A 288,358-nucleotide genomic window follows, 5' to 3' on the forward strand; every position below is an offset into this window, starting at 1 on the left:
ATAAAAATTCCCCATTAAATGTCACCTGCTTAACCCAGCAGGAAGTTCGGCGGCGACTTAAAATCACTAAAATTGACAAATCTCCTGGCCCGGATGGGATACACCCTCGAGTACTGCAGGAATTAAGTACAGTCATTGATAGACCATTATTTTTAATCTTTAAAGACTCCATAATAACAGGGTCTGTACCACAGGACTGGCGTATAGCAAATGTGGTGCCAATATTCAAAAAGGGGACAAAAACTGAACTCGGAAATTATAGGCCAGTAAGCTTAACCTCTACTGTGGGTAAAATCCTGGAGGGCATTCTAACGGATGCTATACTGGAGTATCTGAAGAGGAATAACCTCATGACCCAGTATCAGCACGGGTTTACTAGGGACCGTTCATGTCAGACTAATTTGATCAGTTTCTATGAAGAGGTAAGTTCCGGACTGGACCAAAGGAACCCAGTAGATGTAGTGTATATGGACTTTTCAAAAGCTTTTGATACGGTGCCACACAAAAGGTTGATACATAAAATGAGAATAATGGGGATAGGGGAAAATATGTGTAAGTGGGTTGAGAGCTGGCTCAGGGATAGGAAACAAAGGGTGGTTATTAATGGAACACACTCGGACTGGGTAGCGGTTAGCAGTGGGGTACCACTGGGGTCAATATTGGGCCCTCTTCTTTTTAACATATTTATTAATGACCTTGTAGGGGGCAGTCAGAGTAGAATTTCAATATTTGCAGATGACACTAAACTCTGCAGGGTAATCAATACAGAGGAGGACAATTTTATATTACAGGATGATTTATGTAAACTAGAAGCTTGGGCTGATAAATGGCAAATGAGCTTTAATGGGGATAAATGTAAGGTCATGCACTTGGGTAGAAGTAATAAGATGTATAATTGTGTGCTTAATTCTAAAACTCTGGGCAGAACCGTCAATGAAAAAGACCTGGGTGTATGGGTGGATGACAAACTCATATTCAGTGGCCAGTGTCAGGCAGCTGCTACAAAGGCAAATAAAATAATGGGATGCATTAAAAGAGGCATAGATGCTCATGAGGAGAACATAATTTTACCTCTATACAAGTCATTAGTTCGACCACACTTAGAATACTGTGCACAGTTATGGTCTCCGGTGTATAAGAAAGACATAGCTGAACTGGAGCGGGTGCAGAGAAGAGCGACCAAGGTTATTAGAGGACTGGGGGGTCTGCAATACCAAGATAGGTTATTACACTTGGGGCTATTTAGTTTGGAAAAACGAAGACTAAGGGGTGATCTTATGTTAATGTATAAATATATGAGGGGATAGTACAAAGACCTTTCTGATGATCTTTTTAATCATAGACCTGAAACAGGGACAAGGGGGCATCCTCTACGTTTGGAGAAAAAAAGGTTTAAGCATAATAACAGACACGGATTCTTTACTGTAAGAGCAGTGAGACTATGGAACTCTCTGCCGTATGATGTTGTAATGAGTGATTCATTACTTAAATTTAAGAGGGGACTGGATACATTTCTGTTTAATGTTACAGGGTATATTATTATTATTATTATTATTTATTGTTATAGCGCCATTTATTCCATGGCGCTTTACATGTGAGGAGGGGTATACATAATAAAAACAACTACAATAATCTTAAACAATACAAGTCATAACTGGTACAGGAGGAGTGAGGACCCCACCCGCGAAGGCTCACAATCTATAAGGGATGGGTGAGGATACAGTAGGTGAGGGTAGAGCTGGTCATGCAGCGGTTTGGTGGATCGGTGGTTACTGCAGGTTGTAGGCTTGTCGGAAGAGGTAGGTCTTCAGGTTCTTTTTGAAGGTTTCGATGGTAGGTGAGAGTCTGATGTGTTGTGGTAGAGGGTTCCAGAGTAGGGGTGATGCGCGAGAGAAATCTTGTATATGATTGTGGGAAGAGGAGATAAGAGGGGAGTAGAGAAGGAGATCTTGTGAGGATCGGAGGTTGCGTGTAGGTAAGTACCAGGAGACGAGGTCACAGATGTATGGAGGAGACAGGTTGTGGATGGCTTTGTACGTCATGGTTAGGCTTTTGTACTGGAGTCTCTAGGCAATGGGGAGCCAGTGAAGGGATTGACAGAGGGGAGAGGCCGGGGAATAGCGGGGGGACAGGTGGATTAGTCGGGCAGCAGAGTTTAGAATAGATTGGAGGGGTGCGAGAGTGTTTGAGGGGAGGCCACAAATCAGGAGGTTGCAGTAGTCGAGGCGGGAGATGATGAGGGCATGGACTAGGGTTTTTGCAGATTCTTGGTTGAGGAATGAACGGATTTGTGAAATATTTTTGAGTTGAATTCGGCAGGAAGTGGAAAGGGCTTGGAAATGTAGTTTGAAGGAGAGATCAGATATTAAATATCAAATATTCACAGTGCAACTTGTCATCAATGCGCAGAATCACCTGCAGGCTTTATTTTGGAGTTCACCAAAGTCCAGCACTCACCCGATGCTCTGGGATCAGAGATTACTCCGCATCTATGCATATAAAGGCATTGATGATGTCACATTTAAATGACTGGTCTCATGACTGGGACAGAACTGCCTTTATATGGATACACGAAGAGGAGTTTGACTGACATCATCAATGCCTCTGAATTTATAGACAGGCAAGAAATCTCAGAAGTGTCAGGTGATTATTAAACAGCGCTCTGAGTGCAGGTGAAGAGCTGCAGCGGCCGGCGGGTTGCACTCTTGGGCTCTGCAGGCTGCACTTTGCGGCTCTGGTGAGCTCCTGGGGAAGGGAGACTTTGGGGAAGGCGGTCCCCAGTTTTTACATTTCTCCAGACATCCTCCCCTCTACCAAGTGGAGGGTGTCTGGAAAAATTCTTGGGTCAAGCACATCGATTCTCTGCGAGGTGTTCAGCATGACTATCAAGCATTCGAGCCACTTTGGTGCTCAACCATCACTAACTACAACAACTACTTTACTTCCCTGAGGCAAAATCCAATTGATTGTGACATCTCGAGTCCTCTTAATTCTTCCATCAGGACTGGAATCTTCATTGTTAAATACGGCTCTTCATCATTTTAGTAATCATATGATGTTGTAATGAGTGATTCATTACTTAAATTTAAGAGGGGATTGTATACCTTTCTTGAAAAGTATAATGTTACAGGGTGTCACGATTCCCCTGACCGCTGTCACCAATGGGTCAGGATTCACACCGTGACCGTCACCCCTACGTCACGGATTGAGGTGACTTTAGGCCAACAGACGGCTATCACATGTGCAGGGGGGCTTATCTTAGTTATCCCTCCACTCCACGATGTGATGAAAAACCACACACAAGGCTATTGACCTCTTAGTTTACACTAGGGGCTTATTCTAGGTATCCCACTGCTTTTCTATATACCACGAACTGCAGGGATTTATGTATATCCCGCTTACAGTTCCACTTAACACTTGCAGCTCTCTGGCGCCCCCCTTACTCTCAGGTCAGATTAGGTACTGCACCCTGGGTAATTAGTCGCCAGAAAGGCTGCCTGCTATGTACTGGCTATTGGGCACGCTGCAGCGACGCGATAACTACTCCCACTCAGGCAGGAACAATAATTATTAACGCCGCAGCCACTACAACATAACCCAAAAGTCTGCACACTTCTCGCTGCCACCAGCTTCGATTAAACGGGTCCGAAGCTAACCCAACACAACAGTAACAGTAGCGTATTTCCCTTCGGAAGACTTAGGGTACGGTTTTTAGAGCATGGAGAAGAACTAACATATAATAGTATATCCCATTAAAAATAATTAGGCAGTGCTTTATCAAAAATAGTTTATAAAGATGTTACAAATGAGACAATTGCAAATATGTACATGGGTAATTATAACATAAAGGGAATAAAAGAGAAAAGATAACACTCACATGTTAAAAACATGGCGGGCACCCCAGGCTAGTGCAGTTTCCATACATCCCAGTCCATGGGATGTACTCAGCTCTTCCAGAACAATAGGACAAGGAGTCCAGAAGAAGAAATCCAGCAGAAGGGTGCCTCCTCAGAGCCTGCCAGACACTTAAACCCTTAAGGCTGTGACATCACAGAAAGGCTGGCTTATCCAGACCCTCCTCTCTCTACATTCTGCCTAAACTTTAAACTATTCTCTCTAATTTCTATAACTTCACTACAAAACACGTCATAGTTCTAACAAACCCATCAATCATCTCGGGTTAACGTGAGCATTCTAATGAGATCAAATATGTCCTATCTGGGATACATATTTACAGAGAAAACCCTACTTCTTTACCAGACGGAGTTAGAAGTCCGAGTTTCAAGGGATGGGTACCTACACCGAGTGGGAATACGAATATATATTTTCGTGTTCTTACCGTAAACACGGTGCATAATATCGTACCAAAACCAAACAAAGGATCTTTCATGAATTTTGGAGCCACTTTACCAGTTCTGACTAGTGAAGGTGGGAGGGGTGAGGGACTTTCCTCTGAGCCTGGAATTTACGACCCCAGGGCAATAAAACCGCCTTCTAGCATACAGTCCGTAGCCCAGAGAGAAACAAGTAGAGTCAGCTAGTGACGGGGGGTTTAGCCCACCTCATGAGCTGACGAGCAACTAAACTTATATGATATTTCATACCATATCGTGACACCTCCCCCTTTTGGTGTGCGCTAGGAAGGCAGTACCCCACGGTATGCCTCCATGGGCACCTCAGTAGGTTCACCCTGGCGGGAGAGTCCATCTGCATTCCCATGCTCTTTGCCCGTTTTATGTTCAATGGTGAAGTCAAACTGCTGAAGGGCAAGGCTCCAGCGTAGCAACCTGCCGTTGGTTCCACACATGGCATTTAGCCAGCGCAGAGGGTTGTGGTCGGTCACCACAGTGAAGGTGTGACCGTACAAGTAGGGCTGCAAGCGCTGCAGGGCCCAGACTATGGCCAGGCACTCCTTCTCGATAGTGGAGTAGGCCACTTTCCTCGGCAAAAGTTTCCGGCTCAGGTATAACACGGGGTGCTCTTGGTCCTCCGAGTCAACCTGGCTGAGTACAGCACCAAGGCCAAACTCGCTGGCGTCGGTCTGCACCAAGAACGGTCGACTGCTGTCGACTGCTTTCAACACAGGGGCGTTGCACAGTGCAGTTTTCAATGCCTGGAAGGCCCCCTCACAGCCATCTGTCCAGTTGACAATGTGAGGTAGCTTCTTCCTGGTGAGGTCCGTCAAAGGTTTTGCCAGGCTACTATAGTGCTTTACGAAGCGCCTATAGTACCCTGCAGTGCCCAAGAAGGACATCACCTGTTTCTTGGTCACGGGAGTGGGCCAGTTCACGATCACTCCCACTTTGTCAGGCTCTGGCTTCAGGGTGTTCCCGCCTACCCGGTGCCCCAGGTAGTGAACCTCCCTCATGCCCATCTGACACTTTCCCGGCTTGATAGTCAGTCCTGCTTGGTGAATTCGCCTGAGCACCTCCTCGAGATGCTGCAGGTGTTCCTTCCAGGAGGGACTGAAGATGGCAATGTCATCCAAGTACGCCACGGTGTACGTCTCCAGTCCTTGAAGCAGGAGGTTGACCATCCGCTGGAAAGTGGCAGGGGCATTCTTCATGCCGAAGGGCATGACCGTGGACTCGTACAGTCCAAAGGGTGTGATAAAGGCGGACTTTTCCTGCGCCTCGGGGCTCAGGGGAATCTGCCAGTATCCTCGACTCAGATCCATTATTGTTAGGTAATCTGCGCCAGCTAACTTCTCAAGCAGCTCCTCCATGCGCGGCATTGGGTGCGCATCCGAGGCTGTGATGGCGTTGAGCCCCCTGTAGTCCACGCAGAACCGGGTGGTCCGGTCCTTCTTTGGCACGAGAACTACAGGTGATGCCCACGCGCTCTTTGACCGTCGAATCACCCCCAGCTGTAACATCTCATCGATCTCTTGGCGCATAGTCTGCTGCACCTGGTCAGAGATTCGATAGGGTGTTCGCCGTAGTGGGGCGTGATTCCCGGTGTCCACCTCGTGCACTGCTAAGTCAGTCCTCCCAGGTCGGTTGGAGAACACGACCCGGAAAGGTTCCAGTGTGGTTTGCAACTGCACCCGCTGGGGTTCAGTTAACGAGGCGCTTACCTCCACATCCTCGATGGACCCATTGGCCTTGGCTTGGGCCAGCAAGTCCAGGAGGGTGTCTTCCTCACCGTCTTCGGGCAAGCTGCAGACCGGTAGGACGAAAGGTTCACGTTCGTGATGAGCCTTCATCATGTTGACGTGAAAGGCCTTTCGCCTACCCCGAGCGTGGTCAAGCGTGACCACGTAAGTGACCGGGTTGAGCTGTTGGTGGACGACGTACGGGCCCTCCCAGGCGGCCTGAAGCTTATCCGTTGGTACGGGGACCAGCACCCACACCTTTTGACCCACGTGGTAGGTCCGCTCCCGGGCGTTCTGGTCGTACCAGTGCTTCTGATCAGCCTGAGCCTGCGTCATGTTGTCATGCACCAACTGCGTCAAGGTCTGCATCTTGTCACGGAAGCGCATGACATACTCCACTATGGACACTTCAGAAGGGTTCAGCTCCTCTTCCCAGGATTCTCTTACCAACCCAAGGGGTCCCCGGACTCGCCTGCCATACAGGAGCTCGAAGGGGGAGAACCCCGTCGAGGCCTGCGGAACCTCTCGGTAAGCGAACAGCAGGTGTGGGAGGTACCGCTCCCAGTCGCGCCCTTGGGTCTCAACCAGCATGCGTAGCATCTGTTTGAGGGTACCATTGAAGCGTTCACACAGGCCATTGGTCTGTGGGTGATACGACCTCGATACCAGGTGCTCCACCTGCATTCTCTTACAGAGAGCCTCCATTAGGCGAGACATAAATTGGGTCCCTTGATCAGTAAGCATTTCCCTGGGAAACCCTACACGTGAAAAGATGGCCAACAGGGCATCCGCCACCTTATCTGCCCTAGTTGACGACAGAGCTACTGCCTCTGGGTACCGGGTAGCATAGTCTACCACAGTAAGGATGTATTGCTTTCCAGAGCTGCTGGGGACGGCCAGCGGGCCCACAATGTCCACCGCGATACTCTGGAAAGGCTCCTCTATCACTGGCAAAGGGATCAGGGGAGCCTTAATAGCAGGTCCCGCCTTCCCCACTCTTTGAGAAGTGATACAGGAGCGGCAGTAATTTGACACATCTGTCCCCATCTTAGGCCAATAGAAGTGTTGAGACAGCCGGGCCTTAGTTTTGCTGATCCCCAAGTGTCCAGCTAGCGGGATCTCATGGGCAATCCGCAACAACTCACCCCGGAATTGCTGTGGGAAGACCAGCTGTCTTTCCCTCACCCACTCCTTTTGTGATTCTCCGGGTACTGTCTCCCGGTATAACTTTCCTCGTTCCCAGAACACCTTCTCCTTATCAGCCTCGGAGAAGTGCGTCCCGGCAAGTTGTCTCAAACTCTCTAGGCTCGCATCTGTGTGCAGAGCTGCCTGAAACTCCTGGCTAGGGGAAGCCAGAAGCGACGTCAGGGTCCCTTCCCCACGGGAACCCCCTTGGACCTGCTCTGGGTCCACCTCTGGTTCAGTCACAGTGATGACTGAGGAGGGTCCGGAAGGCTGACAGTTATCTGCGTTCCGGGCACTCTGACTGCGGGTGACAGCAGCTACGTAGGCTGTCTCCCCGGGGGTTTCTACAGTCCCATCAGCCGGCGCTGCTATGGGCTCTACCTCCCCATCCACCCCCCACACTCCAGGGGCAGTGCTACTTATGGGCCAGTTACCTTCCTCGGTGGCACTGGTCACTTTCATGGCATCACCTTCCTCACGGTTCCCATGCATCTCCCCATTTCCTGTAGCACCGACACTTGCCCCTGTTAGGGGTTCTTCAGCCGTCTCACTCCTCAGAGCGACGTGGCTGGGCACGCCTGTACCTATGGACACATTAACCTTCACAGAAAAATCATTATCAGGTTCAGCTGGCACAGGTACAACATTTTCACCATCAATCCTAGGAAAAAAAATGGTTAATAGATGCATCATTACAAGATAAAGCATGGTCAGGTAACACATGCGATCTCCCATCATCATCATCAGGGTTAACGTTACCCTTATTAGTAGATTGGGGAGGGGTATCAGTGACGTAGTGGGCAACCAACCTCCCCAAATCAGTCCCCAACAAAACATCAGTGGGCAAATTATCAGACAGCCCCACTTCCTTCACCCCGCTCCCAGCACCCCAATCAATAAAAACCCGGGCCATCGGTAAGGGACAGCTGATGCCCCCAATCCCAGTGACAGTTAGGGTTTTCCCCGGAATGATTTCTTCAGGGGCCGCCAGTTCGGGTCGGATGAGGGTTCGTTCAGCCCCGGTGTCCTTGAGGCCTGTAGCAACATGGCCTCCCACAGTGACGTGCTGTACGTTGTCACACACCCTCCCAACCACACCACCCACCAAAAGAACTGCTGCATTAGGCCCTGGGGCCTTGGCTTGGGTGTTCTTCTGCTTGGTTGGGCAGGAGAGACTGATATGACCAGTCTGATGGCAGGTGTAACACGTGCGAGGTTCGGTGGTCGGTCTGGTGCTGTTGGCCACGGGGCCAGGACCTCTGGTGTGTTGGCTGGCAGGGGTACTGGCGTTGGTTGCAGGCTTACCCCCTCTCCAGCTGGTGGTGACTGGCTTCCGCCCTTCCGATCTACGGTTGGCCTCATAGGCGTCGGCAATCTGTGCTGCTTTCGTCACGTCTTTGGGTTCTCTGTCCATCACGAACTGTCGCACCTCAGCTGGGCAAAGATGAAAGAACTGGTCTTTGATCATCAGGTCTCGCAGCTGTGCAAAGGTGGTCACTGACAGTCCTTGGGTCCACTGGTCAAAGTGGGTCCCCAGTCCATGCACCACATCACTGTAACTGTCGTGTGGGCCACGTTGGAGGGTCCGGAACTTTCTACGGTACACCTCGGGTGTAAGCTGGTACTTGGCTATCAGAGCCTGCTTGATGGCCTCATAGTCACCATCTTGTTCTTGAGGGAGGGCAGCAAACGCCTCCAGAGCTTTACCTCTCAGCCCTGGTGTCAGGTATCGGGCCCATTCATCTGTAGGCAGCCGGTACTGTCTGCAGGCTTTCTCAAAGGCCCGCAGAAAAGTGTCCAAGTCTCCGCCCTTCTCCATAACAGGAAAGTGATCGGGCCGGGGCTTAGGTATCTGAGCGCTGCTGGGCTCGCGGCTCTGGGCGGTGGAAGGCATCCCCCCCTGCCGGAGCATCTCCAGTTCATGTTCTCGCTGGGCTTGGCGCTCGGCTCGCTCAGCCTCCCGCTCGGCTCGCTGGGCCTGGGCCTCTCGCTCGGCTCGCTCCTGGTATTGCTGGATCAGCTGCAGACGTCTCTCATGGTCGTCAATGGGGAATTCTTTCAAGGCCGCCTGCATGTGGGGGTCCAATTCGCCCGGATTGCTAACAGGGCCAGCATTCAGTGGTTGGACCTCTGCTGCAGCACCTCTGCTCGTGCTGGCTTCTGCGGCCTCTGCGCTCTGAGAGCGGTCTCGAGCGGCTTCCCATTGCACCAGATCTGCGACCAGTTGGGCTTTGTTTTTGCTTGCAAAGTCAATGTGCTGTGTCTTGCATAAGGCAACAAGGGTGACTCTGGTCTGCTGCTCATAAAAGGTTTCTCCCAGCCCAACCTTGGTTGCCAAATAAAAGATAGGATAGAAAAACGAAGAGAAAGGGAGGGGATAATTACCAGTACGCAATTGTCTCAAGACTAATAAAACACTGAGTTCGTTCTCCAAACTTATTTGCGCAGAGTCCTCGCAAGAACTTTCTGCAAGTTTTTAGTGAGAGGAATGATTACTCAAACCAAATCACTAATGCTCTAAGATATCCCACCGCCTTGCCACCAATTGTCACAATTCCCCTGACCGCTGTCACCAATGGGTCAGGATTCACACCGTGACCGTCACCCCTACGTCACGGATTGAGGTGACTTTAGGCCAACAGACGGCTATCACATGTGCAGGGGGGCTTATCTTAGTTATCCCTCCACTCCACGATGTGATGAAAAACCACACACAAGGCTATTGACCTCTTAGTTTACAGCAGGGGCTTATTCTAGGTATCCCACTGCTTTTCTATATACCACAAACTGCAGGGATTTATGTATATCCCGCTTACAGTTCCACTTAACACTTGCAGCTCTCTGGCGCCCCCCTTACTCTCAGGTCAGATTAGGTACTGCACCCTGGGTATTAGTCGCCAGAAAGGCTGCCTGCTATGTACTGGCTATTGGGCACGCTGCAGCGACGCGATAACTACTCCCACTCAGGCAGGAACAATAATTATTAACGCCGCAGCCACTACAACATAACCCAAAAGTCTGCACACTTCTCGCTGCCACCAGCTTCGATTAAACGGGTCTGAAGCTAACCCAACACAACAGTAACAGTAGCGTATTTCCCTTCGGAAGACTTAGGGTACGGTTTTTAGAGCATGGAGAAGAACTAACATATAATAGTATATCCCATTAAAAATAATTAGGCAGTGCTTTATCAAAAATAGTTTATAAAGATGTTACAAATGAGACAATTGCAAATATGTACATGGGTAATTATAACATAAAGGGAATAAAAGAGAAAAGATAACACTCACATGTTAAAAACATGGCGGGCACCCCAGGCTAGTGCAGTTTCCATACATCCCAGTCCATGGGATGTACTCAGCTCTTCCAGAACAATAGGACAAGGAGTCCAGAAGAAGAAATCCAGCAGAAGGGTGCCTCCTCAGAGCCTGCCAGACACTTAAACCCTTAAGGCTGTGACATCACAGAAAGGCTGGCTTATCCAGACCCTCCTCTCTCTACATTCTGCCTAAACTTTAAACTATTCTCTCTAATTTCTATAACTTCACTACAAAACACGTCATAGTTCTAACAAACCCATCAATCATCTCGGGTTAACGTGAGCATTCTAATGAGATCAAATATGTCCTATCTGGGATACATATTTACAGAGAAAACCCTACTTCTTTACCAGACGGAGTTAGAAGTCCGAGTTTCAAGGGATGGGTACCTACACCGAGTGGGAATACGAATATATATTTTCGTGTTCTTACCGTAAACACGGTGCATAATATCGTACCAAAACCAAACAAAGGATCTTTCATGAATTTTGGAGCCACTTTACCAGTTCTGACTAGTGAAGGTGGGAGGGGTGAGGGACTTTCCTCTGAGCCTGGAATTTACGACCCCAGGGCAATAAAACCGCCTTCTAGCATACAGTCCGTAGCCCAGAGAGAAACAAGTAGAGTCAGCTAGTGACGGGGGGTTTAGCCCACCTCATGAGCTGACGAGCAACTAAACTTATATGATATTTCATACCATATCGTGACACAGGGTATATACACTAGATTCCTTGATAGGGTGTTGATCCAGGGAACTAGTCTGATTGCCGTATGTGGAGTCAGGAAGGAATTTTTTTCCCCAAGGTGGAGCTTACTCTTTGCCACATGGTTTTTTTTTGCCTTCCTCTGGATCAAAATGTTAGGGCATGTTAGGTTAGGCTATGGGTTGAACTAGATGGACTTAAAGTCTTCCTTCAACCTTAATAACTATGTAACTATGTAACTAAGTCAAGTGGTCTTGTGCCTTTTGTCTCATTCTCTTTAGGTATAGATACTCTTGTAGCTTTAGATTTTATACAACATTCACATTTTATGATAATTGAGCAATAAGATATCAATAGGTCTTTGGTCAAATTCTTCTTTTGTAACACCATTATATTCTCAGGATGTCTGTGTCCTAGAAGTCTATGCCACATGTGAATACAATTCTTGTGATCAAGTGTACATAACTTCATCTGTTCCTTTAATATGTCTAGATGATATCATTGTTCACCTACTTTGACATTAGTTATTACAAGAAAAAAGTACAGTTTCTGATAATTCAGAATTAGTATCAATAATTGAAAAAAACAAAAAGACTAATCTACATAATAACTTTATTTAATTTCAAAACCATTGGATTAAAAACAAGCACAACACCCCAACTCCTCATAATAGGAGTGGGTCTATATAAGCCTGATCTGGTGTGGGAAGGGCAAAAATGGAGGGAGAAAACACTGGGATAGAAAAATCCTATATATCCCTAGCATTTACTTCCCTACCTATCCGCGGAGGTTGGCACCCTCTTGGACGCAATATGGCGCCCCCGCTCCTCGACGGCTTGCCCTAAATGCCCTATAAGTCCCTTAATGTGATGATGTCAAAAATATACAAACAACACACACATACACCAAATACCAGGTAGTAAATCACCAACAACAAACAAGCCCAACCGGGCTGGTCTGGCCGTACAAAGCCCTACAACCTATGGTACTACGTTGATGGCCAAGGCTGATACGCCCTAAGGAGTCCCTAACCAAAAGTCCCTGCCTATCAGCGGAGGTTGGCACCCTCTTGGACGCAAATGGCGCCCCCGCTCCTCGACGGCTGCCCCTGTTGACCCTCACTGAGTCCCTACAAACGTAGGGGGATCCTAGATACAGGGGGTGCCTAAGGGGCTAAAATGGTGACCCGTAGCTATGAGCCTTTCTAACTTCGGTCAGACCATAAACAAATACACACAACAACACACAAACTAATATTGATAACACTATATAAAGTATCTTGCTGGAGAGACGACTATTACATAGGATGGTAGATGAATATAACACCTCTACCTTCTAGGCATATATGTATGAGTCAGAATATTTTAATTCTAATGGTATTACCAAAGTTATATCCCCAATAACAACAGATAGAATATACAGGGTATCTTGTCAAAACTCTGGAATATTTGACATGGGATTACTAATAAACCTAACTTCCCCACCATCTGAGGAGATACACATACCGTAAATGAAAGATACTTTTTAGCCATAGTGGTATAGCCAACACTTAGTATCCCAAATACCAAAAGACACTAATATTCTATATATACCAATAACACGTCTATAGTTGGTGAAAATACCGAATAATGAAATTAAAAAACCCCAATCCACTTATCTGCGGTCGGGTTATGCCTCTACGCGTTTCCCCCCCATGATATGGTTCCTCAGGAGGCAAATGGGAAATTAGACTTCCGTGTGTTCAGGTCACATCGGAGATGTATGCTGTGCCCGGTTGTAGGTGCAACAAGCCTGACGATGACTCTATCAGTTACTTTAAATGTACCATTCCACTGATCTGCATGTGGGTTAGAAATTGTGCTTTTTACTTTGTGTTTATTCTCATTTTGGTGTAATTCCTGTTGTTCTGCTTTCCATATAGTACAGTCTTTCTTTAAGTGTGCCATTTTTCTTGCATCTGAAGAATTCTCTTGTCTCTGTATTATGGGGCTTCTTGTCTGTCGCTTTAAGAGCATTTTCACTATCCCTTTCAGTGGAATGGTTTGCTTGCTCTTTCCTTCTATGATATTCATCTATACGTCTGGTCTTTACAAACTCTAGTGTAATGCCTACTTTAGCTCTTGTCTCTAGTGCATTTATCAGAGCAGTGTATGAATCTGGTAAACTGCACAATAATATTGCTGCTATATGGCTTTCCTTAATGTCTTCACCAACTGATCTCAGCTGTGTTATCACCTCCATCATGGAGTTTATATGCTCCTGCATGTATTTCCTTGCACTTAATCTCATCTTGTAAAGTTTTCTTAGCAGGAATAGTTTGTGATTTAAAGGGAACCTGTCACCCCGAAAATCGCGGGTGAGGTAAGCCCACCGGCATCAGGGGCTTATCTACAGCATTCTGTAATGCTGTAGATAAGCCCCCGATGTTACCTGAAAGAGGAGAAAAAGACGTTAGATTATACTCACCCAGGGGCGGTCCCGCTGCTGGTCCGGTCGGATGGGCGTCTTTGGTCCGCTGTGGCGCCTCCCATCTTCCAAGACGTCCTCTTCTGATCTTCAGCCATGGCTCCGGCGCAGGCGTACTTTGTCTGCCCTGTTGAGGGCAGAGCAAAGTACTGCAGTGCGCAAGCGCCGGGCCTCTCTGACCTTTCCGGCGCCTGTGCACTGCAGTACTTTGCTCTGCCCTCAACAGGGCAGACAAAGTACGCCTGCGCCGGAGCCATGGCTGAAGATCAGAAGAGGACGTCTTGGAATGAAGATGGGAGGTGCCGCAGCGGACCAGAGATGCCCATCCGACCGGACCAGCAGCTTATCTACAGCATTACAGAGTTCTGTAGATAAGCCCCTGATGCCGGTGGGCTTACCTCACCCGCGCTTTTCGGGGTGACGGGTTCCCTTTAAGCTGGATCTTTCATGCAGCTTTCTCAATGCTTCCCACATTTCCTTTGCTGTATTTTCATTCCTTATGTAGATTAACTGATCATCCTCCACTAATAAGCTGGTAGTAGCTCTTGCTTATCTGTTTTTCTTATCCCATGTCTGATTATTATCATTGGTTCTGTCTCTAGTGATTACCTCCAATAAATCATCTTTAGACAATAACATTTCCACTTTGAACTTCCATAACTGATAGTTCTCATTGTTCAGTTTAGCTACTGTGAGTCTCAGCTGTGAACTGCTGCTCATCTTTAGCTTATTTGTCTTACTTGTTTGGAGAGAATTGCTCTGAAGTATTCTTTTGCATTCACCAAGTCCTTTTTAACTTCTATGCTGGGCTCATAACCTGTTGCATAGTTTGGTCGCAGAAGAAACTTGTGAGAGTAGATTATATGGGGTAATTCAACTTGTATCTACACAGAGCATGAAGTACATGCATCAGCTTCTTAATACAGCATAACAAGAAGTCTAAAAGACCTTTTACCAGAGACAATATGAAACCAAAGTGCAACAAGTATTTGCATTACATTCAACTAAGCATATAACAATAACAACATTGCCATCTACTGTCAGAAAAGTGTAAACTCCTCCTGCACACAAATAAGTCTGTATCTGTTGCATATCTGCCAACAAGGCTGGGGTCATATATACATCACAGGGCGGGCTGGGGGAATACATACGTCACAAGATGGGCTGGGGACATACATACATCACAGGACAAGCTGGGGGCATACATACATCACAGGACAGGTTTGGGGCACACATATATCACAGGATGGGCTGGGGGCCTACATAAAACACAGGGCGGGCTCGGGGCATACATACATCACAGATTGGCATAGTGGCTAGAATTGTGCCTGGTATAAGGGACATTGAAGTTATTAAGGAGGCTTTGTGGTTCTCATAAAGGCGTTTTGTCTTAAAGGGGTTGTCCGATCAAAACCAATAATTCTAAAGTCACTCTGTGTGATTGCAGACTTATAAATCCCCCCAGTGCACAAACTGTGTGATGTGGGGATTTGCCTGTTTCAGACAGGGGAACAGAGGGTATATATGAGTTGTACACACCCCCAGTCAGTGGGCACGGCCTTGCTTCATACACTTGTATAGAGCCGAGGCCGCACCTCGACCACTGATGTGGATGGCCAGTGGGCATGACCGACTAGAGGATATGGCCTCACTCCATGCAAGTGTATGGAGAGCGAGGCCACACCCACTGGCTGGGAGTATGTATAACTCATACATTCCCTTTGATCCTCGGTCTGAAACCAGCGAATCTGAATCAGTGTGTGACCTAGGGGGATTCATAAGTCTGCAGACTTATCGGTTTTGACTGGACTGCCCCTTTAAATACACTGTTGTGGGTGAAAACTGTGGCACAAGAGGTATATGGTATAAGAGAGTCTGGGTAGTGAACTCTGCTCATTTACATTAAAGCTGGAAGCATTCTTTATACTGGTCTGTGTCAGAATAAAAAAATAAGAAAAATGAATACTAATAATTTATTTCTAGAGTGCCAACTTATTTGGTAGTACTTTAAATTCAAATTGAACATGTACAGACATAAAAGAAGAAATGGGCACATTCACACTGTGGCTATTAGAATAAAATCTAGGATAAAGATAGTGAGCAAATACCCTTTAGTAACTAACTAACTAAATAAATGGGGGGCGTGTCCTGGCTGGCCATGTGAGCGGACGCAGGGAAGAGCGTTCCCGCTGCCAGAAGGACTGATAATCCTGTTTTAACCCCGATTTTCGGGGATACTTACAATCCTCCGGCTGGCTGAAGGTCCGGAGAGGGCAGCGGTGTGGAGCGGCGGGTCCAGAGTCGGCGGTGATGACAAGGAGGCAGCAGAAAGACGCTGGTACCGGCGATGCAGGAGCCAGCCAAGATGGCGCCGATGCTAGGGAGGACGCCGAGAAGGAGAACGCCGCATGTCAGCGGCGCATGGAGGTGGCCGCAAGGCTGCAGCAGTATGCCAGAGTGGAGGCTGCTGAGGAGGCAGAACCAGGATCCGGAGCTGGAGCTGACCAGGAGGTGGAGGAAGCAGGCACAGCTGAGCAGCACGAGGTACAGAAGGGGACAGAAGGAGGCAGTATGGCGGGGGCTAGTGGGGGACCTGGAGGCATACCGCAGGGAGAGGAGCCGACCCTTAGGGATGTTATCACCCTGATCTCCTCATGCCAGCAATCCCTAAATTCCCTAGCCCAGCAGATGCAGGAAGTTAAAGGGGACACGGCACAGATTAATGCGGCCCTGCAGAAAATGGACAAACATATAGGAGTGGTGGAGGAGAGGGTGAGCACGGCAGAAGATCACATAGTTAAACTACAAAAAGCTGAAAAGAAGTTCGCCCAAGCAATAGCCGAGCTCGCTGCCAAAAATGAGGATCTGGAAAATAGATCCAGAAAGAATAATATACGTATAGTGGGGCTGCCTGAAAAGACTGAGGGGAGAAATCCCACTGAGTTTGTTGAGAACTGGCTGCTGGAGAAGATTGGGAGCACAGTGTTCACAAAAGTCTTTGCTGTTGAACGAGCTCATAGGGTCCCGCCGCAGCCCCCTGCCCCAGGAGCAAATCCCCGTACCATGCTTGCTAAAATACTCAATTACAGGGACAGAGACATTATCCTAAGGAAGGCTAGAGAGATGGATGATCTGACGGCTGGAGGTCAGAAAATCGCCATTTATCCGGATTATTCCGCTGCGGTTCAGAAGCAGCGGATGAAGTTTACTGGAGTCAAGCGGCGACTGAGGGAGCTGGGAGTGCAGTACTCAGTGATGTTTCCCGCCAAGCTGAGACTGGTGGCTTTTAATAAGACCCACTTTTTCCTGACATCGGAGGACGCTACCCAGTGGCTTGACACTAATGAGAAAAAGCTGAAAGGAATGGGCGACTGACATGCCGGCGAGATTTGGCTGGAAATTGTTTTCTCTGTTGTTGGCGGAGAGTTTTGCGCTTGTTAGCGTTGGTTAAAAAGTTGAGCAACTGCTGAGGGTTTTGCTGGGCCATGTTGAGGACTGGCCGGAAGGGACAGTACCGTCTACTAAATGTGGGGGAGGAGGGCTATGGTGGGTACTGTAAATTGGTTTGGTACTTTCCTTATATGCTCATATAAGTGCAATGTTAAGATATAATAAAGTGAAAAGTTGGGGGAAATTATGTTTGCTATGGCAGCGGGACGTGAATGGAGAGGGTTAAGTAAGGGAGAGTGTTCGCAGTGGGCAGTGGAGCCCCACTCTTGCTGAGAGGAAGAATGCGTTACACTGGGGGGGTTAGGGGAGCAAGTTGGGAGGGGGGAGGGGGGACGGGAGGGGTGGGGCAGCTCATACTTGGGAAATTGGATACTATGAGAAATGATGAGCCACATGAGGGGAGAGTATATTAAAATATTGAGTTGGAATGTGAGAGGTCTGGCGGATAAAACACGGCGGGCGGCAAGTCTACAGTATGTTCGAGAGCAGAAGGTCTCAATAATATGTCTGCTGGAGACACATTTAGTGCGGGAGAGGGTGAACGTATTGAATAGGCGCTGGATACAGAGGGCGTATCATTCTACTTTCTCGACGTACTCTAGGGGTGTGTCTGTGTTGATTCCTGCGGGGGTGCAGTATGAGGAGGTAGCGGTAAAGGAAGATGTGGCTGGTCAGTATGTGGTGGTGAAATGTAAAATGAATGGAGTTTGATGTGTATAGCGGCAATGTATATTCCGCCCCCATACTCAAGCAAGAAGATAAGAGAGGTGCTGGAGAGGGTAGAGCGTTGGGGACCGTTACCATTACTAATTATCGGCGACCTTAATAATATATGTGATGACTTTTGGGATAAGAACAAAAAAACCCAGAATAGGACAGAGGGACATATCTTTTGTGAATTCTGTGATCAAGCTCCCTCCTGTGGTCACGAGTGGTACTGCGGCTTCTGAGTTTCCTTCCTCAGGTGATGAGGTTAAGTCGTTAGGTGCTGCTCTATTTAACTCCACCTAGTGCTTTGATCCTGGCCTCCAGTCAATGTTCTAGTTTTGGTCTTGCTTCCTCCTGGATCGTTCCTGTGGCCTGTCTGCTCAGCATAAGCTAAGTTCTGCTTGTGTTACTTTTGTTGCTATATTTTCTGTCCAGCTTGCTTTTTTGGTTTTGCTTGCTTGCTGGAAGCTAAAAGCAAGCTGGACAGAAAATATAGCAACAAAAGTAACACAAGCAGAACTTAGCTTATGCTGAGCAGACAGGCCACAGGAACGATCCAGGAGGAAGCAAGACCAAAACTAGAACATTGACTGGAGGCCAGGATCAAAGCACTAGGTGGAGTTAAATAGAGCAGCACCTAACGACTTAACCTCATCACCTGAGGAAGGAAACTCAGAAGCCGCAGTACCACTCGTGACCACAGGAGGGAGCTTGATCACAGAATTCACAACACATATCACTACGTTTGGGACCTATGTCGGGGAAGTGGGCATGATTGATTTATGGAGAGTTAGGCATATCGGGGAAAGGGGGTACTCATGCTACTCGCCAGCTCATGGTACTTTGTCTAGGATTGATCTGGCACTGGGTAACCATTTACTGGATACGATGGTAAGGGACGTGAGATATTTACCTAGGGCTCTCTCAGACCATAGTCCAGTTGAAGTGGAATTTCGGCCGGTGGGGACACGGACCGGGAGCAGGAGGGAGTGGAAAATTCACCCTAATTGGCTACACAGTATACACTTGGAGAAGATTAAGAAAGAGTTGGTGGAATTTTTTGAGATAAATGAGGGAAGTGTAGACGTGCTTACTGTGTGGGAAGCCATGAAAGCGTACTTGAGAGTGCTGTTGTTCAGGGATATTAGTAGGTGTAAGCGGAAATCGAGAGAGGCAGAGAGGTTGGCGATTGATGGGCTGAGGGTGGCGGAGGATGAGATGGTAATAACGGGTACTCTGGAGGCTGGGAGGAGGTTAAAGGCAGCTCAGAGTCAGTTAGAGGCGGTTTTGCTGAGTAAGGCTGAAAGGAAGAGGGAATTCATGAATCTGGCCTATTACCAGGAGGGTGAATCGGTGGGTCATTTGCTATTGCTGGTGGCGTCTGCCCAGATAAATACTTCCTTTGTTCATTCTCTGGTGTCTGGGAGCGGTACTGCTGTCTCTGAGACTTCAGAGATTTTGGAGATTTTTGCAGATTTTTATGCAGACTTATACTCCTCTCGGGTAGATGGGTCGATGGAGGACACGGTGGCGTTCCTTGAGGAGTTGGAGCTCCCATGGCTGAGTGACATGGATAAGGAGGATTTGGAGGCTCCCATTACGGAGGAGGAATTGGGGCGGGCATTGCAGTCGATGGCTAATGTGAAGGTGCCTGGCGTGGACGGATTTCCTGCCGAAATTTATAAAAACTTGGGGGAAGTGTTGATCCCTAAATTGAAGGCAGTCCTGGAGGAGGCTAGGAATGGTGGAAGGCTACCGGCATCTATGCGGGAGGCCACAATAGTGGTCATTCCTAAGGAGGGGAAAGACCCGACACAGCCGGACTCATATCGGCCAATTTCTTTGCTTACTATAGACGTTAAACTCCTGGCTAAGGTGTTGGCGATAAGGTTGACAGGTGTTATTTCCAGCCTGGTACACTCAGATCAATCTGGCTTTATGCCTGATAGATCAACTGTGATCAACTTACGAAGGCTGTATATGAACTTGCAACTCAGATCCGATAACTGTGGCCAGAGAGTTATTGCATCTTTAGACGCTCACAAGGCGTTCGATAGTGTGGAGTGGGGGTATCTCTGGCAGGTGTTGCGAAGAATGGGGTTTGGACCGCAGTTCATATCCTGGATTCAACTAATGTACTTGATGCCGATGGCCAGGGTTAGGGTGAACGGGGAGTTGTCACGGACCATACAATTGGCTAGAGGGACGAGACAGGGATGTCCGCTCTCCCCCCTTTTGTTTGCTCTGGCTGTGGAACCACTGGCTGCTACGCTTTGACGGTCTGATGAGATGACGGGGTTTAAATATGGGATGATTGAAGAAAGGGTGGCGCTGTATGCGGATGACATTTTGTTATTTCTGGCTGATCCAGTTGCATCCTTGGAGGGAGCCATTGGGATTATTGAATGATTTGGATCAGTGTCGGGACTTAGGATAAATTGGAGTAAGTCTATCTTGTTTAAGGTGGACGACATGGGTGGGGAACCACTGGAGGATGGGCGACTGGAGGTGACGAGTAAATTTAAGTACCTTGGAATATGGGTATCTATGCCGGTCACTGACTATATACATAAGAATCTGATTCCAATCTTAGGTGTCCTTAAGGCAAAAGCGGATGCTTGGCTTAAGCTGCATCTATCTGTGGTAGGTAGGGTGAATCTTATCAAAATGATTCTGATGCCGAAAATACTGTATATTCTCCACAATGTGCCAGTTTGGATACCACGCGGGAAATTTAGACAGATCAACTCTCTGTTTAGGAATTTGATATGGGGGAGACAGCATCCGCGTATCAGACTGGAGACACTTCAGCAACCCAAGGATGATGGGGGCCTGGCATTGCCTATCCCTGAATTGTATTGTCTTGCAACCCAGAGTCAACATTTAAAGGGCTGGGCGCATGAAGGGTCATGTGGAGCGGTACAGCGGTTAATGGAAGTGGTGACAAAAAGAAAGCCAGTGGTACAATGTTTGGAGGATGGATCCCTGGAGATTCTGGGGAAGTTACATCCGACTGTGCTGTTGATACGCAAGCTGTGGAGTAGATTGAGGCATATACGTGGGATCACGGACTTGACTAGATACTCGCCGCTATGGCATAACAACAATCTGAAGGAATTTGAGGCACTGGGGGTACTGATAGAGTGGCTGGGCAAAGGGATTCAGTATGTGTATCAAATAATTGAGCAAGGTGAACTGAAATCATTTTCCCAATTGCAGGCGGAATTTGGTCTTGGGACTGCAGGGGAGTATCAGTATTTGCGGATGAGGCATGCCTTTGGAGCTCAGAGTAGGGACGGAGGTATTAGGATTCAAAGGGATATAGTTCTGTAGTATGTGTGTAATGACGGGACGACTGGAGGGGTCATATCCACTCTGTATAAAGATTTGTTGCACACTTTCCTATTGGGGTTTCCAATAATGGCGAGAGCTAAATGGGAAAGGGATCTGGGTCCAATGGATAACGAGACCTGGGAGTCGGTGTTAGAATGGGTCCCAAGACTGTCGCTGAGTGAACCGTATAGACTGTCACAGCTTTATGTGATACACAGAGTTTATAAGTCTCCGATGGTGCTATATAAGGCAGGATTGCGTAATGACTCTGAATGTCCGAGGTGTAAATCTATGGATGCTGATATTTTTCATATGATGTGGACATGTCTGAGGTTGGCTGCTTTCTTGGTGGTAGTTTTGAGTCGTATGGAAGGTGCGTATGGATGTAAGGTGCCAAGGGATCCAGTTGTCTGTTTGTTGGGATGCGTGGATGAGATTGGAGTAGATAAACACCTAAAGATAGCTATTGCCAGATTGTTATACATGGCTAGGAAGGTAATAGCTCGAAACTGGATTAGGGAAGAGCCGCCGTCAAGAGGAGAGTTTCTCCGGTATGTGAAACAGGGCCTGACATTGGAAAAGGGGATTTATAAGAAGAGAGGGAAAATTGAAACGTTCAATAAATTATGGTCTTCATGGATTGCTATGGGATAGTAATGCAAAGTGTGGCTTATACGATTGGTTGAGGGATTGGATATTCTATTTTTTTTAATGATGGAAGTAATTAGCAAGGTGAGCTGCTTTGTTGGGTGGGGGCGGGGGGTTTTGGGATTGAAGGGGGTTGTTTGAAGGGGGAGGGGCGGGGAAAACTTTGCATTGAAAATGTGAATGTAACATGTTAATTGCCTTGTTATTCTTATTAAAATCTATTGGAACAAAAAAAAAACTAACTAAATAAATAGTAATAATAATACATTACATTACAGTACCCCAGCTCCTTTTTAGGGCTGTGCACCTTGCCTGTGTAGCTTTCCATGGGCAGACATATTTTTGATCTGGCAGGGATCTGCCGGACAATTGCATGAATTCATAACCATACTTAATAATAATGGCAAAAATATTTATGTCACTCATTAAGGTGATATGAATAGGATTAATTTTCTTGACATGACTGTGACTCCGCCCATCCAGAATATATGATAGACTCGATCCCAACTGGACAGTTCCTGCACTTACGGAAGATCTGTTCCAATGACCAGGACTTTGAAACGCAGGCACAAGATCTTTGCGAAAGATTTTGTGAACGAGGCTATGGTAGGCGAACTATTAAACGCTCATACCATAGAGCTAAACATTCTACACACCAATCTTTACTCTACTCTCGTGATAAGGGGAGAACCACAAAGTACGATTTATTACGAACTACCATGCCCAATTTTCACACATGAAGGGATGTCTCCAGAAAGCGTAACCCATCCTACAAACTGACTCTATTCTCAAACAAATTCTCCCCAAAACTCCAAGCGTGACTATCAGACGCTCTAAAAATCTTAGGGACTGTCTTGTTCAGAGTCACTATCAATATGACTCGAAGACAAGTTTTATTGATGTGTTGGTCCTGGGTGTGGATGTGTGCCTTGTGGTCGGTGTGTTGCCTGTCCCAATGTTGATCAGACGGATACATTTTTTAAGTCATCTGGGTCCAGTACATATGAAATTAGGAGATACATAACGTGTACCTCTAAAAATGTAATTTATTTTGCCCTATGTCCATTTAATTTATGTGGGCCTGACCACAAGACAATTAAAAGTGCGTGTTCGTGAACACGTACTTGGGATTGAGGCAGCAGCCGACCATGACGACATATCCACACTCAGGAAACTGCTTCGTCATTTCAAATTATATCATAAATGTGACAGCTCCCTACTAAGAGTTTGGGGGATCGATACAGTGGATCCTGGTATTCGCGGGGGAAAAATTAGTTCCAGATTGGCCCAACGTGAAACCAGGTGGATTTGGGCCCTAGATATGGTACAACTTAATGGACTGAATGAGAATATTAGTTTTGTCCCATTTTTATGATGACTGACGGTTTGAAATATGCACATGTTGTGTTTTTAACTTTTTGTTTTAATTTGTTGTTTTATTCAGCTCCATCAACCTATGGCTTCACATGTAATGTGCTTTGTAGTATATTATGGACTCTTCGTGATATTTATACTACATCTATGGCCTCCTAGGATGATATGCCATTAAATGGATACAAATTTTTCATCATTTCTAATATCCAGTGGACCAACATATCATTATGTACTGCCAATTATATATTGTTTCCATATGTGATGCTTTGGATATATTCATGTCTATAGAATGTATATGTGATCGATATATAATATGTAATTATTTTGCCATTTATTGTTTTTTGGATTTATATATATATGTCTTGATAATGGATCCACATTATTATTTTTGACTAGATATACCAGTTTTGCATAGGATATAAACGTAGTGTCCCTCTAATATGATTACCTCCGAGGTTAAATCCTGCACACATGCCTGCCACTGTCCCGGTCCACCCCTCGGCCTTCAGCGTCTCTTATTGCTGCGGTGAGGGTCATGTGACCATGACGTCACGTGGCACGTGACGCCACCGCATTCAGGCGTCCTGGCATGGTGACAGCGCATGGGTCACACTAAGTGATTGCAGCGTTCCGGTTGTTCATATTAAGCAGCTGTTAGTACTACTACTAATGCGATGTGCCAAACAATTATTGGTGTCCCTGCTGTCTTGTCAACCGCTAGTGACAATTAGTGGATGCGGTTCCCATTGGTTGATAGGGCTTTTTATACTAGTGTTTCCCCTCTATCCCACACCCCTTGAAAAAGGCTTTACCGCCGAAACGCGCCTTGGGGCGGACACTCCTGGACTTACTCCTGGCTTATGCATTTTGATAATACTTTAACCATTGTAGGAGTCTTTATGGGACTGGATGTGGCCATATGTGTTGTGAATTCTGTGGCAGAGCTCCCTCCTGTGGTCACAAGTGGTACTTCGGCTGGTTCTCTCTGTGAGCTTCCGTTGGTGGAGGAAAGTGGTACTGCGGCTTCTGAGTTTCCTTCCTCAGGTGATGTGGTGAAGTCGTTAGGTGCTGCTCTATTTAACTCCACCTAGTGCTTTGATCCTGGCCTCCAGTCAATGTTCTAGTATTGGACCTGTTTCCTCCTGGATCGTTCCTGTGGCCTGCTGCTCTGCATAGCTAAGTTCCTCTTTGCTATTTGTTTGCTGTTTTTTTCTGTCCAGCTTGTCAATTTGTTTTTTTTCTGCTTGCTGGAAGCTCTGGGACGCAGAGGGTGTACCTCCGTGCCGTTAGTTCGGTACGGAGGGTCTTTTTGCCCCCTTTGCGTGGTTTTTGTAGGGTTTTGTGTTGACCGCAAAGTTACCTTTCCTATCCTCGCTCTGTTCAGAAAGTTGGGCCTCACTTTGCTAAATCTATTTCATCTCTACATTTGTCTTTTCATCTTAACTCACAGTCATTATATGTGGGGGCTGCCTTTTCCTTTGGGGTAGTTCTCTGAGGCAAGGTAGGCTTATTTTCTATCTTCAGGCTAGCTAGTTTCTCAGGCCGTGCCGAGTTGCATAGGGAGCGTTAGGCGCAATCCACGGCTGCCTTTAGTGTGGTTGGAGAGGATTAGGGATTGCGGTCAACAGAGTTCCCACGTCTCAGAGCTCGTTCTTGTTTTTTGGGTTATTGCCAGGTCACTGTATGTGCGCTGACCTCTATGTCCATTGTGGTACTGAATTACCTTTCATAACAGTACTGGAGGCCCAAAGTACTAATGATTCCCAATAGAGGGAAAAAAGAAGTTCTGAGACCATTTTTTTTTCTTTGCACTGTGTTTTGCCTTTTTTTTCCCCTAGACATTTGGGTGGTTCAGGACACAGGTGTAGCAATGGACATTAAAGGTCTGTCTTCATGTGTGGATCAGCTCACGGCAAGAGTACAAAGTATTCAAGACTTTGTGGTTCAGAATTCTATGTTAGAACCGAGAATTCCTATTCCTGATTTGTTTTTTGGAGATAGAACTAAATTTCTGAGTTTCAAAAATGATTGTAAACTATTTCTGGCTTTGAAACCTCGTTCCTCTGGTGACCCAGTTCAACAAGTTAGGATCGTTATTTCTTTTTTGCGTGGCGACCCTCAGGACTGGGCATTTTCTCTTGCGTCAGGAGATCCTGCATTAAGTAATATCGATGCATTTTTCCTGGCGCTCGGATTGCTGTACGATGAGCCTAATTCTGTGGATCAGGCAGAGAAGAATTTGCTGGCTCTGTGTCAGGGTCAGGATGAAATAGAGGTATATTGTCAGAAATTTAGAAAGTGGTCCGTACTCACTCAGTGGAATGAAGGTGCGCTCGCAGCTATTTTCAGAAAAGGTCTCTCTGAAGCCCTTAAGGATGTCATGGTGGGATTTCCTATGCCTGCTGGTCTGAATGAGTCTATGTCTTTGGCCATTCAGATCGGTCGACGCTTGCGCGAGCGTAAATCTGTGCACCATTTGGAGGTATTACCTGAGCTTAAACCTGAGCCTATGCAGTGCGATAGGACTTTGACCAGAGTTGAACGGCAAGAACACAGACGTCTGAATGGGCTGTGTTTCTACTGTGGTGATTCCACTCATGCTATCTCTGATTGTCCTAAGCTCACTAAGCGGTTCGCTAGGTCTGCCACCATTGGTACGGTACAGTCAAAATTTCTTCTGTCTGTTACCTTGATCTGCTCTTTGTCATCGTATTCTGTCATGGCATTTGTGGACTCAGGCGCTGCTCTGAATTTGATGGACTTGGAGTATGCTAGGCGTTGTGGGTTTTTTTTGGAGCCCTTGCAGTGTCCTATTCCATTGAGAGGAATTGATGCTACGCCTTTGGCCAAGAATAAGCCTCAGTACTGGACCCAGCTGACCATGTGCATGGCTCCTGCACATCAGGAGGTTATTCGCTTTCTGGTGTTGCATAATCTGCATGATGTGGTCGTGTTGGGGTTGCCATGGCTACAAGTCCATAATCCAGTATTAGATTGGAAATCCATGTCTGTGTCCAGCTGGGGTTGTCAGGGGGTACATGGTGATGTCCCATTTCTGACTATTTCGTCATCCACCCCTTCTGAGGTTCCTGAGTTCTTGTCTGATTACCGGGATTTATTTGATGAGCCCAAGTCCGATACCCTACCTCCGCATAGGGATTGTGATTGTGCTATAGATTTGATTCCTGGTAGTAAATTCCCAAAAGGTCGACTGTTTAATTTATCTGTGCCTGAGCACGCCGCTATGCGGAGTTATGTGAAGGAGTCTTTGGAGAAGGGGCATATTCGCCCGTCATCGTCGCCATTAGGAGCAGGGTTCTTTTTTGTAGCCAAGAAGGATGGTTCACTGAGACCTTGTATAGATTACCGCCTTCTAAATAAGATCACAGTTAAATTTCAGTACCGCTTGCCATTGTTATCTGATTTGTTTGCTCGGATTAAGGGGGCTAGTTGGTTCACCAAGATAGATCTTCGTGGTGCGTATAATCTTGTGCGTATTAAGCGAGGCGATGAGTGGAAAACTGCATTTAATACGCCCGAGGGCCATTTTGAGTATCTAGTAATGCCATTCGGACTTGCCAATGCTCCATCAGTGTTTCAGTCCTTTATGCATGACATCTTCCGAGAGTGCCTGGATAAATTCCTGATTGTGTACTTAGATGACATTTTGATCTTCTCGGATGATTGGGAGTCTCATGTGAAGCAGGTCAGAACGGTGTTTCAGGTCCTGCGTGCTAATTCTTTGTTTGTGAAGGGATCAAAGTGTCTCTTTGGTGTTCAGAAGGTTTCATTTTTGGGGTTCATCTTTTCCCCTTCTACTATCGAGATGGACCCTGTTAAGGTCCAAGCCATCCATAATTGGACTCAACCGACATCTCTGAAAAGTCTGCAAAAGTTCCTGGGCTTTGCTAATTTTTATCGTCGCTTCATCTGCAATTTTTCTAGTATTGCTAAACCATTGACCGATTTGACCAAGAAAGGTGCTGATTTGGTCAATTGGTCTTCTGCTGCGGTGGAAGCTTTTCAAGAGTTGAAGCGTCGTTTTTCTTCTGCCCCTGTGTTGTGTCAACCGGATGTTTCGCTTCCGTTCCAGGTCGAGGTTGATGCTTCTGAGATTGGAGCAGGGGCTGTTTTGTCGCAGAGAAGTTCTGATTGCTCGGTGATGAAACCATGCGCCTTCTTTTCCAGGAAGTTTTCGCCTGCTGAGCGAAATTATGATGTGGGCAATCGAGAGTTGCTTGCCATGAAGTGGGCATTCGAGGAGTGGCGTCATTGGCTTGAAGGAGCTAAGCATCGCGTGGTGGTCTTGACTGATCATAAGAACTTGACTTATCTCGAGTCCGCCAAGCGGTTGAATCCTAGACAAGCTCGTTGGTCGTTGTCTTTTGCCCGTTTTGACTTTGTGATTTCATACCTTCCGGGCTCTAAAAATGTGAAGGCGGATGCTCTGTCTAGGAGTTTTGTGCCCGACTCTCCGGGTGTATCTGAGCCGGCGGGTATCCTCAAAGAGGGAGTGATTGTGTCTGCCATCTCCCCTGATTTGCGGCGGGTGCTGCAAAAATTTCAGGCTAATAAACCTGATCGTTGCCCAGCGGAGAAACTGTTTGTCCCTGATAGGTGGACGAATAAAGTTGTCTCTGAGGTTCATTGTTCGGTGTTGGCTGGTCATCCTGGAATCTTTGGTACCAGAGAGTTAGTGGCTAGATCCTTTTGGTGGCCATCTCTGTCGCGGGATGTGCGTACTTTTGTGCAGTCCTGTGGGATTTGTGCTCGGGCTAAGCCCTGCTGTTCTCGTGCCAGTGGGTTGCTTTTGCCCTTGCCGGTCCCGAAGAGGCCTTGGACACATATCTCTATGGATTTTATTTCAGATCTTCCCGTCTCTCAAAAGATGTCAGTCATTTGGGTGGTCTATGATCGCTTCTCTAAGATGGTCCATTTGGTACCCTTGTCTAAATTGCCTTCCTCCTCTGATTTGGTGCCATTGTTTTTCCAGCATGTGGTTCGTTTACATGGCATTCCAGAGAATATCGTTTCTGACAGAGGTTCCCAGTTTGTTTCGAGGTTTTGGCGAGCCTTTTGTGGTAGGATGGGCATTGACTTGTCTTTTTCCTCGGCTTTCCATCCTCAGACTAATGGCCAGACCGAACGAACCAATCAGACCTTGGAAACATATCTGAGATGCTTTGTTTCTGCTGATCAGGATGACTGGGTGTCCTTTTTGCCTTTGGCTGAGTTCGCCCTTAATAATCGGGCCAGTTCGGCTACCTTGGTTTCACCGTTTTTCTGCAACTCTGGGTTCCATCCTCGTTTCTCTTCAGGGCAGGTTGAGTCTTCGGACTGTCCTGGTGTGGATACTGTGGTGGACAGGTTGCAGCAGATTTGGACTCATGTAGTGGACAATTTGACTTTGTCCCAGGAGAAGGCTCAACGTTTCGCTAATCGCAGACGCTGTGTGGGTCCCCGACTTCGGGTTGGGGACTTGGTTTGGTTATCTTCTCGTCATATTCCTATGAAGGTTTCCTCTCCTAAGTTTAAACCTCGTTTTATTGGTCCGTATAGGATTTCTGAGGTTCTTAATCCTGTGTCTTTTCGTCTGACCCTTCCAGATTCTTTTTCCATACATAACGTATTCCATAGGTCATTGTTGCGGAGATACGTGGCACCTATGGTTCCATCTGTTGATCCTCCTGCCCCGGTTTTGGTGGAGGAAGAGTTGGAGTATATTGTGAAGATTTTGGATTCTCGTGTTTCAAGGCGGAAACTCCAGTATCTGGTTAAGTGGAAGGGTTATGCTCAGGAAGATAATTCCTGGGTCTTTGCCTCTGATGTCCATGCTCCCGATCTTGTTTGTGCCTTTCATATGGCTCATCCTGGTCGTCCTGGGAGCTCTGGTGAGGGTTCGGTGACCCCTCCTCAAGGGGGGGGGTACTGTTGTGAATTCTGTGGCAGAGCTCCCTCCTGTGGTCACAAGTGGTACTTCGGCTGGTTCTCTCTGTGAGCTTCCATTGGTGGAGGAAAGTGGTACTGCGGCTTCTGAGTTTCCTTCCTCAGGTGATGTGGTGAAGTCGTTAGGTGCTGCTCTATTTAACTCCACCTAGTGCTTTGATCCTGGCGTCCAGTCAATGTTCTAGTATTGGACCTGTTTCCTCCTGGATCGTTCCTGTGGCCTTCTGCTCTGCATAGCTAAGTTCCTCTTTGCTATTTGTTTGCTGTTTTTTTCTGTCCAGCTTGTCAATTTGTTTTTTTTCTGCTTGCTGGAAGCTCTGGGACGCAGAGGGTGTACCTCCGTGCCGTTAGTTCGGTACGGAGGGTCTTTTTACCCCCTTTGCGTGGTTTTTGTAGGGTTTTGTGTTGACCGCAAAGTTCTTTCCTATCCTCGCTCTGTTCAGAAAGTTGGGCCTCACTTTGCTAAATCTATTTCATCTCTACGTTTGTCTTTTCATCTTAACTCACAGTCATTATATGTGGGGGCTGCCTTTTCCTTTGGGGTATTTCTCTGAGGCAAGGTAGGCTTATTTTCTATCTTCAGGCTAGCTAGTTTCTCAGGCCGTGCCGAGTTGCATAGGGAGCGTTAGGCGCAATCCACGGCTGCCTTTAGTGTGGTTGGAGAGGATTAGGGATTGCGGTCAACAGAGTTCCCACGTCTCAGAGCTCGTTCTTGTTTTTTGGGTTATTGCCAGGTCACTGTATGTGCGCTGACCTCTATGTCCATTGTGGTACTGAATTACCTTTCATAACACATATGGTGAAGATGCAATATAGAGGATGATCATATGCAATATTAGATTGTTTTCACTGGTCACTAAATCCCAAGATATTATGTCCTGTGAGCGCCCTATTTTTCACATGTGTTATTTGGTATAACCCTTCATTTTCCTGTACCTGTGTATTCAATAAAATGATGTTTTGCATATATATATATATATATATATATCTCTTTTGGAATTTTTGATCGCGGGTTTTCTTTTGGTTTACTACTGTTTTGGCAATTTTTCCAGCATTGTCCATTTGATGCATGATCACATAATAACATTATTATACATTATATGATATTAGTATTGTGATACATGTGGCTTTCATGAGGTGTTTTTATATTACATCACTTGATGTAAGTTCCAGGGCAGTGCGCATGGCGCATGCCCGAGAAATAATTGCAGAGCGCAGGCGCCGGTGACGTGAGGAAACACAGAGGAGGCGGCGCCCGGTTGGATGATGCACGGCTGCGAGGCGGCTGAGTCAGGGGGAGAAAACATACCCCCCAGACTCAATACAGGTATGGTGCGCAATTTATAAAAGTGAATATTTCAGCGTTATTAGGGATCAAAAACATAAGAGCCACTTTCACAGAATGCAGGCTTAGTGCTGCAGAAGGTGGCTCTTTTACCTTAATAGGCCCTGGGGGGTCATAGGTTCCCTTTAAGAAGCCCTCCCACTCATTACCTGCATAAATTGCACCTTTTCACACAATCAGTCACACTCCAACCTCTCCACTATGGAGAAGATCAAAGAGTTGTTTAAGGTCACCAGGGACAAAATTGTAGACCTGCACAAGGCTGGGAAGGGCTGCAGAACAATAGGCAAGCAGCTTGCTGAGAAGGCAACAACTGTTGGCCCAATTATTAAAAAATAGAAGAAACACAAGATGACTTTCAATCTTCCTCAATCTGGAGTTCTATGCAAGATCTCACCTTATAAGGGTGATTCTGAGAAAGGTGAGAAATCATCCCAGAACTACATGGGAGGACCTGGTTATTGACAGTCTCAAACATTACTGTTAGTAACACACTACGCCATTGTAGGGAGATAGACCGGGCTGGTGATGTCTCTCTTGAGTCGGGGCCGGAACTGTCTGGGCTGTCACCATTGTTGCCGGGGGAAGCACTTTCTGACTGGAAGAGACCTTTGCACCTGATTGTAGGGAGCAGGTCTGAGATAAAAGGTACGGAGCACGCCAGGATGGGGTCTTTGGCAGGAAGACAGCGTGTGTGATACAGGAGAAGGTTGGCTCCCTCTCCGCAGACCAACGCCGACGAGCAGGCCCGCGTTGCACTTCCTCATCCCCGTGCATATAGACCGTGTGCCTTCAGAGACCATTACACCTATTGCCTCCGATGTTACTAGTACAAATCGGTGTCACGCTCACGCCCTGACTGATCGTGAGGGCAGGCTTGTGCAGCAGGCAGCTGCCAGGTGCTACTCCAGGGTGGTGTCTGGCTGTGGCTGCTGATCCCACTTGGAGAACAGGAACACTAGGACAGATGCGGGCATCAGGCAGGAATGGCAGGAGAGCACGGCTGAAACTCAGATGAGTAGGCTGGCACGGCTGAGACACAGGGCTGGCAGAGACATGGCAGAGAACACAGGGCTGGCAGGCACGGCAGAGAACAAAGAGCTGGCAGGAACGATGTATGAAGGTGTGGTGTATGAAGGAACAGGTAGGGACCTGTTCACACAGGAGGTGCAGGTACGGATAGGATGTATGAAGGAACAGGTTGGGACCTGTTCACACAGGAGATGCAGGTACGGAAACAAGCAGGAAGGAATGGAGTATGAAGGAACAGGTTGGGACCTGTTCACACAGGAAGAGAAGTGCAAGGCTGCAGATAGAAGCAGAAGAGCAGCAAGAGATAGCGTAGCAACAAAAGCAAAGCAGAGCAGAACCACAAGGAATGCGGAGAGGAGCTGCAGCAAGAGATTACTGCAGCAGCAGAAGCTAAGCAGAGTAGAACGGAGCAGAACCACAGGAGTGCGGAGCAGAAGTAAAGCCACAAAGGTACAGAGCAGGCAGAGCCGCAAGAGTGCGGAGCAAAAGCAGACTGAGAACACAAGGAAAGACACAACAGGGAAGGAAGCCACAGACAAGGAGACCGAGATAAGACTAAGTTCAGACAAGGAAAGAGAACAAGTAGCCCATTGAGAACAATGAAGGTCAGATATGTTAAAAAAAGTATACATTTATTTAAATCTAAGGTAACAACAATCACCAGGGCCGTATTTGCCACTAGGCACTCGAGGGCACGTGCCTAGGGCGGCGACATTGCGGGGGGCGGCACCTGGGCAAGGATTTTTTTTTTTAAGTCACAAACGCGACCGACGCAAAACCCCGCCCCCCCGCCTGCCTCCCCGCGCCCCCCCCCGCCTCCGCATCCCACCCACCCTCCATGAAGAGAGACGATACTCACCTCCTGCTCCAGCCTCCAGCGATGCCTGTTCTCACCGTCTGTAGCGCGTCCTGAGTGAGCGGTCACATGGTACCGGTCATTAAGGTCATGAATATGCGCATATTCATGACCTTATTGAGCAGTATCACATGACCGCTCACTCAGTCAGGAAGAAGGCGCTGCGGCGGGACAGAGCGCCAGAGGGATGTCGGCGGCTGCGGCGCGCGCAGTGTGTGGGACAGGCAGCTGAGCTGAGTGACAGGTGAGTATGAGGACGGATGGGGGGCGATGTTCTGCAGGGAGGGAGGGGGGGCGATGAAGCTCTGCAGGGAGGGAGGGGGGGCGATGAAGCTCTGCAGGGAGGGAGGGGGGGCGATGAAGCTCTGCAGGGAGGGAGGGGGAGCGATGAAGCTCTGCAGGGAGGGAGGGGGGGCGATGAAGCTCTGCAGGGAGGGAGGGGGGCGATGAAGCTCTGCAGGGAGGGAGGGGGGGCGATGAAGCTCTGCAGGGAGGGAGGGGGGGCGATGAAGCTCTGCAGGGAGGGAGGGGGGGCGATGAAGCTCTGCAGGGAGGGAGGGGGGGCGATGAAGCTCTGCAGGGAGGGAGGGGGGGCGATGAAGCTCTGCAGGGAGGGAGGGGGGGCGATGAAGCTCTGCAGGGAGGGAGGGGGGGGCGATGAAGCTCTGCAGGGAGGGAGGGGGGGGCGATGAAGCTCTGCAGGGAGGGAGGGGGGGGCGATGAAGCTCTGCAGGGAGGGAGGGGGGGCGATGAAGCTCTGCAGGGAGGGAGGGGGGGCGATGAAGCTCTGCAGGGAGGGAGGGGGGGCGATGAAGCTCTGCAGGGAGGGAGGGGGGGCGATGAAGCTCTGCAGGGAGGGAGGGGGGGCGATGAAGCTCTGCAGGGAGGGAGGGGGGGCGATGAAGCTCTGCAGGGAGGGAGGGAGGGCGATGATGTTCTGCAGGGAGGGAGGGGGGGCGATGATGTTCTGCAGGGAGGGGGGGGGCATGATGTTCTGCAAGGAGGGAGGGGGGGGCGATGATGTTCTGCAGGGAGGGAGGGGGGGGCGATGATGTTCTGCAGGGAGGGGCGATGTTCTGCAGCTGTCACGGTCCTGTAGAGTTATCGGACATGTTTGTCTTCTCTGTTGGGCGCAGATGGAGCAGATAACGGCAGACGACTCCCATCCTCCGCGGAGTCCCGTCCACACTGGGAGATCCCGCGTCCGCAGTCGCTTGTGCCAGTGTCACCCGCGCGGATCAACGCCGTCCTCCCGCGGAAATATCCGGTGATCAGACAGCGAGGCTTCTACTCTGATATTCTGACCTATAGCGCCGCTCCTCTGGTGAAAGTGAGTGCAGGCGTCACATGACCGGCAGCCGCGTGCTATACTGCACGTGTCCACGGCTACAGAGCACTCTGTCCCCGCCGTTCTCCGGTGTCTCCTTGTGCTGCAGCTTCAGCCGCCATTTCCATTATATTGCAGGATGTCAGCGCCGGACCGAGCGTTCAACCGAATCTCCTGAGACAAGTGGACGAGGAGCGCAACACCCCGAAAGGTGAGCGGAGGATACTTGTAACAACCACAGGAAGGTAGACCCCGGCAACCAGATCCAACAGTCACAATTTCATTCTGGAATGCTGTAGATAAGCCCCTGATGTATCCTAAAACATGAGAAAAAGACGTTATATTATACTCACCCAGGGGCATCAGATGATGTCCTCTTCTGGTCTTCACGCCGCAGCTCTGGCGCAGGCGTACTTTGCCTGCCCTGTTGAGGGCAGAGTAAAGTACTGCATTGCGCAGGTGCTGGGAAAGGTCAGAGAGGCCCGGCGCCTGCACAATGCTGTACTTTGCTCTGCCCTCAACAGGGCAGGCAAAGTACGCCTGCGCCGGAGCTGCGGTGTGAAGACCAGAAGAGGGCGTCATCTGATGAAGATGGGAGGCGCCGGACCCGGACCAACAGCGGGAACGCCCCTGGGTGAGTATAATATAACGTCTTTTTCTCATCTTTTAGGTTACATCGGGGGCTTATCTACAGCATTCCAGAATGCTGTAGATAAGCCCCTGATGCCGGTGGGCTTACCTCACCCGCGATTTTGGGGGTGACAGGTTCCCTTTAACACCCTCCCATAGAAGTGAATGGTCCCCACAATACAGTCTGATGTTACTTACATATTACAGTGTCACCCGGGCTCAGTACATGGGGTGTCTCACCCGTCACTCGGGCTCAGTACATGTGGTGTCTCGCCCGTCACTCGGGCTCAGTACATGTGGTGTCTCGCCCGTCACTCGGGCTCAGTACAGTCATGGTCAAAAGTATTGACACCCCTGCAATTCTGTCAGATAATACTCAGTTTCTTCCTGAAAATGATTGCAAACACAAATTTTTTGGTATTATTATCTTCATTTAATTTGTCTTAAATGAAGAAACACAAAAGAGAATGAAGCAAAAAGCAAAACATTGATCATTTCACACAAAACTCCAAAAATGGGCCAGACAAAAGTATTGGCACCCTCAGCCTAATACTTGGTTGCACAACCTTTAGCCAAAATAACTGCGACCAACCGCTTCCGGTAACCATCAATGAGTTGCTTCCAATGCTCTGCTGGAATTTTAGACCATTCTTCTTTGGCAAACTGCTCCAGGTCCCTGATATTTGAAGGGTGCCTTCTCCAAACTGCCATTTTTAGATCTCTCCGCAGGTGTCCTATGGGATTCAGGTCTGGACTCATTGCTGGCCACCTTAGAAGTCTCCAGTGCTTCCTCTCAAACCATTTTCTAGTGCTTTTTGAAGTGTGTTTTGGGTCATTGTCCTGCTGGAAGACCCATGACCTTTGAGGGAGACCCAGCTTTCTCACACTGGGCCCTACATTCTGCTGCAAAATTTGTTGGTAGTCTTCAGACTTCATAATGCCATGCACACGGTCAAGCAGTCCAGTGCCAGAGGCAGCAAAGCACCCCCAAAACATCAGGGAACTTCCGCCATGTTTGACTGTAGGGACCGTGTTCTTCTCTTTGAATGCCTCTTTTTTTTCTCCTGTAAACTCTATGTTGATGCCTTTGCCCAAAAAGCTCTACTTTTGTCTCATCTGACCAGAGAACATTCTTCCAAAACGTTTTAGGCTTTTTTAGGTAAGTTTTGGCAAACTCCAGCCTGGCTTTTTTATGTCTTGGGGTAAGAAGTGGGGTCTTCCTGGGTCTCCTACCATACAGTCCCTTTTCATTCAGACGCCGACGGATAGTACGGGTTGACACTGTTGTACCCTCGGACTGCAGGGCAGCTAGAACTTGTTTGGATGTTAGTCGAGGTTCTTTATCCAACATCCACACAATCTTGCGTTGAAATCTCTTGTCAATTTTTCTTTTCCATCCACATCTAGGGAGGTTAGCCACAGTGCCATGGGCTTTACACTTCTTTGTGACACTGCGCACGGTAGACACAGGAACATTCAGGTCTCTGGAGATGGACTTGTAGCCTTGAGATTGCTCATGCTTCCTCACAATTTGGTTTCTCAAGTCCTCAGACAGTTCTTTGGTCTTCTTTCTTTTCTCCATTCTCAATGTGGTACACACAAGGACACAGGACAGACGTGGCCAATATACAGTATGGAGCACTGTGTGGCCATTATACAGTATGGAACATCATGTAGGGCCATTATACAGTATGTGGAGCACTGCATAGCCATTGTACAGTATGAAGCACTGCGTGGCCATATTTTTTTTTTGTTTTAATGTATATGAAACAGTGTGATCAGCAGTGCTAAATGGGTGTGGTTGGGACTTGGATATGGGTGTTATTAGTTGTGAAATGGGTGTGGTCAGAGGCGTGGCCTAAAATTTGCCTTTAGACCTTTTTCCCTTCAAAAGTTGGGAGGTATGGCACCGCATTTCCCAGATCACATCAAGTACCGCAAATCGCATAGGGAATGAATGAAACCAAACACAGTGTTGCCGTAAGTGATCCGTTACGTGGCAGATGCAGAAAAACTGCCTGATCTGCTGCAAACGGCAACTTTCACATCAGTGATTCTTCCCAAAGTCACTGCCGATAGTGTCATACTCACCAGAGGGGGAGGCAGCACTAAAAGTGCCTAGGGCAGCAGAAACTCTAAATACGGCCCTGACAATCACATATATATATATATATATATATATATATATATATATATATATATATACACCATTGACATAAATAGTATATAGCAATAGCATAACCCTATAGAGTAAGGGGGGAATAAGGTTGACCATGTGTCTGGAAAGACCAATCGAGTCAAGAACTATCAAGATCTACACCACCGTATCTAAAAATAGGGCAAATTTCCACTTAAGTCACTATTAGCCCACTACAAAAATATATGGTAATGCTAGCATATGCTGTAAAGTGTTAATGGATATTACTTACAAAATATCACAGATGGCTGAATCCAAAATGTAGATCATAAGTTGCTAATCATAAACGCACATCCAAATGATAGGTGTAAATTCAAACCCAAATATTACCGCAGCAAGGCACTAGCTAAATAAGATCTATGTACACTAAAAAGTGCTCAGCCCTTAGGCATAATATGACTGGTATATAGTGGCACCAAGGTACAATACCTGCCACGCAATTACCCCATGGAAAGGTCACAAGGCCTAATTGGAACTCATAAGATACATGTAGTCATGGTGTAGCCCTGGATGGTGGACCCTTAGCGCACCTCATGAGTTCCTATTGGAACGGTGGTGTAGATCTGGATGGTTCGTGACTCGATTGGTCTTTCCTGACACATGGTCAACCTTATTCCCCCCTTATTCTATAGGGTTATGCTATTGCTATATACTATTTATGTTAATGGTGTATATATATATATATATATATATATACAGTATATATGTGTGATTGTTGTTACCTTAGATTTAAATAAATTTATACTTTTTTAACATATCTGACCTTCATTGTTCTCAATGGGCTATATGTTGTAAAGTTGAAGGGATCACTTTGTGATCATATGTTAGGCCTATCGCTTGTAGGTTTTAAGGAAAGAGAACAAGACAAGAAACAAGAACAAAGACACAGGGACCAGGATATTTTGCCTCCTGGAGGGCGGACAACAAGATCATGGCAAGGCAAGGAGAAAAGCCTCCAGAGAGGGAGTAACACAGAGCAAGGCCTGGCAAACTCAGAAGCTAAGCACAAACTGAGCTAACACATTGCACAGGCCCAGTCCACTGGGTGGAGCTGCACTAAATACTGGAGGCCTCTTGTTAATTGGTCAGGAACAGATTAGACAGGTGCACCTGATTCCTATAAGAACCAGAGAGTTCAGGCGCCGCCCCTCTATACACACAGCCAGGAAGCATGCAGAGAGCAGAGGAACAGAATATGGAGCTGGCAAGAAACAGAAACCACATCATGGCCTGGAGTAGTGGGTAAGATAGTGTGAGAGATGAGAGGCCATGCCGTGATGCCAGCAGAGTTGTTACAACCGGTTTGTACCGCTGACTGCTGCCGACGCGCAACACAGTACCCTCAAGACAGTGCATGCTGAAGCAAGTAGCGTGTGTTAGGGTTGGCGGAACGCACCGAATATATTTTTGAAGTGGGATTGGTGCGTTCGCAACCCGGGATCCACCGTGCAGGAAAGAACCTGCTGCTAAATAAATGGCAGCACTATATGGCGGTATAAACCAGCTCTGTTAGCTTCACAGAGCAGCCGAGAAGGCAAAGCTCTGTGCCCTGTTAGACTTTCACAGAGGCACAGGCCAACTACCCAGATGTGAGCAGTGAGTGGTCATGCATGCACACAAAGCTCCTCGCTGGAGGTGCCAGCATTCTAGGGGCTTATTTCAGCCGGGTCCCTGAACACACTTAAACACAATCTCCTCGGCGGAGGTGCCAGCATTCTAGGGGATTATTTCAGCCGGGTCCCTGAACACACTTAAACACAATCTCCTCGCCGGAGGTGCCAGCATTCTAGGGGCTTATTTCAGCCGGGTCCCTGAACACACTTAAACACAATCTCCTCGCCGGAGGTGCCAGCATTCTAGGGGCTTATTTCATAGTTACATAGTTACATAGTTATTAAGGTTGAAGGAAGACTTTAAGTCCATCTAGTTCAACCCATAGCCTAACCTAACTTTCCCTAACATGTTGATCCAGAGGAAGGCAAAAAAAACCCATGTGGCAAAGAGTAAGCTCCACCTTGGGGAAAAAAATTCCTTCCCGACTCCACATACGGCAATCAGACTAGTTCCCTGGATCAACGCCCTATCAAGGAATCTAGTGTATATAGCCTGTAACATTATACTTTTCCAGAAATGTATCCAGTCCCCTCTTAAATTTAAGTAATGAATCACTCATTGCAACATCATACGGCAGAGAGTTCCATAGTCTCACTGCTCTTACAGTAAAGAATCCGCGTCTGTTATTATGCTTAAACCTTTTTTCCTCCAAACGTGCTGGGTCCCTGAACACATTCAAACACATGACCACACTGGCGCAAAGCACATAACATAAGAGGATACTAGCGCATGGCCGTGCGGCTATGCGAGCCTTAAATAGCTGCAGCACGTATAGGACCTTTCAAAGAAGGACCAATGGAATTGCTGCAGTACCTGAGCATGTGACCCTAGATCTCCACTGAGAGATCTTGCCCTGGGCATGCTCAGTGTGTGCAAAGTAGGACTTAGTCCCAGGAAAGCCTGCTCGCCGCAGATCAGTGCAGGGCATAATAGCAGAGCCAGGAGAGGCAGTAGTAACCCTTTGCACAGAATCAGTCTTAGTGAGACGCTGGGAGCGACGTCTCTGCTGAGCAGGCTCCACTGCGGCCGTTGCAGAATGGGAGACCGCAGCAGTCACGGATCGAGATTTCCCCTGTGCAGCAGAGGAAACTCGACTCCTAACAGCATGACCGCGGCCTCCTCTCTGGGACTTCGTTCACCAATCGCGGTGCCACAGACAACCATTTGAGCAGTTCCTTGTTCCAGGGCCTCAAGACTACACGTGGAAAGGCCAGGATACATCGCTGCTGTTAATAGACAGTGCTTCACCTTTCTCCTTGATCAGTTCAGAGACTTCTCGCGTCACCTACGGCGCCATCGTGGGATTTTCCAGTCTCCTCCATCCGGGAATTACAGACTGATGAGTTAACCCGTTATTTGAACCTATATTATTGCTTCATAATTGTATACGCTTTGTTCACCTATATTCCTTCACTATCTCTCTCCCTGCGTGGAGTATTAACTGTTACGATAACTTTTAAACCCGTTAACTATTGTTCTGCCTCCTGCTCGTCACTGCATACCATATTCCTACTAGAACCTTACACCATCATGGATTAAAATCCTGCAGGACACACAAGGTTCCCTTATTCAAGCCAGCACATGTCCAGACCCGTTTAAAGTTCCCCAATGACCATCTGGATAAACCAGAGGAGGCATCAGAGAAGGGCATGTGGTCAGATGAGACCAAAATAGAACTTTTTGGTATCCACTCCACTCACCTTGGTTAGAGGAAGAAGAAGGATGAGTACAAGCCCAAGTACACCGTTCCAACTGTGAAGCATGGTGGGGGGAGCATTGTACTTTAGGGGTGCTTTTCTGCAAAGGCGACAGGACAATTGCACCGTATTGAAGAAAGGAAGGATGGATGGGGTCATGTATCACAAGATTTTGGCCAAAAACCTCATTCCCTCAGTAAAAGCATTGAAGATGGGTGATGGCTGGGTCTTCCAGCATGACAATTACCAAAAACACACAGCAAGAGCAACTAAGGAGTGTCTCCGTGAGAAGCATTTCAAGGTCCTGGAGTGGCCTAGCCAGTCTCCAGATCTAAACCCAATAGAAAATCTTTGAAGGGAGCTGAAACTCAAAGTTGCCCAGCAACAGCCCCGAAACCTGAAAGATCTGGAGAAGATCTGTGTGGAGGAGTGGGCCAAAATCCCTGCTGCACTGTGTTTAAACTTGGTTATGGCAGAAGCGCGGCTCCCCACACTGCACAAGCGTGGCCAGCTCCACGCTACCGACTGCGCAAGTGCGGCTGCCCGCTCTTCACTGCACAAGCGCAGCTTCAAGTGCCATACTGCGCATGCAAAGGATTCCAGTGACGACGGCGCAGCCTGGGAAATCAATCAAATTGCATGGGCGGCGACACCTGTGACTGAACAGAAAATTAAGCACACCTCTGTGGCTTATCAAGCAAGTACAATATAACTATATAAAGTGTTTTTTGGACATAATTACAGCACCGTTTTTAGTTAAAAAACATGTTAGCGATGCACATTGTATCACTAACAATGCACTGGGGACAGTTTAGATGCTTGAAATTACGTGACAGGTTCCCTTTAAAGGGATCGGTAATGACCAGCTTTTACAATCCTGGAGTCATTTAGGAAGGGAGAACAGAAACGACTTTGATTAGTGAAATGATGTGAAAAGCCTCTGTAAAGAGATGCATTTTTTTAGGAGACTCTTAAAACTGTGGATACTGTGAATTAACTGGATGGTCTGTGGTAGTGCATTCCAAAGAACTGGCACAGGACAAGAGAAGTCTTAGACATGAGAGTGGAAGGTTCAGATTATGGAGGATGTTAGTCTTAGATCATTAGTAAAATGGCGAGCACGGTTAGGGTGGAAGACAAATATGAGGGAGGAGATGTACTGTAGATGCTTCAGAACTATGGAGAGCTTTATGAATGAGATTGATAAGTTTTTGTTGTATTGTTTAGCAGATGGGCAACCAGTGCAATGACTTGCACAGGGTGGAGTCACCTGTGCAGCAGGTGAATAAAAATGAGCCTAGTTGCTACATCCTGGATAGATTGGAGAGTGGAAAAGATGTATATAATTTGGTGTCATTAATATAGTGATGGTATTGAAAGCCAAATTCCTAATAGTTTGTCGAATAGAGACATTGTATAGAGAAAAGAGGAAGGGACCAAGGGCAGAACTATGGGGAACCCTGACAGTAAGTGGAAGGGAAAAGGAAGAAAAACCCTCAAAAAAACACTGAATGAGTGGTCAGAGAGCTAGAAAGAGAACCAAGTGAGAGCAGTATCCTGAAATTTGATAGAGCAGAGCACAGTAAGTAGGAGCTGGTGATCAAATGCTACAGAAAGATCCAGAAGAATAGTAGTATCTATTAGATTTAGCTTTTAGCAGATCGTTAGAGATTTTAGTAAGGGCAATTTCTGTAGAGTGTAAAGAGAAGAAATCAGAATGTAAAAGACCAAGAAGAGAGTTATTTGAAGGATAGTGGATTACTGGAGCGCTGAACATGCGTTCCAGGAGTTTAGAGATGAAGGGGAGGTTAGAGACAGATCTGTAATTAGCAAAGCAGTTCTGGTCAAGGGGATTTTTTTTTAGCGAAGTGGTTATGGTGGCTTGTTTGAAATTAGGATGGAATTTACGGGTAAAAAGCGAGAGGTTAAATATTTGAGTTGGATGCATACTGTTGGCTGAGTATAAGGACTAAAAGAGGTGTGAGGGAATAGGGTAACTGGTGATTAACTGAAATTAAAAAAGACAATACCTGTTAGTCATACGACTTAATTGTATAAACCTAAAAAATCGCACCATACACTCAGGTAAACCCTAGGCCCAACACGGGTCACGCAGGGAAAAATAGTAAACCATAAGTCTAGGCACATAGAAGTAGAGGTAAAGAGGAGGTATATAACAACGTAATCTTTATTAAAGTATCAAATATACAAGGGATAACAATAAGAAATAGTAATACAAGAGCAAAACAGGTAATGGGGATGAAGCAACTAAAAAAAGCATGTACAAGATGACGAAATACAATGCTAAAGACAACATGAAAAGGAAATAGAGCACCCTGCACTGGCTGCAGACCTGGAGATACTGAATCATGCACTTGGAAAATATTCTTATGTGTGCATTGAAACGGTAAATGACACCGCTGCTAGAATCCACTAAAAATATACTGGGTAGCAGAGGATATGCAATAAAGTCCTGGCAGCATGATTGCAAGTAGCAAGAGTATACTTAAATAAGTGTAACAATACCTTGGGACATAGTTGCGGTGAATACCGAGGTGCTGCAGGCAGGGAGGGGAGCCTCAACGCGCGTTTCACCTGAATGGCTTCATCAGGAGGAAAATGTTCTTTTGGCTATGTTTTTTTCAGGTTTACTTCATATTTTTGACCACACTAAAAATTTATTTCACCACATTTTTTTGCTCTCCAAACATATGAATGTTGTATATGTTTTTTCTACATCTATCTCAATGGGAGATGCATTGAAACATTTACATTTTAGACTTATTGAAATGTACTACTATAAGTTTTTGTTTCTGTACCAATAAAAACTAGCTGAGAAAAAAATGATAAAATACACTTTTGTTTTATTAAAAAAACCGAGTATAGTTGTAGACGTAGGTAATGTATATTTTGCAATTCAGACACATCCAGTTCGATGCTTGTTACACGCTTGCATAAGTTTACGTCCTACAATTACATCAGGCATCTTCAGATGTATGCACTATTGTGAACCTAGTCTTCACCTTCTCATGGACAACAATCTCATACCACTACTCCAAATCGGCGACAGCTTCCTCTGCCAGTTCAATGTCTGCTACCTAGTTATCTTAAGACTCTGTTAGGCAACAGCATGACTGAGTCTCTCGCTTAGGTGGCCCACTACACAGTGTTTACACAGGCTAATTGTCATCCACTTTGGCCACCAACCTGTCACCAATTTCATGATGAACAAGCCAAGACTTAAGAGTCACATTAGCTGATGACAACTTCTCCATCACACTCTGTTTTGCAACACCTCCACATCTCCTCCCTTTGGTACCAAAATTAGTACTCTTTTATCCCTTACAACAATGCTGTGGTGCAGCACATCAACATCCAGCTGATCCAGAAGATGCAATGACACTTGAATACTATTTTAAAAACAGGGTTGTCATGATCCCAATGGCAGGGGATCACAAAAATGACAAGCACAGATACAAACAAGCTCTAGGGCGATGGAACCTGAGCTGACCGCGACCCTAAACCTAACACACAAATAAAAGTAGCCGGGGAACGTGCCTACGATGATCCTAGACGTCTCGCTCCAGCCGAAGATCTAACTTCCCCTATCAGAAGAAACACAGACCTCTCTTGCCTCCAGAGAAATACCCCACAGCAAATAGCAGCCCCCCACATATAATGACGGTGAAATGAGAGGAAAGCACATACGTAGTATGAAAACAGTTTCAGCAAAATGAGGCCCGCTAAAGCTAGATAGCAGAGGATACAAAAGTGAACTGCGCGGTCAGCGAAAAACCCTTCAAAAAACCATCCTGAAATTACTTGAACTCATGTGCCAACTCATGGTACATGAAAAGCAATTTCAGCCCACTAGAGCAACCAGCAGCAGAGAATCACATATCTGCAGGCTGGACTAAAAACCAAATTAAGCAAAACACAAAACAGGAAAATCCAAACTTAGCTTGTCCAGAAGGTTCTAGGAGCAGGGAGCAGAGGTAACAAGACACACTGGATACATTGATAACCGGCGAGGAAATGCCAGCAAAGCCAGGTTAAATAGGAAACTCCCATATGCTGATGGAACAGGTGGAACCCAGAAACCCAGGAAAGACAAGTCACCCAGTACCATCCGTAACCACCAGAGGGAGCCCAAAAACAGAACTCACAACACAGGGTACAGCAGACTCAGACTACAATGGCTCACCAGCCCACAAATAAGTAGTATAACGCATACATATCATACACACAGCCAGGGCCGGACTGGCCATCGGGCAGTTCTGGCAAATGCCAGAAGGGCCGGTGCTAGTAGTGGGCCGCTGCACGCCGACCCGCCCTTCCCCCCAGCGCCGCCGCTGCCGCGTTCAACTATACCGGCGTCTATAACGCCGGTACAGTTGAATGCAATGATGGAGGAGAGAGCGTCACCTGACACTCCCTCTCCCATCATTCCCCGCTCTGCCTCTGACACTGCGGGTACGTGCACACTCACTGAGTCCCAGGCAGTGCAGCGGCAGCCGCAGAGACAGGAGCAGGGAGCACTGAAGGCACGAGGGGAGGTTAGGAGTGTTTTTTTTACTGGACTGTGGGGCCATTCTAGGGGGAGGAGAGATGTGGGCTCTGCTGTATACTACTATATGGGCTCTGCTGTATACTACTATGTGGGCTGTGCTGGATACTGCTATGTGAGCTCTCCTGTATACTACTACTAGATTGTGGCCCGATTCTAACTCATCGGGTATTCTAGAATACGCATGTCCCCGTAGTATATGGACAATGATGATTCCAGAATTCGCGGCAGACTGTGCCCGTCGCTGATTGGTCGAGACAACCTTCATGACATTATCATCGCCATGGCAACCATTATGACATCTACGTCGATATTGTGCCCGTCGCTGAATCAGAAACGTGGGATTTCTACGTCCTTTATGACATCATCGTCGCTGTGCCCGTTGCTGATTGGTCGAGGCAACCACTATGACATCTACGTCGATACTGTCTGTCTGTCCTGGAAATCCCGCGTCTCTGATTGGTCGAGGCCGCCAGGCGTCGACCAATCAGCGACGGGCACAGTATCGACGTAGAATCCCGCGTCTGATTGGTTGAGGCCGCCAGCCCTCGACCAATCAGCGACGGGCACAGCGACGATGATGTCATAAAGGACGTAGACATCCCACGTCTCTGATTGGTCGAGGCCACCAGGCCTCGACCAATCAGAGATGCGGGATTCTACGTCGATACTGTGCCCGTCGCTGATTGGTAGAGGCCGCCAGGCCTCGACCAATCAGAGACGCGGGATTCTACGTCGATACTGTGCCTGGCGGCCTCGACCAATCATAGACGCGGGATTCTATGTCGATACTCTGCCCATCGCTGATTGGTCGAGGCCTGGCGGCCTCGACCAATAAAAGGCGTGGGATTTCCAGAACAGACAGACAGACAGAAAGACAGACAGACAGACGGAAAAACCCTTAGACAATTATATATATAGATGTGGGCTGTGCTATATACTACTGTGTGGGCTCTGCTGTGTACTACTATGCGGGCTGTGCTATATTCTACTGTGGGCTCTGCTGTATACTACTATGTGGACTGTGCTATAGACTACTGTGTGGGCTCTGCTGTGTACTACTATGTGGGCGGTGCTATATACTACTGTGTGGGCTCTGCTGTATACTACTGTGTGGGATGTGCTGCATACTACTATGTGGGCTGTGCTATATACTACTGTGTGGGCTCTGCTGTATACTACTGTGTGGGCTGTTGTTATGATCTGGTGGCCTAGGAGCAGCATGAGACGTACTCTGGAGAAGGTGGTACCTGTACTGACCGCAAACCCTGAACTTAGCAGCGCAACTAGAAGTAGCCGTGGGGGGTACCTAACACTCCCTAGACCCCTCAACACAGCCTAAGAACTAGCTTCCCCTAAAGACAGAAACGGGAAAACTATCTTGCCTCAGAGAAAATCCCCAAAGGATAGACAGCCCCCCACAAATATTGACTGTGAGAGGAGAGGGAAATAACATATGCAGACATGAAATCAGGATTTAGCATAGGAGGCCATTCTAGCTAAAAAGAAAGAATAGGACAGAGTACTATGCGGTCAGTATTAAAACACTAGAAAAATATCCACCACAGAAAATACAAATCACCACATCTGACTAAAGACATGGAGGGTATATCTGCATCTCCAGAGACACAGCTTGGCTGCAAAAAGTCCTTCACAGACAAAGCTGGACAAGACAAAACATGTCATATGCTTTGCGCCAATGTGGTCATGCGTTTGTATGTGTTCAGGGACCCGGCTGAAATAAGCCCCTAGAATGCTGGCACCTCCGGCGAGGAGATTGTGTATAAGTGTGTTCAGGAACCCGGCTGAAATAAGCCCCTAGAATGCTGGCTCCTCCGGCGAGGAGATTGTGTATGCATGCATGACCACTCACTGCTCACATCTGGGTAGTTGGTCTGTGCCTCTGTGAAAGTCTAACAGGGCACAGAGCCTGCCTCTCGCGGTTACTCTGTGAAGCTAACAGAGTTGGTATATACCGCCATATAGAGCCGCCATTATTTAGCAGCAGGTACTTTCCTGCACGGTGGATCCCGGGTTGCGAACACACCAATTCCATTTAATAAACAATATATTTGGTGCGTTCCGCCAACCCTAACAGTATACTAGCGCCAGGATCTGGCTAAGTAATGGCGGATGAACAGCGATTGCAGGGGTACATCCAGCTGCTGGAGGGCCGGTTGGCATCTCTTGAGCGTGCAACCTCGGCGGTGGATGTTACCGCAATAGCTGTTCAGGCTGCTAGCGTGGCTGCAGCAGCTTTACCCACTGCCACCTCTGTTCCGACCCTATCTCACCTTCCTTTGCCTGAGAGATACTCTGGGGACAGTAAGTCCTGTAGGGGTTTCGTGAGCCAATGTGGTATACACCTCGAGCTCCTGGCTGCACGTTTCCCTACTGAGCGGGCAAAGGTGGGATTCATAATCTCCCTCTTGTCGGACAGAGCGTTGGAGTGGGCTACGCCGCTGTGGGAGCGCAACGATCATGTGGTGCAGAGTGTTTCTCGGTTTCTGGACTCTCTGAAACAGGTCTTTTTAGGACCTCAAGTCACCCATGATACAGCGCTCCAACTGCTGGCTTTGACTCAGGGTTCAACCATGGTCAGCCAATTTGCTGTTCTCTTCCGGACATTAGCGTCTGAGTTGGAATGGCCAGATAAAACCCTCATTCCCGTATTTTGGAGGGGGCTGGCTGACCATGTGAAGGACGCTTTGGCCACTAGGGAGATTCCCGCCACACTGGAGGAGCTCATAGCCATATCTACTCGCATAGACCTTCGTTTTCACGAGCGAAGGTTGGAGCGAGCCCAGTGTAGGCAGAGGTTTCGGCTGACTCCCACCTTCGCCAAACCTTTGGAATCTCCAGTCCAGGCGTCCGAGTCACATGAGGCCTTAGAGGTGACACGAGCAGGATCCAAGTCTCAGTCCGACCGTGCACATAAGGTCCGTCATGTTTGCCGGCAGTCAGGACATCTTGCCTCCAAGGGTCCTCAGCGGTTGGGGAAACGTCAGCGTCTAGTGGCAGTTGGAGGAGGTACACTAGACACAGCGACGTTTGCCTCAAAGTTGTCCTTCAAGGGGACAATTACCATAGGCCCATCCACTCTTATGGTCGAGCTATGCGTGGATTCTGGGGCAGAGGGTAATTTTATGTCTTCCTCTTTTGCCCAGCATCACGCAATACCCTTGGTGATGCTCGCCAAGCCTGTAACCGTTCGAGTGGTAAATGGGTCAACACTACCCTCACAGATTACCCACCAAACCATTCCTTTCACGCTTTCCGTGTCTCCATCACATCAGGAGATAATCTCCCTATTAGTCATTCCTGAGGGAATTGATGAGGTCCTGTTGGGGATACCATGGCTTCGCTACCATTCTCCTCATATTGAGTGGTCCTCTGGGAGAATTTTGGGATGGAGTAAATCCTGCGAGGGTAGATGTCAGAGGGAGTGCGTTCAGGTTGCTACTACACAGGTACCCGCAGATCTTTCCTCTCTCCCCAAGCACTATTGGCCCTATGCACACGTGTTCTCCAAAAGAGCTGCGGAGACCCTTCCGCCTCACCGCCCCTATGACTGTCCTATTGACCTCTTGCCTGGTGCTGAGCCTCCCCGGGGTCGAGTCTATCCGTTATCTCTCCCGGAGACGGAGGCAATGTCTCAGTACATCCAAGAAAATCTGGCAAGAGGATTCATTAGGAAGTCAGTGTCACCGGCAGGGGCTGGGTTCTTCTTCGTACAGAAGAAGACTGGAGACTTACGTCCATGCATAGACTACAGGGGTCTTAATGCCATCACCGTTAAGAACAAGTACCCATTACCCCTGATATCTGAGCTGTTTGATAGGCTACGGGGAGCGAGGGTATTTACGAAGTTAGATCTGCGGGGTGCTTACAACCTGATTCACATCCGTGAGGGGGACGAATGGAGGACGGCTTTTAACACCAGGGATGGGCACTATGAATATCTGGTGATGTCCTTTGGGCTCTGTAATGCCCCAGCCGTTTTCCAAGACTTTGTGAACGACATCTTCCGGGATATGCTCACCACCTCGGTCGTAGTCTATCTGGATGATATTCTCATCTTCTCTCCAGATATTGACTCCCATCGGAGAGATGTTCGCAAAGTCTTCGACCTCTTACTGGCAAACTCCCTCTATGCCAAGTTGGAGAAGTGTGTGTTTGAGCAGGAGTCCTTGCCTTTCCTTGGTTACATCATCTCTGCCCAGGGTTTGGCTATGGATCCTGCCAAGCTACAGGCTGTAATGGACTGGCAGGAACCCCATTCTCTTAAAGCGGTGCAGCACTTTATGGGGTTCATTAATTACTAACGCCAGTTCATTCCACACTTCTCAACTTTGGTAGCTCCCTTGGTTGCCCTCACCAAAAAGGGAGCTAATCCCAAGTTGTGGTCAGAGGAGGTCTCCAAAGCCTTTCTCTCGATCAAGTCACACTTCGCCAGCGCTCCCATCCTATATCGCCCCGATGTTGATAAACCATTTATCTTGGAGGTGGATGCCTCATCCGTTGGTGCTGGAGCAGTCCTTTTCCAAAAGGATGTTCAAGGTTGGAAGCATCCTTGCTTCTTCTTCTCCAAGACCTTCACACCAGCGGAGAGGAATTATTCCATCGGGGACAGGGAGTTGCTAGCCATGAAGTTGGCTTTTTCAGAGTGGAGACATCTCTTGGAGGGAGCTCGCTTTCCCTTCCAAGTCTTCACTGACCACAAGAACTTGGTATATCTACAAACGGCCCAGCGGCTGAATTCTCGCCAGGCTAGATGGTCCCTGTTCTTCTCCCGGTTCCATTTTACTCTCCATTTCCGCTCCGGGGAGAAGAACGTTCGTGCTGACGCTCTCTCCCGCTCCGTAGTGTCGTCGTCGTCGTCGGAGCCTCGGCTTATTGTCCCATCTGAGAGCCTGAGAACTGTAGCTCCGGTTTCGCTTGAGTCTGTGCCCCCGGGCAAGACTTTCGTACCAGCTAACTTGCGACCGGAGGTTCTCTCTTGGGCTCACTCCTCCAGAGTGGGTGGGCATTTTGGGACCAAGAGGACATCTGAGCTTTTGGCGAGACATACTGTTGGCCGCATATGGCCCGAGATGTCAGGGACTATATTCAGGCATGCGTTTCTTGCGCCCAGAATCGGTCTCCTCGGCAATGGCCTGCTGGGTTGCTTTACCCTCTACCGGTGGCAGACAGGCCCTGGGAGATGGTCGGGATGGACTTTGTGGTTAGCCTACCCAAGTCGCGTGGCTGCTCCATTATTTGGGTTGTCACCGACCATTTCTCTAAGATGGTGCATTTGGTGCCACTTCCTCGGTTACCCTCAGCACGGGTCTTGGCGGTGTTGTTCATTAAGCACGTTTTCCGATTGCATGGTATGCCTGATAAGATTGTCAGCGATCGGGGTCCCCAGTTCGCGTCTCGGTTTTGGAGAGAGCTCTGCCGTTTACTCAGCATAGAGTTAAACCTCTCCTCTGCATACCATCCCGAGACGAATGGGTTGGTGGAGAGAACCAACCAGACTCTGGTGACATATTTGCGACATTTCGTCTCTGCTTTTATCTGGTTGACTGGAAGGGTCACGGCCCAGAGGATAGAACCTGGGAGCCTGTGGAACACATTCGGGCTCCGCTGCTTATTGCAGCTTTTGAGCGTAGTGAGGCTCAAGGAGGGGGGGGCCCTAGGAGGGGGGGTAATGTTAGGAGTCGAGTTTCCTCTGCTGGGGGAATCTCGATCCGTGTCTGCTGCGGTCTCCCATTCAGCATCGGCCGCAGTGGGGTCTGCTCAGCGGAGACGTCGCTCCCAGCGTCTCGCTGAGGCTGATTCGGTGCATAGGGTCACTACTGCCTTTTCTGGCTTTCCTATGGTACCCTGCACTGATCTGCGGCGAAGCAGGCCTCTCTGGGACTAAGTCCTTATTTACACACACTGAGCATGCCCAGGGCAAGGTCTCCCATTGGAGGTCGAGGGTCACATGTTCGGTCACATGTTCAGGTACTGCAGCGCATCCCATTGGTCCTCCAGGAAGGTCCTGAAAGGGCAAAACTTTGGTAGCAGCTTCCTGTGCTGTAACTATATAAACTGCGCATGACCGCACGGCCATGCGCTAGTATCGTCTTTTGTCATATGCTTTGCGCCAATGTGGTCATGCGTTTGTATGTGTTCAGGGACCCGGCTGAAATAAGCCCCTAGAATGCTGGCACCTCCGGCGAGGAGATTGTGTATAAGTGTGTTCAGGGACCCAGCTGAAATAAGCCCCTAGAATGCTGGCTCCTCCGGCGAGGAGATTGTGTATGCATGCATGACCACTCACTGCTCACATCTGGGTAGTTGGCCTGTGCCTCTGTGAAAGTCTAACAGGGCACAGAGCCTGCCTCTCGCGGTTACTCTGTGAAGCTAACAGAGTTGGTATATACCGCCATATAGAGCCGCCATTATTTAGCAGCAGGTACTTTCCTGCACGGTGGATCCCGGGTTGCGAACGCACCAATTCCATTTAATAAACAATATACAGTGGGGCAAAAAAGTATTTAGTCAGTCAGCAATAGTGCAAGTTCCACCACTTAAAAAGATGAGAGGCGTCTGTAATTTACATCATAGGTAGACCTCAACTATGGGAGACAAACTGAGAAAAAAAAATCCAGAAAATCACATTGTCTGTTTTTTTAACATTTTATTTACATATTAGGGTGGAAAATAAGTATTTGGTCAGAAACAAACAATCAAGATTTCTGGCTCTCACAGAACTGTAACTTCTTCTTTAAGAGTCTCCTCTTTCCTCCACTCATTACCTGTAGTAATGGCACCTGTTTAAACTTGTTATCAGTATAAAAAGACACCTGTGCACACCCTCAAACAGTCTGACTCCAAACTCCACTATGGTGAAGACCAAAGAGCTGTCAAAGGACACCAGAAACAAAATTGTAGCCCTGCACCAGGCTGGGAAGACTGAATCTGCAATAGCCAACCAGCTTGGAGTGAAGAAATCAACAGTGGGAGCAATAATTAGAAAATGGAAGACATACAAGACCACTGATAATCTCCCTCGATCTGGGGCTCCACGCAAAATCCCACCCCGTGGGGTCAGAATGATCACAAGAACGGTGAGCAAAAATCCCAGAACCACGCGGGGGGACCTAGTGAATGAACTGCAGAGAGCTGGGACCAATGTAACAAGGCCTACCATAAGTAACACACTACGCCACCATGGACTCAGATCCTGCAGTGCCAGACGTGTCCCACTGCTTAAGCCAGTACATGTCCGGGCCCATCTGAAGTTTGCTAGAGAGCATTTGGATGATCCAGAGGAGTTTTGGGAGAATGTCCTATGGTCTGATGAAACCAAACTGGAACTGTTTGGTAGAAACACAACTTGTCGTGTTTGGAGGAAAAAGAATACTGAGTTGCATCCATCAAACACCATACCTACTGTAAAGCATGGTGGTGGAAACATCATGCTTTGGGGCTGTTTCTCTGCAAAGGGGCCAGGACGACTGATCCGGGTACATGAAAGAATGAATGGGGCCATGTATCGTGAGATTTTGAGTGCAAACCTCCTTCCATCAGCAAGGGCATTGAAGATGAAACATGGCTGTGTCTTTCAACATGACAATGATCCAAAGCACACCGCCAGGGCAACGAAGGAGTGGCTTCGTAAGAAGCATTTCAAGGTCCTGGAGTGGCCTAGCCAGTCTCCAGATCTCAACCCTATAGAAAACCTTTGGAGGGAGTTGAAAGTCCATGTTGCCAAGCGAAAAGCCAAAAACATCACTGCTCTAGAGGAGATCTGCATGGAGGAATGGGCCAACATACCAACAACAGTGTGTGGCAACCTTGTGAAGACTTACAGAAAACGTTTGACCTCTGTCATTGCCAACAAAGGATATATTACAAAGTATTGAGATGAAATTTTGTTTCTGACCAAATACTTATTTTTCACCATAATATGCAAATAAAATGTTAAAAAAACAGACAATGTGATTTTCTGGATTTATTTTTTCTCAGTTTGTCTCCCATAGTTGAGGTCTACCTATGATGTAAATTACAGACGCCTCTCATCTTTTTAAGTGGTGGAACTTGCACTATTGCTGACTGACTAAATAGTTTTTTGCCCCACTGTATTTGGTGCGTTCCACCAACCCTAACACCAAAGACAGCAGCACTACCACTCATAACCACCGGAGGGAGCCCAAGAGCAGAATTCACAACAGGCTGTGCTGTATACTAATAAGTGGGCTGTGCTATATACTACTGTGTGGGCTGTGCTGTATACTACTATGTGGGCTCTGCTGTATACTACTATGTAGGCTGTGCTATACACTACTATGTGGGCTCTGCTGTATACTACTATGTGGGCTGTGCTATACACTACTATGTGGGCTCTGCTGTATACTACTATGTGGGCAGTGCTGTATACTACTGTGTGGGCAGTGCTGTATACTACTGTGTGGGCTCTACTGGAAACAGGAACACATGGGCTACTTGCACAGTGAACAAGTCTGTATGATCATGTTCACACACCACCAAGAAACCTGAAGACACAAAAGAGAATAGTAAAACCAAAAACACTCAGTTTGAAAAAATGTTGCAGTAATCCGCAAGTGCTAGTAAAAGATGTAAAAAACAGGGTATTTGGTTGATACGTTTTTTGCAAAAAATGTATACTAAGCTGCTCTACCAATCTTCACGGTATACCCTTATCAGAGCAGTCCTAACTAATGTATGCAATCCCTATCTGATGTATTTAAAAACCTGATCATCTGTATATAACCTGTGTGAACAGGGTTCAGAGAGGAAAAAATCCATGTGTGCATACAGGGTAGAACAGCTTTTGTGCAGATAGCCCAAGAGGAGTGGTGGAACTCCCCAGTCTTGTAGACACAAGAGAACAATTATGGAAACAGGAACACATGGGCTACTTGCACAGTGAACAAGTCTGTATGATCATGTTCACACACCACCAAGAAACCTGAAGACACAAAAGAGAATAGTAAAACCAAAAACACTCAGTTTGAAAAAATGTTGCAGTAATCCGCAAGTGCTAGTAAAAGATGTAAAAAACAGGGTATTTGGTTGATACGTTTTTTGCAAAAAATGTATACTAAGCTGCTCTACCAATCTTCACGGTATACCCTTATCAGAGCAGTCCTAACTAATGTATGCAATCCCTATCTGATGTATTTAAAAACCTGATCATCTGTATATAACCTGTGTGAACAGGGTTCAGAGAGGAAAAAATCCATGTGTGCATACAGGGTAGAACAGCTTTTGTGCAGATAGCCCAAGAGGAGTGGTGGAACTCCCCAGTCTTGTAGACACAAGAGAACAATTATGGAAACAGGAACACATGGGCTACTTGCACAGTGAACAAGTCTGTATGATCATGTTCACACACCACCAAGAAACCTGAAGACACAAAAGAGAATAGTAAAACCAAAAACACTCAGTTTGAAAAAATGTTGCAGTAATCCGCAAGTGCTAGTAAAAGATGTAAAAAACAGGGTATTTGGTTGATACGTTTTTTGCAAAAAATGTATACTAAGCTGCTCTACCAATCTTCACGGTATACCCTTATCAGAGCAGTCCTAACTAATGTATGCAATCCCTATCTGATGTATTTAAAAACCTGATCATCTGTATATAACCTGTGTGAACAGGGTTCAGAGAGGAAAAAATCCATGTGTGCATACAGGGTAGAACAGCTTTTGTGCAGATAGCCCAAGAGGAGTGGTGGAACTCCCCAGTCTTGTAGACACAAGAGAACAATTATGGAAACAGGAACACATGGGCTACTTGCACAGTGAACAAGTCTGTATGATCATGTTCACACACCACCAAGAAACCTGAAGACACAAAAGAGAATAGTAAAACCAAAAACACTCAGTTTGAAAAAATGTTGCAGTAATCCGCAAGTGCTAGTAAAAGATGTAAAAAACAGGGTATTTGGTTGATACGTTTTTTGCAAAAAATGTATACTAAGCTGCTCTACCAATCTTCACGGTATACCCTTATCAGAGCAGTCCTAACTAATGTATGCAATCCCTATCTGATGTATTTAAAAACCTGATCATCTGTATATAACCTGTGTCTACAAGACTGGGGAGTTCCACCACTCCTCTTGGGCTATCTGCACAAAAGCTGTTCTACCCTGTATGCACACATGGATTTTTCCTCTCTGAACCCTGTTCACACAGGTTATATACAGATGATCAGGTTTTTAAATACATCAGATAGGGATTGCATACATTAGTTAGGACTGCTCTGATAAGGGTATACCGTGAAGATTGGTAGAGCAGCTTAGTATACATTTTTTGCAAAAAACGTATCAACCAAATACCCTGTTTTTTACATCTTTTACTAGCACTTGCGGATTACTGCAACATTTTTTCAAACTGAGTGTTTTTGGTTTTACTATTCTCTTTTGTGTCTTCAGGTTTCTTGGTGGTGTGTGAACATGATCATACAGACTTGTTCACTGTGCAAGTAGCCCATGTGTTCCTGTTTCCATAATTGTTCTCTTGTGTCTACAAGACTGGGGAGTCCCACCACTCCTCTTGGGCTATCTGCACAAAAGCTGTTCTACCCTGTATGCACACATGGATTTTTTCCTCTCTGAACCCTGTTCACACAGGTTATATACAGATGATCAGGTTTTTAAATACATCAGATAGGGATTGCATACATTAGTTAGGACTGCTCTGATAAGGGTATACCGTGAAGATTGGTAGAGCAGCTTAGTATACATTTTTTGCAAAAAACGTATCAACCAAATACCCTGTTTTTTACATCTTTTACTAGCACTTGCGGATTACTGCAACATTTTTTCAAACTGAGTGTTTTTGGTTTTACTATTCTCTTTTGTGTCTTCAGGTTTCTTGGTGGTGTGTGAACATGATCATACAGACTTGTTCACTGTGCAAGTAGCCCATGTGTTCCTGTTTCCATAATTGTTCTCTTGTGTCTACAAGACTGGGGAGTTCCACCACTCCTCTTGGGCTATCTGCACAAAAGCTGTTCTACCCTGTATGCACACATGGATTTTTTCCTCTCTGAACCCTGTTCACACAGGTTATATACAGATGATCAGGTTTTTAAATACATCAAATAGGGATTGCATACATTAGTTAGGACTGCTCTGATAAGGGTATACCGTGAAGATTGGTAGAGCAGCTTAGTATACATTTTTTGCAAAAAACGTATCAACCAAATACCCTGTTTTTTACATCTTTTACTAGCACTTGCGGATTACTGCAACATTTTTTCAAACTGAGTGTTTTTGGTTTTACTATTCTCTTTTGTGTCTTCAGGTTTCTTGGTGGTGTGTGAACATGATCATACAGACTTGTTCACTGTGCAAGTAGCCCATGTGTTCCTGTTTCCATAATTGTTCTCTTGTGTCTACAAGACTGGGGAGTTCCACCACTCCTCTTGGGCTATCTGCACAAAAGCTGTTCTACCCTGTATGCACACATGGATTTTTTCCTCTCTGAACCCTGTTCACACAGGTTATATACAGATGATCAGGTTTTCAAATACATCAGATAGGGATTGCATACATTAGTTAGGACTGCTCTGATAAGGGTATACCGTGAAGATTGGTAGAGCAGCTTAGTATACATTTTTTGCAAAAAACGTATCAACCAAATACCCTGTTTTTTACATCTTTTACTAGCACTTGCGGATTACTGCAACATTTTTTCAAACTGAGTGTTTTTGGTTTTACTATTCTCTTTTGTGTCTTCTGTGTGGGCTCTACTGTATACTACTGTGTTGGCTGTGCTATATACTACTATGTGGGCTCTGCTGTATACTACTATGTGGGCAGTGCTGTATACTACTATGTGGGCAGTACTGTATACTACTATGTGGGCAGTGCTGTATATTACTATGTGGGCTGTGCTGTATACTGCTACATGGGCTGTGCTGTATACTTCTACGTGGGCTGTGTTATCTGCTATGCGGGTTGTGCTATATACTGTGGGGGGTATATTATATTCTATGGGGGAGGCCGTGTTATATATTATGTGGCTAAGCACAACACAAGAAAAAAGGACAGCATCATAAAAATGGGATCACATCGTTGTCGGTATCGCTGCAGCGTCGCTTAGTGTGACGGTACCTTAAGACAGCATTGGAGAGTCTAATCATTAATAATGCTGGTAATGTTATTCAAACAAACAGTGGGAAAAATAGTAAAAAGCCCTATGTGCTTGCTGTGTCACTTATCAGTATCGGATCAACCACCTAATCCCTCAAATAGGTATATAAGACACACTAGCCATCCTAAGAGACGGTATCCCATGCAGGCTTGTGAGGGTTTGCAAAGTATCCAGAGGGACCTAGCTGTAAGCGGTTGTAAAGTAGAAACAAAGCCGCCCAGAATCCACTACCAGAAAACCCCCTTCCCACAGCAAAAAACTGGTGACCGGCTGGATAAATACCAGGACTCTAGCAATGCATGACCCACACGTATCGACGCTGGAGGCGGCTTCCCCAAGGTCCACAGTCAACTGGTGGCGTGGACCTACTTTAAATAGTATTAATAATGAACCATAGTACATACCAGGTGAGCAGCATGATGGCGGCAGGGGCTCAGAGAAAGTCCATCATGGCGTGCATAACTACCCAATGCGCAGGTGCTGGAAATCCCCAACGTAGTGAGCTGCGCAAGCGTCAGCCTGCACGTCAGGTTTCCAGGGCAACCCACATACACAGATTAATCTCAGAGCCGGTGTGTATTTCTGGCGTGGATACAATACATATGCGCAGGCTCCCAGCTCAACAGTTACCAACCTGCGCACGCGCCAGCCTGCATTAATGGTTGCCAAGGCAACCTATAAACAAAGAGACGTCCATTGTGGCGATATGGACACAAAAAGTGCGGGTACCTTATTCCAGGAGAGTGAGCAGCAGCACCTACGCTGGTGCGGGCAGTAAAAACAGTACCAGGTAAAGTCCGTAGGAGCCATCTGTAAAGTGCACAGACACTGAGTTCCTAAAGAGTCAGTCTGCGCAGGCGTAAACCCGCAGCTTCAGTAGCTATGACAACCCCTGTAAATGAGGGAGATCTGAAAGGCGCCCTAACCAAGCCAGGTCTCACAATGACACCTGTGTTATGGACCTGGTGGTTAGGAGCACCCGGAACGACCTGATGGTTAAACTCACACAGGACAAGCTCTGGGAAGTGGGAGCTCTGCTGACCGCAACCCCTAATCCTATCACACAACTAGAAATAGCCGTGGAGCGTACCTAACTCTACCTAGACGCCTCTTCACAGCCTAAGAGCTAACTAGCCCTAGAGACAGAAAATAAAGCCTACCTTGCCTCAGAGAAATTTCCCAAAGGAAAAGGCAGCCCCCCACATATATTGACTGTGAGTAGAGATGAAAGTCACAAACACAGAAATGAAACAGGTTTCAGCAAAGGGAGGCCAGACTTACTAAACAGACTGAGGATAGGAAAGGTATCTTTGCGATCAGCAGAAAAAACTACAAAAAGACCACGCAGAGTGTGCAAAAAGACCCCCGCACCGACCCACGGTGCGGAGGTGCCACTCTGCATCCCAGAGCTTCCAGCTAGCGAGACAAAATCATGATAGCAAGCTGGACAAGGAAACAATGAACAAATAATTAACTAGCAGGGACTTAGCTTCTGCTGGAGTAGACAGGTCACCAGAAAGATCCAAGAGCGAACTGAACCAGTACAAGAACATTGACAGCTGGCATGGAGTAACGATCTGAGTGGAGTTAAATAGAGCAGCCAGCCAAAGAATAAACTACGTCACCTGTGGAAGGAACCTCAGAAGCAGCAGCTCCACTCACAGCCACCAGAGGGAGTCCATGGACAGAACTCGCCGAAGTACCATTCATGACCACAGGAGGGAGTTCGATAACAGAATTCACAACACACCTGACCCAGAAAGGGGCCACACAGATGGCATATAATATACAGTGCCTACCAAGTGGTACAGCCGGCACCAGTATGCTGGGAATCCCAAATACCCACCTCCATAAAGAACAAAGCAGCAATTTGGAGTCCTACATTCGAGATTCGTCGTTTTTAATTCAGCAATTGGACGCATTGGAAGTACCGGACAACACTATACTAGCAACTTTTGACGTAGAAGCACTATACACCAATATCAACCATGATTTAGGTATTATGGCCATGTCTTTCTTTCTAGACAAATATTCTACGGGAAACAGGGGGCATGACTCCTTTATTTTAGATCTATTGAGGATGATCCTAGAATGGAGCTTGATTGTTATCCACAGTCCAGAATGTCCAATCTCATGATAAAAGGGATACTAAAAAAAGAAAATAACCTAAATCAAAAAATGGGAAAAAAAGAAGAAAAACAACAACTAAAAAAGAAAAAGGGATAACCCAGGCAACAAGGCCAAACGTAATCAAAATTGGACAGACAAGCCCTCCCTCCCCCCGTCACAGTGCTCAAAGCTAGAGTCTCTTATAAAAGCCCGTATATGAAAGCTCTTCATTTAGGCCATCAGGTGACAAGCTGTTTAGTTTATATATCCTGTCCATAAGACAACAATGTCATCAATAAAACGATACCACTTCAATACATTGTTACAGAAAAGTGGCTGTTCTTAACCCCTTCATGACCCAGCCTATTTTGACCTTAAAGACCTTGCCGTTTTTTGCAATTCTGACCAGTGTCCCTTTATGAGATAATAACTCAGGAACGCTTCAACGGATCCTAGCGGTTCTGAGATTGTTTTTTCGTGACATATTGGGCTTCATGTTAGTGGTAAATTTAGGTCAATAAATTCTGCGTTTATTTGTGATAAAAACGGAAATTTGGCGAAAATTTTGAAAATTTCGCAATTTTCACATTTTGAATTTTTATTCTGTTAAACTAGAGAGATATGTGACACAAAATAGTTAATAAATAACATTTCCCACATGTTTACTTTACATCAGCACAATTTTGGAAACAAAATTTTTTTTGTTAGGAAGTTATAACGGTTAAAATTTGACCAGTGATTTGTCATTTTTACAACGAAATTTACAAAACCATTTTTTTTAGGGACCACCTCACATTTGAAGTCAGTTTGAGGGGTCTATATGGCTGAAAATACCCAAAAGTGACACCATTCTAAAAACTGCACCCCTCAAGGTACTCAAAACCACATTCAAGAAGTTTATTAACCCTTCAGGTGCTTCACAGCAGCAGAAGCAACATGGAAGGAAAAAATGAACATTTAACTTTTTAGTCACAAAAATTATCTTTTAGCAACAATTTTTTTATTTTCCCAATGGTAAAAGGAGAAACTGAACCACGAAAGTTGTTGTCCAATTTGTCCTGAGTACGCTGATACCTCATATGTGGGGGTAAACCACTGTTTGGGCGCACGGCAGGGCTTGGAAGGGAAGGAGCGCCATTTGACTTTTTGAATTAAAAATTGGCTCCACTCTTTAGCGGACACCATGTCACGTTTGGAGAGCCCCCGTGTGCCTAAAAATTGGAGCTCCCCCACAAGTGACCCCATTTTGGAAACTAGACACCCCAAGGAACTTATCTAGATGCATAGTGAGCACTTTGAACCCCCAGGTGCTTCACAAACTGATCCGTAAAAATGAAAAAGTACTTTTTTTTCACAAAAAAATTCTTTTAGCCTAAATTTTTTCATTTTTACATGGGCAACAGGATAAAATGGATCCTAAAATGTGTTGGGCAATTTCTCCAGAGTACACCAATACCTCACATGTGGGGGTAAACCACTGTTTGGGCACATGGTAAGGCTCGGAAGGGAAGGAGCGCCATTTGACTTTTTGAATGAAAAATTATTTCCATCGTTAGCGGACACCATGTCGCGTTTGGATAGCTCCTGTGTGCCTAAACATTGGCGCTCCCCCACAAGTGACCCCATTTTGGAAACTAGACCCCCCAAGGAACTTATTTAGATGCCTAGTGAGCACTTTAAACCCTCAGGTGCTTCACAAATTGATCTGTAAAAATGAAAAAGTACTTTTTTTTCACAAAAAAATTCTTTTCGCCTCAATTTTTTCATTTTCACATGGGCAGTAGGATAAAATGGATCATAAAATTTGTTGGGCAATTTCTCCCGAGTACGTCAATACCTCATATGTGGGGGTAAACCACTGTTTGGGCACATGGTAAGGCTCGGAAGGGAAGGCGCGCCATTTGACTTTTTGAATGGAAAATTAGCTCCAATTGTTAGCGGACACCATGTCGCGTTTGGAGAGCCCCTGTGTGCCTAAACATTGGAGCTCCCCCACAAGTGACCCCATTTTGGAAACTAGACCCCCCAATGAACTTATCTAGATGCATATTGAGCACTTTAAACCCCCAGGTGCTTCACAGAAGTTTATAACGCAGAGCCATGATAATAAAAAATAATTTTTCTTTCCTCAAAAATGATTTTTTAGCCTGGAATTTCCTATTTTGCCAAGGATAATAGGAGAAATTGGACCACAAATATTGTTGTCCAGTTTGTCCTGAGTACGCTGATACCCCATATGTGGGGGTAAACCACTGTTTGGGTGCACGGCAGGGCTCGGAAGGGATGGCACGCCATTTGGCTTTTTAAATGGAAAATTAGCTCCAATCATTAGCGGACACCATGTCACGTTTGGAGAGCCCCTGTGTGCCTAAACATTGGAGATCCCCCAGAAATGACCCCATTTTGGAAACTAGACCCCCAAAGGAACTAATCTAGATGTGTGGTGAGGACTTTGAACCCCCAAGTGCTTCACAGAAGTTTATAACGCAGAGCCATGAAAATAAAAAAAAAAAATATTTTCTCAAAAATGATCTTTTAGCCTGCAATTTTTTATTTTCCCAAGGGTAACAGGAGAAATTTGACCCCAAAAGTTGTTGTCCAGTTTCTCCTGAGTACGCTGATACCCCATATGTGGGGGTAAATCACTGTGTGGGCACATGCCGGGGCTCGGAAGTGAAGTAGTGACGTTTTGAAATGCAGACTTTGATGGAATGCTCTGTGGGCGTCATGTTGCGTTTGCAGAGCCCCTGATGTGGCTTAACAGTAGAAACCCCCCACAAGTGACCCCATTTTGGAAACTAGACCCCCAAAGGAACTTATCTAGATGTGTGGTGAGCACTTTGAACCACCAAGTGCTTCATAGAAGTTTATAATGCAGAGCCGTGAAAATAATCAATACGTTTTCTTTCCTCAAAAATAATTATTTAGCCCAGAATTTTTTATTTTCCCAAGAGTTACAGAAGAAATTGGACCCCAAAAGTTGTTGTCCAATTTCTCCTGAGTACGCTGATACCCCATATGTGGGGGTAAACCACTGTTTGGGCACATGCCGAGGCTCGGAAGTGAAGTAGTGACGTTTTGAAATGCAGACTTTGATGGAATGCTCTGTGGGCGTCACGTTGCGTTTGCAGAGCCCCTGATGTGGCTTAACAGTAGAAACCCCCCACAAGTGACCCCATTTTGGAAACTAGACCCCGAAAGGAACTTATCTAGATGTGTGGTGAGCACTTTGAACCCCCAAGTGCTTCATAGAAGTTTATAATGCAGAGCCGTGAAAATAATAAATACGTTTTCTTTCCTCAAAAATAATTATTTAGCCTAGAATTTTTTAATTTTCCCAAGGGTTAGAGGAGAAATTTGACCCCAATATTTGTTGTCCAGTTTCTCCTGAGTACGGTGATACCCCATATGTGGGGGTAAACTACTGTTTGGGCACATGCCGGGGCTTGGAATTGAAGTAGTGACGTTTTGAAATGCAGACTTTGATGGAATGCTCTGCAGGCGTCACGTTGCGTTTGCAGAGCCCCTGATGTGCCTAAACAGTAGAAACCCCCCACAAGTGACCCCATTTTGGAAACTAGACCCCCAAAGGAACTTATCTAGATGTGTGGTGAGCACTTTGAACCCCCAAGTGCTTCATAGAAGTTTATAATGCAGAGCCGTGAAAATAATAAATACGTTTTCTTTCCTCAAAAATAATTATTTAGCCCAGAATTTTTTATTTTCCCAAGGGTTACAGGAGAAATTGGACCCCAAAAGTTGTTGTCCAGTTTCTCCTGAGTACGCTGATACCCCATGAGTGGGGGTAAACCACTGTTTGGGCACACGTCGGGGCTCAGAAGGGAAGTAGTGACTTTTGAAATGCAGACTTTGATGGAATGGTCTGCGGGTGTCACGTTGCGTTTGCAGAGCCCCTGGTGTGCCTAAACAGTAGAAACCCCCACAAGTGACCCCATTTTAGAAACTAGACCCCCCAAGGAACTTATCTAGATATGTGGTGAGCACTTTGAACCCCCAAGTGCTTCATAGACGTTTACAACGCAGAGCCGTGAAAATAAAAAATCATTTTTCTTTCCTCAAAAATTATGTTTTAGCAAGCATTTTTTTAGATTTACAAGGGTAACAGGAGAAATTGGACCCCAGTAATTGTTGCACAGTTTGTCCTGAGTATGCTGGTACCCCATATGTGGGGGTAAACCACTGTTTGGGCACACGTCAGGGCTCGGAAGTGAGGGAGCACCATTTGACTTTTTGAATACGAGATTGGCACCAACTTTCATGACGCCTACGTGGCGTCATGGGTCGGGAAGGGGTTAACTTGAGTCTCCTCCCACCATCCCATGAATAGGTTCGCATATGAGGGCGCACATCTGGCCCCCATTGCGGTGCCTGACACCTATTTGTAATATACTCTATCAAAGACAAAGTATTTCCTTTCTAGGATCTTCTTGTATAGGAGTGGATCAAGACACTCGTTGCATCTTTATATGGACGTAACCTTGGATGTAGATCAGATTCGGATCTGAGACCATGAAAACATTTGGGACATGTTTACTGATATCTGCATTTATGTTTGGAATATTTTTTGAATTTTGTCCTTGCTTCTCTTTTTTTTTCCCTTTTGTGCATGCTGTGCCTCCTGTTCTTCACAACACCTGATGTATTGGACCACTTTATATTTATTCATTTAGGGTCCTTGGCACGTCTTGTGTTAAGCTTACAGTATTTAGTATTTTTACTGTTAGTAGCCTGCCTTTGGCCATATATATTTTCCTGGCCCCTTAGGATTGCTCTCTTTGTTGGGGTATGGGGTACTGTGTTTTCTTTTTATGCTATTTTCTTAGCATTATTTGCTTGCTATAAGTCCATCTAGTATATCTTTTGGAGACTTCCTCTCATTTTCTTTAGTCTTTTATAACATCTGTATTTACTCTCCCTTATTTTGGCATGGGGGGGCTTAGGATCCCTTATGATGTAATTGTGGCCGTATTGGTTAGTCACATGTGTAGGTTGTGTGCCCTAGTCACCCGGGCCAGATGATATGGTGGGAGGTTGAGATACTCAGGGCTAGGATTAATTCCTGTTTGCCATGACCTGGGATATGATATACTGTATGGATGCGTTTCCGCATTGAAACAGGTGCAAATAAACTAAATTCCCTTTTGCCCATACAGAATCTTTCTTTTTTTATATCACTATTTTTATATCACTATTTAGTCACTGGTTGCATTAGGTCCTTGATCGCATTATACCGGACGCTCTATTCTGTAGGGTCGCCTCTCACCAGTATCGTTTTGGGTTATTTTGCGTCTGCGCATGCGTATACGTCATGGGGGTTGGTCCTTGGTAAGAGTGTCTACTTGCTGCTTTGTTCTTTATGGAGGTGGGTATTTGGGGTTCCCAGCATACTGGTGCTGGCTGTACCACTTGGTAGGCACTGTATATTACATGACATCTGTGTGGCCCCTTCTGGGTCAGGTGTCATTGTGAGACCTAGCTTGGTTAGGGCGCCTTTAAGATCGCCCTCATTTACGGGGGTTGTCATAGCTACTGAAGCTGCGGGTTTACGCCTGCGCAGACTGACTCTTTAGGAACTCAGTGTCTGCGCACTTTACAGATGGCTCCTACGGACTTTACCTGGTACTGTTTTTACTGCCCGCACCAGACAGACGGACGTAGGTGCTGCTGCTCACTCTCCTGGAATAAGGTACCCGCACTTTTTGTGTCCATATCGCCACAATGGATGTCTCTTTGTTTACAGGTTGCCTTGGCAACCATTAATGCAGGCTGGCGCGTGTGCAGGTTGGTAACTGTTGAGCCGGGCGCCTGCGCATATGTATTGTATCCACGCCAGAAATACACACCGGCTCTGAGATTAATCTGTGTATGTGGGTTGCCCTGGAAACCTGACGTGCAGGCTGACGCTTGCGCAGTTCACTACGTTGGGGATTTCCAGCACCTGCGCATTGGGTAGTTATGCACGCCATGATGGACTTTCTCTGAGCCCCTGCCGCCATCATGCTGCTCACCTGGTATGTACTATGGTTCATTATTAATACTATTTAAAGTAGGTCCACGCCACCAGTTGACTGTGGACCTTGGGGAAGCCGCCTCCAGCGTCGATACGCGTGGGTCATGCATTGCTAGAGTCCTGGTATTTATCCAGCCGGTCACCAGTTTTTTGCTGTGGGAAGGGGGTTTTCTGGTAGTGTGTTAGGGCTAGCGGAACGCACCAAATAATAAGACAGATAGAGTATGGTACGTTCGCAGCCCGGGGTCCACCGTGCAGAGATGGAACCTGCTGCCAAGTAATGACGGACTATATGGCGGTACTCACAAGTATACACACGTGGGTTAAACTTCACCCAGCGTGAAGGAAGCGATCCTGTTGCGTCACAGGACCGCGGTACCGCACATAGAGCGCGAGCAAGTAGTCAGCGAACTCAACCCCAACTAGGATTGAAGTCCGATTAGACCCTTGCTGGCACAACACCGCAACTGGGTGTGTAAGGAAACCAAATAACAATATTAAGGCACAAGAGTGCATGCGGTGCCGCACTGACGAACGCCACTAACCACCCAGGCTTGGGTAAGGAAAGCACAGAGGAAGTGCACGGCGCCGTACTGGCGGTCACAGCAACTGGACGCTGTAATGTGTGATTCGTGCAGTAGGATAAGTCGGGCGCTAGATAGCAACCATACACCTTCCGCGAACAGACATTCAATAGGGTAGGGGTATCCAAGGACGACTTGCACTCACAACATACACACATTAACAATTGTACACTAGCGCATGGCCGTGCGGTCATGTGCAGTTTATATAGTTGCAGCACAGGAAGTGGCCACAGAAACTTTGCCCTTCCAAGACCTGCCAAGAGGACCAATGGAATGTGCTGCAGAGCCTGAGCACATGACCCTCGATCTCCAACGGGAGATCTTGCCCTGGGCATGCTCAGTGTGTGCAGACAAGGACTTAGTCCCAGAGAAGTCCGCTCGCTGCTGACCAGCACTGGCTTTAATGGCAGAAGCTGAAGAAGCAGCAGTAACTCTGGATACACATGATGAGAGCATTATACTGCCTCTGTACAAATCCCTAGTTAGACCGCACATGGAGTACTGTGTCCAGTTTTGGGCACCGGTGCTCAGGAAGGATATAATGGAACTAGAGAGAGTACAAAGGAGGGCAACAAAATTAATAAAGGGGATGGGAGAACTACAATACCCAGATAGATTAGCGAAATTTGGATTATTTAGTCTAGAAAAAAGACGACTGAGGGGCGATCTAATAACCATGTATAAGTATATAAGGGGACAATACAAATATCTCGCTGAGGATCTGTTTATACCAAGGAAGGTGACGGGCACAAGGGGGCATTCTTTGCGTCTGGAGGAGAGAAGGTTTTTCCACCAACATAGAAGAGGATTCTTTACTGTTAGGGCAGTGAGAATGTGGAATTGCTTGCCTGAGGAGGTGGTGATGGCGAACTCAGTCGAGGGGTTCAAGAGAGGCCTGGATGTCTTCCTGGAGCAGAACAATATTGTATCATACAATTAGGTTCTGTAGAAGGACGTAGATCTGGGGATTTATTATGATGGAATATAGGCTGAACTGGATGGACAAATGTCTTTTTTCGGCCTTACTATGTTACTATGTTACTATGTAACTCTCTGTACAGAGTGAGACTGAGCAAGACGCTGGGACTGACGTCCATGCTGAGCAGACTCCACTGCGGCTGGATAAGAATGGGAGACCGCAGCGGAGATGGCTCGAGATTCCCCCTGTGCAGAAGTGGGAACTCGAGACCTAACATAGTGGATTCTGGGCGGCTTTGTTTCTACTTTGCAACTGCTTACAGCTAGGTCCCTCTGGATACTTTGCAAACCCTCACAAGCCTGCATGGGATACTGCCTCTTAAGATGGCTAGTGTGTCTTATATACCTATTTGTGGGATTAGGTGGTTGATCCGATACTGATAAGTGACACAGCATGCACATAGGGCTTTTTACTATTTTTCCCACTGTTTGTTTGTATAACATTACCGGCATTATTAATGATTAGACTCTCCAATGCTGTCTTAGTATTACACTTTGTACTGTATGGACCCTTATCTCCGATTGTTTGTGGGAGTTTTTAATTGCTTTTAACACAGCTATTTGTGTGCTGTGGTCTAAATAAAAGTTGTTGTATATTTGTTTGATACTTGATTTGTGGTGATCCCATTTTTATGATGCTGTCCTTTTTTCTTGTGTTGTGCTTGGTTACATTTGCATGCATCAGGTGATCCCTTTTTAGAATTTGTGTTGGATGGTGCCCGCTCAACCTTTGATATATTATGTGGCTGTTATATACTATTGTGGGGTATATTATATTCTATGGGGGTGGCTTTGTTATACTATGGGGGGCTGCATTATATTCTATGGGGGCTACATTATATATTATGGGGAGGTGGGCTGTATTATATTCTTTGGGGTGGCTGCATTATATTATGTAGGGTGGTGGTTGCATTATACTATATGTGGGCTGCATTATACTGTATCGAGAGTTATGGGGAATACGTTATACTATATGAAGAACTATGAGGTGCATTATACTATGGGAAGTGAATTGTACTACATGGATGACTATGGCGGTGCATTATACTATATGGAGCACTATGAGGAGTGTATTATGCTATATAGAGGACTATGAGGAGTATTATGCTATATGGAGGACTGAGCAGTATATTTTAATATATGGAGGACTATAGGGAGTGTATTATACTATATGGAGGACTGTGGTGCATATTATAATATATGGAGGACTATGGGGTGTATTTTACTAAACAAGTAAAATGCTGCATATTCAGATTGTTTTTTCTGGAACCAAAATCATCGTTTTCAGCAGCGCATCGCCAGTGTAAACTGTACATGTGCTGCTGATAACATGATACTGTATGGTGATCTGTTAGTGATCTGTTAGTGATCGTTCTGTCCCATCATTATTCCTCAGCTGGTGGAAAGAGGCCGGGAAACAAGTGTTGAACAACTTCAGTATTGTTGATCAAACTCATTTAGCGGCCTTTAGCGCATGTAAATACAACCAAAATGCTTTTGTGTGATGTGCAATATGTTATCATTTGGGGCCCCATTTTAAACTTTGCCTAGGTGTAGGGCCCCACTTTGCCTAAAACCGGCCCTGCCTAAAAGTGTACAAAGATATTGTATAGTCACCATGTGACAAGTGGGCCTGTGTAACTTGAAATGCCAGGGCTGAATTTTAGTCCCAGTCCATCCCTGCACACAGCACACATATGAAGTGACTTGTCAGTCTGCCGTGTGCACCATATAAGTGCATCATAGAAGTGTGGAGCTATGAATGAATTAATCCACAATTGAACCAGAAGGGAACTGAAGATAACTGGATAGTCACTGTAAACAATGTTTACCCCACACGTATCGCTGCACAGGGCAGCTTCGTCTCCCCTGTTCCCTATTGCTTTGTGGACCCTCAGCCCATTCTCTTCATTCTCCATTTCAGGTCCACAATCTCCACCCCACAAACATGCACACCCTCGCAGAAATCTTAAAATACCTCGATCCACACTCACTCTCTGAATCCCTTCTCCCTCTTACAGACATAAGTTCCACAATGTGGATGCTGCTGCCACTTTATATAACATCTCAATAGCTGCAGCTCTCGAATCGGTAGCCCCTCTCACACATATCAAAGCTAGCAAAATTAACAGACAACCCCTATACACAGCCTGACCAAAGAACTGAGACGGACTACCAGAGTTGCTGAGCGGATATGGAAAAGATCACACTCCACCGAGCACTTCATTGCATTCAAGCAGTCCCTCACTACTTTCAAAGCCACACTCGCCACAGCAAAACAAACCTACTTCTCATATCCTCCCTGTCTCACAACCCTAAACAGCTATTCAACACTTTAAATTCTCTCCTCCGTCCCCCAGCACCTCCTCCCTCTCCACTCATCTCAGCTGAAGACTTTGCCTCATTCTTCAAATAGAAGATTGTTAACATTAGAGAAAACTTTGGATTAAAGCCCCCAGATCCCCTCTTTCTAACTACTCAGCCCTCCTCCTCCAAAATCAACTTCTCCACCATCACAGAAGATCAACTTTACGCCCTACTCTCAAGATCACATCTCACAAACCGTGCGCTTGACCCGATCCCATCCCACTTCATCCCAAACCACAACACAGACTTCATCCCAACCCTAACCCATCTTTTCAACCTATCACTAAAAACTGGTGTTTTCCCATCATGCTTCAAACATGCCTCAATCACATCCATCCTCCAAAAGCCCTCTCTCGACTCATCCTCTGTATCTAGGTATCGCCCCATATCACTTCTCCCCTATGCCTCAAAACTACTGGTATAACATGTCCATTTCAAACTGTCCTCCCACCTCTCTTCCTGATTCCTTTTCGACCGCTTATAATCTGGCTTCCGACTGCATCACTCCATTGATACTGCCCTAACTAAAGTCACCAATGCCCTACTAACTACCAAAGCCAAGCGACAATACTCTGTCCTCCTCCTCGTGGACCTGTCCTCTACTTTTGACACAGTGGGCCACTCCTTATTACTACAGACCCTCTCATCTCTTGGCATCACACACTTGGCTCTATCTTGGATCTCGTCATACCTAACAGACTGGACATTCAGCACCTCCCACTTACACACCATCTCCTCACCTTGCCCCCTATCTGTCCGAGTACTGCAAGGTTCAGTACTAGGACCCCTGCTCTTCTCCATTTACACCTTCGGACTGGGACAGCTCATAGAATCTCACGGCTTGCAGTATAACCTCTATGCTGATGACACACATATCTACCTCTCTGGACCAGATATCATCTCCCTACTAACCAAAATCCCACAAAATCTGTCTGCTTCTTCATCCTTCGTCTCCAATAGATTTCTAAAACTTAATATGGACAAAACAGAATTCATTGTCTTTCCCTCATCTCACTCGACTCCCCCAACAGACATATCCATTAAAGTAAATGACTGCTTACTTTCCCCAGTCCCACAAGCTTGCTGCCTTGGAGTAACGCGTGACTCTGATGTGGGGTCGCACGCATTCAGCAAAGCATCGCATTAGCTAATCATCAAGTTATTGCAGTTATTCCATGGCAAAGAACTAATATCCATCTCCTCTCCTCTCTTCACACAGGTATGCAGTGAATATCCCCAGCTCTCCCTGGATTATGAATGCTCTGTATCATGCAATGATTTTCTGTGTGTCAGCTAACAGCCTGAATGGTAATTTCATGTCATTCAACTCCTGTGCTAGAATTCATCATCAGTTACATGGTTATCAGTACTCACTATTGTAGCTACTTCTAACAATTCCAAAAACTTCTTGCTTTTTATCTTCCTACTTGACGCGTGTCGCCCCACAAAGGAAGCTTCATCAGGGGTGGAAGGCTGACGAAGCCTCCTTTGTGGGGCGACACGCGTCGGGTCTCCGCTTCACCTGCGCTACTGACTGGGTCATACACGTTTAAGGTATTGTATTATATGGTTGCACATGGGACTTTGTGTAGGCTTACTTGCCTGCAGTCTCATTTGGTGATATTAGTGAGGCTTCCTGCCTCTGTGTATGCCAAAGCAAGGGACATGCCTATATGAGGGTTAGCATTTATGGCTGTATTTACGGCAGCATTTTGTGGTGAAAACCGTGCAAGTACTATTGTGTTATAGGATTGTCCTCTATTTTGTCCATCTTAAATACTTACCTATGGGTTTACTCAATTGTACTATAAGTGTATGCACAGTGGTGTCCATATAGGCATTTTTCCTATTGGGTATTGCCCGATTTGCTTCATCGCAGGTTTAGGCCTTAATATGGGCTCTGTTTCTAAGGAACAAGTGTGTTGCCTTTTTTAATTGTTTTTAAACTGTCTGTTTTCTGTATTGCTTGTTTCATGTGTATTGCAGTATAATAAAAATTGTTCTATTTTGCTAAATCCAATGTGTGGTGATCCCCATTTGCATGACCTTCGCTTTTTTTCTTTGCTGCTTTCTGATATACATGGTTGTAGGTCAGGGTGATCCCACTGTATAGCCCGTGGTGCCCCCTTCTTATTTATTCTCTACAATCTTTAATCTCTCACTCTCCTCTGGCATTTTCCCGTCCTCCTTCAAACACTCTATCATTACTCCGTTACTAAAGAAACCCACCCTCGACCCATCCTGCACAAACAACTACAGACCGGTCTCCAATCTCCCCTTCATCTCTAAACTCTTGGAGCGCCTAGTCTACTCCCGCCTTACCCATTACCTCTCCATTCACTCCCTCCTAGACCCTTCACAGTCCAGCTTCCGCCCCCTACACTCGACAGAAACTGCACTCATCAAAGTGACCAATGACCTCCTGACAGCAAAATGTAGCTTTTGACACTGTTGACCACCCTCTCTTACTCTCTAGGCTCCAGTCACTTGGCACTGCTCTCTCCTGGTTCTCCTCCTATCTTTCTGACCGTTCCTTCAGTGTTCTGTTCTCTGGCTCCACTTCATCTCCTTTTCCTCTCACTGTCGGGGTACCTTAGGGCTCAGTCCTTGGCCCCCTTCTCTTCTCCCTCTACACAGCCCCAATTGGACAGACCATCAGCAGATTTGGCTTTCAGTACCATCTTTATGCCGACGACACACAACTATATACGTCATCCCCTGGCCTTACTCCTGCTGTACTACAGAACACCACTGACTGTCTGTCCGCAGTCTCTGACATCATGTCCGCTCTCTATCTGAAACTCAACCTCTCCAAAACTGAACTTCTTCTGCTCCCACCATCTACTAACCTCCCTAAACCTGACATTTCCCTCTCCGTGAGTGGCACCATAATAACACCCCGGCAACAGGTGCGCTGTCTGGGTGTTATGTTTGACTCCGATCTCTTCTTCACATCCCATATACAATCTCTTGTCCGCTCATGTCGCTTACACCTAAAGAACGTCTCTAGAATCTGCCCTTTTCTCACCATAGAAACAACAAAAACCCTCACTGTCACCCTGATCCACTCCCGCCTGGACTACTGCAACGCTCTATTAATTGGCCTCCCCCTCACTCGACTTTCCCCTCTCCAGTCTATCCTTAATGCAGCAGCCAGGGTCGTCTATCTAGCTAATCGTTACTCAAACGCGTCCGCTCTTTGCCAGTCATTACACTGGCTGCCCATTCATTACAGGATACAATTCAAAGTACTTGTTCTCACCCACAAAGCTCTTCACAGTGCAGCACCCCCTTACATCTCCTCCCTCATTTCTGTCTCTTGGCCTAACCGACCTCTTTGCTCTGCAAATGACTTTCGACTAACCTCTGCACTAATCCGTACCTCCCACTCCCGACTACAAGACTTCTCCCGTGCTGCGCCAATCCTCTGGAATGCTCTACCCCAAGAAATTAGGACCATCCAGAATTTGCATAGTTTTAGGCGCTCCCTCAAAACACATTTGTTCAGAGCGGCCTATCATGTTGCCTAATCAGTTATTTTGTTTGTGTGTAGCCCATTCACTTCTTCCATCTACCCCCCACTCCCTGAAGATGGCTGGACTATTATTGTACTTTGTATTTCCCCACCTCATTGTAGATTGTAAGCTCTCATGAGCAGGGTTGTCTTGTGTTGCTTTAATTATTGTATTGTTAAATTGTTACTTATGACTGTTGTGTTTGAAGCTGTTAAACTGTAAAGCGCTGCGGAATATGTTGGCGCTATATAAATAAAGATTATTATTATTATCTACTTCAAACCACATATCCAAGCCCTTTCCAATTCCTGCCGACTTCAACTCAAAAATATTTCTGGATCTGTACATTCCTCAACCAAGAATCTGCAAAAACTCTACTGCATGCCCTCATCATCTCTCGCCTTGACTACTGCAACCTCCTGCTTTGTGGCCTCCCCTCTAACACTGTTGCACCCTTCCAATCTATTCTAAACTCTGCTGCACGACTAATCCACTGATACACCCACTATTCCCCGACCTCTCCCCTTTGTCAATCCCTTCACTGACTCCCCATTACCCAGAGACTCCAGTTCAAAACGCTAACCATGGAATACAAAGCCATCCACAACCTGTCTCCTCCATACATCTATGACCTCGTCTCCCAGTACTTACCAGCACGCAACCTACGATCCTCACAAGATCTGCTTCTCTACTCCCCTCTTATCTCCTTTTCCCACAGTCGCAAACAAGATTTCTCCCGCACATCCCCCCTACTCTACCCCAACATATCAGACTCTTGCCAGCCATGGAAACCTTCAAAAGGAGGCTGAAGACCTACCTCTTCCGATAAGCCTACAACCTGCAGTAACCACCATACCGCTACACGACCAGCTCTACCCTCACCTACTGTACCCTCACCCATCCTTTGTAGATTGTGAACCCTCACAGGCAGGGTCCTCTCTCCTTCTGTACCACTCATGACTTGTATTTTTTAAGATTATTGTACTTGTTTTTTATTATGTACACCCCTTTTAACATGTAAAGCGCCATGGACTAAATGGTGCTATAATAATAATAATGTTTCAGTGATATAGACACACACAGACTGAAAATGATCAGCTCCCGGGACAATATCCATATGTTAGGCGGCCGGGCAGCATGTTAACATTATTTACCTGTAGTTTAACCCCAAATCTGCAAGTAAATGACGTTTTTTTGACATGGCAGAGTCACTTTAATAAATGTAGATAGTGTTTTTATACATGCTATCGTTTCCTCTGTGCAAACATTGAATCAGTGAATATTAATAATAATAATCTTTATTTATATAGCGCCAACATATTCTGCAGCGCTTTACAGTTTAACAGTTTCAAACACAACAGTCATAGGTAACAACGTTAACAATACAATAAAGCAAAATAAGATGACCCTGCTCGTGAGGGCTTACAATCTATAATGAGGTGGGGGAGATACAAAGTACAGGTGTGTATTTACAATGATGTATTTACAATGATGGTCCAGCCATCTTCAGGGGGTGGGGGATAGATGGAGATAGTGAATGGGCTACACACACAAACATGAAATGACTTTGATTAGTTAACATGGTAGGCCGCTCTGAACAAATGTGTTTTGAGCGAGCGCCTAAAACTATGCAAGTTGTGGATGGTCCTAATATCTTGGGGTAGAGCATTCCAGAGGATTGGTGCAGCGCGGGAGAAGTCTTGGAGTCGGGAGTGGGAGGTACAGATTGATTAGTGCAGAGGTTAGCCGAAAGTCATTTGCAGAGCGCAGCGGTCGGCTAGGCTGATAGACCGAAATGAGGAAGGAGATGTATGGGGGTGCCGCACTGTGGAGAGCTTTGTGGGTGAAAACAAGTACTTTGAATTGTATCCTGTAATGCAGTGTTCCCCAAGTCCGGTCCTCAAGAGCCACCAACAGGTCATGTTTTGAGGATTTCCTTAGTATTGCCCAGGTCACTGAATGCTTGCCTGTCCAGGTGATGCAATTATCACCTGTGCAATACTAAGGAAATCCTCAAAACATGACCTGTTGGTGGCTCTTGAGGACCGGACTTGGGGAACACTGCTGTAATGAATGGGCAGCCAGTGTAATGGCTGGCAAAGAGCGGATGCATCTGAGTAACGATTAGCCAGATTGACAACCCTGGCTGCCGCATTAAGGATGGACTGGAGAGGGGAAAGTCGAGTGAGGGGGAGGCCAATTAATAGAGCATTGCAGTAGTCCAGGCGGGAGTGGATCAGGGCGACAGTGAGGGTTTTTGTTGTCTCCATGGTGAGAAAAGGACGGATTCTAGAGCTGTTCTTTAGGTGTAAGCGGCACGAGCGGGCAAGAGATTGTATGTGGGAGGTGAAGGAGAGATCGGAGTCAAACATAACACCCAGACAGCGTGCCTGCTGTCGGGGTGTTATTATGGTGCCATCCACGGAGAGGGAAATGTCAGATTTACGGAGGTTAGTAGAAGGCGGGAGATGAAGAAGTTCAGTTTTGGAGAGGTTGAGTTTCAGATAGAGAGCGGACATGATGTTGGAGACTGCAGACAGACAGTCAGTGGCGTTCTGTAGTACAGCGGGGGCTAAGGTCAGGGGATGACGTGTATAGTTGTGTGTCATCAGCATAAAGATGGTACTGAAAGCCAAATCTACTGATGGTCTGTCCAATTGGGGCTGTGTAGAGGGAGAAGAGAAGGGGGCCAAGGACTGAGCCCTGAGGTACCCCAACAGTGAGAGGAAGAGGAGTTGAAGTCGAGCCAGAGAACAGAACACTGAAGGAGCTGTCAGAAAGGTAGGGGGAGAACCAGGAGAGAGCAGTGTCCTTAATGCCTAGTGACTGGAGCCTAGAGAGTAGGAGAGGGTGGTCAACAGTGTCGAAAGCTGCAGAAAGGTCAAGGAGAATGAGCAGAGAGTGGTCACCGTTACATTTTGCTGTCAGAAGGTCATTGGTCACCTTGATGAGTGCAGTTTCTGTCGAATGTAGGGGGCGGAAACCGGACTGTGAAAGGTCTAGGAGGGAATGAGTGGAGAGGTAACGGGTAAGGCGGAAGTAGATCAGGCGCTCCAAGTGTTTAGAGATGAAGGGGAGATTGGAGACCGGTCTGTAGTTGTTTGTGCAGGATGGGTCGAGGGTAGGTTTTTTTAGTAATGGAGTAATGATAGTGTTTGAAGGAGGAGGGGAAAAGGCCAGAGGAGAGATTAAAGATTGTAGTTAGGTGAGTTGTGACGACTGGAGAGAGAGACTGGAGGAGGTGTGAGGGAATAGGGTCAGTGGTGCATGTAGTTGGACGAGAAGATGAGAGGAGCTTGGAGACTTCTTCTAATGTGATGGGATCTTATGTGGAGAGTGAGCCAGGGGAGATGCAGGGAGGGATGGGAGTCATTGCACTTGGTGTCTGGGAGTAGATTTCCTGACAGATATTGTCTATTTTCTCTATAAAGTGGGAAGCCAGGTCATCAGCGCAAATGTCTGTGATAGGGTCTTGTGCTTTTGGCCTGAGGAGGGAGTGAAAGGTGTTAAAAAGTTTCTTGGGGTTGTTGGATAGTGAGGAGATTAGGGTGGTGTAGTAGGTCTGTTTGGCGAGATGAAGGGCAGAGTTATAGGTCCTTAACATAAATTTGAAGTGTATGAAGTCTTCTGGTCTGTGAGTTTTCCTCCATAAGCCTTCAGCACTCCTAGAGCATCGCTGGAGAAATCGGGTTTGTGATGTGAGCCAGGGCTGTTTTACTCTGTGTTTGGAGGTTCTGAGGGTGAGGGGAGCTACTTGGTCTAGGGTGCTTCTAAGAGTGTCATTGTAGTGATGTACAGCCAGATCAGGACAGGAAAAAGAAGAGATTGGGGACAATGATGAGTGCAAGGAGTCTGAAAGTGTATGGGGGTTAATGGCATGTAGATTTCTGAATGTGTGGTAGGTAGGAGAGTGCTGGGGTGGGCGAGGAATTGTGAGTGTGAAGGATAGAATGTTGTGGTCAGAGAGGGGAAGCGGTGAGTTATCTAGGTAGGAGATTGAACAGAGCCGGACAAAGACCAGGTCCAGGGTGTTACCATCTTTGTGTGTTTCAGAGGTTGACAGCTGTGAGAGGCCTAGAGAAGTGGTTAGTGATAGAAGTTGGGATGCAGATGTGGAAGTGGGGCTGTTAATGGGAATGTTGAAATCTCCCAGGATAAGGGTTGGGAGTTCTGAGGACATGAAGTGCGGCAGCCAGGCTGAGAACTGGTCCAGGAAGTTTGTGGGTGAGCCTGGGGGCCGGTATATGACCGCTACTCTGAGGGAGAGGGGACGGAAGAGCCTGATGGTGTGGACCTCAAAAGAAGGGAATGAGAGTGATGGAACTGGGGGTATAACCCGGAACGTGCATTGTGGGGACACGAGTATGCCGACTCCACCACCAGGTCTGTTTGTGGGTCTCAGGGAATGGGAGAATTGTAAGCCACCATGGGAAATGGCAGCAGGGGAGACAGTGTCAGAGTCCTGGATCCAAGTTTCAGTGAGGGCCAACAGATTCAGAGAGTTGTTCTCAAAGTAGTTGTGCGGGAAATTGTGCAGGAATATTCTAAGACCATGACTTAGGAATCTAGAAAAGTCAATATCTCCATGCCAAAGTCAAGGATAAAGTACTATGACGACATTTCTTAGGTTCCATACCTAGGTCCAGCTAGTACCAAACCATTTTGTCTTATGGATCCAATGTATGGGAGAAATGTAACAATTAACTTGTAGCACATCTGGTACTACCTTCGAATCAAACCAAGGATATATCTAGAAAAAATGTTTAGGTTCTCCCTGTTTGCATGGGGTAGCTTCTAGTATTACAGTTTACTTCTTTAGTCTATGTATGTGCTTCTGAATTAGGAGATCGTGGCAAGCGCAATGAGCGGAGGGAATGGAGTGAAGTAAATGATGACTAGCTCTGTACAGTCTAGATGAATATGTTGGCCCTATAAAAAGAACAACAGATAAAGAAATAACATTGATATGGAAGGGAATATGAGCTGCACTTCCGATGGCCGCAGAAAAAGATAAAATCTCTGGAGACCTTCTTTGAAGAAAGTCAGATTATGAAAAGGAATGTTCAATGTTATGGAACAACTGCATGATGTGACAGATAGATAGGCATATATTATTTAAAACTGACTGTATTTCTTTCATATAATGATAATTGTATTTTGTTTTGTTCTGCTCACATGTAATAAATAAATCTAACTAAAGGAAATGCGTATTGTAGGACATGTTGAAGTCCTAAATTGGTAATAGAATAGTGAGTCCTGCTCGTCATTCTCTGGTTCTTCAATTTCACCTCACTTGCACAAGAAAAATGAATAACATGTTGCAATAGGTTTTATCCTAAATTAGCTCATGATGTGGTTCACGTGATGAAACAGGATTTTGTGAGTCAAATTATTTATACTTATTTCTTCATAAATTATAACATATGATAGTTGTGTTCTTTCAGAATGAAGCAAGACGGTTAGCTAATCACCTTACAACCAACTTTTTTTTCAACCAGTGTCAATATCAAACAACCATCTGAAGCATCTCATGTTCTCTGTGGTGGCTGTCACTGAAAAAAATAGCATATATATATAATACAGTGCCAGTTCAGATAAATAAGAGACCATGTTGTATGGGATTCTCTTTCAGCTAATGTATGATTTCCTAAGCAGGGGACATCAATATGATGCTCAGATGAGACAGCCCCTTAAATCACTTTTTAGAGGATTATTCCCCAGAAACATGTCTACAGGATTGGCAAATACAGCTCTAAGGTATTTCAGACAGTCCTGTAGACAATGAAGGTAGAAAAGACTTCATCCCCGAGCCTGTTTTCAACTTCCTGACCAGGCTAAATTTTACAATTCTGTCACTTTTTGGGGTAATAACTGTGGAATGCTTCAACATATCCTAGAGATTTATAAACACAGGAGGACAACAGGAGCATATAGGAAAATACGTATAAATTTTATTAGAAAAACAACATTAAAAGTGACACACTAAAAGACACCAGTAGAAAACACCAGGAAGACCCAGAAAAAATGTATGTACCGTATATACTCGAGTATAAGCCGACCCGAGTATAAGCCGACCCCCCTAATTTTGCCACAAAAAACTGGGAAAACTTATTGACTCGAGTATAAGCCTAGGGTGGAAATGCAGCATTTACCGGTGAATTTCAAAAATAAAAATAGATCATTATTTCCCCATTGCTGTGCCATATAGTGCTCTGCACCGTTCATATTTCCCCATAGGTGTGAACCATATAGTGCTCTGCACCGTTCATTGTGCCCCCTAGCTGTGCCATATACGGTGCTCTGCACCGTTCATTGTGCCCCATAGATGTGCCATATACGGTGCTCTGCACCGTTCACTGTGCCCCATAGCTGTGCCATATACGGTGCTCTGCACCGTTCACTGTGCCCCATAGCTGTGCTGTGCCATATACGGTGCTCTGCACCGTTCACTGTGCCCCATAGCTGTGCCATATACGGTGCTCTGCACCGTTCACTGTGCCCCATAGCTGTGCTGTGCCATATACGGTGCTCTGCACCGTTCACTGTGCCCCATACATAGCTGTGCTGTGCCATATACGGTGCTCTGCACCGTTCACTGTGCCCCATAGCTGTGCTGTGCCATATACGGTGCTCTGCACCGTTCACTGTGCCCCATAGCTGTGCTGTGCCATATACGGTGCTCTGCACCGTTCACTGTGCCCCATAGCTGTGCTGTGCCATATACGGTGCTCTGCACCGTTCACTGTGCCCCATAGCTGTGCTGTGCCATATACGGTGCTCTGCACCGTTCACTGTGCCCCATAGCTGTGCCATATACGGTGCTCTGCACCGTTCACTGTGCCCCATAGCTGTGCTGTGCCATATACGGTGCTCTGCACCGTTCACTGTGCCCCATACATAGCTGTGCTGTGCCATATACGGTGCTCTGCACCGTTCACTGTGCCCCATAGCTGTGCTGTGCCATATACGGTGCTCTGCACCGTTCACTGTGCCCCATAGCTGTGCTGTGCCATATACGGTGCTCTGCACCGTTCACTGTGCCCCATAGCTGTGCTGTGCCATATACGGTGCTCTGCACCGTTCACTGTGCCCCATAGCTGTGCTGTGCCATATACGGTGCTCTGCACCGTTCACTGTGCCCCATAGCTGTGCTGTGCCATATACGGTGCTCTGCACCGTTCACTGTGCCCCATACATAGCTGTGCTGTGCCATATACGGTGCTCTGCACCGTTCACTGTGCCCCATAGCTGTGCTGTGCCATATACGGTGCTCTGCACCGTTCACTGTGCCCCATAGCTGTGCCATATACGGTGCTCTGCACCGTTCACTGTGCCCCATAGCTGTGCTGTGCCATATACGGTGCTCTGCACCGTTCACTGTGCCCCATAGCTGTGCTGTGCCATATACGGTGCTCTGCACCGTTCACTGTGCCCCATACATAGCTGTGCTGTGCCATATACGGTGCTCTGCACCGTTCACTGTGCCCCATACATAGCTGTGCTGTGCCATATACGGTGCTCTGCACCGTTCACTGTGCCCCATAGCTGTGCTGTGCCATATACGGTGCTCTGCACCGTTCACTGTGCCCCATAGCTGTGCTGTGCCATATACGGTGCTCTGCACCGTTCACTGTGCCCCATAGCTGTGCTGTGCCATATACGGTGCTCTGCACCGTTCACTGTGCCCCATAGCTGTGCCATATACGGTGCTCTGCACCGTTCACTGTGCCCCATAGCTGTGCTGTGCCATATACGGTGCTCTGCACCGTTCACTGTGCCCCATAGCTGTGCCATATACGGTGCTCTGCACCGTTCACTGTGCCCCATAGCTGTGCTGTGCCATATACGGTGCTCTGCACCGTTCACTGTACCCCATAGCTGTGCTGTGCCATATACGGTGCTCTGCACCGTTCACTGTGCCCCATAGATGTTCCACATAAATTTGTGCCGCCGCTGCCGCAATAAAGAAAAAAAACCACATACTCACCTCCCTTGATTGCAGCTCCCGGCGTCTCGTTCCGGCGCCTCCATCTTCCCGGCGTCTCTGCTCTGACTGATCAGGCAGAGGGCGCCGCGCACACTATATGCGTCATCGCGCCCTCTGCCTGAACAGTCAGAGCGCAGACGCCGGGAAGATGGAGGCGCCGGCCGGGAAGATGGAGCGACGCTCGGCGGCTGGAACGAGGACAGGTGAATATGACATACTCACCTAGTCCTGGCGATCCTCGCGCTGTCCCCTCCTGTCTTCGGTGCCGCAGCTTCTTTCTCTATCAGCGGTCACCGGCACCGCTGATTAGAGAAATGAATAAGCGGCTCCGCCCCTATGGGAGGTGGAGCCGCTTATTCATTTCTGTAATGAGCGGTCCCACGTGACCGCTGAAGAGAGGAAGAAACTGCAGCGCCGAAGCCCCTGGGACGGCAGGGACAGCGCGAGGATCGCTGGGACTAGGTAAGTATGCCTCAGCGCCCTCACCCCCTCACCCGCCGACCCCACCGCTACCGTGACTCGAGTATAAGCCGAGGGGGGCACTTTCAGCCCAAAAATTTGGGCTGAAAATCTCGGCTTATACTCGAGTATATACGGTACATCAATATAAATTCTGTATATATTACAATTGGTATTTCATACTATAACCTTATCACCATACATTGATGTAAAATGGGAAAAGATCCATGGCACCCACATCTCCTGCAAACCGGACCAAAAAATGCCAAGTGAACTATGTATGTAATTAGTGCTAATGCCGCAAATGCGGCTAGGCTGCTGCAAATACAGCTGATAACTACCAGTCCATAGTCAGGCTAGATGTGGGCAAACTGACTCAGCGGGAGATTAATGTGAAATGCCAGCCGGCGTGACACAACCCCCTACTCAGGACATGAGCCATATCCGGATCTTACCCAATGAACGGGGTCTCTGGATCGGGCGCAACCCCCAACGCGCGTTTCGCCGCTCTATGCTTGCTTTCTCAAGGGGAGTGTCCTGTTCCAAACCCTGGGACCTTATATCCCACAATTCCTTGGTCACATGAACATCATTTGACCAATTACCATGCAGAGCTGTGTGCAGCGGCGCGTGCGTCGGCGGCTCACCACCACGCCACCCCCCAAGTCAGCAGACAGGTGAGTGGGCGCATGAAACCATGACAACCCAGTCATCCGCCGCAGACGTACACTGGCCGGACACGGGAGGCACAGGAGGAGAGCAAGCCGGCGCACGCGCACCACAGCTCAGAATTACACTGAACAACATATAACGATCCCATTGTAAGACACGGAAATGGGTAAAAGCATAGCATGATATGGATACATTGAGGCAAATACTGACAGAACAGTCGCGGCATACATGAATAAAAGTAACCATTAACACACAGTGACTATCATAATGATGATTCATGGTCCGCAGCAATTGTGTGACATAGCAGTATCCAGACGTTCCTTGGCCCCATACTTGAATCCATATCAGAAGAAGCGAGGATAATAGATCCCATGGTAATACAGACTACATTAAAAATAAACAAAAAATGAAATTTATAAAAGGAATAAAATAGAACAAAACAAACACACAGAAGGGAAATCAACAAAAAAGGGGGAGCACCTATATAAATAGTAATAATTATAGGAATGGGGCAAAATTCAAGGCCTCATTGAGACCATGGGGTTTGACAGTGTCCAAAGTCACAATCCATTTGAGCTCACGTTGAGACAGGAGCTGCTTAACATTTCCGCCTCTTATTCCCATATGAATCAATTCAATCCCCCGCACCATAAAACTTTTAGGATCACAATTGTGAACTTCCCTAAAGTGCTTGGGGATCGTAGTAAGCTCCGATACATCCGCCACCGTCCGCCAATGCCCCGCAAATGCTCCCTCACTCTCACTCTTAGCTCTCTTGATGTAAGACCCACGTAAATAAGTGGGCAACCACAGGTGGCATAATATACAACATTCCTGCTACTGTAGGAAATGTCTTTAATTTGAAATTCCCTTCTGCCATCAGCAGAGTGAAAGGAGGTGCTGCTCAGGACATTGGCGCAGGCAAGACAGTGGCCACAAGTGTGACAACCCCTACTTGGTCTTGTAGCACCAAAAAGGCTTGTGGTGGGTGCTGTATAATGGCTTCTCACCAGGAGATCTTTTAGGTTTTTAGCCCTCCGTGGGGTCATACGAGGGTAGTCAGATAGGTACGGACCCAGGGAGGGTTCCGTGCCGAGAATACGCCAATGTTTCTCCAAGAAGGCTCTGATGTTATCCCATTCATGGTTATATTCTGATATAAACCTCACGGATTCATCACCAACATCCCTCCTCCTCTTGTTATAAAGCAGATGGTTATGTGGGGTCCTCCTGGCCCTATTATACCCGTACCGAACACACCGCCTACTATAGCCCCTTTGTTGGAACCGTTCACTTAGGTCCTCGGCCTGTTTTTCAAAGGTATTATCTGTCGAGCAGATCCGCCTCATCCGGAGGAACTGTCCGACCGGGACGGCCCTAATCGTGGCTTGGCTGTGCCCAGATGAAGCATGAACCAATGAGTTCACTGCCGTTTCCTTTCGAAACACATCTGTTTGAATAGATGAATCAGTGCCCACCTTCAAGCAGATATCCAAAAAATCAATGGTATCATAATCATACTTATAGGTAAGCCTAATATTAAATGGATTCAAATTGAGCACAGCCATAAAATCCCTGAGTTGTTGTTCCGTTCCACATCAAAAAAACAAAACGTCATCTATGTAGCGCAGCCAACACAGCACATAGTCGGCGGCCTCCGCCCCCGCGTCACCAAAAACCAACCTCTCCCAAAACCCAAGGAAGAGATTGGCGTACGCGGGCGCGCAGGCCGCACCCATGGCTGCGCCACGCTTTTGTTGGTAAAAGGCACCTTTGAAAGTAAAAAAATTATGCGTTAGAACGAATCCCAACAACTCAAGGATAAGCTCACACAACGGGCCGTCCAGGTCGGAGGCCCTTAGAAAGAAGCGGACCGCCCGTAGGCCGTCGGTGTGATCGATACAGGTATAAAGGGCCTCTACGTCAGCCGTTACGAGGAGAGTCCTACTGTCCACAAAGACCCCGTCAACCCTAGTCAGGACGTCCGTTGTGTCCTTAACAAAGGATGGTAACGTTTCCACCAATGTCTTAAGATAGTAGTCAATAAATTTGCATGCAGGGTCACATAGGCCCTGCATCCCTGACACAATCGGACGCCTAGGGGGGTTGACTGGGTCCTTGTGGACTTTAGGTAGGAGGTAAAATGTTGGGACTTTGGGATATGCAACCATCAGGCCATCAAAAACTTTTTTATTGATTGTCCCCTCCTCAAAAGCTCGGCACAGAATTTTCTGAAGCTGCAAAGAGAAGGAGGTCCCCGGGTTATGGGTAAGCTATACATACACAGTCTCATTACGGAGCTGTCTAAATACCTCCTTTTCATACTTTTCCACTGGCCAGACCACGATGTTTCCCCCCTTGTCAGCCGCCTTAAACACTACATCCTTCCAAGATTGCAACTGGCCAATGGCCTCTCTCTCATTTCTTGTTAGATTATCAAATTGCCTCCGTGTGGACAATTTCATAAGATCCTCCGTTACTAATCTTGTAAACACCTCCACCGCGGGGCAGAGTGACAAGGGGGGAAACCTCGTGGATCTGGGGAGTATAACCGATGGAAACTTACCTATAGATGTACTAGATTGTTCCTCCAACAACTCCTCCAAAATCCGGAGAGTCTCCTCCTCAGTGCAGCCCAGAATGTCCGACCCATGTCCCCTTCCAGAATGCAATTTCTTCAACACCAATTTCCGTGAAAAAAGGTGGAGGTCTTTTAGGGCTGTAAAAAAAATTAAAGCCGTTAGTTGGTGAAAATGAAAGACCTCTACTCAAAACACTCAATTGACTACTGGTGAGGACATGGTCGGACAAATTAATCACCTGTAAACCTCCCTGGGTCCGACCGTCCAACTGTTTCCCTGCCGGCCCTTTCTTCACATTTTGTCTAGTGGTCATTTTCCCACTCCCTTGCGGGCCTTCATTGGATTTCTCATGGGGACCCTTTTTCCCTCCATACTTGTCATCCGTAGATGTAGTCGATCTATACGAGGTGGATCGAGATCTTGAACGTGACTCGTTTCGATAATATGAACGTGAACGTTCATTCCCACTCCTCCATTTATACATCTTATTAGTATGTTTATCGTTTATGTCACGTTGAAATTTCTTTGATTTTACTTGTTGAATGTCTTCCACCCATTTCTGTACTTCCTTATCAATATCACTATTGAATTTCTTTAGGGATTCACTAGACATCTCTGTTTTAATGGTTGACTGTAAGGCCTCTATCTTCACCTCCATTTCTTTTAGAGAGTTCGCATTCATCTCCTTTAAAATCTCCATGAATCCCACCGAACATTTGCTGGCACAGTCCTCCCATCTCTCCCTGACATCGGCGTCATCCACAGGAAAAGATGGGAAAACCTGGACTCTTAAGCCTCTTGGGATAAGACCCTTTTGTAGATATCTCTCAAGGAACGCATGGTTCCACCACACCTTAGTACGTTTCCTCAATAGGTCCTTAAATGTAGCCACCGTTTCCTGTAAGCCCCTCGAATTCCCCTCCAAGCCCAATTCATTGGTGTCATTAAAAACACTGTCAATTTGTGTGAGCCATGTACCGTCACGGGCTCTAAAGTCCATATTTCTAATGCTGGGACCTGCTGTGAAAAACACAGGAATAATTAATAATACACAAAAACCCAGACTCATAGTGTACGGTGGCTGGGACAATGTCCAAGCCCCTCTAGCACCTACTCCAAGCAACTATATATAAACACAGGAGGACAACAGGAGCATATAGGAAAATACGTATAAATTTTATTAGAAAAACAACAACATTAAAAGTGACACACTAAAATACACCAAAAGAAAACACCAGGAAGACCCAGAAAAAATGTATGTACATCAATATAAATTCTGTATATATTACAATTGGTATTTCATACTATAACCTTATCACCATACATTGATGTAAAATGGGAAAAGATCCATGGCACCCACATCTCCTGCAAACCGGACCAAAAAATACCAAGTGAACTATGTATGTAATTAGTGCTAATGCCGCTAGGCTGCTGCAAATACAGCTGATAACTACCAGTCCACAGTCAGGCTAGATGTGGGCAAACTGACTCAGCGGGAGATTAATGTGAAATGCCAGCCGGCGTGACACAACCCCCTACTCAGGACATGAGCCATATCCGGATCTTACCCAATGAACGAGGTCTCTGGATCGGGCGCAACCCGCAACGCACGTTTCGCCGCTCTATGCTTGCTTTCTCAAGGGGAGTGTCCTGTTCCAAACCCTGGAACCTTATATCCCACAATTCCTTGGTCACATGAACATCATGTGACCAATTACCATGCAGAGCTGTGTGCAGCGGCGCGTGCGTCGGCGGCTCACCACCACGCCACCCCCCAAGCCCGGCCCACGTCAGCAGACAGGTGAGTGGGCGCATGAAACCATGACAACCCAGTCATCCGCCGCAAACGTACACTGGCCGGACACGGGAGGCACAGGAGGAGAGCAAGCCGGCGCACGCGCACCACAGCTCAGAATAACACTGAACAACATATAATGATCCCATTATAAGACACGGAAATCGGTAAAAGCATAGCATGATATGGATACATTGAGGCAAATACTGACAGAACAGCCGCGGCATACATGAATAAAAGTAACCATTAACACACAGTGACTATCATAATGATGATTCATGATCCGCAGCAATTGTGTGACATAGCAGTATCCAGACGTTCCTTGGCCCCATACTTGAATCCATATCAGAAGAAGCGAGGATAATAGATCCGATGGTAATACAGACTACATTAAAAATAAACAAAAAATGAAATTTATAAAAGGAATAAAATAGAACAAAACAAACACACAGAAGGGAAATCAACAAAAAAGGGGGAGCACCTATATAATTAGTAATAATTATAGGAATGGGGCAAAATTCAAGGCCTCATTGAGACCATGGGGTTTGACAGTGTCCAAAGTCACAATCCATTTGAGCTCACGTCGAGACAGGAGCTGCTTAACATTTCCGCCTCTTATTCCCATATGAATCAATTCAATCCCCCGCACCATAAAACTTTTAGGATCACAATTGTGAACTTCCCTAAAGTGCTTGGGGATCGTAGTAAGCTCCGATACATCCGCCACCGTCCTGGCCGCGCCAATGCCCCGCATATGCTCCCTCACTCTCACTCTTAGCTCTCTTGATGTAAGACCCACGTAAATAAGTGGGCAACCACAGGTGGCATAATATACAACATTCCTGCTACTGCAGGAAATGTAGTCTTTAATTTGAAATTCCCTTTTGCCATCAGCAGAGTGAAAGGAGGTGCTGCGCAGGACATTGGCGCAGGCAAGACAGTGGCCACAAGTGTGACAACCCCTACTCGGTCTTGTAGCACCAAAAAGGCTTGTGGTGGGTGCTGTATAATGGCTTCTCACCAGGAGATCTTTTAGGTTTTTAGCCTTCCGTGGGGTCATACGAGGGTAGTCAGATAGGTACGGACGCAGGGAGGGTTCCGTGCCGAGAATACGCCAATATTTCTCCAAGATGGCTCTGATGTTATCCCATTCATGGTTATATCCTAGAGATTCCAAGAATAATTTTTCATGACACATTGTACTGTATGTTAGTAACAAATTTCGGTCAATATTTTGTTGCGTTATTGTGTGAAAATATTGGAATTTTGGCAAAAATTTAGAAAAATTTGCAATTTTCAGAGTTTTCATTTTTATGACCTTAAACCAGATAGTTATATCACACGAAATATTAATAAATAACATTTGACAGATGTCTATTTTACATCAGCATGATTTTTTAAACATAATTTTTTCTTCTTAGGAAATTAGAAGGGTTAACCCCTTAAGCCCGAGGGTGGTTTGCACGTTAATGACCGGGTCAATTTTTACAATTCTGACCACTGTCCCTTTATGAGGTTATAACTCTGGAACGCTTCAACAGATCTTGGCGATTCTGACATTGTTAGTGGTAACAATTATTCGATATAACTTGCGTTTATTTGAGAAAAAAATGGAAATGTAGCGAAAATTTTTAAAATTTCGCAATTTTCCAACTTTGAATTTTTATGCTCTTAAATCACAGAGATATGTCATGCAAAATACTTAATAAGTAACATTTCCCACATGTCTACTTTACATCAGCACAATTTTGGAACCAAAATTTTTTTTTGTTAGGGAGTTATAAGGGTTAAAATTTGACCAGCAATTTCTCATTTTTACAACACCATTTTTTTTTAGGGACCACATCTCATTTGAAGTCATTTTGAGGGGTCTATATGATAGAAAATACCCAAGCGTGACACCATTCTAAAAACTGTACCCCTCAAGGTGCTCAAAACCACATTTAAGAAGTTTATTAACCCTTCAGGTGTTTTACAGAAATTCTTGGAATGTTTAAATAAAAATGAACATTTAACTTTTTTTCACACAAAATTTATTTCAGCTCCAATTTGTTTTATTTTACCAAGGGTAACAGGAGAAAATGGACCCCGAAAGTTGTTGTACAATTTGTCCTGAGTACGCCGATACCCCATATGTGGGGGTAAACTACTGTTTGGGCGCATGGCAGAGCTCGGAAGTAAAGGAACGCCATTTGACTTTTCAATGCAAAATTGACTGGAATTGAGATGGGACGCCATGTTGTGTTTGGAGAGCCCCTGATGTGCCTAAACATTGAAACCCCAGACAAGTGACACCATTTTGGAAAGTAGACCCCTTAAGGAACTTATCTAGATGTGTGGTGAGCACTTTGACCCACCAAGTGCTTCATAGAAGTTTATAATGCAGAGCCGTAAAAATAAAAAATCATATTTTTTCACAAAAATGATATTTTTGCCCCCAATTTTTTATTTTCCCAAGGGTAAGAGAAGAAATTAGACCACAACAGTTGTTGTGCAATTTGTCCTGAGTACGCTGATACCCCATATGTGGGTGTAAACCATTATTTGGGCGCATGGCAGAGCTCGGAAGGGAAGGAGCGCCATTTGACTTTTCAATGCAAAATTGACTGGAATTGAGATGGGACGCCATGTTGCGTTTGGAGAGCCCCTGATGTGTCTAAACATTGAAACCACCCACAAGTGACACCATTTTGGAAAGCAGACCCCCTAAGGAACTTATCTAGATGTGTTTTGAGAGCTTTGAACCCCCAAGTGTTTCACTACAGTTTATAACGCAGAGCCGTGAAAATAAAAATTCTTTTTTTTTTCACAAAAATGATTTTTTAGTCCCCAGTTTTGTATCTTCACAAGGCTAACAGGATAAATTGGACCCCAAAAGTTGTCCAATTTGTCCTGAGTTCGCTGATACCCCATATGTGGGGGGGAACCACTGTTTGGGCGCATGGCAGAGCTCGGAAGGGAAGGAGCGCCATTTGGAATACAGACTTAGATGGATTGGTCTGCAGGCATCACGTTGCATTTGCAGAGCCCCTGATGTACCCAAACAGTAGAAACCCCCCACAAGTGACCCCATACTGGAAACTAGACCCCCCAAGGAACTTATCTAGATGTGTTGTGAGAACTTTGAACCCCCAAGTGTTTCACTACAGTTTATAATGCAGAGCCGTGAAAATAATTTTTTTTTTTTTCACAAAAATGATTTTTTAGCGCCCAGTTTTGTATTTTCACAAGGGTAACAGGATAAATTGGACCCCAAAAGTTGTTGTCCAATTTGTCCTGAGTACGCTGATACCCCATATGTGGGGGGAACCACTGTTTGGGCGCATGGCAGACCTCGGAAGGGAAGGAGCGCCATTTGGAATACAGACTTAGATGGATTGGTCTGCAGGCGTCACATTGTATTTGCAGAGCCCCTGATGTACCCAAACAGTACAAACCCCCCACAAGTGACCCCATATTGGAAACTAGACCTCCCAAGGAACTTATCTAGATGTGTTGTGAGAACTTTGAACCCCAAGTGTTTCACTGCAGTTTACAACGCAGAGCCGTGAAAATAAAAAAATCTTATTTTTCCCACAAAAATGATTTTTAGCCCCCAAAATTTTTATTTTCCCAAGGATAACAAGAGAACTTGGACCCCAAAAGTTGTTGTCCAATTTGTCCCGAGTATGCTGATACCCCATATGTTGGGGTAAACCTTTGTTTGGGCGCACCGGAGAGCTCGGAAGGGAAGGAGCACTGTTTTACTTTTTCAAAGCAGAATTGGCTGGAATTGAGATCGGACGCCATGTTATGTTTGGAGAGCCCCTGATGTGCCTGAACAGTGGAAACCCCCCAATTATAACTCAAACCCTAATCCAAACACACCCCTAATCCCAACGGTAACCCTAACCACACCCCTAACCCTGACACACCCCTAATTCTAATCCCAACCCTAATCCCAACCGTAAATGTAATCCAAACCCTAACCCTAACTTTAGCCCCAACCCTAACCATAACTTTAGCCCCAACCCTAACCCTAACTTTAGCTCCAACCCTAGCCCCAACCCTAGCCCCAACCCTAGCCCTAACCCTAGCCCCAACCCTAACCCTAGCCCTAACCCTAGCCCCAACCCTAGCCCTAACCCTAGCCCCAACCCTAGCCCTAACCCTAGCCCTAACCCTAGCCCTAACCCTAGCCCTAACCCTAGCCCTAACCCTAGCCCTAATGGGAAAATGGAAATAAATACATTTTTTAATTTTATTATTTTTCCCTAACTAAGGGGGTGATGAAAGGGGGTTTGATTTACTTTTATAGCGTTTTTTATATCGGAATTTTATGATTAGCTGCCGTCACACACTAAAAGACGCTTTTTTATAGCAAAAAAGTTTTTGCGTCTCCACATTTTGAGAGCTATAATTTTTCCATATTTTGGTCCACAGAGTCATCTGAGGTCTTGTTTTTTGCAGGACGAGCTGACGTTTTTATTGGTAACATTTTTGGACACGTGACAGTTTTTGATCACTTTTTATTCCGATTTTTGTGAGGCAGAATGACCAAAAACCAGCTATTCATGAATTTCTTTTGGGGGAGGCGTTTATACCATTCCGCGTTTGGTAAAATAGATAAAGCAGTTTTATTCTTCGGGTCAGTACGATTACAGTGATACCTCATTTATATCATTTTTTTATGTTTTGGCGCTTTTATACGATAAAAACTCTTTTATAGAAAAAATAATTATTTTGGCATCGCTTTATTCTGAGGACTATAACTTTTTTATTTTTTGCTTATGATGCTTTATGGTGGCTCGTTTTTTGCAGGACAAGATGACGTTTTCAGCGGCACCATGGTTATTTATAGCTGTCTTTTTGATCGCGTGTTATTCCACTTTTTGTTCGGCAGTATGATAATTAAGCGTTGTTTTTTGGCTCTTTTTTTTTTTTTTCTTACGGTGTTCACTGAAGGGGTTAACTAGTGGGACAGTTTTATAGGTGGGGTCGTTACGGATGTGGCGATACTAAATATGTGTACTTTTATTGTTTTTTGGTTTTTTTTTAGATAAAGAAATGTATTTATGGGAATAATATTTTTTTATTTATTTATTTAGTAATTTTTTATTTTTTTTTACACATGTAGAAATTTTTTTTTTAACTTTTTTACTTTGTCCCAGGGGAGGACATCACAGATCGCCGATCTTACAGTTTGCACAGCACTCTGTAAGATCGGCGATCTCACTCACATCGCTGCAGGCTTACCAGCACCTGCAGTCAACCCGGAAGTACTCCCTGCAGGATCCGGATGCAGCCCCGCGGCCATTTTGGATCCGGGGACTGCAGGGAGAAGACGCTCGGTACAAGGTGAGCACATCACCTTGTACCGATCGTCTCAGGGAAGCACGCAGGGAGCCACCTCCCTGCGCGATGCTTCCCTGTACCGCCGGCACACTGCGATCATGTTTGATCGCGGTGTGCCGGGGGTTAATGTGCCGGGGGCGGTCCGTGACCGCTCCTGGCACATAGTGCCGGATGTCAGCTGCGATAGGCAGCTGACACGCGGCCGCGATCGGCCGCGCTCCCCCCGTGAGCGCGGCCGATCGCTATGACGTACTATCCCGTCGGTGGGAATTAAGGCCCACCCCACCTCGACGGGATAGTACGTCATATGGGATTAAGGGGTTAAAAGTTTATCACCAATTTATTGTGTTTCCAGCAAATTTTACAAAACCAATTTTTTTAGAGACCACATCACATTTGAAGTAACTTTAAGGGGCCTGTGTGATAGAAAATACCCAAAACTGACACCATTTTAAAAACTGCACCCACCCCTCAAAGTGCTCAAGAACCACATTTAAAAATTGTATATGAGGGTATTTTTTTAAATAATAAATTGGTACAGAAAATGAGGGAGTATTTCTTGATTTAATTTCTTTACCGCTCTCAGGCTACCATTTTAAGACTACTGCGGATTCGGTGGACTACGTCGGATCGTCATTTTTTTTTTTTAAATTTAATTGGTGAACAAGGTGTGGGGGAGTGTTTTTAAAAATAAACTATTTTTTCTGTGTTTGTTTTTATTTTTGATTACTGGGTTAGTAATGAGGTGTCTGATAGACCATCTCCGTTACTAACCACTGGGCTTGATGCCAGCAGACATTTACAAAGCTGACATCAACACCATAAACCATTATACCAATTGCCACGGCACCAGGGCAATCGGGAAGAGGCGATGCAAAGCTACAGAATTGGCACATCTAATGGATGTGCCAATTCTGGGGCAGCTGGAGGCTGGTATTTTTAGGCTGGGAAGGACCAGATAACCATGGAAAATCCCATCCTAACCTATTACTATCAGCTCACAGCTGTGTGCTTTGCCTTTGCTAACTATCAAAAATAGGAAGACCCCAAGCAGACAGCTGTGAGCTGATATTAATAGGTTGGGAAGGTCCATGGTTATCTGGTCCTTCCCAACCTAATAATGTAGCCAAAGCTGTCTGCTTTCCCTTAGCTGGTTATTAAAATTATGGAGGATCACGCATCATTTTTTTAAAAATTATTTATTTATTTAAATGGCTTAATAAAGCTAAATACCCTTTAGTGCCACATGAAAGCCACTAAAGAGTGCTAGTTTATTATATGTAGGGGGCTTATGACATACAATTTCTAAATGACATCTATATATGTAGTCTATATTTCTATTCTATCTATCTTTCTATTATATATCTCTATTCTATCTCTTCTACATATCTATTCTATATAACTATCTATTCTGGCTGTGAATTTATTATACTTGGCTGTTGAAATCTCGGGTTTCATCCGCCATTGACTTACATTGGCGAGTGCGATTTGATTCTTGCATCCTGTCGTAGCATGTTGCGCTTTCTACCTCAGTCCAATTAGAACTGTGGAAAAACTTGCAGATGAGAACTTACTTACTAACATTGGTTAGAGTGCAATGCTATGTTTTCTTGCATTGCACTTGTCCTATTTATGCACTAGTGTGAGCGAGTCCTTACACTGACAGAAGCCACTTAGACCATGTTGCTAGCATAGTCTAAACAGGCCACCGTATCTGGCAGACCTGGAGGTCGTTATGACCTCGGATTGCCATAACAATGATCGGGCCCTCGCTATGATGTTGTGGGGCGCTCTCTCTCTCCCTCTCTCAGGATTTTAAATGCTGCAATCGCTATTGATCGCAGCATTTATTGGGTTATATTGCCTGGGGCTTGGCAAAATCTATTGGTGATACAATTATTTCCTGTGAGGAGGGGGGTTGGATCTGCCAGCCTTCATAAGGATGCTGGTTTGGCTGCCGAATACCGCTAGCTATCTTGCCAATATGTTATCTCATTGTTTATCAGCATTATAGAGACACACTGCCAGCTGTTATGATCAGGTGACCTTGGAGCAGCATGAAAACTTTCACTGGAGTAGGTGGTAACTATACTGACCGCAAACTCTGATCTTAACACCGAAACTAGAAGTAGCCGTGGGGTGTGCCTAGCAAAACCTAGACACCTCGACACAGCCGGAGGACTAAATACCCCTATAGATGGAAATTCTACCTTGCCTCAGAGCAGAACCCCAAAGAATAGGCAGCCCCCCACAAATAATGACTGTGAGTAGTAGAGGAAAAGACACACGCAGGCAGGAAACAGGATTTAGCAAAAGAGGCCACACTAGCAAAAATAGGAAAGGATAGGACAGGATACTAAGCGGTCAGTATTAAAATCCTTCCAAAAATATCCACAGCAGAAAATACAAAAACTCCACCATCTAACTAAAGATGTGGAGCGTATATCTGCAACTCCAGAGAATCCAACAAGACTGAGAAAACACTGACACAGTCTAAGCTGGACAAGAGAAAACAAATGAATAGCACAGAATATAAGCACACTGCATGTGTGCCACAGAAAAAGAGACAGACACTTATCTTTGCTGAATTGGCAGCTAAGCAGGAGAAGCCAGACAGAGATCCAACACTTCACAAGAAACATTGACAACTGGCAAGGACTAATGAATCCTGCACACCTAAATATCCCAGTCAGAACTGCAATCAGCAGATACACCTGGCCAGGACTGCGACTCAGAGACAACTGCATTCCCACCTACAACCACTGGAGGGAACCCAAAAGCAGAATTCACAACAGCCAGCCTCTGATGAATCAAGGCAGTAAACTACCGTATGTTTGATGAAACGCGTAGGGATATCTCTACAGTCCTAGGGCTGTGATCCTGTGAAAGTGATTAGTGTTGTTAGGGGTCAGTGAGCACCTATGCATATCAAAACAGCAATTGTGGCTATTTGTTAAACAATTAGTTGGACACCCATGTTATGGTCTAGTTATTGACATAGATAGCATTGATTACAGTGAACAGTTATCATAGTGTTTAATATAGCTAATATCAAATTTAGGGATAGTATATTCCAGTTTGTTGATTGGGGATTTAGGGTGTCTTTAATGTGAATAAGGGGTTATATTTGACCAGTGTTATTGAGGTCAGAATAATAATGTAATAACCATTTCATATACTGTACTCTGACCCAAATGATACCTTGTTACAACAATAAGATCCGATCATTGATATTCTGTGTACTGAGAGAATTTTCGTACTTTTGTATATTTGTATTGATGTTTTACTGTGTGTTTATCTATTTTAAAATTAAATAATTATAATTAGACATCATTTTACACCAATTGGATTAGACAGTGAATTATTAAGCCAAGGTGCCTGTGTCGATTGTGCGGGCACTGTTCTTGCAAGTAAGCCGCCTTCTGTATACCAAAAAATTGTTGCCATGATCGTTCCAGCCAACTGCTGAACACAATTTTTCTTTGGTTCGTGACCACTTGTGCTTCCATTGCATGGACTCTAGTTTGGACTAAGGATCATGGTGGTGGACCCATGTTTCATCACCAGTAATAATTCGAGAGTAGAAGTCTCCTGGATTCTCTGACTAAATTCTTTTGGCTAAATTGCTAGCGACATGTTTTTTTCTCAGGCGTCAACATTCATGGCACCTACCGGGAACTGACCTTTCATATAATCAAAACACGGCGAATAATACTGAAAACCATGTGTGACACCCCAGGGTCCTGGTTGTCACAGTGGCATTGCTTTCCTCACGGGGAGAGTTATGTCACGCTCGGAAGCGATGAAGGATTCCTTTTATCAGGTAATCAGAAAGCACACAACATGTTCACACTCCAGGCCAGAAGGGGGAGCTCTGATCCAGCTTGTGGGTGGCTCCCCTATATATACATTCTGGTCTGGGGGAAAGTTAGTTGGTGATAGAAGTCAGAGCGTGCCAGACAGCAGACTGGAGCAGTCTGAGGCAGAAAGAAGTGTGAGGGGCCATGCAGCCAGAGGTGCTGCAGCTCTTGGATGGTGATATGCAGAAGGAAAGAACAGCGTTTAGTGAACGTGCAGAAGAGCAAAGCACAGGAGAGTGACATTTGGAGAGGACAGCTGCGAATGGGCTATCTCCCTGGCAGAGCGCAGACACCTGTAGCCGGAAGACCGAGGTTGTGTCAGACTCTAAGAGGCACAACAAAAACCGGCAGGACAGCTGGATTATACGTTACCTGTCTGCCCTAATACCCAGGAGACACAGTGGCGCATAGAGCCCGGGTCGTGATAGAAACCCTATAAAAAGGCTCGAGCCACCTGTCATAAGGGTTTGTGTCCCACCTTTATGGAGGACAGAGAGGAACTGTGAGGACCTTGCTAGAAGCCATAGGCAGTAAGGCACTACAATACCACCATGCTAGTAGGAAGGCTTTCATCTCCACTTGGTAAATGGTAATCTGAGTCGCTTCCATGCCGTCCGGACCCTGCCTGTACCTGTGATCTGGTGCCCTGGACTGTGGATACCTGAAGTCTCCAGTAAACCAGGTAAAGAGACTGCAAACCTGTGTCCTTCATTCTTTACTGCACCACTCACCATCTTCACCTAAACACTGGGAGCCCTGGGGACCTATTTCACCTGTGGGAAGTCATAACATCTCAGCTGCCTTAACATCACCCCAGCGGACCCCTTTAAGCAGCGTCGGTCCCACTGACCGAATACCACAGGTGGCGTCATGAGCAAACTTTATTCCCAAAACCCCTTTAAAGACCCTTTAAAGACTTTAAAGACTGTCCCTTGTACATGGGTGCCCAGGGCCACGAACCGGGTCGCCGCCACCATGACACATCCCCTGAAGTACCAGACTCTGTAACGAGTACCCCACGGCCCTGGCGGGTGTTCCACATGTGTCACGACTCTGCTGTTGGGTGACTCGGGAACAGGGGCTTCTTTACCTGTCCCTGCCACTAGGGGGCACCCTAGCTAACCCTACTCCTCAGGATACTTCTAAAGGTGAAGACGCCAGGGCCCTCACCCTTGCCTTATCTCCTGAGTTAGCCCTCCGCCTGTTCTCTTCCCCCACTCAGGGAAGAGAGTGCTACTGTGAAATGCAGTACACCAACCCAACAAACAAGGCTACACAAACAACGGGGTAACTGAAAACACCAGGCAAACAAATAACAGAGGAATGCACCGGAGAGTGGAGGATGGGGAAAAACTAAAGTAAGTGGAGGGAAGGGAATTACCACACTTACACAGCACGCAACAGTCACAGATAACTCTTCCAAAACTCCTTTTCATATGAACACCTTTCCTCCTAAGCCATTCAGCAAATGCTAGCCCTGACATGGGGGATGGGAGTGGCTAACTGTGCTCAGCTGAGAGCTCAGAGTTTCCAACATGGCCAATTAACCCCTGTCCTGCCCCCCAAAAAAATAAACACCATTATAAAGAAGAAGAGCTACTTCTCAGTGCAGGAGTAGGAGCAATCAGACGCTGCGGTCTTCTGGCTCCTCTCTGTTGCCATAGCGCTGTGACACCACGTCAACTAAAATGCCTAATTCATAAGCTATAACACTGACTTTGACTAGACTATCTTCCAAAATCATGGCCTCCACTTTACGGCACATTTCCTCTGAAGATGCTTCAACATTTGAATGGGGCTCACCTTCAGTTGGTTCCCTACGCCATTTAAACTACTTGATCATAAACTTAACTTGATAGTAGGAAGGTGCATCATCATATAAAGCAATCATCCTTTCATGGATTTCTTTAGGCTTCTTCTCTTCCTGTGCAAGGAATTTAATCATGGAACGAAGCTCCAAATCCCTCACTTTCTTTGCATTGTACTGGCTTTGCTAACCTGTCGCTTTCGATGCTTTTATCAAATTGAACTACTACCAGGGCCGGAATGGCCATCGGGCACTTATGGCAAATACCAGAAGGGCCGGTGGCAGTAGTGGGCTGCTCGCCAGCGCCGACAACCCCCCAGCACCGACTCAACACCCGCCAGCGCCGCCGCATTCAACTATACCGGTACAGTTGAATGCAATGATGGAGGAGAGAGCGTCCGCTGACACTCCCTCTCCCATCATTCCCCGCTCTGACACTGGGGGTGCGCGATGACGTCATATCATTGCGTACCTGCTGTGTGTCGGGTTGGCAGACTGCAGCTGCTGAGACTGGAGCCGGGAGCAGCGTGGGGCATGAGGAGAGTGTTTGTTTTTTTTTAATATATCAATGAGTGATAACTGGATTGTGGGGCTATTGGGGGGGCTGTATTACATTCTATTGGGGCTGTGCTGTATTACATTATATGGTTGGGATTTATTACATTCTATTAGGGCTAGCTGCATTACATTCTATAGGGGGCTGGCTGCATTGCATTCTATGGGGCTGGCTGCATTACATTCTATGGGGCGGGCTGCATTACATTCTATGGGGACTGTGCTGTATTACATTCTATGGGGGTTGGCTACATTACATTCTATGTGGGATGGCTGCATTACATTCTATGGGGGCTGTCCTGTATTACATTCTATTGGGGCTGGCTGCATTACATTCTATGGGGGCTGGCTGCATTACATTCTATGGGGGGCTTCATTACATTCTATGAGGGCTGTGCTGTATTACATTCTATAGGGGGCTGTATTACATTCTATAGGGGGGCTGTATTACATTCTATGGGGGGCTGTATTACATTTGATGGGGGCCTGTATTACATTCTCTGGGGGCTACATTATATTCTATGGAGGGCTGTATTATATTCTATGGGGAGGTGGGCTGTATTACATTCTGTGGGGGCTGTATTACATTCTATGGGGTGCTTTATTATAGTCTGTGGGGGGCTGTATTATATTCTATGGGGGCTGTATTACATTCTCTGGGGGCTACATTATATTCTATGGGGAGCTGCATTATACTATATGAGGAGGGCTGCATTGTATTCTATGGAGGGGCTACATTATATTCTATGGGGGGCTGCATTATGCTCTATGAGGGGGCTGCCATATATTATATATGCAGGGGTGCATTATACTATATGAGGGGGTTGCATTATATTCTCTGGGGGGTTACATTATACTTGGGGCTACAATATTCTGTGGGGTGGCGACATTATACTCTGGGGTGGCATCATTATACTATATGTGTGCTGCATTATACTGTATTGAGGACTATGGGGAATACATTATACACAGAGCAGCATTAAAATAATGTCAGTGCCAGTTCCCCCCTAGCATCACTCCCCCCCTTTGTGACGCACTAATTAGAAGACCCCCGGCCGGCCAGTGGGCACTTCAGGGAAGGGGTCCTACGGCCACTCCTACAGGGGTTAAATCCAGGTGTCCGGCTGGGAACTTTCTCTTTCACTCTCGGCGGACACCTGGAAGCCCGATCTAGGTTGGGGGGTGAAAGCGACAGACGTGTGGTTGCGCCTGATGCTGTCGCAGAAGCAGCCCCCCTTTTCAGCCATGACCACTAATTACTCTGCAGCCGCAGGTCAAAACTCAGTGGTCGTGCGAAAACCCGGGGCCTGCTGGCTATATAACGAGGGAAACTGCCGTTTCCACACATTATGCAAATTCAGACATGATTGCTCCGCTTGCGGGGGGGGGGGGACACCCAGCTTCACGGTGCACTCGTCAGCCATCCAAAGCACCTACACGGCAGAACCCGAGTGAGCGTAACCGCGATGGCCCCCTGGCTAAAGCTCTACCCTAATAAGAAAGCGGCTCAGCAGCTGCAGGCGGGATTCTCCGACGGTTTCTTTATCCCCTTTAGGCTAACAAGAGCGCCAACCCTGTCCGATAACCTAAAATCGGCACGCGAATTTCCCCAAATTCTCAGACAAAAAATGGAAAAGGAGGTAGAATTGGGTAGGGTAGCAGGTCCCTTTAAGTCGCTCCCCTTCAAAAACATGAGAATATCGCCGTTAGGCATCATACCAAAAAAGGAACCCGGTAAATAACGCCTAATCCATCATTTATCTCACCCAAAGGGCGATTCGGTTAACGATGCAATTTCCCCAGAAGAAGCTTCTGTCTCATACGCGTCTTTTGATAAGGCGGTAGAATTAGTCCGGGCTGCCGGACCCAGCGCCCTGCTAGCCAAATCCAACATTGAATCGGCATTCCGTTTACTACCCGTGCACTTCGAATGTTTCCACCTTCTGGGCTGCAAAGTGGACCAATACTATTACTTTGACACGTGCCTTCCGATGGGATGTTCCATCTCATGTCACTATTTTGAGCTATTCAGCACCTTCCTAGATTGGGTAGTTCGGTACGAGACGGGCAGTAAATCCCTAATTCACTACCTCGATGATTTCCTGTTCGTCGGCCCCAGAAATTGTAAACTCTGCTCCGATCTACTAGAAAAATTCAAATCTATCTCACTCAAATTCGGCGTGCCCTTGTCACCGGAGAAAACGGAGGGACCATGTAATGTAGTGCCCTTTCTGGGCATTGAAATAGATACCAGCATGATGGTGTTCCGCTTACCAGAGGATAGAATACAAAAAACCCTACAAATGTTGAAAGGCTTCCGCGAAGTTAAAAAGGTAACCTTACAGCAAATGCAGGCGTTATTGGGTCTACTGACGTTCGCCTGCCGTGTAATGCCGGTCGGCAGAGCTTTCTCACGCAGACTATCTCTGGCAACAAGAGGCGCTTCTCAGCCCGGCCATAGAATTAGGCTCACTCGTTCGCTAAAAGCAGATCTGCTGGTATGGTAGACGTTTCTACAATCGTACAATGGTCACACGTGCGTCATGGCTAGAGAGATCACAAGCAAGGATTTAGGGCTGACAATAGGGTGGAACAAAAAAGAGGGTTTTGCAGCAATTTATAAAAACCAATGGTGCAAATCTGGTTGGCCAGAGAAATGGACGACAACAAAGTGGGGGCAAGACCATGCCCTATGGGAATTGTTTGCGGTAGTAGCAGCATTGGAGTTATGGGCGGATCAGTTGAGGAACATGAACATTCGTTTCCAAACAAAAAATGCAAAAACAGCGAAGAGCTTAAATCACATGTCTTCTTCATCCTTGCCCATACTCGCTCTCCTGCGCCGGCTTGCGCTGATATGCCTAGAAAACAATATTTGGTGTAGAGCCACCGTGGTGGCGGAAGTCGACGAGAATATCATTAACCCATTGTTATTTTCCAATTGGCAGGCTTTCAGAATCCAGCAGCCCAACGCGCAACCCCGGGGTATTCTGTGTCCACTGTCCCTGTGGGAAACAGTGGCCAATCATTGATGCCCTTAATCCGGGCCTCCGTTTCGCCAGCTACCTGGCAGGTGTATGGTAAGGCATGGGAGGAGTGGTGCTCACTAATTCGGGGTAGGCCAGTCGATAAATGCGACCGAGCACGAAGCGCGGTGACAACTGATTTTCTACTACGGATGAGGAAAGGTGGGGCGTCGGGCACCTTGGCACAACGGAAATTATCGGGGCTAGCATTTTTCTTTCAATTATCAGGATGGGTTGATGTAACTAAGTCCTTCTGCATAAGAAAAGCCATAAAAGGTTGGAAAAGGCTTCAGCCAAGCCAAGAATGTCGCAGCCCCATTTCACTGAGACTATTGCAGGACCTGATTGCGATATCCCCGTCGGTCTGCTCATCGCAATATGAGGTGGCCCTCATATCGGCAGCTTTTGCGACCGTCTTTTTCGGAGCACTGCGTATCAGCGAATTGCTACCATGGTCAAAAAACGCGTCGGAAGGAGGCCTAATTAATGAGGACATAGTTTTATGCAGTGACGCCCTGCGCATCAGGGTTAGGAAATCCAAATGCGATCCCACCGGTAGGGGCACATGGGTACTGGTTAACTCCACAGATGGCCCAGCTTGCCCGCTAAAAATGGTTAGAAGATACGCCGTGATAAGACACGCTGGTAGATTTTTCTTCACTCATACAGACGGGTCCCCTCTGACCAAGTACCAATTCCAGGCGATGTTCAAGCTATGCTTGGAAAAAAACGGCGCAAATCCAAAGGAGTACGGGACACATTCGTTCCGGATAGGGGCGGCCACAGAAGCAGCTAGGGCAGGAGTGTCAGAGGTTGAGGTGCAGAGGATGGGTCGTTGGAAGTCCGCATGCTTCGCCAGATACATAAGACTTGACTTGCTTAATTAACATGTGTTGTCTCTTACAGGGGTTGAAGTTTGGGTTGTAGGAGATTCCTGCGTTTACTGGGCCGAAAAGAGGGCCAAACTGCGGCCAGGAGGAACAAATCTTTACCTCCCGGGCATGAAAGTTAACTGGAGGGGTATCAGAGGCCTCCAGTGGAAACAGGTGTTCAAAGAGATGGTTGGCATAGCAAGGATGGCGAAACACCCGGTTATAATGGTGGTACATGCGGGTGGCAATGACCTTGGCAAACAAAAGGTGGCCGAATTGTACAAATGGGTGACAACGGATATGGAAAGGTTCAGCTGTCTATTCAGGAACATAATACTGGTGTGGTCGGATATAACACCACGGGCCGTTTGGCGAGGAGCAAGAGATAAAAAAGCCATAGAGCGGACAAGGAGTAAATTCAATGCTCGGATTGGAAGATATGTGAGAGGAAGGGGCGGTATCGTGATTCGTCACCACCAGCTACAAGGAGATAACACGCCACAATTAAGACCGGACGGAGTTCACTAACAGACATTGGCCTCGATATTTTTTGTCGGGTTTACAGGATGGGGTTGAACAGGCCCTAACATTGATGGGTGGGGTCGGAGTCCCGCGTAGGTAATACACGGGATCCTCCGTGGCGGAAGAAGCGGAGGAGGGCAAAGGTCGTAACCGCTCGTTGGGCCAATTCCCCTGTCGATCACGGACAGGAGCTCGGCGCGAGCTTCCCGTTACGATATGTAATTGCCCTTTCTCTGCTTATTTAATTAATAAACTGTGACCGACCTGTTCAACCCAACTAGGACTGTGTGTGTTTCATTACGGGATTGATGGGAGGGGGGAAGGCACTGGTTACGACACCCAAGTCTCCACAGTCTGGCAGACGCGGTACTGAATAAGGTGCGTGTCTCTGACTGGGGAGCACACAGAGCAGCATTAAAATAATGTCAGTGCCAGTTCCCCCCTAGCATCACTCCCCCCCTTTGTGACGCACTAATTAGAAGACCCCCGGCCGGCCAGTGGGCACCTGAGGGGATGGGTCCTACGGCCACTCCTACAGGGGTTAAATCCAGGTGTCCGGCCGGGAACTTTCTCTTTCACTCTCGGCGGACACCTGGAAGTTTTTGTCCCACCCTCCTTCCCTTTTTAAAGGCTAAGGATGATACTAACCCGCAGGATAATGTAAATGTGTGAATTATGTTGTAATATTTAAAAAAATATATATATTAAATACGTATGTTGATATAACTAACCCTGGTAACCTTTATTAAGTCACAGCGGAAGAAGCGGAGGAGGGCAAAGGTCGTAACCGCTCGTTGAGCCAATTCCCCTGTCGATCACGGACAGGAGCTCGGCGCGAGTTGCTCGTTACGATATGTAATTGCCCTTTCTCTGCTTATTTAATTAATAAACTGTGACTGATCTGTTCAACCCAACTAGGACTGTGTGTGTTTCATTACGGGATTGATGGGAGGGGGGAAGGCACTGGTTACGACACCCAGGTCTCCACAGTCTGAAGAACTATGGGATGCATTATACTATGGGAATTGAATTGTACTACATGAATGACAATGGCGGGGCATTATACTATATGGAGCACTATAAGGAATGTATTATACTATTTGGAGGACTGTGGCAGTACATTATACTATATGGAGGACTGAGGAGTGTATTATACTATATGGAGGAAATGCAGTGTATTTTAAGATATGGAGGACTATGAGAAGTGTATTGTAATATATGGAGGACTGGGGAGTGTATTATACTATATGGAGGACTGAGGAGTGTATTAAACTATATGGAGGACTGAGGAGTGTATTATACTATATGGAGAACTGAGGAGTGTATTATACTATATGGAGGACTGAGGAGTGTATTATACTATATGGAGGACTGAGGTGCACATTATAATATATGGAGGACTATGGGGTGTATTATACTAAACAAGCAAAATGCTGCCTATTCATCGAGTGATTGGATTGTTTATGTGGGAGCAGAAATCCTTGTTCTCAGCAGCACATCACCGGTGTAAACTGTAGATGTGCTGCTGATAACATGATGCTGTATGGGGACAGATTGATCTAATTGTGATTGCTCTGCTCCCTTCATTCTTTCTCAGTTGGTGTAAAGAGGCTGGGAAACAAGGGACTGACTTCAGTATTGTCAATCACACTCGTTTAGTGGCCTGATATCAGCGCATGTAAATACAACAGAAATGCTTCGCAGGGACACCAGGCAAGGATGATGACAGTTGTAATTAGCACCCGGTGCCTGGGAATAGCGCTAACTCTACTGCTTTTCCCAGCCGCCAGAGCATTTAATTCTGGTATGTGTAATGATTTTTAGGGTTGATGTTAGCTGCGTAATGTCAGCTGCTATCAATCCCTGGTGTAAGTAATGGAGAGGTGTCTATCAGACATCCCCACTACTAGCCCAGACCTGGTGAGACCCAGCGACTCTGAAGAGCGGTGATGGTAGTAACAATAACGCTCTTCACAGTTGCCGAGCTCAGCGCAAGACCGGGAATATCTGAAGAGCTGTGACGTTACTGATTTCACCGCTCTTCAGAGTCACCGGGTCTCGTGCTGCGCAGCAGAACCAAAAGAGGCTGTAAGAAAAGTATATGGAGCATCAGAATGAGGTTCCATAGCCTTTGGTCTTCTCAGCCCTTCATTATCTACGAGATCCAGTTATGTAGGTAAAGTAGCGGCTTTTCTTGGTACTGCAACTAAGAGCAATAAATAGGACTGGGCTGTAATGCTGGATACAGCTGTAATTATATGTTATATAGTCGTGTTACACTCCCCTCACTTCTTGTAACCTACAAGTGTACAAAGATATTATACAGTCACCACGTGACAACTGGGCCTGTGTACCTTCAAATGCCAGGGCTGAATTTTAGTCCCAGTCCGGCCCTGACTACTACTGTGTTTGTTGCATGTCCAAATATGTGTTAACATGGACTGAAAAGCTCAGCTAACACTGACAGATCATGCAGGGGTAGATAGTTTACTGAACACCCATTGTATCACTCCCAACTTCCGCATACACAGCAGCGCTTAGCTTATCCCAGCATGACGGTGCTTTCAATGATAGCCCTTGCCAGACATCTGTGGCAGTGGCTTATCTCCTTCGGATCAAGAAGATCAGCAGTCTGAAATTAGACATGCTGAATCTTTCTCTCTCTTGAGATCCTCTGTCAAGTAGATTGGAGCCATATACAAATTAGTCTATTGGTCGATCCCTCCAGTATCGCTGTTTCTTGTGATGCTAGTATTTGTATAGGGGTGTTAAAGGGAATCTGTCAACAGGATTTCACCCCAAACTATTTGCAGCTCTTTTAACCCTTTCACCCCAAAGCCTTCCTGACCAGGCCGTTTTTTTTCAATTCTGACCACTGTCACTTTATGAGGTAATAACTCTGAAACGCTTTAACGGATCCTGGTGATTCTGAGATTTTTTCTCATGATATATTGTACTTTATGATAGTGCTAAAATCTCTTTGATATGACTTGTGTTTATTTGTGAAAAAAAATGGAAATTTTGCGAAAAGTTTGAAAATTTCACATTTTTTAAACTTTTAGTTTGAAAGTCATATCACACAAATAGCTAATATATAACATTTCCCACATGTCTTCTTTACATTAGCACAATTTTGGAAATATAATTTTTTTTCTTAGGAAGTTATAAGGGTTAAAAGTTTTCTCATTTTTACAACAAAATTTGCAAAACCATTTTTTTAGGGATGACCTCACACTTGAATTGACTTTGGGGGGCCTATATGACAGAAAATGCCCAAAAGTGACACCATTCTAAAAACTGCACCCCTCAAGGTGTGCAAAACCACATTCAAGAAATGTGTTAACCCTTCAGGTGCTTCACAGGAATTTAACTTTTTTTCACAAAAAATGTAGTTCCAATTTGTTTTATTTTACCAAGGGTAACAGGAGAAATTGGACCCAGGGCCGGCCCGAACGTATAGGTGAACCAGGCGGCCGCCTAGGGCGCTGACCCAAAGGGGGCGCCAGAGAAAACATAGAAAAAATTATAAAAAATCTTTTCAAAAGGCAAAAAGTTTTAGGGATGGAAAGAAAAGTGTACATAATTTTTTTTACCATAAATTTAAAAGAAAAACCGTTGAGCTTCAATTTATGCACGGAAAGGAGGCACTAAACTACAGACGTGAGTCGTTTGCATCGTCTGCTGACAGGTGTTTGATCCCGCGCGTTTATTTTGCTCCTAAGTTTTCAAATGTTGGCAAAGCAAAGCAAACAACCAAAAATGCACACTTAGCACACACTACACTAAGGGGGCGCCCGAGAGAAAAAAATACTTAAAAGGTAGGTGTACCATATGGCCTATTTATACGTAGTTTGGACTTTAGGTACTACGTACTAGTTGGCGATTATATTGATAGATGTCATCAGCAGTCGATGCGGCTAGTTGGAGGAGTCTGGTGGGAGGAGTCTTCTCAACACCTTTACTAAACAAAGAAATATCTGCAATCATTAAGAAGCGATGAAGATTTTGAGAAGCTGTTGGTTGATGCGAGGGAAATCAGCTAATTTTGAGTCAAGCTCTGCGCCAAAACGTTTAAAGAAAAAAACCAGACAGTTCTCTTATGAAGGGAAAGATGAGCCCATAAGAAATGAGAAACAGAGTTTCAAAATTAACTTTTACGTTGCGATCTTAGATACTGCTATAAATTCAGTTGATGAGCGGTTCACTCAGCTGAAAGAAATGGAATTGAAATTTGGATTTTTGTACCACATCCGTTCACTTGAGGGAAAACCAAGCAAATTTGTTCTGGATAAGTGTAAAGCTCTGGAAAAAGTCTCTTACACACAACGAAGTAAAAGACATCGATGCCATAGAGCTATGTGGTGAACTGCAGGCAATGTCAAGACGTGTTCCAGAAGATTCATCACCAAAAGACGTTCTTGAACTTTTGCTTAAATCTGACTTGAAAGAAAGTGTCCCCAACCTGGTGGTGGCTCTAAGAATTCTTTTGACTCTGCCTGTGTCCGTGGTCTCAGGAGAGAGAAGCTTCTCAAAACTAAAGCTAATTAAACATATTTAAGGGCAAATATGACGCAAGAGAGGTTGGTTGGGTTGGAAACAATTTCGATAGAATCTGAAGTTGCTAAACAAATTAATCTCGGTGACTTAGTGTCATCCTTTTAAAAAAAAAAGGCAAGGAGACAAAAATTTTAATTACCTATGGTCGTTTTTGTTTTGTGTTATTGATTACTTTGTATATATTTGTCCTATACAACTTCTCAGAAGATTAAAGAGTTAAGGGGGAGTCACACATAACAATATCGTTAACGATATCGTTGCAACGTCACGCTTTTGGTGACGTAGCAACGATCCCGCTAACGATCTCGTTATGTGTGACAGCGACCAACGATCAGGCCCCTGCTGGGAGATCGTTGGTTGTTGGGGAATGATCAGGACCATTTTTTGGTCGCTGATCACCCGCTGTCATCGCTGGATCGGCGTGTGTGACGCCGATCCAGCGATGTGTTCACTTGTAACCAGGGTAAATATCGGGTTACTAAGCGCAGGGCCGCACTTAGTAACCCGATATTTACCCTGGTTACCATTGTAAAAGTAAAAAAAAAAACAGTACACACTCACATTCTGATGTCTGTCACGTCCCCCGGCGTACACAGGGTTAAAACTGCTTTTGGCAGGAGCGCTGCTAATGTGTCAGCGCCGGCCATAAAGCAGAGCACAGCGGTGATGTCACCGCTGTTACTGCCAGCGCTGACACAGTCAGTGCAGGGAAGCTCTCGGCAGCAGCGCGTGCATTAGCAGCGCTCTTGCCGAAAGCAGTTTTAACCCTGTGGACGCCGGCGGGGGACGTGACAGACATCAGAATGTGAGTATGTAGTGTTTTTTTTTTTACTTTTACAATGGTAACCAGGGTAAATATCGGGTTGCTAAGTGCAGCCCTGCACTTAGTAACCCGATGTTTACCCTGGTTACCCGGGTGCTGCAGGGGGACTTCGGCATCGTTGAAGACAGTTTCAACGATGCCGAAGTCTTTCCCCTGATCGTTGGTCGCTGGAGAGAGCTGTCTGTGTGACAGCTCCCCAGCGACCACACAATGACTTACCAATGATAATGGCCAGGTCGTATCGCTGGTCGTGATCGTTGGTAAGTCATTTAGTGTGACTAAAGCTATAGGAGAGAGTTAATTAATCATTGTTGTTGTGGTTTATTTTGCTCCTAAATTTATATCCCAAGTTTTCATGTACTGCCAAGAATAGTAGGGGCGCAACAAAATAGTTTTGCCTAGGGCGCCGTAATCTCTCGGGCCGGCCCTGATTGGACCCCAAAAGCTGCTGTGCAATTTGTACTGAGTACGCTGATACCCCATATGTGGGGATAAACCACTGTTTGGGCGCAAGGCAGAGCTCGAAAGGGAAGGAGCGCCATTTGACTTTTCAATGCAAAATTGGCTGGAATTGAAATCGGACACCATGTCACATTTGGAGAGCCCCTGATGTGCATAAACAGTGGAAACCCCCCATAAGTGACACCATTTTGTAAAGTAGACCCCCCACAAATGACCCCATTTTGGAAACTAGATCCCCCATGGAGCTTATCTAGATGTGTGGTGAGCATTTTAAATGCCCGAGTGCTTCACAGAAGTTCATAACGCAGAGCCGTGAAAATAAAAAATCATTTTTTCCACAAAAATGATTTTTTAGCCCCCAATTTTTTTATTTTTTCAAGAGTAACAGGAGAAATTGGACCCCAAAAGATCCAATTTGTTCTGAGTACGCTGATGCCCCATATGTGGGAGTAAACCATTGTTTGGGTGCACGGCAGAGCACCATTTGACTTTTTGAACGCAAAATTGGCTGGAATCAATGGTGGAGCCACGTCGCATTTGGAGACCCCCCGATGTACCTAAACAGTGGAAACCCCCCAATTGTAACTCCAACCCTAACCCCAACACACCCCTAACCCTAATCCCAACTCTATCATAATCCTAATCACAACCCTAACCCCAACACACCCCTAACCCTAATCCCAACCCTAACCATACCCCTAATCCCAAACCTAACCCTAATCCCAAACCTAACCCCACACCCAACCCTAACCCTAATCCCAACCCTAACCCTAATCCAAACCCTAATCCCAACCCTAGCCATAATCTCAACCCTAACCCTAATCCAAACCCTAATCCCAACCCTAACCATAATCCCAACTCTAACCCTAACTTTAGTCCCAGCCCTAACCCTAACTTTAGCCCAACTCACTTTAGCCCAACTGTAACCCTAATTGGAAAATACAATAGATTTTCTTTATTTTATTATTTTTTTCCTAACTAAGGGAGTGCTAAAAGGGGGATTTATTTACTATTTATTTATTATTTACTATTTTTTTTTGTATTTTGATCACTGTGATAGGTTCTATCACGGTGACCAAAATGGCCCAATAGGAAAAATCTTCCTATTGTTGCCGGGTGCCGGCCGGCAGATATCGGCAAGCGCACTGCGCATGCGCCCACCATTTTCTTCCTGGAAAAAGATGACGGCGCCCATGGGGAGAAGTAAGAGGGCCAAGGAGCACCGGGAGGTACCGGGGGGATCGGGGACCCTATTTCTCTCTCCTCTGATGTGCGATCACATCAGAGGAGAGAGAAATTACAGGCACATTAGACTTTTTGTTATGCGTTACACGGTTAGTAACGGTTATCGCAAAACCGGGGTCGGTAAAAACCGACCTGAATCATGTTCTCTGTGGTCTTGGCTACCCCCTGCAACCGAGACCCCATAGAAAATCCAACTCTGGGGGGCGCCATACACTTTTTCCACAGCGCCGTTAATTAACGGCGCTGTGGTTTAAGTACCCTTAACTACCGCCGTTAAAAGGCATAACGGCAGTCGTTAAAGGGTTAATATTGTAAATACTGTAAATAAGAGATTTTTTTTTATATTTTGTATATAGTGTAAATATTGTAAATACTGTAAATAATAAATATATATTTTTTATACCAAAGCGCTGGTTGTGGATTGTGTTCTTTATTCCTCTAGAAATATTTTCTGTCCTAAGAGATGCTTATCCTTCACCTGCTTAAAACCTATTCCAATTGTTAACACGACGCCTGACGTGTTACGCTAATAATGCTTTTGTGTTGTGATGCTCTGAGCAATTTGTGCAGTGCGTCCCTATACAGCGGTATCAGAGGGGTGTTCATCAGCGGTCTTATTAATGAATAATCCTGCCGATCTCTACTGCTTCCCTGTGAGCTGCTCTCAACACAACATTCCCAAAGCTCTTGCTCTCTGCTCCACCAGAGTTAAAGAGAAAAAGATATCAGAGGCCCATGATAGATACACATGGGGGCCCAGGATGGATACACATGGGGGCAGGATGGATACATATGAGGGCCAGGATGGATACACATGGGGCCCAGGATAAATACACATGGGGCCAGGATGGATACCCATGAGGGCCCAGGATAGATAAACATGGGGCCCCAGGATAAATACACATGGGGCCCAGGATAGGTACACATGGAGGGCCAGAATGGATACACATGGGGGCCAGGATGGATACACATGGGGGGCCAGGATGGATACACATGGTTAACCAGGATGGATATATGGGGGGCAGGATGGATACATATGGGGGGCTAGGATGGATATATGGGGGGCAGGACAAGGGGCCAGGATGGATACATATGGGGGCCAGGATGGATATATGAGGGGAAATTGTGCAAGTTCTCCCACTTAAAAAGATGAGAGAGGCCTGTAATTGACATAATAGGTAGACCACAACTATGAGAGTCAAAATGAGAAAACAAATCCAGAAAATCACCTTGTCTGATTTGGCAAGATTTATTTTGCAAATTATGGTGGAAAATAAGTATTTGGTCACCTAAAAACATGTGATAGTATTGGTCTTGGTATAGGGGATTGTGTTGTGTATGGCGGTCATCTGTTCTCTCTGATATTAATTAGGAGAAGATTCTTTATTTCCATTAGAGATTAAATCCTTGGAACAGAGCGGCAGAGATGCACTTACTGGGGTTCCCCTGTGAAAAAAGTAATCACCTCTCCGCAGGATTATTGATAACGTATTGATTGGTGGTGGTGTAGGGGGTCTGACTGCAGGGACCCATTCAGCAAAATGTGGAACTTTTTAACCCCATTAGACTGGAGTGGCATGTCTGACTTGACCACTGATCCATTCATTCCATCAGTGGCTGCACTTTTTTTCTGGAAGCCCCGATGATGAATGGAGCTGCGGTGAGATATCCCACCTGCCGTTCCATTTTAAAATGGGGATAAGTGTCCTATCAATGATAAAACTTCCTCATTCTGTGTAGTTTCTAATGGTCGAACTTAATTGATCACTTATTTTGTGCAGCCCATGGATCGGTGATAACTTGTTTTAACCAAAGAACCCCATTAATGTAAACTACCGTAATTATACATCCCAGTAATGGGGGCACATAGTAGATGTGCAGCAGCCGCCTGTGTTTTACAGCTATTGCTCCACTATATGGGGATAACGACTGACAGATATTTTGCATATACTGTAGCTGTAGGGTGGGCCCCTAGAGTCCATTCACCCAGTGGGCTCCAGACACCCCAGTCCGACCCTGGTCATGTCTCTAGCTATCCAAGTTGACTGCCATTTACGTCAGAGACATAGAGACACCTCTATGATGGGGGGTCTGGGGTCAATGGAACCTGGGGCTGAATCTACCGAGGAACCCATGCAGTTGGGGTAGGTGGGAGACTTTGTTTTTCCAGTCCTCCTGCAGTTCAGCGCAAAGAGGATTTTTTCTGTGGTGAGAAGGGTAATTTTGTTGGAACTTGTCAATCTATATGTAACCACAAACAGTTGCTTGAATACTAAGGGTGTGGGTAGGTCACAAAGCTGTTTATCGTCCGAGATCCATTTTGGCGAAAAGTAAGGTGATTATTTCAGAATTTTTGGACAGGTAGGTAGGGTTTAATCTGATTGACATCCGGTTCGTTCAGGACCAGGGTCTCAATCCACACAAATTGTCTAGATCTATACCTATAATTACAATTCATTCTGCACCCTAATTTACTCAGGTCATTCGAGGGATACGTCTGCAGGTAGGGGTCATACACTCGGAATTAATCAATTATCATGTAGTAGAGGGCTTGTCCTCTCCAGTGGTTCTTGGACTACCTTGGCTGATATTGCACAATCTTGTGACAGACTGGCAGACTAGGGAGGTAGTAAGGTGGAGCGAGTACTGTCAAGGTCACTGCTTGGACACCCGATTAGCCAGGATTGATACTCAGGTCCTGCTGGAATACCTTTCTGATTTTGAGGATGTCAGGAACTTCCTCGTCATCATCCTTATGTTTGTGCCATTAATTTAATTTCTGGGGCCAAATTGTCTAAAAGCAGGCTGTTTAAGTCCAGAAAGGCAGGCCATGAAGGATCATAAATCAAAAAGTGTGGCTAAATATCATATCAGACCTTTCTTGTCTCCCATTGCAGTAAGGTTTTCCTGTCACCCATGACAGCACCAACGAGAGAGGGGATGCACCCTTCAAGGACAGGAAACCTTCAAGATAAAAAGGGCACCCCCTCTCTCAACATCAGTGGTTTACTGTCCTTGTCGGGGGAACATTCACCTGCATGACGGCCTTTAAGGAAAAAGAGTAAAGCTCCTGGAGTAAAGCTCCAAAATTGGATGTTGCCATATCCAAGGCCTCAAGAAGCTCATACCTCCCCTTTGAGGACTCAGGATTGTTGAAAGACCCACTTGATAGAAAGGTTGACCCCTTTCTTAAAGCAACATGGGAGTCATTGCGGCAACCTGCACAGCGAGGTCCCTCATGGTTTGGCTGAGCACATTGGAAGGCCACCTGGGTGGGAATTCGTCCAGGGACTCCATTCTGACCACGCTCCCAGTAATCAGGAGAGCAGTGGCCTTCTTGGCAGATGCATCGGCCGACTCAGCCAGACTGGCCACAAGATCTGCTGCATTATCTAATTCGAGCCGGAGAGCAGTCTGGTTAAAAGGTTGCCATGGGGACGTTTAGACAAAAGGGAAACTGTGTTCCCTCCCCTGTGAAGGTCAGTACTTAGTCGGCTTAGCTTTAGATGACATCTTAGAAAAAGCCGCCGATAACAAGAAAGGGTTCCCGAAACCTCCCTTCTCAGCTTTCAGGCAGTCCTTATGGGGGAAAAGGTACAACTGAAGGAGAACATCCACAGAACATAACAGGTGGGAAGATAGACCAAAAAAGAACAAGGGGTTCCTCTTTGGTACTTCTTCCTGAAGTAATAGAAAGTCCTCCAAATGACTCTCCACCCCAGGTGTGAGGAAGGCTCTTCCTTCCAGCCCAGGAGAAAATATCATCTAGTCCTTGGATTCTCATCCTGGTGGGGGCAGGGTTGAAGCTGGAGTTCGGGAGACATCCCCCATACAGGTTCGTAGTGACGGCCCCATGAGCGTCCGACTCGGAGCAAAAAGCATTAGAGTCAGAGGTACTGAGCCTGTTAAAGAAAAACTTCTGCCGGATGTACCAGCAGAAAAAGAGGGGGTAGGCTTCTATTCTCCCCTATTTCTAATAAGGAAGCCGGATGGCTCGTACAGAACGATTTTCAACCTGAAGGGTCTGAACAAGTTCTTGAAGATTCCAAAATTCAAGATGGAATCAATAAAATCAGCAATTCAACTGCTCTTTCCGGGTTGCTATATGGCCATCCTAGACCTGAAGGATGCATTTTACCACATGTCAATACACATAGCATTTTGGAAATATCTCAGAGTGGTGGTACCAGTAGGGGGCACCACAAGGCACTTCCAGTACAAGACCCTTCCCTTTGGCCTGGCAGTGGCCCCTCATGTATCCCCGAAGTTAATAACGGAGTATACGGCCCACCTCAGGAAAAGAAACAGACTGTTCATCCCATACCTGGAAGACTTCCTGATAGTAGGCTGTTCTTTCGCTCACTGCTACAATCAAGTGAGAGACATAACCACCATTTTAGAAAGCTTAGCGTGGTGTTTGAACCTAGAAAAATCAAGTTTGGACCCACAGAGGACACAAATCTTTCTAGGACTCTTGCTCGGCTCTTGCCAGCTAGAGTGTTTCCTACCAGAGCAAAATAAGGAAAAGTTGCTCTGTCTTCTTTCCAGATCAATACGAGATCCAGTGATGTACCTCAGAAGTGCTATGTCCCTCCTGGGCTTCCTGACCTCATGTATCCCGGCAGTGAAGTGGGCCCAGATCCACTCAAGAGAGTTGCAGGGATTCATCTTGGAAAGCCAACTTTCTTGCAGGGGTATCTGGAGGGTACACTGACACTACCTCGGGAGGTTATACATTCGCTCCGCTGGTGGTTGCAGATAAAGTCCCTTCAGGAGGGGGTACCGTGGTTTCCTCACATCAACAGGGTAGTTACCACAGAAGCCAGTTCCAGGGAATTGGAGCACATCTGACCGACCATCTGATTTAGGGAACATGGTCAGCAGTAGAAAAGGAAGCCTCCTCAAATATATGGGAATTTCTAGCTGTAAAGAAAAATATTTAGAATTGAGAGTCCTCAGTGGTTGATACCTTTTAATGGCTAACTAATAGCTGTAAAGAATGCATTGCAGAGTCTCCTCCCGTTCCTGCGAGGCCATTATGTGAAAATATTGTCAGACAGACCAGTCAAAGTTGCATTCCTAAATAATCTGGGGGGTACACGGTCCCGCTCCCTTATGTATGTTACCAAGCGGATTTTCAGCCTTGCGGAGAGAAACATCCTTTCACTATGTGCACTTCACATCAGGGGAAAGGACAATATAATAGCAGATTTTTTGAGCGGCAGACCACTTCTGAAGGGCGAATGGTCCCTCAAAACAGCAATATTCAGACGTCTGGTGGACTTGTGGGGGCGGCCATAAATCGACCTATTCGCCACTCTGTAGAACAGCAAAGTGGAGAGGTTCTGCTCCCTGAACCCAAGAGAAAATCCTCAGGAAGTAGACGCTTTTCGGATCAAATGAGACTTCACCCTGGCCTATGCCTTTTCCCCGGTCTGTCTAATACCAGCAGTTCTAAGGAAGATCAGGCAGGACAGGGCAAGAGTAGTGCTCATAGCCCCCCTTTGGCCCAAGAGGCCCTGGTTCTTTTGGCTGAGGAACATCAGTCACAGAACCGTGGGTCCTTCCAGAGATCCCGGACTTTCTAGCTCAAGGGCCCGTGTTCCATCCTCAGGTGACTGGGCTCTGTATAATTACAACATCGCCGGTAATAAGTGGGTGATCAGGTTTATAAAGGCATGCGCTAGATCCAGACCAGTCCCACTGGCGAGGGTCCCTCCATGGGTCTTGAACCTGGTCTTGAATGCTTTAACAGAGCCCCCTTTGAGCCTTTAACTGAAGGATCCATAAAACTGGTCACATTAAGAGCTATTCTCTTAGTAGCCCTTACATCAGTACGGAGAGTAAGCGATATACAGGCCCTATCAGCAGATCCTCCCTTTACCATGGTAATGAACGATATAGTAGTTTTAAAACCTGACCCTGCCTATCTGCCTAAAGTAGTATCTAGGTTCTATAGGTCACAAGAGACATCACTACCTTCCTTCTGTCCTAACTTAAAGAATGATAGTGACAGGAAATTCCATACACTAGATGTCAGGAGATGCCTTCTTCGCTATTTGTTGGCAACAAAACCTTGGAGGGAGGATAGGGCTCTGTTTATCTCCTTCCAGGGCTCTAGGAAGGGGATGGGAGTCTTGAAGGGTACCCTATCCAGATGGATAATGGAAGCTATCGGATTTTGGCGCAGGAAGACCGGTCCCAGACTTCCTGAGGGCCCACTACAAGAGCGATAGCAACGTCTGGGGCTTGTGACAAAACACTCTGGGATCGCCTTTGCTGGGGTCAAAGGACACGTGGTTTGTGCATTGAATCTGAGGCGTACAGCAGGTTTCTGAGCAGGCTGACCTCAGGTCAGATTTATTAACGTGAAAGCAACACAAAAAACAAAACATAAAAATAAACCCTAGCCTGTCCGGCACTAACTAAACAAATACGTTGCTATCTCAACAACTGGGGGGGCTTCTCCCACCCAGCTAACATCATACAGATCTTGAGCAGAGCTCTTCACTCACGTTTGTCTCACACAGGCAGGCAATCTGTGTGTCCCAGGCAGACACTGGAAACACCCAGCTGGTCATCTTTTATTCCTGCAATCATTAACCCATTAGCACCCTGAAGATACTGAGTGGCCTAATTCACATAGGACAAACACCTGGGCGAGATATACCTGCCTCCATCTACCACACCAGCATGAGTCTTACAGGCTGAAAGATCAGACGTGTCCATAGAACAAATCTGTAAGGCAGCTACGTGGTCGTCACCTTCCACCTTTTATAGCCACTGTAGACTGGATCTTTCTGCCTCTTCTGATCTTACGATTGGGAAGAGGGTTCTACAGGCTGTGGTCCCTCCCTGATAAAGTAATTCTCTGTAATTCACTCATTGGTATTGTCATGGATGACAGGAAATCACTTATATTACTTACTGGTAATGTGTTTTACGGAATCCATGGCCATCACCTTCTGGTCTGTGGGTTACTGTATATCAGTGTTTCTCAACTCCAGTCCTCAAGACCCCACAACAGGTCATGTTTTCAGGATTTCCTTAGTATTGCATAGGCGATGGAATTAATTCTTGAGCAGGTGATGAAATTATCACCTGTGCAATACTAAAGAAATCCTGAAAACATGACCTGTTGTGGGGTCTTGAGGACTGGAGTTGAGAAACACTGCTGTATATAGTTTACCACATAAGGTGGGGTTAAGGATAATTTGTATAATTTGTATAAATGTATATACATGTGTGTAATTCACTGATGCGGAGAGAGGAGCCTCCATTTTTATCTTGAAGGTTTCCTGCCCTTGAAGGGCAGATCCCCTCTCTCGTTGGTGCTATCATGGGTTTCGTAAAAACACATTACCGGTAAGTAATATATGTGTTTTTCTTTGTTAAGAAAAAAGACTGGGGTTATGCCCCTGGCTAGATTTCCATGAACTAAATCGGATCATGGTTTGGGATTTTAATCCTTTCACTCTAATTCTAGACCGCTTCAACCAGATCGTGGGAGCCAAGTGGTTTTCTAAGCTGGACTTCAGAAGGGCATATAATCTCATCCGTATAAAGGAGGGGATGAGTGGAAGACTGATTTTAATACACCAGAGGGACACTACGAAAACCTTGCTATGCCATTTGGATTGACTAATGCTTCTGCCTTTTTTCAGCACTTTGTAAATGACACTTTTGTCTTCTAGCAGGTAGATTTGTGGTAGTCTATCTGGACGACATATTGAATTATTCGCCTAACCTTGAGTCACATAAGGTACGTATGTTAGGCAGGTCTTACAAATACTCAGGAACAATAAATTATATGTGAAACCAGAGAAATGTATGCTTTCGTTTCAGGAGATCTATTTTCTAGATTGATTTTTGCATGGATCTGGTGAAAGTCCGGGTGGTGCTTGATTGGGATCATCCTGAAGACTTAAAAACTTTACAAAGGTTTTTAGGGTGCACCAATTATTACTGTAAGTTCATCAAGAACTTTTTGGTAGTGACCAAACCAGTTACATATGACCAAGGAATTTTTAAATTGGTCCAGCCAATGAGGCATTTGCTGCTTTAATGAGATATTTTTGCAGATGCGCCGATTCTTATACAACTTGACATCACTCAATCATTCATTATAGAGGTTGACGCATCAGAAATGGGGGCTGGGGCTGTATTGTCGCAGGGTTCATCTCCACCATGCATCCGTGTGCATATTTCTCCAAGAAATTGATGTCCGCCAAGAGAAATTATGACATTAGTAATAGGGAACTCTTGGCAACAAAGTGGGCCTTTGAGGGGTGACACCATTTTTTGGAAGGGGCAGTTCATCTGGTCATGCTAATCACCGATCATAAAAATCTTTTGTATTTGGAATCTGCCAAAAGTCTGACCCCTAGACAGGCAAGATGGTCATTGTTCTTTACCAGATTCAACTTTTGTGTGACTTATAAGAAAGTTAAGGCACATGCAATTTCTCATTGTTTTCCCATGAGGAGGAAGTAATTGCAAGCCGTTTCTATATTACAGAAGGGTGTAATTATTGCTACTGTATGATCTGATCTGGAGAAGGAAGGTTGTAGAGGCTCAGGGGGACGCCCCTGCTGCCTGTCCTTCAGGTAAACTGTTCGTCCCTGTGAACCTCCGTCTTAAAATTTTGAGTGAACATCATGATTCGGTCCTGGCTGGACATCCTGGTAGTAAGGCTAACACAGATTTTCTTACTCGTTGTTTTTGGTGGTCTAGGGTGCACCAGGATGTTTGGGAATATGTAACTGCCTGCAATACTTGCTCCTTTTTCTAAGACCCCCGATACTCTTCTGATTGGGGCTTTTCAAGCTTTGGCAATTCCCCGTAGATTATGGACTCATTTGTCTATAGATTTCATCACTGATCTACCAGTATCAGCAGGGAAACATTGTAATATTGGTGGTGATGGATAGATTCATCAAGATGGCTCGTTTCATTGCACTACCTTCTTTACCAAATGCCAAGACTTTGGTGCAAATTTTCATTACAGAAATCATGAAAGTACATGGGATTCCATGGGATTCCATCTGATACTGTTTCTGTCCAGGGGTTTCAATTTATTTTCAAGCTTTGGAAAGTGATTTGTGCTTGTTTAGGGATTCATCTTTCATTTTCATCCGCCTTTCATCCACAGTCTAATGGACAAACTGAAAGAGTGTACCAGAATTTTGAAACATCTTAGGTGCTTTTTGTCCGGGAATCAGGAGCATTTAGTTTCGTATTTACCTCTAGCTGAGTTCACTGTGAATACCCGTTGTCATTAATCTACTGGTAAGTCCCCGTTCTTCGAGGCATACTGTTTTCATCCTTCAATAGGAATTGTTCTTCAGTAGTACCTGAGGAGGAACGGTTTTCTTCGTCAATTACATCATTGTTGCAAAGGCTTCTTAATAATTTGAGAAAGATGGGGACAAATCTGATAGAATAGTTGATTAGAGAGGCTTGGTGGACCTGTGTGTTGGTGATTTGGTGTGGTTGCCTTAGAAGAACATTAAGTTAAAGGTCCGTCTTGGAAACTAGAACCAAGGTTCATCGGGCCCTATAAGATACTGTCGTTAATCCTGTAGCGTTTTGCCTTGCTCTGCCACTCACTTTTAAGATTTATAATATGTTTCACTGATCACTTCTCAAGAAATATATTACTTCCTCTGAACCATCTCCACCACCTTCCATAGTCATTGCTGATGGGAATCTGGAATTCCAGATAGCAAAGATGATTGATTCTCATATGGCTCATCAATATTTAGTTCATTTGAAGGGTTATGGTCAAGAGAAGAGAATATGAGTACCAGATTCTGACGTTCATGTGATCAGTTTGGTACGGACTTTTCACGCTTCACATCCAAATAAACCTGTTTTCTGGGGTCCCAGAGGTCCTTCTTAGGAGAGGGGGTACTGTCACGGGGATACAATGACGGAGAAGGGCCAGAAGATAGCGGCATCTGGTTACACGAACTACTGCACTTATTAGAAATGTTTCACCATCCTATTAAACAGTACAGATTTCCTTGCTGTCATGGCAAGGGTGAGGGTATGTGCACACGTCAGGATTTTCTAGCAGAAATTTCCTGTCAAAAACCTGACATTTCTGCCAGAAATCCGCATGCGTTTTTTTCGCGTTGTTGACGCGTTTTTGACGCGTTTTTGCGTTTTTTGTGCGTTTTTTTGCATTTTTAGCAATAGAATAGCGGGAAAAACGTGAAAAATCCGCAAAATTAATGAACATGCTGCTTTTTTTACCGCAATGCATTTTTTTGCGGAAAAAAACGCATCATGTGCACAAAAATTGCAGAATGCATTCTAAATGATAGGATGCATATGTCTGCAGTTTGTAATGCGTTTTTATCGCAAAAAAAATGCGAAAAAACCTGAATGTGTGCACATACCCTTAATCAGTTCAGTTTATCTCCTGGAGCTCTCCATCCTGACTTTTCTCAGATGTTCTGTGTTGACCACTTCCCTCTGGTATATATGCTCACCACTGGCACTTTGGAGTTGCCAGTGATTGTTCTACTGTACTTCCTGGTTTGGTGGTGAAGGAGAAAGTTCAGTGTTTGAAGTTGGCGGTTACAGAGTTTTTCTGGAAATTGTTGAGTGAAATTAGTTTGTGTGTTTTTCCTTATTCCCTCACATTAAAATTTCCCCTTCCTATACCTCCTCTGTTTCCGACACTGTTATCTTGTGAGTGAATTTGTATGATTGTAGTTTCTTTCATCCCTGTCTGTTAACCCTGTTTGTCTGGTTAATATTTTACTATACACTTCAGCCTCTCACCTCCCTGGGTGGAGGAGGGATCAGATAATGGTAAGTTAGGAGCATAGATAGCTATGAGAACCCGGCATCTCTACCTTCAGGTGTAATCCAGAGCACAGGGATGGACTAGGGTGCCCCTAGTTTGAAGGATTGGGTAGGTGCCCACAGTCCCTTGCCACTACATGACACCTGTCAATAAAGGACAGCAAGCAGGGAGAAGCTGCCAGCGACTCGTCTGGCTGACTAGTCCTCAGCACGGCTTGATCCCCGGTGACTTTAAGGCTATGTGCACACGTTCAGGATTTCTTGCAGAAATTTCCTGAGCAAAACCGGACATTTTCTGCAAGAAATCGGCATGCTTTTTTTCGCGTTTTTGATGTGTTTTTTAAGCGATTTTTCCACATTTTTTTCCGGAGCTCCCTAATGCATTAAATAGCGGGAAAAACGCAAAAAATCCTCAAAATTAATGAACATGCTGCGTTTTTTACCACGATGCGTTTTTTTGCGGAACAAACCGCATCATGTGCACAAAAATTGCGGAATGCATTCTAAATGATGGGATGCATAATGTGAAAAAACCGTAACGTGTGCACACAGCCTTGAAGTATTTTTTCCTTTCAAAAGCCGAAGCATTTCAGATTCAAACATACCTGTTCTGAGTTCATACAGCCAGTGCCTGATACATGCTGCCTGAGGATCAGGCTACATGCATTAGCTGTTGGATTCTCTTTACTTCAATGGACCCGAGCTGCAACCACAGACAGAACTAAAGTATAGGCAGTAGATGTATCTAGAAGAAAACAGCTATGTTTTTCTAATGCTGAACATAAAATATGTAAAGTACATCCTACTGTTTTGTGTCTACAACTTCAAACCTATGTGTCTCCAGGGTTACATACTAGAATCTCTGTGCGTAGCCTAAAATCTACAGTCATGTGCTACTGAAAAATAATCTGTCATTGAGATTTCAACCCCAAATTATTTATACATGCATGTATTTCTCTCAAAGACAAGTCCAAAAAGAACTTTACATGGCCAGTCAGTTCCTCCGTTACTTAGAAATCAGTGTTTTAATTCACATACAAATGGGGCTGAAGATCTGAAGTCTCTGTCACTCCAGCTCTATTTCCCTCCCAGCACCACCTTCCCCCTCCTTCTGACAGCATCTCTACTGCGTGACTTCACTTCCGCCAATTGAGCCATCAGCCAAGCAGTACGAAGCGGTGCTGTACTAGGAATAGTGCTGGAGAGACAGATGCTTTAGATCTACCATAGCCATTTGCTTACTAATTAAAACGCTGATATGTGCACATAAGCAGAGACCTGACAATCAAAGGCAGAGGGCGGGGAGAAACTGCCGAGGACCCACCTGCCTGATAAGTCTCCAGCGCGGCTCGGTCCCCGGCAGCTCACAAAGTATATTTTCTCTGAATCGCCGCAGCGTTTCAGAGTCAAACATACCTGGCTAAGATGGTATAGCCAGTGCCGTGGACCAGCATGTATCAGCTGTCAGGTTCACTTTAAATAAGAGGGCTGAACTGCCTTGTTGGTGGGAAAAAAAATCAACCATTTTTGACCTGCGCAACCCTTTAACCCTGCTGTTCTGTTCGGTCTGGGGAGACCTATTTTGAACTTTGGTATTTTTTGGGGTTTTCAAGATGCGGTTCTGAAACTTGTGGTTGATTGACTTAAATGAGGATGGGTCGGTCGGCCACGGGTTTCAGAGCCGCATCTTGAATATTTTAAAGAATATTGAAGTTCAAAGTCGGTCATTTTTGACCAACAGAACAGCAGGGTTAATGATTATTTAGGAACAATGAAGTCTACTATGATTTGTAGCAAGTACACAGCATAAGCAGCAGTTCCTTGGTCAAGTATATATCTTTCACTAGATGTGCTTTCACACTCTCCATGGCTCGCCCTCTATTACCTGTTGTGTACATTCTTCTTCATCTTCTATTTTGGGCTCATTATCACTCTCCTTGCTTTTTTCCTGTTGTGTGTGTTCGTTCATTTCCTTTGCCTGACGTGACCTCTTCTAGTTTGCAGTCTTTCTCCATCTGGTCACTGTTTTGTTCACTGCTCTGAATGAGTTTCTGGTTTTGCACATAGTTTTTTGTTATTTATTTAATTTCTTTAATTTACTTGGTTTTCTTTCTAGGTTCCAGAGAACATCTTCACGTCTTACATTGTGTAACAGTTACTTCTAGTGCTCCATTATATTGATTCCATTTATTTTCATTTTCACATTATTGTAATATATTGACAGATTGGGAGACTTGACTTTCTCACTGCTTTGGAGACCCTTATTTCTATTTCTGGCTCTGTTCCAGTACCACAGAGTCGTTATATTAAATTCCAAGGTTTTCTTTGATTTGCAAAAGATCAGCAAAGGAGACTTTAGAACCCTGCGGTGGCTATATGTCTTGAAGGTGGGCTGATCACTGGGAAAAGTTTTGGCTCTGTTGGGGGCAGCCATGTCTAGTCTTATTTCCTGGATGTGGTTTTGTATGCTTCAAGTAGAAATGGTGATGAACCAGCTGAAAAAAGTCCCAAGAAAGAAGGAAGTGTGTGGGGGAGGGGGATTGTGTGCTCATGACAGTGATATATTTATTTTTGGAATAGGAACACTTAGAAGAAAATATTGCTTACTTCTTTCACAATCTGACCGAACAGTGGGGAAAATAACTTACTTTGGCAACTTTTCTAAAAAAACAAAACCATAGAATGTAACTTCAATACATAAAAGCATATTACTCAATTGCTCATGTCTTTGTTTCTATGACAAAGATTTAAGATTCATAAGTTAAAGGTAATGGCAGCTATTTGACTATTAGATAAGGACTTAACTTAGGTTGATCAATTAAAATAAGTGAGATAATGAGAAACCTGAGGGTCATGTCATCCCATGCTTCTATGGATGTTATCATTTCTGATTTCCTTATGAACATGCATTTTTGGCTTGGCTAAATGTATATGTTATCTCAGTAGAGCACAGAGGATTCAGCTATCTGGTACTAGTTATCTTCAGGGAAAACAAACATACTGGGAAGGAAGAATGCATCTGAGATGTCTGCCAGGTCCCATAGACCATAATTTGTCATTGGAATCCATCAAAATCTGTGGAATTTCCAAACAAAATGTCATGGTGAACTAACTATATACTATATATATATATATATATATATATATATATATATATATATATATACATATATATATATATATATATATATATATATATATATATACTATATACAGTAGATTAGCTATGTTTCTTGTTGAGCAGATACATTTTACCATTTAATGGTCCATGGCTATTCTCTTATCAACATGCTCTGGGTCAGTGTTGCCAACTACGTAGGTTTGTAATGTTTTTAAAGATGGAGGAGCCTGTTCATGTAATTTTTGTTGGAATTATAATTTTAGAGTTTATGGCATAAAGTGGGGGACATACAGTAAGTGTTTGATCCCTTGCTGATTTTGTAAGTTTGCCCTCTGACAAAGAAACGAACAGTCTATAATTTTAAGAGTAGGTTAATTTTACCATTGAGAGATAGAATATCAAAAATAAAATCCAGAAAATCACATTCTATAAATTATATAAATGTATTTGCATTTTGCAAAGAGAAATTTCGTTTTTGATCCCTCTGGCAACCAAACAAGACTTAATATTTGGTGGCAAAACCCTTGTTGGCAAGCACAGCAGTCAAACCTTTTTTTGTAGTTGATGATGAGGCTTGCACACATGTCAGAAGGAATTTTGGTCCACTCCTCTTTGCAGATCATCTCTAAATCATTAAGATTTTGAGGCTGTCGCTTGGCAACTCGGAGGTTCAACTCCCTCTATAAGTTTTCTATGGGATTAAGGTCTGGAGACTGGTTAGGCCACTGCATGACCTTCATGTGCTTCTTTTTGAGCTACTCTTTTGTTGCCTTGGCTGTATGTTTTGGGTCATTTTCTTGCTCAGCCACGGCCCATTGTTAACGTCCTGACGGCGGGAAGGAGGTTACCACTCAGGATTTTACAGTACATGGCTCCATCCATTCTCCCATTGATGCAGTGAAGTAGTCCTGTGCCCTTAGCAGAGAAACACCCCCAAAACATAATGTTGCCATCTTCATGCTTACAGTGGGGTCATAGGCAGCATTTCTCTTCCTCCAAACACGGCGAGCTGAGTTAATGCAAAAGACCTCAATTTTTGTCTCATCTGACCACAGTACTCCCAGAATCATCCAGGTGTTCATTGGCAAACTTCAGACGGGCCTGCACATGTGCTTTCTTGAGCAGGGGGGCTTGCGGGCACTGCAGGATTTTAAACCTTTACGGCGTATTGTGTTACCAATGGTTTTCTTGGTGACTGTGGACTTGAGATCATTATCAAGTTCCCCCCGTGTAGTTTTAGGCTGATCTCTCACTTTCCTCATTATCAAGGATACCCCACGAGGTGAGATTTTGCATGGTGCCCCAGATCAATGTCGATTGACAGTCATTTTATATTTCTTCCATTTTCTTACTATTGCGCCAACAGTTGTCTCCTTATCAACCAGCTTCTTACTTATGGTTTTGCTGACCATTCCAGCTTTGTACAGGTCTATGATCTTGTCCCTGACATCCTTATAAAGCTCTTTGGTCTTGCCCATGTTGTAGAGGTTAGAGTATGACTGATTAATTGCGTCTATTTTTGATATTCTTTCTCTGTGTTAAAATTAACATTAACCTACCCTGTCTCCTTCTCACCCAGCGTCTTACTTATGGTTTTGTACCCCATTCCAGCTTTGTGCAGGTCTATGATCTTGTCCCTAAGATCCTTATTAAGCTCTTTGGTCTTGCCATGTTGTAGAAGTAATTCTGACTGATTAATTGAGTCTGTGGACAGGAGTCTTTTGTAAAGGTGACTATGTAAAGACAGCTGTCTTTAATTCAGGTAACGAGTTGATTAGCGTCTAACTGGTCTGTAGGAGCCAGAACTCTTAATGGTTGGTAGGGGATCAAATACTTATTTCTCACTGCAAAATGCAAATAAATTTATATAGTTTATACAATGTGATTTTCTGTATTGTATTTTTGATATTCTATCTCTCAATCTTAACATTAACCTACCCTTAAAATTATAGACTGTTCATATCTTTGTCCGTGGGTAAACTTATAAAATCAGCAAGGGATCAAATACTTATTTCCCCCACTGTATATTGTTTATGTGTTCATATCATCATCTTTATCTATATAGATAATTGTCTAAGGGTTTTTCCGTCTGTCTGTCTTTCTGTCTGTCTGTCTGTCTGTCTTTCTGTCTGTCTGTCTGTCCTGGAAATCCCGCGTCTCTGATTGGTCGAGGCCATCGTCACCATGGCACCCATTATGACATCATCATCACCATGGCAACCGTTATGACATCATCATCGCCATGGCAACCATTATGACATCATCAGCACCATGGCAACCATTGTGAGATCATCATCGCCATGACAACCATTATGACATCATCATCGCCATGTCAACCATTATGACACAATCATCAAATGCAACCATTATGACATCGTCGCCATGGCAACCTATTATGACACCATCGCCATGGCAACCATTATGACATAATCACCATGGCAACCAATATGACATCCTCATCACCATGGCAACCATTATGACATCATCATCACCATGGCAACCATTATGACATCATCATCACCATGGCAACCTTTATGACATCATCACCATGGCAACCATTATGACATCATCATCGCCATGGCAACCATTATGACATCATCATCACTATGGCAACCTTTATGACATCATCATCACCATGGCAACCATTATAACATCATCGCCATGGCAACCATTATGACATTATCGACATGGCAACCATTATGACATAACTGTCACCATTGCAACCTATTATGACATCATCAACACCTTGGCAACCATTATGACATCTTCATCGCCATGGCAACCTTTATGACATAACCGCTACCATTGCAACCGTCAAGATGGCAACCATTATGACATCATCGCCATGGCAACAACTTTGACATCATCATCGCCATGGCAACAACTATGACATCATCATCGCCATGGCAACCATTATGACATCATCATCGCCATGGCAACCTATTATTACACCATCGCCATGGCATCCATTATGACATCATCACCATGGCAACCGATATGACATCATCATCACCATGGCAACCATTATGACATCAGCATCACAATGGCAACCTTTATGACATCATCACCATGGCAACCATTATGACATCATCATCGCCATGGCAACCATTATGACATCATCACAATTGCAATCATAATGACATCATCATCACCATGGCAACCATTATGACATCATTATCACATCCAACTATTATGACATCATCATCTCCATGGCAACCTATTATGACACCATCATCATGGCAACCATTATGACATCATCATCATCACCATTGCAACCTATTATGACATCATCATCCCCATGGCAACCATTATGACATCAACATCACAATGGAACCATCTATATATATAATTGTCTAAGGGTTTTTCCGTCTGTCTGTCTTTCTGTCTGTCTGTCTGTCTGTCCTGGAAATCCTGCGTCTCTGATTGGTCGAGGCCATCGTCACCATGGCAACCATTATGACATCATCATCACCATGGCAACCGTTATGACATCATCATCATCGCCATGGCAACCATTATGACATCGTCAGCACCATGGCAACCATTGTGAGATCATCATCGCCATGGCAACCATTATGACATAACTGTCACCATTGCACACAATCATCAAATGCAACCATTATGACATCGTCGCCATGGCAACCTATTATGACACCATCGCCATGGCAACCTTTATGACATCATCATCACCATGGCAACCATTATAACATCATCGCCATGGCAACCATTATGACATCATCATCACCATGGCAACCATTATGACATCATCATCACCATGGCAACCTTTATGACATCATCACCATGGCAACCATTATGACATCATCATCGCCATGGCAACCATTATGACATCATCACAATTGCAACCATAATGACATCATCGCCATGGCAACCATTATGACATCATCGCCATCGCAACCATTATGACATCATTATCACCATGGCAACCATTATGCCATCATCACCATGGCAACCATTATAACATCATCGCCATGGCAACCATTATGACATTATCGACATGGCAACCATCTATATATATAATTGTCTAAGGGTTTTTCCGTCTGTCTGTCTGTCTGTCCTGGAAATCCCGCGTCTCTGATTGGTCGAGGCCGCCAGGCCTCAACCAATCAGTGACGGGCACGGTATCGATGTAGAAATCCCGTGTCTCTGATTGGTTGAGGCCTGGCGGCCTCGACCAATCAGCAACGGGCACAGCGACGATGATGTCATAAAGGACGTAGAAATCCCACGTTTCTGATTCAGCGACGGGCACAGTATCGACGTAGATGTCATAATGGTTGCTATGGCGACGATGATGTCATAAAGGTTGCCTCGACCAATCAGCGACGGGCATATAAGTATATACAATATACAGAAGGAGATGACATACAGCAGGTATATACTATTTACAGTTGAGATGACATACAGGTATCTATATATATAATTGTCTAAGGGTTTTTCCTTCTGTCTGTCTGTCTGTCCAGGAAATCGCGCATCTCTGATTCGGCCTCGACCAATCAGCGACGGGCACAGCATCGACATAGAAATCCCGCGTCTCTGATTGGTCGAGGCCACCAGGCCTCGACCAATCAGCGACGGGCACAGCGACGATGATGTCATAAAGGACGTAGACATCCCACGTTTCTGATTCAGCGACGGGCACAGTATCGACGTAGATGTCATAATGGTTGCTATGGCGACGATGATGTCATAAAGGTTGCCTCGACCAATCAGCGACGGGCACAGTCTGCCGCGAATTCTGGAATCATCATTGTCCATATACTACGAGGACATGCATATTCTAGAATACCCGATGCGTTAGAATCGGGCCACAATCTAGTTATGACATAATCATCGCCATAACAACCATTATGACATAATCGTCATCATGGCAACCACTATGATATCATCATCGCCATGGCAACCATTATGACATCATCATCGCCATGGCAACCATTATGACATTATCATCACCATGGCAACCACTATGACATCATCATCACCATGGCAACCGTTATGACATCATCATCACCATGGCAACCATTATAACATCATCGCCATGGCAACCATTACGACATTATCTTAATGGCAACCATGATGATATCATCATTGACATGACAACCATTATGACATACCCGTCACCATTGCAACCTATTATGACATCATCATCGCCTTGGCAACCATTATAACATCATCATTGCCATGACAACCATTATGACATCATCATCACCATGGCAACCATTATAACATCATTGCCATGGCAACCATTACGACATTATCATAATGGCAACCATGATGATATCATCATTGACATGGCAACCATTATGACATACCCATCACCATTGCAACCTATTATGACATCATCATCGCTTTGGCAACCATTATGACATCATCATTGCCATGACAACCATTATGGCATCATCACCATGGCAACCATTATGACATCATCATCACCATGGCAACCTTTATGACATAACCGTCACCATTGCAACCATCTATATATATAATTGTCTAAGGGTTTTTCCGTCTGTCTGTCTGTCTGTCTGTCCTGGAAATCCCGGCTCTCTGATTGGTCGAGGCCTGGCGGCCTCGACCAATCAGAGACCGGCACAGCATCGACGTAGAAATCCCGCGTCTCTGATTGGTCGAGGCCGCCAGGCCTCGACCAATCAGCAACGGGCACAGCGACGATGATGTCATAAAGGACGTAGACATCTCACGTTTCTGATTCAGCGACGGGCACAGTATCGACGTAGATGTCATAATGGTTACCATGGCGACGATGATGTCATAAAGGTTGCCTCGACCAATCAGCGACGGGCACAGTGTGCCGCGAATTCTGGAATCATCATTGTCCATATACTACTGGGACATGCATATTCTAGAATACCCAATGCGTTAGAATCGGGCCACCATCTAGTAACTTATTATTAATATTCAACTTTGTCCATAAAATTGTGGGTGACTGAAGTTTGCCCATGCCGTCCAAACAAAAAAGGTTGGTGACCCTACTGTGGGACTTGACTTGGTATCGGTCCTTATGTTGAGTTCTTTGTTACTGGTCCTGCAGCCTTGCTCTGTAATCATTTTGCTCCATATGCTTTACGCCATCTGTAATTATAAATTCACATCTACGCCTTAGGCTTTCTTATGTTGCCCTTGAGGATTCCATGCCCTGCGGATTGCATACCCTCTCATACTGCAGACTCTCCCAAAGTTACCCGTGCCAAATGCTTACTGAATGCTCACCTCAGCATGCGGAGGTCCTCACCCTGTAGAATATGTCTGTATTTAATCAATCTTTCATAAATCACTGTATAAATACAGATCCGGTCGACTGTCTGCGTATCATTATCTGAATCATGATATGTTGTGCGTAATTGAGGTTACATCAGAATTCCGCAGCAGTGCAATAAGATGCTGGCTAGTCTTCGCAACCCCAAATGGAGATTAACAGCAGCTACTTTATATCTGCTTCCTTGGGTAGAAATAGACGCGACCTTCTTTGATAATAAATGTTTCTAGAGGAGAAGTACGAATCTCTAATCTCCACTACTTCTGTATATTTGCTTTGTACAATAAAGGCAATGGAGAGTTAAGAATCAGAATCTGCCTTCGTGTCCCTTTTTTCTCTCTTGAGTATACAGTGCTTTTTCCGATCCAAATTTTACAGTTCCACCCTCCCTTTTTCTTTTTCTGCATTTAGTTCTCCCCTTTTCTATATATCCCGGTGCCCCAACTCCCCCCTTCCCTCTTTTTAGCCCTGTCGTTCTTTGTTTTGTAATGTTGGAATCACGAGTTTGGATAGTTCTGTTTCCATTTTCTGTGGAATGTTGGCAGCTTTTGTGATCACAGGACCCAGACCCCTGGCCAGGAAGAGGAGTCGAGGGGAGGGGAAGAGTAGTGCTAGCAGAGGAGGAAGGCTGATGGGAGAAAGAAAGACAGGAAGAAATCAATGAGGGAATAAAGCGAGACAGACGTTTGTAGAAAAGAGGAAACAATAACACAGCTGAATAAATGTCCTCGGTCTTCAAGCACATGTCATACATTTTTTTTTTAAGAACGATATGTTACACAAGTTTTCGATGATGAAACAAAAGGGGAAAAAGGGGACTAATATCAGTGGTATTGCCGTTACTGGAACATTATACATATCCGAAAAATGAAATATCTGCAGCTATTACAGAAAGTGGTTATCATTAGAGTTGAGCAAAGTTTTCTAAATTCGGTTCCGATTATGATCGGCGGCGAATGTTGTTTTTGCAATGTTCGCTGAACAAAGCCGAACATCATTGGAGTCAATAGAATTAGAAATAAATTAATATGTTCGGAACCGATCATCAAACATAAATTCGGCACAAATAAGTTACCAATATGGCACAAATTTGGCAAATTCAGATTCGGCGACTGATTCCGAACATATTTCCTCAACTCTAGGTATCATCACATGTAAACCCTGCAAATTAGCTGCAAATCAGTCGGCTGTGTACAACTTAGCATGTAGGCTCATCAATAATGCACAACTGGGTAATTCTGCAACGCAATTTATAAAAGTGCAATATACTTTTACATATGCACATGTTACGCTTCCCCACTATTCCATAATATCTTATCTAACATAATCATATTAGAGCACACAATATTCCGCATCTTATTCATTTTTAACTGGGTTCTTAATCTCACTAAATGATAGATACAGATTTTGACCCCAAAATGTCCTGAGACTGAATGGGCTGCACCACTGCTTTAAAGCCGTGTCTCCTTTAAAATACTTCCTCCAACGGCTGCACTGACTGCGCAGGGAACCGCAGCATGGCCCCATTCACATGAATACAGCTACGTAGCAGTTCTCTGCACAGTGAGCGGCAAGACCACAACAGTGAATGCGAAAACCAGGAAGAGGATGCAGCGCTGAACTAGTGCAGTAGCCCCCTCAGTTTCATGACTGGTGGGAGGCAAAAAGGGTTAGATCCCCACTGATGAAAAAGTAATGGAATACGCTAGCGAATTGCCAATAAGAGATCGGAAAATACTGTTTAAACTGTTCAATTGGGTGAACTTGACAGAATGGAGCACCTCACACTGTGTTAGGGCAAGCCTCCTCCCAGCTCTGGCACAGCTGAGCATATCTGCCTTGGAAGGCAACCAGAAGAACCAACTGTGCGCACTGCACCTCCACAGGCTCTTCTGCGCCCCCCCAACTTACATCAAAGACATAACATTAACAATAAGGGATTTGCTTTGTCTAGTGATCAAACCCTAGACTACTCCTTATAACCCCCCATTGCTCTGCCCTACCTTGTGCCCCCTGCCAGTCCTATACATGACCAGCATTCCATCCCCTTATACTAAAAACATCCCCCCAGGCTGTCCAGCGTCACTGTGGCCTCTTTTCTGTAGTTAAAATCAGAATAGTGTTGAGCTTTAGATTATAAAGCTCTGTGTACTCTAAGGGTAAGATCACACGTGGCGTTTTTGTTTCTTTTGTTTTCTGCAACAAAAACTAGAGTGTTGGCAGGAAAATGAAATGTGCATTTCTACAGCATTTGTACCATGCTTTGGCATCTGTTTTAGATGTGTTATACTTGTGTTTCTCTTCCATTTATTTGAGTGGGTGGAAAATACTGAAAGGTTTTACTTACTGCAGATTTGAAAAAAAAGCAATTTAGTGCTTCACATCTGCAAGGAAAAAATATTAATTTCAGAAATATCATTCACTTTGCTGGTACTGGAACATGCTGTGCTTTTTTTCTTGGTAAAAACGCGTGAGGAATATACAGCAAAAAATTAGCGCTGGTGGTGTTGGTGCAAGGATCTTGTGCTACCTCTTTAGCATGGTGCCACAGAGTCATTACGCACTGCCATACAGGTGATATTCTCCCTGAAAATATGCCATGTGGCCACTATGGGAACTGTGAGTAGAGGGGACCCTGTGCCAGTGCCAGTATCAGTTTCCCCCCCCATAACATTACACTTTCAGCAGAATTTGTATGGATGCAGATCCAGGTGAAAGCAATGATGGAACAGGGAACTGGCAGCTCCCTCCTGCAGTCATTCTCCACGTGCGTCTGAGTACCAGCGTCGGACTGGAGCACCTTGGGCCCACCAGAGAAAATCATTCTTGGGGCCCACTATGTAGCTACATAGAAATAAATACAAGACCACCAATTGTGCGATAAAACACGCTAATATCAGGGTATAATATAAGGTAGTACACGTCTTAATTATAGCACTAAGGTGGAACAGTGTAAGGTCACCAGCATCGTAATAGAACCCAAATAGGGTATATTTAATCCAGAAAAAATGGGACCAAAGAAAAGACCATATTGGACCACTGCACTCAAATCGACAAAAACCAATAGAAAGGAAGCAGCATAAAGTCCAGATAAATATGTAGAACAAACGTTATTAATGATAATTCCAGGTTTAAAAACGACAGGGGGAAATAATCCCCGTGCTGTACTCAGCACGCACCTACATGAACAGGGGACAGGTGCCTACAGTATAAATATATCCACAATGTAACTGAGACAGGTATCACAGAAAAATCAAAGTGACTGTGCAAGTAAATAAAGTTCAAACACCTGCATTAAACACACAGGTCCAGAGGATTGTATAAAAGAGCACATACACAATGAGTAAAACTAATATACATACCAGTCAGTGTAGAAAGAATCTCGGCGTGGACTGGCACCTCACCCCTGTCCCCCCCGACGCGCGTTTCGGCTATTGCCTTTCTCAATTATTTCTAATGCCTTTCTTAATTATGTAGCAGGGGTTGGAGTAGCCCCCTCAAACAAAATAAAGTAGCCCCCTCATAGGGTACAATGTATCCCCCTCACAGAATATAATGCAGCCCCCTATAGAATATAATGTAGCCCCCCCCATAGAATATAATGCAACCAGCCTCAGAGTATAATGCAGCCCCCATAGAGTATAATGTAGCCCCCTTAGAGTATAGTGCAATCCCCTCATAAGGTATAATGCAGCCCCTTCATGGAATATAATGTAGCCCCCTCATAGGGTATCACGCTGCCCCCTCTCATAGGGTATCATGCAGCTCACCCTCATAGGGCATCATACAGCTCCCCCATAGGGCATCATGCAGCTCACTCCCCCCATAGGGAATAATGCAGCTCACTCCCCCATAGAGCATCATGCAGCTCACCCCCATAGGGCATCATGCAGCTCACTCCCCCCATAGGGCATCATGCAGCTCATTCCCCCCATGGGGTCTCAGGCAGCTCACCCTCCCCATAGGGCATCATGCAGCTCACCCCTCCTTGCCCCATAGGGCATCATGCAGCTCACCCCCCCTTGCCCCATAGGGCATCATGCAGCTCACCCCCCCATAGAGCATCATGCAGCTCACCCCCCTTGCCCCATAGGGCATCATGCAGCTCACCCCCCTTGCCCCATAGGGCATCATGCAGCTTACACCCCCTCCTTGGCCCATAGGGCATCATGCAGCTCACCCCCCCTTGCCCCATAGGGCATCATGCAGCTCACCCCCCTTGCCCCATAGAGCATCATGCAGCTCACCCCCCCTTGCCCCATAGGGCATCATGCAGCTCACACCCCCTCCTTGTCCCATAGGGCATCATGCAGCTCACACCCCCTCCTTGCCTTATAGGGCATCATGCAGCTCACACTCCCCATACAATCAGCCAGGACTCAATAATAAAAAAACACAAAAAAAGCACAATACTCACCTCTCCTCCTCGCTCCCACGCTGACTCCAGCAGCGGCTCTGCTCCGATGTCAGGAGCTGCGCTGCTGTCGGCCTCACACACAGCAGATGCGCGAGAAGTGACGTCATCGCGCACCTGCTGTGTGTCAGCGGCGAGGGGAATCAAGGGAGAGGGAGCGTCATCTGACGCTCTCTCCCCATTAATGAGCGCTGGGGGGCGGCATTGGTTGCGGGACCCCTGGCTTACGGCCCTATAGCGGCCGTATGAGCTGGGGGCCCCTGAGGGAGCGGCGGAGGGGCCCTGGTCTGCGGACTCTGATAGCGGGCAATGTTTAGCCGCAATTTGCGGCAAACGCTGCCCGCTATTATAGTGAAATGAATTCACTCCTCTCCACGCCCATGGGGGCGTGGGGAAGCATGAATATTCATTTCACTTTAGCAGCGGGGACAGGCTTAGGCTTCCTGTCACCCGCTGCTTCTCCGCTGGTACTGAGGGCCCCATAGCAGCTGCATGGTGTGCCGCCATTAGCGACACCCCACTTGCTGGGGGCCCCTGGAGCAGCAGGGGCCCTAGGCACTGCTGGCACTGTATGCCAGCAGGTGTCAGGGCCTGGGCCCACCGGAGAACCGACCCTGCTGAGAACTGACATCTCAACGCAGCAGACGCTGAGCACAGTTTCAGCCCTAACACAACAGAGATCAGGGGATCGGGGAGAGGGTTTTTTTTTTAATCAATGAGTATATTGTGCGGACCATTATATTATATGGTGGGCTCCGTGTTGGCCATTTTATTATTTGGAGAGCTATGTTGGAGGCCATTATACTATTTGGAGGCTTCTCTGTCTGCCATTTTACTATTTGAAGAGCTATGTTGGGGGTCGTTACGCTATTTGGAGGGCTACGTTGGGGCCATGATACTATTTACTCAGTCATGTGGGGAACAATTATACTGTTTGTAGGGCTAGGTGGGGTCCAATTATACTGTTTGGAGGGCTATGTTGGGGCCAATTATTCTGTTGGAGGATTGTCTTGGGGCTAGTTATACTGTTTGGAGTGCTTTGTTTGGGACCATTATACTGTGTGAAGGGTTTAGTGGGGTCCATCATTCTGAGTGGAGGATTGTGTGGGGTCCATGATACTTCGTGGAGGGTTGTGTGGAAGCCATCATACTCTGTGGAGTGATGTGTGGGGTCTACTATACTGTATGAAGTGGTGTGAGGGCCATTTTACTGTATGGAGGACTATTTTACGTATGGAAGCTCATTATATTGTATGGAGGGCAATTATCCTACATGGAGTGCTATCACACTGCATGAATGACTATATGGGGGCTATTATTTTGTGTGGAGGTCTGTGATTGCGACATCATACTGTCTTGAGGCTCTGTGGGAGCCATCCCACTATGCCTGGGTCACTTTGGAGGCTTCATTCTGTGTTGGGGTCACTATAGGGGTATAATACTGTGTGTGTGGAGAGTACTGTAGAGGAATTCACTGTGGGGAAATCATACTGTTTGGGGAGGCACTTTAATTGGCATCATATATAATATTGGCATCATACTTTATGGGAGCAATAAAGGGGGCATCTTAGTGCGTGGGAACAATATGTGGCTGAATAGGAGCAAATTTACTTTGTTATTTAATGGTCTTCAGCTCAATCTCAAGTCATAGTGACTTGATGGCTGAACGATCTGTAGGGAGATCGAACTTGTTCAAGCCCAGATAGGTCCACCAGTCACTTTTCCGCACTTGTTTTGATAGTATCATGCCATAGAGTTGCAGGTCTTCCTCTTTGCCTTGTCTTCTTATTACCTTGTAAGGGCTGCACATTTGTGAGATATGCTTTTTTGTGACCTTGCAGAATTTTTTTTTTCGGGGGGGGGGGGGGGGGGGAGAGGAGGCAATTGGAACTTTTTCTATGGGACCCCTTGATTTCTGTGTATTCCTTAATTAGAAACATATTCTAGCAGAACATGCTGACATTTTTTTTACTACTATAGAGACTATAGAAAGATTTCTTACAGCTCCATACTCAACAGAACCATATGGCCATGTGCATGAGTCCTCACCCTGGAAAAGCTTTAAGATTTTTCATACAAGACAATATCAGCCTCACAGAAACATGGCTAACACCCTGCTGCACTGTGTTACGGCAGCCTCCACTTCACCCACAATCCTCGCCCCGGCAACAGACACGGTGGAGGAGTGGGTCTTCTCCTTTCTTCTAACTGCACCTTTAACCCAATTCCACCTCTACCCTCCCATATCGTCCTCTCTTTTGAAGTCCACTCTGTTCGCATCTACTCTCCCTCCAACCTCCAAGTGGCCATCATATACCGACCTCCAGGCCCGGCCACTGCCTTTATTGACCTAACTCTGCCTAGACGCCTCTTCACAGCCTGAGAGCTAACTAGCCCTAGAGATAGAAAATAAAGCCTACCTTGCCTCAGAGAAATTCCCCAAAGAAAAAGGCAGCCCCCCACATATATTGACTGTGAGTTAAGATGAAAGTCACAAACACAGAAATGAAACAGGTTTCAGCAAAGGAGGCCAGACTTACTAAACAGACTGAGGATAGGAAAGGTATCTTCGCGGTCAGCACAAAAAACTACAAAAAGACCAAGCAGAGTGTGCAAAAAGACCTCTGCACCGACTCACGGTGCGGAGGTGCCACTCTGCTTCCAGAGCTTCCAGCTAGCAAGGCAAAATCATGATAGCAAGCTGGACAAGAAAACAATGAACAAATAATTAACAAGCAGGGACTTAGCTTCTGCTGGAGTAGACAGGTCACCAGAAAAATCCAAGAGCGAACTGAACCAGTACAATAACATTGACAGCTGGCATGGAGTAACGATCTGAGTGGAGTTAAATAGAGCAGCCAGCCAAAGAATAAACTAAGTCACCTGTGGAAGGAACCTCAGAAGCAGCAGCTCCACTCACAGCCACCAGAGGGAGTCCATGGACAGAACTCGCCGAAGTACCATTCATGACCACAGGAGGGAGTTCGATAACAGAATTCACAACAGTACCCCCCCTTGAGGAGGGGTCACCGAACCCTCACCAGAGCCCCTAGGCCGATCAGGATGAGCCAAATGAAAGGCACAAACTAGATCGGCAGCATGAACATCAGAGGCAAAAACCCAGGAATTATCTTCCTGACCATAACCCTTCCACTTGACCAGGTACTGGAGTTTCCGTCTCGAAATACGAGAATCCAAAATCTTCTCCACCACATACTCCAACTCCCCCTCGACCAACACCGGGGCAGGAGGATCAACGGAGGGAACCATAGGCGCCACGTATCTCCGCAATAACGACCTATGGAACACATTATGGATGGCAAAAGAAGCTGGAAGGGCCAAACGAAATGACACAGGATTGAGAACTTCAGAAATCTTATACGGACCAATGAAACGAGGCTTAAACTTAGGAGAGGAAACCTTCATAGGAACATAACGAGACGACAACCAAACCAAATCCCCAACACGAAGTCGGGGACCAACACAGCGCCGGCGGTTAGCGAAACGTTGAGCCTTCTCCTGGGACAATGTCAAATTGTCCACCACATGAGTCCAGATCTGCTGCAACCTGTGCACCACAGTATCCACACCAGGACAGTCCGAAGGCTCAACCTGCCCTGAAGAGAAACGAGGATGGAAACCAGAATTACAGAAAAAAGGCGAAACCAAAGTAGCCGAGCTGGCCCGATTATTAAGGGCGAACTCAGCCAAAGGCAAGAAGGACACCCAATCATCCTGATCAGCAGAAACAAAGCATCACAGATATGTTTCCAAAGTCTGATTAGTTCGTTCGGTTTGGCCATTTGTCTGAGGATGGAAAGCCGAAGAAAAAGACAAATCAATGCCCATCTTAGCACAAAAAGACCGCCAAAACCTCGAAACAAACTGGGAACCTCTGTCTGAGACGATGTTCTCCGGAATGCCATGCAAATGAACCACATGCTGGAAAAACAATGGCACCAAATCAGAGGAGGAAGGGTACCAAATTGACCATCTTAGAGAAGCGATCACAAACCACCCAAATGACCGACATCCTTTGAGAGACAGGGAGATCTGAAATATAATCCATGGAAATATGCGTCCAGGGCCTCTTCGGGACCGGCAAGGGCAAAAGCAACCCACTGGCACGAGAACAGCAGGGTTTAACCCGAGCACAAGTCCCACAGGACTGCACAAAAGAACGCACATCCCGTGACAAAGAAGGCCACCAAAAGGATCTAGCCACCAAATCTCTGGTACCAAAGATTCCAGGATGACCAGCCAACACCGAACAATGAACCTCAGAGATAACTCTACTAGTCCATTTATCAGGGACAAACAGTTTTTCCGCTGGACAACGGCCAAGTCTATCAGCCTGAAACTTCTGCAGCACCCGCCGCAAATCAGGGGAGATGGCAGACAAAATTACCCCCTCTTTGAGAATACCCGCCGGCTCAGGAACACCCAGAGAGTCAGGCACAAAACTCCTTGACAGGGCATCAGCCTTCACATTCTTCAAGCCCGGAAGGTACGAAACCACAAAATCAAAACGGGAGAAAAACAGCGACCATCGAGCCTGTCTAGGATTCAACCGTTTAGCAGACTCGAGATAAGTCAAATTCTTGTGATCCGTCAAGACCACCACGCGATGCTTGGCTCCTTCAAGCCAATGTCGCCACTCCTCGAATGTCCACTTCATGGCCAACAACTCTCGATTGCCAACATCATAATTGTGCTCAGCAGGCGAGAACTTTCTAGAAAAGAAGGCACATGGTTTCATCACCGAGCCATCAGAACTTCTTTGCGACAAAACAGCCCCTGCTCCAATCTCAGAAGCATCAACCTCGACCTGAAACGGGAGCGAAACATCTGGCTGGCACAACACAGGGGCAGAAGAAAAACGACGCTTCAACTCCTGAAAAGCCTCTACAGCCGCAGAGGACCAATTGACCACATCAGCACCTTTCTTGGTCAAATCAGTCAACGGTTTAGCAATACTAGAAAAATTAGCGATGAAGCGACGGTAAAAATTAGCAAAGCCCAGGAACTTCTGCAAGCTCTTCACAGATGTCGGCTGAGTCCAATCATAAATGGCCTGAACTTTAACAGGGTCCATCTCGATAGTAGAAGGGGAAAAAATGAAACCCAAAAATGAAACCTTCTGAACACCAAAGAGACATTTTGACCCCTTCACAAACAAGGAATTCGCGCGAAGGACCTGGAACACCATTCTGACCTGCTTCACATGAGACTCCCAATCATCCAAAAAGACCAAAATATCATCCAAATATACAATCATGAATCTATCCAGGTACTTTCGGAAGATGTCATGCATAAAGGACTGAAACACAGATGGAGCATTAGAAAGCCCGAATGGCATAACCAGGTACTGAAAATGGCCCTCGGGCGTATTAAATGCTGTTTTCCATTCATCGCCCTGTTTAATACGCACAAGATTATACGCCCCTCGAAGATCTATCTTGGTGAACCAACTAGCCCCCTTAATCCGAGCAAACAAATCAGACAGCAGCGGCAAAGGGTACTGAAATTTGACTGTGATCTTATTAAGAAGGCGGTAATCAATACAAGGTCTCAAAGAACCATCCTTCTTGGCCACAAAAAAGAACCCTGCTCCCAACGGTGATGACGACGGGCGAATATGACCTTTCTCCAAGGATTCCTTTATATAACTCCGCATAGCGGCATGCTCTGGCACAGATAAATTGAACAGTCGGCCCTTAGGAAACTTACTACCAGGAATCAAATTAATAGCCCAATCGCAATCCCTATGAGGAGGTAGGGCACTGGATTTGGGCTCATCAAATACATCCCGGTAATCCGACAAAAACTCAGGGACTTCAGAAGGAGTGGAAGGCGAAATTGACAGCAATGGAACATCACCATGTACACCTTGACAACCCCAGCTGGACACAGACATAGATTTCCAATCTAATACTGGATTATGGACCTGTAGCCATGGCAACCCCAAAACGACCACATCATGCAGATTATGCAACACCAAAAAGCGAATATCCTCCTGATGTGCAGGAGCCATGCAGATGGTCAATTGAGTCCAGTACTGAGGCTTATTCTTGGCCAAAGGCGTAGCATCAATTCCTCTCAATGGAATAGGATACTGCAAGGGCTCCAAGAAAAAACCACAGCGCCTGGCAAACTCCAAGTCCATCAAATTCAGGGCAGCGCCTGAATCCACAAATGCCATAACAGAATAGGACGACAAAGAGCAAATCAGAGTAACGGACAAAAGAAATTTAGACTGTACCGTACCAATGGTGGCAGACCTAGCGAACCGCTTAGTGCGCTTAGGACAATGGGAGATAGCATGAGTGGAATCACCACAGTAAAAACACAGCCCATTCCGACGTCTGTGTTCTTGCCGTTCAGCTCTGGTCAAAGTCCTATCACATTGCATAGGCTCAGGCCTATGCTCAGAGAATACCGCCAAATGGTGCACAGCTTTGCGCTCACGCAAGCGCCGATCGATCTGAATGGCCAAGGACATAGACTCATTCAGACCAGCAGGCGTGAGAAATCCCACCATGACATCCTTAAAGGCTTCAGAAAGACCCTTTCTGAAGATTGCCGCCAGGGCACACTCATTCCACTGAGTAAGCACAGACCACTTTCTAAACTTCTGACAATATACCTCCGCTTCATCCTGACCCTGACACAAAGCCAGCAAGATTTTGTCTGCCTGATCCACTGAATTTGGTTCATCATAAAGCAATTCAAGCGCCAGAAAAAACGCATCTACATCACGCAATGCAGGATCTCCTGGCGCAAGGGAAAATGCCCAGTCTTGAGGGTCGCCACGCAACAAAGAAATAATGATTTTTACTTGTTGAACGGGGTCACCAGAGGAGCGGGGTTTCAAAGCAAGAAACAATTTACAATTAATTTTGAAATTCAGGAACTTAGATCTATCCCCAGAAAACAAATCAGGAATTGGAATTCTAGGCTCTAACATCGGATTCTGAACCACAAAATCTTGAATGTTTTGTACCCTTGCAGTGAGATGATCCACACAAGAGGACAGACCTTGAATGTCCATATCTACACCTGTGTCCTGAACCACCCAAAGGTTTAGGGGAAAAGAAAGACAAAACACAGTGCAAAGAAAAAAAAATGGTCTCAGAACTTCTCTTATCCCTCTATTGAGATGCATTAACACTTTTGGCCAGCTGTACTGTTATGGACCTGGTGGTTAGGAGCACCCGGAACGACCTGATGGTTAAACTAACACAGGACAAGCTCTGGGAAGTGGGAGCTCTGCTGACCGCAACCCCTAATCCTATCACACACACTAGAAATAGCCATGGAGCGTACCTAACTCTGCCTAGACGCCTCTTCACAGCCTGAGAGCTAACTAGCCCTAGAGATAGAAAATAAAGCCTACCTTGCCTCAGAGAAATTCCCCAAAGAAAAAGGCAGCTCCCCACATATATTGACTGTGAGTTAAGATGAAAGTCACAAACACAGAAATGAAACAGGTTTCAGCAAAGGAGGCCAGACTTACTAAACAGACTGAGGATAGGAAAGGTATCTTTGCGGTCAGCACAAAAAACTACAAAAAGACCACGCAGAGTGTGGAAAAAGACCTCCGCACCGACTCACGGTGCGGAGGTGCCACTCTGCATTCCAGAGCTTCCAGCTAGCAAGGCAAAATCATGATAGCAAGCTGGACAAGAAAACAATGAACAAATAATTAACAAGCAGGGACTTAGCTTCTACTGGAGTAGACAGGTCACCAGAAATATCCAAGAGCGAACTGAACCAGTACAAGAACATTGACAGCTGGCATGGAGTAACGATCTGAGTGGAGTTAAATAGAGCAGCCAGCCAAAGAATAAACTAAGTCACCTGTGGAAGGAACCTCAGAAGCAGCAGCTCCACTCACAGCCACCAGAGGGAGTCCATGGACAGAACTCGCCGAAGTACCATTCATGACCACAGGAGGGAGTTCAATAACAGAATTCACAACACTCCCCCGTACCGGAAGTCCGCTGCCTCGGAGTAACCCTTGACTCTGCCCTGTCCTTTAATCCACACATCCAAGCTCTTTCCACCTCCTGTCGCCTCCAGCTCAAAAATATCTCCAGAATCTGTCCTTTCCTCAACCGTCAATCTACTAAAATGCTTGTGCATGCCCTCATCATCTCCCGCCTCGACTACTGCAACATCTTTTTCTGTGGCCTCCCTACTAACACCCTTGCACCTCTCCAGTCCATCCTTAACTCTGCTGCCCAACTAATTCATCTCTCTCCTCGCTACTCCTCCACTTCCCCCTCTGCAAATCTCTTCACTGGCTCCCATTCCCTCAGTGTATCCAGTTCAAATTACTAATACTGACCTACAAATCCATCCATAACCTGTATCCTCCATATATCTCTGAACTAATCTCCTGATATCTTTCCTCACGTAATCTCCGGTCCTCCCAAGGCCTCCTTCTCTCCTCCACACTTATTCGCTCCTCGCCCAACCGCCTCCAAGACTTCTCCCGAATATCCCCCATCCTCTGGAATTCTTTGCCCTAACATGTCCGACTATCAACCACATTCAGATCCTTCAGATGGAACCTGAAAACCCACCTCTTCAGGAAAGCTTACAGCCTGCACTGACCCCACTGCCTCCTCATCACTATCTGAGCTACCACCTCACGAACACCTGAGCTGCTGCAACCCTCAACCTATTGTCTCCTTCCCCACGATCCTGTTGTATGTAATCCTGCAAGGGCAGGGTCTTCTCCCCTTTGTATAAGTCTGTCATTGTTAGTTTGCTCACTGTAAGTGATATCTATAACCCCTTCTCATGTACAGCACCATGGAATCAATGGTGCTATACAAATAAATAATAATAATATCAGGCTAGATTAAGCAGCCTGCGTAACCTACAGAGGCATATCCGGGGGGCAGCCGGGACATGTGCCCCAGGCACAGCCAGCAGGGGGGCGCCAGCAGGCCGCCTGATGATGCGGCGGTCCAAGGAGGCTCCTCATCGGCGGCATTCTGCCGCCCCCACAGTCTGAGATAATCCCATTCTCTGAGCCGGCTGTCAAATTGACAGCCGGCTCTGAGAAAATGCTGCGTGTCGTCGTCGAATCCCAAGGTGTACAGCGACGCCGCGGCTGTGCCGACGCTGTCGCTAGTACCCTTGGCTTGCCTGTTGTGAATCTGTGATCCCTTCTAAGTTTAGGCCCTGATGACCGGTGAGGCACCGCTGACTGCCGCTGGCACTTCTGCATCAGTGAAGCGCCAGCAGTGGTGACGCCACTCTTCACAGACACAGCAGGGCAAGCGAAGCACAGGCTGCTGCATTGCGGTGTTGTTGGATGGTGGTAAGTGTGCTCCAGACCGCGGGGACCGGCCGGGTAATGGAGCTGAAGACACCTACTGAACTTAGAATCAGATAATGTATGATATTAAAGGGGCTGGTTGGGTTAGGGGGTCGGTCGGCTATATGGAGCCTGCAGCCAGGATAGGGAGGGAGCAGGGGCCAGGGGCAATGGTAGTAAATTGTGTGTGTGTGTATATATAGAGGTGAGAGGTGCTGTGTGTGTGTTGTGCGTGTGTGTATATAGGTGAGAGGTGCTGTGTGTGTGTTGTGTGTGCAGAGACATAAATGGTTGTGTGTGTGTGTGTGTGTGTGTACGGAGAGGAGAGGTGAGGGCAATGATGGGGCTGATGGGGAGAGGGCAATAATTGGGATGGAGGGGGAGGAGGAAATGATGGATGTGGTGGAATGGGCAATGATGGAGGTGGAATGGGCAATGATGGGGGTGGGGGAGGCAATGATGGAGGTGGAAATTTGAATGGGCAAAGATGGTGGTGGGGGAGAATGCAATGATGGTGGGGGAGGAGGAAATCATGGAGGTGGTGGAAAGGGCAATAATGAAGGGGGGAAGAAATGATGGAGGTGGTAGAATGGACAAGGATGGTGGTGGTGGAAAGCACACTGATGATATTGGGGGGGAGAAAATGATGGAGGTGATGGAATGGGCAAGTATAGTGATGGCGGCGGAAGGGACAATGATGATGGTGGTGGAAAGGGCAATGATGGGGATAGTGGGGGAAGAGAAAATTATGGGGATGGTTGAAAAGGCAAAGGAGGAAATGATGGAGGTGGTGGAAAGGGCAATGAAGGGAGTGCTGGGGAAGGAGGAAATGATGGAGGTTGTGGAATGGGAAATTATGGGGTGGTGGGGGAGAAAGCAATGATAGTGGTGGTGGAGAAGGCAAAGATGGAGGTGAAGAGAGCAATGATGGGGTGGGGTAGAGGAAAATAATGGGCATATATGAGGAAACACTACAGGAGAAGGGGGGGCATGTATGAGGAAACAGTACTGGAGAATAGGGGGCATGTATGAGGAAACAGTATGGGGGATGGGTACAAACAGTATGGGCAGCGAACGGGGGAATGTATGCAGACACAGTATGAGTAGCGATGTGAAAACTGTATGTGAACAGAGTACGGGGAGTGAGGGTGATGGGATGTGTGCAGACACAATATGGGGAGTCAGGTGAGCAGGCAGTATAGAAAGTGAGGGGGTGAATATATGAGGAGACAGTATGGTGAACAGGGGGATGTGAGAGGAGACAGTATGAGGAGGGAGGGGAATAGTGTGAGAAGACTATGGGGGGAGAAAAGTGAGTGGGCACAGAATAGAAACTGAGTAGTGGGGGCGTAGCATCGGGGGACAGTGTAAGGGCACAGCCAGGAGGGGACAGTATACCAAGGAGGGGGAGTGTGATGAGAGTACAGTATAAATACTGAACCCTATAGGGGACACAGTATGAGAGGACAGTGTGAAGAGGGGTCCGGTATGGAAAGGAGAGGTCAGTGTAAAGAGCATGTACCATAAGAGGGACAGTGTGGGGGTCATGTTTTGTGCAGACAATATAGTGAGGGGCAATTTTTTGTTCAGGAGCATTATAATAACACTTGTATCTTTAAGGGCATCATGTGGAGATTTTCTGCAAAAGAGCGGAGAAGATGGAGGTCTGCAGAGACGGCTGTGGATGAAAAAACTCATTATGGGATCTGGACAAGATGAAGAAAAGGAGAAAGGCTCCAGAGACTATGTCATCTATAAGGTACCTGGATGTAAATGTTATTTGTGATACTGACTAACTCTCATGTTTTATTTATGTTAGGAACCTTAAAGGGGATGTCCAGGTTTGTAATGAGTCTGCAGTCATTGTTTGTGACTGCAGACTTCTGAATTCTCACAGTGTGCACTGCACGCTGTCAGGATTCTCTCATGCTGGCGATTTACATACATGCGGTCATGTGCTGACTAGACAGGTGTGGCCTCACTCAATGAAAATGAACTGAGTGAGGCCGGGCACGTCTAGTCGGAATGTGGTCAGAAGTATACAAATCGCATACTTGTGTTGACATGACTGTCCACCGGCAAAGGAAAATCCTAAAAGTGTGCAGTGCATTCGTTGTGAGAACTCAGAAGCCTGCGATGTCAGGATTCAACTCTGCAGGTTCTAGTAGTCATCACATGGACACTTCACTCATATGCGATTTTCATACTTATGGTCCTGTCACAACGAGCTTCTCTTTTCTCTTCTGCTTCTCTCTATTTTTCACTGATCATTGAAAGCATTAGGGAGATCGGCTCGTCAGTACATGACTAAGTGTGCAAATCGCATATGTCTTGGGGGGGTGGCGCCAAAATGAATTCTTGCCCCGGGTGCCAGAAACCCTAGATACACCTCTGGTAACCTGTATGTACTACCATGGCCTGCAGTGTTTCCTGACTTGTCTCCGATGAAGCACATCTGAGACATCATTGGTCGGCAATTGTAAAGGGAGCTGCCAGTAGCAGATCTTGATAATTTGTGTTCCCAAATAAATTCAACAAGGCAGAAAGTTCATCAGACAACCACTAATCACCTCCCTTATTACATGCAAAGGTTTAAAAGTGCTTATTTCTTCTCTAACTCAATACTGCATAAATTGAGACGTTTTGAAATGTTGTTCCATTTTCATCATTTGTATATAATCAATATGTCTATCCATCCTGTGATTTTCATAAATCAATGACTTTTTCCTTCTTGGTATTGAAATTTAGATGTTGGGTATCACTTTAAATCTGTGTGATTAATTATGGCTTGACAATGTGTGATTGAAAAATCTTGGCTGTCCATGATTTTTGGACAATATGTCCAGAAAAAAAAGAAAAATATTTAGAATTGAGAGTCCTCAGTGGTTGATACCTTTTAATGGCTAACTGAAAAGATGGAAACAAATTGCAGAAAAAAAAGCACGTTTGCAAGCCTTAATATGTGCCTCATTAATAATAAAAGGGGTTGTCCAGTGCTTTATATTGATGTCCTATCCTATCCTAGGCCTGTGCAATTCACATGGAGCACCCCATTCTCACGGTGCTAGGGGGAAAGTCACCGAAGTCACGGCAGTTCAGCCCGGCTGGGAACAGAGCCTCAGTAACCGTAGGTAACCTCAATGACGTCACCTCCTGTCACTGAGGCTGCGCTCACAGAAGTTCAGTCATCAGTGGTTCTCCGCGTGGACGGTCACAGTTTTGGCACCGTCCAGGTTGAAAACTGTTTTTCCCCCACACATGGATTACCGCGTGCTACAGAACGACTGACAGGTGAGGGATATTATTGTTTTTTATTTTTGGTTTATTACAGGAGAACGAGGGCTTGGGAGGAAATAGGTGAGATTGTAAGTATGGTTTAATTGAGATTATTAAAAGGAGTCTGTGTCATTTTTTCAATTGAAGGACTTAATTCTTGGTGTCTGTGTTTTCATACAGTGTGACTATGGGTTAGTAATGGGGGCGTCTTATTGACGCCTCTCCATTACTAACCTTGGGACTTGATGTCACCGGACAATACAAAGGTGACATGAACCTCCCCAACTATCACTCCTCTTGACTCCTCTACAGGGCAAGTGGGAAGAGCCTGGCAAAGCACCAGAATTGGTGCATCTAATAGATACTTCTTTTCTGGGTGGCTGCGAGCTGATATTTTTAGGCTGGGGGGGTCAATATCCATGACCCCTTACTTGCCTGAGAATACCAGCCCCCAGCTGTCTGCTTTAGCAAGGCTGGTTGTCAAAAATGGGGGAGCGCCATGCCGTTTTTTTTAAATTATTTATTTAAATAATTAAAAAATATGACGTGGGGACCCCTCTATTTTTGATAACTAGCCTTGCTGAAGCTGACAGCTGAGGGTTGCAGCCCCCGCTGTGAGTTTTGCCTGGCAGGTTGACAAAAATACAGGGGAACCCATGCTGGTTTTTTTTAAAAATTATATATTTACAACGCAGGAGCGGCTGATGAATATTCCCATCCGCCGCTCCTGCTCTCGATATTATTAGCGGCTGCAAGTGTAGGATGATGAGAGCAGTTGTCCCATCAGCTGACATCGGTGACCGGAGGTAAGCTTTATACCTGCGATCACAGCTGAGCGCTCACACTGTCTTTTGACAGCATGGAAACCACAACTCTCTGACCGGCGTGGATGATTTCACCGAAGATCAGAAGCGGTGTTTGCTGCGCTGTCAAGCATATGACAGCGCACCAAACGCCGGTGTTCGGGCAGCCGAACCCGAACATTAACATAGACTTCCTGTTTAAGTCCGTGTTCGGTGTCTGTGCCCAAACAGTAGGTGTTCAGTACGGACGCCGAACTTTGCTGTTCAGGTTCGCCCATCTCTAATTTTTAACAAAAAAAATAATGAAGGAAACTGCTGATTTCCGAAACGCATAGGAAAAGTTTGGTCCTTACGGCGCCTCGTACCTGTGGCAGTCACATGGGCTAAATGTGACTGCTGACGTCACGCAGGTCCTGCAATCTCCGGTCACCATCCTACCACAGGACTCGACCGCAGTACCTGAACATCCACGCCTGCCCGGCAGAGCCACACGGAGTGCCTGTCACCGGCTGGGACAACGCTCCGTCCCTCTCCTTCCCTCATCTACTCCACAGCAATGCCTACAAATGGCATCTCATCACCACTTCTGCACTAGTATGCAGCCTCAAATTCAGCGAAAGATAATTATTACATATATACAAATTGTATGGCTCTCACGGAATTACATTTTAAAATATGTGGCGTTCATGGCTCTCTCAGCTAAAAAGGTTCCCGACCCCTGCTCTAGCACATTGATTGACAACCTGCTCTGCAGCATGTGTCACTCAGTATGACATGTAGTGATTTCAGCTGCATTCACTGTGTAGTGAGCAGTGACTGTTACAGCCCCCCCGTACTGCCACCATGGAGCGGATGCAGGGAGAATAAAACTTAATTTTCATCCTGTAGCTGCTTCTTCAGTAAAACAACCAGACTTAATTCAAAGGCTATTTACCTGCAGATTTCCACTATATCTACAGATAAATCCTACAAGAGAAAAAGTGAGCAAAAACCCTGCTGTAGCTAAGTAAAAAAGCAAAAGTGCATTTAAATAACACAGAGATTATAGTAATACTGTTTTTTTTATTAAAAAAATAGCACAAAGGCCATCCCACCACGTCAAGGTAACTCTGATCGGGACAGTTCTATACTGTCTAATATTAAAACCCTACCATGTGTCAATGTTGACCTCAGTGTGAATAAGGGCAGACAAAAGGACTGGGCCCAACCAGTGAAACAGCAGACTGGGGAAGCCTTATATACAATTTACAGCTCAGGAGAGTGGAAGGCCACACCCCAGCTTGCACAGAATGCAAAAATACAAAGAAAAAAACACAAAAATTGAGCTTAACTTGAGTTGGTACACATGCAGAAGTTAAACGCATATTCACACTGGTCACAAAACATATAAAACAATACAAGAGAAATAGTGAGCAAAAATCCTGCTGTAACTAAGTAAAAAAGCAAAAGTGCATTTAAATAAAATAGAGTTTTAGTAATACTGTTTTTTGATCAAAAAATAGCACAAAAGCCATCACACCACGTCAAAGTAACTCTGATCTGGACAGTCGTACACTGTCTAATATTAAAACCTTACCATGTGTCAATGTTGACCTCAGTGTGAATAAGGGCAGACAAAAAGACTGGGCCCAACCAGTGAAACACCAGATTGAGGAAGCCTTATATACAAGCTGGGGTGTGGCCTCCCCTCTCCTGAGCTGAAAATTGTATAAGGTTTCCTCAGTCTGGTGTTTCACTGGTTGGGCCCAGTCCTTTTGTCTGCTCTTATTCACACTGAGGTCAACATTGACACATGGGCTGGGTTCACATTGCGTTAGTGGGTGTCCGCTGACGGAATCCATTACATGGCGCAATTAATGCTATGTAATGGATCCGTTAGCGCACCCATTGACCGCAATGTATCTAACACATCGCTAACTTATGCCATTTTTGGCATGCATGCATAAGCGATGTCCCTTTTTGTACATTGCGTTAGCGCAATCCGTTAGCGTATGCGCTAAACGGATTGCAGTAACACAATGGGAGCCTAGCCTAAGTTTTTAATATTAGATAGTGCTAGGACTGTCCCGATCAGAGCTACCTTGATGTGGTAAGATGGCTTTTGTGCTTTTTTTTTGTTAAAAAACAGTATTACTAAAAACTGTGTTATTGAAATGAACTTTTGCTTTTTTACTTAGTTACAGCAGGGTTTTTGCTCACTTTTTCTCTTGTAGGTTTTATATATTTTGTTGCCAACGTGAACATGCGTTTAACTTCTGCATGTGTAAAAACTCAAGTTAAGCTCAATTTTTGTGTTTTTTTATATCTGCAAATAAATAGCTTTTCTGAAGGGGACAGGATCCCTTTAACCCCTTTCCGCCATATGACGTACTATCTCGTCGAGGTGTCCTGGGACTTAATTCCCAGGGACGGTATAGTACATCATGGGCGATCAGCCGCACTCACGGGAAGAGCGCGGCTGATCGCCGCTGTGTGTCAGCTGATTATTACAGCTGACATCCGGAACTATGTGCCAGGAGTGGTCACGGACCGCTCCCGCCACATTAACACCCGTTTAACACATGTTTGATCGCAGCGTTTCGGTGGCACAGGGAAGCATCGCGCAGGGAGGGGGCTCCCTGCGTGCTTCCCTGAGACCCTTGGAGCAATGCGAGGTGATCGCGTTGCTCCAAGCGTCTCCTCCCTGCAGGCCCCGGATCCAATATGTCCGCGGGGCTCCATCCGGGTCCTGCAGGGAGGTGGCTTGCAAGCACCAGCTCAGCAGGCACCGGCAAGCCTGCAGCACTGCCTGTCAGATCGCTGATCTTACACAGTGCTTTGCAAAGTGTCAGATCAGCGATCTGACACTATAGCATAATGTCCCACCCTGGGCCAAAGTAAAAAAAAATAGGTATTAGTCATACCGGTAATTATGTTTCCAGGAGTCCATACTGACAGCACCCCGGAGGACGTCCTCCTCCTCCTCGCAGGGACAGGAATCACACGAGAGTTCAAATATCCGGTTCCACCCACCGAACCTCAGTGTTGTAACAAGAACCAAACATGGAATAATGCAAATAAAATTTTAATGACTTAATTACATTACAAATAATATATATAGGCACAAGTCTGAATATACCTGAGATTATTACATACATGGGGGGGAACTACCGGTGCTGTCAGTATGGACTCCTGGAAACATAATTAACGGTATGACTAATACCTATTTTCCAGGACGTCCCTCCTGACAGCACCCCGGAGAGTACCAAAGGACCTCCTCAGGGTGGGATTACCGCTTGGAGGACCTTTCTCCCAAAAGCCGTGTGCTGACCGGAAGTTACATCAAGCTTATAATGTCTACAGAAAGTGTCAGCCCTAGCCCACGTTGCGGCCTTACAGATCTGTTCTACCGAGGCTCCCGCACGCTCCGCCCAGGAGGCAAAAACACCTCGGGTAGAATGAGCTTTTAAACCTGAAGGGGGAGAGATACCTTCTGACCTATAAGCGTCTGAGATCACATTAGTGATCCAACGTGCGATGGAGGCCTTAGAGGCCTTCTTACCTTTATTCTTTCCACCGAACAGAATAAAAAGGTTGGAATCTAAACGCCAAGATTCTGTGGCTTTTAAGTAGTCTAGTACCCCTTGCCTAACATCCAGAGAATGGAGGGCCCTTTCTTTGTCATTAGCTGGATTATTACAAAATGAAGGGAGAATAATTTCCTGGTTTCTATTCTTATTAGAAGCTACCTTCGGGATAAAGGCTGGATCTAGTTTCAGGATTAGGCAGTCTTCCCTGATCTGTAGGTAAGGATCCCTGATACAAAGAGCCTGAATCTCTCCCACCCTCTTAGCCGTAGTGATCGCCACTAAGAAAGCTATTTTACGAGTGAGGATAGGAATAGGCATATTCTCCCCGGAAGAGTAGACGCCCTTACATAAGGCCCTAAGAACCAAGTTAAGGTCCCAAGATGGAGACAGTTGTCTAATGGAGGGACGCATTCTCTGAGTGGCTCTAATGAACCTCATAATCCATGGGTGAGATGCCAAAGGGTAATCCAGGAATGCACTTAGCGCTGACACCTGAACCTTCAATGTGCTAGGATGAAGACCCAGATTAAACCCTTTCTGTAGAAAGTCTAAGATACCCGGGATGTCCGGAGAGTCAGATACCACGTCAGACCTGCCTCCCTCTAGGCAAAAGCGTTTCCAGATCTTACAGTAGATGGCTGAGGTAACTGGTTTCCTACTACCCTGGATAGTGGATATGACCTGGTCTGACAATCCTTTTGACTTCAGGATGTCCCTTTCAGGATCCAGGCTGAAAGACGGAGTTTGCTTGGGTCTGGGTAATACACTGGACCCTGGTGAATGACCTTCCCTCTGATAGGCAATTCGACTGGATTGTCGATTGCTAGAGTCCCCAGCACTGGAAACCAGCTCCTTCTTGGCCAATATGGTACGATCAGTATGACTACTGCCTGATCTTCTTTGATCTTTCGTAGCACAGCGGGAATTAACGCCAGTGGTGGAAATGCGTATGACAGAGGTTGATCCCATCGATGGCTCAGAGCATCCACTCCTTCTGGTAAGTCCGAGGGGTTCAGAGAGAAGAATCTTGGAGTCTTAGCGTTCCTCCTGCTTGCGAATAAGTCAATGTTGGGAGTTCCCCATCTGAGACATATTCTTCGAAATATGCTCTGTTCCAATTCCCACTCTGTTGAGCACAGGTTGCGCCTGCTTAGATAATCCGCTACCACGTTCTGAGATCCTTCTAAATGGATCGCTGTTATGGATAACACCGTGTCTTCTGCCCAGCTGAAGATTGTCTCTGCTAGGTCCTGCAGTGGTTGAAATCTTGGACCTCCCTGATGGTTCAGGAATGAGACTGTTGTTACATTGTCTGAGAATATTCTTACATGACAATCTGAGAGACTGCGCTGATTGTGTCTTAGAGCTTGCCATACCGCGTAGAGTTCTCTGAAATTGGACGATCTGTTTTTTATATTTTCTGGCCACCTACCTTGCAAAATTTTTCCTTGTAGATGAGCTCCCCAGCCCCATGCGCTGGCGTCCGTAGTAATGATTACGTAAGGAGAAGTGATCCACAGAACTCCCACCTTTAGATTTTCTGATCGCATCCACCAGGTGAGGGATCTTCGTGTTAGACCAGATAGCCTTAGTGGAGCCTCCAGTGATGACTGACGTCGATCCCAGGTGACCAAGATCTGCTTCTGTAGCTGCCTTGCATGTGCCTGTGCTCATCTGACGCATGGTATACAGGCTGTCATTAGTCCTAGAACCTTCATAGCCGTCCTTATGGTGACTCGATGTTCCAACAGGTATCGAACTCGAGTCTGGACTATCATTCGCTTGAGGTCGGGTAATAAAGATATTCTGCGTCTGGAGTCCAAAAGCACTCCCAGGAAGGTTTTCCTCTGTTCTGGTACGAGATCGGATTTCTGCCAGTTTATTACCCATCCGAGATGTCTCATTAGAGCAATGGTCCGCTCTGAGTGATCTTCTAGCAGCTTTACGGAATCTGCCACGAGAAGGAAATCGTCTAAATACGGAATTATTATGATGCCTTGATTCCTTAGAAAGGCCACCATCTCTGATACAAGCTTGGTAAAAATACGAGGAGCAGAAGCCAGACCGAAGGGAAGGCCCTGAAATTGATAATGGTATATCCGAGATGGCAGATCTACTGCAAATCTTAGTAGTTCTGAGATAAAGGATGTACTGGGACCTGGTAGTAGGCCCTTTTTAGGTCGATAGTGCACATGATCGCGTTTTGATTTATAAGAGGGATTGCTGAGCGAATGGATTCCATGCGAAACCTTTTGTATCTCACCCAATGGTTCAAAGGTTTTAAATTTATTATGGTACGGGAGTCTCCTGAAGCCCGAGTGATAGTGAAAAGGGAAGAGTAGTGACCTTTCCCCAACTCTGACTGAGGAACAGGAATTATTACCTCTGTCCTGATCATTTCCTGTAAGTCTTTTAATATGGCCGAATCTGCCCTGATTAGCGTAGGAGTAATGTACCTTTCTGGGGGAGGAGAATAAAGTTCTACACTGTAACCCTCGGATACAGTACTGAGAACCCATTGATTCTGCGTAATTTGCGCCCAGTTTCCTGCAAACTTCCGAAGCCTCCCTCCGATACAAGTGGCGTCATAAAGATTTGTTTTTATAGGCAGGGTTAAAGAAAGAACCTCTGTTCCTGCTATTCTGTCCCCGGGAGCCTCTGTAGGATCCTCTGCTGGACCGACCTTGACCCCTCTGATCGAACTGCTTTCTGGAGAAGAAGCCTCTCCGAAAGGACTGAGAACGTTTTGGTTTGTCCTCCGGAAAACCTTTCTTTTTATCTGAGGCTGACTCGAGGAAGGAGTCTAACGCTGGACCAAACACCCTCTGTCCCGAAAACGGGATAGAGCAGAGTTTGGATTTGGAGGCGTTGTCACCTGACCATGATCTTAGCCACACCGCCCTCCTAGCCGCATTAGAAAGAGAACTATTACGAGCTGAAAATCTAACTGATTCAGCTGTCATATCAGATAAAAAGGCCATTGCTGATTTCATTATGGGAAGGGAATGCAAGATATCAGATCTGGGGGTCTTATTGGACAGCTGCTCCTCTAGCTGCCCCATCCATAGATACATAGATCTGGCCACTGAAGTGGTCGCAATATTAGTTTCAATCAGGGCTGTAGAGGCCTCCCAAGCCCTTTTAAGGAGTATGTCAGCCTTCCTGTCCATAGGATCACGAAGGCTAGAGGAGTCTTCGAAAGGTATAGCAGTCTTTTTTGTTACTTTCGCAACCGGAACGTCAATTTTAGGGATCTCCTCCCACAACTTGACATCCTCAGGATCGAAAGGCAGGCGACTTTTAAAGTCACGAGATAACACAAGTCTGCGTTCAGCATCCTTCCATTCCTCCAATATCATAGCCTTAATATGGTCACTAATGGGAAACACAGTCTGGTTTCGTGCCACAAGACCCCCGAACATTAAGTCCTGTCTGGACTGGGGCTTAGCAGTGTCTTCGACCTGCATCGTACTCCTGACCGCCTGGACCAGTTCATCTGTCTCTTCGGAACGGAAGAGGTACTTTCTGCCCCGGTCCTGGTTTTCTACGGGAATCTCTCCTTCCTCCTCTGATAGAGAGTCCCTAGGCTCGGAACCTTCATCCGATGAATACTCTGGCTCCTCCTGCGCCTCCTCTTTCCTGGCCCGCTTGCGACCAGCTATGGGACTGGAAGGCCGAGAATGTGATAGGCTGGCTATAGAAGCCTGTACTTCCTCCCAGTTAAGGGATCTCATCTCAGTAAATAGTGATGACTGCTCATCCTTCATGATTTTAGACGTGCAGGAGTCACAGAGGGTCTTGCCATGGGAATCTGGAAGTTTGATATGGCATACGGGACATCTGTAGCTTTTCACCGTGACCTTCCCAGATTATTTAGTCGTGACCGGGGGAGCAGCGGGGTTTCCCTTATCCTAGACAACATAAGATAGGGAGAATAGGCTAGATGGAACGAGGGATTTCCTGTATACAAGGGGTGTACTGCCCAGGGCAGGCTTACCCCCTCCTCGGCGTTTCTTTCTTCCATTGCCTGTAGCAGAATAGTTGAATCCTCCTCCACAGGTGCAGGACACTAGCGCAATAGCGACCGCTCTGTCGGCTTTCTCCGCTGGAGCGTTCTGCTTTACTGCTCGTGGAACGCCACCGGAAATGACGTTCTGCCGGCTCTGATGAGACCGGAAGTGACGCGACTCCCCATACGCGGAAGTGCCGACGCTGAAGCGTCCGAACCAGCGCTCACTGACGAAGGGAGACGCTGATGGATCGTCGCCGCGTCCTGAACCGAGAGCCTCCCACCGGGAGGAGCGGTTCGATCCCGGAGCCTCGTCCGCTCCGGGCCTTTGGGGTAGAGGGACTCCCCACCGGGGAGTTTCAACCCTGGGCCGCTTGACAGGAGGAAGGTTTGGAGGGCCCGCCCGATCCTCCTGAGCCCGTAAGCCTGCTGCTTCTCTGCGTGTGTCCCTCCGTGCAGGGACAGGAAAAACACTGAGGTTCGGTGGGTGGAACCGGATATTTGAACTCTCGTGTGATTCCTGTCCCTGCGAGGAGGAGGAGGACATCCTCCGGGGTGCTGTCAGGAGGGACGTCCTGGAAAAAATATTTTCATGTGTAAAAAAATAAATATTGTTCCACTAAATACATTTCTTTAACTAAATAATAAAAAAACAATAAAAGTACACAAATTTAGTATCGCCGCGTCCGTAACGACCTGGTCTATAAATCTGTCCCCCTAATTAACCTCTTTAGTGAACACCGTAAAAAAAAAGAGGCAAAAACCAACGCTTTATTATCATACCGCCGAACAAAAAGTGGAATAGTACCCAATCAAAAAGACGGATATAAAAAAATTGTACCGCTGAAAACGTCATCTTGTCCCACAAAAAACAAGCTGCCATACAGCATCATCACCGAAAAAATACAAAAGTGATAGTCCTCAGAGTAAAGCAATGCAAAAATAATGTTTTTTGTATAAAATAGTTTTTATAGTATAAAAGCGCCAAAACATAAAAAAAAAAATGAGGTATCGCTGTAATCGTACTGACCCAAAGAATAAAACTGCTTTATCAATTTTACCAAACGTGGAACAGTATACACGCCCCCCCCCCAAAAGAAATTCATGAATAGCTGGTTTTTGGTCATTCTGCCTCACAAAAATCGGAATAAAAAGCGATCAAAAATGTCATGTGCCCGAAAATGGTACCAATAAAAACGTCAACTCGTCCCGCAAAAAGCAAGACCTCACATGACTCTGAGGACCAAAATAAGGAAAAATTATAGCTCTCAAAATGTGGAGACACAAAAACAATTTTTTGCAATAAAAAGCATCTTTTAGTGTGTGACAGCTGCCAATCATAAAAATCCGCTAAAAAAACGCTATAAATAGTAAATCAAACCCCCTTTCATCACCCCTTTAGTTAGGGAAGAATAATAAAATAAAAAAAATGTATTTATTTCCATTTTCCCATTAGGGTTAGGGTTGGGGCTAAAGTTATGATTAGGGCTACAGTTAGAGTTGGGACTACAGTTAGGGTTGGTGCTAAAGTTAGGGTTAGGGTTGGTGCTAAAGTTAGTGTTAGGGCTGGGGCTAAAGTTATGGTTAGGGTTGGGGCTAAAGTTAGGGTTAGGGTTGGATTACATTTACGATTGGGATTAGGGTTAGGGGTGTGTCAGGGTTAGGAGTGTGGTTAGGGTTATGGTTGGGATTAGGGTTAGGGGTGTGTTGGAGTTAGGGGTGTGGTTAGGGTTTGGATTAGGGTTAGGGGTGTGTTGGTGTTAGGGGTGTTGGGGTTAGGGGTATGGTTGGGATTAGGGTTAGGGACGTGTTCGGGTTAGGGGTGTGGTTATGGTTACGGTTGGGATTAGGGTTAGGGGTGTGTTTGGGTTAGGGTTTCAGTTAGAATTGGGGGGTTTCCACTGCTTAGGCACATCAGGGGCTCTCTAAACGCGATGTGGCATCCAATCTCAATTTCAGCCAATTCTGCGCTGAAAAAGAAAAACAGTGCTCCTTCCCTTCTGAGCTCTCCCATGCGCCCCAACATATGGGGTATCAGTGTACTTAGGAAAAATTGGACAACAACTTTTGGGGTCCAATTTCTCTTGTTACCCTTGGTAAAATAAAAATTTGGGGACTAAAAAATTATTTTTGTGGGAAAAAAATTATTTTTTTATTTTCACGGCTCTGCGTTATAAACTGTAGTGAAACACTTGGGGGTTCAAAGTTCGCACAACACATCTAAATAAGTTCCTTGGGGGGTCTAGTTTCCAATATGGGGTCACTAGTGGGGGGTTTCTACTGTTTAGGTACATCAGGGGCTCTGCAAATGCAACATGATGCCTGCAGACCAATCCATCTAAGTCTGCATTCCAAACGGCGCTCCTTCCCTTCCGAGCTCTGCCATGCGCCCAAATGGTAGTTCTCCCCCACATATGGGGTATCAGTGTACTCAGGACAAATTGAGCAATAACTTTTGGGGTCCAATTTCTCCTGTTACCCTTGGGAAAATACAAAACTGGTGGCTAAAATATAATTTTTGTGGGAAAAAAAAGAATTTTTATTTTCACGGCTCTGCGTTACAAACTGTAGTGAAACACTTAGGGGTTCAAAGTTCTCACAACAAATCTAGATAAGTTCCTTGGGGGGTCTAGTTTCCAATATGGGGTCACCTGTGGGGGGTTTCTACTGTTTAGGTACATCAGGGGCTCTGCAAACGCAATGTGATGACTGCAGACCATTCCATCTAAGTCTGCATTCCAAACGGAACTCCTTCCCTTCCGAGCTCTGCCATGTGCACAAACGGTGGTTCCTCCCCACATATGAGGTATCAGCCTACTCAGGACAAATTGGATAACAACTTTTGTGGTCTAATTTCTCCTATTACCCTTGGAAAAATACAAAACTGGGGGCTAAAAAAGAATTTTTGTGGAAAAAAAAAGAATTTTTGTTTTCACGGTTCTGCGTTATAAACTGTAGTGAAACTCTTGGTGTTCAAAGTTTTCACAACACATCTAGTTAAGTTCCTTAGGGCGTCTACTTTCCAAAATGGTGTCACTTGTGGGGGGTTTCCACTGTTTAGGCACATCCAGGGCTCTCCAATCGCGACATGGCATCCTATTTCAATTCCAGTCAATTTTGCATTGAAAAGTCAAACGGCACTCTTTCCCTTCCGAGATCTGCCATGCACCCAAACAGTGGTTTACCCCCTACATATGGGATATCAGCATACTCAGGACAAATTGCACAACAACTTTTGGGTTCCAATTTTTTCTGTTACCCATGGGAAAATAAAAAATTGGGGACAAAAAGATCATTTTTGTGAAAAAATATGATTTTTTATTTTTACGGCTCTACATTATAAACTTCTGTGAAGCACTTGGTGGGTCAAAGTGCTCACCACACATCTAGATAAGTTCCTTAGGGGGTCTACTTTCCAAAATGGTGTCACTTGTGGGGGGTTTCAGTGTTTAAGCACATCAGGGGCTCTCCCAACGCGACATGGCGTCCTATCTCAATTCCAGTCAATTTTGCATTGAAAAGTCAAACGGCGCTCTTTCCCTTCCGAGCTCTGCCATGCACTCAAACAGTGGTTTACCCCCACATATGGGATATCAGCGTTCTCAGGAAAAATTGCACAACAACTTTTGCTGTCCAATTTCTCCTGTTACCCTTGTAAAATAAAACAAATTGGAGCTGAAGTAATTTTTCTGTGAAAAAAAAGATAAATGTTAATTTTTTTTAAACATTCCAAAAATTCCTGTGAAACACCTGAAGGGTTAATAAACTTCTTGAACGTGGTTTTGAGCACCTTGAGGGGTACAGTTTTTAGAATGGTGTCACACTTGGGTATTTTCTATCATATAGACTTCTCAAAGTGACTTCAAATGTGATGTGGTCTCTAAAAAAAATGGTGTTAAATTAGAAATTGCTGGTCAACTTTTAACCCTTATAACTCCCTAACAAAAAAAAAGGTTCCAAAGTTGTGCTGATAAAGTAGACGTGTGGGAAATGTTACTTATTAAGTATTTTGTGTGATGTATCTCTGTGATTTAAGAACATAAAAATTCAAAGTTGGAAAATTGCGAAATTTTCAAAATTTTTGCCAAATATCCGTTTTTTTTCACAAATAAACGCAGGAAATATCAAAAAAATTTACCACTAACATGAAGTACAATATGTCATGAGAAAACAATGTCAGAATCATCAGGATCCGTTGAAGCGTTCCAGAGTTATAAACTCATAAAGGGACAGTGGCCCTGTCATTAAGATGCAAACTACCCTTGGGGGTTAAGGGGATAAGAATATGTATAATACCTTACTCGTTAAATAGTTACACTATAAATTCCTATACTGTATCATGCCCTACTAATTACAATATAAATATACAAGCGCTTCTCACAAAATCAGAATATCATCAAAAAGTAAATTTTTCAGTTCTTCAATACAAAAAGTGAAACTCATATATTATATAGAGTCATTACAAACAGAGTGATGTATTTCAAGTGTTTATTTCTGATAATGTTGATGATTATGGCTTACAGCCAATGAAAACCCAAAAGTCATTATCTCAGTAAATTGGAATACTTATCAAAAAACACCTGCAAAGGCTTCCTAAGCATTTAAAAAAATCCCTTAGTCTGTTTCGCTAGGCTCCACAATCATGGGGAAGACTGCTGACTTGACAGATGTCCAGAAGGCAGTCATTGACACACTTGACAAGGAGGGTAAGCAACAAAAGTTCATTGCTAAAGAAGCTGGCTGTTCAGAGTGCTGTATCCAAGTATATTAATGGAAAGTTTGGTGGAAGGAAAAAGTGTGGTAGAAACAGGGTCACAAGCAACGCTGATAACCGCAGCCTTGAAAGGATTGTTAAGAAATGGCCATTCAAAAATTTTGGGGAGAATCACAAGGAGTGGACTGCTGCTGGAGTCATTGCATCAAGAGCAGGGCCGTATTTGCCACTAGGCACTTGAGGGCACGTGCCTAGGGCGGCGGGATGCGGGGGGGCGCCCTTGAGCTAGGTTTTTTCCTTTTTTTTTTTTTTTTTATTTTATAAAACTCCGGGGTCAAGTTTCCGCCCCCCCTCCTCCCTCCCCCCTTCCCGCCCCCCCTCCTCCCTCCTTCCCGCCCCCTTCCCTCCCTCCCTGAAGACGTAATACTCACCTTCCTCCAGCGGTGGCTGCAACTGCGTCTCAGCGCCGTCCTGTCTTCAGCGGTCACATGGTACCGATCATTAAGGGTGATGAATATGCGCATATTCATCACCCTTAATTAGCGCTACCATGTGACCGCTGAAGACAGGAAGGAAGACGCTGAGATGCCAGGAAGTTCTGTGCTGCGCGCCGGTGAGAGGTAAGTATGACAGGGAAAAAAGTGGGGTGCCGTGCACACAGGGGAGGAGGATGGGGAGCCATGCATACAGGGGAGAAGGATGGGGAGCCGTGCATACAGGGGAGAAGGATGGGGAGTCGTGCATACAGGGGAGAAGGATGGGGAGCCGTGCACACAGGGGAGAAGGATGGGGAGCCGTGCATACAGGGGAGAAGGATGGGGAGCCGTGCATACAGGGGAGAAGGATGGGGAGTCGTGCATACAGGGGAGAAGGATGGGGAGCCGTGCACACAGGGGAGAAGGATGGGGAGCCATGTACACAGGGGAGAAGGATGGGGAGCCGTGCACACAGGGGAGAAGGATGGGGAGCCGTGCACACAGGGGAGAAGGATGGGGAGCCGTGCACACAGGGGAGAAGGATGGGGAGCCGTGCACACAGGGGAGAAGGATGGGGAGCCGTGCACACAGGGGAGAAGGATGGGGAGCCATGTACACAGGGGAGAAGGATGGGGAGCCGTGCATACAGGGGAGAAGGATGGGGAGCCGTGCACACAGGGGAGAAGGATGGGGAGCCGTGCACACAGGGGAGAAGGATGGGGAGCCGTGCACACAGGGGAGAAGGATGGGGAGCCATGTACACAGGGGAGAAGGATGGGGAGCCGTGCACACAGGGGAGAAGGATGGGGAGCCGTGCACACAGGGGAGAAGGATGGGGAGCCGTGCATACAGGGGAGAAGGATGGGGAGCCATGAACGCAGGGGAGAAGGATGGGGAGCCATGAACGCAGAGTGGGAGGATGGGGGAGCCATGAACGCAGAGTGGGAGGATGGGGGAGCCATGAACGCAGAGTGGGAGGATGGGGGAGCCATGAACGCAGGGGAGAAGGATGGGGGAGCCATGAACGCAGGGGAGAAGGATGGGGAGCCATGAACGCAGAGTGGGAGGATGGGGGAGCCATGCTTGCAGGGGAGAAGGATGGGGGAGCCATGAACGCAGGGTGGGAGGATGGGGGAGGCATGAACGCAGTGTGGGAGGATGGAGTATAAATATGGAGTATAAATACTGGGCCCTATAAGGGGGACACAGTGTGAGAGGACAGTGTGAAGAGGGGACTGGTATAGAAAGGAGAGGACAGTGTGAAGAGCATGTACCATAAGAGGGACAGTGTGGGGGTCATACTTTGTGCAGACAATATAGTGAGGGGCAATTTTTTATTTGGGAGCATTATAATGACACTTGTATCTTTAAGGGCGTCATGTGGAGACTTTCTGCAAAAGAGCGGCGAAGATGGAAGTCTGCAGAGACGGCTGTGGATGAGAAAACTCATCATGGGATCTGGACAAGATGAAGAAAAGGAGAACGGCTCCAGAGGCGACGTCATCTATCAGGTACCTGGATGTAAATGTTATTTGTGATGCTAACTCTCATGTTTTTATATATGTTAGGAGATTTAAAGGGACACTGTCACCTGAATTTGGAGGGAACAATTTTCAGCCATAGGGGTGGGGTTTTCGGGTGTTTGAGTCACCCTTTCCTTACCCGCTGGCTGCATGCTGGCTGCAATATTGGATTGAAGCTCATTCTCTGTCCTCCGTAGTACATACTGTACCTGCACAATCTGCAATCTTGCCTTGCGCAGGCGTGTACTATGGAGGACAGAGAATGAGCTTCAATCCAATATTGCAGCCAGCATGCAGCCAGCGGGTAAGGAAAGGGTGAATCAAACACCCGAAAACCCCACCCCTATGGCTGAAAATTGTTCCCTCCAAATTCAGGTGACAGAGTCCCTTTTAAAGGGGATGTCCAGGCTTGTGATGAGTCTGCAGTCATTCTTTGTGACTGCAGACTTCTGAATTCTCACAGTGCACACTGCACGCTGTCAGGATTCTCTCATGCTGGGGATTTACATTAATGCGATCACGTGCTGACTAGACATGCGTGACCTCCGTCAATGAAAATGAACTGAGCGAGGCCGGGCACATCTAGTCAGAATGTGGTCAGAAGTCTACAAATCACATACTTGTGCTGACATGACTGTCCACCGGCAAGGGAGAATCCTAAAAGTGCAGTGCATGCGTTGTGAGAATTCAGAAGCTGCGATGTCAGGATTCAGCTCTGCAAGTTCCAGTAGTCGTCACATGGACACGTCACTCATATGCGATTTTTCAGACTTAGGGTGTGTGTCCACGTTCAGGATTGCATCAGGATTTGGTCAGTATTTTACATCAGTATTTGTAGCCAAAACCAGGAGTGGGTGATAAATACAGAAGTGGAGCATATGGTTCTATTATAGTTTTCCTCTAATTGTTCCACTCCTGGTTTTGGCTACAAATACTGATGAAAAATCATGACCAAATCCTGATGCAATCCTGAACGTGGACACATACTCTTATGGTCCTGCGACATCGAGCTTCTCTTCTGCTTCTCTTAGTTTTTCACTGAACATTGAGAGCATTAGGGAGAGGAGCTCGTGGGCACATGACTGAGTGTGCAAATCACATATGTCCTTGGCGGAGGGGGGGCACCAAAATGAATTCTTTCCCCGGGTGCCAGAAACCCTAGATACACCTCTGCTGGTATGCTACTGCGAGCGGTGATTACCGGGTGCGGTGGAGGGTGGTCTGTGCACAGGCAGTGAGGCAGGGACTGAGGGTGTGCACAGAGAGGATGGAGACCCGGAGACTGCCCGTCCCAGTCTACGCCGTAGCCTAGAGCCCTCATTATCATAGGAATATGGCAGTTAATAAATTGCTTTTCTGAAGCTTTATAGTGTAGTTTTAGGTCAGGGAGGGTTGGATAGGGATGAGCTAGCAAGGTGCAGGGACAGGTAATGATGGCTACTTGCGAACATGTGCGGCAATTGCGGTTTTGCACTTACGATGATACATAAAACACTGCTAGTAGTGTTTTTTCTCATTGCTGCAAGTACCGCATTTGCCGGATGGCGGCAAAACCGCAAGAGCCGCACATGTCTGTAAGTCCCATAGGGAATGAATGAGGCCGAACGCAGTGTTGCCCTAAGTGATCCATTACGCGGCAGATGCGGAAAAACTGTCGGATCTGCTGCAAAAGGCGACTTTCACATCAGCGATTTTTGCCAAAGTCACTGCCGATAGTGTCATACTCACCAAAGGGGGAGGCAGCACTAAAAGTGCCTAGGGCAGCAGAAACTCTAAATACGGCCCTGATCAAGAGCCACCACACACAGACGTATCCAGGACATGGGCTACAAGTGTCACATTCCTTGTGTCAAGCCACTCATGATCAATAGACAAACCAGAAGTGTCTTACCTGGGCCAAAGATAAAAAGAACTGGACTGTTGCTCAGTAGTCCAAGGTGTTGTTTTCAGATTAAAGTAATTGTTGCATTTCATTTGGAAATCAAGGTCCCAGAATCTGGAGGAAGAGTGGAGAGGCACACAATCCAAGCTGCTTGAGGTCTAGTGTGAAGTTTCCACAATCAGTGATGGTTTGGGGAGCCATGTCATCTGCTGGTGGAGGTCCACTGTGTTTTATCAAGACCAAAGTCAGTGCAGCCGTCTACCAGGAAATTTTAGAGCACTTCATGCGTCCCTCTCCTGACAAGCTTTTTGGAGATGGAAATGTCATTCTCCAGCAGGACTTGGCACCTGTCCACAGTACCAAAAGTACCAATACCTGGTTTAAAAACAACAGTATCACTGTGCTTGTTTGGCCAGCAAACTCGTCTGACCTTAACTCCATAGAGAATCTATAGGGTATTGTAAAGTGAAAGATGAGAGACACCAGACCTAACAAATCAGATGAGCTGAAGGCTGCTATCAAAGCAACCTGGGCTTCCATAACACCTCAACAGTGCCACAGGCTGATCGCCTCCATGCCACGCCGCATTGATGCAGTCCTTGATGCAAAATAAGCCCCAACCAAGTATTGAGGGCATTTACTGAACATACATTTCAGGCCAACATTTCGTTTTTTAAATAATTTTTCAAGCTGGTGTTATAAAGTATTCTTATTTACTGAGATAATGACTTTTGGGTTTTCATTGGCTGTAAGCCGTAATCATCAACATTAACAGAAATAAACACTTGAAATAGATCACTCTGTTTGTAATGACTCTATATAATATATGAGTTTTACTTTTTGTATTGAAGAACTGAAATAAATTAACTTTTTGAAGATATTCTAATTTTGTGATAAGCACTTGTATACTGCAATGGTCACTGCTGCGTAGCCTTAGCTATGGTCCTGTTATGGCAGAATTATTTCTTGAGTGATCTTTGAACACAGTTTGTGGTGGTACTACTATGTATGATTTACTTCATGAATCAGTGTATGAAAACTTAGTTTCATAGTGGGAGAACCTGCTATCAAGGGTTACCAACCACCCAGACAGTGTGTAAAACTAGGGCACTTTTTATGCCCTGTCGATTAATCAATTGGATTCATCCATGATTTTTTTTAAGCTTGTACAGATTATTTTAATTTATTATAATCAATTTACAGTTCACAGTGAATGCAACTAATGCCATCATGTTGTAGATCTTTATGATTTATTGTGGTTTTCAAATGTGCTGCTATCACACTTACAGGCAGATATTAATAATAGATAGTGTATGTCTACTAAAAGGATGATGCCAACTGCATGATGTCGGAAGTGAGCACTCCATCGGTTGACAATACCCAATTATGCTCTATATACAGGGCTAAGTTTAGTTTTGACTGAAAGACCAAACTACAGCTGAGGCTATGTGAAATGTTTGGGTCATAGAATGATTGATAGCAAAGGGAAGATGGCAACTTTTTTGGAATAGTTTTATCCATTTTTTTAAATTAGTCATGGATCCCAATCAAGTTTGCTTTAAACAGCAGAATATATCCTACACAATATTTTTTTTGGGGGGGAGGGTTTCACAATTGTTTTTTAACTTCCTAGAGCCACAACATATGAGGGCTCTTTTTTTCTTTCTGCAGGATGAGATAAAGGCCGGGATCACACATGCGAGAAACACGTCCGTGTCTCGCATGTGATATCCAAGCTCTGGCGCCGGCACTTGGGAGCGGAGCGTGCGGCTCCATGTGTTGCTATGGACCGCACGCTCCGCTCCCAAGTGCCGGCGCCAGAGCTTGGATTTCACATGCGAGACACGGACGTGTTTCTCGCATGTGTGATCCCGGCCATAGTCTTGAACTCCAACATTTATTTTACCAGTACTGGAAATCAGAGGAAAAAAATCCAAATATGGTGAAGTTACAAAACAAAGCACAAAGTTACAAAAACATATGGTGAAGTTAGAAAGCAAACACAATTCTTCCATTGTTTTGGGGCTTTGTTTTTACAGCTTTTTAATGGTAAAAATAACTGAGTAACATCATTCTCCAACTCAGAACAATTATGGTCATACTCAACATGTGTAGTTTTTTTTACTTAAGTGTGAAAAAAAAATTGAAAATGTGTAAATCAAACAAAAAAAAAGGATTGTTTTGTAATTTTTTCAAACCTGTAAATTTTAATTATTTTTGTCTACGGATGTGTGGTAATGCTTCATTTTTGTGTGTCAAGCTGACTTTTTTATTGATTCCATTTGGGGTACATAAGACCTTCTGATCATTCTTTGATGCATCTTTTAGGGAGGTGCTGTGAATATATCGAAGAAACACAAGTCAGAAGTTTTAATTTTTTTCTCTCCTTGCAATGTAAACTGTCAAGGTTAATTCATTTTATATTTTGATAGATCAGACTTTAATGAATGTGGTGATACCAAATATGTCTATTTTTTTTTAATTTACTTTCATTAATAATGTGGGGGGAAAGGGTGATGATTTGAATTTTAAAAATGTAAAAAAAAAATAAAACCTTTTTTGTTTTTATTTTGCTTTTAGTCACTTTAGGGACCTGAATGCTCATTTGATCGCTCTTTCCATATACTACTATAATTTTGTATTGCATTAAATGGTTAAAATTACATTCTATGAAGCTCGGCCATAGGCTGTCACTTTGGGTGATGGTTAAGTAAGTGCTCAACAAAGGGGAAAGGGAGGGGGCAGTGGAGGCCCCTAGGCAGTTCTAACAACACCCTGTCTGCCCTAATAGTCCTTATATAGGTTCTGCACCTATCACCGAGCAAGAACCTAATCCCTGCTTGTCCTTAGCGATACGTCCTGATTAGGGAGGAGATGGGGAAACACTAGTCAGTACCCACTACAACTAAAGACAAAGAGGGAGGACAAACAAGTGGAGGCTTAGCTTGAGAAGACAACCAAGATGTCACGCCAGCGGTGGCCAGAAAAATACCCACGGGAAAAATGCCCACAGGAAAATTGCCCACAGGAAAATTGCCCACAGGAAAATTGCCCACATGGAAAATTGCCCACATGGAAAATTGCCCACACGGAAAATTGCCCACACGGAAATTTGACCACACAGAAAATTGCCCACATGGAAAATTGCCCACACGAAAAATTGACCACACGGAAAATTGCCCACATGGAAAATTGCCCACATGGAAAATTGCCCACAAGGAAAATTGCCCACACGGAAAATTGGCCACACAGAAAATGGACAATTGCAGCATCACAAAGTTTCAGATCCATGATATTTGAGGTGCAAGGTGAAGAATGCCCACATAAAATTGCCCACAGGCTGAATTATAGGTTAAATGCTGTGTAGGACCGGGGGATAGTATATGCATGTATACATGAGACGCTCTGCAGGGCAGAATAATAAATAATTATAGGTGAAATGCTCTGCAGGACTGAGAATAGGAAAGACCTATAGGTTAATTGCTCTGCAGGACAGGAGGATAGTATGCAGGTATACGTGAGATGCTCTGCAGGGCAGAAGAATAATATAGAATTATAGGTGAGATGCTCTGCAGGACAGAGAATAGCAAAGAAATATAGGTTAAATGCTCTGCAGGACAGGGGATAGTATGCAGGTATATTTGAGATTCTCTGCAGGGCAGAAGAATAATATAGAATTATAGGTGAGATCCTCTGCAGGACAGAATAATATAGAATTATAGGTGAGATGCTCTGCAGGACAGAGAATAGCAAATAGATATAGGTTAAATGCTCTGTAGGACAGGGGGATTGTATGCAGGTATACGTGAGATGCTCTGCAGGGCAGAAGAATAATATAGAATTATAGGTGAGATGCTCTGCAGGACAGAGAATAGCAGAGAGATATAGGTTAAATGCTCTGCAGGACAGGGGATAGTATGCAGGTATATATGAGATGCTCTGCAGGGCAGAAGAATAATATAGAATTATAAGTGAGATCCTCTGCAGGACAGAATAATATAGAATTATAGGTGAGATGCTCTGCAGGACAGAGAATAGCAAATAGATATAGGTTAAATGCTCTGCAGGACAGTGGGATAGTATGCATGTATATATGAGATGCTCTGCAGGGCAGAAGAATAATATAGAATTATAGGTGAGATGCTCTGCAGGACAGGGAATAGCAAAGGGATATAGGTTAAATGCTCTGCAGGACAGGGGGAAAGTATGCGGGTATTCGTGAGATGCTCTGCAGAACAGAGAAAAGTATAGAATTATAGGTGAGATGCTCTGCAGGACAGAGAATAGCAAAGGGATATAGGTTAAATGCTCTGCAGGACAGGGGGAAAGTATGCGGGTATTCGTGAGATGCTCTGCAGAACAGAGAAAAGTATAGAATTATAGGTGAGATGCTCTGCAGCACAGAAGAATGTCTGTGAAAATTGCCCACATAAAAAACTGCCGACAAGTTTATTAAAGGGAACCTGTCACCCCGAAAATCGCAGGTGAGGTAAGCCCACCGGCATCAGGGGCTTATCTACAGCATTCTTGAATGCTGTAGATAAGCCCCCGATGTTACCTGAAAGAGGAGAAAAAGACGTTAGATTATACTCACCCAGGGGCGGTCCCGCTGCTGGTCATGTCGGATGGGCGTCTCTGGTCCGCTGCGGCGCCTCCCATCTTCATACCAAGACGTCCTCTTCTGATCTTCAGCTACGGCTCCGGCGCAGGCGTACTTTGTCTGCCCTGTTGAGGGCAGAGCAAAGTACTGCAGTGCGCAGGCACCGGGCCTCTCTGACCTTTCCGGCGCCTGCGCACTGCAGTACTTTGTTCTGCCCTCAACAGGGCAGACAAAGTACGCCTGCGCCAGAGCCGTGGCTGAAGATCAGAAGATTACGTCTTGGAATGAAGATGGAAGGCGCCGCAGCGGACCAGAGACTCCCATTCGACCGGACCAGCAGCAGGACTGCCCCTGGGTGAGTATAATCTAACGTCTTTTTCTCCTCTTTCAGGTAACATTGGGGGCTTATATACAGCATTGCAGAATGCTGTAGATAAGCCCCTGATGCCAGTGGGATTACCTCACCCGCGATTTTCGGGGTGACAGGTTCCCTTTAAGAACAGTTTATTAAGGAGGTCTAATAACAATAACTTAAGTTTATTAAACAATCATTGCACACCTGCAAATAATTAGCTGCCGGGTGATTGTCCTTGACTACCATAGGCTCCTTTGAAATACAATACAGCACAACACAGGCAGCAAAGAAAATGCAGAATGGATTTCAACAAAGGTCTCTGGGCCCAGTTTACTTCTCCAAGTTCGGTTCACTCATCCCTAGTCACAGAGTACGGATTCTGTTCTTGTCATTCCACTGTGCTAACAATAATTCCACTCTCAGTGTGGTGTATCTGGGCCTAGAGCAGTGGTCCCCAACCTTTCTGACCTTGAGAGCCACATTCAGCTTAGAGAGAGGGTCGCGAGCCACATCCAGCTCCCACCCTCTTCAAAGTAGTGTCAACCAAAGCCCCCATTACAGGTATAATGATAACCAAAGCTTTTCCACAGAAATCACTCCAGAGCAGTACACTGAGATCCAGGGGTTCCCACAATACCCCCATTCAGTATTCTCCCAACACACTGTCACATCCAGCTTTGAGCACCTCCTCTAACAGGTAGTACAAACCTCCAGCGTACCATACCTAAAACATCCCTTAACCCCCAAGACCAGTAAATGTGCATCCAGATCTGCAAGTCTGTGCAGGGCTACTCATAGAATTCACCATTTTGAGATGTGGTCTTATACCTGTTTGATAAACCTGGACCTAATGCATCAAGCTGGCAGGCAGTCGCGAGCCACAATTAATGGGGCCGCGAGCTACATGTGGCTCCCAAGCTACAGGTTGGGGAGCCCTGGCCTAGAGACCCTTATTCAAATCCACTCTGCATTTCCTTCCATCCTATGCCTGTCTGCACCTGCAGTATATGTGTATGATACATAACTAGGTAGGGTCTGTTCACTCTCACTCTTGGTAGTCATAAGTGGACAGGGAAGGAAGTGCATGCCCCAGATTCACTGCCACTGAAGTCAATGGGAGAGCGGAGCTGCTATGGCACTTCTGCTCCTCTGACAGATTCTGACAGAATCTCACCTTTCTCCGGTGCCTTCTGGGCTTCCAGTACCATCTATCTCAGCCAGCAGCACCCTGCTTTTGGTGGGCACCCACTGAGATGATAATGTACTAGATCTGACCTGCAATCCCATGTAACTCCACAGATAATACAGTGATTCTTTTGTGGTTCTGATAGCAGTGATGGCTCCTCTGGATCATACTGCTGCTGGTTCTGCCTGTGCCGCTGTTCTGGGCTGGTGGGAGGAGTAAGGCAGAATCAGTGAGAGATGAGAGCAGACTAGATCTATCTATTGCTGGTAATGATAGTTTTGCACTAGGTCAGCTGTAAATCACAAGTTGATCACACATCATGTGAACATCCTCACCTTTCGCCTCAAATATCATAGATCTGAAACTTTGTGATGCTGCAATTGGCAATTTTCCATGTGGGCAATTTTCGTGTGGGCAAATTTCTGTGTGGGCAATTTTCTGTGTGGGCAATTTTCCTGTGGCCATTTTTCCTGTGGGCATTTTTCATGTGGGCAATTTTCCTGTGGGCAATTTTCTGTGTGGGGAATTTTCCATGTGGGAAATTTTCCATGTGGGCAATTTTCCGTGTGGGCAATTTTCCGTGTGGGCAATTTTCCTGTGGGCATTTTTCATGTGGGCAATTTTCCTGTGGGCATTTTTCAGGGAACCCACGCCAGCAATCCTCCAAGAGTCCTCTGAGAGGGAACTAGCCTACTGTAAGTACATCCAGCTAGACAGGGACATGTAAGAGCCAACACCAGCACCATGATGCAGCCACGGAATGAATATAAACCTTCAGCACAGGTTTCTAATTAGCAGCAGAAGGAGTCTTTTTTTTACTTACAAGAGATATTGCCATTTTTCTATTGAGTTTTGGTGCACATTTCAGAAGTGAAAATAGAAAATTCCGCCCTACTGATTGTCATCTTTCAATCAACTTTTTAGAAACTGAAGACAAATAGTAATTTTGTGAACATGTTCAGTCAATAAAAAATTGTTTGTTTTACCATAATTTGCTTAGAAGAGAATTTAGAAATGACCACCAATACTTCAGCACAGGGACGAAGTGGGACTGAAATTCAGCCCTGGCATTTGAAATCACACAGGCCCACGCTGTCCCCATCCCCAAGCACCAGATGGGATATATTACTAATATTTCCCTGTCTGGAGGAAATCAAGATTTACTACAAGACCGATATTTCTAATAATACCAATAATATATATAAGATTAAATAATTATATCAAAATAATAACATTGTAATATTGCATACAAATACCAACAAACTATAACCAAATATTTCCAGCATATACAATATTGATAATACCACCGTACTGATTGTTAAAGGGGTTGAGGTTAAAGTCTATGTATCTTCAGACATCTGAATCCTCACAGCGCATACTGTGAGGATTCTCCGGTATGGCATTGGGAGTGGCCATCATGTGACCGCAAAAGTGTGATTTTCACACCGCCACATTCCGACTAATTGTTCTCGACTTCCCTAATATCACTTGATTTGAGCTAGGTGGAGCACGTGTAATTAGGAGGTGACCGCATGTATGCAAATCTCATTCTTGTGGTAACATTATCAGTAACGTAACTATAGTATGTGTGAGGGTTGCAATTGTACCCGGGCCCTGGAGCCTGGGGGGTCCCAAAAGTCCTTTTGGCCCATATGAAAAGACCAATGCTATTAGAGACTTGCAATAATTGGGGCCCCATTACAGCTTTTCCTTTGGGGCCCATGCTGTTCAAATTACGCCACTGCACATTATTACCAACTGCCAGTGTCAGCGTGCGAGCTCTGTGAGGATTCAGAAATCTGCAGTCACATAGAGTCACTGCAGACCTTAACTTCAAGCTTGGACAACTATTTTAACCAAAAACACTGTACTAAGACTAATATTTCCACCATACAGTGACCATGTAATGGTGATATCAGTTTTACACCAGTATTCTGCAGACCATATATGTGTATATTGTGCAGTGTCTCCCTCATTGTTGTCATTGATTTTCCCTGTCCTTTGCATTCGGTCCAGACCACCATGACCTCATCTTCCATCCATATCTTGTCCTTGTAAAATGTAACACACGGACATCTTCACTTTACTGATTTTCCAGGACCCTTCTCACATTATACCACCTCTACACAAACCACAACTTGTGCTGCCTTATAATAATTCTCTCTGCCTCCTTTAATATTGTTCCCTTTTGACCTCTTATAATAATGATGCTGTACCTCCTTATAATAATACAACTATCCCCTGTGCTTTATATAATAATAATTCCTCCTTACTTTCCCTAAAATGATAACAATCCACCCATTGTGCCTCCGTATAATAATGACCCTCAGCGCTTCTTAATTGTAATAATGCTCCTGAGCAAGGGTGTACATAGAAATACCAGGCACCCCATAGAAAAAGTCATATCACGTCACAGTCGAAGAGCATACCTGCCAACGTTTTAAGAAATGGAGAAGGAAATGTATTGCGGCTCCCAGACACTTATTTTATTCCTGCTGAAGCCCCTAAGTGGTCTCAGTCACTATGATACCCCTTTTATTCCCCACAAAATATGATGACGCCACACACTATGATTACCCCACAAACCTTATACAGCGTATGATGCCCCACAGCACCCCACACAGTAAGATTGTCACCACAGTCTCCCACACAGTATGGTATCCAACAAAGACCCGAATATACAGTATGAGAGGCACCAGAGACCCCCACACAGTATGATGTCCACCACAGGCCCCTATATAATGTGTACTGTCTACCAAGGCCCCCTATACAGTATGTACACCCCACAGCCCAATACAGTATGACGTCCCTTATAACCATCCTATAGAGTATGATGATCACCACAGCCCCCAACATAGTATAATGTACCCAATAGACATCCAGACAGTATGATGTTCACTATGCCACTCTACACAGTAAGATTCCCCAACAGCTACCTCACACAGAATGATAGATCCCCAATATACTATGAAGATCCCCCATAGCCCTAATACTGTATGACTGTCCCTCCACAGCCCCCTATATAGTATGATGGTCTACATCACAGCCTCCTATACAGTATGATGGTTCAACTTACAACCCCCCATATAGCATGATGGTCCCTCCAACAGCCCCCTATATAGTATGATGGTCCACATCACAGCCCCCATATAGTATGATGGTCCACATTACAGCTCCCTATATAGTATGATGGTCTACCTCACAGCCCCCCATATACTATGATGATTTACCTCACAGACCCTTATATAGTATGATGGTCCACATCACAGACCCCTATATAGTATGAAGGGCCACCTCAAAGCCCCCCATATAGATTCATGGTCCCTCCAATAGCCTCCTATATAGTTTAATGGTCCCCCCAACACCCTCCATATAGTATGATGGTACACTCCACAGCTCCTTATATATTATGATGGTACACCTCACATCTCTTATGTATAATGACAGTACCCCCAAAAGTCCCCCATATAGTATGATGGTCCACCCAACAGTACACTACATAGCATGGTTGTCCATTCTGCAGCACCTTATATGATGGTCCAAATCATAGCCCCCTATATATTGTGATCGCCCCCCACAGCCCCCCCCCCCAAAAAAAAAATCACTATACTCACCTAATCCAGACATCATCCTCCGCAGCATCTGGCTGTTTTTCTATCCATTCTCACATAGGGTGCTGATGGCGCGATGCAGTGACGTAATTGCACCGTTGATTTCCCCAGTTGGTGCTGGCCTCCAGCAGGTCGCAGACAGAAGGGACACCTGTGCCTGCTTGAGTAAGTGATGGAGCCAGCGACTTTATGCTCCATCAGGACTGTTACCAGTATAGGCGTCTTGAGGATGTAGATTCTGATAACAATGCAGCAGATAAGACAGCCCACAACTAGACAGGGCCTTCTGGCATTTGCCAGAATTGCCAGACGGCCAGTCCGACCCTGCTTCTGCACCTCCGATTAGCTCTGTTATGAAAAAAGTGGTTATCACAAAACCCACTTCTAGTCAGTACAAAGGCTGGAATAATGTAAAAGATGACTCCCTGTGTGCAGAGATAGGGGATAGTGCAGAGATAATGCGTCACTGTTATTGTGTCGCTACATAACATCATTGCTTGCTTGAAAACGTAGGAAACGTACAAAATCAATAGACACAGAAAAATGAAAACAGGTAGTCACTTTTTTGTATTTTTATATTTCTAGTGTTACAAAACCACTGGTTCATAACAATTATGTTTTAGGTAATTTTATAAAAGACGGTAAAAAAAAAAACATAAAAAACACAAACTTTGTCCACATGAAAGAAGCTTTAATTTGATCGATAAGGTGGGTCCCCAATCCCCTCCATAAAGTAGGGTGAACGATGAAGTGATACGCATTTCAGCACCATAAAGGGCAGTAATTGAGGTTACTCAATGATATAAGGCACTTGGAGTTAGGCTAGAAAGGGCATGCGCTTCTCTCCAACCCCCAAATTCTGTGCAAGCTCTGACCCCCATTGTCTATGCATGAGAGGAGGAGGAGGGGTGAGGGAGTCGCCAACTCATTGCAGGAGGGATGAGTGGAGCATAATCTAGAACAGATCTATATTGCTCCACTGACCCCTCTGGCGGTGGACAAGTGGGAAATGCAAAGCGGCCTGACCTGCAGGAGCTGCCTCATTATCAAATAATAATTATTATAATAATAATCAAAATATAAAGATACAGGGAAAGACAGGAAACAAGCAAATGTGACCCCCTCCCCAATCCCCTGATCGTACCATGTGATCTGCCCTTCTTTACCTGACACAGCCAGAACCCTCCCCCATTGCAGAGCTGTGATTAACCCCTTCCCTGCCTACAACACTTACAGAGCAATGATTTTCTCCCTTCCCAGCTACAGGTGTCTTAAGAACCATGATTTACTTCAACACAGTCAGAGACCTGCAAACAGGCATTAACCCCATCTTGGATGGAGACATGGGAGACGGGCCAAAGTCCGTCTCTGCCAGATACCTGCAAAGGCATTTCAGAGCAGTGATTACCCCATCCATCACAGAAAACCAGCAAAGTGATGTCTGCCAGGTCTTGTAAAACAGTAACTAATATCTGGTACAAAATACCAGCAGATAACCCTGAGAGTTAAACATTTCTGTGTAATATTCTACAGAATACAGGGGGTGGTGGAGGTCAGAGAAGGCCTTCTACAAACACAATGGATGGGGAGATACAGGGTACTTTCAGGGCAGTTTGGGAGCTTACTGATACTGACCTTACACTTGTCCCTTTCCTTCTCTTCAGAGATTCCTGCTCTGCACAACTTGCTATATTCTTCCCACTTTCTCTAGGTCACATATCATAGACAGTACTTTATAGTCAACAAGGCTAAAAATCTACGTCCTCATCACACAAAGTTAGGTTTATGGCAATACTTTGGTCCCAAGTGATACTATTAGGTTATCATTATTACAGTCTGTTAAGATAAGATCTATAGGTCACAACACAGCTGTGACAACATGTTCCGACTGAAGAATATAGTCTAATGTCCATCATTTAGATATTCGTTAGTCTAATTGTGCTATTGGCTTTATGACACCGAAGCCACAATTTCTTGACATGTAGACATAATCTCACATGGTCAGACAGGTGGCTCTCCCCCACTTACATTTGTAGTTTCCTGTACCCATCCAAAAACAAGGCATTCCTTGTATTATAGACCTATGTATCTATAAATGGGCGGTGATGGGGTCTGAAAGGGTAAAAAAAAAAAGACAATCTGTCAGAAACAAATATTTATGTGCGTTTTCTGACCTTTGGAGGGCGTCCATCTCTGCTCTGAATTTTGCAAGTGGTGGCTGTAACAAGAGCACTGCCTGACCAATAGTCGAAAAAAATCTAATTTATGTACCCCTACAATAACCGTTATGGAAGACACAGCTCCAACTTGGCAGTGAAGGGGTTAAACATCGCAATGTCCACCAAATAAAAGTGGCATAGTTGTTGTAAATGGATTCTCTCCCTTCCCAGGAGACGGATAGTGCGCCCCATGATATCTGTGTGTGAGGGGCGTGTGGGAAAGCAGGAGAGATTGTCATGGGGGCAGGGTCCAGATCCATGAGGTCTCACACTTTGTCCAGCAAGGAGCGCTGCCAATATAGAAGCCGCTTGGGGGTGCCATACTGCCTGAAGATCAAGACAGCCAGTCCAAGGAACACCACACATAGCAAGAGGAGGACAGGAACTACAACAGCTGCAGTGCTCACTCCTCCATTGACTTCATCAACTTCAATGATCACCACTTCCTTATCAGTATCATCGGGTTGGTGGACAACTCTGCAGCCCATGAAGTCCTGTAGGATAGACTTCGGGTATCCTGATTCTGTCTTTAGCTGCTTGTTATTAAACTTCCAATACTTATTACCCTTATAGAAATAAGTAAATTCTGAAAAACAGAAGAAAGTAAAATGTTTAAAACAATGAAATAATCCAAACGTTATTTTCACCACACAAAAATCAATATTTTATAGATGGCAAAGAAATGGATAAGGTAGAGGCCACATTTGCACGCACATTCTCTATTATTATAGAATGGGTCATCTGTGTCTCTTAACAGACTTATTGGCAGACGCAAGACCCCAACCTGTGAATAAATGTTCTAGGTGGGAAAATCTCTCCTGTGTGATCTTACGTCATCACAACAGGTTGTTGTCTGCTAAGAACCCGTGATATGGCAATACTTATAACACAGTTGGAACATTAAATCTATTGTGAGATTCCATGAAGAAATAAACATCAGTTCAAGGCCATCTGTCATTGTTTTATGAATGAAAATCAGCATAATCATAAAAATGTTTTATGACTTTTCAGGAGGCTAGATAAGCTCTCTTAAATGGTTATCATTTGAAACCCCAGATGTCAATGTTTTATCAGATATTATGAGAAAATTAATTTCAAATTACACTTCTTCTGATTTATGACCGCATCTTTCAGTAAATTTTAGTTTACTGTTAATTTTAACAGTTGTTATATTTTCCAGTGATAAGTATTCAGCTCTTAATCTGGCTATACACTAGAAGAAGATCTATTGTGCATGGGGGCATCCCAACTACTTCCTGATGACAAAAAGGAGTGGTCTGTTGATATCCATATAGTAAAAAAAGTAGCATCAGCATCCATAATTGAAAAATAAATCTTCAGTTTTTTACTTCATCACAATTACAGGGAGACCACAATGCTCCAACCTCGTCAAACAGACAGGTCTTTGTCAAGCCATAACAGTAGACATGCACAACCCATAGAGTTAAACCTCCACCACCAATGGCAGACTACATTAACCAGTTACCAGCCTGATGTTAGAAATAAGTGCTTCCAGAGGAGTCATGAAGCAGTTTGACTTTCTCTCTGTCTTGAAAAACCCAAACCCTCTTTGCCAATACAAACATTTTTGTTGTTATAATTATAAAACTTCCTACCTCCATGTTTTCCGTTGAATGCTGCTTTAACAGAGTCAGGGATTCCTTCCCACACTTTGATTGGTTTTGGATAATCCGCATCTACTTCTCTCATATCTTCATTGAATCTGTAATACCTGAATTAAAAGAAAGTGTGTGAATAAGGGGCATATTATTAATGATTTAAGTGATTTATGTACAAAGTCATTTACTTGTTTCCTCTGAAGAAGTAGGTCATTCCGTTATTCATCCAGTTGAGTGCAGCATCAATCCTATCACTCGGTAGTCCTCTACCCATCTCCTTCAATGACTTGGGATATCCAGGCTCAAGCATGGCTTCATTAAACACCCAATACTTATCGCCTAAATGTACACAGATATACGCAAGAGTTTAAAAATCATGCCAAAGTATATTAAATTAAACACATTTTACAACTAAAACTTTTTTTTTACATATATGTATATTGCTTCCATTTTTAATGCACTCAAGAATAAAGCTGGCCTTTCAGTAATTACCCTTGAAAAAGACAAATCTTTCATCTTTTCTTTCATATACCGAGTTGATAGAACTTGGAAGTCCACGCCAGAATTGTCCAATTGGCAGTGGGTAGCCATCCATTACTCGATTATTTTGTAAGCGCCAGAACCAGCGTTCCTATAATGATACAACTTAATAAGCAAGAAGAAAGGGCCCGTTGATTGAAGAATTAAACAGAGATTGGTAGACTACTGAACATTTTATATCCATGAAAATAAATATTATTAATAACAACTGACCTTAAAGACAAACATTTCTCCTCTCAACACAGCTATAGTGTCAAAATTGCCTTGACAAATATCTGGTCCATAAGGCACATTGGGATCATCAGGAATATTCAGTCTAGGTGTCGTTGTGGGGCGAGGTGCACGTGTTGGTGGTCGTCCATGGCCTAATAAAACGTTTAAAGATTTAGAAACATTGAAAAGAATTATATTACGAGAAGGGTCTCTTAGCCATGAGATTATTATTTTATGATATGCAGCTTAATATAGTATTAAAATTATAACATGAAATGTAAAAACATTCCTCCTCATTAATGTACTTAACACCAAAACTTTTATTTAAAGGATATATTTTTAATACTTTACATTTATCGTACTCCTTTATTGTCATCAAACAAGCTTTCATGCTTGTCCACCAGACTCTTACCACTTCCATAGATCTCCTGGATACCCCTTCGGTCATCATCTGGTAGCTGAAAGTTCTGAGTGTCCATCCATTGATAGAACGGAGCCATAATGGCTGAAGGATCAGCAGAATGTTCTAGGCCCAATGCATGGCCTAGTTCATGGACAGCCACAAGAAACAAGTCATTCCCTATTATAAAAAAGAACACAAGAATTACTCATTAATTGATTTTGATTCATGTAAATCTTGATCTTTTTTCAAGTTTTTTTTCTTGCTGATGTATATAGTCTAATTTCTTCACAGCCCAAATGTCCTTCTTCAAAAAATTAGAATAAGTGTACACATCCAAAGATGTCACTATAATTGTTGGTCTTTCTCTTACCATCTAGATCATCATTCCTGGATGTCCACGGTTCCGCAGAATCAAAGTGTGTATCTCCACCAATGCCTTGCCCAGGAAAGTATGCATGTGCCAAAAAGCCACCTTCTCCATCAAAAGGTGTGCTATCCCCGTGGAATCCCTCAGCAAAGAAAAGCATTATGTCAGCATGCTTGGCATGACCATCCTGTATATCCACATATCGGACCTCACGGAAACGCAGTGGGGTTACACCCTGCCATACTGCAAAAGCTCTTCGGATAGCCTCATATGTCTCATATTCACCCACTTTCGGAGTATAGTTTTGTATGCTAGGAGTAAACAGTTGTACACTGTTAAAAACCAGGACAGCACCTATAGCAATTGAAGGCAAATATGGTGATTTTTGGTACATACCAGAAAGTGATGTCCCGATGCGGCCATTTCAGACCCTGAATAGCGTATCTTTTTCTCCTTACATTGGCTTTAATTTCAGCACCAAATTTATCTGGCACACCACAACGTGGCTTCTTCATTGCCCTGAAAATGAAATTCTGATTAGTCAATTATTGCTGAAAGTGTGAAAACTACTGTACATTGAGGTATTTGTACATTTGGGGGAGTAACAGGTGAGAATGGATGCCCCAAGCTAACATGAGTGACAAGAGACTTCGATAGAAGTCTATGATTTTGCCTATTGAAAAATGAACAATTTTTGTATTCTGTGACATTGTCATCATAATCCTAGTTCATTCCTTTCTTTTCTTATCCATGTTTATCTGACTTCCCATTTGGATTTTTCTTTCTTTCACTAGCTTTCTTCTCCTATAGATATGGCATAACTTTTAATGGTGGTAATACCTCTTTAATTATGCAACAGGGAGCACTGACTAACTTAGAAGTCTCCTTATGCCAGCTTCGTGGTCTCCACAGGGAGAAACAAAACTCACTAGATCTCAATCAAAGCCTTCTCACTCAGTCAACTAGTACTCAACACTGCACTGATGAGGGGCAGGAACCCCAAATCAGTTGTATGTGTATGGCTGTCTTTTCCTTTCAGAGAAGACTTTGGATTGGCTGAAATTCCTAAGTCATGAGACAAGATGTATTCAAGGGTCTTAAAAAGCAGCTATCTTCAATAGATAGCATTAGAAAGCTAGTTTTCCTTCCCCTCACCTGTAGAGATAGTCTCAATACACCAGCTCAGTACACTACAAGGAGAAATAGTACCCCCCTAAAGCTTTAAAATACTTAAGCACTGTCAGTTCCAATACCTTTCTGTGTCACTGTCAAACTTGCCAGTCACAGTCAACCCATAGAACCTTTGCATAGCCGCAATTGCTTCATTCATAGACTGTGGAGAGCGTAATGTGTGAGTGCGAAGGTCTCCTGGAGGCAAATAACCATATTGTTGTAGCCAGCCCTAAAGACAGAGATGAAAGAAAAGCAGGTTAGATAAATTATATTATAAGATACTTATAAGGGTTTGACTCAGCACTCATGTTTCCATTAAATAAGCAGAAATAGAGATAATAATGGCAATGTACATTTCGTCATAAGATGGACAACATTAGCTCCAGATGGACCATGATGATAATTGACTATAATGTGGTCAGTCGGTTCTTCATTAGTGTCCGTCATTTCCAGCTTTTTTGACGTCATCCGCAACAGAGGCTCCTACCAGAACCTCCGAAGCAGATGGAGACCTAGCTTAACAACTGCAAAGATTAACAAGGAAGAAAATAATATCATATATCAAAATAAACTGCCAAAAATAAACTAATTAAAGATTTAGAGATAAGCAAATGTTTTCTATAAAAAAATATATATTCTAAATTGTAGAATATTTGGGTTCCAACATCAAAATGACCTGCTTCATAATTTTAAAAAATAGTGGTGACGAAGACAGCTACGAATGCCACAAATGGAAATATCTCTTTTCATAAGCAAAACCCAAGTAAAAGAAGGTGGCTTCAGCATCCAGTAATCATCAACTTGCTTTATTTTGACATCTGAAATGTAGAAACAATGACAATGTTTCATCCCCAGAATATGAGTTTTTGTCAAAATCTATACTAGGGATCGAAAAATTGCTACTGTGTCTGTATTTGTGATACCAAAATAAAGCAAGTTGTTATTATTGGATGCTGAAGCCACCTTCATGAATTTGTTTAGTAACATTTAAGTTTGTTTCCTCTAGTGGTGTTTAATAGCACTGGAAAACATTAAGGCTGTGTTCACACGTTGCGGTTTTTTCGCGTTTTTTCCCGATAAAAACGCTATAAAACCGCAAAAAAAACGCATACAATAAGCATCCCATCATTTAGAATGAATTCCGGATGTTTTGTGCACATGATGCGTATTTTTCCGCAAAAAAAACGCATACCGCACAAAATCCGGACATGCTCTATCTTTTTGCGTTTTTTTTGCGGATTTCCCACTCCAAAATGCATTGGGAAGTGTCCGGAAAAAAACGCGGCAAAACGCGGCAAAACCGCGGCAAAACCGCGGCAAAAACGCGGCAAAAACGCATGCAGTTTTCTTTCGGATTTCATGCAGAAAATGTCCGGAATTCTCAGGAATTTTCTGCATGAATTCCTGAACGTGTGCATATAGCCTAAAAGGGATATCCGGGACCTAAAAGAAAAAAAAAGTGCCTAAATGCTAACAGGCAAGCAGTTGCTACCTATCCGTGTGTGTGGCCAAGCGCTGTTCTCCACCGGCACAGAGCAGTCACAGACTTCCACAGATGTCATGTCAACAGAGCTGCAGTTTGTTTTCCTGTTGATTTCCTGTTGACAGGGCGAGGCTAATGGTGTCATGCTGATAGACAGCCGGCTCCCCGCTGCCTAATTGTGGGAAACCTGCTGTCAATCAGCATGACACCAGTAGTCCCACCCTGTCAACAGGAAGAGAAGCCACTGCTCTGATGACAGGGAACAGCTGAATCTCTGGCAGGAGCAGTCTATGACCAGGGCCTCTGCCTCTGTTAGCAACTACATGCCATTTTTCAGTCCGGATATCCCTATTAAACTGTCCGCAGATTATGTTTACCAGTATGATCAGGTTGCCCATTATGGACAACCCCTTTTTGTTAGAAGGGCTCCCCAAAGACATACTGTTGACAGGGTGTACAAGCGATTTGATGTAGTCTTTGCTATGGATCGGAAGCTCACAGGTTCCATGAATGAAGTGGGCTGTGGATCTTTCATAAACATGGTGGGTCACTTAGAGTAAAAGGTCTCTTTGTAGAGTCTCTTCGCTTTTGGAGTGAAATGCGGTTCCATACAGTTTAAACTGAAGACTCAACTTAAAAGTGTTTTTGCCATGAAAACCTTTTAGGAATATTGACCGGAGTTGGTCCCAATAATCTAAAATGTGTGGTATATTTTGTCAAAATCCAATAAAAGTCTTTCATGGGAATAATGATTTTAGGTATGGATGGATGAGATGTGCAATGTGTACGTTAACATTATTAATGAGTTTCACCTCTCTAGGATTTCTTATCGATCAAGGGCAAAGCAGCAGGCATGATAGTTACATGAAGATTTATAACCTTTTGAGTGAGTCATCTTCAAAGATATGCTGGGGTCTGGTTGAGACGGAAGTGCACAATAGGGCAATACCGTAAGAGAAATGAGACAGGATGAGAGTGATGGTAATGCTCACCTGGGGGGTTGTGTTAGGACTGTGGCTGGAGGAGAAAATCTACCAGAAAGCAATTCACTTAAGTGCTGATATCACTAATGGTATAAAATTAAGATTTTTCATTCAACCAACGTATTTCAGCGCAGGCTGGAACCATTTTCAAGGAAAAAAAACAAATAACATTTGTTTTTTTACCTTCAAAAAGGCGCCAGTCTGGAACCAAAATGCGTTGGTTGAATAAAAACCTTAATTTTATACCATCAAGGAGGCCAGGTACCATGATATCTCCACTGAAGTGAATCTTTAACAATGTAACATTATTTAGGGTTAGGAGGCCAGGTTGCTATAATCTACTATATAATTGTCTAAGGGTCACTTCCGTCTGTCTGTCTGTCCTTCTGTCACGGTTATTCATTCACTGATTGGTCTCGGCAGCTGCCTGTCATGGCTGCCGCGACCAATCAGTGATGGCCACAGTCCGATTAGTTCCTCCCCTACTCCCCTGCACTCACTGCCCGACGCCCGCTCCATAATCCCCTCCACTCACCGCTCACACAGGGTTAATGGCAGCGGTAACAGCCGGCGGTGTAACGCACTCCGTTACCGCTGATATTAACCCTGTGTGTCCCCAACTATTTACTATTGATGCTGCCTATGCGGCATCAATAGTAAAAATATGTCATGTTAAAAATAAAAAACCTGCTATACTCACCATCCGCCGCTTTTCTCGCTCCTCTCCACGCTCCCGGGACCGCTCCATTGCAAGCGACAGCTTCCGGTCCCGTCCCAGGGCTGGTGTGCGACAAGGACCTGCCGTCACGTCACGGTCATGTGACTGCGACGTCATCATAGGTCCTGCTCACACCAGCCCTGGGACCGGAAGCTGCCGCTTGCAATGGAGCGGTCCCGGGAGCATGGAGAGGAGCGAGAAAGGCGGCGGATGGTGAGTATAGCAGGACTTCAACGGGCCTTCGGAAGGTGAGTATATGTTTATTTTTTTTTAAGTCTCTATACTACGTGGCTCTGTGCTGGGCAATATACTCCGTGGCTCTGTTATATACTATGTGGCTGGGCAATATACTACGTGACTGGGCAATATACTGTACTACGCGGCTCTGCTATATACTATGTGACTGGGCAATATACTACGTGGCTGGGCAATATACTACATGGCTGGGCAATATACTATGTGGCTGGGCAATATACTACGTGACTGGGCAATATACTACGTGGCTGTGCAATATACTACGTGGCTGGGCAATATACTACGTGGCTGGGCAATATACTACGTGGCTGGGCAATATACTACGTGACTGGGCAATATACTACGTGGCTGGGCAATATACTACGTGGCTGGGCAATATACTACGTGGCTGGGCAATATACTACGTAGCTGGGCAATATACTACGTGGCTGGGCAATATACTACGTCACTGGGCAATATACTACGTGGCTGGGCAATATACTACGTGACTGGGCAATATACTACGTCGCTGGGCAATATACTACGTCGCTGGGCAATATACTACGTGACTGGGCAATATACTACGAGACTGGGCAATATACTACGTGGCTGGGCAATATACTACGTGGCTGGGCAATATACTACGTCGCTGGGCAATATACTACGTGGCTGGGCAATATACTACGTCACTGGGCAATATACTACGTGGCTGGGCAATATACTACGTGGCTGGGCAATATACTACGTCGCTGGGCAATATACTACGTCGCTGGGCAATATACTACGTGACTGGGCAATATACTACGTGACTGGGCAATATACTACGTGGACATGCATATTCTAGAATACCCGATGTGTTAGAATCGGGCCACCATCTAGTAATAATAATAATAATAGTACAATAGTGACTTCATAGAGGCATACAAATATAAACATAAGAAGATACCGCATTTCATGCAGAACTGGCAGACTAAGGGTTAAACCTTGCATCTTTAATGCATTCATCAAAGAGAGAGTGTGTGGGGGATGTTCTGAGAAGGATAATGTATTTATCTCCCGGGAGACTCCCATAAAATGGACACACTTCAAAGAGTGTGGGGGCAGGGAATGGTATGGTGCAGTGTACAGAGAAACAGTTTAAAGTTACAGGAAAACCTTTCACATATGGGACTAGGAAGGGAAAAAAGAGATTGTGAGAGGAGAGATGAGCCTGTTGTTAAAAAGTACATATTACCAAATACAGTCTCACATGATCAATTACGCAAACTGGCCATTATTCCACAAACTACACGAAACGTTACACAATCAGAACTGACTTAAACATAACCCTGAGAAAGAACTGAAAGCTGATCCAAAACACATCCTTTTATGTGACATGCAGTACAACCACCAGTCAAGTACTTATCAGGCTTTTCAAATAATAGCCCAGATGGGCAGAACCAGGTACATTGGGTATATAGAAATGCAAGTGAGTCAGAAAAGGCTCCGCACCCTGGTTATATTCCAACTTCTGATGGCCGCGCTATCAGAGCTTTCTGTACAAGGTCGCTATCTTCCCAGTCATTCCTGTGCAGGTTTGAGCGTATGTGCACACGATCAGGAATAGCTCAGCGTTTGTTCACGATTTGACGCAGGTGAAATCTGCACCAAATCTGCATCTGAGGTCACTGGCGCATGTCACCTGCATTCTTTATGCCTTCCCAATCCCCCGCCCCCCCCCCCCCCCTCCCGCATTCGTTTTTGATGTTTTTTTTCATTGCATGCGTTTTTTTCTCACTTGAAATAAAGCTAACTGAAAGTTGGCTTCTGGGAAGGAAAAAAAAGTGATTTCCGGTTTGCAGATATATTGGGGCACTTTACCCAGCTTTTCCCACTTGCCCTGTAGCGGTGGCAAGTGGGGATACTATGTGTGGAGTTGATGTCTCCTTTGTATTGTCCGGTGACATCAAGTCCAAGGCTTAGTAATGGAGAAGCGTCTATAAGACACCTATCCATTACAAATCTTATAGTTACAGTGGGGCAAAAAAGTATTTAGTCAGTCAGCAATAGTGCAAGTTCCACCACTTAAAAAGATGAGAGGCGTCTGTAATTTACATCATAGGTAGACCTCAACTATGGGAGACAAACTGAGTAAAAAAAATCCAGAAAATCACATTGTCTGTTTTTTTATCATTTTATTTGCATATTATGGTGGAAAATAAGTATTTGGTCAGAAACAAAATTTAATCTCAATACTTTGTAATATATACTTTGTTGGCAATGACAGAGGTCAAACGTTTTCTGTAAGTCTTCACAAGGTTGCCACACACTGTTGTTGGTATGTTGGCCCATTCCTCCATGCAGATCTCCTCTAGAGCAGTGATGTTTTTGGCTTTTCGCTTGGCTACACGGACTTTCAACTCCCTCCAAAGGTTTTCTATAGGGTTGAGATCTGGAGATTGGCTAGGCCACTCCAGGACCTAGAAATGCTTTTTACGAAGCCACTCCTTCGTTGCCCTGGCGGTGTGCTTAGGATCATTGTCATGTTGAAAGACCCAGCCACGTTTCATCTTCAATGCCCTTGCTGATGGAAGGAGGTTTGCACTCAAAATCTCACGATACATGGCCCCATTCATTCTTTCATGTACCCGGATCATTCGTCCTGGCCCCTTTGCAGAGAAACAGCCCCAAAGCATGATGTTTCCACCACCATGCTTTACAGTAGGTATGGTGTTTGATGGATGCAACTCAGTATTCTTTTTCCTCCAAACACGACAAGTTGTGTTTCTACCAAACAGTTCCAGTTTGGTTTCATCAGACCATAGGACATTCTCCCAAAACTCCTCTGGATCATCCAAATGCTCTCTAGCAAACTTCAGACGGGCCCGGACATGTACTGGCTTAAGCAGTGGGACACGTATGGCACTGCAGGATCTGAGTCCATGGTGGCGTAGTGTGTTACTTATGGTAGGCCTTGTTACATTGGTCCCAGCTCTCTGCAGTTCATTCACTAGGTCCCCCCGCGTGGTTCTGGGATTTTTGCTCACCGTTCTTGTGATCATTCTGACCCCACGGGGTGGGATTTTGCGTGGAGCCCCAGATCGAGGGAGATTATCAGTGGTCTTGTATGTCTTCCATTTTCTAATTATTGCTCCCACTGTTGATTTCTTCACTCCAAGCTGGTTGGCTATTGCAGATTCAGTCTTCCCAGCCTGGTGCAGGCCTACAATTTGGTTTCTGGTGTCCTTTGACAGCTCTTTGGTCTTCACCATAGTGGAGTTTGGAGTCAGACTGTTTGAGGGTGTGCACAGGTGTCTTTTTATACTGATAACAAGTTTAAACAGGTGCCATTACTACAGGTAATGAGTGGAGGAAAGAGGAGACTCTTAAAGAAGAAGTTACAGGTCTGTGAGAGCCAGAAATCTTGATTGTTTGTTTCTGACCAAATACTTATTTTCCACCATAATATGCAAAAAAAATGATAAAAAAACAGACAATGTGATTTTCTGGATTTTTTTTTCTCAGTTTGTCTCCCATAGTCGAGGTCTACCTATGATGTAAATTACAGACGCCTCTCATCTTTTTAAGTGGTGGAACTTGCACTATTGCTGACTGACTAAATACTTTTTTGCCCCACTGTATGTGGTAAGTAAAGACACAGCAAGAGTAAAGTCTTTTAATTGAAATACTGACACAGACTTCTTTAATAGACCTTAATTAAACCATACTTACTGCATCACCTATTCCACCGACTCCCTTGTCTCCTGGAAGAGAAATAAAATAAAAAAGCAACAATATCCTTACCTTTCCGCCGAAAAGATACACATACTGTCCCACGATGAGTCCAGTTCTGCTTCATCTAGATGCCTTTGGCTGAATGGCGGCATTATGATTGTGAGAACTTGGATAGTGACCGGATCCCCAGTGGTCACGTGCACTGCAGTTCTCGTGATCAGCTCATCTCATCGCGAGAACTGCAGTGTATGTGTACTTCCGGATAAAAAAGGTACACACATTATTTAAATTAGTACACATGCGTAGTAAGCGACGTTCCCGCACTTAATACGCATGTGACTAGAAAGATAATGCGGTTTTACCGCATCTAATGAAAGAGAGTGGGTAATCTATGCAGCGGAGACTGAGCGTCTCCGCTACATAAATTGACATGCTGCGGTCTGGAATGGCACGCCGCATGTCTGTCTCCGCAGGCAAGCAGGAGGCATGTCAGCACGCATAGTGGAGATATTTCTTGAAATCCCATCCACTATGCTGTAACATCTGGCCGCTGCGGGTTGGACGCTGCGGATGTACGCAGCATCCAACCCGCAGCGTTTACTGACCGTGGACACATACCCTGAATGTTTTCTGTCCGTATTTGTGACTGCAGTGTGAGAAACAATGGCTGGCCTGCTTGTGATTTGGACAAAAGAGCAGCTTCGGTAATACATTTTTTTGTGGTCTGAGATTTTGTCTGGTGTTGATATTTATCAATGACTTTGTGCACCATTTAGAGAAACTGTTTTGTTGTGAAGAAGTGTATGCAGTCATGGCCAAAAGTATTAACACCCCTGCAATTCTGTCAGATAACACTCAGTTTCTTCCTGAAAATGATTGCAATCACAAATTCTTTGGTATTATTATCTTCATTTAATTTGTCTTAAATGAAAAAACACAAAAGAGAATGAAGCAAAAAGCAAAACATTGATCATTTCATACAAAACTCCAAAAATGGGCCAGACAAAAGTATTGGCACCCTCAGCCTAATACTTGGTTGCACAACCTTTAGCCAAAATAACTGCGACCAACCGCTTCCGGTAAGGCTGGCTTCACATTTGCGTTTTTTTTTTTTGCGTTTTTGCGGTAAAAAACGCAAAAAAATGCATGCGTTTTTTCCCCCTATATTTAACATTAAAAACGCATGCGTTTTTTGCATGCGTTTTGACGCGTTTTTGCAACGCATGCATTTTTTCTCTGCATGCGTTGTGTTGCAGAAATGCTACATGTAGTATTTTTAGCTGCTTTTTTTGCTGCAAAAAACCTATTGAAGTCTATGTAAACGCATGCGTTTTTAAACACATGCGTTTGCATTAAAAACGCATGCGTTTAAAAAAAACAAAAAACACACTGATATGCCACCCCCCACCATAAAGGTGATAAAGGGATCCTAACCCTAACCCTAACCCTAAAGGGATCCTAACCCTAACCCTAAAGGGATCCTAACCCTAACCCTAACCCTAAAGGGATCCTAACCCTAACCCTAAAGGGATCCTAACCCTAAAGGGATCCTAACCCTACCCCTAACCCTAACCCTAGCTATTTCTGTTTATAGTGGGTTTTTTACTTTATTTTGATGATTGGCAGCTGTCACACATTTCTCAGCATGCGTTTAAAAAACGCAAACGCATGAAAAAACGCATGTAAACGCATCAAAACGCCGTTTTTTTTAACCACATGCAAAAACGCATGCGTCTAAAAAACGCAGCGCTTGCACGCGTTTACATTCGTTTTTTCACCATGCTTTTTTTGCGTTTTTTACCGCAAAAACGCAAAAAAAAACGCAAATGTGAAACCAGCCTAACCATCAATGAGTTTCTTACAAAGCTCTGCTGGAATTTTAGACCATTCTTCTTTGGCAAACTGCTCCAGGTCCCTGATATTTGAAGGGTGCCTTTTCCAAACTGCCATTTTTAGATCTCTCCACAGGTGTTCTATGGGATTCAGGTCTGGACTCATTGCTGGCCACCTTAGAAGTCTCCAGTGCTTTCTCTCAAACCATTTTCTAGTGCTTTTTGAAGTGTGTTTTGGGTCATTGTCCTGCTGAAAGACCCATGACCTCTGAGGGAGACCCAGCTTTCTCACACTGGGCCCTACATTATGCTGCAAAATTTGTTGGTAGTCTTCAAACTACATAATGCCATGCACATGGTCAAGCAGTCCAGTGCCAGAGACAGCAAAGCAACCCCAAAACATCAGGGAACCTCTGCCATGTTTGACTGTAGGGACCATATTCTTTTCTTTGAATGCCTCTTTTTTTCTCCTGTAAACTCTATGTTGATGCCTTTGCCCAAAAAGCTCTACTTTTGTCTCATCTGACCAGAGAACATTCTTCCAAAACGTTTTAGGCTTTTTCAGGTAAGTTTTGGCAAACTCCAGCCTGGCTTTTTTATGTCTCGGGGTAAGAAGTGGGGTCTTCCTGGGTCTCCTACCATACAGTCCCTTTTCATTCAGATGCCGACGGATAGTACGGGTTGACACTGTTGTACCCTCGGACTGCAGGGCAGCTTGAACTTGTTTGGATGTTAGTCGAGGTTCTTTATCCAACATCCGCACAATCTTGTGTTGAAATCTCTTGTCAATTTTTCTTTTCCATCCACATCAAGGGAGGTTAGCCACTGTACCATGGGCTTTAAACTTCTTGATGACACTGCGCACGGTAGACACAGGAACATTCAGGTCTTTGGAGATGGACTTGTAGCCTTGAGATTGCTCATGCTTCCTCACAATTTGGTTTCTCAAGTCCATCTCCATTCGCGGTCCGTCACTCAAATGACGGCACATCGCTAGCATTACAGGCATTACAGGCAATGGCGGCGTTAACGGACTACGTTACACCGCATTATGCCGCGGTGTAACGTAGTCCATTAAACGCGGTCACATAACGCAATGTGACCCTAGCCTAAGTGAGCCGACCTTCTACCCTACATAGAGCTGAGAAAACAATAACTTACTGGGTAGAAAAGCAAAATAGAAGATCAAGATCTGGGGTCAAGCTGAAAATCCAGGGTTGTCCACTTTTGAGGACAATGTATTTTACTCAAATTCAGTTTACCTTCTCTAGCTTCTGTGTTGCCCTGTCTATAGCTGGCTACTGAAGGAGCTATCGGAGAATTGCTGGCCGTTTTGACTTTCTGATATAAGAGTTTGTAACTCTGCTCTGCTTTTTGTCTTTTTCTTGAGCTCCTCTCAGCTGATTTATGACCGCTGATCACACCAAAGTTGAATGTGCAAAAAAACTGGCAAAAAAACTGGGAGACTCCAAAAACAAAACATTTGCAAAAACAATTTTTAGCCCCAAATGCATATATTAAGTTAAAAAAAAATATCCCCATAGGTGGCCTACCACTATACTGCCCTATTCACAGTTGGGATACATTTTTCCATCACATTTTCACATTTCAACGAGATCCATTTACCAAGGGATCCTCCAGGAAGATGACAATTTGAACAAGAATACAGATGAGGGTGCACCAAGTATAAACTAGGGAATATAATTGCAGAGGGAACCTGGATACCTGGAGCGCTCCCAATAATCAGCTGTTCAGCGCTGTAGCTGAGTGTGTAGCGGCTATGTGACAGACTCTCCATGCATGTGTTGGGATTGTGACAAAGCGGCGACACATGCAGCTGATCCACCAGAGCAATCCAGGTATCTGGGTTCCCTCTGCAGCTTATTCGGTAACATAGTAACATAGTTAGTAAGGCCGAAAAAAGACATTTGTCCATCCAGTTCAGCCTATATTCCATCATAATAAATACCCAGATCTACGTCCTTCTACAGTACCTAATAATTGTATGATACAATATTGTTCTGCTCCAGGAAGACATCCAGGCCTCTCTTGAACCCCTCGACTGAGTTCGCCATCACCACCTCCTCAGGCAAGCAATTCCAGATTCTCACTGCCCTAACAGTAAAGAATCCTCTTCTATGTTGGTGGAAAAACCTTCTCTTCTCCAGACGCAAAGAATGCCCCCTTGTGCCCGTCACCTTCCTTGGTATAAACAGATCCTCAGCGAGATATTTGTATTGTCCCCTTATATACTTATACATGGTTATTAGATCGCCCCTCAGTCGTCTTTTTTCTAGACTAAATAATCCTAATTTCGCTAATCTATCTGGGTATTGTAGTTCTCCCATCCCCTTTATTAATTTTGTTGCCCTCCTTTGTACTCTCTCTAGTTCCATTATATCCTTCCTGAGCACCGGTGCCCAAAACTGGACACAGTACTCCATGTGCGGTCTAACTAGGGATTTGTACAGAGGCAGTATAATGCTCTCATCATGTGTATCCAGACCTCTTTTAATGCACCCCATGATCCTGTTTGCCTTGGCAGCTGCTGCCTGGCACTGGCTGCTCCAGGTAAGTTTATCATTAACTAGGATCCCCAAGTCCTTCTCCCTGTCAGATTTACCCAGTGGTTTCCCGCTCAGTGTGTAATGGTGATATTGATTCCCTCTACCCATGTGTATAACCTTACATTTATCATTGTTAAACCTCATCTGCCACCTTTCAGCCCAAGTTTCCAACTTATCCAGATCCATCTGTAGCAGAATACTATCTTCTCTTGTATTAACTGCTTTACATAGTTTTGTATCATCTGCAAATATCGATATTTTACTGTGTAAACCTTCTACCAGATCATTAATGAATATGTTGAAGAGAACAGGTCCCAATACTGACCCCTGTGGTACCCCACTGGTCACAGCGACCCAGTTAGAGACTATACCATTTATAACCACCCTCTGCTTTCTATCACTAAGCCAGTTACTAACCCATTTACACACATTTTCCCCCAGACCAAGCATTCTCATTTTGTGTACCAACCTCTTGTGCGGCACGGTATCAAACGCTTTGGAAAAATCGAGATATACCACGTCCAATGACTCACCGTGGTCCAGCCTATAGCTTACCTCTTCATAAAAACTGATTAGATTGGTTTGACAGGAGCGATTTCTCATAAACCCATGCTGATATGGAGTTAAACAGTTATTCTCATTGAGATAATCCAGAATAACATCCCTCAGAAACCCTTCAAATATTTTACCAACAATAGAGGTTAGACTTACTGGCCTATAATTTCCAGGTTCACTTTTAGAGCCCTTTTTGAATATTGGCACCACATTTGCTATGCGCCAGTCCTGCGGAACAGACCCTGTCGCTATAGAGTCACTAAAAATAAGAAATAATGGTTTATCTATTACATTACTTAGTTCTCTTAGTACTCGTGGGTGTATGCCATCCGGACCCGGAGATTTATCTATTTTAATCTTATTTAGCCGGTTTCGCACCTCTTCTTGGGTTAGATTGGTGACCCTTAGTATAGGGTTTTCATTGTTTCTTGGGATTTCACCTAGCATTTCATTTTCCACCGTGAATACCGTGGAGAAGAAGGTGTTTAATATGTTAGCTTTTTCCTCGTCATCTACAACCATTCTTTCCTCACTATTTTTTAAGGGGCCTACATTTTCAGTTTTTATTCTTTTACTATTGATATAGTTGAAGAACAGTTTGGGATTAGTTTTACTCTCCTTAGCAATGTGCTTCTCTGTTTCCTTTTTGGCAGCTTTAATTAGTTTTTTAGATAAAGTATTTTTCTCCCTATAGTTTTTTAGAGCTTCAATGGTGCCATCCTGCTTTAGTAGTGCAAATGCTTTCTTTTTACTGTTAATTGCCTGTCTTACTTCTTTGTTTAGCCACATTGGGTTTTTCCTATTTCTAGTCCTTTTATTCCCACAAGGTATAAACCGCTTACACTGCCTATTTAGGATGTTCTTAAACATTTCCCATTTATTATCTGTATTCTCATTTCTGAGGATATTGTCCCAGTCTACCAGATTAAGGGCATCTCTAAGCTGTTCAAACTTTGCCTTCCTAAAGTTCAATGTTTTTGTGACTCCCTGACAAGTCCCCCTAGTGAAAGACAGGTGAAACTGCACAATATTGTGGTCGCTATTTCCTAAATGCCCAACCACCTGCAGATTTGTTATTCTGTCAGGTCTATTAGATAGTATTAGGTCTAAAAGTGCTGCTCCTCTGGTTGGATTCTGCACCAATTGTGAAAGATAATTTTTCTTGGTTATTAGCAGAAACCTGTTGCCTTTATGGGTTTCACAGGTTTCTGTTTCCCAGTTAATATCCGGGTAGTTAAAGTCCCCCATAACCAGGACCTCATTATGGGTTGCAGCTTCATCTATCTGCTTTAGAAGTAGACTTTCCATGCTTTCTGTTATATTTGGGGGTTTGTAACAGACCCCAATGAGAATTTTGTTACCATTTTTCCCTCCATGAATTTCAACCCATATGGACTCGACATCCTCATTCCCTTCGCTAATATCCTCCCTTAAAGTGGACTTTAGACAAGACTTTACATAGAGACAAACCCCTCCTCCTCTCCGATTTTTACGATCCTTTCTAAACAGACTGTAACCCTGTAAGTTAACTGCCCAGTCATAGCTTTCATCTAACCATGTCTCGGTTATTCCCACTATGTCAAAGTTACCTGTAGATATTTCTGCTTCTAGTTCTTCCATCTTGTTTGTCAGGCTTCTGGCGTTTGCGAGCATGCAGTTTAGAGGATTTTGTTTTGTTCCAATCTCCTCACTGTGGATTGTTTTAGAAATGTTCTTACCTCCCTTCTGAGTATGTTTTCCTGGGTCGTCTTTGTTCGAGTCTAATGTTTTTCTTCCCGTCCCCTCTTCTTCTAGTTTAACGCCCTCCTGATGAGTGTAGCGAGTCTTCTGGCGAAGACTAAGCGCTATAGCATGCAAGGGACCCGATTAAATTCGCTCATCTCTAATTATAACAACTGTGCAGACTACCAGACATAAACTTACTTGGCTTATTATGGACAGTCACAATGATCCGATGTACATTGTCAATCATTTTCTATTTAGTTGTTCTATTAGGGTCCTGTTTGTAAGGAGTCCCAATATGTGACATAACCTACAATGTAGGAGCTAGGTGTTAAAGGGAATCTGTCAAAATGATCCAACCCCGAAACTGTTAATATTGTCACATTGCAATGGTATACCGCTAATACATTTGGTGGGCTCGGTGTCACATGATCTTCTGCAGCGCCCCAGGGTCCTGGTCATTGCAGTAATATCATTCTCCTCTAGGGGGAGTGATGTTACATCTGAAGGCAATAAAGGAGATCACTTTACCAGGTATCACAAACCATGCAACACACTTCACACTCCAGTCCACGAGGGGGAGCTATGTTCCTATTTATTAGGGCACTCTTCACAATTAGGTAAAACTGGTGGCCTGGATAGGAAGTTAGGCAGTTCCTGTCAGGCAGACAGAGAGGAAGGAGGAACATTGAGCAGTTGCCGACAGAGTGGTCCCGGACAGGGGTGAGATCCTGTCAGAGGCCTGGACAGAAGTTCACGGAGCTGCGCCTGCCCGACCTGCGGCAGTATCCTAAGAAAGAGACACAAACAACGAATTGTATTGTAGAGGATGAGAAACGAAGTCACAGCAAAAGGAGAGGAAACCAGAAGGAGTTCTGCCCAACACAGGCTGCCTCCTTCTGAGGTGTGTATGAAGCAAGGAGAAACCTAATGAATAAATCTAAAACATAACCTTTAATAATATCCTTTAAAATGATTTTTTATGGACAAAGCAGTGAAGAAGGTGCATATAGTGCTCAAAATGAACCAGTGCTCAATAAAAAAATGGTTTTATCTCACCACATTAGTCGTTTCGCGGGAGCATCCTCCTGTATGTTCTAGGGGGAGGGGGAAAATAAGCAAGAACTATGCTACCCAGTCGTGCCCCTGTGTTGCTCCCGCCCTGACAAGGGCAGTCCCCAAGTCAGGCTAAGTTGTTGTACCCACCACAACCAAGTTAAATTCCCTACGCGTTTCCTCTCCCATAGGGGAGACTCATCAGGGGAACAGAAGAACGGGGGTATAGATATAATTTTGTAAGATCGAGCCCCTGCATTGGCAGGTGGCTCCTATGTGTCCAGTGCACCTGACTTTGGGTGTGGACCATAGCACTGGTTCATTTTGAGCACTATATGCACCTTCTTCACTGCTTTGTCCATAAAAAATCATTTTAAAGGATATTATTAAAGGTTATGTTTTAGATTTATTCATTAGGTTTCTCCTTGCTTCATACGTACTCTCTATCAGAGGACCTTATAGGGGTACCACATGTGGATACACCTTATCATTTGGCTACTGTTCTCCTTCTGAGGTGCAAGATCCGGTAGCCAGAACACCGAGGCAGCAACAGTCTTATGCCTTACTCCAGAGACTGGCAGGACCGCTAATTCCATGTTACCTGCCCGACCTATACCCAGGAGGCACGGTGGCAACTTTCGGGGGCTGGGGCGTGCTAGAGTCCCTGTAAAAAGCCTCAAGCCACCAGTCATACGGGTTTGTTCCTATCCATCTGGGGGACAGAGAGAGACATAACATCTAGAACATCTACAACAGTTGTGAGGACCTTATGAGAGGCTCAGCAATAAGGTACTACAACACCCAGGCACTAGAGGAAGGCTACTGATTTACACCTGGATAAGGGGACTCTGGATTTGCCTTCAGACCGGCTGGACTCTGCCTGCACTGTGATCTGGTGCTCTGGACTGTGGATGCTAAAGCCTTCAGTAAAAAGGTAAAGAGACTGCAACCTTGTGTCCTCATTCTTCACTGCGCCTTACACCATCCACCATCCACCATCTACACACTAGGAAGCCCTGGGGACAGGGCCGTATTTGCCACTAGGCACTCGAGGGCACATGCCTAGGGCGGCGACATTGCGGGGGGGGCGGCACCTGGGCAAGGATTTTTTTTTTTTTTAGTCACAAACGCGACCGACCGCAAAACCCCGCCCCCCCGCCCGCCTCCCCGCGCCCCCCCGCCTCCGCATCCCACCCACCCTCCTTGAAGACGATACTCACCTGCTCCAGCCTCCAGCGATGCCTGTTCTCACCCTCTGTAGCGCGTCCTGAGTGAGCGGTCACATGGTACCGGTCATTAAGGTCATGAATATGCGCATATTCATGACCTTATTGAGCAGTATCACATGACCGCTCACTCAGGAAGAAGGCGCTGCGGCGGGACAGAGCGCCAGAGGGATGTCGGCGGCTGCGGCGCGCGCGGTGTGGGACAGGCAGCTGAGCTGACAGGTGAGTATGAGGACGGACGGGGGGCGATGTTCTGCAGGGAGGGAGGGGGGGCGATGTTCTGCAGGGAGGGAGGGGGGGCGATGTTCTGCAGGGGGGGCGATGTTCTGGAGGGAGGGGGGGGCGATGTTCTGCAGGGAGGGAGGGGGGGCGATGTTCTGCAGGGAGGGAGGGGGGGCGATGTTCTGCATTCTGGAATGCTGTAGATAAGCCCCTGATGTATCCTAAAACATGAGAAAAAGACGTTATATTATACTCAACCAGGGGCGTTCCTGCTGTTGGTCTGGGTCCGGCGCCTCCCATCTTCATCAGATGACGTCCTCTTCTGGTCTTCACGCCGCAGCTCCGGCGCAGGCGTACTTTGCCTGCCCTGTTGAGGGCAGAGTAAAGTACTGCATTGCGCAGGTGCCGGGAAAGGTCAGAGAGGCCCGGAGCCTGCGCACTGCTGTACTTTGCTCTGCCCTCAACAGGGCAGGCAAAGTACGCCTGCGCCGGAGCTGCGGTGTGAAGACCAGAAGAGGACGTCATCTGATGAAGATGGGAGGCGCCAGACACGGACCAACAGTGGGAACGCCCCTGGGTGAGTATAATATAACGTCTTTTTCTCATCTTTTAGGTTACATTGGGGGCTTATCTACAGCATTCCAGAATGCTGTAGATAAGCCCCTCATGCCGGTGGGCTTACCTCACCCGCGATTTTGGGGGTGACAAGTTCCCTTTAACACCCTCCCATAGAAGTGAATGGTCCCCACAATACAGTCTGATGTTACTTACATATTACAGTGTCACCCGAGCTCAATACATGTGGTGTCTCGCCCGTCACTCGGGCTCAGTACATGTGGTGTCTCGCCTGTCACTCGGGCTCAGTACAATCATGGTCAAAAGTATTGACACCCCTGCAATTCTGTCAGATAATACTCATTTTCTTCCTGAAAATGATTGCAAACACAAATTCTTTGGTATTATTATCTTCATTTAATTTGTCTTAAATGAAAAAACACAAAAGAGAATGAAGCAAAAAGCAAAACATTGATCATTTCACACAAAACTCCAAAAATGGGCCAGACAAAAGTATTGGCACCCTCAGCCTAATACTTGGTTGCACAACCTTTAGCCAAAATAACTGCGACCAACCGCTTCCGGTAACCATCAATGAGTTTCTTACAATGCTCTGCTAGGATTTTAGATCATTCTTCTTTGGCAAACTGCTCCAGGTCCCTGATATTTGAAGGGTGCCTTCTCCAAACTGCCATTTTTAGATCTCTCCACAGGTGTTCTATGGGATTCAGGTCTGGACTCATTGCTGGCCACCTTAGAAGTCTCCAGTGCTTTCTCTCAAACCATTTTCTAGTGCTTTTTGAAGTGTGTTTTGGGTCATTGTCCTGCTGGAAGACCCATGACCTCTGAGGGAGACCCAGCTTTCTCCCACTGGGCCCTACATTCTGCTGCAAAATTTGTTGGTAGTCTTCAGACTTCATAATGCCATGCACATGGTCAAGCAGTCCAGTGCCAAAGGCAGCAAAGCAACCCCAAAACATCAGGGAACTTCCGCCATGTTTGACTGTAGGGACCGTGTTCTTTTCTTTGAATGCCTCTTTTTTTCTCCTGTAAACTCTATGTTGATGCCTTTGCCCAAAAAGCTCTACTTTTGTCTCATCTGACCAGAGAACATTCTTCCAAAACGTTTTAGGCTTTTTTAGGTAAGTTTTGGCAAACTCCAGCCTGGCTTTTTTATGTCTTGGGGTAAGAAGTGGGGTCTTCCTGGGTCTCCTACCATACAGTCCCTTTTCATTCAGACGCCGACGGATAGTACGGGTTGACACTGTTGTACCCTCGGACTGCAGGGCAGCTTGAACTTGTTTGGATGTTAGTCGAGGTTCTTTATCCAACATCCGCACAATCTTGCGTTGAAATCTCTTGTCAATTTTTCTTTTCTGTCCACAGCTAGGGAGGTTAGCCACAGTGCCATGGGCTTTAAACTTCTTGATGACACTGCGCACGGTAGACACAGGAACATTCAGGTCTTTGGAGATGGACTTGTAGCCTTGAGATTGCTCATGCTTCCTCACAATTTGGTTTCTCAAGTCCTCAGACAGTTCTTTGGTCTTCTTTCTTTTCTCCATAATCAATGTGGTACACACAAGGACACAGGACAGACGTGGCCATTACACAGTATGGAGCACTGTGTGGCCATTATACAGTATGGAACATCATGTAGGGCCATTATACAGTATGTGGAGCACTGCATAGCCATTGTACAGTATGAAGCACTGCGTGGCCATATTTTTTTTGTTTTAATGTATATGAAACAGTGTGATCAGCAGTGCTAAATGGGTGTGGTTGGGACTTGGATATGGGTGTGGTCAGAGGCGTGGCCTAAAATTTGACACGGCGCACTACGTGCGCCGCAACCTTTAGACGTTTTTCCCTTCAAAAGTTGGGAGGTATGGCACCGCATTTCCCAGATCACACCAAGTACCGCAAATCCCATAGGGAATGAATGAAACCAAACGCAGTGTTGCCGTAAGTGATCCGTTACGCGGCAGATGCAGAAAAACTGCCTAATCTGCTGCAAACGGCTACTTTCACATCAGCAATTCTTCCCAAAGTCACTGCCGATAGTGTCATACTCACCAGAGGGGGAGGCAGCGCTAAAAGTGCCTAGGGCAGCAGAAACTCTAAATACGGCCCTGCCTGGGGACATACTTCACCTGTGGGAAGGTATACCATCTAGCTGCCATAAGATCACCCCAGCGGACCCCTAAGCAGCGTCGGTCACCCTGACCGAATACGACAGGTGGCATCATGAACATTTCCCCTTTAAAGACCTCCCCCACTTACAACGGACCTCCCGAGGGCCACAGACCAGGTCAGCCACCGTGACATCCCCCTTGATAACCGAAGGACCCGGTACCGAGTGCCCCTAGCCCTTGGGGGCGCTCCACTTCCGTGATGTGGGATTGGGGCGTGACGGGGTAAATCAACAGCCACTCACCAAATTCACGACAAGCTGTGGTGTGCCTCACATCACAAATCCTACTCTAGTCAGTGACTGGAGTAAGATATGTGGCAAGGCACACATAGGCACACGCCACTTTACAGACATATTAAAACCGGCATGGTTGACTCTAGCATGCCCCTTCACCAAGACTGGCACGAACAATGCTGGTCTTAATAAATCAGGGCCCCTATGTATTAATTTACATAATGACTAATACAGGATAATACTTCATAAGTCAAAACTGTTCTGATACCATGTTTAACATATGTGTAGACCCCACTTTACTGGGAAAATGTATTGGTGCCTGTTTTATCGCTATCACCTGACAGCAAGGTGTTGACTATGTCTAATGATGGCCAGCAGTATTCTGAAGGCAGGCCCGGAGTACACTACAGGCTATAACTCAGGATCTGGATGTAGACAAAATAAGGTCATATTAGAAAGTAACAGCAGCAATGGCTGCTCTGAAAGACATGGACTACCTACCAACCTTGTACAGCACTACTTTTACAGTCAACAGAATTGCTTAAGTAATTACGGCTGTGATCGTTTGGAAAGTAGCAGATTATGATTGGCGAGAGTAAATGACATTTATAAAATTTCAACTAAAAGTTTTAAAGTCAGGATGTGGATTGCTCGGGGTCTGACCACTCTGAGAACAGAACTCGGCAGATCCCGAGATCCTCGGCAGATAGTTATAAGTGAGTGTGCTTGTTACTCGAGTTTTCTGAGCACGCTCGGGTGTACTCCGAGTATTTGGGCGTGCTCGTAGATTATCATAGATTACACAAACATAATCTACGAGCATGCCCAAAATACTCGGAGATCACCAAAGCATGCTCGGAAATCTCGAGTAACGAGCACACTCGCTCATCACTAAGTGCCAACCAAGTACTGTACATATCTTTGGAGCTATTAGAGGCCCATTCACACTTGCTGACCAGCAATTAGCTATATGCGAGGCAGATAGCTGTCAGGTAATGGCCTATGTGATGTGTGACCGATAATGATGCTTCTAATGCAGCTATGAATGCTACAATCACCTGATAAGTGAACGTTTTTCTCATTTTGATTGCCGGCATGCTTACATGGCCAATAATTGGTGAATGATCGCTTGTTCCCTATTATCACCTGGTATAATGGGCCTTTAGCCGTGTATTTTTGTGCTTTATTCCCTCATGGCAGTGCTTCCAGTGGCGTAGGAAGGGGGGTGCGGGGGGGGCGGTCCGCCCCGGGCGGCACAATGCTGGGGGCGGCCGGCGCTGCAGGAGAAGAAGATTGAAAAAAAAAAAAAAAAAAAAAAAAAGACGCCCCTTTAAATCTTCGGGCGGTGCCGTCCGCCGCCACGACCAGGGCCAGCTCCCCCCACCCCCGGGTCCCGCCCCCGCCCCCGCCCCCAGCTCTATACTCACCTCTCCTGGTTCCTGCGGCGCCGGCAGCTGCAGCCTCCTCTGACTCTGCGACGTCTCAGAGCAGAGGGCGCGATGACGTCACTACTGTGCGCGCCTCTCTGTCCTGAGCGTCGCAGAGCCGGAGAGACGCTGACTGCACCGGACCTGCGCTGGGAACGGGAGAGGTGAGGATTTTACTTTTTTTTTTTTTTTCTTTATGTCTGACTGTCTGGGGCTGGGGCAATGCTGGACACACTGGGGCAATACTGGAGACCATGGGGCAGATTGCTGGACACACTGGGGCAGTACTGGAGACCATGGGGCAGAATGCTGGACACACTGGGGCAATACAGGAGACCATGGGGCAGATTGCTGGACACACTGGGGCAATACAGGAGACTATGGGGCAGATTGCTGGACACACTGGGGCAATACAGGAGACTATGGGGCAGATTGCTGGTCACACTGGGGCAATACTGGAGACCATGGGGCAGAATGCTGGACACACTGGGGCAATACTGGAGACCATGGGGCAGAATGCTGGACACACTGGGGCAATACTGGAGACCATGGGGCAGAATGCTGGACACACTGGGGCAATACTGGAGACCATGGGGCAGAATGCTGGACATACTGGGGCAATACAGGAGACTATGGGGCAGATTGCTGGACACACTGGGGCAATACAGGAGACCATGGGGCAGATTGCTGGACACACTGGGGCAATACAGGAGACTATGGGGCAGATTGCTGGTCACACTGGGGCAATACTGGAGACCATGGGGCAGAATGCTGGACACACTGGGGCAATACTGGAGACCATGGGGCAGAATGCTGGACACACTGGGGCAATACTGGAGACCATGGGGCAGAATGCTGGACACACTGGGGCAATACAGGAGACCATGGGGCAGATTGCTGGACACACTGGGGCAATACTGGAGACCCTGGGGCAGATTGCTGGACACACTGGGGCAATACTGGAGACCCTGGGGCAGATTTCTGGACACATTGAGGCAATGCTGGAGACCCTGGGGCAGACTTCTGGACACACTGGGGCAATGCTGGACACTGGGGCAGATTGCTGGACACACTGGGGGTAATATACTGGACACACTGGGGCAATGCTGGACACTGGGGGTAATATGCTGGACACACTGGGGCAGACTGCTGGACACACTGGGGAAAGGCTGGACACTGGGGCAGATTGCTGGACACACTGAGGGCAGATTGCTGGACACACTGGGGGTAATATGCTGGACATACTGGGGCAGATTGCTGGACACACTGGGGGTGATATGCTGGACACACTGGGGCAGATTGCTGGACAACATGGGGGTAATATGCTGGACACACTGGGGCAGATTGCTGGACAACATGGGGGTAATATGCTGGACACACTGGGGGCAGGACTTGAGGCATGGGCAGAATGTAGATACGGGGCATGATTGGAGACACGGGGCAGGATTGGATCATGGGGCAGGACGGATACGATGGAGGCTGGTGGGGCAGGATGGGGAGATCATATGGGGTAGAATGGATACTCATGAGGGCAGGATACGACAACATATGGCTGGAGCCAGGAATGAGATAAACGGGGCCAGGGTGGGGAATATTATTACCATAGGGGATAATTAAGGGATATTATTACTGCAGTGATGTATTTATTTTATTTTTTGAGTATACTGTTTTAAATGGGGGGGCGGTCCTGTTACTGTGCAGAGTGACACTATATCACCTTTTTTTCTTCATGTGGTGTAATGTAGAAGTTGTGAAAAATTAAGTAATGTGTTCTGCAAGCGGAGCTCGAGATAACTGTGTTATTTCCTGCAGAAACGAGTCCTGGCTGGAAGGAATGATGGCGGTCTGTGCTGGATGAAAGATGAAGGACTTCACCTAGAGACGTCACTGGTGAGTCAGTGCTACCTATACACTGGCACTATACACTGTATACTATATAGAGGTCCTGTGTATAATGTCACCAGTGATCTCTGTATTACCTCTACACAGACACTGCATACTAAGTACAGATCTCCTGTGAATACTGGCACTTATGGTGATAGTATTGTGGGTTTTTTTTTATTACTGATCAGTATTGTAGTATTCAGTCACTATGTGGTGGTAATATGTGGTCTGGAAATGGTGCGGTGGTATTTGTCCCTTGTATGTAGTATTATTCGGTCACTATGTGGCCTGGTCATGGTGTGGTGGTATTAAGTCACAGGTGTGGCATGTGGGGGTGACACCATTAGGCCCAGTTTAAGTTCTACAAAACAGGAAAACCATTTTTGGTAACCTTTGTGTGTATTGAGCTGGGGGGGGGGGGGGGGGGGGCGCCAAACTCGGGATCAGCCCCGGGCGGCAAAAGCTCTAGCTACGCCTCTGAGTGCTTCCCATGGTTGTAAGGAATTAGATACAGAAGTCGCAATGCGCATGTTAACAATGCCTAACAAGCATAAACCTGCCGAAACAGATCTCTTCAAGCCTAAAGTAATGAGCATAGACAGAGATTAAGCCACAGAAAACTGTGTAACTCTGCTATCTCAGTCAGAATCCATCAGCTATTTGTCTTCTCACATTGTATCATCTGATCATAGACGTTAGGTAAGAGTCAGCGGAAAGGTATTTATCACCACCGATACCTCCCCCATAACACTGGATTTCCTAACCTGAAACCTGGTCAGGGGTTTCTCCAAAACAAGGAGCAAAAAGTCAACACATCTCAGCCAGATAAGGCAAGAACTACACATTCCCTAAAGGTACCGTCACACTCAGCAACTTTCCAACAATCACGACCAGCGATACAACCTGGCCGTGATCGTTGGAAAGTCCTTGTGTGGTCGCTGGAGAACTGTCACACAGACAGCTCTCCAGCGACCAGCGATGCCGAAGTCCCCGGGTAACCAGGGTAAACATCGGGTTACTAAGCGCTCGGTCACACACGCCGATTCAGCGATGTCAGTGGGTGATCCAGCGACGAAATAAAGTTCTGACCTTCTAGCTCCGACCAGCGATGTCACAGCAGGATCCTGATCGCTGCTGCGTGTCAAACACAACGATGTCGCTATCCAGGACGCTGCAACGTCACGGATCGCTATCGTTATCGTTGTTAAGTTGTTCAGTGTGAAGGTACCTTTAGTTTACACTACTCCACACCTTTTTTTTTTAAGTAAGTATGGAAGTAGGGGTCCACCATTAACTTGAAAATTGTCACAAAATCCACCAAAGGTGATAAGGTTTGAAATCATTGACTTTAATGGGGCTGTCCAACTACAATTTTTTAGTCACATGCAGGGAATTGTTTGAAATGATCAATGTACTTGGTGTATACTGATTTATCATCTAGTCACCTGACCACTGCAGGCAATCATAGACAGTAGCTACTGTATACATTAAATAATGACTGGATTCCGCAAAAAAAGGGCTACGCTATTTTTTCTTTCTATATAAAAGCTTATGGACATTCTAGGCTCTTTGTTGATGAAATGTGGCCTGTCATAGAACATTTTGTTTTTCAAATTCTGCACACAATATCAGCAACAAAGTGCAATTTATGTAAATGTAGCCGCAGACTACTGAAGATGGCCAAAAGTATACAGGACTGAAGTTAGGAAATCTAGGTAGACAAAAACCCCATAATCCTCCCATTATCCAAAGAAGACCCTGATTATATCACAATAATGGCTTTTGTTTAGTACATGGGCCTCAGTCGAAGGTATATGTTGAGAGCTTTTCTAGGCAAATATACGGGAAAAGGAAGCAATTAAAGAAACACTCCCATCAAAATTTTTATCCTCTTAGTATATTGTTGTCATTATATTATATGGCACTGTGTACTTACAATTAAATGCTAATTTTGCCTTTCTGCCCAGTTAATTCTCCTCTTTTCTCTGCTCTATGTAGAAACAGGAAGTCTCTTGCCACTGCAAAAATCATTCCCCTCTTCAACTCCTGACCCAGCTGATCCCTCCTCTCCCCTGCCAGATACTTTTGCAGTGACTCATGACTCATACAGGGATAATTGACCTCGTGTTTCTAGATAGAGCTTAGAAGGATTTAGCTAGTCAGTTTTTAACATGTGATGTCAAAGAACCAGGGGCACACATATCATGGGTAAAACCTGTGTAGCCACACAGGGGCCCAAGAGGTAAGGGGGCTTATTTCTATCTCCAAAGCAGGTGCAATTTGGCATTTTTAGGAGCTATGGGGCTGCAAAGGGCTTATATATTGTTCTTGCACAGTGGTCCTTTTGTGATTGTGTCCACCAATGCATAGACCTAATGGGAAACAGAATAATTAACTGAGTAGAACAGCTGACATGTGCCCGAACAGCTGTGGGTGGAGTCGCGATTCTCCTGCGGCTATTAACCTGTTAAATGCAGCTGTCAAACGCTGAATTTCCGGCAATCATGCCGGAAATCCACCCATCAGTGACCTCCGTAATGTGATAACGGATCACCGATGGGTTGGCATGACAACCAAAGCTCTCCTGGAGACCTCTAGGGTTGTCACTGCCGGATTGCTATGAGCGCCACTCGGTGGTCTGCACTCATAGCAAGTAAGGTATTCTGCTGATCATTGCCTGCATGTAGCAGAGCCGATCGGGTTATGGCAGGTTCTAGTCTCCCATGGAGACAATTGAAGCATGCCAAAAGTGAAAAAAAAAAGTTTTTAAAATATTTAAACATTTTTTTATAAACGTTCAAATCACCCCACTTTTGCTCCATTCAAAATAAAACAATAATAAAAAAAAAATACAGATATTTGGTATCGCTGAGTTCAGAATCGCCCGATCTATCAATAAAAAAAGGATTAACCTGATCGTTAAATGGCATAGTGAGAAATAAAAGTCAAAACACCAGAATTACTTTTTTTTTGGTCATCACGACATTGCATTAAAATGCAATAACGGGCGATCAAAAGATTGTATCTGTATCAAAATGGTATCATTAAAAAAGTCAACTTGGCGCACAAAAAATAAGCCCTCACCCAACCTGAGATCATGAAAAATGGAGATGCTACGGGTATCGGAAATGGTGCAATTTTTTTGTTTTTACAAAGTTTGGATTCTTTTTTCACCACTTAGATAAAAAAGAACCTAGACATGTTTGGTGTCAATGAACTCGTAATGACCTGGAGAATCATAATAGCAGGTCAGTTTTGGCATTTAGTGAACCTAGTTAAAAAGCAAAACAAAAAACAACTGTGGGATTGCACTTTTTTGACATTTTTTCCCATTTTCCAGGACACGATATGTTAAAACCAATGGTGTCGTTCAAAAACACAACTCGTCCCACAGAAAAGAAGCCCTCACATGGCCAGAAAAATATAAAAGTTATGGCTCTAGGAAGAAAGGGAGCAAAAAGCGAAAATGCTAAACCAAAAACACCTCTGGTCATGAAGGGGTTAAAGAGGTTGTCCACTACTTTTACTTTGATGGCCTATCTTGCTTGATCGGTCGAAGTCCGATACCAAGCACCCAGCAGATCAGCTGTTATCACCGGACGGAAGTACTTACTTGCGGAGCTGGCCGTGTACTTGTAGTGGCTGCCCCAGGGTACTACACATCTGCCTCCTATTCAAATCAATTCAAGGCGGATGTGTGGCATCCTGCCACAGCCACTGCAAGTAGACAGGCAGCTCGGCAAGCACGTACTTACAGCCGGCGGCCGCCAGTGCCGGCACCAAGAACATCTGATCGGCGAAGGTGCCAAGTGTCGGACCCAGACCGATCAGACATTGACAGCCAATCCTAAGGATAGGCCATCAATGTAAAAGTAGTGGCCAAGCTCTTTAGTAGTCCAGTAGCACCTGGCCATATAATAGCTGTACATAGGACTTACATTTCAGTTAAAGCAGAAGCATTCTTTTCCAGCATGTTACATTCCAATTTTACCTTCCTACCTTCACATAGTTAATTATAATATATATGTAGCAATTTGTATCTTAACCCACAAACCATGATAAGCAAGATGTCTTGTTGCAGGAAACGATGCCTAACTTGACATGTAAGACAGTTCACATGTCTAGTAATCATCCGTTAGAACGGATCCAGCAGCAATCCGTTGACACAACTTTTTTGTCTGGCTAAGAAAAAAACTGATTTCAACTTGATCTGTTTTTTTTTAACATTGAAATCTATGGAAAACAAATCCGTTAATGAGGCATCCGATTTTCTTTAATTTGAAAAGGTTTTTTTTATAATATCTTATAAAAAAAATGATCCATTTGAAATCATTTTTTCCTTAAGCCAGACAAAAAAGTTGTGTCTATACCTCCAACTAAGGCCATTATTGTGATATAATTATGGTCTTCTTTGTATAAAGGGAGAAGGATTAAGACTTTTTGTCTACCTACAATTTGCTGCTGGATCCGTTCTAACTGATGATTACTGGACATCTGACCATAGCCCTAATTGACTTATGTTAAGTGTCAACTTACATTTTAGCACATCAAGATATTTTCTACATCATGATATAGTTGACGTGTTAGGTGTTCGGTTATAAATTGCTACATCTGTAAATTTTCACATTATAAGATGACTAATAAGTTTAATAGATTAGACGAGTGTTTCCCAATCTCCAGTCCTCACGGCCCCAACAGATCATGTATTCAGGATTTCCTTAGTAATGCACAGTTCAAGGAAATATTATCAAGGCATCAGAAATTGCCACAGCTCTTTCATATCTGCGATACTAAGGAAATCCTCAAAACATGATCTGTTTGGGGCCGAGAGGACTAGAGTTTGGGAAAGACTAGGTTAGATCATTCCAACATGAGCTGTGACCCTCCTGTAAATTGCATTGACTATTTTGTGAGGTCTTGTTCTGCTATGGTCCTCTGCTAACATTGTGTTCTGCTTTATCTAATGTGTTTATAAACATCCTTATCACATTGGTGTCATCATAATATTACTGTTTTATGTGCCAAAAACTGCCTAGAAGGTATAGCATTACAGGCATGACAATCTGCTTCTGGGAATGAATCCAGGGAAATGCTCAACAGTCTCTGAATGGGACTCAAGCTGACTCACTTTTGTTAAAGTAAAACAGAAAACAAAACAGGAATGTGCACATTACTGTATAGTTTGCCAGTATAAAACTAGACCGGACATGCAGAAATTGTGCCAAATTTAACATAATGGTGCTTGTTTTATGAATAATTTGACAACTCGATGGACGTGTTAGAGAATTTTCTTTTCCCTTTGTCTCTTCTTGGCTGGACAAACTTACACCAATATTTTGAATGAAAAAATGGAACATGCCATTATTAATTCTACAGAATGGGCTGGAACTGAACTAGTTAATAAGAGGCCAGTATGACAGTGATTGGGCCAGGAGGAAAATGGAGTTTGATTGGGAGTTATGGGATTGGGTCATTAGGTGGAGAGAGGGGACAATATAAGGGGGAGTATACGTAGGAAAAAAAAGTGGGGGAAAGGGGGCAATTTTAGGCACAAGAATCCCACCCACCATTCTCCTTTTTTGATGGCATGTTGGCATTTTGGTGATGATAGAAAATAATAATTAGTAATAATATATAGTACTGTTTTGTTCATTAGGTAACAGTCAAGATTTTTTTGCTACTATGGGTTGCGGTGGCCAAGGTAGTAGGGGATCCTTGGAGTTGGTGGAATTTTTTTTATGTGGGGGATTTAAATAGTGGGGCTCTGGACGGGGGTGTACCCTGGAAGCCAGTGGTGACGTTCTTTTACCACTGATGGTGGTGTGGTGCCCTCGAGCTGGGGATGGCTGAGGATACAATAATTCGATTGGAAAACACTTTGTTTTACATGTGCCAAATCTTGTAGCTTCAAGGGCCTCCTCCAATTTCATTCATTTAAATTTGGTTATTGTTATTATTTGTTAATAAATGGCCACTGTGGCCAATTATATCCAAAAGAAGGTCTCCTGTGTATTCATATTACAAGTTAAGAGGTACGGGGCTGAGGGAATGGATTAATGGGTTTGAATGAAACAAGTTGGCCATACACTGTCATGCATTTTACAACCTCCCAAAGTCACTATAAGAGTAGGCTCACATGACCAATTTCTCCACATCCGTGAAAAATGGACAAGTTATTCTGATCAGACTTTGATCAGAGTGGCATCAGTTTTTGTTGTATGTGAAGAGAAAAAAAAGTCTCCATTTTATCAAACCGTGAAAATTGGACTGACGTCATCTGAGTGCCGTGCAGGTTTTTTTCCACTAACCCAGAGACTTGAATTTCCGATTTTGATCCGACACCTCGGATCAAATTTCGTTATGTCTCCGATTTTTTCCGTGGACCACTCTGTCCGAGGAAAAATCAGACATGTGCAAAGCCCCATAGAATATCATAGGTACTAATGTTATTCATGGAAATCACGGATAGCACTCATACGAGAAAATCAGTCGTGTGCATGAGCTCTTATGTAAGATTTCAAAAATTTGTAAAACATTGTGGCGTAAATCTTGATGACTGTAGGAAAACATTTCTGAACTCCATGGGGCTTAAAAATGCAAATCTATTAGTAAAGGACGTGAAGGAAAACTTATTATCTACTATAGAAAATGAAAAGAGCATGATAGCTGGAGTTTTCCCTTTTTATAAGCGCAGTTATTTACTTATAGGGGAAGCGTCTTTATGAGAGGCAGATGAGATCTATGAACGATCAAGTTATCCTTCCTTTTTGGGATTGCATTGGGAGCGGAGGTCCCACCTAGTAACAAATGCCTCCTGAGAAGAGATGCAGCTCTATGGCCAGCTTCACTTATCTTTTCTTTTGTACGGACTGATCACTCATAATATGGAGCTATATAGGAGTATGTACTAAGTCATGAAATCTATATTATGGTAAAGGACAATGGGTCAGAATAATATGACTTTACATGGTATATCCACCTCCTCAACAGGCTTCCCTAAAAACACAAACTTTCCATATCAAGGAACTCACTTCACAAAAGAAAAATCCACATAAGTCATGTCGCTTCTGGCCTATGACCCACAAAATCCACATTTCATGACATGGGAATCTAAAACTTAAACATTATTTGTCCTCTTGAACCACAAAGCAAAGTAAAGTTTGTACTGACTTGGCATTTTGAATTTGGCTTTTACACGGGAGAACACTAGGAGCGGAAGTTCTAGAAGAACAAAAGTGAGGACAATGCCCATAGAAAGGCGGAACAGTGCAGATGAACGACGGCAGTCGGAATGCGCAGGAGCGGGATTTCTGGCTGCGCACCTGATGTCAAAAGGACACAGTAACGATATGGGAGGAGACTTGTAGGATAATGAAGCAAGGAGGTGGAGTTATCTTCCAGGCAGCATACATCTTATAGCCTAGATGAAGTCATTTAAAGGAAGCAATTAAAGATGATTTTTCCACAACAAGACATCTGATATGAGACATACAGGTAGAACTTTTGTCAGCAGTCTATAACATTTATGCCCACATTAATAGGTGAGATCGCTCAAATGTGGTGACAGATTCCTTTTACGCTTTTAAAAAGTAATTACAGCCATTCTAATGTGTCTTTTCAACGTAAGTACACCAGTCTCACAAGGTCTAAGAGATCTTATAATAGTGTACGCAGCTTATATTAAGAAATCTTATGACAAATCCATTTTTATATTCTTTTTTCAACATAAATGTCATTTTACCTAATGAAGCAGATATCGCATTATTACAGTATACATATCAGCATACCCTGTACACTGGTACTACTATCATAGATCGTCTAAGAGATGTTTGACAATGGGGACATTTTGTTTTTAGCAAATAAGAGGATATTGTGCATAAATTCGGCAAGTTCCTTGGCTGGGAAAGGTGTGGAAGTAGACTAATCTAACCTTATTAAAAGTATTGTCCTCTACTTTGATATTGATAATCTAACCTTAGGATAGAATCATCAATATTAGATCGGCAGATCACTTTCTATTCATGTTAATAAGAACTGATCTGCATTTCCCGGGAGAGGCTACAAAATAGTGTGATGGAGCAATGGTGTACAATGTTTACAGCTGGCAGCAGCTGGAGCTAGTAACAGCTGATAGAGGGGAGTGCTGAGTGTCAGACCCCCACCAGTCCGAGATTGATGACATCTCCACCAATCCTAGGTATACGTAATCATGTCATGGCAGTGGAGAACCCCTTAAATCATGTAGAGAAGATATAATATTCTATACATAATATGTATGGAAGACAACTCATCAGATGACCATTGATATGATGTGCCATAGTGAATTACTGTATCGAAACACCATATAATGGTGTATAAAGCTCTAAAGGGTCATATTGACTTATAAGGTGGCTACCTCCAATGGCCTAGAAACCAGACTAGAACCAGATACTTCCTCCTTGAGAAGAGCTAATTTGCATGCCTTTTTCTCAGGGATCATTGTTTGGCCTATAAGACTTTCTTTGCCAGCCAGCGGTCTACACAGAGGGAGCAATACACCCTAAATCTCCATATAAAGGGACAAAGTGGATTGCAAACAATGGTGATGTAAAATGTCAAAAATAAGGAAACATTTGATGAAGAAATAAAGCCTCCATACATGTATATTATCTGGTCTGTATAGCCCCACCCCACCCCCGACTGTCCCATAATAGATGATATTAGGGAGATTGAAATCTGGTATGTCTGATGTTGGACTGCCGATCCTTTTATACTCTAAGAGATAAGACATCTTTGGTTTAGAGAACACAAGAGCATTTGTCAGAGCCATTGATACAGTGCATGGGAGAGATGCCGAGTTAGCTGCCAGCAGAACAACTGGACGAACCATTACTGGGTTGACAGCTATCTGACGTGTATGGGGGGACGTTATGGATATCGATAACACACTTATACAAGGTGACAACCTCATTTACTAACAATTGAGAAACAGATGACTGCTGCTAGTATTGGAATAATGGTGGATCCTGTTGAATAATGTGCCTCAGGCTATAGGACAATGACCAGCTATATCCTAGCTTCAGTCTCACAAGGTTCCGTTGGAAAGTAACGTGCAGTAAATTACTGTAAGCAGCTTTTGTAATTGCAATATTCCCTCCAAATTCCATAAAATAGCATGCTCTTTAATACAAATTTCTATCAATGTCTAGTCTTCATAGTATTTAAGAAAGTTTAGATTTCGATTATCCTAATTTTGGCAAGATCTGCTTGACTGTTAAGTTGTGTGTTTTACCCAATTGTAAGGACTGGATGTTCAGATTTTCAAAGAAGGTGGAACAAACTATATCCATATTTTATTTGGAGAAGTGATTTTAATGGAACTTTGAGTTCTATCTTCAAATACATGGAAGTCAAAAAATCCCTCACTAGACATAGAATGGAGATATAGAATGTACTGGACACAGTAATTCACTGGTTCCTTGCACTGGGAGACTCTACATGCCAGCCGATTGGCAATGGTTTAATTGCCTGAGTAGATTATAATAATAATAATCTTTATTTTTATATAGCGCTAACATATTCCGCAGCGCTTTACAGTTTTTGCACACATTATCATCACTGTCCCCAATTGGGCTCACAATCTAGAATTCCTATCAGTATGTCTTTGGAATGTGGGAGGAAACCGGAGTACCCGGAGGAAACCCACGCAAACACGGAGAGAACATACAAACTCTTTGCAGATGTTGTCCTGGGTGGGATTAGAACCCAGGACCCCAGCGCTGCAAGGCTGCAGTGCTAACCACTGCGCCACCGTGCTGCCCATTATAAGACTAGAGTAAATGCCATTTATATTTAGGGGTTGTACTAAGTATAAAGTCAGGATAATTTGTGGTTGCTCAGTTAACTGTCAGACAATTGGCTACATAAGAGTCAATCGGCTGCCATTTAATAGCCTGTTTAGACAAGTCGACCATACCTTCATGCACACAAAACGATTGTTACTACATTCGTTCTGTGCACATAGGGTACCCACTGTTTTCGGCAGCACGTGCTGTTTGCACCAAAACAAGCTTAAAGAATCCTATGAACAAACGTTTTGCTCGTTCGTTCTCAATAATGGTCCAGTGTAAACACTCCCTTAAATAGGACATCTAGCTAGCCTTGGCACTTTAGATAAATTCAGATACATTTATATTTCTAAAGAAGCATAGAAAAATATGGTCAATCTCCTCAGCCTCCCACCTTATCACACTGACTGGGAGTGAATGTTTCAACTATCTAATGCGTAGGGTTAGTTTAGAACAGCTATGAAGCAAGCATCAAACATTTTTGGTAGTGTAGTATCTTCAATATATCAATCCCGGAGATAAAAGGTCACTTTACCACTGATACGTAAGTAGCCATAACCTTAAGAAAAGTAACGGTGGGAAAGTGAGTTATGAGAGCCTTAATTGTGAGGAATGGCATCCAACAGAGGCAAAGTGTTAGAAATATGTCTGGATCCAATGCTTCCCAAGAAAGAGTAACTATACAGAGTGTCCACACTGAAGCCCAATAACTGAAGACTTCTCAATAAGCAAAATATATTCTCTGGCACACTTTACACCACAGATAACTATTGTTTTTCTTATTAGTGAATGGCAGACATTTTAAGTTCAGTAATAGAGCAGATGACAAAATTAAGAAGACACCTCTGCTGAAATGTTCAGAGTTATACGCAGTTAAGGCTAATGTCTAAAACTTGTGAACTGAGCTAATGATAAGAAACAAAGATGTAAAAATACACTGCTCAAAAAATAAAGGGACCACTTAGACAAAACAATGTAACTCCAAGTCAATGACACTTCTGTGAAATCAACCTTTTCCAGTTATGAAGCTCAGCTTGCGAATCAATTTCTCCTGCTATTGTGCAAATAGAACAGACAACAGGTAGAAATGATAGGCAATTAGCAAGACAACCTCTATAAAGAAGTGGTTTTACAGGGGGTGACCACAGACCATTTCTCTGTTCTCATCCTTTTTGGCTGTTTTGGTCACTTTTGCATTTTGTCATTGCTCTCACCCCTAGAGGTACTGTACAGTACCATGAGGCGGTGTCTACAACCCACAGAAGTTGCTCAGGTAATACAGTTCATCCAGGATGGCACATCAATGAGAGCTGTAAGACGGGTAGCTGTGTCTGTCAGCATTGTGTCCAGAGCATGGAACAAATACTGTACCAGGAGACATGCCAGTACACCAGGAGACGTGGAGAGGGCCATACAAAGGAAACAGTCATGCAGCAGGACCACTACCTGCTCCTTTGTGTAAGGAAGAACAGGAGGAGCAGTGCCAGAGCCCTGCATAATGACCTCCAGCAGGCCACTGTCATCCATGTGTCTGCTCAAACTGTTAGAAACAGACTTCATGAGGATGGCATGAGGGCCCAATGTCCACAAGAGGGTGTTGTGCTTACAGACCAACACCGTGCATTGCATTTGGCATTTGCCAGAGAACACCAAATTGGCAGATTCGACATTGATGCCATGTGCTCTTCACAGATGAGAGCAGGTTGACACTGAGCACATGTGATAGACGTGACAGAGTCTGGAGACGCTGTGGAGAATGTTCTGTTGCCTGCACCATCCTCCAGCATGACCAGTTTGGCAGTGTGTCAGTAATGGAGTGGGGAGGCATTTCTTTGGAGGGCCGCACAGCCCTCCATGTGCTAGCCAGAGGTACTCTGACTACCATTACTTACACAATGAGATCCTCAGTCCTATTGTGAGACCATATGCAGGTGCAGTGGGTTCCTTCGGATGCATGACAATCCTACACCTCATGTGGCTGAAGTGTGTCAGCAGTTCCTGCATGATGAACGTATTGATGATTTGGACTGGCCTGCCTTTTCCCAAGACCTGAATCAAAATGAGCACATCTGGGGCATCATATCTCGCTCCATCCACCAACGTTTCAGCTTTAAAATCTTGGAGGCCATTCCATTCATCCATATGGAATCCATATTTTGGATATTAGCAAGAGTGAGCTCGTCTGTTGCAATCTTATTATCCTACAATGACTATCTTTCTTCCTAGGCCCTATCAGGGCATGTTGATGACCTCTATTTGCCAAAATGGAGAGTCAGTAGGAAGTTTAGTTCCTGCCTCAACTTGGTCCAGTCACTCATTTATATAGAAAGCCACCATTTAGTACTATATCTGCCCATTGCCAGCATGTCTTGTCCTTAATGTTTACATTACTAAAGGAAGAGAATGCAGCTCTGCTCTCAAGTTTTCATGGCACAGTCCTGTGCCCAGAGACTGTCTCATGTTGATTCCACCAGCTCTCTTTCCCATTATATTGTGTTTTTTTTACTATTGATCTTCAGCATACAATAAAGTGAAGCTCTGATCAGAAAATGACCTATTGTGCGTAAATCAGGTTTTTGTGGTACATGTATTTTCAGAAAAACTTTGGCAATTTTTTTTTTCATATCACAATCGTTATTATTAAAAAAAATAAATAATAATAATAATTTTGCAATAGTCACACTGGCCACTGTAGCCTTTCTATTTTCACGTAGAGTTTTCAGCAGGCTCCTTATCATCAGAGGCAGGATTATACAGGTAATAACAAATCCACCTATCACAATAAGCGATGTCACAGCTGACACTGCTCACCTTCCCTTCATAATGAACTTTGCAAAGGCTAATTAGATACTTCAATACAAAAAATAGGATTGTGGCTATGCACATGTGTTGTTTCCTGAATCAACAGGAAGGTAGAGTCTAAAAAAAACTCTTATGGCTAGTGTTAATATTAAAATATTTTTATTTTGTTTTAATAAAGACTGTAATATGGAAAAATATTTAAAAAAAAGGCAAAAAAAAAATAAAAAAAGAAATGTAAAACAAAACAATAGGTCATTTTCTGATGATAGTTCCATTTAAGAATACTATAGTTGCTAAAGTTGAACTCTGTAAATCTATGAGCCAGTTAAGTTTCTTATGCTGAATTGCAAGATTTCCGTGATTTGTATTAGAATTTGCTTAGTAAGGAGAATGTTATATAAGGATAGTGTTGGCTTTCCCTATATGGCTTGGTGACCCACTTTTTGTATTTCAACCCATAAATTATAAACATCTGGATTACTTTAACACACAATGAAATTGGAAAGTTAGTGGACTATATGCAGAATTCTTTTGTCTCTTCAAATAAGCGGCAGATGTAAAAATTCCCCCCCCCCCCCCTGATCTGACAAGCATTACAATATTTTTCATTAAGCAATATTCTAGGGGGTAATTGTTTTTAGAACCGAAATGATCATTTAAAATACTATTGTGCTGAGCATAAAAAATATTTTAACAAAATTTTTTTTTAGGTAGGTTCTAGTACAAATCTACACTTTATAATCATGGCTATCAGCCAAATTGCTAATGAAAATGTATGCTTTATTGCCAGTTTAGAGGCATAAGATAAGTACATGGTGTGGATTAGGTACAGATTTTCCTAGAGGATTTTCATGCGGAAAATCTGCAGTGTAATCTAGTACCGACTGAGTTAGGGTGTGTTCACATGGTCTGTTTTTGCCGCAGTTCTCCCAGTTCTTTACAGTACCAGCAAAATGAATGAGATTTCTGAAATATCATGCCCATGATGTTTACTTTTTCATTTCAGGTTTGAAGCAGTTTCAATCTGCAGTATATCAATTCTGTCAGTGTTTTTGTAGGTTTTTTTATCTATTCAAATGAATGGGAAAAAAACACATAGAAAACACATCAAAAGCGTATGCAAAACCGTGGCAAAAATGTTTTTCCTGCCAGCACTCCAGTATTTGCGTCAGATTTTTTACCTGCAAATACTGCAGATGTGCACATATCCTTTTAAAGTGGTTGTCTGGCCTTAGGTTACAAGTCTGCAGTCACTCTATATGACTGCAGACTTGTGAGTCCTCACATTGCACTCACTGCACACTGTGTGGATTCTATGGTGCCAGGATCGGGGGAGGCCAAAGGATCACAAGCATGCATTGTTCAGACGTCCGGCTGTTTTCCAACTAGACTGTGTCCCACCTCGCTTAATACACTTGCATTGAGCAAGATCTAGTCAGTATGTGACTGCGTGTATGCAAATCACATGCTAGCGGTCACAAGCCTGCTCCTCCCCGGCGCCGGAGAATCCTCACAGCGCACAGTGCACACAATGTGAAGATTCACAAGTCTGCAGTTACATAGAGTGACTGCAGACTTGTAACCTAACCCCTTGAATGTAAATTTTCCTGGCTTTTAATGTCCACAGTATGTCAATTCTTTTTGCAATTCCGTTATTCAACCATTGCAGCCATTGGGTGATATATTCAGTAAAATTTTGAGCAACATATGCAGGAAACGTGGATTTTGATGTAGAAATGCTTCCAATGAGCTGCGGATATGCTGTAGAAACTCCACATCAAATCTGCTACGTGTGCAGGCATTCTTTTACTATGCAGATTTTGAAGCGAAAAAACAGATGTGGAAAGAAAAAAAAAAGAAAGAAGATATAAGTGGCAGATCCTACTTCTTTTCTTGAATCAACGGGTTTCAACTTCAAAAACTGCATTAATAAAAATCATGAAATGTGTACGAGGACTCTTAGGAAGGCAATCGTAATACTTCCATAAAATAATGTGCTCACTAATACGACCACTGAATGTAAATCAGTTTTTCCTAATGGATTAGTTTTTCTTTTGTGCCTGATTACAATTGATTTTTACGAATCCCTCTGGTAGTTGGAGCATAAGCCTTTGATTTATTAACAATGCCTCTGCCAATAACATTAGGCCAGTAAAATGCAGATGTGGTTAAGTAGTCACTGGCTAAACTGATGAGTGTGCCTTCCAGGAATTTCAGCATAGGTGAGGAGTCAGGAGAGGGGGAAGGAAAGGACTCAGCATTCGAAAAGGTTAATAGAAAAAACTCCACCATCTGCACAAAATGGAGGAAAGCGTGGTAACGTCTCTTCTGCAGAACTCATATTTTTCTCATTCATTGGCCTGGAATGTAGTAGATGCTTACATAGACAATTTCGGGGATCAGTCTACAAAGGCACGCCGATTTCAAGTTCTTACTGGAACAATTCAAGACAAACGTGAAGCTGAGTCTTTGTGTGAATCTGGACTTGAGCTACATCTGGTGACTTAACCCTATGTAGGACCTTTACTTACTCCTTTAAAATAAATCCGAATTACTGTATATCATTCCCGTAAACAGTAAATTTCCTAAGAAAAGGCACATACTAATAAAGCCTTATGTTTTTTTCAGAAGTATTGTGGTTCTGTTATCAACCTTTTGCAAAGCTGTAACTATCGACCAAGAGAAAGTTAACTTGGCGGAATATTTTAGAGTTGGAGACGCTTCTGAAACATTCATAAACATAATTAAGCTTTTAACTTTTTGCACAGTAAATCAAGCTTTACTTTACTGGTCACAAACATCATTTGTGTAGACCAAGCCTTTGAAATAAATTGATTTCATTGGAAAATCAGACATTGAACCATTCACAAGACACACGGCTTGTTGTTAGGCTCCATGTCTCTGGTTAGCTAGGACAAGGAGACCAAAGAAATCTGTCTGTTCAATGGAAGATCCTCCAAGTGGCCTCTCTCTCCCCCACCTCCTCCTCCCACAATGACTCTCCTCATTCAGTCTCCTGGCTCCAATTTTCACCCCTTCTTCTCTGGTCCATTTTATTTAATCCACCGCATTTTCCAAACAGTTTTTTAAGAACTGGTTAAAATAAATTATATCTTTGTGAATTATACGAGAAGAAGGTGGCAATTCAGAAACCCACAGATTCTATTGCAAAATGTCAAACTTTGTCTTCCAAGAAATATCTTTTTTAAGGCTACATTTTTATCCTTCCTTAGTGTTGGTTTTCACTCCATGACCCGCTCTCTAGGTTCACTCTCATCCTCCTCATCTTTTTGCCATTTCTATCAGCTGGAGATCAGGCACACCTATACTTTCCCTTTGCACAAATTTCCCTTCCTAATTCTCTATAATTCTGGGTCTCTCCCCTTCGCTTTCAGCTCTCGCCCCAAACATTGAATCTTTTCCAGAGAGCACATTTCCAGATTTTAACAGGATTCATGTGTGACCTCAGATTCCAAGGAGAGCCCAGAATGACTTCTCCAGGAAAAAAATGAGGGAGGGGAAAAATTAATAGGCTTCAAGGGAATCATCAAAAAGGCTTTTGGAAATTTTCAGATATTCAGCTAAAATGCATTCTTCCAAAATATTATCGATAGATAAATAGATGCATGCAAATGTATTATCTCACCTCTGGACTGAACTTGGCAAGGGTGAACGTGTATACCGAACACAGCAAGAGCCATATCCAGATTGTATTTAGAGAGTCCATTCTTAGCAGAGGTCTGCAATCAGTCTTGGGCACCGCTGGAGGTGGCACGTTGGGAAAGTCTAGAAAAGTAGTATTTTCTCCTGTGCTTTTCCACCTCAACCTTTTAGTTACTTGTGGCTGCTTTCCCCAGTCATAGGAAGTTGTCCTCCAGCAGCCACCTAATCTTCTACTTCTCCATGAACTCTGTTATCCTCTTCTGCAGCGGTTTTGTTTCCCAGCTTGATGTTCCTCTTTCCAACAATCTTTTTAACAAATGTGTCCTGCCTCTGAGTTGCAGACGTGTTCTACTCCCACATTTAGGAGTTAGTGGAAAATGTGATGTTGTACACCACCCCCTAGTGAACACATTGGATATTGATTCGAAGCTGTAAAAAGATGATAAAACTGCTTGGTAGACATTTGGGCTGAATATGCCAAGTCCTCTGAATACAGCCTTAATACCGCTAAAGACTCTAGTGGGATTTTGAAGGCTAATTGTATCGATTATGTTTGTCTAACAATCTACCGATAAGTTCTATATTCAGATCATGTCTGACGTATAAAACGTGGGAATGTATTTCCTGCCCGTTATTCTACTGAAAGAGGAACAATTTAATATTTTAAAATCATGTAAGTGAAAATACTTCATTATGGAGAAAGCACGTTTTCATGCACGTTAATGTAGACATCATACTGTGGCCCGAGCTCCCATGACATTTCTGCAGCAGTCATTTTTTCGGAACCGAATTGCACTCATCCATAGCAATCACAGCATCATCTAAATGATATCTGGATTGGTAGAGCTATCTAATATCTCTATAAACAAGAAATGTCAACTGTAATAAATTCACGTGTAAAAAAATTTAGTTTGGACCTCTGATATAAATTGGATATTCCAAATTTCATTTTTTGCTCCCTACCTTCCCAGAGCCATAACTTTTTTAGTTTTCTGTCAATATGGCCATGTGAAGGCTTATTTTTTGCAGGACGCGTTGTACTTTTGAACGACACCATTGGTTTTACCATGTCTTGTACTAGAAAACGGGAAAAAAATTCCAAGTGTGGTGAAATTGCTAAAAAAGTGCACACCCATATCCACACCCCAACCACACCCATTTAGCAATTTAGCACTGCTGATCACACTGTTTCATAAACAATAATTGTAAACAGAAAACAAAACGGCCACACAGTGCTCCATACTGTATAATGGCCACACATGATGCTCAATACTGTATAATAGCCACACAGTGCTCCATACTGTATAATGGCCACACATGATGCTCAATACTGTATAATAGCCACACAGTGCTCCATACTGTATAATGACCACATATGATGCTCCATACTGTATAATGGCCCCACATGATGCTCGATACTGTATATTGGCTGCACATGATGCTCCATACTGCATAACGACCCCACATGATGCTCAATACTGTATAATGGCCACACAGTGCTCCATACTGTATAATGACCACACATTATGCTCAATACTGTATAATGGCTACACATGATGCTCCATACTGTATAATGGACACACAGTGCTCCATACTGTATAATGATCACACATGATGCTCAATACTGTATAATGGCCAAACATGATGCTCCATACTGTATAATGGCCACACAGTGCTCCATCTATATATATAATTGTCTAAGAGGTACTTCCATCTTTCTGTCTGCAACTTCCGTAACGGAAATCCCGCATCGCTGATTGGTCTTGCCAGCTGCCTGTCATGGCTGCAGCGACCAATCAGCGAGGGGCACAGTCCGATTAGTCCCTCCCTACTCCCCTGCAGTCAGTGCCCAGCACCCGCATACTCCCCTCCAGTCACCGCTCACACAGGGTTAATGCCAGCGGTAACGGACCGCGTTATGCCGCGGGTAACGCACTCCGTTACCGCTGCTATTAACCCTGTGTGTCCCCAAATTTTTACTATTGATGCTGCTTGTGCAGCATCAATAGTAAAAAGATGTAATGTTAATAATAATAAAAAACAAAAAACCTGCTATGCTCACCTTCCGTAGTCCGCCGAGCCTCCACCAGCTTCTGTTCCCAGAGATGCATTGCGAAATTACCCAGAAGACTTAGCGGTCTCGCGAGACCGCTAAGTCATCTGGGTAATTTCGCAATGCATCCTGGGAACTTAAGATGGCGGCAGCCGCACGCGCCTCGCCAGAGCTTCGCTGGATTGTATCCCAGCGGGTGAGTATATAACTATTTTTTATTTTAATTATTTTTTTTTACAGGGATATGGTGCCCACACTGCTATATACTACGTGGGCTGTGTTATATATCACGTGGCTGCTATATACTACCTGGCCAGTGTTAGATACTATCTGGTCTGTGTTATGTACTGCATGGGCTGTGCTATATATTATGTGGCCAGTGTTATATACTGCATGGGCTGTGTTATATACTACATGGCCAGTGTTATATACTGCGTGGGCTGTGTTATATACCGCGTAGCTGCTATATACTACCTGGCCAGGGTTAGATACTATGTGGGCTGTGTTATGTACTGCGTGGGCTGTGCAATATATTACGTGGCCAGTGTTATATACTGCGTGGGCTGTGTTATATATTACGTGGCCAGTGTTATATACTGCTTGACCTGTGTTATATACTACATCGCCTGTGTTATATACTGCGTGGCTGCTATATACTGCGTGGGCTGTGTTATATAGTACGTGGGTTGTGTTATATACTGTTTGGGCTGTGTTATATACTGCGTGGCCAATATTATATATTGCGTGGCCTATATTAACGCATCGGGTATTCTACAATATGCATGTATGTATGTATGTATGTATATAGCAGTCACATAGTATATAGCACAGGCCACGTAGTATTTGTCTCCTATATACTACATGGCTCCTATATACTACATGGCCTGTGCTATATACTAGGTGGCTGCTATATACATACACACATACATATTCTAGAATACCCGATGCATTTGAATTGGGCCACAATCTAGTACTGTATAATGGCCCCATATGATGCTCAATACTGTATAATGGACACACAGTGCTGCATACTGTATAAGGGCCACACATGATGCTCAATACTGTATAATGGCCACACAGTGCTCCATACTGTACAATGGCCCCACATGATGCTGCGTACAGTATAATGTCCACACATGATGCTCAATACTGTATAATGGCCACACATGATGCTCAATACTGTATAATGGCCACACATGATGCTCCATACTGTATAATGGCCACACATGATGCTCAATACTGTGTAATGGCCACACAGTACTCCATACTGTATAATGGCCCCACATGATGCTCAATACTGTATAATGGCCACACAGTGCTGCATACTGTAAAATGGCCACACATGATGCTCAATACTGTATAATGGCCACACATGATGCTGCGTACTGTATAATGGCCACACATGATGCTCCATACTGTATAATGGCCACACATGATTCCCAATACTGTATAATGGCCACACATGATGCTCAATACTTTATAATGGCCACACAGTGGTGCATACTGTATAATGGCCCCACATGATGCTGGGTACAGTATAATGGCCACACATGATGCTTCATACTGCATAATGGCCACACATGATGCTCAGTATTGTATAACGGCCCCACATGATGCTCAATACTGTATAATGGCCCCACATGATGCTCCATACTGTATAATGGCCACACATGATGCTCCATACTGTATAATGGCCACACATGATGCTCCATACTGTATAATGGCCACACATGATGATGCCAGTGTACAGTCAGGGCTGTAGATGTGTCCCAGCAGCTCTGCTTATAATGCAGGCAAAGATTTCACCACCTGTCGCTGTCCACACTGCTGCCTCATAGATCCTGCGCATTGCAATGTAGCCCAGCTCTGCGAACTCTGCATGCACTCAGACAACACCACTATCTATTGGCTCCACTCCATAACTGCTGTAGTATATAAGGGATACATATATACAGTGCCTTGCGAAAGTATTCGGCTCCCTGGAACTTTTCAACCTTTTCCCACATATCATGCTTCAAACATAAAGATACCAAAATATACATTTTTGGTGAAGAATCAACAACAAGTGGAACACAATTGTGAAGCTGAATGAAATTTATTGGTTATTTTAAATTTTTGTGGAAATTCAAAAACTGAAAAGTGGGGCGTGCAATATTATTCGGCCCCTATACTTTCAGTGCAGCAAACTCACTCCAGAAGTTCATGTGGATCTCTGAATGATCCAATGTTGTCCTAAATGATTAATGATGATAAATATAATCCACCTGTGCGTAATCAAGTCTCCGTATAAATGCACCTGCTCTGTGATAGTCTCAGGGTTCTGTTTGAAGCACAGAGAGCATCATAAAGACCAAGGAACAAAACAGGCAGGTCCGTGATACTGTTGTGTAGAAGTTTAAAGCCGGATTTAGATACCAAATGATTTCCAAAACTTTAAACATCCCAAGGTGCACTGTGCAAGCGATCATATTGAAATGGAAGGAGTATCACACCACTGCAAATCTACCAAGACCCTGCCATCCCTCTAAACTTTCATCTCAAACAAGGAGAAGACTGATCAGAGATGCAGCCAAGAGGCCCATGCTCACTCTAGAGGAACTTCAGAGATCTACAGCTGAGGTGGGACAGTCTGTCCATAGTACAACAATCAGTTGTACACTGCACAAATCTGGCCTTTATGGAAGAGTGGCAAGAAGAAAGCCATTTCTTAAAGATATCCATAAAAAGTGTTGTTTAAAGTTTGCAACAAGCCACCTGGGAGACACACCAAACATGTGGAAGAAGGTGCTCAGGTCAGATGAAACCAAAATCGGACAACAATGCCAAACGATATGTTTGGCGTAAAGGCAACACAGCTCATCACCCTGAACACATCATCCCCACTGTCAAACATGGTGGTGGCAGCATCATGGTTTGGGCCTGCTTTTTTTCAGCAGGGACAGGGAAGATGGTTAAAATTGATGGGAAGATGGATGGAGCCAAATACAGGACCATTCTTGAAGAAAATCTGTTGGAGTCTGCAAAAGACCTGAGACTGGGACGAAAATTTGTCTTCCAACAAGACAATGATCCCAAACATAAAGCAAAATCTACAATGGAATGGTTCACAAATAAACGTATACAGATGTTAGAATGGCCAAGTCAAAGTCCAGACCTCAATCCAATCGAGAATCTGTGGAAAGAGCTGAAAACTGCTGTTCACAAACGATCTCCATCAAACCTCACTGAGCTCGAGCTGTTTGCCACGGAAGAATGGGCAAGAATTTCAGTCTCTCGATGTACAAAACTAACAGCGACATACCCCAAGCGACTTGCAGCTGTAATCGCAGCAAAAGGTGGCGCAACAAAGTATTAAGTTAAAGGGGCTGAATAATATTGCACGCCCCACTTTTCAGTTTTTGAATTTCCACAAAAATTTAAAATAACCAATAAATTTTGTTCAACTTCACAATTGTGTTCCACTTGTTGTTGATTCTTCACCAAAAATTTACATTTGGTATCTTTATGTTTGAAGCATATGTGGGGATAGGTTGAAAAGTTCCAGGGAGCCGAATACTTTCGCAAGGCACTGTATATAGACTGTGCCTATTACTAACAGGCTGCACTGGATTGCTCTAACTGCTGCCACTATTCATGGTTACAATGCCTTGTACTGTAAGCACAGTAGAGCAGGGCCAGCTACATGTATGTGTGCCGTGCAACACACACATACACGTACCTCAGAATATCCTTTCTCCTTCTCTGAACCACCATCCTGGAAGAAGAAGATATGGAGGGGCGTGTTGGCTGCTTCTCCTGCTGGCTGTGCGGGAGATGTAGAGACCTGAGCGGGACTGCGGGGCACAGCCTCAAAATTGGGACAGTCCCGCAGTATGAGGGACGGAAGGGAGCTATGCAGAAGGGCCTGTCTGGTCGTGGGCCGTCTTGCCTGCTACCTTGTTATCAGAATCTGCATCCTCAAGACGCCAATACTGTTAACAGTTTTGAAGGAGCACAAAGTTGCTGGCTCCGTCACTTGCCCCAGCAGGCCGCTGATGTCCTTTCTGGTTGAGACCTTCTGGAGGCCAGCACTAACAGGTGACGTTGGCAATGCAATAACGTCACTGCATTGCGCCACCGGCATCCACGGCGAGAATGGATAGAACAGGAGTCAGATGCTGCCGAGGATGAGATGTCTGAATTAGGTGATTATAGGGATTTATTTTAATCTTTGGGGGTTGTGGGGGACCATCACACTATATATAGGGCACAGTGAGTTGGACCATCATCTCTGTCTGTCTGTCCAGGAAATCCCGCGTCTCTGATTGGTCGAGGCCACCAGGCCTCGACCAATCAGCGACGGGCACAGCGACGATGATGTCATAAAGGACGTAGACATCCCGCGTCTCTGATTGGTCGAGGCCGCCAGGCTGCCGCGAATTCTGGAATCATCATTGTCCATATACTACGGGGACATGCATATTCTAGAATACCCGATGCGTTAGAATCGGGCCACAATCTAGTCTATATATATATAATTGTCTAAGGGTTTTTCTGTCTGTCTGTCTGTCCTGGAAATCCCGCATCTCTGATTGGTCGAGGCCGCCAGGCCTCAACCAATCAGCGACGGGCACAGCATGGCGACGATGATGTCATAAAGGTTGCCTCGACCAATCAGCGACGGGCACAGGCTGCCGCGAATTCGCCTCGACCAATCAGCGACGGGCACAGTATCGACGTAGAAATCCCGCGTCTCTGATTGGTCGAGGCCGCCAGGCTGCCGCGAATTCTGGAATCATCATTGTCCATATACTACGGGGACATGCATATTCTAGAATACCCGATGCGTTAGAATTGGGCCACAATCTAGTCTATATATATAATTGTCTAAGGGTTTTTCTGTCTGTCTGTCTGGCATGGCGACGATGATGTCATAAAGGTTGCCTCGACCAATCAGCGACGGGCACAGGCTGCCGCGAATTCGCCTCGACCAATCAGCGACGGGCACAGTATCGACGTAGATGTCATAATGGTTGCCATGGCGACGATGATGTCATAAAGGTTGCCTCGACCAATCAGCGACGGGCACAGTCTGCCGCGAATTCTGGAATCATCATTGTCCATATACTACGGGGACATGCATATTCTAGAATACCCGATGCGTTAGAATCGGGCCACAATCTAGTAGTATATTAGGGACTGTGGGGAGGACCACTATAGTAAATGGAGGGGACTGTGAGGTGGACCATCATACTACATAGGAGCTGTGAGGTGTACCATCATAATATATAAGGAGCTGTGGGTTGTACTATCATACTATATTGGAGGTGTTTTTAAGGGGACCATCATACTATATAGGGGCTGTTGGAGGGACCATCATACTGTATGGGGGACTTTGAGTTGGACCATCATACTATATAGGGGGCTGTGAGATGAAACATAATATATGGGGGATTGTTGGTGGTACCATCATACTATATAGAAACTGTGAGGTGTACCATCATACTATATGGGGGTGTTGGGACACCATCATACTAAATAGGGGGCTGTTGAAGGGCCCATCATACTATATGGGGGACTGTGAGGTGGACTATCATACTATACAGGGAGCTGTGGCGGGACCATCATACTATATAGGGGGCTGTGGGGGGACCGTCATATAGTATTTTGGCTATGGGGGATCTCAATAGTGTATGACAGATCTATCATACTGTGTGGGGTGGCAGTGGGGAGGACCAGCTTACTGTGTAGGGTTGCTGTGGTGGACATCATACTGGGTGGGGTGGCTGTGGTGGGCATGATATCTTCTGGAGGTCTGTAGGATATATTATACTGTTTGGGGGCTGTGGTGAATGATACTGTATGAGATGGTTATGGGGAACATTATACTATATGTGCTGTGGGGTCCTCATACTGTCTGGGGGCTTTTGGTAGACATCAGACTTTTTATAGGGGCCTGTGGTGGACATCATACTGTGTGGGGTCTGTGGTGCCTCCCATACTGCATATTGGGGGCTGTGGTAGATATCATACTGTATAGAAGGCTGTGGTGACAATCTTAATGTGTGGTGTGCTGTGGAGCATCATACTTTGTGTAAGGTTTGTGGGAAAATCATACTGTGTGGGGAAGAGGAAGAGGAAGAGAGCTAGAACTCTAGTGCCACCTATTGGAAGGTAGCAATCCTACAAGTCAAGCTTTCTTCCTCTCTGAAGAGACAATTTGCATAATTAGCATATTACCCAGAGGAGCATTGCGGCTTTAAGTCTCCTCATCTTGGCATGCTTAGCATTTCGATCTCCACAAGGAGAAATGATACTTCTTGGATAACGGTCTGACGCCTCTCACACAGCCAAACAAGATCTCTGCTTTGCTCTTACGAGGGGCAGTACCCGGAAACACAGTGTCTGCAAATTGACATTCTGGTTTGGCTATTAACCTAAGTCATGTGACAAGGCTCGTTAAAGGGTCAACATTGACTGGTAGGATTGGTATCTTCCAATAGGTGGTACTAGAGTTGTAGCTCTCTTCCTCTCTGAAGAGACAATTTGCATAATTCAAAAGGTAGATACATACAAAACCAGACGTTTCGGTAATATAGACCTTCCTCAATGTACCGAGTGGTAATTGGTGAGATTATTATTTTTATTATTATTGGAGGGTCATTATTACAAGGAGGCACAATGGGGGAATCATTCATTATGGGGAAGCAAGGAGTCATTGTTATTAATATAAGAAAGCACAGGGAATATGTTTATTATCATAGGGAGGTACAGGGTTATTATTATAAGAGGTCAAGGGGGCATTATTAAAGGAGGTACAGGGGAATTATTATAAGGTATCACAAGTTGTGGTATATGTAGAGGTGGAAGAAGGTGGAGGGTCCTGGAAAATCAGTAAAAAGTCAAGATGTTTGTGTTTTGCATTTTGCAGGGACGAATTGTGATGAAATAAGAGGTCATGGTGGTCTGGACCGAATGCAAAGGAAAAATGATTGACAACAAAGAGCGAGAACCTGCACAATATACACATATATGCTCTGCAGAGCACTGGTGTAAAATGGATATTACCATTAGATGGTCACTGTATGGTGGTAATATCAGTCTTAGTACAGTGTTTGTGGTTAGAGTTGTTGCCCAGGCTTGAAGCTAAAGTCTGCAGTGACTCTATGTGACTATATGGGACTGCAGACTTCTGAATCCTCCCAGAGCTCGCTGCAATGGGAATTGGTAATCATGTGCACTGATGTAACTTGAACAGCATGTACTCCAAAGCAAAAGGTCTAATGGGGCCCTCAATTATTGCAACTCTTTAATTACTTTTGGTCTTTTTATATAGGCCAAATGGCCTCTAGGCTCCAGGGCCTGGGTGCAATGGCAACCCTTTCTTTTTCTGTAGTTATGCGATTTGCATACATGTGGGCACGTGCTAACTAGACGTGCATGGCCTCGCTCAGTACAAGTAGAACACACAAAGCCGAGTACAATTAGTCAAAATGTGGCCGGAGGTGGGAAAATCGCATATTTGTGGTCACATGATGGCCGCTCCTAATGTCTGCACTGGAGAATCCTCATAGTGTGCGCTATGAGGATTCAGAAGTCTGAAGTTACATAGATTTTAACCTCAACCTCTTTATCGATCAGTACGGTGGTGTTATCAATATTGTATTGTAATATCAATAAAAATTCTTTTTTCGGCCTTACTAACTATGTTACTATTTAGGTTCTGTAGAAGGACGTATATCTGGGGATTTATTATGATGGAATATAGGCTGAACTGGATGGACAAATGTCTTTTTTCGGCCTTACTAACTATGTTACTTACTAACTATGTTACTATGTATATGCTGGTAATATTTAGTTATGGTTTGTTGGTATTTGTCTGTAATACTGAAATATTATTATTTTGATATTATAACTAGTTAATCTTATATAGCAATACTATTGGTATTATTAGAAATATTGATCCTGTAGTAAATCTTGATTTCTCCAGGCAGGGTAATATTATAATATATCCCCATCTGGTGTTTGGGGGTGGGAACTCCATGGGCCTGAGTGATTTCAAATGCTAGGACTAAATTTCAGTCCCAGTCTCTCCCTGCTGGCAAGTGTGGGGTGCAACATATTCACCTGTAGACCTCAGGCCTCTGCTTTCTCTAGGTTTCCCTTTTCAGGCGACGCTCCACAAAACTAAGGGAACACGCAGTTCATTGGAACTGTAAGAGGGTGATGCTGTTATGGACAGTAAGGAACACGTTGTCACTTTAAGAGGCTGCACCCCCTTGTCTGGTGTGATGGAATGTTCTGCTTCTCCCCTGCAATAATCGTTGTAATGAACTAGTCTGTGCAGAGTGCAGGCGTGGAGCTGGAGCAGCATGTGTGAGCTGAGGCTGCTGCAGAGAGGACTTTTTGTGCTGATAGCTGAAAGAGAGAAGAACTGTGTCCTGATATAGCTGCAAGAGAGCCACGAAGATACAGAGAAAGGGATTTACAGTTTCTAGGAGTATCCCTAGGATCCAGAAGCAAGGAGAAGACCACGTTTCACAGAGCTGACAGAAAGCCATGCGCACCACCGTATTAGACTGCTGGGGGCCCCCCTGGGACTGGACCTGATTCTCTGACATCACCGTGAGTTTATTCCTGTTTGGTGCACCTGTTAGGGCCTAGTGTAGGCTTCAATAGTCAGTACACGGGAGCCGTGTGGCCTGCTTAGTAAAGGCCAGGGAGGTTATACGTAGAGTAGCATCATCACTCGTTTATTGTTTACATTTGCTTGTTAGACATATTTTGAGTCTGTAATAGTTGGAGCAACGTGATATTTTACGGAAAAGATAAAGTTTATTACTCTTGTAAATTGTCTTTTGCCATTGTATACCCCTGTTTGCATCTTCCTCATTCCCTTCATTCCTTGCCTCCCAATAAATCTACCCTTTGTTGTTTGCACCTCATCTTGTGTACAGTAGTCTTCCTGCACCGTGGTGGTCCCCCGGCCATCGCTTCAGAACAAGCAAACATTTATTGGGCAGTTCAAGCTCATCAGACTGTAACATGCAGTTTCGGGCACTTCTTATTGCTTGTTTCTTTAGTACAGTACGTCTCCAGCATCGCTGTCTGTTCCTCCTGGACTATCATCACGTTAAAGGGAGCCTGTCACCCCCCAGGGCCTATTAAAGAAAAAGAGCCATCTTCAGCAGCACTAAGGCTTCATTCTGTGAAGGTGGCTCTTATGTTTATTAACCCTAGGAACGCTAAAATAATAAGTTTTAAAAATTTCCTGCCATACCTCCATTGAGTCAGGGAGGTATGTTTTCTCCCCCTGACTCAACCGTCTCGCAGCCATCCATCATCCCCCTCTGGCCGCCTCCGGGCGCCTCCTCTTCTCTTTCTCGTGACGTCACCGGCGCAGACGCTCTGCAATCAGTTCTCGGGTATGCGCCGTGCGTGCTGCCCAGGAACTTACATCAAGTGATGTAAGGATATCGCGCCTGCATGTAGCGGAGGCCCCAGATCCCATGCCGCAGTGTGTTATGATGTATTCACACTGCGGCGCTGAGAATCTGGAGCCTGCGCAGTGGAGTGGGTCACCGTGCTCCTCGATAGAAGTGCCGAAGTCTTGCGAGACTTTACAAATCTTGCAAGACATCGGCACTATCTTCAATGGAGCACGGTGACTCACTTCACAGCGCAGGCGCCAGATTCCCAGCCCCGCAGTGTGAATACATCATAACACACTGCGGCATGGGATCTGGGGCCTCCGCTACATGCAGGCGCGATATCCTTACATCACTTAATGTAAGTTCCTGGGCAGCACGCACGGCGCATACCCGAGAACTGATTGCAGAGCGTCTGCGCCGGTGACGTCACGAGAAAGAAAAGAGGAGGCGCCCGGAGGCCAGAGGGGGATGATGGACGGCTGCGAGGCGGTTGAGTCAGGGGAAGAAAACATACCTCCCTCCCTGACTCAATAGAGGTATGGTGGGAAATTTATAAAACTCATTATTTCAGCGTTCCAAGTGATGCTAAGCATAAGGGCCACCTTCAAAGAATGCAGCCTTAGTGCTGCTGAAAATGGCTCTTTTAATTTAATAGTCCCTGCGGGTGACAGGTTCCCTTTAGTCGGTTTTCCAGGGATTTCCTGACCAGGCCCACAGTGCAACCTTCCCTTTACGCGGTTTCACTTCCACTTCCTCTGTACACTAGATGATAAGGCACTCTTTGTAGTATCTGTACTGAGCCCTAGGCTCCGGATGTTGCTGGAATGTCCGCAAAAGATTCCAGTAAAGCCTTCAACTGCCTTGAATGATGGCTGCCCGCCATACTGTACTTCCCTATCTGACTATCAGGAAATAATCCTGTTTTACTAGGGCTTTCCTCTCCCACTATGGGCCAGTACCAAGCTTTAACTATGTCTGTACCTACAGTATGTAGCTGGACAGATCACCACTACAAACACGAAGTATTACATTTACATACATTACACACATTATACCCAGGCTTTGACTGGCCCACAGGAGAACAGGAAAATCCTCTAGTGGGTTACTGTGCAAGAGTAAGCCACTACCCTCTTATATGAGCAGCACTTGGCAATATATACTTGAATCACTATGTACAGATAAAGGTGGCATCTTATTCATGCAATAATCAACCCAGTTTATTGTTACATAAATTTGTGATTGAGGATAATGTCACATTATCAGCAGAAAAGTGGGGCCCTGGGGTTGTTACTGGTCTCTTGTGTTCTGCAGTGCTGTGTCCTTGTCTTCAGTCTTCCATAGTTTGTTGTGTAGGACATATGCTACTTTAGGGCACTGCCTTGATTACACTTTTAACCCCTTAATGACCCCCAATACGTCTTTTAACTGACCTGAGGTATAAGAGAATAGCCTCCCCATACAGGTGACAATCCAGTAGCTGTTGGCTGTCCACTATAGCTGACAACTTGCTGCATCAGCCACGATCAGTGTTTGCCCAAATCTGTTTAACCTCTTAGATGCTGCTGTCAATAGTGACATCATATAAATGGTTAACAGAGTGTGGGGGCTTCTTCTTTATCCCAATTGGTGCCCTCAGATCATGATTGCGTGGTCCTGATGTTCCATGGCAATTCATAACCAAATAGCGGCCTAAGGCTATGGGCACACGATGCGGATTTTGCTGCGGATCCGCAGCGTTTCCGCAGCTGCTGATCCGCAGCAGTTTCCCCTGCGTTTACAGTTCAATGTAAACGTATGGGGAAAAAAAACCGCTGTGCACATGCTGCGGAAAAAAACGTGCAGAAACGCAGCGGTTTACAATCCGCAGCATGCCACTTCTTTGTGCGTTTTCCACAGCTGATTTACAACTGCCCTTATGGAAAACCGCAGTTGTAAATCCGCAGTGGAAACCGCAGGAAAACCGCGGTAAATCCGCAGCGGTTTTCCACTGCGGATTTATCAAATCTGCTGGAATCCGCTGCGGAAAAATCCGCAGTGGACCCAGACTACGTGTGCATATAGCCTTAGAGTCTTACGGCTGTTGTAACCTGTTCAGAAGTTAGCGACATTTAGGTGGTAAAAAATACACATTTCCATTTCTGTCATGCAACTTTGCATTAATTCCTGAAAATCCCCTGAAGGGTTAATAAACTACCCGACTGCAGTTTTCATTATATCAGGGGGTTCTGTTTTTAAAATGGAATAACCTTTGGGGGTTTTCCAATATATGGGACCCCTAAAGGTACTTCAAACCTGGATAGGTCCCTAAAAAAATAAATTTTGTAAATTTCCTTGAAAAAATGAAAAATTGCTGCTACATTTTTAAACCTCCTAAAATGCTAACAAAATAAAATAACACTTTACAAATGATGCTGATGTAAAGCAGACATGTGGGAAATGTTATTTATTAATATTTTTAATATTTTGCTGTGGTATGACCATCTGGATTATAGGGATAATCATTCAAATTTAGAAAATTGCCAATTTTTAAACATTTTTCTCAAATTTCTGATATTTTTTATAAATAAGCACAAAATATATTGACCTAAATTTACCATTATCATAAAGTATAATGTGTCACATAAAAGCAGCCTCAAAATCACTGGGATTTGTCGAAGCGTTGCAGAGTTATTACCACAAAGTGACATTGGTCAGATTTTAAAAATTTGGCTCCGTCATTAAGAGGTTAATGTAACTTGGGACAGGAGTTGACATTATGATACCACAATGGGTGGAGATATATGTGGTCTGCCTTCTGTAAATGGCGCCCACTATAATTCCTGGTTCAACTTGTGGAGTATTGAGGGTAGTAATGATCACTCCTATCATTGTAACTGTGTAAAAAGATAGTGAATACAAAAAAACTCCCATGACACTTTTATTTTTTATTTTTTATTTTTTTTATTGGAATAGCAATAAGCAACACTGTAATAAATATATTACTGGCTCTTTAAGAAATTAAACCATGATCACAATGACTCTCAGGTCAGGCCCTATACAGAACACAGAACTAGCTGTGGGCATTGAGAACCGGCTGAGAGCCACTGGATCTAAAGATCCAGAGGAAGGCGAAGAAAACCCCCGGAGAGTTCTGCCTCAGGGGGGAAAAAAATTCCTTCCTGACCCCAGTTGTGGCGATCGGATATTTCCCTGGATCACATCTGTCCTGCTGCATATTGCTGTATAGCTACATGTATTATAAGCTCAGGAGAGTCGATTTGGAAGGGAAAAGATAAATACACCTTGTAAAATCTAATATACAATATACACCCTGCTCCTAAGAGCTTACAATCTAATATACAATATATACCCAGCTCCTAGGAGCTTAGAATCTAATATACAATATACACCCAGCTCCTAGGAGCTTACAATCTAATGTACAATATACACCCTGCTCCTAGGAGCTTACAATCTAATATACAATATATACCCAGCTCCTAGGAGCTTACAATCTGATATACAATATACACCCTGCTCCTAGGAGCTTACAATCTAATATACAATATAAACCTAGCTCCTAGGAGCTTAGAATCTAATATACAATATACACCCTGCTCCTAGGAGCTTACAATCTAATATACAATATACAACCTGCACCAGGCAGCTTACAATCTAATATAGAATATACACCTTGCTCCTGGGAGCTTACAATCTAATATAGAATATACACCTTGCTCCTGGGAGCTTACAATCTATTATACAATATACATCCAGTTGAGAGCATACAGAATAATGTACAGGTAAATGAGGGAGGGAGATTAGAGGAGCTCACCACATTGACAGCTTGCGATCTTCAGTTCAGGCTGGAGATATGCTGGTGGGTGTCGCACCCGCTGGTCATTACAGCAATACTGAAATGACGAGAGGGCATGTGTCGGCACATCCAACCAGGAAATAAAAATTGAAATATTTATTCATGTAACATTTAAAAGAGCTTACAATCTAATATACAATATACATGCTGCCCCTGAGAGTTTATAGACTAATCTACACCCTGCTCCTAGCTTACAATCTAATTCCATGACTACTTTGCTGAACTAATTAGCAATAGATATTCTGCATTTACACTGCAGGATTACTGCGAACAAGAGTTTCTTAGGGTCGCTTGTTCACGATAATTGTACCATCTAAGGCTACGTTCACATTTGCGTTGTGCGCCGCTGCGTCGGTGACGCAACGCACAACGCAAATAAAAACGCACCAAAAGGCATGCAAAAACGCTGCGTTTTGCGTCCTTTTTTGCCGAAATTTGGACGCAAAAAAATGCAACTTGTTGCGTTTTCTGCGCCCAACGCTTGCGGCAAAAAAAACGCATGCATCGCACAACGCAGAACAACGCATGTCCATGCGCCCCCCATGTTAAATATAGGGGCGCCCGACGCAAACACGCAAAACGCTAATGTGAACGTAGACTAAAAAGGCTGCAGATCATCCAATGAATGAGCAAAACGCTTGTTCATCAGGTGAAATGATCTTTTCTGCCTCACAAAAAGATCATAGTTCTTGATGGCACATCCTCCTCTGTAAATAGGACATGTGCTGGCAAGAATATTGCACACTGAATGATTTATTACAAATCGCTCATTGAACATCTGAAGTTGAGTCTACCAGTGTGAATAAGCCACACATTGGGAAATTTAATGCACCACAAGACTTCTAAACATCTATGCAAGGCCAGCGTTAAGGGTGCAAACTTGACACTTGACCATACACAAAGCAACTCCCTGCTTCTGCAGGCATACCGAATTTTTCAAATTATGAAACGCACTTTTTTAACTCCAAATTTTGGAGGAAAATGAGTGCGTTTTATAATCTGAAGGTAGCTTACCAAAGTGGTGACTGCGATGGAGCAAGGTCACTGGATGCAGGGTCGTTGCTTCAGGAGGCTGGCAGAGGCGGCAGGAGTGGGCTGATGCTGCTGGCCCTAGGCTCTCATATGATGACAGCGTCGGTGAGCAGAGTCTCCTTTTCCAGTGATTTCCCTGCGATCAGCTTCGATAAAATGTCTGCCGAAGGTGGTGCATGCACAGATTGATATCTCTGGGGACGAGATCTCGTCTTCCAAGATCTCGTCTCCCAAGATCTCAATCCGAGCATGCACTTTTCCCAAAGCCCACCACAGGGAAATCAATGGGAAAGGGGACTCCACTCACAAACATCTTATGAGAGCCCAGGACCAGCAGCATCGGCCCACTCCTGCCACCACCGCCAGCCTGCTGAAGCAGGTACCTTGCCTCCTGTGAAGCTGTCCCTTTCCCCGGCAAGCTACCCACTATGCGTGCACCGACACCTGCGGAGGCGGACATGCGGCGCGTCTTTCCAGACCGCAGCATGTCTATTTATCTTGTGGAGACGCTCAGTCTCCGCAAGATAAATGTCACCTGTACAATGTATACGATGCGGTGATTCCGCACGGTTCAATGAACACATGCGGAATCACCTGCGTTCAAAAGCCGGCAGTGCTTTGGACGGAGCGGACATGTGCTGCGTCCATACCACTGCCGATTACTGATCGTGGGGACGTAGCCTTAGTCCACAAATTACATATGTATATATAAAATAGAGTTGCAGACTTCGATCATTCTTTGATCAGAGTGCGATCAAAGTGGCATCTGTTTTTCTCACAGTTGAAGAGGGGGGAAAAAAGTTTCTCCATTTTGACAGTCTGTGAAAATCGGAGAGAATATATGTAAATATATATTTAATTTATATATAGTATGTATACATAGCGCTGTAGAATTAATGGTGCTATGTAAGCGAGTAAAATAAATAAATATCTGTGTGTATTTGTGCAATTCTATAAGCCTGTGCACAGAGTAGAATACAGACTAAGGCTGGAGTCACACTCAGCGTAAGACAATACGGTCCGTATATTACGGCCGTAATATGCTGAAAAGTCCCCAAAATAGTGGTCCATAGCTCCTCCGTAGGCAGGGTGTGTCAGCGTTTTTTGCGTATGGCATCCTCCGTATGTAATCCGTATGGCATCCGTACTGCGTGTTTTTCTCGCAGGCTTGCCAAACCGACATACGGCTATACAAGGGATCCATGTGTAAAAAAAAATAAAAAAACATATATACTGTCTAATATATATTCAATCTATATCTATATCTATATATATATATATATATATATATATACAGTATATATATATATATATATATATATATATACATATATATATATGTATATATATATATATATATATATATATATGTCAGTAGACACATATATGTATATATACTATTACTTCATACAGCGCTAGATAGCTTTAAAGCCGGTAATTCAATTGCCGGCTTTTGCTATCTCCTTCTTAAACCCGACATGATATGAGACATGGTTTACATACAGGAAACCATGTCATATCACCTCTTTTTTGCATATTCCACACTACTAATGTTAGTAGTGTGTATATGCAAAATTTGGCCGTTCTAGCTATTAAATTAAAGGGTTAAATGGCGGAAAAAATTGGCGTGGGCTCATGCGCAATTTTCTCCGCCAGAGTAGTAAAGCCAGTGACTGAGGGCAGATATTAATAGCCTGGAGACGGTCCATGGTTATTGCCCCCCGCTTATTTCCCACCGCTACACGGGAATGGGAAGAGAGTGGCCAAGTGCCAGAATAGGCGCATCTTCCAGATGTGCCTTTTCTGGGGTGGCTGGGGGCAGGTGTTTTTAGCCAGGGGGGGGGGGGGCCCTGGCTAAAAACACCTGCCCCCAGCCACCCCAGAAAAGGCACATCTGGAAGATGCGCCTATTCTGGCACTTGGCCACTCTCTTCCCATTCCCGTGTATCGGTGGGATATGGGGTAATGAAGGGTTAATGCCACCTTGCTATTGTAAGGTGACATTAAGCCAAATTAATAATGGAGAGGCGTCAATTATGACACCTATCCATTATTAATCCAATACTAGTAAAGGGTTAAAAAATACACACACACATTATTAAAAATTATTTTAATGAAAAAATCACAAAGGTTGTTGTAATAATTTATGCTACGCTCAATCCACTCACTGAAGACCCTCGATCTGTAACAAAGTCAAAATAATAAACCAACAATATACATACCTTCCGAAGATCTGTAAAGTCCCACGATGTAAATCCATCTGAAGGGGTTAATAAATTTTGCAGCCACGAGTTCTGCTAATGCAGCGATGCTCCTGCCTGCAAAACCCCGGAGAATGAAGGTAAAGTAGGTCAATGACCTATATTTACCTGCATTTGCGGTGAGGCGCCCTCTGCTGGTTGTCCCTAGATCGTGGGAACTTTCCTAGAAAGCTCCCAGGCTCGAGTTCATATGAGGAGCAAGGAGCATGGCTGCATTAGCAGAACTCGTGGCTGCAAAAATTTTTAACCCCTTCAGATGGATTTACATTGTGGGAGTTTACAGATCTTCGGAAGGTATGTATATTGTTGGTTTATTATTTTGACTTTGTTACAGATTGAGGGTCTTCAGTGAGTGGATTGAGCGTAGAATAAATTATTACAACAACCTTTGTGATTTTTTCATTAAAATAATTTTTAATAATGTGTGTGTGTATTTTTTAACCCTTTACTAGTATTGGATTAATAATGGATAGGTGTCATAATTGACGCCTCTCCATTATTAATTTGGCTTAATGTCACCTTATAATAGCAAGGTGGCATTAACCCTTCATTACCACATATCCCACCGCTACACGGGAATGGGAAGAGAGTGGCCAAGTGCCAGAATAGGCGCATCTTCCAGATGTGCCTTTTCTGGGGTGGCTGGGGGCAGGTGTTTTTAGCCAGGGGGGGGCCAATAACCATGGACCCTCTCCAGGCTATTAATATCTGCCCTCAGTCACTGGCTTTACTACTCTGGCGGAGAAAATTGCGCGGGAGCCCACGCTAATTTGTTCCGCCATTTAATCCTTTAATTTAATAGCTAGAACGGCCAAATTTTGCACATACACACTAATAACATTAGTAGTGTGGAACATGCAAAGAAATATCGTAGTTACTTACCGATAACGGTATTTCTCTGAACCCATGACGGCACTAACGAGAGAGGGATCCGCCCTCAGGGACAGGAAACCCACAGGTTAAAAAGGCGGGACCTCTCCTCCACCTCAGTTGGTTTACAGAGCCTTGCAGGGAATTTCTGCTGTAACTTAATTGGTTATTTTTACACAACAAAATATAACTGTATAACTTATATAAGCTCCTCTATATATATATATATATATATATATATATATATACACACACATTTTTTTTTTTTTTTTTTTTATGCACACCTCGTGACTTAATTTATAAGTAGTGTGGACACCCATACGTGAAGGGAGGGAATATACAGGTGCCGTCATGGGTTCAGAGAAATACCGTTATCGGTAAGTAACTACGATATTCTCTTACCCCATGACGGCACTAACGAGAGAATTTCAAAGAATGAAAAATTTTAGGGTGGGACTACTGCCTCAAGAACTCTCCTACCAAAAGTTAAGTCTGAGGGAGAAGATAGATTAAGCTGATAGTGCTTGAAGAATGTAGAGGGGGAAGACCAAGTGGCTGCTCTACATATTTGATCTATTGATGCTCCACCACGTTCAGCCCAAGAGGTTGCCACCGACCTGGTTGAATGGGCCTTAATTGTGTCCGGAGCTTGTTCTCCGGAAGAGGTATATGACATCTTGATGGCATCTCTTACCCACCTCGCCAACGTGGCTTTCGATGCCTTGTGACCCTTATTTGGTCCCTGAAAGCAGACAAACAGAGCCCTCCCTTTTCTACACTCCCTTGTGGCTGATAGATAGTGTGTTAGACATCTCTTTACATCTAGAGTGTGTAGAGCCTCCTCTTTTTTGTTTTTTGGATTGGGGCAAAAAGATGGTAACGCTATCTCTTGAGATCTGTGGAATTTTGACGCCACTTTGGGAAGGTAAGAAGGGTCAGTTTTGAGGATTACTCTGTCATCTAATATTTGTGTTAGAGGTGGGTAGGCTGATAAGGCCTGCAGATCACTAATCCTGCGAGCTGAGGTTAGGGCCACCAATAAACAGGTTTTCCAAGATATTATTTTTAGTGAAGCCTGAGATAAAGGTTCGAACGGCGCTTTAGTTAGTGCTGAAAGGACTAGGTTCAGGTCCCAAGGAGAAGCGGTGAGATGTATAACTGGTCTGGACTTAGTAGATGCTCTAACAAATCTTTTTACCCAGTGATTCCCCGCCAAATCCTGGTTGTAAAGGGCACCCAATGCTGCAATCTGAACCTTCAGAGTATTTGTTGCTAGGCCTTTCTCTAAACCTTTTTGAAGAAATTCTAAGATTTCCTGAATTGGCATCTGATTTGATAGGATAACTCCTGACGTGGAGAGGAACTTTTTCCAGACTTTGCCGTAGGCTCTGGTAGTTATAGGTTTTCTACTGGCCAGCAGGGTAGAAATTAGATTTGAAGAAAACCCCCTTTTTGTTAACAGTTCCCTTTCAAAAGCCAGGCCGTCATGTGCAAACTTTTTATTTGAGGGTGATTCACTGGCCCTTGATGCAGAAGGTCTGGGATATCTGGGAGTACCCATGGATCCGCTATGGACATTAGGCGTAGCCATGGGAACCATACTCTTTTCGGCCAGAACGGAGCTATCAGTATCACTTTGGCTCTGTCTTCCCTGATTTTCTTCAAGACTAAGGGAATTAGAGCTATCGGAGGAAACACATAAGCTAGATGGAATTTCCATGGAATTAACAACGCGTCTATGGCCACTGGACTCCCCCGAGGATCTATCGAGCAGAAGGCCTCCGTTTTCCGATTTTGATTGTTTGCAAATAGATCTATATCCGGGGCCCCCCAAAGATCCACTATGCGTTTGAATATACTTGTATTTAACTCCCATTCCCCCTGTTTTAATTGGGTTCTGCTTAGAAAATCTGCAGTTTGATTTTCTGACCCTTTTATGTGAAGGGCTGTCAGGGAGGACAAGTTGGCTTCTGCTTGTGACATGATGAAATTTGTCACTTTCATTAGGGATTGAGACCTCGTCCCTCCCTGATGGTTTAAATATGCTACTACCACCCTGTTGTCCGTCAGTACTCTCACGTGGTGGGAACGGAGGGAAGTTAAAAAATGATTGATGGCGTACTGAACTGCTAAAAGCTCCTTCATGTTTGAAGTAAGGTCTTTTTCTTCTACTGACCAAGGACCTTGGGCAATTTGCCTGTTTAGGTGGGCCCCCCACCCCCAAGGGCTTGCGTCTGTGGTCAGGATTATCGAGACCGGCCATACCCATGGAACCCCCCTCCTGAGATTGGACGGGTCTGTCCACCAAGCTAAGGAAGTTTTTGTCCGAGAGGATATTTTTAATTGCTTTTCTAAATTTCCTCCTGCGTGGGATACCGCCTCTAGTATTTCCCACTGGAGATCTCTCGAGTGGCTCTGAGCCCACTGTACCGCTGGGATACAGGATGTCATTGACCCCAGTATGGACATGGCTCTCCTTAGAGAGATCAGAGGAGAGATACTCAACTGATTCATTAGATGTATCATGTTGGATACTTTTTCTTCCGGCAGACGACACTCTTGCTTTGTTGAGTCTATTAATATCCCCAAGTACAACTGTACTTGAGATGGGATAAGCCTGGATTTTCCCAGGTTCAGAAACCATCCTAGATTCGATAGGGCTACCATCACTCTGTTTAGTTGCTGGCTGCAATGTAGAGAGGAACTGCCCATCACTAGGAGGTCGTCCAGATAAGGCACAATCAATATGTTTTGTTCCCTTATATGGGCCATTACTTCCGCCATTAATTTTGTGAATACTCTCGGGGCAATGGCTAGACCAAACGGAAGAGCCTTGTATTGGTAATGTTTCAGTTCCCCTTGTATCATTACTGCAACCCTGAGATATTTCCGGAAATCCGGATGGATTGGCACATGATAGTATGCGTCCTTTAAGTCTATAACAGTCATGAAACAAGACGGGATAAGGGATCTGACACATGATTTTATTGTCTCCATTTTGAATTTTTCTATTACCAGGTATCTGTTTAGTTGTTTTAAATTTATAATTACTCTGAAAGTTCCGTCCGGTTTTGTTCGAAGAAAGAGTGGAGAATAAAACCCCCTCGTCTCTTCCTGTTGTGGAACTTCCTGTAAGACTTTCTTCTCCAGAAGACTGAGAACTTCTCTCTGGATGCTCAGCTGCTCGATCTCTGACTTTCTTCGTGGTGTGACCACAAACTGATTGTGTGGCATTGTGTGAAAGCTTAGTTTTAGGCCCGTCTTTATGATGTTTAGAGTCCAGGCACTTCCAGAAATTTTTTCCCAGGTTGGAAGAAAGTGGGTCAGTCTCCCTCCTACCTGGGGCACACCCTCATTGTGGCTGTTTTTTATTATCCGGCTTGTTGAACATGAAACCTCCTCTTTTGAATTTTCTGTCTTCCCACCCCTCCTTTTGATTTTTTGGGGGGCGTCTTTGTGTGAACCTCCTTCCTCGAAAGGGCCGCCTATAAGATTGATTTAGGAATCCCGGAAAGGCTTTCTTTTTATCAACCGCTTTTTCGAGGACATCGTCTAGGGTGGGACCGAACAAATATTCACCTTCACACGGAATGGAACACAACTTAGCTTTAGTTTGCAGGTCCCCCGGCCAGCACTTTAGCCATAATGCTCTCCTAGCCGCATTTGAGAAGGAAGCCGATCTTGCCGTCAGTCTAACTGAGTCTATTGAGGCATCTGCTAAATATGCAGCGGCCCCTTTCATCGCTGACACGGAGTCTAGTATAGACTCTCTCGGGGATTTATTTTTTAATTGAGTCTCTAAATGATCCAGCCAGACCATTAGTGCTCTAGCTGTACACGTAGCAGCTATACCGGGTTTTAGCCCCCCGCTGGCGGCCTCCCAGGACCCTTTTAGGAAGACATCGGCCTTTTTATCCATAGGATCCTTGAGGGTCCCCATATCTTCAAAAGGCAGAGCGAACTTTTTAGAGGCTTTCGCGATGGCGACGTCTAATTTTGGCGCTTTCCCCCATGAGGCGCAGGCTGGGTCATCAAATGGGTATTTCCTTTTGGGTGTTAACAGTACTTTTTTGTCTGGTCTTTTCCACTCCTTTTTTATAAGGGCTTGAATTTTTTCATTTAATGGGAACACTCTGTACTTCTTTTGTTCCAGGCCACTAAACATAAGATCTTGTACAGATTTTTTGGAACGAGTATCTGCCAGACCCATTGTCGCCCTAACCATTTTCACCAACGCATCCGTTTCATCTATTGGGAAACAGTTGCGACCGCTTTCTGAAGATGCGGAGGAGGATGATGAAGCTGTAGAGCTATCAGAATCCCCACTCGTACTATCTCCCTCGCTGGAGCTGTAATCTGGAGATTTTTCTTTATGTTTTCTTTTACGGTTTTTTACGCTTTTTAATGCGTCTGCTACTTGGGTTTTAATTAAATCTTTTAATTCAGATGTGAAACTTGGTGCCTCCTCATCAATGGTGTTCTTAATACATGACGCACAGAGTTTTTTAACCCACGAATCTGGCAAATCTGCTGAACAAAGTGGGCACACTTTATGTTTACTTTTCCCTTGGCATTTCTTTCCCTAGGAAACAATAAACCCCTATTAGAATATACACTTTCACGGAGGTCACTTACCCTCCTAATGTGAGGAAGATACCGGCTGTGGCTTTGAGGATGCCTCCTCCACTTGAACCACCGTCTCCCTCCTGGATCCACCAGAGCCTCTGCTGCGCTGGGATCCTGAGCTGCTGTGCTGCGTAGGTTTCCGTGACGAATGGCGCTCCTTCGGATTCTTTGTCACAGGGGCCTGTGAAATTTCTTCCACCGACTGCTCTATTCCACTCATGGTGGTAATTACTGAGCAGCGGTATGCCCCTTTTTTTCCGTTTTTTATGCTGACAGAGCGGCGCCAGGTAACTTCCGGTTTACCCAGAGGTACCTTGCGCCGACCCCGGAAGTGACCCCAGCGCCTGCGCAGTAAGTTGCCGGACCTCGCGCGCGCGCTCACTACTTGCCGGCTCACAGGAGGGACGGAGCTTCTGCAGCCGCCGCTGCAATCTGCGTCTTGCCGCTTGTCGGTGACCGGCGTCACCACCCCCTGTGCGCCTCATGGACCGGCGGAGGAAACCTCCAGGTAGCCGCCGCTACCTATTACCGACCACTCCATTGAAAAGAGAAGAGGCAGGCTCGGTAACCTCTTCACTGCCTCCCCTCCGCGCATATCCACGAGGCCCGCCGACCCCGGAACGCGCCTTCAGGGAGGAATCCACCTGAATCGTGGCAGGGCCCCCCGCTGCCTGAACTCGGCCCGATGGTCCCTGGACTCCTGGATGGTGAGTTGTGGGATCCCCGTCGGGGACAGGAAACCGAACTGAGGTGGAGGAGAGGTCCCGCCTTTTTAACCTGTGGGTTTCCTGTCCCTGAGGGCGGATCCCTCTCTCGTTAGTGCCGTCATGGGGTAAGAGAAAATGGTGATATGAGATGGTTTACTGTATGTAAAGCATGTCTCATATCATGTCGGGTTTAGGAAGGAGATAGCAAAGGCCGGTAATTGAATTACCGGCTTTAAAGCTATCTAGCGCTGTATGAAATAATAATATATATACATATATGTGTCTACTGACATTATATATATATATATATATATATATATACACCTATTCTATGTGTACACATTTATTCTACCTATTCTACTGTAAGCTGTCAGTGTGATTTTACTGTACACCGCACTGAATTGCCGGCTTTTCTCTCTAACACCGCTGCGTATTTCTCGCAAGTCACACTGCTGGACCGTGTGTAATCCGTATTTTTGGGGCTTCCATAGACTTTCATTGGCGTTTTATTTGCGCAATACGGTGACAAACGCAGCATGCTGCGATTTTCTACGGCCGTAGAAAGCCGTATAATACTGATCAGTAAAATACTTCAGATAGGAGCAGGGGCATAGAGAATAATTGGGACGCTTGTTTTGCGAGTTTTACGGACGTATTTTCTGCGCTCATACATCCGTAAAACTCGCTAGTGTGACACCGGCCTAATAGACTTTCTATCGAGCCTGTACATAGATTTGAGCCCGCTCAGGGAGAGCTCATGTTGAGCAGCATGCTATAGAGCAGCTGTGTGGAGCGATCAGTGGGTTTCTCAGGACCCGGTCGCCCACTGATCAGCTCCACATAAGGGCTCGTGCACATGACCAATTTTGTCATCTGAATGCCATCCGTGCTTTTGACGGATATCACTCGTATCTATGATATTCTATGGGGCTGTGCAAATGTCAGATTTTTTTCCTCGGACCCAGTGGTCCACGGAAAAAAATCGGAGACAAGTCAAAATCGACAATGCAAGTCTATGGGCCAGTGAAAAAATTGGACCCCACTTGGATGACATCTGAGTGCGATCCGATTTTCACAAACTGACATAATAGAAAAGGTGGAGAATCCTTTTTTTTCCCCCTCTCCTCATCTGAAAGAAACTGATGCCACTCTGATCTGAGTCTGTAACTCTATTGCGCCAGTTGCCGTTTCAATTCTGCTCATTATATCCTGTGGTTCCAGTTCTGGTCCTCCTGCTGCCATCAAACTACTATGTTGTCCATTGTTTCTGCTCAGCCTTCCTGCTGCGCCACCGCCATCTTGTCCGTGCTTCATTACAGCTGCTCATCTGAACTAGATGAGACATAACACCTATCATTACAAAAAAGAGGATTTACTGGTAGGTCCTATTTAAGGAATCATTCTGATACACAAGAGACAACATGTCACTCAGAGATATTTGCTGACATTTTTTAGGGGTAAATTGTGCCGTTCTAAACATCATCAGGAACAACCCAAAGGCAGACAATGTGTGAATGGGGCCTTAGTGTTAAGTGAGCAGCTACCTACCGGGACTTGTTTTCCTCAAGCTGCTCCCACTGGGGACACAAGGTGGTTCAGGATAATAACTTTATACATTCTGTACCAATTGTGAGGTCATGTGATGTCTATGATGTCATGTGGCCTGTGATGTCATGTCCCCTGTCGTAATAACTGCCACTCGTGTGTTATGTATCAGGTTTCCAACATCAAGAGGAGAAGTAATAAAACAAAATCACAGGCTGCAAATAACCACCAGCCTCATTTTTAATTGAGTCATGACGCATGTTAAAACCTAAACATTTCCACCATTTTATTCTAATCTGTATCACCTAGTGTTCTATGAACTAAAGGAAAACAATGACAATGGAGAACTGTAGCAGTCTGCAATTAAATTTATGTTACGATAATGTTTTCACAACATTGATGGCAAAGCTACCCAAAAATGGAAACAAACGAAGTTGTCTCACCTGGCCCACCCCTTTCTATATGCTTTTATTAGATAACATGGGTGTCACAGAGGGCAAAATCAGACGTTTGCTGAGAGTCTTTAAGACAAGTGACACACGATGAGTTGATCACCAGCAAGTCCTCATTTAGGTAAGGGGTTTTCCAGATTGGTAACCCCAGTTGGGCAGGACTCACACTCAGGGGCGGATTATCAGAGGGTCAATATGGGCGGTAGCCCAGGGCCCAGTGGTCTGGGGGGGCCCTGGGCTACCGCAGAGATTGACCCTCTGCTAATCATCTGTGAATGCCCGCCGCCGGCATGTATGTGCCCCCGGTCCCGGTGGGCAGAGAGAGGGGGCCCGCATCGGGTCCCTTCTCATCTGCTCACCGGGCCCCTTCCGGCGCGGCGGCGGTTTCCTATTGACGTGCGGGCGCGCACCCGCACGTCAATAGTTAACAACAGCCGCCAGCCAATTGGAGGCTGGCGGCTGGTGTCGGCCGCAGTGCACACGTCGCTGGCGTCTGACGTCATTGTCAGTCGCCGGCGAGTGTGCTCTGTTGGAGGGAGCTCGTCGCTGGAGCGCGGACAGGTGAGGAGACTGTTTGTTTGGTTTTTTTTTGTTTTATTTTTATAACGGTGGACACACTGGAGGCAATGTTGGAGGACACTGGGGCAGATTGCTGGAGGACACTGGGGCAGATTGCTGGAGGACGCTGGGGCAGATTTGCTGGAGGACGCTGGGGCAGATTGCTGGAGGACGCTGGGGCAGATTGCTGGAGGACGCTGGTGCAGATTGCTGGAGGAACCTGGGGCAGATTGCTGGAGGACTCTGGGGCAGATTGCTGGAGGACGCTGGGGCAGATTGCTGGAGGACGCTGGGGCAGATTGCTGGAGGACGCTGGGGCAGATTGCTGGAGGAACCTGGGGCAGATTGCTGGAGGACTCTGGGGCAGATTGCTGGAGGACGCTGGGGCAGATTGCTGGAGGACGCTGGGGCAGATTGCTGGAGGACGCTGGGGCAGATTGCTGGAGGACACTGGGGCAATGCTGGAGGACACTGGGGCAGATTGCTGGAGGACGCTGGGGCAGATTGCTGGAGGACGCTGGGGCAGATTGCTGGAGGAACCTGGGGCAGATTGCTGGAGGACGCTGGGGCAGATTGCTGGAGGACTCTGGGGCAGATTGCTGGAGGACGCTGGGGCAGATTGCTGGAGGACGCTGGGGCAGATTGCTGAAGGACACTGGGGCAATGCTGGAGGACACTGGGGCAGATTGCTGGAGGACGCTGGGGCAGATTGCTGGAGGACGCTGGGGCAGATTGCTGGAGGACCCTGGGGCAGATTGCTGGAGGACGCTGGGGCAGAATGCTGGAGGACGCTGGGGCAGATTGCTGGAGGACTCTGGGGCAGATTGCTGGAGGACGCTGGGGCAGATTGCTGGAGGACGCTGGGGCAGATTGCTGGAGGACACTGGGGCAATGCTGGAGGACGCTGGGGCAGATTGCTGGAGGACGCTGGGGCAGATTGCTGGAGGACGCTGGGGCAGATTGCTGGAGGACACTGGGGCAATGCTGGAGGACACTGGGGCAATGCTGGAGGACACTGGGGCAGATTGCTGGAGGACGCTGGGGCAGATTGCTGGAGGACGCTGGGGCAGATTGCTGGAGGACGCTGGGGCAGATTGCTGGAGGAACCTGGGGCAGATTGCTGGAGGACTCTGGGGCAGATTGCTGGAGGACGCTGGGGCAGATTGCTGGAGGACGCTGGGGCAGATTGCTGGAGGACGCTGGGGCAGATTGCTGGAGGACACTGGGGCAATGCTGGAGGACACTGGGGCAGATTGCTGGAGGACGCAGGGGCAGATTGCTGGAGGACGCTGGGGCAGATTGCTGGAGGAACCTGGGGCAGATTGCTGGAGGACGCTGGGGCAGATTGCTGGAGGACTCTGGGGCAGATTGCTGGAGGATGCTGGGGCAGATTGCTGGAGGACGCTGGGGCAGATTGCTGGAGGACTCTGGGGCAATGCTGGAGGACGCTGGGGCAGATTGCTGGAGGACGCTGGGGCAGATTGCTGGAGGACGCTGGGGCAGATTGCTGGAGGACCCTGGGGCAGATTGCTGGAGGACGCTGGGGCAGAATGCTGGAGGACGCTGGGGCAGATTGCTGGAGGACTCTGGGGCAGATTGCTGGAGGACGCTGGGGCAGATTGCTGGAGGACGCTGGGGCAGATTGCTGGAGGACACTGGGGCAATGCTGGAGGACGCTGGGGCAGATTGCTGGAGGACGCTGGGGCAGATTGCTGGAGGACGCTGGGGCAGATTGCTGGAGGACACTGGGGCAATGCTGGAGGACACTGGGGCAGATTGCTGGAGGACACTGGGGCAGATTGCTGGAGGACGCTGGGGCAGATTGCTGGAGGACGCTGGGGCAGATTGCTGGAGGACGCTGGGGCAGATTGCTGGAGGAACCTGGGGCAGATTGCTGGAGGACTCTGGGGCAGATTGCTGGAGGACGCTGGGGCAGATTGCTGGAGGACGCTGGGGCAGATTGCTGGAGGACACTGGGGCAATGCTGGAGGACACTGGGGCAGATTGCTGGAGGACGCTGGGGCAGATTGCTGGAGGACACTGGGGCAATGCTGGAGGACACTGGGGCAGATTGCTGGAGGACGCAGGGGCAGATTGCTGGAGGACGCTGGGGCAGATTGCTGGAGGAACCTGGGGCAGATTGCTGGAGGACGCTGGGGCAGATTGCTGGAGGACTCTGGGGCAGATTGCTGGAGGACTCTGGGGCAGATTGCTGGAGGATGCTGGGGCAGATTGCTGGAGGACGCTGGGGCAGATTGCTGGAGGACTCTGGGGCAATGCTGGAGGACGCTGGGGCAGATTGCTGGAGGACGCTGGGGCAGATTGCTGGAGGACGCTGGGGCAGATTGCTGGAGGACCCTGGGGCAGATTGCTGGAGGACGCTGGGGCAGATTGCTGGAGGACGCTGGGGCAGATTGCTGGAGGACGCTGGGGCAGATTGCTGGAGGACGCTGGGGCAGATTGCTGGAGGACACTGGGGCAATGCTGGAGGACACTGGGGCAGATTGATGGAGACACTGGGGCTGATTGATGGAGACACTGGGGCTGATTGCTGGAGACACTGGGGCAGATTGCTGGAGACACTGGGGCAGATTGCTGGAGACACTGGGGCAGATTGCTGGAGACACTGGGGCAGATTGCTGGAGACACTGGGGGAAATGCTGGACATACTGGGGCAGATTGCTGGACACACTGGTGGTAATATGCTGGACACTGTCTGGGGGTAATGCTGGACACACTGGGGCAATATACTGGACATACTGGGGCAGATTGCTGGACACACTGGGGGTAATATGCTGGAGACACTGGGGCAGATTGCTGGACACACTGGGGCAGATTGCTGGACACACTTTCTGGGGGCAATGCTGGACACTCTGGGGGCAATGCTGGACACACTGGGGCAGATTGCTGGACACACTGGGGCAGATTGCTGGACACTGGGGCAATATGCTGGACATACTGGGGCAGATTGCTGGACACACTGGGGGCAGGACTGGTGGCATGGGCAGAATGTAGACACGGGGCATGATTGGAGACACGGGGCAGAATGAAAGACATGGGGCAGGATTGGATCCTGGGGCAGGATGGATACGATGGAGACATATGGGGCAGGATGTGGAGATCATATGGGGTAGAATGGATACTCATGAGGGCAGGATGCGAGAACATATGGCTGGAGCCAGGAATGAGACACACGGGGCCAGGGTGGGGAATATTATTACCATAGGGGCTAATTAAGGGATATTATTACTGCAGTGATGTATTTATTTTATTTTTTAAGTATACTGTTTTAAATGGGGGGGCGGTCCTGTTACTGTGCAGAGTGACACTATATCGCCTTTTTTTCTTCATGTGGTGTAATGTAGAAGTTGTGAAAAATTAAGTAATGTGTTCTGCAAGCGGAGCTCGAGATAACTGTGTTATTTCCTGCAGAAACGAGTCCTGGCTGGAAGAAATGATGGCGGTCTGTGCTGGATGAAAGATGAAGGACTTCACCTAGAGACGTCACTGGTGAGTCAGTGCTATTTATACACTGACACTATACACTGTATACTATATACAGCGGTCCTGTGTACAATGTCACCAGTGATCACTGTATTACCTATATATTATATACAGAGCTCCTGTGTATAATACCACCAGTGATCTCTGTATTACCTCTACACAGACAGTGCATACTAAGTACAGATCTCCTGTGAATACTGGCACTTATGGTGATAGTATTGTGTTTTGTTTTGTTTTATTACTGATCAGTATTGTAGTATTCAGTCACTATGTGGTGGTAATATGTGGACTGGAAATGGTGTTGTGGTATTTGTCCCTTGTATGTGCTATTTGGTCACCAAGTGGTGGTAATATGTGGTCTTGACATGGTGCAGTGCTATTTGTTCCTTGTATGTGATATTATTCGATCACTGTGGTTGTAATTTGTGGTCTGGTCATGGTACGGTGGTATTTGTTCCTTGTATGTGATATTATTGGTCAAAATATACCTAAATTGTATTGCAGATTTTAACAAATATTTAATAGGTTACAGTAGAGTAGGGCCCGGCCATTTTTCTGGAATAATCTGGTTCGGGTGTCACATGACCCCCGTCACATGACCCCCGTCACATGACCCCCGTCACATGACCCCCGTCACATGACCCCCGTCACATGACCGGGGGGGCCCACAGTGTCTGAACAGCCCGGGGCCCTGGCTACCCTTAATCCACCCCTGCTCACACTGACTTAATAAAGAACCAAAATGTTCGTATTCTCCTTGGAATCTAGTCAATCACATTTTTTTTAAATCATAGAATCATTATAACAATCACAGGACACATGATGCAGTGGGTTTTGCTAAGATTTTCTTGTGAAGGATGTAGTTCTGAATCTGACAACTAACCCCCCATCCATACAATTTGTGAGTGAGGTCGGAAGTGAAGAGTTCCCTACCTGGACTTGTTTCCTTCAAGCTGTCAGGCTCTAATGAAACAAGATGGCTCAGGTGTTACACTTTGCACATTCTATGCCAATTGTGATGTCATATGATGTTTATGGGCTTTGTGACGTCATCTAAACTGCCTGTTTAACCCCTTCCCACCCAATGACATACTTTGAATTTTTGAACAAGTTATTTGGAAGCAATGGCGCAACCAAGGAAGGGACAATGGTAATGATCCAAAAACTATTCATCTCTCTACCACAGAAAGGAAATCTAACTACAGTGCTGTGCAAATTAGTTGGGGCAAAGCATTTTTTTATGTAAAATCGTAAGTTGGTTACCAGTCAGTGATTCAAACCAGTTTTAATATATAATAAATAAATCTTGGTCAACTAGTCAGTGGAAAAAAGTAATTTTCATAATTAGTATGTAACAGTGCATTATAACATTTTATTTTTTTTGCTTTGTCCCAATTAATTTGCACAGCACTGTATAGGGACGCACATATATACAGCTCTGGCAGAAATTAAGAGACCACTTGCAAAAGTTTGTCTGATTTTTCTCTTTATAGGTATATTTTTGAGTAAAATGTATATTGTTCTTTTATTCTATAAACTACTGACATGTCTCCGAAGTTCCAAGCAATACGTTGTCTAATTATTTTCTGAAAATGAGAAATGTTCAAAATAACAAAAAAAATGCATTGCTTGCAGACCTCAAATAATGCAAAATAAACAAATTCATAATTATTTGGAAACAACAATACTAATGTTTTAACTCAGGAAGTTCAGAAATCAATATTTTTTGGAGCAACCATGATTTTTAATCACAGCTTTCATGAGTCTTGGCATGCTTTCCACCAGTCTTTCACACTGCTTTTGGGTGACCTTATGCCACTCCTGGTACAAAAATGTAAGCAATTCTTCTTCTTTGTTTGATGACTTGTGACTATCCATCGTCCTCTTGATTATATTCCAGAGGTTTTCATTGGGGTTCAGGTCTGGAGATTGGGCTGCCCATGACAGGGATTTGATAGCTGTGTGGCATCGCACACTGTCCTGCTGGAAAACCAGTCCTCAGAGTTGGGGAACATTGCCTGAGCAGAAGGAATCAACTGTCTTTCCAGGATAACCTTGTATGCGGCTTGATTCATACGTCCTTCGCAAAGAACAACCTGCCCAATTCCAGCTTTTCTGAAGCATCTCCAGATCATCACCTATCCTCTACCAAATTTCACAGTGGCTACAAGACACTGTAGCTTGTACGCCTCTCCAGGTCTCCGTCTAACCATTAGACGACCAGGTGTTGATTGCTGTTTTTTTAATTATTTAAATAATTAAATATTTTTTGACAACTAGCCAGGCTAAAGATGACAGCTGGTGGCTGGTATTCTCAGTCTGGTAAGGGCCCATAAATATTGACCCCACCAGCGTAAAAATAGCAGCCCGGAGCCGCCCAGAAAAGAAACATCTAAAGGCTACAAAGAAATCTACATAGATCAGGGTATAACGTCCAAAATATTAATGCACGTGCCAATCAAGCAGGTAAAAAAACAAATCCTTATACCCTTGGCTTAATATATGTCTGGCAGGATCTTCGGGTTTTGTGGGGATGTTTTTAGATGTTTTTAACATTATGCATCAATAAAGTTTACCCTTTATATATTATTACTTATTGTGGTGTGCGGCTTTTTGTAGAGTGGCTCTTTTTCTTCTCTCCGGTTTAAACTGCAAAGGGTGGCTCGATACACACACACACACACACACACACACACACACACACTCTCTCTCTCTCTCTCTCTCTCTCTATATATATATATCATAGTTAAACTCATCTAAGGCCTATTCCATTGAACCTCTTGTCTCCTGTAATAATGCAAAAATAAAAAAAAACAACAATATCCCTCACCTGTCCATCGTTCTGTTCCACACTCTAATCCATGTCTGGGGATAAATAGTTTTCAACCTGGCACCTGGAGGGCATGTAGAGAGTGACAGACCCATGCAATACACATGGGGGGTAGGTAGAGAGTGACAGACCTGTGCACTACCCATGGAGGGCAGTTAGTGACAGTCCCCTGCACTACACATGGAGAGCAGGTAGAGAGTGACAGACCCCTGCACTACAGATGGAGGAAAGGTAGATAGTAACAGATCCCGCGCTACACATGGAGGGCAGGTAGAAAGTGACAGAAACCTGAATTACACATGGAGGGCAGGTAGGGAGTGACAGGCCCTTGCACTATACACGGAGGGCAGGTAGATAATGACAGAAAAGGCCGGACTGGCTATCTGGCAAATGCCAGACGGGCCTGTCTGGTCCACCTTGGCTGCTACATTGTTATCAGGATCTGCATGCTCAAGACGCCCACACTGTTAGCAGTTGTGACACAGCACAAAGTCGCTGGCTTCATCCCTTAGCCCAGCAGGCCATGGGCATCAATTTTGTCTATGACCTGCTGAAGCCAGCACCAACACGGTAACATCAAAACTGTAGAGGTTGCACCATGAATTACCAAGAATGATTATTCTAGACTATTGAAACCCCATATAAAATGGGAAAAAGAGGAAAAAAAGTGCTATATAGCGTATATATGAAATATTCATCTGCTAGCAAATTGCTATAAAAATACAGTAAAAAAGAAGTGCATAGATTGGCCAGTATATGTGAACCCAACTGCCACATCAAGGCGTCCTTTAAAGTTGGGTCCCTGTCAGTGGCGTAGGAAGAGGGGTTGGGGGGGGGGGGGGGGCCGACTTGCCCCGGGCGGCACAATGCAGGGGGCGGGTCACCGGGCTGCGGCCGGCGCTGCAGGAGGAGGGAAAAAAAAAAAAAGATGTGGGCCCTTTAAATCTTCGGGCGGCACCTTCCCCCCGGTGCCAGCGCTAATACTCACCTCTCCTGGTTCCTGCGGCTGCGTGGCAGCTGCAGCGTCTTCAGCGCCCTCTGACTCTGCGACGTCTCAGGGCAGAGGGTGCGATGATGTCATCACTGCGCGTTCAGCCTCTGTTCTGAGCATTGCAGAGCCGGAGAGACGCTGAGTGCACCGGACCTGCGGTGGGAACGGGAGAGGTGAGGATTTTACTTTTTTTTTCTTTATGTCTGACTCTGTCTGTCTGGGGGCAATGCTGGACACACTGGGGCAATGCTGGAGACCCTGGGGCAGATTGCTGGACACACCTGGGGCAATGCTGGACACCCTGGGGCAGATTGCTGGACACACCTGGGGCAATGCTGGACATCCTGGGGCAGATTGCTGGGCACCCTTGGGGCAATGCTGGACACTGGGGCAGATTGCTGGACACACTGGGGGCAGTGCTGGACATACTGGGGCAGATTGCTGGACACACTGGGGCAGATTGCTGGACAACCTGGGGGTAATATGCTGGACACACTGGGGGTAATATGCTGGTGACACTGGGGCAGATTGCTGGACACACTGGGGCAGATTGCTGAACACACTGTCTGGGGGCAATGCTGGACACACTGGGACAGATTGCTGGACACTGGGGCAATATGCTGGACATACTGGGGCAGGTTGCTGGAAACACTGGGGGTAATATGCTGGACACACTGGGGGTAATATGCTGGACACACTGGGGCAGATTGCTGGACACACTGGGGCAGATTGCTGAACACACTGTCTGGGGACAATGCTGGACACACTGGGGCAATGCTGGACACTGGGGCAGATTGCTGGACACACTGTGGGCAATGCTGGACAATTGGACATACTGGGGCAGATTGCTGGACACACTGGGGCAGTGCTGGATACACTGGGGCAGATTGCTGGACACACTGTCTGGGGGCAATGCTGGACACACTGGGGCAGATTGCTGGACACTGGGGCAATATGCTGGACATACTGGGGCAGGTTGCTGGACACACTGGGGGTAATATGCTGGACACACTAGGGGCAATATGCTGGACACACTGGGGCAGATTGCTGGACACACTGGGGGCAGGACTTGAGGCATGGGCAGAATGTAGATACGGGGCATGATTGGAGACACGGGGCAGAATGAAAGACATGGGGCAGGATTGGATCATGGGGCAGGATGGATACGATGGAGAGTGATGGGGCAGGATGGGGAGATCATATGGGGTAGAATGGATACTCATGAGGGCAGGATGCGAGAACATATGGCTGGAGCCAGGAATGAGATAAACGGGGCCAGGGTGGGGAATATTATTACCATAGGGGCTAATTAAGGGATATTATTACTGCAGTGATGTATTTATTTTATTTTTTGAGTATACTGTTTTAAATGGGGGGGTGGTCCTGTTCCTGTGCAGAGTGACACTATATCACCTTTTTTTCTTCATGTGGTGTAATGTAGAAAGGGTAATATGCTGGACACACTGGGGCAGATTGCTGGACACACTGGGGGCAGGACTTGAGGCATGGGCAGAATGTAGATACGGGGCATGATTGGAGACACGGGGCAGAATGAAAGACATGGGGCAGGATTGGATCATGGGGCAGGATGGATACGATGGAGAGTGATGGGGCAGGATGGGGAGATCATATGGGGTAGAATGGATACTCATGAGGGCAGGATGCGAGAACATATGGCTGGAGCCAGGAATGAGATAAACGGGGCCAGGGTGGGGAATATTATTACCATAGGGGCTAATTAAGGGATATTATTACTGCAGTGATGTATTTATTTTATTTTTTGAGTATACTGTTTTAAATGGGGGGGTGGTCCTGTTCCTGTGCAGAGTGACACTATATCACCTTTTTTTCTTCATGTGGTGTAATGTAGAAAGGGTAATATGCTGGACACACTGGGGCAGATTGCTGGACACACTGGGGGCAGGACTTGAGGCATGGGCAGAATGTAGATACGGGGCATGATTGGAGACACGGGGCAGAATGAAAGACATGGGGCAGGATTGGATCATGGGGCAGGATGGATACGATGGAGAGTGATGGGGCAGGATGGGGAGATCATATGGGGTAGAATGGATACTCATGAGGGCAGGATGCGAGAACATATGGCTGGAGCCAGGAATGAGATAAACGGGGCCAGGGTGGGGAATATTATTACCATAGGGGCTAATTAAGGGATATTATTACTGCAGTGATGTATTTATTTTATTTTTTGAGTATACTGTTTTAAATGGGGGGGTGGTCCTGTTCCTGTGCAGAGTGACACTATATCACCTTTTTTTCTTCATGTGGTGTAATGTAGAAAGGGTAATATGCTGGACACACTGGGGCAGATTGCTGGACACACTGGGGGCAGGACTTGAGGCATGGGCAGAATGTAGATACGGGGCATGATTAGAGACACGGGGCAGAATGAAAGACATGGGGCAGGATTGGATCATGGGGCAGGATGGATACGATGGAGAGTGATGGGGCAGGATGGGGAGATCATATGGGGTAGAATGGATACTCATGAGGACAGGATGCGAGAACATATGGCTGGAGCCAGGAATGAGATAAACGGGGCCAGGGTGGGGAATATTATTACCATAGGGGCTAATTAAGGGATATTATTACTGCAGTGATGTATTTATTTTATTTTTTGAGTATACTGTTTTAAATGGGGGGCGGTCCTGTTCCTGTGCAGAGTGACACTATATCACCTTTTTTTCTTCATGTGGTGTAATGTTGAAGTTGTTAAAAATTAAGTAATGTGTTCTGCAAGCAGAGCTCGAGATAACTGTGTTATTTCCTGCAGAAACGAGTCCTGGCTGGAAGGAATGATGGCGGTCTGTGCTGGATGAAAGATGAAGGACTTCACCTAGAGACGTCACTGGTGAGTCAGTGTTACCTATACACTGACACTATACACTGTATACTATACACAGAGGTCCTGTGTACAATGTCACCAGTGATCACTGTATTACCTATACATTATATACAGAGCTCATGTGTATAATACCACCAGTGATCTTTGTATTACCTCTACACAGACACTGCATACTAAGTACAGATCTCCTGTGAATACTGGCACTTATGGTGATAGTATTGTGTTTTTTTAATTACTGATCATTATTGTAGCATTCAGTCACTATGTGGTGGTAATATGTGGTCTGGAAATGGTGTTGTGGTATTTGTCCCTTGTATGTGCTATTTGGTCACCAAATAGTTGGTCACTATGTGGTGGTAATATGTGATCTGGTCATGGTGTGGCGGTATTTGTCCCTTGTATATAGTATTATTCGGTCACTATGTGGTCTGGTCATGGTGTGGTGGTGTTTCTTCCTGTATGTGATATTATTGGTCTTGGTATAGTGGATTGTGTTGTGTATGGCGGTCATTTGTTCTCTCTGATATTAATTAATTAAAAGTCGCAGGTTTGGCATGTGGGGGTGACACCATTAGGCCCAGTTTAAGTTCTGCAAAACAGGAAAACTATTTTTGGTAACCTTTGTGTGTATTGAGCTGGGGGGGGGGGGGGGGGCGCCAAACTCGGGAACAGCCCCGGGCAGCAAAAGCTCTAGCTACGCCTCTGGTCCCTGTCCTGATATGTCACCTTTCCTGGGCAAAAAAAGTAAAAGCTCTAATGGGGCACTCAATTATTGCAACTCTTTAATAGCATTAGTCTTTTTATATTGGCCAAAGGGACTTTTGTCGCCCCCTAGGCTCCAGGGCCCGAGTGCGAATGCAACCCTTGCACCTACTGTAGTTTTGCCCCTGATCATTTTACTGCAAGTATGCGATTTGTATAAATGCGATCACGTTCTGACTGGATGTGCACGGCCTCGCTCAATACAAGTGAAAGTAGCAAAAGCCATGACGAACAGCCCTCATTGCCAGCACCGGAGATTCCTCACAGTGTGCGCTATGAGGATTCAGAAGTATAAAGTTACATACACTTTAACCCGAACCCCTTTAACGATCAGTATGGTGGTATTATCAATACTGTATATGCTGGTTATATTTGGTGAAGGTTTGTTGGTATTTGTCTGTAATATTGCAATATTATTATTTTGATATTGTTATAATTATTTAATCTTATTATATAGCAATATTTTTAGTATTATTAGAAATATTTTGGTCTTGCAATAAATCTTGATTTCCTCCAGGGTAATATTATAATATACTCCACCTGGTGCTCAGGCGTGGGGACGGCATTGGCCTCTGTGATTTCAAATGCCAGGGCTGAATTTCAGTCCCAGTCCGTCCCTGGTTACTGTGCACAATCCTGTTGATAGGTTGACTTTAAAGACCCCCCACACATTTTAGACTTATATCGCCGAACCTTCCAATATTGATGCGTTTGTACGACAGTCTAATGCACACACGTCAAGCTCTGCCTGAAGAGTGAGTGTATTTGGCCCATGACGCCATCATCACACTCTCAACTGTATTGTGATATGTCGATCAGGGGTGGATTAAGAGTAGCCAGGGCCCCGGGCAGTTTAGAAGGTGCAGGCCCGCTTTCCCGATTACTGGTATACCATGTGACATGATGGGACATTGATAGATAATGTTATAGGTCATGTAAGTTACACATGAGTGCTCTGCTGCACATCTGTACAGGGAAAAGCATCGGGCATAGAGTGCCATGCAAATTTTCCCTTATGCACAGCACTTCACATAACATAGCACTATACAAAATAGAGCAGGGGAGGAAGATTAATTTCCCCAAGGGGCCACATGACAGACCGTGACTATTTTCAAGGCCGAATCAATATGCTGAAATCAATTCTGCTCAATATTAAAATATTCATTAGAATTATTTTCTTATATTAATTGTAGGACTTAAAATTGAGAATTAAGTATGCTGACATCCCCTACATACAGTATGAGCCCCCACATAGCCCCCTCAATTAATAACCAAAGTAATCAACCTATGGGCCCCTTATACATGTAAACTATAAAAAAAACCTTAAAAATAATTGATTTAGTTATATATATATATATATATACTGTATATGCACTGCTCAAAAAAATAAAGGAAACACTTAAACAACAGAACATAACTCCAAGTAAATCAAACTTCTGTGAAATCAAACTGTGCACTCAGGAAGAGACACTGTTTGACAATCAATTTCACATGCTGTTGTGCAAATGGAGTAGACAACAGATGGAAATTATTGGCAATTATCAAGTGATTATTTGCATAGCTCCGCCTACTGCAAAGGATTCTGGGTATACCTGCAATTCTTTGTATTATGCTGCTTGCAAGTACTTTCCGTTTCAGGAAAGCATCCTCTATGTATTTCCTTTAAGTAGAGGGCTTTTCGGTCTCTTTCGTCCGGCTACATTTAGCCCAACTTGGGTCTCTCCCTAAGGTGGCTAGCATATATGTATGGCAATTATCAAGACACTCAATAAAGGAGTGGTTCTGCAAGTGGGGACCACAGACCACATCTTAGTACCAATTGTCATGCCGTTCTGTCTGTATCTGGTTTTTGGTGTGACAATGAAGTCTTTGCTTTAACCCTTTGCTCCTTTTCCCCTAATTTGAGCTGGGATACTGTTGGCTGTTACCTGTATGGAGCCTTCTCAGTTTCCTGCTCTGCTGTGCAGCCGTACATAGGTGGTTAGGTATTTGCCCTGCTGCATGATCATCCGCATGCCACTGTGGAAGCTGTCCACGGGTTGCGCGGTCATTTGCAGCTGGTGCATGACTTTCCACGTGTGTCAGAGCGTGCAGTCGCTGCCAGGTGCCCTAAGCCACAGTTCCTGCACTGATTGTGCTGTAATGGTTTCTGTTTAGGGCGTGCGCGGCCATACCTCTCCTGCTTTTATCAGGGTTAGGGTGTGTACTTGAAATGCTGTCCCTAGCCAATTCCTGAGGGGCAGCTGCTATATAAAGTTCCCCTGCCCTATGGGCGGAGCCTGAGCTACTCACAAAGCTCCTGAACTTTGCTATGTGTGTTTGTGTTCCTGCACCTCTCCTGTCTATGTTTTGATACCAAAGTCCTTGCCTTGATTCCTGTTTTGTCCTGTTCTGGCACCTGTCCTGGAGGCTGTATATCCAGGCCCGAATCCTTGATCCTGTACCTGTCCTGTACCTGAACTTGTCTGAATTGTGTCTGCTGTGATTATGTTCCTGGAATCCCTCTGCATCTGAAGCCTCACACCCAGTGACTTTGAGTCTCTTGAAACAGGTGTTTCTGCTGAGCATCTACTACTCTATGCTCACGTCTGACTCACGTCCAGTAAGGCGGTGCTTGCACCATCACGCTTATTTTCCTTCCTAGGTCCGATGCCCGGAGCCTGATGACCGCAGTCTGGAACCTGATGACCGCTGCCTGGAGCTTGGAGCCTGATGACTGGTGGTGCCTGTAGGTCGTGTCGGATGTCTGGAACCGAACGACTCCTGTCTGATGTCTGCCGGTGACCCTGGGTCCAGATGTCCTGTCTGTACCCTGATGTCATGCCTGGGTCCTGATGACCTCATGGACCCTGATGTGCTGACGTCCTCATGTGTCCTGATGTCTTACCTGCATCCTGATGTCCTCGTGTTCCCTGATGTCCAGATGTCCTTCCTGTGTCCAGATGTCCTGATGTCCTGTCTGTATCCTGATGTCCTGCCTGTGTCCTGATATCACGCCTATGTGTGCCTCGGTGATCAGTTGGTGCCTTGGGGTCCACTGGGTGGTACCCTTCTGAAGGTGTGGAATCGGGAGCCTGACATCGTCATGTTTTGTTTATGTACTGTGACTTTACTTTAGCAAACTTCACTTTCTCTATACCTGAAGTTGTGCAGTGTATTCAAGTCCTACGTGTCTCTTTCCTTGTCCACATGCTCAGCTGCTACAGAACCCCGGTCTCTGCCCTCCTCTAGTTCGGGTAGGCCCGGGTCCCCCTCTGTGGTACAAAGGGTCCGTATTGCATCCCCGGGGGACACGCGTCCCACGCCTTCTGAGGTCGGTTGGCTTGGGGGCGTCTATGGGCTGGGCCGCTTCAGCAGCTGCAGCTGATCGTGACACCAATGCTTTCTGGCTGATGTTTTGGTCACTTCTGAATGTTGTTTGTGCTTTCATACTCGTGGTAGCATGAGACGGAATCTACAACCCACACAAGTGGTTCAGGTAGTGCAACTCATCCAGGATGGCACATCAATGGGAGCTATGGCAAGAAGGTTTGCTGTGTCTGTCAGCGTAGTGTCCAGAGGCTGCAGGCACTACCAGGAGGCAGGCCAGTACACCAGGAGACGTGGAGAGGTCCGTAGGAGGGCAACAATCCAGCAGCAGGATCGCTACCTCATCCTTTGTGCAAGGAGGAACAGGAGGAGCACTGCCAGAGCCCTGCAAAATGACCTCCAGCAGGCCACAAATGTGCATGTGTTTGCACAAATGGTTAGAAACCGACTCCATGAGCATAGTCTGAGTGCCCGACATCCTCAGATGGGGGTTGTGCTCAGAGCCCAACACCGTGCAGGATGCTTGGCATTTGCCACAGAACACCAGGATTGGAAAATTCACCACTGGCGCCCTGTGCTCTTCACAGATGAAAGTAGGTTCACACTGAGCACATGTGACAGACGTGACAGAGTCTGGAGAAGCCGTGAACAGCGATCTGCTACCTGCAACATCCTTCAGCATGACCGGTTTGGAAGTGGGTCAGTAATGGTGTGGAGTTGTATTTCTTTGCAGGGCTGCACAGCCCTCCATGTGCTCTCCAGAGGTTGCCTGACTGCCATTAGGTACCGAGATGAGATCCTCAGACCCCTTGTGAGACCATATGCTGGTGCGGTTGGCCATAGTTCCTCATAATGCAGGACAATGCCAGACCTCATGTGGCTGGAGTGTGTCAGCAGTTCCTGCAAGATGAAGGCATTAAAGCTTTGGACTGGCCCGCCCATTCCCCAGACCTGAATCCGATTGAACACATCTGGGACATCATGTATTGCACCATCCACCAACATCACGTTGCACCACAGACTGTCCAGAACTGGGAGTAGATCCCCCAGGAGACCATCCGCCGCCTCTTCAGGAGTATGCCCACACTACTGAGCATCATTTCCTTGTCGTGAGGCATTTCCACTGAAGTTGGATCAGCCTATAACTTCATTTTCAACTTTAATTTTGAGCATTATTTCACTCCCGTCCTTCGTGGGATATTAGTTGTGATTTATGTTCATAATATTTAGGTTTTATTGTTCTCAACACATTCCACTATGTAATGAGTAATGATTTACAACTGGAATATTTAATTCAGTGATATCTAGGATGCGGGATTTTAGTGTACCCTTTATTTCTTGAGCAGTATATATATATATATATATATATTTAAACACAATTTTTTTATATAAAAAATAGGGCCCAAATTGTTTTTGAGCTTTGGCATCAGAGAGGACCCAATGGGATCCTCTCCTACACTAGAAGTCAATAGTGTTATAATTGGCACATGAAAGGAGAAGAGCCATTACACATTTTGGATTAAGTCTTGAAGGGAATCTGCATTTATGGGCTGGGCTTGCAGATCTTTGTAATGTAAATCTAATCTATTAAAACTTTTATAACTTCTATCTGTTACTGCAATTCCTGAGTAATTCACATTTTCATTCATATGCAAATGAAGTGTCAAGTGCTATGGGTGTGACAGGACACTTAAAGGAGCCCCTGCCTCCTTAAGTTGTTTGATCAAAGGTAGTCACTTAAGTGTGCTGCCACGCCCAGATCACTTGATGTATTATTTGCATATGAATGAAAATAAATGCTAATTACTCTGGAATGCAGCAACAGATAAACTATACAAAGGTGTCAATGGATGTACATTTCAATATATATTATTTCTCATATATTAGGTTGGAGGGGGGTTCACTTAAGACCTTCAATTTACTTCTGGGTCTCAGTGCAAGGCCAGTGTCTGCTGTAACTGTGTGGTGTCATCTGAATATCTATTATTGAATTAGTGTCAGATTTTTACACCTATACTGTAACTAGAGTTAGGCCCTCTAACTATATTATTCCAAAAATATACCATAACAGCAACAAAGTACTTGTTGGTATAACTTCAGCCTCATTAAAGCACATGTACTACCACTCTCGCCTGTGGGTTTCTGCAGGTTTGGGGGCTTCGTCTGGTCACCTGAGTATAAGTTTACTGGGCTCACGTGCTTACTACAGTTCTGTCTGGATCGGTCATTATTCCCTCTAAATGGTGATTTCTGCTGTGCTAAGATGCCGTGTATTTTCCAGGACTCAGCTTGCCATGCTAAGACTAATGTAATAACATGTGACACATACAAAGACGCTCCGAAAGGTCACACGAGGGCACAAATGGGAAATGGGAAGCAGACCTGAAAATGTGAATACTAAGCATCCCTGTGCGGTAAAAATGCTTTGTAGACAGCAGTGGTCATTTAAAAATCCCTCCTCTCAGCAGCTCTGACCAACAGCTCACCAGCAATGGCTGGGGGGGATCTGCGCTACACCTTCTGGAAGAGAAGAGGTTACACAGCAAATTAACCCCGCTTTTCCCATCAGCCTCTGTCCCATGATATGTTAGTTAGCCCCTGTATGCACCTGGCACTCTGCCTTCCCCACAGTGCTCAACCCCAGAAAGCCTGTCTCAGCATTAACTTGGGTGTGTTTTTTGCTGAGCCGTCATTTCTGCTCCCCCCACCTTTCTTTCTTGTGACCCTTATTTCCTGAAACTCCCGCCTACTTTTCCTCCCACACCCGTCTTCATTTTCTTCCCCCCTTTTTTCCTCCCCTTTCTTTGTGTCTGTATCTCTGTGCCCTTCCTGTAGCCTCTCCCCACCTTTATACATTTACAATAACACTAAAATATAGGGGGCGTTACAAGACGAGAACGTAGCTCCAGAGCATTATACTGCACAGACTTATAGGAACCGAACACCACACAGGGAAATGCGGCGTGCACTCGCACATAGGATTGTTTCTGGATTTTTGGAAATGATACATACCATGAGATACGGCCTTCCCAAAACCCTGTCTGATGACAAATGCACACTTAGCAGGATGCAGCAGGCCTCCACTGATAAAGGCTAGGAGCGGCACAGGTGCAAACTACTTGATAAAAACAACCACCCCAGCCAAACATTGCAGGGGTTGGCTGCCTAGCAGAAAAAATGCACATTGATATGACTCACATAGGACGCCAGTCACACTGATAGGTGCGGTGCACAGTGTCTGTATGCAACCTATTGATGACGCCCCTTGTATTAACAGGCGGGCTGCCCAGCACTATAAAATGCAGCACACAGTGAAAAACGCCCCAGAAAAACCTAGCCAACAAAAGAGGCCTGGCCACATCCTGCAAAAAAAGATATGATATAGTGCAAAAAAATGCATGCATATGATAAATACATACACTATATGAGGTATTGGTTTAATATTTTGGCCAAAATAAAGTAAGCCCGCAACCCAACGTCAAGGGTCCCCATAATATTGCGGGTCCTAACACTAATATCAAAAACAGCTAACATAGAAAAAACTCAGAAAAAATACATACCATGAGATACGGCCTTCCCAAAACCCTGTCTGATGACAAATGCACACTTAGCAGGATGCAGCAGGCCTCCACTGATAAAGGCTAGGAGCGGCACAGGTGCAAACTACTTGATAAAAACAACCACCCCAGCCAAACATTGCAATACAAGGGGCGTCATCAATAGGTTGCATACAGACACTGTGCACCGCACCTATCAGTGTGACTGGCGTCCTATGTGAGTCATATCAATGTGCATTTTTTCTGCTAGGCAGCCAACCCCTGCAATGTTTGGCTGGGGTGGTTGTTTTTATCAAGTAGTTTGCACCTGTGCCGCTCCTAGCCTTTATCAGTGGAGGCCTGCTGCATCCTGCTAAGTGTGCATTTGTCATCAGACAGGGTTTTGGGAAGGCCGTATCTCATGGTATGTATTTTTTCTGAGTTTTTTCTATGTTAGCTGTTTTTGATATTAGTGTTAGGACCCGCAATATTATGGGGACCCTTGACGTTGGGTTGCGGGCTTACTTTATTTTGGCCAAAATATTAAACCAATACCTCATATAGTGTATGTATTTATCATATGCATGCATTTTTTTGCACTATATCATATCTTTTTTTGCAGGATGTGGCCAGGCCTCTTTTGTTGGCTAGGTTTTTCTGGGGCGTTTTTCACTGTGTGCTGCATTTTATAGTGCTGGGCAGCCCGCCTGTTAATACAAGGGGCGTCATCAATAGGTTGCATACAGACACTGTGCACCGCACCTATCAGTGTGACTGGCGTCCTATGTGAGTCATATCAATGTGCATTTTTTCTGCTAGGCAGCCAACCCCTGCAATGTTTGGCTGGGGTGGTTGTTTTTATCAAGTAGTTTGCACCTGTGCCGCTCCTAGCCTTTATCAGTGGAGGCCTGCTGCATCCTGCTAAGTGTGCATTTGTCATCAGACAGGGTTTTGGGAAGGCCGTATCTCATGGTATGTATTTTTCTGAGTTTTTTCTATGTTAGCTGTTTTTGATTTTTGGAAATGACCCTCTGTACTACTCCTGTGTGTAAAAAAAATCAGTATCTCTGTATGTAAATGCATAACTCAGATAGTCATCCTCATGGCAGGGCAAAATCACTGAGCAATCTCAGGGTAATCGACATGCTACATACCAGTAAAATGTAGGTTTTCTGGTGGAGAGTAGCTACACATACACCACTACTTCTTCGCCTAGGACAGGGACGGTATTTTTGGGATATATTGTGTCTGTACACACTGTAACACCGTCCTATCAGTGCTGAAACTGTCAAACAAGTCACACCATGCCCAGGTGTCACATTACCCATACCTTTCCAGGATGAGTAGCAAAGAACAATAAAATGCTGTGAACTAAAAAAATAAGGTGCTCCAAAATTGTTATTTCATGGTAAATGAAAACAGTCGGGCTTGGACTGGCCCATCGGGGAACAGGAGAATTCCCGGGTGGGCCCAACACCTCTCTATATGAGCAGTAGTTAATATAATACACTTGATTCAGTATGTGCAAATAAAGGCAGCATCTCGTCATTCATTTAACACACCATCCAATTTATTAGTATGCAGAAGCATAGACATATAATGTAAAATTTTCATGAAAATCAATAGTGGGCCCTTAGAGTCAGTGTTACACGTGGGCCGTTGGCACCCCGATCTGACACTGTAGGCATTTACCAAAACAGACATGTCTGGGGAGATGTCAGAGATTCTGAATGATTTTTTCGATGAGTTAATCCTCAAACATAAGACTTAATGGCAAGTGAAGAAAAACTGGCCTCACAAAAAATGTTTGATCAGAGAGTACACACATACAATCCTCTATGGCCCAAACCAGCCCAAGTTTGCCTACGTTCTCCGTTATAGAATATACACGCACAGCATGTGGACCATGGATGAAAGACCTCGGCACATGCAAGAAAGACAAAATATGTGTAACAACATGCAAAAGGAATTCACACACACCCAGCTGCTGTCTTGACAATGTGAATATGGGAGTGTTCTCGGATGTCCCACTGACCTCCTGTAACCTGACTATTCTGCTGCAAAGATAAGAGGAAGAAATGAAAAAAAGAATAAAACCTAAACAAGTCACAAACAGATGAGGGACAATAACAACAGCCAGTTCCTTAAAGAAGATTTACCCTAGTCGTTGTCCTCTGACACAACACGAGAAGCTATGTGCCATGAGCTTGGTATTATGTACAGAAATTAGACCGACAAGATCATTGTGAACTTCATGGAAAGTATTGCATTATGTAGGACAACGACACCTATTCATCAATAGTCTGCTGTGAGCCCTAGTGGCTTGATGAAGCTGCTGGCACTAGTCAAATTTGCCCACTGAATTTGAAAAGCAAGCCGGTTGTATAAACAGGGTGATTTACTTATTTTTATAACTTCGGGTACAATTATTTTTAATACCAAGGTTCCCCATATTTAACCAAAAGGAGTAACCTTGTAAAACAGAGTTATAAACAATTACTGAATATTCCATCATTTGTCTCAGATTTTTCAGTGTTTCTTGATTACATAAATCAGACACTGAATCTTCATTTTCTTTTATGTCAATTTACTGAGCCTAAAGGGGTTGTCTCACGAGAGACAATGATCACGAATCCATAAGATATGACATAAATTTTAGATGGATGCGGGTCCCAAATATCTCCAGAATAGGGGTCACCTGATCTCAGCCAGAGGTCAGTCGGTGGAGAGATGGGAGCACGGGTACCGTCTCTCTAATCATTGCTATAAGAGGTCCTAGTACAGCCGAGCAGACACTCTAGTCAGCAATCGTAACTCTTATAGCAATGAATGGGGAGATATGGCACGTGTGTCATCATTAGTGATCAGCGAACATGCTTGGATAACGTGTTATCTTGGACGTGCTGGAATAACATATTCGAGTCCCTGCGGCTGCATGTTTTGCAGTGGCAGACAGCCTCAACACATGGAGGGTTTGCGAAACAAACAGGTAATCCCTGCATGAATATATCAGCCGAGCTTGCCCAAGATACTCGGATAACACGTTATCCAAGCACGTTCGCTCATCACTAATCGCACTCGCCAGCTCACCACTCACTGGTGGTTGGACACTGGCTAGAATGTTGGATCAGTAGACCTCCATTCCGGAGATGATTACGAATGCCACTTCTGGGTCCTACCAGAAATTCATGGCATATCCAATAGAGAAGATACAACCCCATTAATGATATTGTTTATTGTTTGAGATCAGTCATTTTAGGCAGGAAGGAGAGAGACTGACTATAGCTGTCCTCAGTTGGATTAGTGACAGGAAGCCCACAAAAATGTCCTCTCCCATGATCACTACTTCATTTCACTCATCCCTAGTTCTAAGAAGATCCACAGACCTTGACTTCCACATGTGTTAATGATATTGGCAGCTTTTTGTCTAAAGACTCATGATTGTATTATAGCTCTGTTTGGTGAGGAGCAGTAGTTGGGATACCATAGTGGTGTACAAGTCTTCAACTTTTCCTTTCATACTCATATACCTCAAGATTTATGCAAAGTTCTTTCTTATGAATGTGACAGTAGGAGTTATTATAAGTACTCTCCCCTAATAGCTCTTTTTATCCATACACCTGCCCTTTTCACACTTATCTCCACAGGTGGCCCAATCCCAGTCCCCAAACCATCTTCTGTCCCTGTGTGATACCTCTCTGCCCACTACTCCACTCCTCTAGCTTGTCCCTGCTGCCATCTTAGCAATTGTGATCTATGCCCTCCCCATTACTAGTAAAACCAGACTAACTCGTAGCAATGGGACGCCTAAACCCTCCTGCTTATGACTCTGACTTTTTCACTGTTTTTGATGTGACTGTTTATCCGTGTTTTCTGTGAACCTTATGTTATGTCCTTTATTTGCTTTTCCAGGTGTTTGTACTTTGTGACTTCCTGAGCTCGGTGGTGAAACAGGATTCTTTGATGACGAGTTCAGATCATAGTCATGGTGGTAAGGCCTCAATAAATGGTAAGTGCTACTAGGAAATGAAAGATATATGTGGAGATAAGTGAAGCAGAGTAATGAGTCACTATGGATTCACCCACAACCCAGCTCTAAAGGAGGAAATGATCAGACAGGACACGGTCATCTCAGACTTCCTCTAGTGACTACATAGGAATTTACAGTATGAATGGAAATAGTTCTTTTTTTAAATGTGGACATTTTTTCAATATATGGAATGGGCGAAAGACACTGAGATTAGTTCTGACATATTTTATCAATTTTCAACAATTAAAACAGTTGAACAATAAGCGACCACACAAAACTCAAAACAGAGGTAACAACACTGACTAGTGGCCTAAAAAGATAGAAGAATGTGCTTAAATGTCATTATATTGCATATGATCACTATTAAAAATGACTTCTACAATGTAGAAGGATCCTGTCATGCACAGTTTGGGAAAGACTAAGTGCAACACAAAGGGATGAGAGGAAGGGAGCCCAGACACTAGAGAAAGGGTGAGTGGAGATCCCTAGGCAAATCTAATAGCACCCTACCGGCCCTAAATTGGTTCCTCACCAATCACCAAGCAGGAAACCTAAGCCCTGTATCTCCCTAGAGCTAAGCCCTGGTAGGGATGGGGAGGGATGAGCAGTGGTCAGTCCCCACTGTACACTAAAGAGAAGAAGGGAGACAAACAATGGGTAAGCAACTTAGCTTGAGCAGACTCAGAGAGGTAACACCAAACGTCTTCAAACAACTCCAGAGAGAAAGTAGCTGAATGCTATAGCTCCAAGCCTTCACAAGGGAAAAATGTGAATATCACTGGTGACTCTCTGCAGCAGACTGGGGATTTATAAGCACCCAGGTCCAGGTGTGTCAACTAGAGCCGGAGGAAGTTTGTCGCTGGGTCCAGGAGTCAGAAGGATTAAGGAGGCGTCTGTAATGCCAAATGAAGAGACCTTCTGCAGCCAGATGCAGAGCGACAGTCTTTGTGAAAGTTTCTCACTCATTTATTCCATTTGTATTGTAATTGTTTTCTATGTAAAGTCATATACTTAAAAGAATTCTGTCACCATGTTTTTACCACATAATCTGAAAGTAACATAATTTAGAGACAGAGACACTGATTCCAGCGATATGTCACTTACTAGGCTGCTTGCTGTCATTTTAATAAAATCACTTTTATCAGCATCAGATTATCACTAAAGGATTAGTAAATAGGGATGAGCGACTGTACTCGTTGCTCGGGTTTTCCTGAGCACGCTCGGGTGATCTCCAAGTATTTATACCTGCTTGGAGTGTTAGTTTTCATCGCGGCAGCTGAATGATTTACAGCTAGTAACCAGCCTAAGTACATGTGGGGGTTGCCTGGTTGCAAGGGAACCCCCACATGTACACAGCGTGGCTACTAGCTGTAAATCATTCAGCTGCCACAATGAAAACTAAATTTCTGAGCAGTCATAAATACTCGGAGGTCACCCGAGCGTGCTCAGGAAAACCCGAGCAACGAGTTCACTCGCTCATCACTACTAGTAAACCTGTTGCCATTCATATTCATGAGCTCTGTATAATTCTTCACTGATATTCATCTTTCTGGCTATTGAGTGTACACAGAAAGCTTCCAGTCAGTAAGTGGTACATCACAGGAGTCAGGATATCTTCCCTTTAAATCCTTTTCATGAGTATAACACCCTGGAATTAACCAATTTAAGGACGACAGAGATTTTAAATTTTTTAACTATTGCAGGAACATTGCTGTATGAGAGTTTGTGTTTTGAAGCCCCCTCTATAATTCGTAAAGCGCTGCGGAATATGTTCGCGCTATATAAATAAAATTATTATTATTTATTATTATTTGAATGACACCAATGGGAGTAAAGATTCCAAGTGCAGTGAAATGGTGATATAAAACACAATTCCTCCATTTTCTTTTGGGATCTATAATATAACGCTGGGAGCGTCACTCTGTCCGAAGCCTTTATAGACTGCGCAAGCGCAAGCGCCGGCGCAGTCTGGACCCCACAGAGTGACGCAGCCCAGGAGAGTTATGCGTAAGCACTGAACACACACCGCGATCTCCAACGGAGAAGCAGGGACGTGCCAGGAGGGTGAGCATAAGCTATATTCACTTGTCCCGTTCCAGCGCTGTGTGCCGCTCCGTCTTCCGGGTCCTCTGCCTGTGACGTTCAGTTCAGAGGGCGCGATGATGCGCTTAATGTGCGCCGCCCTCTGACTGAACACTCACAGCCAGAGGACCCGGAAGACGGAGCGGCACGCAGCACTGGATCAGGGCCAGGTGACTATAGCAAGTGTCGGGGGCCTGAGCTAGCGGCGACTCCGGCACCTGACCCCCACAGCGCGCCGGTGTCCCCGCCTGCTCAGGCCCCCCAGCACTTGTCGCCCAGCAACGATAGGTGAGTATGTTATTTTTTTTTATATATCGCAGCAGCATACGGGGCATATAATTCTATGGAGCATCTTATGGGGGCCATCAACATTTATGGAGCAGTATACGGGGCATATACTATGGAGCATCTTATGGGGGCCATCAACCATAATGGAGCAGCATACGGGGCATATACTATGGAGCATCTTATGGGGGCCATCAACCATAATGCAGCAGCATATGAGGCATATACTATGGAGCATCTTATGGAAGCCATCAACATTTATGGAGCAGTATACGGGGCACATACTATGGAGCATCTTATGGGGGCCATCAACCATAATGGAGCAGCATATGAGGCATATACTATGGAGCATCTTATGGGGGCCATCAACCATAATGGTGCAGCATACGGGGCATATACTATGGAGCATCTTATAGGGGCCATCAACCTTTATGGAGCAGCGTATGGAGCATATGGATGGGAGCAGCAAATTACAGAATGGTGGCGCAGGATGGGAGCAGCACATGACAGAATGGGGGCGCAGGATGGGAGCAGCAAATGACATGATGGGGGCGCAAGATGGTAGCAGCACATGACAAGATTAGGGCGCAGGATGGAAGCAACACATACCAGGATGGAGACAATATACCAATATAAATGCTCGCCATCCGGGCATAGAACGGGTTCAATAGCTAGTTTATTTTAACAGCGTTCATGATGCTGTCTAAATGTGATTCTTTATCCTAGTACGATTATGGGAAGTTACGCTTTTTTCTATATTTTAGTGGTAAAAAAAAAATTCAGAACTTTGTGAACAACAAAACAAAACTTTGTTTAACGAGAATTTCTAGGTAGGATCATTGCTCCTAAGCCATCTATATGGTCAAAGCACAGAAAGTTGAACAAAACAACACTTTGATATTTGCAATCCGATGTTTTATTCCCGAGAAATCCACATTTTTCTTGTGTAAATTATTTGTTCCAGGCTATGGGCTGGATATAGATCTCACCGAGAATCTGCCCTCAAAGTTTATTGCAAATGAAAGTTACCAGTGTGAGACATGTAGATCAGGAGAGTAAATTGACAGTCGTTACCGTTACATGTTTCACACTGGTAATGCCCCATGTAATGTTGCTTTTTTTTTTTTTTTACTTTTACTATTCACTTTTAGCGTTTGAGAAAAAAGGTGGTGATTTAAACTTTTTTATTTTTTTATACACTCCTCAACATTGAAATTACAATACCAAAAAGGAAATTTGTGGAATTATTGAAATCACAGGATGTATAGATACTTTAATGATATGCCAGCATACAGAACAAAGCGGCAACACTCACCGGTCCAGGTGTGGTCTGAATCCTTTATTTAGAAAGTATACAAAGACACCGTCATCTTCACGGCTTCGGGTAACAAACAGGGAAGGTGAGCAGGATGTGTCGACGGCCGTTTCGCGTCGACAATAGCGCTTCCACGGTGAGTGTTGCCGCTTTGTTCTGTATGCTGCCATTGGTTTTGAACCTGTTTCCATGCGGGCACCTCTACATGGACATCGGGCTCCTGTGCAATATAACATGCTTTGAATTTACCAATTGATCCTGGACTGTGGCACAGTTGTGCAGCTTCATTGTTTCTAGATTGACTTTAATGGTATGCAAATTATTAAAAAAATGGAAACTACATTTTTGAAACAACTCCACTTTTTCAGTATTAAGTATGAGAGCTACGTGCAGAATTACTCACACTAACTTGCCTTTGCATGGCATCAATGAGGTTACTAATCATTGCCTGAAGAATGTTCTACAATGCTGAATGCACATGGGTACACAAATCATCAAGATCCGCTGCTGGCAGCTCATTCAATTGCTGACAAATGACATCCCAGACCTGCACATTTAGGCCATACAGGCTTCTCACAGTAGCACAAGTGACATACGCCCTGGTGTTGTCAACTTAAAAAATGTCTACTGTGACACTTTGGAGAAATGGCTGTACCATTGGTTCCACAACAAAATCAATGTAATGTCGATCTGTTAGGCTATGTGCACACATTTAGATGCAGATCGGCAGCGTTTTTGGAGGTGCGGAACTGCATCAAATCTGCAGTGTAGTGCACAAGCAATGTTAGTCAATGGGAAATTGAGAATTGTTGTGCACATGCTGCAGAAAAAAACACGCGGATTTGCAGCGTTTTATATTCCGCAGCATGTCAATTCTTTTTGTGGATCTGCAGCTTTTCTGCACCCATTGACGACCATTGAGTCAGGCAAATCTGCAGCAAAGCCGCAGGATTCAAAAAGATCTGCGGAGTTGCCTGCGAGAAACACTGCAGGTTGGGAGGAGGAAGAGTGTGTGGGCGGAGACTATGAGTGTGGGCGGAGACTGTGTGTGCAGAGAAGATGTGCGTGTCTGTGTGTGGGTGTTTGTGTGTCTGTGTGTGTCTAGGTCTGTGTGTGTCTGGGGTGGTCTGTGGGGCTGTCTGTGCGCGGCTGTGTGTGCAGAGACTGTGTGCAGAGATTTGCGTGTCTGTGTGCGGGTGTTTGCGTGTGTCTGTGTGTGTGTGTGGGTCTGTGGGTGTCTGCTGGGCTGTGTGTGTGTGTGCTGGGCTGTGTGTATGTCTGTGTGTAGGCAGGCATCGTCCGACGGTACTACTATTCCCATCCAGCTATGCCTGCTACAGTGACACCTAGCCGGATGATGGGACAGCAGTAGTCCCATCATCTGGCTACTGTGTTCAAGTGTAAAAAAAAACACATACAGTGCATACATATAAACATACAGTACATACAACATACAGTATATACTCACCATACACCTAGTCCCAGAAGCCCTCGATCACCTGTAAAAAAATAAAAATAATGAACCAACAGTATACTCCCTGATCCGATGTAATCCAGTTAATAACGAGTGTCCCACGGCGATCTCCCGTGGAGAGCTGTCACATCGGCAGGGGCTCTGGTGATACAATGACAGGAGATAATCCTCCCACACTGTATCACTCCGCTGTCAGAAGTCGCTGTCACTTGCAGCACCGCTGAATGGGAAAAGTCTCATGCAGCGTTACCTTAAAGTGAGAGCCTGAACTCAGGTAACTTCTTCAGTGATGCACTGCAGGAGCCATTATCTCCTGTCAGTACATCGTAGAAGGCCTATAGAGCAGTCACATCTTGTGATGTGACTGCTCTATAGGGAAAATCGTCATGGGACAGTTGTTATTAAATGGACTGCGTTGGACCAGGGAGTATTTGTGTTGGTTTATCTACTTTTTTTTGCAGGAGATCGAGGGATTACCAGTAGCAATAAAATGGTCAAACAGTGTTTATTGTTTTATTTCATTAAAATACTTTATTCTGCATGTGTGTGTTTATTTAACCCATTACAAACTTTAGGATTAGTAAAGGATAGGTATTCTATTGACACCTCTCCATTACTAAGCCGGCTTAATGTCACCTTACAATACAAAGGTGACATTAACACCTTATTACCCCATATGCCACTGCTACAGTGGGAAGAGAGAGGCTAAGTGCCGGAATTGGCGCATCTTACAGATATGCCACTTCTGGCGTGGCTGTGTGCTGGTGTTTGTAGCCGGGGGGTCCAATATCCATGGTCCCTTCCTAGGCTATGAATATCAGCCCACGGCTGTCTGCATAGCCTTTTCTGGCTATTAATTTTAGGGGGACCCCACATCGTTTTTTTGTGGGTTCCCCCTATTTTAACAGCGGACAAAGGCTAAATATACAGCTGCAGGCTGAGATTCATAGCCTGGGAAGCTCCAAGGATATTAACCCCTTCCCAGGCTATAAACATCGGCCCCCAGTCGCTGGGTTTCCCTCTCTGGCGCATAAAATTTCATGGGAGCATGCCATTTAAAAAAAAATTAAATTAAACAGATATTGTGTTTAAGGCTGGGGTCACACTTGCGAGAAACTCGCACTAGTCTCGCACCTCAATACCTGGCACTGCCGCGGGCACTTGGGACCGGAGTGTGCGGCTGCATGTATTTCTATGCATCTGAATGCTCTGGTCCCAAGTGCCGGCGGCAGTGACGGGTATTGATGCGAGAGACTCGTGCGAGTTTCTCGCAAGTGTGACCCCAGTCTTACGCAGATTTTGTGTATGTGTGTGTCTTTATTTAACTTTTTATGTACCATTTTATTATGCTTATTACTAAACATCGGGCTTGGTATTATCTATCTATCCATCTATCTATAGATATACAGTACAGACCAAAATTTTGGACACACTTTCTCATTTAAAGATTTTTCTGTATTTTCATGACTATGAGAACTGTAAATTCACACTGAAGGCTTCGAAACTATGAATTAACACATGTGGAATTATATACTTAACAAAAAAGTGTGAAACAACTGAAAATATGTCTTATATTCTAGGTTCTTCAAAGTAGCCACCTTTTGCTTTGATGACTGCTCTGCACACTTTTGGCATTGTCTTGATGAGCTTCAAGAGGTAGTCACCGGGAATGGTCTTCCAACAATCTTGAAGGAGTTCCCACAGATGCTTAGCACTTGTTGCCTTCACTCTGCGGTCCAGCTCACCCCAAACCATCTCGATTGGGTTCAGGTCTGGTGACTGTGGAGGCCAGGTCATCTGGCATAGCACCCCATCACTCTCCTTCTTGGTCAAATGGCCCTTACACAGCCTGGAGATGTGTTTGGGGTCAATGTCCTGTTGAAAAATAAATGATGGTCCAACTAAACGCAAACCAGATGGAAAAGCATGCCGCTGCAAGATGCTGTGGTAGCCATGCTGGTTCAGTATGCCTTCAATTTCGAATAAATCCCAACAGTGTCACCAGCAAAGCACCCCCACACCATCACACCTCCTCCTCCATGCTTCACGGTGGGAACCAGGCATGTAGAGTCCATCCGTTCACCTTTTCTGCATCGCACAAAGACACGGTGGCTGGAACCAGGGATCTCAAATTAGGACTCAAATCACAGATTTCCACTTGTCTAATGTCCATTCCTTGTGTTCTTTAGCCCAAACAAGTCTCTTCTGATTGTTGCCTGTCCTTAGCAGCAGAGGCGTAGCTAGAGCTTTTGCCGCCCGGGGCTGATCCCGAGTTTGGCGCCCCCCCCCCCCCGGCTCAATACACACAAAGGTTACCAAAAATGGTTTTCCTGTTTTGTAGAACTTAAACTGGGCCTAATGGTGTCACCCCCACATGCCACACCTGTGACTTAATACCACCACACCATGACCAGGCCACATAGTGACCGAATAATACTACATACAAGGGACAAATACCACCGCACCATTTCCAGACCACATATTACCACCACATAGTGACTGAATACTACAATACTGATCAGTAATAAAAAAAAAACCACAATACTATCACCATAAGTGCCAGTATTCACAGGAGATCTGTACTTAGTATGCAGTGTCTGTGTAGAGGTAATACAGAGATCACTGGTGACATTATACACAGGACCTCTATATAGTATACAGTGTATAGTGTCAGTGTATAGGTAACACTGACTCACCAGTGACGTCTCTAGGTGAAGTCCTTCATCTTTCATCCAGCACAGACCGCCATCATTCCTTCCAGCCAGGACTCGTTTCTGCAGGAAATAACACAGTTATCTCGAGCTCCGCTTGCAGAACACATTACTTAATTTTTCACAACTTCTACATTACACCACATGAAGAAAAAAAGGTGATATAGTGTCACTCTGCACAGTAACAGGACCGCCCCCCCATTTAAAACAGTATACTCAAAAAATAAAATAAATACATCACTGCAGTAATAATATCCCTTAATTATCCCCTATGGTAATAATATTCCCCACCCTGGCCCCGTTTATCTCATTCCTGGCTCCAGCCATATGTTGTCGTATCCTGCCCTCATGAGTATCCATTCTACCCCATATGATCTCCCCATCCTGCCCCACCAGCCTCCATCGTATCCGTCCTGCCCCATGATCCAATCCTGCCCCGTGTCTCCAATCATGCCCCGTATCTACATTCTGCCCATGCCTCAAGTCCTGCCCCCAGTGTGTCCAGCATATTACCCCCATGTTGTCCAGCAATCTGCCCCAGTGTGTCCAGCATATTACCCCCAGTGTGTCCAGCAATCTGCCCCAGTATGTCCAGCATATTACCCCCAGTGTGTCCAGCAATCTGCCCTCAGTGTGTCCAGCAATCTGCCCCAGTGTCCAGCCTTTCCCCAGTGTGTCCAGCAGTCTGCCCCAGTGTGTCCAGCATATTACCCCCAGTGTGTCCAGCAATCTGCCCCAGTATGTCCAGCATATTACCCCCAGTGTGTCCAGCAATCTGCCCTCAGTGTGTCCAGCAATCTGCCCCAGTGTCCAGCCTTTCCCCAGTGTGTCCAGCAGTCTGCCCCAGTGTGTCCAGCATATTACCCCCAGTGTCCAGCATTGCCCCAGTGTGTCCAGTATATTACCCCCAGTGTGTCCAGCAATCTGCCCCAGTGTCCAGCATTGCCCCAGTGTGTCCAGAAGTCTGCCCCAGGGTCTCCAGCATTGCCTCAATGTGTCCAGAAATCTGCCCCAGGGTCTCCAGTATTGCCCCAGTGTGTCCAGCAATCTGCCCCAGGGTCTCCAGTATTGCCCCAGTGTGTCCAGCAATCTGCCCCATGGTCTCCTGTATTGCCCCAGTGTGTCCAGCATTCTGCCCCATGGTCTCCAGTATTGCCCCGGTGTGTCCAGCAATCTGCCCCATGGTCTCCAGTATTGCCCCAGTATGTCCAGAAATCTGCCCCAGGGTCTCCAGTATTGCCCCAGTGTGTCCAGCAATCTGCCCCAGGGTCTCCAGTATTGCCCCAGTGTGTCCAGCAATCTGCCCCATGGTCTCCTGTATTGCCCCAGTGTGTCCAGCATTCTGCCCCATGGTCTCCAGTATTGCCCCGGTGTGTCCAGCAATCTGCCCCATGGTCTCCAGTATTGCCCCAGTATGTCCAGAAGTCTGCCCCAGGGTCTCCAGCATTGCCTCAATGTGTCCTGAAATCTGCCCCATGGTCTCCAGTATTCAGTGTGTCCAGCATTCTGCCCCATAGTCTCCTGTACTGCCCCAGTGTGTCCAGCATTCTGCCCCATGGTCTCCAGTATTGCCCCAGTGTGTCCAGCAATCTGCCCCATGGTCTCCTGTATTGCCCCAGTGTGTCCAGCATTCTGCCCCATGGTCTCCAGTATTGCCCCGGTGTGTCCAGCAATCTGCCCCATGGTCTCCAGTATTGCCCCAGTATGTCCAGCATTCTGCCCCATGGTCTCCAGTATTGCCCCAGTGTGTCCAGCATTCTGCCCCATGGTCTCCAGTATTGCCCCAGTGTGTCCAGCATTCTGCCCCATGGTCTCCAGTATTGCCCCAGTGTGTCCAGCATTCTGCCCCATGGTCTCCAGTATTGCCCCAGTGTGTCCAGCATTCTGCCCCATGGTCTCCAGTACTGCCCCAGTGTGTCCAGCAATCTGCCCCATGGTCTCCAGTATTGCCCCAGTGTGTCCAGCATTGCCCCAGCCCCAGACAGTCAGACATAAAGAAAAAAAAAAAAAAAGTAAAATCCTCACCTCTCCCGTTCCCAGTGCAGGTCCGGTGCAGTCAGCGTCTCTCCGGCTCTGCGACGCTCAGGACAGAGAGGCAGAGCGGCGCGCACAGTAGTGACGTCATCGCGCCCTCTGCTCTGAGACGTCGCAGAGTCAGAGGACGCTGCAGCTGCCGGCGCCGCAGGAACCAGGAGAGGTGAGTATAGAGCGGGGGGCGGGGGCGGGGGCGGGACCCGGGGGTGGGGGGAGCTGGCCCTGGTCGTGGCGGCGGACGGCGCCGCCCGAAGATTTAAAGGGGCGTCTTTTTTTTTTTTTTTTTTCCATCTTCTTCTCCTGCAGCGCCGGCCGCCCCCAGCATTGTGCCGCCTGGGGCGGACCGCCCCCCCCGCACCCCCCTTCCTACGCCACTGCTTAGCAGTGGTTTCCTAGCAGCTATTTTACCATGAAGGCCTGCTGCACAAAGTCTCCTCTTAACAGTTGTTGTAGTGATGTGTCTGCTGCTAGAACTCTGTGTGGCATTGACCTGGTGTCTAATCTGAGCTGCTGTTAACCTGCGATTTCTGTAGTATATTGACGTAGTATATTGCACAGCGACGTAGTATACAGCACAGAGCCACGTAGTATATAATAATAATAATAATAATAATAACAATTTTTATTTATATAGCGCCAACATATTCCGCAGCGCTTTACAAATTATAGAGGGGACTTGTACAGACAATAGACATTACAGCATAACAGAAATACAGTTCAAAACAGATACCAGGAGGAATGAGGTCCCTGCTCGCAAGATTGCAAAACTATGGGGAAAAGGGGAGACACGAGAGGTGGATGGTAACAATTGCTATAGTTATTCGGACCAGCCATAGTGTAAGGCTCGGGCGTTCATGTAAAGCTGCATGAACCAGTTAACTGCCTAAGGGTACCGTCACACTATAACAGTTCGATCGCTACGACGGTACGATTCGTGACGTTCCAGCGATATCGTTACGATATCGCTGTGTCTGACACACAGCAGCGATCAGGGATCCTGCTGAGAATCGTACGTCGTAGCAGATCGTTTAGAACTTTCTTTCATCGCTGGATCTCCCGCTGTCATCGCTAGATCGGTGTGTGTGACACCGATCTAGCGATCTAGCGATGCGATCCAGCGGTGCGTTCGCTTGTAACCAGGGTAAACATCGGGTAACTAAGCGCAGGACCGCGCTTAGTTACCCGATGTTTACCCTGGTTACAAGCGTTAAACTAAAAAAAAAACAAACAGCACATACTTACATTCTGGTGTCCGTCAGGTCCCTTGCAGTCTGCTTCCAGCACTGTGACTGCCGGCCGTAAAGTGAAAGCAGAGCACAGCGGCTGTGCTTTCACTTTCACTTTACGGCCGGCAATCACTGAGTGCGGGAACCAGACTGCAAGGGACCTGACGGACACCAGATGTAAGTATGTGCTGTTTTTTTTTTTTTAGTTTAACGCTTGTAACCAGGGTAAACATCGGGTAACTAAGCGCGGTCCTGCGCTTAGTTACCCGATGTTTACCCTGGTTACCCAGGGACCTCGGCATCTTGGTCGCTGGAGAGCGGTCTGTGTGACAGCTCCCCAGCGACCACACTACGATTTACCTACGATCACGGCCAGGTCATATCGCTGGTCGTGATCGTAGGTAAATCGTATAGTGTGACGGTACCCTAAGTATTTAGCAGTACAGACACAGGGGGCTATTAACTGCATAAAGTGAATGAGAACATAATGCGAGGAACCTGTTTTTTTTTTTTTATAAATAGGCCACACAGGGATCGTTAGGTTAATGCATTGAGGCGGTAGGCCAGTCTGAACAAATGAGTTTTTAGGGCACGCTTAAAACTGTGGGGATTAGGGATTAATCGTATTAACCTAGGTAGTGCATTCCAAAGAATCGGCGCAGCACGTGTAAAGTCTTGGAGACGGGAGTGGGAGGTTCTCATTATTGAGGATGCTAACCTGAGGTCATTAGCGGAGCGGAGGGCATGGGTAGGGTGGTAGACTGAGACCAGAGAGGAGATGTAGGGTGGTGCTGAGCCATGGAGTGCTTTGTGGATGAGGGTAGTAGTTTTGTACTGGATTCTGGAGTGGATGGGTAGCCAGTGTAATGACTGGCACAAGGTAGAGGCATCGGTGTAACGGTTGGTGAGGAATATGATCCTGGCTGTTAGGAGTCGAGTTTCCTCTGCTGCACAGGAGGAATCTCGATCCGTGTCTGCTGCGGTCTCCCATTCTGCATCGGCCGCAGTGGGGTCTGCTCAGCGGAGGCGTCGCTCCCAGCGTCTTGCTGGGACTGATTCTGTGCAGAGGGTTACTACTGCCTTTTCTGGCTCTCCTGTTGTACCCTGCACTGATCTGCGGCGAGCAGGCTTCTCTGGGACTAAGTCCTTATTTTCACACACTGAGCATGCCCAGGGCAAGATCTCCCGTTGGAGATCAAGGGTCACATGCTCAGGTACTGCAGCACATTCCATTGGTCCTCCAGTAAGGTCCTGAAAGGGCAAAACTTCGGTAGCAGCTTCCTGTGCTGCAACTATATAAACTGCGCATGACCGCACGGCCATGCGCTAGTATTGTCTTGTAAATATGTGTGTGTGTTGTGAGTGAAAGTCGCTCTTTAAATAGCCCTCCCTATTGGATGACTGTTCGCGGAAGGTGTATGTTTGCTATCTAGTGCCCGACTTATCCAACAGCACGTAACACACATTACAGCTACCAGTTGCTGTGTCCGCCAGTACGGCGCCGTGCGCTTGCTCTGCGCTTTCCTGACCCAAGCCTGGGTGGTTAGTGGCGTCCGTCAGTGCGGCACCGCACGCACTCTTGTGCCTTTATATTATTATTTATGTTCCTCTGACACCCCAGTTGCTGTGACGAGCGCATGGGGCCTTCTGAACTCAAATCCTCAGTCTCGGGTTTGAGATTAGTGACTCCTTGCTAGCGCTCTATGTGCGGTACCGCGGTCCTGTGACGCAACAGGGTCGCTTCCTTCACACAGGGTGAAGTTAACCCATGTGTGTATTCTTATAGTACCGCCATATAGTCCGTCTTTACTAGCAGCAGGGTTTTTACCTGCACGGTGGACCTCGGACTGCGAACGCACCTAGTTTCATATCTTATACTTGGTGCGTTCCACCAGTCCTTAACATAATACTAGCGCCAAGGTCTGGCTAGTAAATGGCGGACGTTCAGCAATCTTTGCGGTATATCCAGCAGCTGGAGGGTAGGTTGACGGCTCTCGAGAGCTCAACCTCAGCTGTGGATGTTACCGCAGTTGCTGTACAGGCTGCTAGCGTGGCTGCAGCAACCTTGTCCACTGCCACCCCAGTTCCGACATTATCCCGCCTCCCGTTGCCAGAGAAATATTCTGGAGATTGCAAAACTTGTAGGGGATTCGTGAGTCAGTGCTCTATCCATCTCGAGCTCCTGGCTGCACATTTTCCTACAGAGCGGGCTAAGGTGGGATTTATTGTCTCTCTCTTGTCGGACAGGGCGTTGGAGTGGGCTACGCCGCTGTGGGAGCGTGGTGATCATGTGGTGCAGAGTGCTCCGTTGTTCCTGAGCACTCTGAAAAAGGTCTTTTTAGGACCTCAAGTCACCCATGACACAGCGCTCCAACTACTGGCTTTAACTCAGGGTGAGTCCTTGGTCAGCTATTTTTCCGTCCGCTTCCGTACTTTAGCTTCCGAGCTGGAGTGGTCGGATAAGGCCCTTATCCCCATATTTTGGAGGGGCCTGGCTGATCACGTTAAGGACGCTCTGGCCACTAGGGAGATTCCTGCCACACTGGAGGAATTAATAACTGTCTCTACTCGTATTGACCTCCGTTTTAACGAGCGGAGGTTAGAGCGAGCCCAGTGTAGGCAGAGGTTTCGGCTGGCTCCCACCTTCGCCAAACCTTTGGAATCTCCAATCCAGGCATCCAAATCACATGAGGCCTTAGAGGTGACACGAGCGGGATCCAAATCTCTGTCCGCCCGTGCACATAAGGTCCGTCATGTTTGCCAGCAGTCAGGACATCTTGCCTCCAAGGGTCCTCAGGGGTAGGGGAAACGTCAGCGTCTAGTGGCAGTTGGAGGAGGTACACTAGACACGGCGACGTTTGCCTCAAAGTTGTCCTTCAAGGGGACAATTACCATAAGCCCATCCACTCTTATGGTCGTGCTATGTGTGGATTCTGGGGCAGAGGGTAACTTTATGTCTTCCGCTTTTGCCCAGCGTCATGCAATACCCTTGGTGATGCTCGCCAAGCCAGTAACCGTTCGAGTGGTAAATGGGTCAACACTACCCTCACAGATTACCCACCAAACCATTCCTTTCACGCTTTCTGTGTCTCCATCACATCAGGAGATAATCTCCCTATTAGTCATTCCTGAGGGAATTGATGAGGTCCTGTTGGGGATACCATGGCTTCGCTACCATTCTCCTCATATTGAGTGGTCCTCTGGGAGAATTTTGGGATGGAGGAAATCCTGCGAGGGTAGATGTCAGAGGGAGTGCGTTCAGGTTGCTACTACACAGGTACCCGCAGATCTTTCCTCTCTCCCCAAGCACTATTGGCCCTATGCAGACGTGTTCTCCAAAAGAGCTGCGGAGACCCTTCCGCCTCACCGCCCCTATGACTGTCCTATTGACCTCTTGCCTGGTGCTGAGACTCCCCGGGGTCGAGTCTATCCGTTATCTCTCCAGGAGACGGAGGCAATGTCTCAGTATATCCAAGAGAATCTGGCAAGAGGATTCATTAGGAAGTCAGTGTCACCGGCAGGGGCTGGGTTCTTCTTCGTACAGAAGAAGACTGGAGACTTACGTCCATGCATAGACTACAGGGGTCTTAACGCCATCACCGTTAAGAACAAATACCCATTACCCCTGATATCTGAGCTGTTTGATAGGCTACGGGGAGCGAGAGTATTTACAAAGTTAGATCTGCGGGGTGCTTACAACCTGATTCGCATCCGTGAGGGGGATGAATGGAAGACGGCTTTTAACACCAGGGATGGGCACTATGAATATCTGGTGATGCCCTTCGGGCTCTGTAATGCCCCAGCCGTTTTCCAAGACTTTGTGAACGACATCTTCCGAGATATGCTCACCACCTCGGTCGTAGTCTATCTGGATGATATTCTCATCTTCTCTCCAGATATTGACTCCCATCGGAGAGATGTTCGCAAAGTCTTCGACCTCTTACGGGCAAACTCCCTCTACGCCAAGTTGGAGAAGTGTGTGTTTGAGCAGGAGTCCTTGCCATTCCTTGGTTATATCATCTCTGCCCAGGGTTTGGCTATGGATCCTGCCAAGCTACAGGCTGTAATGGACTGGCAGGAACCCCATTCTCTTAAAGCGGTGCAGCGCTTTATGGGGTTCATTAATTACTATCGCCAGTTCATTCCACACTTCTCAACTTTGGTAGCTCCCTTGGTTGCCCTCACCAAAAAGGGAGCAAATCCCAAGTTGTGGTCAGAGGAGGTCTCCAAAGCCTTTCTCTCGATCAAGTCTCATTTCGCTAGCGCTCCCATCCTACATCGCCCCGATGTTGATAAACCATTTACCTTGGAGGTGGATGCCTCATCTGTTGGTGCTGGAGCAGTCCTTTTCCAAAAGGATGCTCAAGGTCGGAAGCATCCTTGCTTCTTTTTCTCCAAGACCTTCACACCAGCGAAGAGGAATTATTCCATCGGGGACAGGGAGTTGCTAGCCATGAAGTTGGCTTTTTCAGAGTGGAGACATCTCTTGGAGGGAGCTCGCTTTCCCTTCCAAGTCTTCACTGACCACAAGAACTTGGTATATCTACAAACGGCCCAGCGGCTGAATTCTCGCCAGGCTAGATGGTCCCTGTTCTTCTCCCGGTTCCATTTTACTCTCCATTTTCTCTCCGGGGAGAAGAACGTTCGTGCCGACGCTCTCTCCCGCTCCGTAGTGTCATCTGAGGAGGAGGAGGAGGAGCCTCGGCTTATTGTCCCTTCTGAGAGCCTGAGAACTGTAGCTCCGGTTTCGCTAGAGTCTGTGCCCCCGGGCAAGACTTTCGTACCAGCTAACTTGCGACCAGAGGTTCTCTCTTGGGCTCACTCCTCCAGAGTGGGTGGGCATTTTGGGACCAAGAGGACATCTGAGCTTTTGGCGAGAACATACTGGTGGCCGCATATGGCCCGAGATGTCAGGGACTATATTCGGGCGTGTGTTTCCTGCGCCCAGAATCGGTCTCCTCGGCAACGGCCTGCTGGGTTGCTTTACCCTCTACCGGTGGCAGACAGGCCCTGGGAGATGGTCGGGATGGACTTTGTGGTGGGCTTACCCAAGTCGCGTGGCTGCTCCATTATTTGGGTTGTCACCGACCATTTCTCTAAGATGGTGCATTTGGTGCCGCTTCCTCGGTTACCTTCAGCAGTGCCTTGGCGGTGTTGTTCATTAAGCACGTTTTCCGATTGCATGGTATGCCTGATAAGATTGTCAGTGATCGGGGTCCCCAGTTCGCGTCTCGGTTTTGGAGAGAGCTCTGCCGTTTACTCAGCATAGAGTTAAACCTCTCCTCTGCATACCATCCCGAGACGAATGGGTTGGTGGAGAGAACCAACCAGACTCTGGTGACATATTTGCGTCATTTCGTCTCTGCTAGGCAGGACGACTGGGCATCTTTGCTACCTTGGGCGGAATTTGCCTTGAACAACGCCGTAGCCGATTCCACTGGTCAGACTCCTTTTCTCCTTAATTACGGCCAGCATCCGCGTGTCCCTGTGCCCATGCCCGTGTCATCCACCGATTCTAGGGTGGCAGACTGGGCGGTGGAGGCACGTGACATCTGGGACCGCACACAGGATGCCATCCGGGCCTCCAAGGAGAGAATGAGGGTTTCGGCTGATACACACCGGCGCCCCGCTCCGGTCTTTGCTCCTGGCGACTTAGTGTGGCTCTCCGCCCGTAACATCAGGCTGCGAGTTGAGTCCACTAAGTTTGCTCCTCGCTACATTGGCCCATTTAAGGTTCTGGAACAGGTCAACCCTGTGGTCTACCGTTTGGCTATTCCTCCACGCCTTGGTATCACCGATACTTTTCACGTTTCCCTCTTAAAGCCCGTTCGTTTGTCCCGGTTTTCTGAGTCATCTGCTGGGACATCGGGTTCATCCACGGATGAGTTTGAGGTGAATGCTATTGTGGGGTGCAAGGTGGTACGTGGCAAGAAATTTTATCTGGTGGACTGGAAGGGTCACGGCCCAGAGGATAGAACCTGGGAGCCTGTAGAGCACATTCGGGCTCCGCTGCTTATTGCAGCTTTTGAGTGTAGTGAGGCTCAAGGAGGGGGGGGGCCCTAGGAGGGGGGGTAATGTTAGGAGTTGAGTTTCCTCTGCTGCACAGGAGGAATCTCGATCCGTGTCTGCTGCGGTCTTCCATTCTGCATCGGCCGCAGTGGGGTCTGCTCAGCGGAGGCTTCGCTCCCAGCGTCTTGCTGGGACTGATTCTGTGCAGAGGGTTACTACTGCCTTTTCTGGCTCTCCTGTTGTACCCTGCACTGATCTGCGGCGAGCAGGCTTCTCTGGGACTAAGTCCTTATTTTCACACACTGAGCATGCCCAGGGCAAGATCTCCCGTTGGAGATCAAGGGTCACATGCTCAGGTACTGCAGCACATTCCATTGGTCCTCCAGGAAGGTCCTGAAAGGGCAAAACTTCGGTATCAGCTTCCTGTGCTGCAACTATATAAACTGCGCATGACCGCGCAGCCATGCGCTAGTATTGTCTTGTAAATATGTGTGTGTGTTGTGAGTGAAAGTCGCTCTTTAAATAACCCTCCCTATTGGATGACTGTTCGCGGAAGGTGTATGTTTGCTATCTAGCGCCCGACTTATCCAACAGCACGTAACACACATTACAGCTACCAGTTGCTGTGTCCGCCAGTACGGCGCCGTGCGCTTGCTCTGCGCTTTCCTGACCCAAGCCTGGGTGGTTAGTGGCGTCCGTCAGTGCGGCACCGCACGCACTCTTGTGCCTTTATATTATTATTTATGTTCCTCTGACACCCCAGTTGCGGTGTCGAGCGCATGGGGCCTTCTGAACTCAAATCCTCAGTCTCGGGTTTGAGATTAGTGACTCCTTGCTAGCGCTCTATGTGCGGTACCGCGGTCCTGTGACGCAACAGGGTCGCTTCCTTCACACAGGGTGAAGTTAACCCATGTGTGTATTCTTATAGTACCGCCATATAGTCCGTCTTTACTAGCAGCAGGGTTTTTACCTGCACGGTGGACCTCGGACTGCGAACGCACCTAGTTTCATATCATCTTATACTTGGTGCGTTCCACCAGTCCTTAACACTGGCAGCAGCATTCAGGACAGATTGGAGCGGGGAAAGTTTGGTAAGAGGGAGGCCGATTAGTAGAGAGTTACAATAGTCCAGACGAGAATGAATAAGTGAAACAGTAAGAGTTTTTGCAGAGTCGAAAGTAAGAAAAGGGCGAATTCTAGAAATGTTTTTGAGATGCAGGTAAGAAGAGCGAGCCAGTGATCGGATGTGGGGGGTGAATGAAAGGTCAGAATCAAGGATGACCCCAGGGCAGCGGGCATGTTGCTTTGGAGTAATGGTGGAACCGCACACAGAGATGGCAATGTCAGGCAAAGGTAGGTTAGTAGAGGGAGAGAACACCAGGAGTTCAGTTTTTGACAGTTTTAGTATACAGCACAGCCACGTAGTATACTGCCCAGTCACGTAGTATATTGGCCAGTCACGTAGAATATTGCCCAGCCACGTAGTATATTGCCCAGACACATATGTAACAGGTTAAAAAAGACTTAAAATAAAAAATAAAAACCTTCCGAGGGACTCCTTGTAATCCTGTAGCCTGTGTGCGGTGCACGCGGCAGCTTCCAGTCCCAGGGTTGGATGAGCCAGAGGCATAGCTAGAGCTTTTGCCGCCCGGGGCTGTTCCCGAGTTTGGCGCCCCCCCCGGCTCAATACACACAAAGGTTACCAAAAACGGTTTTCCTGTTTTGTAGAACTTAAACTGGGCCTAATGGTGTCACCCCCACATGCCACACCTGTGACTTAATACCACCACACCATGACCAGGCCACATAGTGACCGAATAATACTACATACAAGGGACAAATACCACAACACCATTTCCAGACCACATATTACCACCACATAGTGACTGAATACTACAATACTGATCAGTAATAAAAAAAAAAACCACAATACTATCACCATAAGTGCCAGTATTCACAGGAGATCTGTACTTAGTATGCAGTGTCTGTGTAGAGGTAATACAGAGATCACTGGTGACATTATACACAGGACCTCTATATAGTATACAGTGTATAGTGTCAGTGTATAGGTAACACTGACTCACCAGTGACGTCTCTAGGTGAAGTCCTTCATCTTTCATCCAGCACAGACCGCCATCATTCCTTCCAGCCAGGACTCGTTTCTGCAGGAAATAACACAGTTATCTCGAGCTCCGCTTGCAGAACACATTACTTAATTTTTCACAACTTCTACATTACAGCACATGAAGAAAAAAAGGTGATATAGTGTCACTCTGCACAGTAACAGGACCGCCCCCCATTTAAAACAGTATACTCAAAAAATAAAATAAATACATCACTGCAGTAATAATATCCCTTAATTAGCCCCTATGGTAACACTATTCCCCACCCTGGCCCCGTTTCTCATTCCTGGCTCCAGCCATATGTTCTCGCATCCTGCCCTCATGAGTATCCATTCTACCCCATATGATCTCCACATCCTGCCCCACCAGCCTCCATCGTATCCGTCCTGCCCCATGATCCAATCCTGCCCCGTGTCTCCAATCATGCCCCGTATCTACATTCTGCCCATGCCTCAAGTCCTGCCCCCAGTGTGTCCAGCATATTACCCCCATGTTGTCCAGCAATCTGCCCCAGTGTGTCCAGCATATTACCCCCATGTTGTCCAGCAATCTGCCCCAGTGTGTCCAGCATATTACCCCCAGTGTGTCCAGCAATCTGCCCCAGTATGTCCAGCACTGCCCCCAGTGTGTCCAGCAATCTGCCCCAGTGTCCAGCCTTTCCCCAGTGTGTCCAGCAGTCTGTCCCAGTGTGTCCAGCATATTACCCCCAGTGTCCAGCATTGCCCCAGTGTGTCCAGCATATTACCCCCAGTGTGTCCAGCAATCTGCCCCAGTGTCCAGCATTGCCCCAGTGTGTCCAGAAGTCTGCCCCAGGGTCTCCAGCATTGCCTCAATGTGTCCAGAAATCTGCCCCAGGGTCTCCAGTATTGCCCCAGTGTGTCCAGCAATCTGCCCCATGGTCTCCTGTATTGCCCCAGTGTGTCCAGCATTCTGCCCCATGGTCTCCAGTATTGCCCCGGTGTATCCAGCAATCTGCCCCATGGTCTCCTGTATTGCCCCAGTGTGTCCAGCATTCTGCCCTATGGTCTCCAGTATTGCCCCGGTGTGTCCAGCAATCTGCCCCATGGTCTCCAGTATTGCCCCAGTATGTCCAGAAGTCTGCCCAGGGTCTCCAGCATTGCCTCAATGTGTCCTGAAATCTGCCCCATGGTCTCCAGTATTCAGTGTGTCCAGCAATCTGCCCCATAGTCTCCTGTATTGCCCCAGTGTGTCCAGCATTCTGCCCCATGGTCTCCAGTATTTCCCCAGTGTGTCCAGCATTCTGCCCCATGGTCTCCAGTATTGCCCCAGTGTGTCCAGCAATCTGCCCCATGGTCTCCTGTATTGCCCCAGTGTGTCCAGCATTCTGCCACATGGTCTCCTGTATTGCCCCAGTGTGTCCAGCATTCTGCCCCATGGTCTCCAGTATTGCCCCAGTGTGTCCAGCAATCTGCCCCATGGTCTCCTGTATTGCCCCAGTGTGTCCAGCAATCTGCCCCATGGTCTCCTGTATTGCCCCAGTGTGTCCAGCAATCTGCCCCATGGTCTCCTGTATTGCCCCAGTGTGTCCAGCATTCTGCCACATGGTCTCCTGTATTGCCCCAGTGTGTCCAGCATTCTGCCCCATGGTCTCCAGTATTGCCCCAGTGTGTCCAGCAATCTGCCCCATGGTCTCCTGTATTGCCCCAGTGTGTCCAGCAATCTGCCCCATGGTCTCCTGTATTGC

The 288,358-nt window shown here is 45.5% G+C and overlaps 1 protein-coding gene and 2 long non-coding RNA genes across 3 annotated transcripts; 1 reads left to right on the forward strand and 2 right to left on the reverse strand.

The window, feature by feature from the left end:
* The first annotated feature begins 33,740 nt into the window (after positions 1–33,740).
* On the forward strand, positions 33,741–227,243 carry LOC138657809 (uncharacterized). Its single transcript, XR_011317197.1, has 3 exons — positions 33,741–33,791; positions 33,927–33,999; positions 227,163–227,243. It is a non-coding gene; the product is annotated as an uncharacterized lncRNA (long non-coding RNA).
* Positions 80,825–129,001, reverse strand: LOC138657808 (uncharacterized). Its single transcript, XR_011317196.1, has 3 exons — positions 128,973–129,001; positions 83,917–84,069; positions 80,825–81,734 (listed from the first exon to the last, which is right to left on the reverse strand). It is a non-coding gene; the product is annotated as an uncharacterized lncRNA (long non-coding RNA).
* Positions 173,325–218,520, reverse strand: MMP14 (matrix metallopeptidase 14). Its single transcript, XM_069761785.1, has 10 exons — positions 218,183–218,520; positions 179,382–179,530; positions 178,525–178,647; positions 178,132–178,439; positions 177,771–177,938; positions 177,359–177,510; positions 177,098–177,236; positions 176,794–176,944; positions 176,603–176,718; positions 173,325–175,572 (listed from the first exon to the last, which is right to left on the reverse strand). The coding sequence occupies exons 1-10, from the start codon at positions 218,261–218,263 to the stop codon at positions 175,253–175,255; spliced, it is 1,707 nt and encodes a 568-aa protein (XP_069617886.1). The 5' UTR covers positions 218,264–218,520; the 3' UTR covers positions 173,325–175,252.
* Positions 227,244–288,358: the final 61,115 nt, after the last annotated feature.

This window comes from Ranitomeya imitator, chromosome 1 (genome assembly GCF_032444005.1).
Source record: "Ranitomeya imitator isolate aRanImi1 chromosome 1, aRanImi1.pri, whole genome shotgun sequence".
In the NCBI taxonomy this organism is placed as follows: Eukaryota; Metazoa; Chordata; class Amphibia; order Anura; family Dendrobatidae; genus Ranitomeya; species Ranitomeya imitator.

Coding starts and splice junctions, on each gene's coding strand:
- MMP14 (XM_069761785.1), bottom strand. CDS start 218,263: ATGGACTCTCTAAATACAATCTGGATATGGCTCTTGCTGTGTTCGGTA. Junction 179,531..218,182: donor TTGCCAAGTTCAGTCCAGAG/GTGAGATAATAC, acceptor CTCTGTCTTTAG/GGCTGGCTACAACAATATGG. Junction 178,440..178,524: donor CATCGGGACATCACTTTCTG/GTATGTACCAAA, acceptor GTTTACTCCTAG/CATACAAAACTATACTCCGA.